At 41.4% G+C, this 288,358-nt stretch overlaps 1 protein-coding gene across 2 annotated transcripts; it reads right to left on the bottom strand.

Annotated features, from left to right (window-relative positions):
- Positions 1–29,420: 29,420 nt before the first annotated feature.
- On the bottom strand, positions 29,421–153,098 carry si:dkey-234i14.6 (uncharacterized). 2 transcript variants are annotated; one of them, XM_059993267.1, is made up of 5 exons: positions 151,329–152,842; positions 88,933–89,109; positions 63,891–64,118; positions 36,982–37,195; positions 29,421–32,920 (listed from the first exon to the last, which is right to left on the bottom strand). In XM_059993267.1, exons 1-5 carry the CDS (start codon positions 151,758–151,760, stop codon positions 32,742–32,744), a joined length of 1,230 nt encoding a protein of 409 aa, XP_059849250.1. In that variant the 5' UTR covers positions 151,761–152,842; the 3' UTR covers positions 29,421–32,741. The 2 variants fall into 2 exon arrangements, with proteins under 2 accessions (XP_059849250.1, XP_059849251.1); XM_059993268.1 differs by lacking the exon at positions 63,891–64,118 and having other exon boundaries at positions 151,329–153,098.
- Positions 153,099–288,358: the final 135,260 nt, after the last annotated feature.

Here is a 288,358-nt window from a genome sequence, read left to right on the forward strand (position 1 = left end):
TGGAGTTTCAGTCTTGCAATAGCAAAGTTATTTTCCTGAAGGATTTTAAAAAATGAATGTTTTTTTTAAATAGGTATAAGTTTATTCAGCTACTGCAAGCTAAAGATTAAAAATGCTGTATATTAGATTGTTTAATTAAGTATCTTTGCACAACTATTGTAGAAGCGATAGTCAATTTTCAGGAATCCATTAACTTCCTGGTGAAACCAGCAGAGTGTATTCTTAAGAAACAATGGTGGCCCATTACTGAAGGGAGGTATACTGATTATTTCATACCCTGCAGACTGTTTTACTTTGTCTTGTCATTTTTAAAGTAACTCTTAAGTGGTTCCCTAATTCCCCATCAAACTCACATTATGTGCAATCTGGATGCAACGAAACAAATAGTTTTTTTTTTAATTCCTCAGAACATTATATCCAACATACATTATTGAAAAATGTAAGCAGGGCTGTACAGAGCTTCCTGTGAAGGACACTCACTGAGAGCCATACGCATCAAACATTGGTCAATGAACCCTCGTGCACAACTTCACTAACTTTGCTCTCTTTTTGCACTGCCGATTTATCTTTTTAATATTTGTTTCTTATTATAATTTATAGTATGTTTTGTTCATTGCACTGTACTGTTACTGCAAAGCAACAGGTTTCACAAAACATATTAATTGTAATGAGCCTGATACTCTTACACTTTCAGTGGCCAGTTTATTGGGTCCGCTCTTCACCTAATAAAGTGGCCACTGAGTGTATGTTGGCGGTCTTCTGCTGCTGCAGCCCATGCTGTTGTGTATTCAGAGATGCTCCTCTCCACATCACTGTTGTAGCATATGGTTATTTCAGTTACTGTCAGCTTGAACCAGTCTGGCCATTCTCCTCTGACCTCTCTCATAAGCAAGGTGTTTTCACACACAGAACTGCCACTCTCTGGATTTTTTTTTTGTTTCTCGCACCATCCTCTGTAAACTCGGGGGCAGAAGTTACCACCCAAGGTCCACAGGCCGCTCAGTTATCGGTAGGGGTCCATGGCATAAAAAAGGTTGGGAACCTCTGTTCTAGAAACTGTTGTGTGTGAAAATCCCAGGAGATTATCAGTTTCTGATGCCAACAATCATTCCATGATCAAATTCACATAGATCCAATATCTTTCCCATTCTGATGTTTGGTCTGAACAACAACTGAACCTCTTGACCATGAATGCATGCTTTTATGCTTTGAGTTGCTGTCATATGAGTGGCTGACTAGATATTTGCATTAACGAGCACATGTACTGTTGTACATAATAAAGTGGCCACATAGTGATTATAAACCTGATTCTGATTCTGAGATCTGCCACAAGGTGGCAGCATCGAACAGTGTTTTGAGTTAAGCTTCAGGCAAGTTCAGACAAAGTAATTCGTCCTGCCTATTTTTAATTAAGAACTTGTTCCTCACGGGATTAGAAAACAACTTTTGAATGGAGGACACATGGAGACAAGTCCACCTGGGTTTACTACAAGGCAGTGATTTGCCAAGGAGTGGTTACTCGTGTAACCTCAGGGTTAAATAGGGAGCAGGCCCACATGTTTTTCCGGATGCTTAAAAGAAATTAGATTACAACTTTCAACTAATTTACTAGGATCTATTTTTAAACAAACACTGACAAATATTATTTATGACATTGGTGAACAATAATTCTTCTAACACTGGATAACAGATGCTCTACATCAGAAGGCTCAGTGGATGGAGAACTGAGATTGATGTTTTCAATCATATCTTTTTGGAAAAATGCAATCTCCAAATCCCCCTGCGTTGCTCACATGATGCAATTAATTTGGCAAGTCTAGATATATTGCTCTTGTCTAATTATCCCGATATTCAGAGCAATAAATACATAGAATGATACTGCAGGTTTGAGAGAGACACAGACATGGGGGGGGGGGGGGGGGAGGAGAGAGAGAGAGAGAGAGGGAGAGGCATAGACACAAGGGAAAGAGAGACAGAGAGAGAGGCAGAGATTCAGACACACACAGAGGCAGAGACAGACAGACATAGAGAGACAGACAGATAGACAAGCAGATACAGAGAAAGGCAGGGGCATAGACATAGAGGGAAAGAGAGAGACAGAGGCAGAGCCACCGACAGAGAGAGAGAGAGAGAGACAGAAAGGCAGAGACACGGAGACACTGAGTAACTTTATTATTAAAGTACATAAATGTTACCATATATTAGCTTCAGTTTAATTTACGCATGTATTTGCAGGAAAATAAAGAAATGCAGTAAAATTTATGAAAAACTATACACAAAAAGACTACAGTAACATGCTACCAATGTACAAAAGAAAACAAATGATGAAAAATAAATAAATAAATCATACCATGAACATGGGGGGGGGAGAGAAGAGAGAGAGAGAAGAGAGAGAGAAGAGAGAGGAGAGAGAGAGAGAAGAGAGAGAGAAGAGAGAGAGAAGAGAGAGAGAAGAGAGAGAGGAGAGAGAAGAGAGAGAAGAGAGAGAGGAGAGAGAGGAGAGAGAGGAGAGAGAGGAGAGAGAGAAGAGAGAGGAGAGAGAGGAGAGAGAGGAGAGAGAGGAGAGAGAGGAGAGAGAGGAGAGAGAGAGAGAGAGAGAGAGAGAGAGAGAGAGAGAGAGAGAGAGAGAGAGAGAGAGAGAGAGAGAGAGAGAGAGAAGTATCCTGCCCTTCCTTCAGTACATCAGTTTGGTTTCAGAAAACTAAAAAGAAAATGAATAATTCCATCCAAGCCCGAGCTGTGAGTCACCAGAGATAGAAGCCTCACAATTTTTCTCTGACAGAATGTGAAATATTAGGGTGAAGCATTTTGAACCTGACACGCTGTCTGAATCAACCACCCACACTCTCCTTCATCAGTTACCGTGGCTGGATGAGCTCAATAACCGGAGATATGTAAGTAGATAAAATGATCTTAAAACTTAAGGATTTGAAAGGAAATAAAGTTAATTACATGTATCTGAAAACAGTCAAGGTAAAGGTCAAGTTTACTGCCATATGTACAAGTATATGTATGCACAGGTGAAATTAAAAACTTCCTTGTAGCAGGCATGTTTTAGATTGGAATTGATTTATTATTGTCATATTTACTGAGATACTGAGAAAGGAGGTTCACACAAATAATTCTGGATTGAAAGGCTTATCATATGAGGAGTGTCTGAAAACTCTGAGCCTATACTCGCTGGAATTTAGAAGAATCAGGAATGATCGTGTTGAAACCTATCAGAAGTTGAAAGGCCTAGATAGAAGGGATGTGGAGAGGCTGCTTCATAGAGTGGAGAGTCCAGCCCAGAGGGCATAATCTCAGAATAGAGGGACATCCATTTAGAATAGAGATGAGGAAGGATTTCTTGAGCTAGAGGGTGGTAAAGTGATGGAATTCATTGCCATATGTGGCTGTGGAGGCCAGGTCATTGGATGTGTTTAAGGGGAAGGTTGATTCTTGATAAGTCACGGTATTAATGGTTACGGGGAGAAGGCAGGAGAATGAGGTTGAGAGGGAAATGGATCAGCCGTGATCAAACGGCGGAGCAGACTCGATGGGCTGAATGGCCTAATTCTGCTCCAATGTCTTACAGTCTAATGGAAAAGTTTGTCTTGAATGCTATTCATACAGATCAAATCATTGCACAGCGCACTGAGGAAGAACAATGTAAAGCAATAACTGAATGCAGGATAAAGTGTAACAGCTACAGAGAAAGTGTGTTGCAGGTCAACGAGAAGGTGCAGGATCCTAAGCAGGAAGTGTCACCATAAGCAGCATTCTAAAGAAAAACATAGAGGAAATATCGGCCAGGTAGTTACGATGAACCGCACTGTAACCACCAAGGCACTATGGGTGATATTGACAAAGATGGACTTACACGGTCCAAATCCTGATAAGGATCCAGGGACCGTGCCCCGATTAGAACTGTCCCACAGACAAGCCAAGCCTGACGTCGTTGTGCTCCAAGAATTATACTTCCCAGCCAACATTCCGGATTCTTCCAGTGTTTCCACTGGAAACCCAGGGCTGCCTGAGGTCAGGCCACAATGAAAGAGAGTGAGGGGGGGAGGGGGGTGACCTGAGCATTCCTCACTTTGCCCCCCAGCCTTGTGGTTTTTCGCGGCAGGAAACGCACTGATCTTCCCTTCCCATTCGGAAACTCCCATTTAGAGAAAGGGAAAAAGAAAATGTAGCCCACACAAAATGCTGAAGGAAGTCAGCAGTTCAGGCAACACCTATCTGATCCTGATGAAGGGTCTCGACCCAAAACATTTCCTTCCTGTAGATGCTGCCTTACCTACTATGTCCTTCTTGTATTTTGTATGGGTTACTTGGATAGCTAGCATCTACAAAATCTCTTGTGTTTAAGAAAATGTAATATTTTGTTCTCTTTTTCCAGGGCTTGGAGATAAGGTTATTGGCTGACAGGTTAGAACCATAAAGACACATAGTGGCTGAAGTAATTGCTTCTCTCTTACTATCAAAAGGGACATACTCCTGGATCAATCTCTGGTCCACAGGTTGCTCCAACTGCTGGTGTTTTAACTTGCTTTAATAGTTCCTGTTTGGCAGGCCAAGTCTTCTACATTTCCTTTAAATCCACCAATTGGCCAAGAAAATAAAAGATGGCTGAGATGGCTGGCTTCTTCTCTTTGACAAATAAACAAATGTAATTGATTTATGGCACTGAACATAGACATCATTTGCCAAAGGGTCTGCTCTTGTGCTATACTGCTCTGTGTTCAATAGGAGATCAAAGTTCAAAGTACATTTATTATCATAGTATGTATACTTCATACAACTTTGAGATGCATCTTCTTACAGCAGCCACAAAACAAAGAAACACAAAGGAACCCATTAAAATGAAGAACGTCAAACACCCAAAGTGCAGAAAGAAACAAATCGGGTAAATCATAAAAGTAAGCAAATAACATTTAGAACTGAAGTTTATGAAAGAGAGTTCACAGGCACAAAACCAGTCACAGCAGGTCCAGGAGCCCGTTAATTGCAGGCCACAGCCTTAATTCAGCACAGAGACGAGTAATCCTTGCCAAGCAGCAAGCTGAACACAGGCCCATTCCTTTCCTTTGACCTCGACACTCTGACCTTTTTAGTCTGACCTGGTGCTTAAATAGGGGCCATGACCAATATCTTTGTGTCCTCTCTAGCCACAGATGAGGTCTCGGAGGTTTGGTGAGTAGCCAGTGTTGTTTCATTATCCAAGAAGGGAACTTGGGATAATGCTGGAAACTATAGACCAGTGAATCTCACGTCAGTAGTGGGGAAGTCACTGGAGAGAATTCTTAAGGATAGGATTTATAAGCAAATGAAAGCCATGTCTAATAAGGAGAGCCAGCATTGTCTTGTTGAGATTTTTTGACGGGGTGATGAGAGGGATTGATGAAGATAGAGCTATGGATGTTGTCTACATGGATTTCAGAGGGGCATTTGACAAGGTCCTTCGTGGGAGGCTCATCCAGAAGATTAAGATTCCTGGGATCAGTGGTGAATCAGATGTTTGGATTTGAACTGGCTTGCAAATGGAAGACAGAGGGTAGTGGTTGAAAGGGCATATTCTAGCTGGAGGTCTATGAGTAGTGTTGTTTGTGAGGATTTTTACTGGATTTCCACAGTTTGTGTATAAATGACCTGGATGAAAATGTAGATAGGTGGGTTTGTAAGTTTGCAGATGATATGGAGATCAGTAGTGTTCTGGATAGCATAAATGACTGACAAAGAAAACATTGGAATATAAATCAGTTGCAGAAATGGCCGGAGAAATGGCAGATGGAGTTTAATCCGGCCAAATGTGATGGGTTGCACCTTACTCAGTCAACCAAAAAGAGGCTACATGCTTTTAAGGGCCAGAACTTTGACCATAGTCATGAGGAGAGGGATCTTGGGGTCCAAATTCGTAACTCCCTGGAAGTGGCTACACGGGTTGATAGGTGGTTAAGAAGGTACATGGCATGCTTTCCTTTATTAGTCAAGGCAATGAGGTCAAAACACAGGATCTTATGTTGCAGCTTTATAAAACTCTAGTTAGGCAGCATCTGGCCTGTTACGTACAGCTCTAGTTGTTGAGTCTTTGGAGAGGGTGCAGAAGAGGTTGGCAAAAATGCTGTGTAGATTAGAGGGCAAGTGACTTTCTAGAGGCTGAACAAACTTGGGTTGTTTTCTTTGGAGTGCGGAAGTCTGAGGGAAGATCTGATAGAGGTTTAGAAATTATGAGAGGCGTAGATAGAGTTGCCAGACGGTATCTTTTACATAGGGTTGAAATGTCTAACACCAGAGAGCATGCATTGAAGGTGAAAGGGGATAATTTCAAAAGAGATGTGAGGGGCACCTACTACAAACAATAGTAGATGCCTGGAATGTGCTGCCTGTAGTGGTGGTAGAGGCAGAAACATTCCAGGAAACATTTAGATAGGGGGAAATGGAAGGAAATGGCCATTGCTCAGACAAAGGAGATTAGTTTGTGGACCAACCATTATCTAAATTATTGACATATAACATAAAAAGAATTGGTCTCAACACAGATCCTTGTGGAACACACTAGTCACCCGTAGCCAACCAGAAAGGCTCCTTTTATTCCCGCTCTTTAGAACATAGAACATAGAATAGTACAGCACGTTACAGGCCCTTCAGCCCACAATGTTGTGCTGACCCTCAATCCCTGCCTCCCGTATAACCCCCCACCTTAAATTCCTCCATATACCTGTCTAGTAGTCTCTTAAACTTCACTAGTGTATCTGCCTCCACGACTGACTCAGGCAGTGAATTCCACGCACCAACCACTCTCTGAGTGAAAATTCTTCCTCTAGCATCCCCTTTGAACTTCCCTCCCCTTACCTTAAAGCCATGTCCTCTTGTATTGAGCAGTGGTGCCCTGGGGAAGAGGCACTGGTTGTCTACTCTGTCTATTCCTCTTAATATCTTGTACACCTCTATCATGCCTCCTTCTCATCCTCCTTCTCTCCAAAGAGAAAAGCCCTAGCTCCCTTAATCTCTGATCATAATCCATACTCTCTAAACCAGGCAGCATACTGGTAAATCTCCTCTGTACCCTTTCCAATGCTTCCACATCCTTCCTGTAGTGAGGCGACCAGCACTGGACACGGTACTCCAAGTGTGGCCTAACCAGAGTTTTATAGAGCTGCATCATTACATCGCGTCTCTTAAACTCTATCCCTTGACTTATGAAAGCTAACACCCCATAAGCTTTCTTATCTACCCTATCTACCTGTGAGGCAACTTTCAGGGATCTGTGGACATGTACCCCCAGATCCCTCTGCTCCTCCACACTACCAAGTATCCTGCCATTTACTTTGTTCTCTGCCTTGGAGTTTGTTCTTCCAATGTGTACCACCACACACTTCTCCGGGTTGAACTCCATCTGCCACTTCTCAGCCCACTTCTGCATCCTATCAATGTCTCTCTGCAATCTTCTACAATCCTCTACACTATCTACAGCACCACCAACCTTTGTGTCATCTGCAAACTTGCCAACCTACCCTTCTACCCACACATTCAGGTCGTTAATAAAAATCACGAAAAGTAGAGGTCCCAGAACAGATCTTTGTGGGACACCACTAATTACAACCCTCCAATCCGAATGTACTCCCTCCACCACGACCCTCTGCTCTCTGCAGGCAAGCCAATTCTGAATCCACCTGGCCAAACTTCCCTGGATCCCATGCCTTCTGACTTTCTGAATAAGCCTACAGTGTGGAACCTTGTCAAATGCCTTACTAAAATCCATGTAGATCACATCCACTGCACTACCCTCATCTATATGCCTGGTCACCTCCTCAAAGAACTCTATCAGGCTTGTTAGGCACGATCTGCCCTTCACAAAGCCATGCTGACTGTTTCTGATCAGACCATGATTCTTTAAATGCCCATAGATCCTATCTCTAAGAATCTTTTCCAACAGCTTTCCCACCACAGATGTAAGGCTCACTGGTCTATAATTACCCAGACTATCCCTACTACATTTTTTGAACAAGGGGACATTTGCCTCCCTCCAATCCTCCAATACTGTTCCCGTAGACAACGAGGACATAAAGATCCTAGCCAGAGGCTCAGCAATCTCTTCCCTTGCCTTGTGGAGCAGCCTGAGGAATATTCCTTCAGGCCCCAGGGACTTACCCGTCCTAATGTATTTTAACAACTCCAGCACCTCCTCTCCCTTAATATCAACATGCTCCAGAACATCAACCTCACTCATATTGTCCTCACTGTCATCAAGTTCCCTCTCAGTGGTAAATACTGAAGAGAAGTATTCATTGAGGACCTCGCTCATTTCCACAGCCTCCAGGCACATCTTCCCACCTTTATCTCTAATTGGTCCTACCTTCAATCCTGTCATCCTTTTGTTCTTCACATAATTGAAGAATGCCTTGGGGTTTTCCTTTACCCTACTCACCAAGGCCTTCTCATGCCCCCTTCTTGCTCTTCTCAGCCCCTTCTTAAGCTCCTTTCTTGCTACCCTATATTCCTCAATAGACTCATCTGATCTTTGCTTCCTAAACCTCACGTGTGCTGCCTTCTTCCATCTGACCAGATTCTCCAGCTCACTTGTCACCCATGGATCCTTCACCCTACCATTCTTTATCTTCTTCACCGGGACAAATTTATCCCTAACATCCTGCAAGAGATCCCTAAGCATCGACCACATGTCCATAGTACATTTCCCTGCAAAAACATCATCCCAGTTCACATCCACAAGTTCTAGCCTTATAGCCTCATAATTTGCCCTTCCCCAATTAAAAAATTTCCTGTCCTCTCTGATTCTATCCTTTTCCGTGATAATACTAAAGGCCAGGGAGTGGTGATCACTGTCCCCCAGATGCTCACCCACTGACAAATCTGTGACCTGACGCAGTTCATTACCTAATATTAGATCGAGTATGGCATTCCCCCTAGTCGGCCTGTCAACATCCTGTGACAGGAATCCATCCTGGACACACTTAAACTCTGCCCCATCTAAACCCTTGGAACTAATCAAGTGCCAATCAATATTAGGGAAGTTAAAGACACCCATGATAACAACCCTGTTATTTTTGTACCTTTCCAAAATCTGCCTCCCAATCTGCTCCACAGTATCTCTGCTGCTACCAGGGGGCCTATAGAATACCCCCAGTAGAGTAACTGCTCCCTTCCTGTTCCTGACTTCCACCCATACTGACTCAAAAGAGGATCCTGCTACATTACCCACCCTTTCTGCAGCTGTAATAGTATCCCTGACCAGTAATGACACCCCCTCCCCTTTTTGCCCACTCTCTATCCCTTTTAAAGCACTGAAATCCAGGAATATTGAGAATCCATTCCTGCCCTGGTGCCAGCCAAGTCTCCGTAATGGCCACTACATCATATTTCCATGTATGTATCCAAGCTCGCAGTTCATCACCTTTGTTCCTGATGCTTCTTACATTGAAGTACACACACTTTAGCCCTTCTACTTTACTACCTTTACACCCTTTATTCTGCTTCTCTTTCCTCAAAGCCTCTCTATATGTTAGATCTGGCTTTACTCCATGCACTTCTTTCACTGCTCTATCACTCCGGGTCCCATCCCCCTTGCAAATTAGTATAAACCTTCCTGAACCATGCTAGCAAACCTACCAGCAAGGATATTGCTCCCCCTTGAGTTCAGGTGCAACCCATCCAATCTGTACAGGTCCCTCCTTCCCCAGAAGAGATCCCAATGGTCCAAAAATCTAAAACCCTGCCCTCTGCACCAACTCCTCAGCCACGCATTCAACTGCCATCTCCTCCAGTTCTTACCATCACTATCACGTAGCATTGGCAGCAATCCTGAGAACGCCACCCTTGAGGTCCTGTTCTTCAGCCTTCTGCCTAGTTCCGGAAACTCACACTTCAGGACCTCATCCCTCTTCCTGCCTATGTTGTTGGTACCAACATGTATCACAACTTCTGGTTGCTTTCCCTCTCGTACCAGGATGTCATTCACCCAGTCAGAGACATCCCGGACCCTGGCACCCGGGAGGCAACAAACCATGTGGGTTTCCTTCTCACGTCCATAAATCTTTGCCTCCTATCAATCAGCCACTGCTTTATTCATGCTAGAATTTTTCCTGTAATACCATGGGCTTGTAGCTTGTTCAGCAGCACATGTGTGACACCTTGACAAAGACCTTCTGAAAATCCAAGTATGCAACATCAACCGATTCCCCTTTGACTATCTTGTTTGTCATTTCTTCAAAGAGTTCCAACAGATTTGTCAGGCAAGATTTTCCCCTGTGAAAACATGCTAACTACTGCCTAATTTATCATGTTCCTTCAAGTACCCTGAGACCTCATCCTTAATAATTGACTTCAGCATCTTCCCAACCACTGAGGTCAGACTAACTGGCCTATTGTTTACTTTTTTCTGCTTCTTTCCCTTCTTGAAGAGTGCAATGACATTTGCAATTTTCTGGTCTTCCGGAACCATTCCAGAATTTAGTGATTATTGAAAGATCATTATTAAGGCCTCCACAATATCTTCAGAGAGCTCTTCCAGAACTCTGGGGTGTAGACCATTGGTCCAGGTGATTTATCTACCTTCAGACCTTTCCATTTCCCATTAATCTTCTCTATGGTTATGGTAACTTCATATAGTTCAAGCCTCCCGACACTTGAAATTTCCACCATGTGTCTTCCACAGTGAAGACTGATACAAAATACTTAATCAGTTCATCTGCTATTTCGTTGCCCCTATTACTAACTCTCCAGCATCATTTTCCAGTGGTCCCATATCCACCCTCACTTCTCTTTTGCACTTTATATATCTGAACAAATCTTTTGGTATCCTCCTGCTCCATTGTTAATCAAGACTGCGGCATTCACAGGCAGCGAAATTTTACACTGCAGCTGAAAATTTTAAAATAGAAAATAAATGAGAGATTTGGACTTTCAACAAAAACAGCTGCGGTGAAAGGTTGACAAGGTTCACAGAGCAATGCTGTGGGATGTCCTTATGTAACGTCACACTGTAGTTGACTCTGTAGCCTTAACACTGTTCAGTATGTCCTTTTGAATTGTTGCATGTTTTAACAGTTGTTGACTTAACACCGAATATAAAATTAACATAATTCATTTCTTTCTCTATACTTACCATGTATTGTACTGCTGCTGCTAAGTTAACAAATTTCACAACACATGCTGGTGATATTAAACCTGATTCTGATTCTTCTGACTTCTCCACATAACCGTTGACACTCTTACTAATCAAGAACTTATCTGTCTTACATATACCTAATGTCTTGGACTCCACAGCCATCTGTGGCAATGAATTCTTCATATTCATCAGCCTCTAGCTGAAAAGAAATTCCTCCTAATCTTTGTTTTAACGAGATATCCTTGTATTCTGAGGCTGTGCCCTCTGGTCCTAAACACCCCCATTATGGGAAACATCCACTCCATATCCACTCTATCTAGGCTTTTCAAAATTAATAGGTTTCAATGAGATCCCACACTTCTAAACTCCAGCGAGTACAAGCCCAGAGCCATAAAATGCTCCTTTAATTCCTGAGATGGCTCTCATAAACTTTCTCTGGACCCTCTCCAATGCCAGTATTGTAGCGCCTCTTTTCCTAGCGTATCCGAACCGACTCACAATTAGATAGCCTACGGGGGTTTGCGAGCACAGAGCTTTGGAACCTCTTCGCCATGGGGGGCCGGTTGACAGAGGCTTAAAAGTGAGGCTGAAGTTTTCGAATAAAGTTTTTCCTTCGACTGCAGTTACCGACTCCGTGTCGTAATTCTAGCGCTGCTTGTAGCACACCGCTACAATTGGTGACCCCGACGGTCCAAACGATTTTTGGACCAGAAATGACCGACGCCGCCTCTGTTCATGCGGTTTCGTTGAAACTGCCGGGTTTCTGGACACAGCGCCCGGACCTATGGTTCCAGCAAGCCGAAGCCCAATTCCACGTTCGCCGGATCACCTCAGAAGACACCCGCTACTACTACGTGGTGGGCTCCCTCGACCAGGACACAGCTGCCCAGGTCGCGGAGTTCGTACAGTCGCCCCCGGCAGACGGCAAGTACACGGAATTCAAAGCCCTGCTCCTCAGGACTTTCGGACTCTCACGGCGCGAGCGGGCTGCCCGTTTACTGCACCTGGACGGCTTGGGCGACAGACCTCCATCGGCTTTAATGAATGAGATGCTGTCTCTGGCCGAGGGACACACAGGCCTCATGTTTGAGCAGGCATTCCTGGAGCAGCTGCCCGAGGACATACGCCTGCTGCTGTCCGACGCGGATTTCAGTGACCCCCGGAAGGTGGCAGCCCGGGCGGACTTGCTGTGGAACGCCAAAAAGGTGAGCGGGGCGTCCATCGCACAGATCTCCCAGCCACGCTCCCGGCAGCAAACCAGTCCAGGCCCGGCCGCAGAGCCCACTAACCCCCGGCCCAATGACCACTGGTGCTTCTACCACCAGCGGTGGGGCGCAGAAGCCCGCCGTTGCCGCCCGCCCTGCAAGTTCCCGGGAAACGCCAGGGCCAGCCGCCGCTGATGGCTACGGCGGCTGGCCATCGGGATAGCCTCCTGTATGTGTGGGATAGAAGGTGGGGACGCCGGTTTTTGGTCGATACTGGGGCTGAGGTCAGCGTTTTACCTCCGATGAGTTACGACACCCGCAGCAGGGCACCGGGTCCCCCCCTGAGGGCCGTGAATGGCAGCACAGTAAGGACCTATGGCACCCGTCAGGTGCAGCTACAGTTCGGCCCCAGCCAGTTCACGTGGGACTTCACACTGGCCGCCGTAGCCCAACCGCTTCTGGGTGCGGATTTTTTGCGAGCTCACAGCCTGCTGGTTGACCTGCCCAGGAAGAGACTGGTACACGCCGAGACCTTTCAGACGTTCTCCCTGGGCGCGGCCCAGTTGCCAGCCCCTCACCTCGGCTCCATCACGCTGTCCGACAACGATTTCACCAGGGTCCTGGCGGAGTTCCCATCGGTTCTGGCACCGCAGTTCACAGCAGCCATGCCCAGGCACGGCGTACAGCACCACATCCCGACACAGGGACCACCCCTCCATGCCCGTGCTCGGCGGCTTCCCCCGGACAAGCTCCGACTGGCGAAGGAGGAGTTCCAGAGAATGGAGGAATTGGGGATCATCCGGCGGTCCGACAGCCCCTGGGCTTCCCCCCTGCACATGGTGCCCAAAGCGACGGGGGGCTGGAGACCGTGCGGCGACTACCGCAGGCTGAACGAGGCTACCACACCGGACCGCTACCCTGTGCCGCACATTCAGGACTTTGCGGCAAACCTGCACGGCGCCCGGATCTTCTCCAAGGTCGACCTTGTCCGAGGGTACCATCAAATCCCGATGCATCCTGACGACGTCCCCAAAACGGCTCTCATCACCCCGTTTGGCCTCTTCGAGTTCCTCCGCATGCCGTTCGGCCTGAAGAATGCCGCACAGACGTTCCAGCGGTTAATGGACGCGGTGGGACGGGACCTGGACTTCGCGTTCATCTATTTGGATGACATCCTCATAGCCAGCGGCAGTCGTCAGGAGCATCTGTCCCACCTCCGTCAACTCTGCGCCCGACTGAGTGAGTACGGTCTTACAATCAACCCTGCCAAATGCCAGTTCGGACTTGATACCATTGACTTCCTGGGCCACAGGATTACTAAAGACGGGGCAACCCCTCTGCCCGCTAAGGTAGATGCGGTCCGCCACTTCCCCCGACCCACCACGATCAAAGGCCTTCAGGAATTCGTAGGTATGGTCAATTTCTACCGCCGCTTCCTCCCTTCAGCTGCCCGGATCATGCGCCCCCTGTTCGCCCTGATGTCGGGTCCGAGCAAGAACATTACCTGGGACGAGGAGTCCGCCGCCGCTTTCGTTCAAACGAAGGAAGCTTTGGCTGACGCCGCAATGCTAGTACATCCCAGAATGGACACCCCTACCGCCCTCACAGTGGACGCATCAAACACGGCAGTCGGTGGGGTGCTGGAGCAGCTCATCGCAGGTCGCTGGCAACCCCTGGCGTTTTTCAGCAAACACCTGCGGCCACCCGAGCTCAAGTACAGTGCTTTTGACCGGGAACTGTTGGCGCTCTACCTGGCAATCCGGCATTTCAGGTACTTCCTAGAAGGCCGGCCCTTCACCGCGTTCACGGACCACAAACCGCTTACCTTTGCGTTTACGAAAGCATCCGACCCCTGGTCATCCCGCCAGCAACGCCACCTGTCCTACATCTCTGAATACACAACGGATGTCCGGCACGTCTCGGGTAAGGACAATGTCGTGGCGGATGCGCTCTCTCGCCCTACCGTTCATGCCCTTTCCCAAGGGGTAGACTTTGAGGCACTGGCAGAGGCACAGCAGGTAGATGAGGAGATTCCGAGTTACAGGACTGCAGTCTCTGGTTTGCAGCTCCAGGACTTCCCCGTGGGCCCAGGTGAGAGGACCCTACTCTGTGACGTCGCCACCGACCGGCCCCGTCCGGTCGTCCCCGCAGCCTGGCGGCGACGTGTTTTCGACTCCATTCATAACTTGGCGCATCCCTCCATCCGGACAACTGTCCGGCTGGTTTCCAGCAGGTTCGTTTGGCACGGTCTCCGCAAACAGGTCAGTGAATGGGCCAGAACGTGCATGCACTGCCAGACGGCCAAGGTTCAGCGGCACACCAAAGCCCCACCGCAGCAGTTCCATCCCGCCCACCGGCGTTTCGACCACATTCATGTGGATATCGTGGGCCCCCTGCCAGTGTCGCGCGGAGCGCGTTACCTCCTGACTATCGTGGACCGGTTCACAAGATGGCCAGAGGCGGTCCCGCTCGCCGACACCACCTCCGAATCTTGCGCCCGAGCCCTGCTCGCCACCTGGATATCCCGCTTTGGTGTACCAGCCCACATTACCTCCGACAGAGGCGCCCAGTTCACCTCCAGCCTGTGGTCAGCTATGGCCAGCCTTTTGGGGACTCAGCTGCACCACACCACTGCCTACCACCCACAGTTGAACGGGCTAGTGGAGCGTTTCCACCGTCACCTGAAGTCGGCCCTCATGGCCCGCCTGCGAGGGGCCAACTGGGCGGACGAGCTTCCCTGGGTCCTTCTCGGCATCCGCACAGCGCCCAAGGACGACCTGCACGCCTCGTCGGCCGAGTTGGTATACGGCGCGCCCCTGGCCGTCCCCGGGGAGTTCCTACCAGCCCCGAGGGGGCAAGAGGAAGAACCCGCTGCAGTCCTGGGCAGACTTCGCGAGAAGCTCGGTAACCTGGCCCCCATACCCACGTCACAGCATGGGCGGCACCCGACCTGCGTACCCAAAGACCTACGGAACTGTAAGTTTGTGTTTGTACGAAGGGGCGGGCATCGGCCGCCGCTGCAGCGGCCATACGAGGGGCCGTTTACGGTGCTCCGGAACAACAGGTCCACGTTCGTGCTGGACGTTGGGGGGAAGGAGGAGGTTTTCACGGTGGACCGCCTCAAGCCGGCCCATGTGGACCTGGCGCAACCGGCCGAGTTTCCGGCGCCTCGGCGCAGAGGCCGACCTCCCAAGCAGGTTCTGGCCCAGGCTGTGGACATTGGGGGGTGTATCGCCGGTTCTGGGGGGGGGTTATGTAGCGCCTCTTTTCCTAGCGTATCCGAACCGACTCACAATTAGATAGCCTACGGGGGTTTGCGAGCACAGAGCTTTGGAACCTCTTCGCCATGGGGGGCCGGTTGACAGAGGCTTAAAAGTGAGGCTGAAGTTTTCGAATAAAGTTTTTCCTTCGACTGCAGTTACCGACTCCGTGTCGTAATTCTAGCGCTGCTTGTAGCACACCGCTACAGTATATCCTTTCTTAGCTCTTAAATCTCCAAGAGCAGTCTGACCAATGCCTTATAAAGCCTCAGCATTCCATCCTTGGTTCTATATTCTGTTGTTGTTGTTCAGTTGTTAAATTGAGTCCGACTCTTTGTGACCTCATGGACCATGGGGTCCTTAGGGTTTTCATGGCAAGATACAGAAGTAATTGCCAGGCCTTTCTTCAGCACAGATACTGCTGCTGCCCAGGTCGGGACCTGACTGGATTTGAACTCAGGACCATCTGCCTTGAAGTCCAGTGCTGATGCCTCTACACCACCAACCGACCAAGGGGACTATTCTCGTCCCCTTGAAATAAATACTAGTATTGTATTTGCCTTCCCTACCACCAACTCAACTTTAAAGCTAACCTTTAGGGAATTCTGCATGAAGGCTCCCAAGTTCCTTTTCACCTCTCAAGGTCGGGCAGCATCCGTTGAAAGGAGCAGTCAACGTTTCGGACCGAGATCCTTCGTCAGGACTAAACGTTGACTGCTCCTTTCAATGGATGCTGCCCGACATGCTGAGTTCTTCCAGCTTGTTTGTACGTGTTGATTTGACCACAGCATCTGCAGTGTACTTTGTGTTTTCCTTTGCACCTCTGATTTCTGAATTTTCTCCCTATTTAGAAAATAGACTAGGTCTTTATTCCTTGAAGAGGTGATACCACTTCTTCAAGTCTGTTTGTGTGGCCTTACCAACATAACAGTGAGCAGAGAGCTGTGGGGTGTGGCAGAAATCAGGAGTGACAGTTTGTAATGACCCTGAAGCTGGAGATGTTGAGAGTGTGACCCTGATGTCTACAAACAATCAAGACACACACAGGAAACTGTATCTGAATTTATAGGAGGCAACAGATCTCAGCAAGGACACAGTTTGAAGGTCATACACTAACTAGTATTGTTTCAGGGGAAATTAGATAAGTAAGATAATTGACAGGGCAGGAAATAGGAACTGTCACTTTTTACATGAAGGAAGTTAACTAGCTCACTGCAGAGTGGAATGCCAGAGAAAAGAGCACAGCACAAATGAAAACCCCACCGAAAGGTCAGGGGCTGGATTACCAGGTGCAATTTCATCCAGAATTGTCCCACTGTTGAGCCCATTTCCAACTGCACAACTTTACTTTTGTTTGGGAAGAGGACACTTTTGAGCCAGCTTTTTTCTTGCATACCGCCAGCTTAATTTGGCTCAGCGATTCCAGTAGGAGAGAAAAATAGGAAAGCTATTTCAAAATTCTTTTCATAACACAATCGCCATTATTACTAAAAGCACTATACAGCTCAGACTTCAGATGCAGATGACTGATAAGACATATAGGAGCATAATCAGACCATTCAGCCCATTGAAGACTGGCAAATAGCAGATGTTGTTCCATTATTCAACTAGGGTAGCAGGGATAATTCTGGCAGCACACAGAAAATGCTGGAGGAACTCAGCATGGCAGACAGCATCCATGGGAAAGAGTACTGTCAATGTTTCTGGCTGCGACCCTTCAGAAGGACTGGAGAAAAAAAGATGAGTAGATTGAAAAGGTGGGTGGAGGGGAGAGGGAAACACAAGGTGACAGGTGAAACATGACAGGGGAGGGATGAAGTAAAGAATTGGAAAGTTGATTGGTGAAAGAGATGCTAGAGAAGGGGGAATCTAATAAGAGAGGATAGCAGGCCATGGAAGAAAGAAAAGGGGGGAGGAGCACCAGAAAGAGGCGATGGGTGGGCAAGGAGATAAAGTGAAAGAGGGGAAAGGGGATGGGGAATGGTGAAGTGGGGGAGCATTACCAGAAGTTTGAGAAATTTATGTTCAAGCCATCAGGTTGGAGGCTACCCAGGCAGAATATAAGATGTTCCTCCAACTTGAGTGGGGCCTCATCACGACAGTGGAGGAGGCCATGCATAGGCATATCGGAATGGGAATGGGAAGTGGAATTAAAATGGGTGGCCACTGGGAGATCTGGCATTTTCTGGTGGACGGTGAAGCAGTCTCCCAATCTACACTGGGTCTCACCAATATACAGGAGGCCAATCGGGGAGCACCAAACACGGTATATGACCCACAACAGACTCACAGGTAAAGTGTCACCTTACCTGGAAGGACTGTTTGGGGCTTTGAACGGTAGTGAGGGAGGCAGTGAAGGGGCAGGTGTAGCACTTGTTTTACTTGCAAGGATAAGTGCCAGGGGGATCAGTGGGGAGGGATGAATGGGCAAGGGAGTTGCATAGGGAGTGATCTCTGCAGAAAGCAGAAAGTAGTGGGGGAGGGAAAGATGTGCTTGGTGGTGAGATCTCATTGGAGATGGCGGAAATTTTGGAGAATTATGTGCAGACGCAGAGGTTGGTGGATTATAGGTGAGGACAAGAGGAGCCCTAACCCTGGTGAAGTGGCAGGAGGATGGGGTGAGAGGAGGTGTGTGCAAAATGAAAGAGATGTGGTTGAGGGCAGTGTTGATGGTGGAGGAAGGGGAGCCCCTTTCTTTGAAGAAGGAGGAATTCTGGGACGCTTTGATGTGTGAGACTCATTAAAGTCAGAAGGAAGTTATCGGAGAGGATGCTTAGGGGTAAATATATGAGCACTTGGAAAATCATGGCCTAATTAGGGACATTGGCATGACTTTGTGTGGTGTTCAGGCCCTCTCTGATGATAGTAATGAGAAGCATGCCCTGGATAGAGAAGGTCCTTCATGTACTTATTGTTGGTTTAATCTGGAGTTAAATGTTATCTTGCTGCAAGTTTGAAAAACATTCCCAGCATTCTTAATATCCTAACCTACAAATTGTACTTAACTTTACCTTGTGATCTGTAGCACTTTCATCTTTAATTGATATTTTGTTAATAGGAGAGCTATATTTTCAGAAAAAATCTATGCCCATTTGTGTGGCAAATTAATTTCTAACTGGTATTTTCATGGAATATATGTATCAGTCATTAAGGAATGTTAGATCTGCCAACTCCAGGAAAACTAGAGTGATTGCCTAAAATGTCAAGTGTGGCCATTAAATAGGCTGGTACGGAGCTCACGAAAATGGGCAAAGGACAAAGCATTCTTAGACATACTTTCCCATAAGAACACAGTGGAATATTAAATTGGATCACTTGAATGAAAGCGCCAACTAACGGCATCCACAAAGCAAAAAGTTCCCACTGCTCACAAAGCAGGGAAAATCTGCAGATACTGTAAACCCAAGCAACACACACAAAAACCTGGAGGAAGTCAGTAGGCCAGGCGGCAGGTCCTGCCGAGCAGTATTAGCCTGAAACATTGCCTGTACTCTATTCCATAGAAATTCCCATTGCTTACAATTTTTTTTATCCTATGATAAAACCGTTTAAACATTGAAGGAAATGAAGACAACTTAGATAAAGCAGAAACTGGTGTAACCCAAACCCCTTGCTCCTCTCCAAATGTTTCGATTTCAAATGGTTCTATTTAATATCAGAGAATGCATGGAGTATACAACCTGAAATTCTTACTTTTCACAGACATCCACATGAGAAATCCCGAAAAGTGAATGATAGAGACGTCAGAATGCTGAAGCTCCCCCTCCCCCTCCCCCTCCCATCACACAAGCAAATGGTCACTGCCCCCTTTAAGGCCCTCCTTAAAATTTGTTCCAACAAAGCCAGCTGTGAGCACACAAACAAAAGGTCATTTCCCAAACAGTCTTGTCACTGTCCATAAGACAGACACTGAATTCACCAGTTACAGGTAACCCTTCTTTCCAGTTTTAAATCAAAGCAACTGGTTCTGCTCGAGTTGATGTAAAATGTTCGCATTTGTGGGCATGTGCCCATCTAAAAGCCTGGGTGGTGGGGTGGAGGTGCCAAGTGTTCCTTCCCTTCATTAGCCTGCAGGACAGCATTGGGCAAGGTGTAGCCCCTGATCAGGGTCATGTGAAGCCATGGAAGCAGGTGATGAATGGTCATATGAACAGTTGGTGCGTATTACAAGCCCTGGTCATGCTGTAGGGTTTTGCAAGTAAGATAAAGTGAGCAACTTTCTGTTCAATGAAACCCATAACGCATTTTATTGAACTCTAAAACCCAAGCACAAAAGCACGCTAAAAGTCCTTAGTCAGTACAGCCTCTTTAAGCGAAACCCCAAATCAATGTCGGTGGTTGCGACTGATGTAGATTTCTCCCAATTATGTTACTCTACGTAGACCCCCTGCTCCCAGAATTCACTAAAACCAGCATTATGAGCCTAAGCTGGGGCTCAGACAAGCTGTCCAGCTCGGGTAAGGGGTTCCATGGGTGGAGGAGCCGCAGGTGCCTCTGGCTCATTCAGTGTTGACACGCTTATAGTCACGGCAGTGGAATACTCCAAATCTTGTTGGACCAGTTTAAGGTGATCTACCAAAATACATTCAGGTTTACCCCTCTTGTCTATGATAGAAATCATTTCTCCCCATTCCAAAAGGCAGAATGGGCCATCGTAAGGGGGCTAAGGGGATGTTGGTGCATGTCATGGCAGATGAAAACAAAGGAGGCGGAATGTAGGTCAAGAGTGCTGTTTGCCATGATGGGAGGTAGGAGTAGGTGAAAAGGAACTGAGTTTACCCAGGAGGATGGAACGCTGTTGAAAGGCTGACCAGGTGGTCATGGCTTCGATAACTAAGTCACCTGGCACTCATAATGGCTGCCCGTATACCAACTCAGCTGCGGAAGATGGCAGGTCCTCTCTTGGAGCAGGATCTCAGCAGGACCCATGGGAGACAATCATGCTAACACTCATCGGTCAGGGAAGCCCTCAGAGGAGCCTTTAATGAGCGGAGAAGCTACTTGCATAGGCCATTAGTCAATGCCGTGTTGTGATGTTGTGCCTAACGCCGAGGTTCTGGGGCATTGCAGCCCAGAGGTCCGAAATGAACTGGGGACCGCAGTCGGAAGGGGTGCCAAGTGAGCAACCCAGGTGCTGATGAGCGCCCGAGCCATTTCTGTGGCCGTCATCGATACCAGAGAGATGGTTCTACGGTCCACCATGGTAAGGTCCATGAAACCGTGGAGGCAGAGGACCAACACAGTCAGCATTGAGGTGGTCAAACTGTCACTCAAGGACATCAAAAGGTGCCAATGGCACTTGAACATGATGGTTAATATTTGCCTCTGGCACTCCACACAGACTGCATTCCAATCACGCACGTCCTTTCTGAGGCCATGTCAAACAGACTTTAGTGCAACCAGTTTCTGTGAGGTTTTCTGGCCTGGATGCAAGAGGTCAGACTGTCTCCAGTTTATGGATATGATGGGTCGAGGCCAACTGGTTGAGACATTGCACAGGAGGGAAATCCCAGCTTCCCCAAACTTAATATCAGCCAATCGCATTCCCATAATGGCTGCTTCGTAAGCCTGGACCTCTGGGTCAGTAGCTTGGTTGGTTGCCATGCCGACATAGTTAACCCCTAAGTGTACAATCTCAGTAACTGGCCGCGTGAGGCAATCCGCCTCAGCATTATTTTCCCCCTTGATATGTTGTATATCTGTTGTGAACTCTGATATGTAGGCCAGGTGGCTTTGCTGCCATGCAGACCCAGGGTCTGATATTTTGGCCATTGCGTGCACAAGGGGTTTGTGGTCAATGAACGCTGTGAAATGGTGACCTTGCAGAAGAAAATGAAAATGGTTGGCAGCCAGATAGAGACCGAGAAGCTCGCAGTCAAACATGCTGTACTTCCTTTAAGGGGGTTGAAGTTGCTGACTCAAGAAGGTGAGTGACTGCCACACGCCTCCAACCGTTCGTGCATAGCACCCACAGCGTAGTCTGAGGCGTTAGTAGTAATGGCTGTGGGTGCATTGGGGAGCAGATGTGCCAATAGGGTCACATTGGAAAGAGCTCGTTTGGTACCATCAAATGCCCTGGTCATGTCCACTGACATGTCAAGTACTTGACTAGGGGTATTATCTTTAAGCATACTATACAGGGGTAGTATAAGTTCAGCAGCCCGTGGAATGAAGCGGTGATAGAAATTTACCATACCTAAAAACTCTTGTGGATTTCTAGTAATGTGGGGCGGTAGGAAATCTATAAAAGCGGCTACTTTCAATAGGAGGGGTTTTGCATCTTCTACGGAGATGCGATGGCCAAGAAAGTCGATGGTTAGCAATTGAAACTGGCATTTAGCAGGGTTAATAACCAACCCGTGTTGGCTTCAGCAATCGAAAAGTGTGCAGAGTTGAGATACACGATCAGAATTGAATGCACCGGCAACAAGTATGTCAGCCAGGTAAACAAAAAGAAAATCTAAATCTTTTAATACAGAGTCCATTAGCTGATAAAGGTCTGTGCTGCATTTTTCAGTCCGATTTTCTCGTGCAGATACTCAAAAAGGCCAAACAGAGTTATCCCAGCTTCTTTGGGGATATCCTCAGAGCACACAGGCACCTGATGGTAGCCCATAACTAAATCGACTTTGGAAAAAAGTTTATTTTCTGGCAATGTCTTGGATGTGTGAAGCAGGGTAATGATCGAGGCCTCCTTAAGGCATCGGTAATCACCAAATGGGTGGCAACCACCACTGTATTTAGGGCATTTACTATATTTACTATCCTAGGGCATTTACTATCTACTGTATTTAGGGATTGAAGCCCAGGGGCTATTTGACCGGTGCACAATGCCAAGACTTTTCATGCTGCCATACTCAGACCTCGCCGTTGCCAGCTTGTCTGGGTCCAGCCTATATGCACAGACATGGACTGGTGAGCCAGTTGTGGGAATGTGGCACTTGACCCGATGTTTTGTGACTAGTGGCTTGGTGAGGTTTGGGAATTCACCCAGCAGTCAAGTAAACTCACATGCAGTGGTGCATGCACTTGACAGAGTCATTGTGGGGAACTTACTGGGGGAGCAGGATAATGATCTAAAGACCTTGCTATCCACAAGCTGGCAGTTATTAAGATAAACTAACAGTCCTTGGGCACAGAGGAGATCTGCACAGAGCAGAGGTTTAGTGACTTTAGCCAGGACAAAGTCCCCTGTGTAACGTCACCCACCGAAGCAGAGGGTCACCCACTGGGTGCTGTATGTCTGGATCATTGGCAGCCTCCAGTGAGGTTTTGGCACTCTTTGCCTTCTCAACAATAGGCGATGCTGGCAGCACACTCACTTGAGCATCCGTGTCACACAGGAAGCATCACTCTGAAAAGATGTCTGTAGTGAATGGTCAACATCTTTGACAGCCAGAACCCATGCTGCTCACACCCCTTGGTTGCCCCAATGCGCTGGCACTGTCGAAGCTGCAAGGTGGTTAACACTTCCACCAAAGCAAGCGTGGTAAAAACACAGGCCCGGCATTGTCTGTTTTGCAGCTGCGTGCATCCTTATGTTGAAGGCCTTGCTAACCGGACATTGAGGTAGAGAAAGGAGAAGGGATGACGCATCACTGCCTGGTTGAGTATAGACTGTCAGCCATCCTCACAAGCTCCCTATAGTCCCTCATAGGTGCATTGGCAAGGACTATACAAGAACATCAGGCATTTGCAGCATGAAGAGTTCTTCAAAAATAAAACAAGGATGGTGATATCCTAGGTGAGACAGCATGTGGTCCACTAGCTCCAATAGCTTAGCATCGCTGAGATCAAGCAAGAACAGCAACTGTTTGGCATGCTCAGACTCCAAAAGGGCCGAAGTCTGTTAAAGGTGAGCTTTCAGCGATCAGTATTTATTGTGTTCAGGTGGTTGTTCAAGCAGACTTACCATTCTCGCAGCCATGGAACTGCTGAGTAATGCTACCACGTAGTCGAATTTCCTGAGGCAGTAGAGCAAACTGGGCCTCAACTTGTTCAAACCAAGTGATGGCATTTTGCTCCCAAAACTCTGGCAGTTTCAAAGTTAGCTAAAATGCCAGCTCTGGAATTGTCCAAGAGCATCGTGGTCACTAATGTAGGTTTTAACAAATAAGAAAAGGTGAGGTATTTTATCTTTAACGAAACCCAGAACACATTTTATTGAACTCCCAAACCTATACACAAAGGCTTGCTAAAACTCTTTACACAACGTCATCACGTCAGACCAGCCTCTTAAAACAAAACCACAACTCAATGTCAGTGGTAGTGAATTATGTGCATTTCTCCCACTTACGTTACCGTACAATGCAACTACTGACGCCAGGCAAACTCTGAGGAGTATTGATAATGACTGGGCTCACCCGTCTTGTAAGGACACAGCCCAGAATAAGGCAATTGCAAACCACTTCTGGAGAAAAAAATTGCCAAAAGAAAAAACATGGTCGTGGAAAGACCATGATCTCTAACATCATATGGATTTGAGACAGACAAAATTTCTCAATCAATTGAATGCTAGCCCCATTAATAAAATAAGAATCTACACAATCCATGTAACTCTGCTTTCTTTGATCTGAATGAGTTGAAGAAGCAAGCTGATGATAAACTGCAGAACTTCTGGATTGATTTCAACCTGGGAAGTCGCAGTGCAGCATGGCTTTCTTTAATTAGAAGTGATGCTCAGGATGGTGAGACAGACTTCTGGGAGACAGGCGGGTTTATCATATGAAGAAGTCATAAGTTTTACTCTGCAAGAAGTTAAGAGTGCTGCAATTCTCATTATAAATTTTAAAGAGACACTGTTGGTCAATAAAACAGAAGGAAAGAAGGTGAAAATGTGTTTTGACTCTACATTTGACATCTTAAACAAAGCAAAGCTAGTGTATGGTGAAAAGATGCTGATGAATCATGGTGAAAATTCTATGCCAGTAATGAAGAACTTGACAGAAAGATTAGCCTTGGGTAACATGAAGAACAGCGATGCCACAGTGATACAGAGAGGGAGCACAAATTAAAGAATACAAACAAGTTGAAGAGATTGTCTCCTTTGGTAGCCAGCAAAAGTGGACATCAAAATGTTTCAGATCCTGAGGGAAGCAGAAGATCAAAATACAGCGAACAATGATGATTTACGGAGTCCAGATCATGAAGAAGAGCAGACTTTTGAACAAGTTTTCACTTCTCCTCGACAATCAGCACAAAGGATATCGCTCCCTTTATGAAAATGGAACCAGAGCTGAAGCAGAAATCTCACAGTGGATGGAGATGGAGACTTCAAGCAAGCAAGCATAACATGGTGTCAGAAGTTGGCGTGAGGTGTAAATACAGAGTGTAAATGAATACCATGAGCACTGAGAAAGACACACTGGTTCCCACGGAGAAACACTGCGACCCAGAAAGCACATTGCATCTTGAAGCAACCTCATTTCTCATCCATAATAGGAAATACTTGAAGAAAATGATGGGCTGCCACTCACGGATACTTTCCCTCTTATTGCCAGGAACTCCAATGCCCGGTAGGAGTTAGAAACATGATCCTGTCCATCATCAGCATATCTATAACCATGTGTCTCTCAGGGTGGCTAACTAATTCACAGCTCCAGAAGATATTAAACACAAGGTATTCTGCAGATGCTGGTAATTCAAAGCAACATATTCAAAATGCTGGGGGATCTGCTGACAGTTTATTCCTCTCCATTGAAGTTGTCTGACCTGTTGCATTCCTTGGGCATTTACTTGGTTGCGTTCCTTGGGCAGTTTCTTTTTATTTTTTTTTCAAGTCAGGTTTAAGGTGAGAGAAGACATTTAATAGGAAACCAAGGGGCAATAAGAAAACATCAGAGGTTGATAAGTATATGAAATGAATTGCCAGAGGAAGTGGTTGAAGCAGGTACAGTATTTGTCAACATGGGACAGAGAGCAAGTATATAAATCTGGTGGGAACAAAGTACGTTGGGTATGGCAAGGATGGAGTGCCATCGGAGTGGTGTTGTACAGGTGGCAAAGACCGTGCCAGCGGTAGGGGGGTTGATGAGGGTGTGCGGGTGCAGACAAACCCAACCATGAGACACCAGGCATGGCCATTTGATTCCAAGCAAATGGTTTATTGATCATTTCAGAATGTCTCTTTGGCGCTTCCCACTCCCTCCCCTCTCCCTTACCCTTTTTCCCAACCATGATTCCCCACAATAGAGACCCATATCAGAATCAGGTTTATCATTACTCACATGTCGTGGTTTGGTTTGTTTTTGGCAACAGTACAGTTCAATACATAAAACTACGATAGTGCTGTGCAAAAGTCTTGGGAACTCTAGCTATACACATGACTGCAGAGCCAACCACCTGAGTAATCACATTGTCAAGTTCACCGCTGACATGACAGTGGTCGGATTTATCACCAACAGTGAGACAACCTACAGGGAGAAGGTGGAAGAGCTTGAGGCCTGCTGGCAAATAAATAACCTCTTGCTCAATGATTACAAGACAGAAGCGATGGTTATCGACTTCAGGAGAACTTGCTCCACTCACACCCCTTTACATTGGCAGCACAGCAGTGGAAAATGGAAACAGTTTCAAACTCCTGGTAGTGTTCATCTCACGGTCCCAGAGTACAGTCAGGAAAGCTCATCAACCCCTTTACTTTCTGAGGAGGCTGAAGAGACCTGGGCGATGCTCATCCATACCCACGTCTTCCTTCAGATGTGCAGTAGAGAGCATCCTGACGCGCTGTGTGGTACGGAAACTGCTCTGCGGCAGACAAGAAGGCTCTGCAATCGGGGGTGGGGGGGGGGGGTGGCGTCAAAATTGCCTGCCATTACCTGTCGTCTATGGCACATATACAGCAAAGTGCTTGAAAAGGGCCAGTAACATCATGAAGGATCCCACCCCCCCTGCTCATGGACTGTTTATCCCACTCCTGTTAAGAAGGAGACTACATATCATCTACACCAGGACCACCAGACTCAAAAACAGTTACTTTCCCCAAGCGGTAAGGCTGATCAACACCTCCACAACCCAAACACAACTACTTTATCGTTTCCTGTCAGCTACCTTATGTACAGACACTCCTATGTCTAAAATCACTTTATAGACATACAATCAATTATGTATATAAGCTGTCTTATGTACTTATATTCATTATGTATATATATTTATTGTAATATTTACTTTTATTATTGTATTCTGTTTTTATTCTTCTTCAGATCCCAAGTAATAATTATTTTATTCTCCTTTACACTTGTATACAAGAAATGGCATTAAACAATCTTGAACCAAACATGACTGTACTTTACAGTATCAATGGTTTTTATGCTCTGGCATTTCAGTTCATAACCCTGGAATCCTTTGCTTTAAGCTCTGGAAAGCAAACTGTGCTTTACATTATGTCATGTAAACTGACTGAGTAGTTAGCTTGGTATATGTGTGTACAGTACATGTAACCATTTTAAGCCAAGTTTCTGAAGCAGTAAACAGATCAATTTGACCGATAATCGTGTTTTGCTTCTACTGATGGCAAAGATGCAGAACATTTTACCAGATCTCAGCCATGTCCAGTGAATTGACCTTCAGGCAAGGAAGTTAAGCTGATTGTCCAATTCTGAATTGTACAAAACAAAATGCACTGGTTGCTGGAAATAAAGACAAAGTAAAACCGGGAATCTAATAAATGCTTGTGTCTAATATTCAGCTCTTGTGACAGAAAGTGGTGGACACTATTACAGGCAAAGTCCTCCCCACCATTGGATACATGTACATGGAGCCCTGCCATAAGAGAGTCGCATTTACAAACATATCATTGGAATCCCTCCAGCATCCAGGCCAGAATGCACACAAGCCTTAGGTCCCACACCAGCAAGCTGAGAACCAGTTAAAACCCGACAACCATCAGGCTCCTGAACCAACAGGCTCACTTTCAAGGGCTCTTTACATCTACTATTCTTAGTATGAATGTTTTATTTGTAGTTTCTCGTCTTTTGCACATTGATTGTTTGTTAGTCTTTGTTTATATATAGATTTTCATAAATTCCGTTGTATTTCTTCGCTTCCCTGTCAAAGCCTGTAAGTGAATGAATCTCAGGGTAGTATATGATAATATACTACTTTGACAATAAAGCGACTTTGAACTTTGAATAAACTTACTTTGAAGTTTGAACAGTAGCAAGATCTTAGGTCACACACTTGTCTAAGCCCAGGAACTCAAAAATAATCTGTAATTCTCATCGTTGAAATGACTTTGACACTCTTGTTTTTTGTTTTCGTTTTCTTTTGTGGCTCTTTGTTTCGTAGCTGCCTGAAAGAAGATGAATCTCAAGGTCGTATAAACTATACATACCTTAATAATAAATGTATTTTGACTTTGAATTTATAAATGTATTAATTTGCTTTCAAATCAGTGGACCCAATTATAAAACTAAGGGATTATAAACTTACCCAAGTACCAAACATGGATTCAGTTGATCACTATGAACCAAAGGACCCAAATGTAAATTTTTATGTTTTGTGAGGCACTTTTTCCAATACTAGTCTTTCCATCAGTGCTTTGAAAAAAAAAAAATCCCATATCTATTTACACTTACTACTGTTATGAACCAAGATGCAATGTTGAATTCAAGGCTGCATACCAAATCATTTGCTATGGAGCTAATTACCTTATCGAACTTATCTTATGGAAAAGACCTTGTAGTGAAAGGTGAAGTGTTTAAGAAGAATACGAGGGAAAACTTCTTCACTCAGATGGTTGTATTTCAACTTGGATTTCAACATTCAGAAGGTTGTAAGATTATAAGACATAGGAGCAGAATTAGCCCATCAGGCCCATCAAGTCTGCTCCATTTAATCATGGCTGACCCTTTTACCTATCTCCTCAACCTCAGTTCCTTCCCGGACTTCTCCCCGTAACCTTTGATGCCATGTCCAGTCAAGAACTTACCAATCTTTGCCTTATATACACCCAACGACCTGGCCTCCACAGCTGCATGTAGCAACAAATTCCTCTTTCACCACCCTTTGGCTAAAGAAATTTCTCCATATCTCTGTTTTGAAAGGGCGTCCTTCTATCCTGAGTCTGTACCCTCTTGTCCTAGACTCTCCCATCATGTGAAACATCCTTACCACATCTACCCTGCCTAGGCCTTTCAACATTTGAAAGATTCAATGAGATCCTCCCGCATCTTTCTTAATTCCAGCAAGTACAGACCCAGAGCCATCAAACGTTCCTCGTATGATAACCCTTTCACTCCTGGAATCATCCTTGTGAACCTCCTCAAGAGAAGTTTGTATAGGTACATGAATGGGAGAAGTATGGAGGGCTATGGACTGGGTGCAGGTTGATTTGCCTAGGTATTTTAATTGGTTCAGCATGAAATAGATGGGCTGAAAGGCCTGTTGCTGTACTTTGGTTTTCTATGACTCTATGGCTCCTTGACAAATTTATGATCACTGCATCGTTTAGAGACTATTGCTATTTGCACAGATTTGTGCAATAACATTTAATACTTTGTACTTGACCACCAGCACTTGATGCACATGAATTTTTAGTCCATCATGCCTGTCATCAATTGGCATCTTGTCCTTGACTCCAAATTTATTTGCATTCCCTTGGCAGCACACAAGGTCTGGAATAAACTTTCTCTGAAATGGATCATGTTGAAAGATGTAAAACAACAAGTTAATGTTGAAGTCAATTTACTGCAGACACAAGAGATTCTGCAGATGCTGGGAATCCAGAATAACACACAAAATGCTGGAGGAACTCAAGTAGCATCCACGGAAAGGAATAAATAGTCGATATATCCGGGCAATATCCTTTATCAGGACTGGAAAGGAGGGGGGAAGAAAGTATTTGAAGGTTGGGAGGGGGTGGGATAGGAGTACAAGCTGGAAGGTGATAGGTACAGGCAGGTGAAGGGATTGGGCAAATTCCTGATTACGTTCTGATGAAGGGTCTCAGCCCGAATCTCAACTGTTTACTCCCCTGCCAAACTTTTGGAGTTCTTCCAGCATTTTGTAGGTACACATCAACCTCCTACTCCTCTTAGGTCTAAATACACCACTGTACAACTGGGTGTTGGACTTCCTAACCAGCAGGCCTTATATAATCAGGATGAACGACTGCACCTCCCTCCCCATCATCCTCAGCATGAGTGTCCCCCAGGGCTGTGCGCTGAGCTCGATGCTGCATACTTTGCTCACGCATGATAGTATGGTCAAATACACCAAGTTCGCCAAAGACATGACACTGGTGGGGCTCATCACCAACAACAATGAGACAGCCTACAGAGAGGAGGTGAAAGAGTTCAAGGCCTGTTACCAGGCAATTTCTTCCTTATTGTCAACAAAACAAAATAGATGGTTATTGATTTCAGGAGAAGTCGCACCACTCACCTCCTCTTTACATCAGCAGCATAGAAGTTTCAAACTCCTGGGAGTGCACATCCCACAGTTCCTATCCTGGTCCCAGAATTCATCCTTCACAATCAAGAAAGCTTACCGACACCTCTACTTTCTGAGGGAGCTGAAGAGAACTGCACTTCTCACATCCATATTTACATCATTTTATAGATGTGCAGTAGAGAGCATCCTAACAAGCTGCGTTACTACATGGTACGGAAACTGCTCTGCGTCGGACAGGAAGGCTCTGCAACAGATAGCCAAAACTGCCCAATGCATCAGTGGCACCAGTCTACCCAGCATCAAGGACATATATACAGAAGGTGCCAGAAAAGGGCCAGTAACATCATGAAGGATCTCACACACTGAGCTCATGGACTGCTTGTTCCACTTCCATCAGGGTGAAGGCTATGCAGCATCGATGCCAGGACCACTAGACTCAAAAACAGGTCCTTTCCCCAAGTAGCAAGGCTGATCAACACCTCCACCCACTAACTCCACCACTACATTATTATTTCCCATTAGTCACTTAGTGTACTAACATCATTCTATGGACATACAGTCAATCTATGTCTAAAAGATATCTTAAGTATTTATATTTGTTAAGTTTATCATTATTGTGTTCTCTACTTTTTGCGTCACCAGACTCAAAAGCAGTTATTTGCCCCAACCACTAAGGCTGATCACCATCTCTTCCCACAAACATACCTATCCATGTACCCAACAACCGCTATTTTATCATTCCCTGCCAGTCACCTTATGTACACTCCTGTGCTTTATCATCACTTACTGGACATAACAGTCTATCCTTGTTTGTAAGCTAATTTATGTATTTATTTTTTTTATTATTGTGTTCTTTTACTTATTCTGGGGTTTTTTTGTGCTGCATTGGATCTGCAGTAACAATTATTTCATTCTCCTTTACACTTGCATATTAAAAATGACATTAAGCAACCTTGAATCTTGAATCGACCCCCCACCACCACCCCATTCTCCACCAGGGTTGTACACTCACGCTGTCACTCCTTTAACCCTCTTCAGATACTCAGTAAAGCACTTAACACCAGGGTCAGGTTATCCTGGGGTGATATTCATTCTTCATGATCAACAGGCTAGGTAAATGACTATCAAGGCCTTCTGAATGGTATCAAATACAAGTCTTACACTGCTGTGATTACTTGAGCTCTAAAATGTCCTCTCATGCATCAAATATTAAATGTGTATCCAGTTTAAACTCCAGTATGACTTTGCTCTTTCCTTTAAACAAGACCCCTCTACGTATCATCTGCCCTTTTAATTCTGATTTCTTTCAAACTCACCTTTTCCGCACAAATGCATGGGCCACCATCTATCCAAGCACTATATTACCCTCTCAGAGCCTGTGCTTATCTCTAGGGGAATAGAACGTGGAACTGCTGCCCCACGGTTCCAACCACCCTGATCAACTGAGACCTCTGCTACTGTACTTGTGGAGTTTACACATTCTTCCTATTACTACTGGGTTTCTCTGGATGCTGTTTGCACATGCCAAAGATCTGCTCATAGATTTTTTCATTGGATACCATAAACTGTCTCTAGAATAGATGGCTGGCAGGAGTTGATAACCACATAAAATTAGACAACTGGGCAATACGTGAGGGAATGGGATTGATAGATTTGCTGACAGCCAACATAGGTTTGGTGGGACGATTGCCCTTCAATGTCCTAAGGAAGTGTCAAGTCTCTGCAGCGTTAAGAACTGGGATGTGTCATGTGATATGATATTAGTGTTCATGAGGTGACCCTTCAAATAAAAGATTTTCTTCTTGAGTTCTACCTGCGATCCAGGAGCCGATGGAAAGTATGCTCATGAACACAAGTGATTCTGCAGCTGCTGGAGATCTTGAGCAACGCACACAAAATGCTGGAGAAATGCTAAAAAGTAGCATGCTTGCCAAAATCATGGTCATTCAAGAATGGATCAAATTTCACATTTGCTCAGCTCAGTTTTCCCCAAGAAACTTTTGATATATTATAGATGTTCATGGTACCACACAGAATTGTTGTATTACACAGCATCTCTATGCTAGAAAAACATTACCTTATAAGTGCAAGCAATTCCATTATTCATGTGGTGATCATGGGCTTTGCCCAGAGTCTACTGAGCTTTTAATGTACCCCAGTAGCAAAACCCTGCAATCAAGTGTTTGCATCGTAAAACCATATGTTCATTTATCAAGTCTTCTAGTTATTCAATAAATTTGTTTTTTAGATACACAACAGAACTTCGAAATAAGTAACTGATACTTCAAGAACTCTTCTGACCAACCTACAAGATGGACACAAGGACTTGTGGTGGCTAATGTAACATTGTTGATTGATCTAGTTAATGAGCATCATGAGAGACTTTCAATTGTTGATCTGCAGAGTTATGTTTGCATTGGACCAAGCACTGATCCTCATGTGTTGAGATATTTATTTTATTGGCAAGTGGAATTATAATGTAAACAGTGAGAAATTTCATATTCAGCATATTTAAACTACTGTGACCGATAGCCTAATGTAACAGTGAGGGCATGAATAGTTCTTCAGGCTTCCCACAGCTATTTTCTTGGCTTTGTCATGTTTCCCTAAGGTTAAGCCTCTGAATTTCACCCATACACCCCTGTCAAACCACCACTTAACTCCAAGGACCAGAGGAAAGATATTTATCTGACACTCATGGGCCCCGTGCGACGGAGTTCACAAACTGAATGACCAACGCATCTCCAAACCTCAGAAACACCGTCCCTAACAGTCTCAATGAAACATGGTCACAGTCAAGCCATTCCGGCGGAAGTCATCCGCTAGCTGCTTAGAGTGTCGGATTTTCCCAGAGAGTGCTTCAAAAACGTCATTTTGGTCAGCTGCCGTTGCTACCTTGTAAATAAATTCCTCCAAGGACTCCAAGCCATTCAGCCCAAGGTTAACTCCACAACCTGGAAGCAAGAACAAAATGACTCTAGTTAACAGAGCTCTTAACAGCATAGAGGATATCAAGGACACAAAAGATTCTATAGACACTAGAAATCTTCAGCAACATGCCCAAAATGCTGATTATTTATTTCCCTCCATAGATGCTGCCCAACCTGTTGAGCTTAAAGTCAAAGTTCAAAGTAAATTTGTTATCAAAGTACTGTATGTATATGTCATCATATACTACCAGAGATTGATTTTCTTGCAGGCATTCAAAGTAGAACAAAGAAATACAATAGAATCCACAAAACAACATATTCTGCATTCTCTTACTGCTTTTTTCTTGTATTACTTTAATATGCTGCTGCTGTGAAAACTGCGAAGATTTTCAAAGTTACAAAGTTTTCACTGTACTTCAGTATGTACGACAACAAGAAACCAATTACCAATCTTTGATGTTAACATGTGGTTGATGCCCTTGATATTCTGGGTGATAGAAGATATGAGTGTGAGTGATTATCAAGACAGATATTCCCGTTCAAATGTCCTACTTTCTGCAGTCATGTGTTGTAAAGCATTGCACAATCCTTTGCATGAATTATTTAGATAACTTTGTCACTACCATGGTGTAGTTAGCACAAGTTTGATCATGCTTTCAGTCATGTTTCTAATTACAATCAATGGGGATGACACTTCCACCTCAGAGATGAAGTGATTGGAACAGATTGAGGAGATTAGAGGTGTTGCATTCAGAAGTGGCAATGGTGAACAGTTTTAAGCTCCCGGGTGACAACACCTCAGAAAATCTATGTTTCAGTCCAACACCACCCTGGAATGTCAACTGTTTACTCTTTTCTGTAGATGCTGCCTGGCCTGCTGAGTTCCTCCAGCATTTTGTGTGTGTATTGCTTTGGATTTACAGCATCTGCAGATTTTCTCCTTTTTCAGGTAATCTGCCCACGGCCCAGCATATTGATTCAATTACAAAGAGGGCATGCCAGAGGCTATACTCCTTTAGGGGTTTAGGAGATTTTGCATATCACTAAAGATGCTAGTAAATTACTACAGACATAACATAGGGACCATTCTAACTGGTTGCATCACTATCTGCTATGGAGGGGCCACTGAAAATGATCCAAAAAAAGCAGCAGAAGATTATAAACTCAGAAATGGAGACTAGCCTCCCCAACATCGAGGGCATCTTCAAAAAGTGATGAATCAAAAAGGAGGCATCCATCATTAAGGAACCCACCACCCAGGACATGCCCTTTTCTCATTGCTAACATCAGAGAGTAGGGACAAGAGCCTGAAGACACACGCTCTAGGAACAGCTATAGAAATATAAAGTATACATTATATATAATATATATATAGTATAACTAGTACATTTATATATTGCAGTGTACTACTGCTGCAAATCAACACATTTCACCACTTGTCAGTGATATTAAACCTGATCATGATTTAATTTTGATTCTGATTCTGAGCTCAAAATGAATGATAGACAAATTCCTATCATGTACTTTAATTCAACTAAGCTCAGTACTCCATGACTAGTTAATTTCATGATCTATTCAGTGATCAGGACAATTCTAGGTTTGATATCTGTTCTAGTAGGTATCCAGGGAGTAGAGGACAATTATTATTCGTGTTCCAGAGTTAAGAAGATGGGATAGACCGAGCAGAAGTAAATCTGATCTTTCAATTCTAATTATTACCCATGTTTCATCCAAACTGAAACAGATATTATTGAGCTATTAGCCATGACAGTAAATTTGTAAATAATTAATGAAAAGACAAGCCTACAAAATCAAATTGTGATTTCTACTAACCACAATGATTCATAAACAAATTTTTTCCAAAGATTGTGGAACACTAGAAATTTCAACATCTGTCAAAATATCTTAAAGTTTAAGAGCCAGTCACCTACTTTAATAGTTTACATGAACTTCAGAATCAGAATTGGAATCAGCTTTAATATCACCGTCATATATTCTGAAATTTGTTGTTTTTGCAGTAGATTACAATACATAATAAAAACTGTGAATTACAGTAAGTATAATTATATTAAAGTTAAATTAAGTAAGTAGTGTAAAAAGTAGTGTAGTAGTGTTCGTGGTTTAATATCTATTCAGAAATCTGATGGCCGAGAGGAAAAGCTGTTCCTGGTTTGTTGAGTGTGTACCTTCAGGCTTTTGTATCTCCTTCCTGATGGTAGCAATGAGAAGAGGGCATGTGTGGGACAAGGGGATCCTTAATGGTGGGCATCACTTCTTGAAGATGTCCTGGATGTTGTAGACGCGAGTGCCCACGATGGAGCTCACTTGAGTTCACAACTTTCTGCAGCATCTTTCAATCCTGTGCAGTAACCACCCCATCCTGCCCCCCCAAACTTTCAAGAGAAATAAATGATGAAGCACCATTTCTTGGGAAATGGTGCAGTTTGTTTTATTCCAGAATGTCTTTACAATGTTACAAGACATTATTTGCATTATTCAAGGAGAAAAAGCTAATTGTAATAACTTTGTTGATTGCCTAATCTTGAATGCTCCGCACAAGTGTTTGGTGAAAGCCAAAAGCAACTTTCCATAAAAGGAAAACTCTTATATATTGACTTTACTTAGAGACGCAGCACGGAACAGGCTCTTATGACGAACGAGTCACATCACCCAGCAGTCTACCGTTTAACCCTAGCCTAGTCACAGGACAATTTACAATGACCAATTAGCCTACTAATCAGTACGTCTTTGGACTGTGGGAGGAAACTGGAGAACCTGGAGTAAACCGATGTGCTGATGGAAAGAACGTCCGAACTTCTTACAGATGCTGGATTTGAACTCCAAACTCTGATGCCCAGAGCTGTAATAGCATCACGCTAGCCACTACCCTACCATGGTGTCCCAAATCTTTATGCTTAAGGACGGGAAGAGCGGATTAATTAATTAGCTCTTTCAAGCAGATGGCACAGGGACAATGGGTTGAGTGGCCTTACACAGACAGAACTGGATGTTGATGAAACTGCTCTTCGTCACATTTTGATTAATTGAACCCTTATGGCTAACAGAAGGAAGATGTTATTTTCTCTTATACAGTGAAAAGCTTGTCTTGCATATGGTTCACACAAATCAAATAATTTAAATTAACACACACAAAATGCTGGAGGAACTCAGAAGGTCAGGTCAGGCAGCATCCATAGAAATTAAAGAAAGGGGGTAGATACCAGAATTAAAAGTGTGCGGGGGGTGAGGAAGGAGGATAGCTAGAAGGTGATAGGTGAAGCCAGGAGGGTAGGAAAGGTAAACGGCTGGAGAGGAAAGAATCTGATAGGAGCTGAAAGGGGACCAAAGGAGAAAGGAAGGAGGAGGCGACCCAGGGAAAGTGATATGCAGGTGAGAATAGGTCAGAGGCCAGAGGGGAATAGAGGGGCCAGAGGGGAATAGAAGAAGAGGGGAGGAGGAGGGAATTTTTTTTTTACTGTACAGAGAAACCAAGATTCATGTCATCTGGTTGGAGGCTATCTAGATGGAATATAAGGTGTTGCTCCTCCTCCCTGAGGGTGGCTTCATCTTGGCACAAGAGGAGACCATGGACTAGCATGTCAGAACAGGAAGGGGAATCAGAATTAAAATGTATTTACAAACGAGAGAAAATCTGCCAATGTGGGAAATCTGAGCCACACACACAAAATGTTGAAGGAACTTAGCAGGCCAGGCATCATATATAGAAAAAAGTACAGTCCATGCTTCAGACCAGAATCCTCCTTCCAAAACAGTCCTGCCGAAAGGTTTCAGCCCGAAATGTCAACTGTACTTTCCTCCATAGAAGCTACCTGGCCTGCTGAGTTCCTCCAGCATTTTGTGTGTGTTACTTAAGATGTTTTAATATGGTTTTTTTTAAAATCAGAATTTAAATAATTTATAAATAACTCTTTTAAATGTGAGATTCTTCACTCCTGAAGCCAAGATCCATAAACTCATATTGACCACTGCTACTGAATGGCTGTGCATTTATCAGAAGAATGACTAACAAGCCAAACTAGAACATTTATGAGAGACATTTCCCCTTCATTGTACCAGTACGTTACCTGTATCAAAGTTTAAGACTCTAGCTGCTTCACCTTCTATGGTGACAACAACATTATCTCCTTCAATGTAAGCTGCCGTGACCCTCCTATGTGACAGCATGATTTCAAATAATCTTCGGCTGCACTGTAGAAGATGAATTGTCAGGTCATTCACCCTGGGCTCAATGTCTGTTTTGTACGCATTGAAGGATTGATGAAATATATTCTTCATTATCTGCAAGGAGAAAAGGAATTGGCAGTGAAATGCATCTCAGTACTACATCCATACATCTAGCGAGGACTGGAGCAGCTGGTAGAGTTGCTGTCTCACAGCTCCTGCGACCTAATTTCGAATTTGATCTCTGCTGCTGTCAGTGACCATATCTTTCAGATGACAAATAAGGGAAAATCTGCAGATGCTGGAAATCCAAGCAACACACACAAAATATTGGAGGAACTCAGCAGGCCAGGCAGCATCTAAGGAGAAGAGTACACACAACGCTTCGGGCCAAATCCCTTCAGGCGCTCCAGTTTCCTCCCACATCCACAGGACATGTGGGTTTGTAGCTTAATTGGTCACTGTAAATTGCCTCTGGTACGTAAAGGAGCTGATGGATATATGAGAACAAAATGGTATTAGTGCAGTTGATGGTTATTATGGACTTTGAGCTGTAGGACCTACTTCTGTATGACTCTAGGAGATGCAATTTATAAGCAAGTCACAAAGTGAAGAGAATAGCAGAAGACATCCAAAAGTTCCTACGTTAGGGCTCATTACATGTCAAGAATGAGTGAGGGCAATGTCAGTTGTTAAGTTGATTGGCTAGGAATCCATGGCATAATGATTAGTAGATAAGTTCTGTTAATTAAATAAAGCTGGGAAAGTTAAAAGTGATGAGTCAGTGACCATAGAAAAACCATAAGAGGTGATCATTCAACTTACAAGCCTATTCCACCTCTCAAAACCATCGCAGTTGATCCTTTATCTCTCTCCTTGTGTCTGTGTCAAGCAATATTTCAACCTCATTAAATTTATCCAGAAACTTGGTCTCCACCACCTTGTGTGTTGGAGACACCAAAGTTTTACCATCCTCTGAAGACATCTTTCTCTTAAAGACTAAATGTCTTACCCAAGACTGAAACCCTTCATTCTAGACCTCTTAACCAGGGTAAGCATCATTCCCTGCATTTGGTCTATCTAGCCCAGTCAGAATTTTCTAACCAATGAATGTGGATTATCAAAATAATTCTGCTAGTTTCATTTAGAGAAGGAAATCTGCCTCCTTATTCTCTCTGGCTTGGATGCGAACCTTGACTTTGCATTAAGGTTGATTGTTGCTGCCACCAGGAAGAAGGTACAGGAACCTCAGGACTCAGATCCCCAGGTTCAGGAACACTTAACACACCTCTACTATCAGGCTCTTGAACCAGGAAGGATAAATTCCATCAACTTCAATTGTCCTAATACTGAACTGTTCCCACAACCTTTACACTCACTTCCAAAGACTCTTCATCTCATGTTCTCAATATTTATTGGTTATTTATTATTATTAAGTCTTCTTTTCCTTTTATATTTGTGCAGTTTTTTGTCTTTTGTACACTGGTCATCCACCCTGCTGAGTGCAGACTTTCATTGATTCTGTTATAGTTATTGGATTTACCATGTATGCACACAAGGAAATGAATTTCAAGCTTGTATATGCTGACAAATATGTACTTTGATAATTAATTTACTTTGAACTTTGGACTTTAATTTCTAACTGTTCTCAAAATATTTTCATAAGCTAATGGCTCATTACCATTCAAGGTCATCGAGGGATAAGCAATGGAAATTAGGATTTACCAGAAAAATCCTACAGTACATTTATGAGTCTCCACTGGGCTGTAAGATATGTTAAGGTTCAGTGATCTTCTTGTCATTTTAATTCTCTACCTCACTGTGTCCATGACCTCACATACTGAAGATAAAGAGGGGATTGAGGAACACTTTACCTTCCCAACAATCACAATAAAGAATGTTTGAACTCAATATATGTTGTTAGTTTGGGGGTCATTCCTAAAGTAGCAGACTCCAATCCCGATTACCCAGGCTGCTCCAACAGTCAAACTCTATTTCACTCCAATTCTTTCTAGTAACCAACTAAACTCCAGTCCTCTTCTTCCCTGACCACATCGTCCAACCCAAACTGTTTACTGGATATTTACTAATAAATTTAACAACATCAATCCCAGCAAATTGGGATCTCAGATTCAACAAATTTATTTTTAGATTTACCAAAGTCCATACATTTCTAAATTATAGCCAGGTGAATCTAAGTTGCCAATCTGGGTACTGACAATTATATATTTTAACCAGTTTTTCCAATGTTTGGAGACAAGAGTTGACAGTAACAATTCAACTTGTTTGTCATTCTAGATCAGAGTTTCTCAAACTTTTTTATACCATGATCAATAGCGTTAAGCAAGGGGTCCGTTGACCCTAGTTTGAAAATTTCTGTTCTAGACCCAACCTTTGGCCTTTATTTGGCCTCACCCTTTATTGTTTCATCTCTCCTTCTTCCAGCCAGTCATAAACTTCCTCTCATTATTTCATCCTCTCTCATCTCTGCACTTACATCTTAATTTTTTCCAGGGTGGATTATCTATTAAGATTAGAGTCTCAGAGTGTCATAGAGACATAGAACACAACAGCACAGAAATAGGCCCTTCAACCCATCTACTTCATGATGAATTGTTACTAATCCTAGTCGCATGAACCCACACCTGGACCATTGCCCTCTATACCCCTCCCATCCATGTATTCATCCAAAGTTCTCTTACATTTTGCAATCAAATCCATATCTACCATTTCCACTAGCAGCTCGTTTCACATTCACACTACCTGTTGAATGAAGAAGTTTGTCCTGAGATTACTCTTAAGTGCACTCAGTGACACCTGTACATCTGCTTAGTAATGCAAATATCTAATCAACCAATCATGTAGCAGCAACTCAATGCAAAATAACATGCACACATTGCCCAAGAGGTTCAGTCATTGTTCAGACCAAAGAGCAGAATGGGGAAGAAATGTGATCAAGTGATTGCTGGTGCCAGATGGGATGGTTTACGTACAGTGCTATGCAAATGTGTTAGACACATGTGTATCGCGCTAGGGTGTCAAAGACTTTTGCACAGTACTGTAAGCTGTCATTTCCTGCATCAGTTAATTTTGATTAGATTTGAAGCACATGATATTTGTTCTTGAAACAGCAATATCTGTGAGTCTTAACTTTTTGTTAATATTGGGAAACATTTAATAAATACTGTACTTAATAAAATATCCACTGAGTGTATTTGACTTTTCACTCTTACCCTGTGACCTCCAGTTCAAGTCTTATCCAATCTCAGTGGAAAAAAGCTTGCTTGCATATTTCCTTATAAATTTATAATTAATAATACCCATTAATAATTTTAAATTTATAATACCCATTATAAATTTGTATACCTTCGTCAAATCCCCATCCCCACTCTCCTACGCACCAGAGAATGAAGTTTTAATCTATTCACCTTTCACCATACACAAACAAGAGAAAATCTGCCAATGCTGAAATTCCAAGCAACACACACAAAATGCTGGAGGAACTCAGCAGGTCAGGCAACATCTACGGAAAAGAGTTAACGATCGACGTTTTGGGCTGAGATGTCAGTCCTGATGAAGGGTCTCGGCCTGAAATGTCGACGGCTTACGCTTTTCCATAGACGCTGCCTGGGCTCCTAAGTTCCTCCACTACTTTGTGTGTGTTGCACATTTCCTTATAATTCAGATCCTCTAGTCCCCACAACATCCTTGTAAATTTTCAAGTCTCTTTGAACAACTTTTGGTATCCTAGCCTGGTTTTCAATTCATAACTAAACAGGTTTCACACCTTTAACCATTTGCTAAATCAGTTTTTAAACAATGTAATATGCTTCAACCATCACTGACATTGACTTCGAGTTCCTGAAAACTGCGAGAAATTCTTTTCCCTCCATTTCCTGTGCCATTGATTTCAAAGGTCTGCTCAAAAGATTGGCCCAAATGGAAAAAAAACTGTTTGCGGTTATTCATCTTGAAAACGTGTTACGTATTCTTTATTTCCAATTTTATCCTCTCAAACTGAACAGAGAAAATCAGCTTTGCTCCCATTGAGTTTGGTACATCATTTCTCAACAGCGTAACCAGAATCATTCACAAAAGCTGGGTATAGGTTGGACAGATCTTTGTTTCTCTGCAGGCTAAAAATAGGCTTAAAGATCCTCTTTATCAAGCAGTCCTGCTACCATTTGGTATGTGCCCGTCAACTTGCACCTCATCTGTATTTTCAAAGACAGTGCTAATGTATGGCCTCACATGTAAGAAAACAGATGTGAGTTCTGTAGTTACTAAGAAGAGGTAAATTCTTCCCAAACCATCCCATCTTAAAAATATTTGACATTGACACATTGTTGTGCATACTGGTTATCACATTAAACCACAAGCATGTTATTCATTCACCAACTCTGAAATCAAAGTTCAAAGTAAATTTATTATCAAAGTACTTGTATATCTCCATATAGAACCCTGAGATTCATTTTCTTGCGGGCAAGAAGCTAATAACTATAATAGAATCAATGAAAGGCAACAAAGCAGACATCCAGTGTGCAAATACAAAAATAAATATTAAGAATAATAATAAATAAGCAATAAACATTGAGAACATGAGATGAAGAGTCCTTGAGAGTGTGTCCATAGCATGTGGAACAATTCAATGATGGGGTGAGTGAAGTTATCCACTCTGATTCAGGAGCCTGATGGTTAACTGTTCCTGAACTAGGTGATGTAATTCCTGAGGCTCCTGTACCTTCTTCCTGATAATTGCAGTGGGAAGAGAGCATGACCTGCATGTTGGGAGTCCCCAGTGGTGAATGCTGCTTTCCTGTGACAATGCTGCAGAGATGTGCGGAATGGCGGGGAGGCCTTTACCTGTGATGGGCTGGGCCTACTCTCTACATTTTGTAGGATTTTCCATTCAAGAGCATTCGTAATGGCTGCAGTGAGAAGCCATAGCTTGGGTGGTGGAGATCCTTCAAAAATTGAGTGTTTCACATTGTTTTCTACGAATTTACGCCTTCGTACTTTAAATCAAGTTTGTCTATTTCAAGTTTTAATTTTGGGGTTCTTTGTGATCAATGTCAGATAGAAAGTCTTGTAACTATAAATGCATTAGGATATGAAGGGTCTTGGCTCACATCGACTGTTTATTCCTCTCCAGAGATGCTGCCTGCCTGCCGAGTTCCTCCTGTATTTTGTGTGTGTTGCTCTGGATGTCCAGCATCTGCACAATTTCTTGTGTTAATATTATCAGGAGACTCACTGCTAAGGGAGTGTGTCCACTCCTCACATTAACACTGGGCAAGGAGCAGCTTCTGTGCAATTACTTCCAGCCCTTGGGGTTTCATGGATCATTGCTCTCAAACAGAAAATGAAAACCGAAAATTGAAAAGCAAACAATTACTTGCAATATAAACCAAATGGCTGGTTCTTTCCTCCTTTTCTGTAATAATATACTGTATATGCAGAATCAGCTGATATTATTTTATCGATTTTGGACGCCCTTAATCCCATGTAAAGAAACACAAAGGTCAGTACCATGAAAAACTGTCATCTTATCAATCCATTTTTTTCTCTCTCTTTCTCTGTCATGATTGGCAGTCAGTCCTCGAAACAGAGGGCTTGGAGGAGTGATGTGGAAGATTGCAACATCAGAACAGTGAGTTGCTGGTCTCCACTCATGTTGTTGCAGAAGCAACTTCTCTCTCCCTTGCTGGAGAGAGAGAGAGAGCCTAGCTGAGATAGCAAAGTGCTGGTTATGGGCTGTAGTTTTGATGGAATTAGAGTGACTTTTGGGTCTAGGACAATACATTTAGCAAATTACTTTGGCTACCAATCTTCACCTCTGAAAATGTATTGTGTATTTAATTTCTAGTGCCGCTCTGAACAGTGGGTTCCTAAAAGCTGTGAATCCCAGTCTAGACAATGCTGAGTAAAATTCATTTGGATGTCTGTGGTGTGGATGTGAATCAGGAGCTATGAAGGTTGCATGTAGTTTCAAAGAAAGCATTGTCCATACTTGGTAGATACGGAGTTGTCCTTTGATGTTTGGCACATTAAGTACCAAGCCCCACGTTGGGCCAGGAGACCGTTCCACCAAACAGATCTCCATGATGCCTGCTGTACTTTGTTTTGTTGAATAAAGAAGCTGCTTTGTACCTACAAGTAATTTTCTCCGGTGACTTTATTCACACAACAACAGATGGACTCTGCACCAAGGTCTCTTTGGGGGGCTTTTGCTGTTGCTTGCACTGAGGGGGGTTGGAAGGGTCAGTGCTTTTGCTGGCACAAATCTCAGGGCGAGGGGGCATTGATGCTTTTGCTGCTGCTTGTGTGAAGGCTTTGAAGCTTCTATCATTCATTCTATGGGTTTCTTCTTTCATAGCTGTCTGTGATGAGTATGAATTTCAGGTTGTATCCTGTATACATTCCCTGATATTAAATGAACCCACATTGCAGAATAAAGTGAAGTAAGGCTGCAGTGTAGCCTAGAAAAGTGGCACGATAAATGATTTAATTGTGTACTCTTAACATCCATGTAATTCCATTCAATCGGTCATGTTTGACTTGTTAAGTAACTTGTTATTTAAAAAAATAGTTTAGTTTCCTGCTGAAATGTCAAGATTAATCACCCTCAGTACAAAATTTCACAAACTTTTGGATTAGTTTCAAGCTGCAAATTATTGTAGGGATCAGAATTTGCTGAGAGATTTTTCAGAACCCTTTACCCCCTGAAAAATGTCTTTTTTGTAGCAGGAAAACAAAAATGTCCACATCCAGCGACTGGCTGGAGACTGGAGTTTCCTAGCACTGGCTCTAAACTATTAACATAAAATTTGGAATTTTTCTAAAAACAATTTATTCCCAGACATCTGTCTACAGGGACCTAGGTCAAGATGCCCCAAACTGAGTTGGACGACCATTAAAGAATGCTTTCAGTGCTGTCTTTTTGGTTGATCTCAAATGAATAGTGTTTAGCGCATACTTCTTTTAATGTCCCATTAAGTAGAATGGTCAATTTAGCACAGGGAGGGTGTTATGGATTGTTATGTGTTTTAGTGGTCACTAATTATTTAAAGCTATTCATTGTCTTCAGTGTGCTCCATCTGTTTTGGTAGTGTTTGGGTTGAAAACATATGTGGCACATAGATACATTACGCATTCTCAACCCACTTGTGGACATGGGCTTACAGAAGGAATTTGACTAATTCCAAGGCACAGAAACACACCATAAGCACTGCGAAAGGTCTACAAAAAAGTCCAGAATAGAAACTATGCAACTCAAGTGGAGCTCCAGCCATAATATTATAAGAGAGACATTCAATGAAGGGTGGGCTATCTTACGCTACATCTTAAATACCATTAACTGCACTTAGTTGGTGAAAACTTGAGACGGAAGTTTCCTGGCTCTGATTCTTTCCCTGAGACTTCAGCCCAACTTTCTCAGCCTGACGGAGGGACTCGGCGGGTCGAACAGCATCTGTGGAGGAAAGGGATTAGTCGACGTTGAAACCCTGCGTCGGGACATCTAGACTGGACATTGTAGAGTGGCACTGAGGGAATACTGCACTGTTGGCGGTAACGTGCCAAGACAAAGAAAATTTAGATAGATATAAAAGATCTAACATAATCTTGATATGAGATATACAAGATGATAAGATGCCTAGATCGAGTGGACAGCCAAAGACTTTTTCTCAGGGCAGATATTGTAAATACGAGGTGGCATAACTTTAAGGTGATTGGTAAAAAGTATAGGGGGCATGTCAAGTGTAGTTTTTGGTTAAACAGAGAGTGGTGGTTGTGTAGAACATCATGCCAGGTGTAGTTGTAGAAGCAAATACATCAGTGACACCTCAGAAACACTTAGGCACATGAATGATAGAAAAATAGTGGCCTAAGTAGGAGAGAAGGTTAGATTGATCTTGGAGTAAGTTAAGTTGAGTAAGGGCAACACAACATCATATACTGAAGGACCAGTACTATGCTGTACAGTTCTACATCCTGAGGTCAATATTCTGGGAGTTATTACAGCAAACTCAGTTAATAGGCAACATGAGTGAATCTGCAGATGTTGGAAATAAATAAAAACCTGATGAAGGGTTTCGGCCCAAGACGTCATCACTACCTCCTCCCATAAATGCCATCTGGCATGCTGAGTTCTGCCAGCATTTTGTGTTTTTATTAAACTCAGTTAATATTCAGCTTTTGACCAACATGCTAACCATTTTCATGTTGTTGTTTGTGGAACCTTGCTAGGGACATCTTTCGACTGCTGAGCATCTTAAGCTATATCATCGGCCCCATTTAAAAGAACATAGAACAGTACAGCACAGGATCTGGCTGTTCTGCCCATGATACCTGTACCGACCATGTTGCCAAATTAAACTGATCCCACCTGCCTGTATATGTTCCCTGTTGCTCTATTCCCATCGGTTCAAGTTTAGGAGTTTGTGAAGATTCAAAATAATCAAAATAATCTAAAACTTTGACAAACTTCTATAGATGTGTGGTGGAGAGTATACTGACTGGCCACATCACAGCCTGGTATGGAAACACTATTGCCCTTGAAGTGAAAATCCCTACACAAAGTAATGGATATTGCCCAGTCCATCACAACCTCTACACCTCTGAGCACGTCTACATGAAATGTTGTCACATGAAAGCAGCATCCATCATCAGGGACCCCTACCACCCAGCACATGTTCTCTTCTCACTGCTGCCATCATGGAAGAAGTTACGGGGTCTCAGAACTCACCACCAGGTTCAGGAACAGTTATTACCCCTCAGCCATCAGACTCTTGAATTAAAAGGGATAATTTTGAGATACCGTAGGGCGCACGGTAGCATAGTGGCTAGCACATTTAACAGTACAGGTGACCGAGTTCTACTCCCACCACTTCATATAAGGAGTTGGTACATACTCCCCGCGACTGTAAGAGATTGCTCTGGTTATTCTGATTTCCTCCCACAACTCAAAGGCATGCTGGTTGGTAGGTTAAGTTGGTCATTGTAAGTTGTCCCGTGACTAGGCTAGGATCAAATTAGGGGTTGCTAGGCAGCATAGCTCAAAGGCCAGAAGAGCTGACTCCATGCCCTATCTCAAAAAAAATCAAACTTCACTCAACTTCATTTGCCCTGTCACTGAAATGTTCCTGTAACCTATGGACTCACTTTCAAGGACTTTTCATCTCATGTTCTTGACATTTATTGTTTGTTTATTTATGAATATTATTTATTTCTTTTTGGTATTTGCACAGCTTGTTGTCTTTTGCACACTGGCTGAACGCCTTTCATTGATTCTATTATGGTTATTATTCTATTACGGATTTAGTGAGTATGCTGCAAGTAGATCTATCTCAGGGTTGTACATATGGTGACATATTAGTACTTTGATAATAAATTTACTTTGAACTTTCTTAAAAATCACTACCAGTTCTATCACCTACCCCCAAACCCCACCTCCAGTAGGGCATTCTAGTCATGAACAACTGCAAAAAAACGTGCCTTGCAAGTTTGGAAATTCCCCTCTCTTCCTGTATTTGACATTTTTACCCGTGAGAAAAAAAGCTAACCATCTACTTTATCCGAGCCTCCATTAGCTTTACGTGCTTCCATCAGATCTCCTTTTGGCCCCTGATGTGATGAGTATTTCATCAACTGTTAAGTATTTTGTAACATTTTGTTGGGAAGTGGAAGGTACTGTGTCAATCAAGCCCCCCCTATCTAAATCAAGCAATGAGACAAAACACTTGGAAACAAAGCACTCATTAAATCTCCATTTCATGTTTACTTTAGACTCATTAACATGGGGACATTTTAGTACGTTCAGTACAAGCACTTGTGTTAGGTTACTGTACAAAATTTTCTATTTTGGGAGATGAAACAAGAACATTGACTCTGTATCAATTCCAGTTTCCAAGTTAGTGCAATTACTTTTGTTAAACCAGTTCTGTCCGGAGGACTTTTTAAGGCAAAGTTTTCAATTTGTCATGCTGGGATGTTCCTTCAGTAAGTTGGATCTGCTGGAAAAATAATTAGAATCCTCTCAAGTGCAACAATAAGACAACCATTCAAACTACATGGGTCCTGGTACATCGTTTATTCATATTTGTCTATTCTATGTGGGTGGAGTGTCACAGAAATTACCAAACAAGGGTAATATAGAGCCCCGCACACAAGAGTTGTGGGTGCGAAGGTGGCAGACGCGAACACAATAGGATGTTGTCTGAGAATCTTAGATAAGTACATGAAGCTTGGAAAAATAAAGAGTTATGCAGTAGGGAAATTCTAGGCAGCTTCTAGAGTAGGTTACATGGTCAGCACAGCATTGTGGGCTGAAGAGCCTGTAATGTGCTGTAAATTCTCTATGTTTTAAGCAGATCAGGCAGTACCTATAAGTGAGACTACGTGTGGGGGGAAGATGGATGATTGCGGTGGGGGGAGGGGGGAATGAAGTAAGAGGCTGGGAGGTGATAGGTGGAAGAAATAAAGGGTTGAAAAAGGACTATTATAGGAGAGGACAGTGGACCAGGGAAGGAGGAGGAGGAGGTAAAGAGAAGAGAATGGAAAACAGGAAGGATGGGAATGGGGAGAAATTACTGGAAGTTGGAGAAATTGATGCTCATGCCAGTAGTTTGGAGGCTACCCAAATAGAACATGAGGTACTGCTCTTCCAACCTGAGTCTTACTTTAGAGTATATTTTATGTATTGCTCTATACAGCTGATGTAAAACATATTTCACAATGCATGTCAATGATAATAAACCTAGTTCTGTTTCTTTGAGGGGAAGAGAAAATCCCACTGACATCATTGTGTGGGCCAGTGCATTCCCAGCTTTCTCACCTTGCAGATTATCCTGGGTTTCTGTGCACTCCTGGATAGAATACTATCAAATCTTTTTTTTATTATTATTTTTTATTGAGTTTTCAAATGATTACAGAAAGAAAAAAAAATCTACCCTTCCCCTTTCCCCCCTAACATCCCTATAGAAGGAAAGAAAAAGAAAAAGAAGAAAATGGAAAGAAAGAAAGAATGTCTGGATATCGGGAGATCCCCACCTGCACCAAGGAGTTCATAATAGCTTCAGTATATATATTTATTTCTTTCCCCAAATAACCAATTATTTTATCTTTGGAGCACCTATATATTTAATCCTGTCTTTTGTAAATAAGAGTGCCAAATTTACAAAAATGTTTCATATTTATCTCTTAAATTATAAGTAATTTTTTCAAGTGGGATACAGCTGAAAATTTCATTCTTCCAACTATCTATACTTAAGTATGAATCTGATTTCCAAGTAACTGCAATAGCATTTTTGGCTACTGCCAGTGCAATTTTTGTTAATTCTTTCTGATATTTATTCAATTTGGGTTTCGGTTTTATCCCTTCAATATCACCTAATAAAAATAATATTGGGTTATGCGGAAGTTGTGTTCCAATAATTTGTTCCAGTAAAACTCTTAAATTTATCCAAAAAGGTTGAATTTTAGAACAAGACCAAGGAGAATGTAAAAAAGTACCAATTTCTTGGTTGCATTGGAAACACTGATCAGATAAATTTGGGTTTAATTTATTTATTTTTGTGGTGTAATATATAATTGATGTAAAAAATTATATTGCACTAATCTTTATCTTTTTTTGATAAAGATAAACCGGCATGGATTAGAATAGAACTAGATAAAATAGGAGAAAATACACCAGAAGATTTTATATATAAATGGGAATCTAAATGGATACGGGAAGAGAAACAAACTCCTATATTAAAACATCTGATTGCTTTATGGAATAAGATAAATGTTGATGATGAAATAAGGAATTCTTTATTAGCAAAGAGATCTTTAATTCAAAATAGACTTATTCCATTTACAATGGATAATCAACTTTTATATAATTGGTTTCAAAAAGGGATTAGATATATAGTAGATTGTTTTGAAGATATATTAATGTCATTTGATCAATTAAAGAATAAATATAAAATATCAAACAACACTCTTTTTTGTTACTTCCAATTAAGGGCTTATTTAAGAGAAAAACTGGGTCAAACAATGTTATTGCCGAAATCTAATGAAATAGAAACTTTAATTCAAAAAGGAAAAACTAAAAAAATTATTTCTTGTATGTATAGTTTGATTCAAAAACAGGCAATTAAACAAGGAATCTGTAAGTCAAGACAAAAATGGGAAACTGACTTGAATATTAAAATTGAAGAAACAAATTGGTCAAGACTATGTCTCGATAGTATGACAAACACAATAAATACTACCAAATCTTGAAACATTTTTTATCCAGCCCCTCAGTTTTCTAAGCTGGTCCATCAAGCATCGCCACATTCATTTGAATATCTTTGCTAAACTTAATGGCAAAATTGTTTATCTTTCAGTTATGTCAGTGTTAACAAGGGAACCCCCCCCCCCCCCCCAGCAACAATAACCTGTTGGTCAATGAGAGAATCTCTACTAACAAGTGCCTTTATAATCTCAACACTCTTTGGGAAGGGAGAGAGAAGAAAGGAAACTCTCGACCAGTTAGTTTGACCTGAGTGGTTGGGAAGATGTTGCAGTCGATTATTAAGGATGTAGCTTTGGGATACTTGGAGGCACATGATAAGATGGGCCGTGGTTTCCTCAAAGAAAAGTCTTGCTTGACAAATCAATTAGAATTCTTTGAAGAAATAACAAGCAGGATAAACAAAGGAGTATCTATTGATGTTGTGTACTTGGATTGTCAGAAGGCCTTTGACAAGGTGCCACGCATGACGCTGCTTAACAAGCTATGAGCCCGTGGTATTACAGGGAATATCCTAGTATGGATAAAGCAGTGGCTGACTGGCAGGAGACAGAGTGGGAAAAAATGGAGCCTTTTCTGGAGGAGGCAAGACATTGGGGCTGAAAGGAAAACTGGATCAGCCATGATAAGATGGTGGAGCAGACTTGATGAGACAAATTACCTAATTCTGCTCCTATATCTCATGGTCTCGTGGTCAACGAACAAGCATGTGAATTCACGAACTAAATAACTGTGTACACAGCTACTAGATTTCCCCGATTCTATTGAATAGTCTAAGAATAGAAAAGGTAATACCTGGGGAAAGGTAATTCTTTCTAGCCAACAACAAAAAAATGGCTGAGTTTAGATTTTAATTCCAACTTTTTAAAAGCTCTGGTTAGGGATGGAAGTTGTTAACAATGGTATTTTTGTCAAAGGTCCAATAGCAAACACACAGCCAAAGGATAAGTCACCAGATATTTCATTATCAGGTGGAGATATAAGAGCCCACAGATGCTGGAATCTGGAACAACAGTCAATTTGCTGGAGAAACTCAACGGGTCAAACAGCATCTGTGAATAACCAAGTCCTGATGTAGGGTACCGACATGAAACGTCAACAAAATTCCTTTCCCACCACAGATACTGTACAATGCACTTAGTCCCACAAGCAGATTGTTTGTTGTTACATTTAGCTGTCATACTCTGAGCTCTGCTCCCTGGAATTGCCACAACCTAGAGAAAAGCAGAACTTCTGTACTTCCCTCTGCAACTGGATCCTCAGCTTTCTCATCCGGACACCGCAGTGAGTGTGAATTGGTAATAACATCTCCACCACAATGAAAATTAACACAGGCACAACTCAAGGATAAGTGCTAGCCTACTGCTCTACTCTCTCTAGACTCGAGACTGTATAGCTAAGCACAACTCAAATGGCACCTACAAATTTGCTGATGACACCACTGTTGTTGGCAGAATCCCAGACGGCATCGAGGAGCGTACAATAGTGAGATAGGGCAGCTGGTTCAGTAGTGTCACAACAACAACCTTGCACTCAGTGTCAGTAAGACCAAAGAACTGATTGTGGACTTCAGGAAGGGGAAGTTAGGAGAATAGACACCAGTTCTCATTAGGATTCAGCAGTAGAAATGGACAGCAGCTTTAAAAATGAAATACAATGATGGAAATTGCATGGTCATGCACTATGGTAGTAGAAATAAATGTGCGGACTATTTTCTAAACAGAGAGGTAATCCAAAAATCTGAGATGCAACAGGACTTGGGAGTCCTTGTGCAGAACACCCTAAATGTTAACTTGAAGGTTGAGTCAGTAGTGAGCAAGGCAAATGCCATGTTTGCATTCATTTCAAGAGGTCTGGAATACAAGAGCAAGGATGGGATGCTGTGGCTTTGAGGCACTGGTGAGGCCTCACCATGAGTATAGTGAACAGTTTTGGGCCCCTCATCTTAGAAAAGATGTGCTGGCATTGCAGAGGGGCCAGAGGAGGTTCACAAGGATGATTCCAGGAATTAAAGGGTTATCATACGAGTAATGTTTAATGACTCTGGGTCGGTACTTGCTGGCATTCAGAAGGATGAGGGGGGATTTCATTGAAACCTTTTGAATGTTGAAAGGCCTAGACAGAGTAGATGTGGAAGGGATATTTCCCATGGTGGAGAGTCTAAGAGGGCACAGCCTCAGGGTAGAAGGTACACTTTCAAAACAGAGATGCAGAGAAATTTCTTTAGCCAAAGGGTGGTGAGTTTGTGACATTTGTTGCCACTTGCAGCTATGGAGGCCAGGTCACGGGCTGTACTTGAGGCAGAGATTGATAGGTTTTTGATTGGACGTAGCATCAAAGGTGATGGGGAAAAGCCCAGAGACTGGGGTTGAGGAGGAGATTAAAAAAAAGGATCAGCCATGATTGAATGGCGGAGCAGACTTGATGAGCCAAATGGCCTAATTCTGCTCCTATATCTTGTGGTCTTTAAATTCCTGGATGTCAACATCTCTATGGGTCTGTCCAGGACACAATATATTGATGCAATCCTGGAGAAGACACACAAACAACTTTACTTCATTCGGAGTTTAAGGAGGTTGGGTGTATCAACAAAGGCACCTGCACATTTCTATAGATGTGTGATGAACAGCATTCCGATTGGTTGCACCACAGTATGGTACTGAGTCTCCAATGTACAGCATCGCAAGAGGCCATAGAGGGTTGTAGAATCATCATGTGCATAAGCCTTTCTGCCATTGAGGACATCTTCAAGAGGCAATGCCTTTAGGAGGCAGCATCCATCACTAAGGACCCTCCCCAGCCAGAACATTCCCTCTTTTCATTACCACTATCAGGGAGGAGGTAGAGGAGCCTGAACACCTACACTAAATGATTCAGGAATCTGAAGAGTCCACAAATCCATGAATGCTAACACATTATGTTTGCTTGCTCTATTTCTTTGGTAATTTATCGTAATCTAATGACTTTGCATTCTACTGTTGCCACAGAACAAATTTCATGCCACACAAGTTGGTGGTAATCAACCTGATTCTGATTGTGAATCCAGTAAAGAGTTAAAGGGACTGTGGAGTCATCGTGGCTGAGTGTAAGAAGCAATGATTGTTGCTACTACTGCATAAAGGAACTTAAACTGTGCTCAAAAGGTTGTCACTTGGTTCTGGATAATTTGGATCATACACAATCATGTTACCTCTTCCAGTTAGTTTCTGATGCAGACAATGTTATTTAACTGTATTATAAGATCGATATTAGTACATGCTATCATATAGTATATGAGAAATAGGACTCATTGATGCATATTGTTTTATTTCTTTTACAGAATAAACAACAAACTGGACGGCAGTTTATCATCGTTAGAATAGATTCAGGCTTATGTCTGCTTAAAAACTGAGTGCACGCATGCTGTTGTCAGTGGGGAAAAGATTGCACAGCACAAGATTTTTGCACATACTGTTCATTACAAATTGGAGGGAGCATTGGTGAGGAGTGGTCCAGATGGATTACAACCCAACTCTAATTATGGCAACTGCAGTTTGATCTCATTTATCATTCCACAATGGCAACATTAAGCTTCACTAATATCAGTTGACTTTTGCTTACTTTTCGGTTGACCTGCAGTCTGCCACATGAGGCAGGGCTGCTGACAGAGATAATCAAGAAAACTGTATCTTTTTTTTGGTGGGGGGGGGAATTGTCAATTAGGGGCTAATTTATGCAGTCTGTTTCACATGGCAGACCATGGGCTGATAGAAAAGTAATCAGAAGTCAACAAGCCTCATTAGCAAAACTGAATGTTACCATTATACCTTGAAGAATGAGGCTAAGCTTTCGCTACATAACCTTATGGGGATTTCATTGAGTTAATTGAAGCATGCTGTTTTCAGTAAAATGTATCCAACAAATATTTGCAAAGGATAAAGTTTCTGCTCTATTTATTTCATATAATAACCAAGTCATTTTCACTCACTGGCCACTTTATTAAGTACCTCCTCGTGTATTTGATTATTTAAAGAGTGAAGAACAAGCGCATTCAGCCTAAAGAGCCCCATTGCCCGACAACTCACCTAGTTAACAAATCACAGGACAATTTATAATGACAAATAAACCTACTAACTGGTACGTCTTCGGACAGTGGGGGGAAATCGGAGCACCCGGAAGAAACCCATGTTGTCATGGGGAGAACATATAAACTCCTTACAGAGGATGCTGGAATTGAACTTTGAACTACAGCACACCAAGCTGTAGCAGTGCTGTAGTTACACCATCCTGATACCCCACATCCTGTAGCCCATCCACTTCAAGATTTGAAGTGTTGTGTGTTCAGGGATGCTCTTCTGCACACCGCTGTTGTAATATGTGATTATGCGATTTACTGTTGCCTTCGTGTCACCCTGAACCAGTCTGGTCATTCTCCTCTGACCTCTCCATGAACAAAGTGCTTTTGCCCACAGAAGTAACTTTGAGTAGATTTTTTTTGTTTTTTTTTTGCATGGTTATCTCTAAATGCTAGAGACGGTTGTGCATGAAAAGCCCAGGAGATCAGCAGTTTCTGAGATATGGGAACTTCACTCTGAAACTGTGAAATTCAATACCTAAATTTATAAGGGATGCAGATTTAGTTGACACTTTTAAACACCAGCTCAGAACCTACTTATTTAAGTTTGCTTTTAATTAACGTCTTTTTGTCTTTTATGTTCATGTTTATTTATATTTTTGTTTTATTTTCATATTTATACCTTTATCCCATTGTAAAGTACTTTGTGGTCTGTGCCGGTGCTGTAGTGGCATCCACACCAGGCTTCAGGGTGAGGGGTCCCAGGTTCGAATCCAGCCGGTTCCTTGCATGAGTTCCACCTGAGCTAAGTTGAACATCTCACTAGCAACTTGGCCTCATAAACCAGACAAACGCTGAAGAAGTGGCAAAGTTGCAGCCTGATGCTTCAAATGAGGTGTGGTTGGAAGTAAAGCACTTTGGATCCTCCCGTGCCTCAATTGGCTGCGACCTCAGGGCTGCAAACCTGCCGTTTCTTTAGTGTTTGTCTGGTGCTCTATAAATAAAGTTATAAACAATATTATTATAATTACTCTTTCCAAAACCCTGGAAACCCCCTGTTGCTTATTCACATGAATACTATTTTTCTATCATATTAGGGAAGGATTCGGTGATTTAATTGCAGGTATAGCCTTCACCAGGATGGTTATTGCAAGGGATGGATGTCACGTTGAGGCACGAGAGTGGAAAACGACCCCATGTCCAGCTCCATTATTCCAAAGCCCGAGAGTGGAAAAAGAACCGGTATCAGTGGAGACTGCCTGCATTTGATCCATCTCCCTCCGTTCTCATTACTACCATCAAGGTGGTGGGGGGGGGGGGGGGGCTTCTTTTGTTCCAGGAAATATAAACTCAGCCTATCAAATCTCTCCCCACAGTTACAGTCCTCCAATCCAGCCAATATCCAGGTGAAACTTTACACCTCTGCATTGCACTTCTGCCGTGCAAATCAAATCAACAGATTTCATGTCATGTCAGTGATAATAAATCTGACTCTGACTCTTCCCAGCACAAGAAAATCCTTCCATTAGTGTGTCAAGTAGAACTGCAGCCTTTTCAGCTTTTTGTAAAATTGCAACAGAACATCTCAGATCTTCTATTGTGTCCTGGCCCATGAAGGAAAGCATGCCATAACCTTTCTTCCCTGAAAGTGTACTCAGTGTGCGGTTTATTAGGTATCTCCTGCATGTACAGTATATTGGTGGACTTCTGCTGCGGTAGCCCATCCACTTTCATGTTAAATGTGTTGTGCATTCAGAGGCGCTCTTCTCACACACTGTTGTAACACATGTTTATTTGAGTTACTGTCACCTTCCTGCCAGATTGAACCAGTCTGGCCATTCTCCTCTGACCTCTCTCATTAACAAGGTGTTTTTGTCCAAGGAACTATCGCCCACAGGATTTTTTTGTTTGTTTTTCATACACTGTAAATTCTAGAGATTGTGTAAAACTCCCGGGAGAACAGCGGTTTCTAAGATACTCAACCACCCAGTCTGGCACCAACAATTATTCGATGGTCAAAGTTACATCAATTACATTTCTTCCCTATTCTGATGTTTGGTCTGAATACCAATTGAAACTCTTGACAGTATCTGCATTGAGTTGCTGCCACTTGATTGGCTGATTGGATACTTACAGTTCATTGTACTCACAGGTGTACCCTATAAAGTGACCACTGAATGTAGGTTGCCATTTTCAGGAAACTATGGGCCTGGACCTCCCATCTCTTTGTTTATCGATATTCCTTAGTGTCCTACATTTATTATGTATCGTCTATCCCCCTTTGACTTATGGCAAGTTAATCACCCCTACAATATTAGGACTGATAAGGTCAGGGGGAGTTGAATGTGGGACAGCATTACGATGAGTGTAGGATTACTGGCTGATGGTTCCTATGGACTTAGTGGGCTGAAGTTACGGCTTTGCTGCTGTACAGCTCCAAGCATCAATCAACATTGAGATAGACATCTTCTGAGGTAAATCAGATGCTGACAGCACCGTATCACATTGCTTAGCCACCAAAAACTCCACAGGAACGTTTCGAGAGCCTCAACTCAGATTGAGCTTGGGAATCAATTGATCAATTAAACAGCCTGACAATTCTTTTCCTCTCCACATTCACCAATAATTTGCTGGCAATTTCTTAACAGCCGTGTCCTTTTCAAACTCTGCTATCTTAGAGACTGGTTGCTTTGTGGTTACTAGGTAACCAAATGCGTACGTGTCCACAGCTAATATTTTAATGACCCAATCAGTGAACAGTCTGCAGGCATGACATCATCAGTGTTTCTACACAAACAATAATTATATCAACATGGATGGATGACCGGAGGCAAGCTATGCCACAGCTTCTCTATGTACGTCAGAAAATATGAAGAAAAAAAATCCGTAATTAATCGGCCCTTGTGTCACAATAGCTAAACAGAATGAGGTGAAGTTTTAATTAGGCAGAATGCGCAGGGTGGCTAAGGCATAGCTCTAATGCTTATTGATCTGCACTTTCTGTTACCTCCTGCAAGTTGCTTTTTATTCAGCAGATTTCCTTGCAAAAGCTAAATATTACCCAGAAGACATGGGTTTCCTGGGATTGGAGATGTCCTACATTTAAAGAGTACAGAAAACCAACTTTCTCCAATTATACATTGGAGACATCGCCCCTAGGATAATGACAGCCGTTACTTTTGCAAGTCTGCTGGAGGAGGCCTCTTTGGAGAGAGCTCGGTCCAGGTAGATAAAAGCAGAAAAGCAGGAGTGCAGCAAAACACAGGATCTCCCACTGGCCACCTACTTCAACGTGACTTTCCACTCCCATTCCGACATGTTTGCCCATGGCCTCTTCTAGTGCCACAATGAAGCAAAACTCAGGTTGTGGGGCACAATGAGAGCATAATCGTTAGCACAACACTTTTCAGTACCAGTGACACGGGTTCAATTGCCGCCGCTGCCTGTAAGGAGTTTGTACGTTCTCCCCATGACCATATAGGTTCCCTCCAGGTGCTCTGGATTCCTCCCACAATTCAAAGTCATACCAGTTGCTAGGTTAATTGGTCATTGTAAATTGTTCCATGATTAGGCCATGGTTAAGTCAGGGGGTGCTGGGCAGCACAGGGTCTACTCTGAGCTGTACCTCAACAAACAATAAAAAAGAATCATATTCTCTCTGGGTAGCCTCCAACATGATAGCATAAACATTGAATTTTCTAACTTCTGGTAACTACTACCCCTCCCCTTCTCTTTTTCCATTCCCCATTCTTTTTACCTTCTCATCCCTTTTCCTCCCTCCCATTCTTCCCCTACTAGACTGGTTTACTGTCTTCCACTACTACAATCCTTCTCTTCAGCCCTTTACCTCTTTCACCAATCACCTTTCGGCTTCACACTTCACCTCCCCCTCTCCCAGCTTCCCGTTCACCTGGTCTCACCTACCAACTTGTATTATTTCCCCTCACTCCCCACCTCCGGCTTCTGGCCCCTTCCATTCAGTTTTGATAAACAGTGTTGACACAAAACGTAACTGTTTATCTCCTCTCATAGATGCAGCTTGACTTGCTGAGTTCCTCTAGCATTTTGTATGCATTGTTTCCACCATCAAAATAATCTCTTGTGTTTATGAACTGCTGAAGAAACCCATCAGTTTAGGCAGAATCTGTGGAGTTAAACAGCTGACATATTGGATTCAGAAGCTTCATGTTAGTCAACATATTTGGCAAAACTTAGAAATGAAAGGTACTGACTCAATATATTTACAACACACCCAAAATGCTGGTGGAACGCAGCAGGCCACACAGCATCTATAGGAAGAAGCACTGTTGACGTTTCGGGCCAAGACCCTAGTCCTGACTAAGGGTCTCGGCCCCAAACATCGACTGTACTTCTCCCTATGGATGCTGCCTGGCCTGCTGTGTTCCACCAGCATTTTGTGTGTGTTGCTTGAATTTCCAGCATCTGCAGATTTCCTCGTGTTTGCAATATATTAACAGTTCATTTCCCTTCATAGACGCTGCCAGATCCATTGAGTTCCCCCAGCTCTTCGTTAATAATCACTTAAAATCCATTACGTTCTGCCGGTTTTAAAGTTCCATCACTGACTGAAGAAATTCCTACAGATATGTTTGAAACAGCAAACCCTATATTCTGAAGCAGTGGGCATAGTTTTTGAATTCTTCAGTGTCTGGGAACATCTTTCTTTCTTTATTTTATTTTATTTAGAGATGCAGCCCATCCTGCCCAACAAGTGGCATTGCCCATCAACCCACCCCCTTTACACAAGCCTAATCACAGGACAATTTACAATGACCAATTAACCTACTATCCTGTATACCATTGGACTGTGGGAGGAAACTGAGCACGAGGAGAAAATCCACTCAGTCGCTTAGATAACATACAAACTTCTTTCAGATGGCGGCGGAATTGAACTCCAAACTCTGACGCCCAGAGTTGTGATAGTGTTGTGCTAACTGCTACACCATTGTGCTTTTGTTGTGTTCTGTTCGTGTTGTTCTGTTGAATATTGTGGGTGATGGATTGTGCAGCAACACACAAGGGCTGCCCCTAGCGCATCCTTGGTTGCTCACGCAAATGACACATGTCCCATATGTTGCTATGTACATGTGAAAAATGATAAATGCAGAAAGAGAACCTCAGTGTTGTACGTGCTGACATGTATGTACGCTGATAATAAATTTTACTCTGATCTTTGAAATAAATGAACCCGAATTTTCTATCCAATCTACCTTTATAAATTTCAATGAGATCCACCATTATTCCTAAGCTTTTAAAAAGGCCTAATTGACCCACTCCATCAGTCCTCCCATCCCAGGAAGCAGATTGGTGAATTTCTTTGCGTTCATTCAATGGTAAGAACATCATTCCTTCAATATGGAGACTAACAGCACATCAAACCCTACATGGGCACTCACTGAAACCTTATGCTGCAGCAAGAAATCCTCTCTCCTGAGCTCTAAGCCTCTTGCAATGAAGCCTAATCTTCCTAAGTGCTCACTGCAGCTCAGTGTTAGCTTTCAGTGATTAATGTACAGGGATACAACTCTCATTACACTTCTCTTTTTCCCAATCTATCACCATTCAGGAGACCAGATAGCTCAATGGAAGGTTAGGTGGAAAATTTTAAAGGTACAAGTTATGCTTTGCTCTGAGATATTTGGTAATAATACTTGTTTTCGTCCAATTCAATGCTCTCCCTCACTTTTTTCCCCACACATTCTCGATTTTATTAATACTGCTTCCCATGCTGCTGTAGAATTCAATAATACTGCTGTTGCCAGTTTCTGACCTGCTCTTTCATTCCATATCTGACTCTCCCCTTTCTTGACAGCTCCATTTCACCAGATGACTATCAACCAGCATCCATCATAAGATGGCTGACTCCCATAGCTATCTGGACTATGGTTTCACACAACTTGCTCCCTGCAAGTACTTCATTCCTTCCATTCTTTCAGTTGCTCCGGCTCTACCATGGTAGCTACCATGGCACCACTGCTTCCAAAGGCATCTTTTCCTTAACCACAATTACCCATCTACCACAGCTTAAAGTTTGAAGTCAATTTGTTACCGAAGTACATACATGTTACCATATATTACCCTGAAATTCATTTTCTTGCAGACATTCACAATAGAACAAAGAAATACAATAGAATCAATGAAAAACAACACACAAACAACCAATGTGCAAAAAAAAAGACAAACTATGCAAATACAAAAAATAGATACAGTACTCCACAAGAATCCTGGGTACATATATAACTACGGTGTCTAAGACTTTTTCACAGTACTGTATTTGTCACCTTGGAGCAAAGAGTGAGTTTATAAATCTGGTGGGAACAAAGGATGTTGGGAATAGTGAGGGCCAAGTATGTGGGAGGGGTGTGGGATAGGCGGCAGAGAAGGAGTGCCGGGCAGGAAGGTTAGGGCGGGTGTAGACGCACTAAGCCCTGAAACACCAGACCAGGTCATTTGATTCCAAACAATTTGTTTACTGTGTTACGTATTCAGGCAACAATAAATATATGAGTTCGGCAAGGGTTTCTTATAACAAACAACACGTTTATTAAACACAGAAAACAAACCCCCCAAAAGTAAACAAACACTACCGTAACCGGAAACAGCTGCTGAGCGGCAGCCCAAACAGTTCTTAAAGTGATATTGCAAGAACAGTTTTTAAAAGTGGCATTGCCAAAAATAATTCTTTAAAGTGGTATTGCCAAAAGTTCGATATGCTCACAGTCCATTTAAAAGGAGAGACTTTATAGGACGATTTAGGTTCTCTTTCACGTCGCTTGCTTTGATCACCGACGTCGAACTTCCCACGAAGAATTTATGAAACAGAACGGCTTAAAGGCACTGACCTTTCCTTCTCCACTACCTTCAATCCTTTCTAGGTAAACCCAGGATTAACACGAAGATAGTCAACGAAATCCTTCCAAATAAGGATCAAACAAAGGTCGCCCCCCGTTTCACTGTAGAAAGCGATTCTCCTCGATCTTTAACTTCCGAACTTCCAATCTTCACTCCACTAATTTCTCGAACTAACAGAATCATAAAGAACCTGCTGGCAATGACCTTTTAAACTTTAGGCATTAAATAAAAACTTCATCCTTCAACTAAACTGCGTCATCACTTAAAACACGCAGTGGCATGAAGTCAACCTGGCAAATCCAGCCACGAACTGCCCCTCCTCACAGGGTGGGGTCTACCTTTTTTAACCTGTAAGAAAAACCCGTCACATGATCTCTACTGGCGGGAAAATGACGTCATTCCACCATCACAAGACCATCACCTCAAGACCAGTACAGCTTCAACCCCAGTCACATGACAAGGGCACCACTGTCATGTGTCACGAGTAAGTAACAACTGATCATTACAGAATGTCTCTCTGGTGCTTCCCACTTCCCTCCCCTCATCCTTCTCCCTTTTCTCAACCATGATTCCCCTCTCCCTGCCCCCTTCACACTTTCAATCCACAGTAGAGACCCTAATCAGAACCAGGTTTATCAATACTCACATTTGTCATTTGTGGCAGCAGTACAGTGCAATACATAAAATCACTGCAGTACTGTGCAAAAGTCTTAGGCATCTAGGCTGTATCTATGTGCCTAAGTCTTTTGTACTATATGATAAATAGATAATATCGAGAACATGATTTGTAGAATCCTTGAAAGTGAGTTGATATGCTGTGGAATCAGTTCAGTGTTGAGGTGACTGCAATTATCCACAATGACTGATGGCTGTAGGATAGTAACTGTTTTTGAGCCTGATAGTGTGGGAGCTAAGTATCCTGTAACTCCTTCCCATTAGCCGTGGTAAGAAGAGAGCATGGCTTGGATGCTGGTGTCCTTGATGAAGAATACTGCTTTCTTGTAGCAGCATTCCTTGTCACGGGCAGGGGTCTCAAACTCACTTTTGCCATTTCTCCCTCACTCTTGTTGTCCCCTCACCTTCCATTCCAAAAAAGAATTCCTTATCTTCCACCTCAGCAATCACATCCTTCATAACTTTTACCACCAGACACTTCCCTTTCAGAATTCCCATGGTATCATCCTGATTCTCTTCCATCTCCACCCGCAACCATTCCCAATCCAACATTTCTCAGAGGTACAAATGAGATCTGTCCTTTTCTTGCTTCCCTTCCCAGCTCCATAGTCCAGTCATTCCAAGTGAAGCAGATCTTTACACATTTTCCAGTGTAGTCTTCTTTTTGCATTTTTATAACGTTACAGGATTTTTAAAATTAGCTTTATTGGTCACATGTACACTGAAACAGTGAAATGTGTTTTATTTGTCAAAGATCAACAAGGACAGACATATACATGGTGCAGCCCACAAGTGTTGCTGGTGTATATTTAGTATTTCAATAATATTTATGTAATCTTGTATATATTGTTTGATAAAGCATACTTGTTTATTTAAATAATTAATTATGGGTTTTATGTAAAAATATTCAAATTCAAATTACATTTATTATCAAAGTATGTTTGCAGTATACAACCCTGAAATTCATCTTCTCCACAAATAGTCACAAAACAAAGAACCATGGAACCAACCCTTCCAAAGATAAAGCATCAAACATTGCATACATCGTCATGCTCTTATGTGATAAGTGCACACCTCATTTGAAGTAAACTCGAAGTTACACGCATATTTTGGACTCCCATATCTTCCCATAACAGCTGCCCTGCTTCTGGTGCCAACATAACATGCCCTTAGTTACCAACTTTAATCCAAACATCTTTGGCATGTGGGAGGAAACCAAAGCACCCAGAGGAAACCCACACCATCATGAGGGGAACTTACAAACTCCTCGCAGGAAGAGTGGGAATTGGACCCCAGTCTTACTGCCGGCACAGAAACGTTACACCAATGAGTACTCTGCCATGCTGCCTTATGATGCTGACAATGTTGCCTTCTTTGCATTGAACAAACCAAATGATGATCGTGCGGCTGCTCTTCAGATGACAAAGCTTTGACTTTCATTTTCAACGCCACTCCAAACATCTTACATCAGGTTTTGTTGGAGCAGAACAAATCTCATGGAACTACATGACTCCCAACTGATCCCTTCACACTCAGTATTGATTCAAGATGATCCACCTGCAACATGAACTCCTTTCCCTAAACTGACTTGACCCGATAGTCGGGTATTTGCAGCAGTCTCTTGACACAGAACTCCATTCTAGCTGCTTTATTCCAGTCCACTGCCCCCATCACCCCTTCCACACCCCCTCCACCCTAGACAGACCAGCCATGACATGAAGCAAAAGTTTTGAAAAACATATCCATCTAAAAAGCTATTTAAGAGAGCCATGTTCCAAAACAACTTGTAAACTTCAGACATAGGAGGTTCTAATACTTTTAATGTCACTTAATCAGTAATTCAAATGACCAGTGAGGAACTATTTTGCCGACCACTCCAGCATTTCCCATGTATATACTGAATATATCAATGGCCGGCTACAAATGCACAGATCAAGAAGTTCTTCCAAAGAAGAACTTGCAGGGTTGTAGACTCAGCCTGCTCTATCATGGACACAAGCCTCCCCAACACCAAGGACATCTTCCAAAGGCTGTGCATATAGAGTAAATGCAAGCAGGCTTTTCTCTCTCAGGTTAGGTGAGGCTAGAACTAGGTTGAGGGTAAAAAGTGAAATATTTAAGTGAAGTCTGAGGGAGCACTTCTTCACTCACAGGGTGACGTGAGAGCAGAACGAGCTGCCAGTGGAAGTGGTAGATGCATGTTGAATTGTAAAATTTAAGAGAAGTTTGGGTAGACACATGGATGAAAGGGGGATGAAGGGATGTCTAGGTGTTAGTAAATGGTTCGAGGCAGAAAACCAAACGGGCACAGATTAGATAGGATGAATAGCCTGTTATAAACACAAGAAACTCTGCAGATGCTGGGGATCCAAAGCAACACATACAAAATGTTGGAGGAATTCAGCAGGTCAGGCAGCATCTATGGAAAGCAGTAAACAGTTGATGTTTTGGACTGAGATCCTTCTTCAGAATTGAGAAGGAAGGGGGAATGATGCCAGAATGAAAAGGTGGTGGGGGGGGGGGGGGAATAGCTGGAAGGTGATAGTTGAAGCCAGGTGGGTGGAAAACGCCAAGGGCTGGGGAAGATGGAATCTGATAGGGGAGAAGAGTGGACAATGGGAAAAAGGGAAGGAGGAGAGGACACAGGGAGAAGTAATAGGCAGATGAGAAGAGGTAAAAGGGAACAGAGGAAGGGAGGGAGTTAACATTTGTTTACAAGAAGGAGAAATTGATATTCATGCCATGAGGTTGGAGGTTGAACGGTCTGTGTCTGTGGAGTGGTGATCTATGACTCTATGCACAGATTTGCAGAAGTACTTGAGGGACTGGCTCAGGAGAGGAAATAATAAGCCAAAACCACTGCTGAAACCAACCAGGTTGCTACACAGAAAGCAATGCAAGATTACAACCCAAGTTTTTGGCTTTCTACTCACTGATGAGTTGGGAGTGTGACGCAGGAATTTGACGACCTTGGAGTCAGACATCGGGCAGGCGAGCGCCATGTAACGGTTCCGAAAGGTGCCATATATCTTCAGGTGGGAGCCCGATTTCAAAGCAGAAGGCTGCGAGCCCTGTCCTTCCTTGCTGGAAGAGGCAAACTCCAATCCATAGGCTGAAAGGTCGAAGTATAAACTGTGAGCTCGGATCTCCGGGGTGGGAACCTGCACAACGGAAAGGAGGAGTTAAATCAGGGGGGACTCTCAGGTTGCGGCTGTGTACCAAATGATTTCAAGATGGCGCCGGTGATACACTCTGAGCTCATGAAACAAGACCTGAAGAGAGAGAGAGGGAAGGTTTCTTTTTGTTGCACTGTCCTCTAAACCTCTGCAATGTATACTGTATCTGCAAAGTCAACAGATCAGTCTTTCATTATCAGTGCGGATCAGTTGTCAGAACCTGTACACAATCTGGTATCTGGCCAAATGCATAAGCTCTAATGTAAGATGTATTGGACTTACAGCATCTGGACTTAAGTATAAATGGAAGCAGCATCTGGACTACATCAACTGCTTTGGATGAGGAAGGGAGGAATAAGATTATTAATCGCTCTGCTTTATCTTTGTCAGGTGGACATGCAGCCAGGAACATCACGTCCTTCAACAGCTATTGGTCAATTGCGATAGGACAATCAAGCAGCATATTTTTCCTGTGTTTTCTAAGCATTGAATCCAAATCTGAAGATTTTCAGCCCAATTTCAATAAAGTTTTTAAGGATCCTGAAGTCAAAGTCAAAGAAAATGCATTATCTAAGTATATATATGTCACATGGAGAATCGTTTTCTTGCAGGCATTTGAAGGAAAATAATAAAATAGAACTTATGAAGAACTATATATAAACAAAGACTGACAAACAACCAATGTGCAAAAGACACAGTGCAAATAATAAAAAAATACTTAAATAAATAATACTGAGCATGTGTTATAGAGTCCTTGAAAGTGAGTCTATAGGTTCTAGAATCAGTTCAGAGTTGAAGTAAGTGAAGTTAACAACATCAGTTCACGAGCCTGATGGTTGAAGGGTAATAATTGTTTTTGAACCTGCTGCTGTGGAACCTAAGGCTCCTGTCCCTCCTACCGGATGGTTATAGCAAGAAGAGAACATGGCCCAGATGTCTGGTGTCCTTGAGGATGGATGCTGCTTTCCTGTGGCAGCATATTGAGGTAGTTTGGGTGTGTCGAAACACACACATTCCATCTCAAGATCCGCCTGTGCACTTGAGAAAGTAATACAAAATAACTTTTAAGTAGCTGTGAGAAGCAACTGAGTGGATTATTAGATTTAAGAGCTTTAGTTTATCAGGCTCTCAATGGACTTGGCAGTCACAGTTTCAGTCATACTCCAGAAATTTCAGGGAGCAGCTTAAACTGATTATTCATTGTAACATCCAGGAAGCACTGGAGATTCTCAAAGTTCTTGCTTTGAAATGCAGTCATCTCATATTTATGCTGAAGATTCTACAGCACAGTTCTGAAGAATGGGGAGATCTTTCTACTGCCCACCCTCAACTTAATTCATCAATCAACTTTAAATACCAATGCCCTTGAATGGACAAGTCTATAAAAAGGATTGGTTATGGCCCAGTCCTTCACAGATAAAGCCCTTCTTAACACTGAACAAACCCACAAGGAGCACTGTCACAGGAAGGCAATATCCATCATCGACGACCATTCAGAAATTTGATGGCCCAGGGGAAGAAACTGTTACTAAAATGTTGAGTTTGGGTCTTCAGGCTCCTGTCCTCGTCTCTGATAGTAGTAGTAATAAGAGGGCATGTCACGGTTGGCAAGAGTTCTTAATGATGATGCCGCTATCTTGAGAAATTGCCTTTTAGAAGATCTCCTCGATGGAGGACGTTTGTACTTATGGAAAATTGCTGCCACAAAAAAACAAATTTCATGACATATGTGAGTGATGATAAATCTGATATAGACATGGGTCTCTATTGTGGACTGAGATTGGGAAAGGGGTAGGGAGAGAGGAATTATGGTTGGGAACAGGAGTAGGAAGAAGTGAGGGAGGGAAATGCACAGGAGGATGTTCTGTAATGATCAATAAACCAATTGCTTGGTGCCTCAGAGCTAGGCATGTCTGTAGCCACACCCCTCCACCCTCATCATTCCCAACAGCTTTGCTCCCGCCAGATTTACAAACTCACACTCTGCTCCACATTGACAAATACAGTGCTGTGCAAATGTCTTAGGCACCTTAGCTATATATATTTGCCCAAGACTTTAGCATGGTACTGCAGTTTCCTCAACAGCACAGAACTTCCCAAAGTGCTTCACAAAAGGAGAGGCTCAAAGGTTATTGATAAGCTCCACATAGATCTTCACTGCTACAAGAGTTGAAGATATTTCAATGAAATCAATCACTGGGAGATTTATAGCAATCACAGACAATGCTGGAGGAAGTCAGCAGGTCAGTCAGCATCTAGACGAAAAAACTGGGAGATTTGTTACGTTTTCCTTTCAGGTTTTTATATACAAGCTACATTGCATTTGCCTTGATTGCTCCAGCACCGAGATGAGGAGGAATTTCTTTAGCCAGGGGATGGTGAATCTGTGGAATTCATTGCCACAGACAGCTCAGAAAACAAGTCATTGGGTATACTTAAAGTAGAGGTTGATAGATCCTTCATTAGTAAGGGCATTAAAGGTTACAGGGAGAAGGCAGGAAAATGGGGATGCGAGGAAAATAAATCAGCTATGGTTGAATGCCAGAGTAGTCTCGATAAGCTGAATGGCCCAATTGCCCTCCGATGTCATATAGTTTTATGGTCTTAAAAGTGATTGATATACTGCTTTAAATGGGTGGTTGGGTGGAGATATGTCTCTACCCAAGGAGGCATAAGGCACCTCTTCCCTCCACTAGCTTGCAGGTCACCTTTGGGCAAAGTGTAGTACTTGCTTAACCCCTCCAATCAGGGTCACCTGACGCCATGGTGGGAGGTGGTGGATGGTCATATGAGCAGGTGGTACATATCATTAGTCCTGGTTACTTAGCCACAGATGCCAGGCAGACAAACTCTAAAAAGTATTGATAATGGCTGGGGTCACCCATCTTGTAATGACACTGCCCAGATGAAGGCAATAGCAAACTACTTTGGTAGAAAAATTTGCCAAGAACAGTCATGGTCATGGAAAGACTGTGATAACCTACATCATATGACACGGTACATAATGAACAAATTGCTTTAAATCCACTTAAAAATATGGGAAAATTGATTCTATATTCAACCACTAACAATTTCGAAATTATCCAAGAAAAATATTTTCCAAAATAGCTCTGAGAAGATAAATCTTAATCTGATTAATTTGCATATTATGTATAAATGTGGGAGTTTGTAACAACAGTTGTCTCAGAGAGCTTGGCAATGCACAAATGAAAAATGTCACAACACTATAAACTGATTGAAATCTACACTTAATCCCAATCTGGACCAAAATCAAATGCTGCTAATGCGACACTTCCACCAAAGTTTATTTCTGAGTTTGACGTGGCTGACATCCCACACTTTTTCCACTCACTGTTGGGAATCATACAGACCTATCTCATAGTTGAGGAACTCAAAGCTTAGTGTTCATCCCGAAGGTCAGCCAGCTGAACGGGCAGATCCAGACGTCAAGTTGGATCTTGCAGATTGTCAGTTGGAAGCTCTATGCACATTGTTTAACTAAACCCAAGAGCCTCGACTGCAAGGCAGGATATACGTAAATGAACTGGCTCTGAAAGGGCAGAAGCATGAGTCACTTATCTAGCTTCCTGATCGGAGTACCATTCACAACACAGCCCATTCAGAAATGCAAGGTATCACATGGGCCAAAACTGGAAAGGATGCTATTTCATTTTTAACCCCACTACAGATCCACTACGACTGATTCTCTGGTTAACACTGAGAATTGATTTGCAATTTGACCACTTCATTGTCACTGAATTTGTTTTCATCAGTTCCACAGTCTTGACTTATCCCAACTTTCCAGAATTGGGGCATTTCTTGGTGTTCACCTAGCAGCCATTAGAGATCATTAACAGCACCAAATTTCTTGGTGTTCTCCTTATGGGGAATCTCACCTGGTCCCTCAACACCAGCTCCATAGCAAAGAAAGCCCAGTTTTTATTATTATTATCCTGAAATGTCTCTCAAATTTTGCTTCTCTATCTGCTAGGATTCATTCCTGACATCTCCATCTGAGATCATTCCATCTCCATTCATTCCTGACATCTCCTGTAGAAACATCTACACCTTCTGCCTGCACAGATGTTGCTTGATGCACTGAGATCTTCCAGCAATGTTGGAAGTAGGATTTCCAGACAGAAAGAAAGGAAACTGTAGGCCAGTTAGTCTGACCTCAGTGAAAGCCCTGTGAAGGCTAAGGAAAGTCCATCTCCCACTCCCATCCTCATCACATTCTACAGGGTTTGTATTGAGAGTATCCTGAGCAGCTGCATTACTGCCTGGTTCAGAAATTGCACCATCTCGGATCACAAGACCCTGCAGCGGATAGTGAGGTCAGCTGAGAAGATAATCGGGGTCTCTCTTTCCGCCATCACAGACGTTTACACTACGCACTGCATCCGCAAAGCAAACAGCATTATGAAGGACCCCATGCACCCCTCGTACAATCACTTCTCCCTCCTGCCGTCTGGAAAAAGGCATCGAAGCTCTCACGACCAGACTATGTAACAGTTTCTTCCCCAAAGCTATCAGACTCCTCAAGACCCAGCACCTGGTCTGACATCTTGCCCTACTGTCCTGTTTATTATTTATTGTAACGCCTGCACTGTTTTGTGCACTTTATGCAGTCCTGGGTAGGTCTGTAGTCTAGTGTTGTTGTGAGTGCTTTTTTTTCTCTGTGCTGTTTTTTTTTGTAGTTGCATCTAGTTTTTGTACTGTGTCGTGTAACACCATGGTCCTGAAAAACGTTGTCTCATTTTTACTATGTACTGTACCAGCAGTTATGGTTGAAATGACAATAAAAGTGACTTGACTTGACAGTAACATAGCAGTGTGCACAACACTACTACAGGTTGTGGTATTGAAGTTCATTGTGGTGCTCCCTGTCATGAGTTTGTACGTTCACCCAGTTTCCTCCGGGTGCTCCAGTTTCCTCCCACAGTCCAAAGGTGTACCTGTTACTAGGTCAATTGGTCAATGTAAATTGTCCCGTGATTAGGCTAGGGTTAAATAGATGTGTTGCTGAGCAGCACAGCCCATTGGGCCAGAAGGGCTTTTTCCAGCTATATACCTTAATAAAATCAAAAATTAAAATTAAAAAAACATTTTATCAAGGAAATCACATAATTGTGCTACCTTTGCCTTCAAGATATTCCTAAACCTTTCAGGAGAACATCTACCACCATGCCTCCCTCCTCAACAGCAACCTTTCCCTTCATCTTTTTCATCTTGCCTTCTCACTTAGATATTTTTTCTGAACTCTGTACATATCAATTTTTGCTTTTGCATTTTGAATACATCTGTTTGCAGAATTATAAGTGCACCATTAAAGAAGAGTTTTTATTATTATTATCCTGAAATGTCTCTCAAATTTTGCTTCTCTATCTGCTAGGATTCATTCCTGACATCTCCATCTGAGATCATTCCATCTCCATTCATTCCTGACATCTCCTGTAGAAACATCTACACCTTCTGCCTGCACAGATGCTGCTTGATGCACTGAGATCTTCCAGCAATGTTGGAAGTAGGATTTCCAGACAGAAAGAAAGGAAACTGTAGGCCAGTTAGTCTGACCTCAGTGATTGGGAAGATGATAGAGTCAATTGATAAGAATGAGGTCTCAAGGTACTTGGAAGTACAAGACAAAATAGGCCAAAGTCAAAATGTTTTCTTTAAGGGAAAATCTTGCTTGACAAATCTGTTGGAATTCTTTGAGGAAATAACAAGCAGGATAGACAAAAGAGAATCGGCAGATGTTGTGTACTGGGATTTTCAGAAAGGCCTTTGACAAGTTGCCGCACATGAGGCTGCTTAAAAAGATAGGAGCCCGTGGTATTACAGGAGAGATTCTAGCATGGATCGGGCAACACACACAAAATGCTTGAGGAACTCATGGATAGAGGTTTGGCTGATTGGAAGAAGACAAAGAGTGGGAATAAAGGGAGCCTTTTCGGGTTGGCTGCCATTGACTAGTGGTGCTTTTCAGGGGTTGGTTTTGGGACAGCCTCTCTTTACACTGTACGTCAATGATTAGAATGATGAAATTGATGGCTTTGTGGCCAGGTTTGTGGATGGTACTAAGTTAGGTGGAGAGACAGGTAGTTTCCCTACAGCCCTGCCTGAAAATGGACACACATTTGCTGTCCTCCTGTCAGCAAGAACTTCACTTGTGTTCAGTAAGGATTTATAAATCTCAGTTAAAGCCCTAACAATCTCTTGGCATGCCTTTTAAAATAGCCTGGGATGTATCCCACACAGGCCTGGCCTTTTATCCACCTTTAAGCCTGTTAAGGCATCAAGTACGTAGACCATTTATTGAGATTTACAATAAACCTTCACCTCCTCTTTGCTAAATTCTCCTCTATAATATCTCTTTCCCTAGTGAATACCGATGAAAAACACCCACTCAAGACCATTCTCATACCTTTGTGCTGAATATAGATTGCTACGGTTGTCCCTAAGGCTTTTTCCTTATTATTCTTTTGTCCTTTATATACTTATAGATTGCCTTCAGATTGACCTTGATCCTGTCCTCCAGTGATACTCTGTGATGGTTCTTTGCCTCCTTTATATGTGGTCTGATAGCAAGATACCATAATATTTAGTATCATGTTTTACCACACCAATCTGAGGTTCAATTTCCACCGCAGTCCATAAGGACTTTGTATGTTCTCCCACTGTCCACCTAGGTTTCCTTTGGGTGCTCCAGTTTCCTCCCATGCTCCCTGTACTTGCCATATGTTTTCAATTCTTTCATTTACCGTTCAATAACCTTCAATGTTCAGAGTTCCCATAACTCGTTTCCCTGGTTTTGACTCTTACAGAATCATGGCTATCCTGAACTCCGGCTATTTCTTCTTTGAATGCTTCTCATTAGGATATAGACTTACCTGAAAGTACACAACCCCAGTCAAACTTAGCTAGGCCCCAGCTTATTTTAAAGAAAGAGATCTTTCCCCAGTTTAGGACATTTATTTCCAGTCCTTCCCAACTCTTTCTGTAACCACTATGAAATATATGGAGCTATAGTGCCAAGGGACTTTAACTGACATGAGTATTAAAGGCTCAGAGGGGACTGGTGTTTCTGACGTGTTTGATAGATTTTTGACACAATGTGTAGATGGACCAGTGAGGGAAGGTGCCCTGGGCAAGAGCTCAGGGTGGCACAGTAGCTTATAGGTTAGCACAATCTTACAGTACTGTCAATTCCAAATCAATTCTTGCACTGCCTTTAAGGAGTTTGTACCTTCTCCCCATGACTGTGTAGGTTTCCTCCCACAGTGCAAAAACGTTACGGTTGGTAGGTTAATTGGGTATTGTAAATTGTCTCATGATAAGCCTAGGATTAAATCACAGGTTGTTGTGCAGCAGGGCTCGAAGAGCTGGAAGAAGCTTTTCAGCACTGTATTCCAGTAAAATAAAATAACATGGTCGAGTAAAGGGAGCATTAGAGATGACCATTTGGGGGATTGTGACCATCTGCTCCTTTGCTTCTTGGTGACCGTTGGGAGGTCTGTAATACATTCCTAGCAAATTGACAACACTCTCTTTGTTGCTGATCTCTACCCATATGACCAGATTTGAGGAGGCTTCCAGACTCTCAAGTTGCCTGACAGAAATCTTACAACATCCTTAGCCATGGGAGAGATGCTGGAGGACTGGAAGATAGCTAATGCTGTTCTGTTGTTTTTGAAAAACACTAAGAGTAAGCCAGGAATTTATAGACTGAAGAACCTGAAGTCAGTCATATGTAAATCATTGGAAGGCGTTCTAAGGAACAACATATACAAGTATTTGGATAGACCAGGACTGATTAAGGATAGTCAATATGATTTTGTGCATGGCACACCATGTCTAACCAATTCTACAGAGTTTTTCTAAGGATGTTACCAAGAGGTTTGTTAAAAGGAAGGTGGCAGAGATTGTCTACATGGAATTTAGCAAGGCATCTGACAAAGGATTCGATCATTCTACAGGACATGCCACTCAAGGACTTGGGCTAATTTTTTTGTTACTGTTTTCCTGCTATCGTAACCATACGTGCTACTCGTGCTACTTGCTGTGTGGAGTTAGTAATGTGCTTTTCATCTTGGCTCTGGAGGAACACAATTCCGTTTGGCTATATTCATGCATGGTTGAATAGTAATTGAACTTGAAATCCATGTGGTGTGCTGCAAGTATTATTGCTGAACCTGCTGCTGTTCATCACCTATATGAATGATTTAGATAATAATGTGGTAAACTGGATCAGGAATCTGCAGATGACACCAAGATTGGGCAGTAAGGAAGGCTATCAGGGCTTGCAATGTAATTTGGACCAGCTAGGAAAAAGGGCTGGAAAATGACAAATGGAATTTAATTCAAACAAATGGAGGTAAAACTTACACGGTGAAGAGAGAGACACTAAAATAGCCTGGGAATATAGATCATAATTCCTTGTTATGTTGAAGATGTACAAGATGTTTGTGAGGGTAAATTTAGAGTATTATGTGCAGATCTGGTCACCTACCTACAGGGAAAATGTCAATAAGCTTGAACGAGTGCAGAGAAAATTTACAAGGATGTTGCCAAGACTTCAATTATAGGGAAAGGTTGACTAGATTAGGACTTTATTCCCTGAAGTATAGGGGAATGAGGGGTCATTTGATAAAGATGTACAAAATATAGAGGAGTATGGATAGGGTGAATGCAAGCAGGCTAAGGTTGGGTGACACTAGAACTGGAGGTCATAGTTTTCTGGTGAAAGGTAAAATATTTAAGGGGAACCCAAGGATGAAATTCTTCACTCAGAGGTTGGCATAAATGCCAGAAGTGGTGGATGGGAATACAAATGTAACATGTAACAGAAGTTTGGATAGGTGCATAGATAGCAGAGTGTCGGAGGGCTATGATCTGGTGCAGGTAGATGGGATTGGTAGTGGTTAGGACAACACTATTAGAGCTCAGGGCATTGGAGGTCAGAGTTCAATTCCTGAGTCCCCTGTAAGGAAGTTTGTATATTCTTCCTGGGAACTCATGGTTTTCCTCTGGGAGCTCTGGCTTCCTCCCACAGTCCAAAGACGTACCAATTATTCAGTTAATTGATCAAAGGAGTAAACATGGAATAGCTACAAAGGAGAAAACATGGAATAATCTTCTGAAATCTTTTTTAGGATGATATTTTTGTTCTAAGAAGCAACGCAAGTCATAATCACAGACTCCACCCAACCCAGATATTCTCTCTTCTCTCCTTTTCCATTGGGCAGAATATATAACTATCTAAATGCATGTCCCACCAGGCTCGAGGACAGCTTCTACCCCACTATTGTAAGAGTATTAAATGATTCCAGAGTACAATAACCATTTTGACCTCAGCCTACCCCGTTGTGATCTTGCACTTTATTGCTTACCCGCACTTCACCTTCTCTGCAGCTGTTACATTGCATTTGTTTCTGTTTTACCTTGTTCTACCTCAGTGTACTGCATAATGAAGGTAACCTGTAAGGACACAGTAGTGTAGTGGTTAGCTTTACAATGGCAGTGATCTGAGATCAATTCCACTGTCTACAACGAGTTGTACATTCGCTGACCATGTAGGTTTCCTTTGGATACACTGGTTGCCTCCCAAATTACAAAGATGTATGGGTTTGTAAGCAGTGGGCATTCCATGGGGTGTACTCAGAGAATGAGGACGTATGGGGAGGATGTAAAAACATTCTCACAGCATGATATGCTGGCACCAGAAGCATGGTGACACTTGCAGACTGCCCCAGTATATACTCAGACTGTGTTCATCAGTGATGCAAAGAACACATTTCACTGTGCGTACATATAGAGAGGGTGTTGGCGCGTGGCCTAGTGGGTAAGGCATCGGTCTAGTGATCTGAAGGTCACCGGTTCGAGCCTCAGCTGAGGCAGTGTGTTGTGTCCTTGAGCAAGGCACTTAATAACACATTGCTCTGCGACGACACCGGTGTCAAGCTTGGGTCCTAGTGCCCTTCCCTTGGACAATATTGATGCCATGGAGAGGGGAAGGCCTGCAGCTTGGGCATCTGCCAGTCTCCCATACAACCCTGCCCAGGCCTGCGCCCTGGAAACCTTCTAAGGCACAAATCCATGCTCTGACGAGACTATTTTAGGGATACATCATGGATCTTTGAGCCACACTGACCCCAATTCAATTCTAGCCTAATCTCCAGACAAGTTCCAATGAGCAATTAACCTACCAATCGGTATGCCTTTGGACTGTGGGAGGAAACTGGTGCACCCGGAAAAAATCTGCACATTCCATGGGGTGTACTCAGAGAATGAGGACGTATGGGGAGGACGTACAAACATTCTCCAGAAGACATCAGAATTGAACTCCAAAGTGTAATAGCATCGTGCTAACCACTATGCTACTGCTCCATCATGGGACATATGTACATATGGCGTGGTACATATGTCAAATATTACTGTATGAACTATAGGCAAGACAAGAATTTCTGTTTAAAATGTATTTGGGGATGAATAGCAAAGAAAAGGGTACGCAATGCCAAGATATAACCCAAGGGTCATGAGGGTGTAGCTTGGTATTACAGACAATTCTTGACACCTTATCAATGAAAAATATCACTGCAAAGGACAAATTTTACTGGGTGGATCATATCTTTATCCCACTTTGAAAACACTTTCAACTAGATCATCTGAATGAAAAATGCTTGATAAATAAATTTATTATTAAAATGGCACATAGACACAAGGTAAATTGAAGTATGAAATGAGACAGAGAGTAAATGAGAAGGATTCCTCAAGTCAGAAAACAGAGTCAGATATTTTAAATAATTTATTAAAGAATTAGAAAGGAGTTGAGGAAAAGTGTTCTCGTGCAATGTGTGGTTTCACTGCCTGAAAAGCATGGAGGTATCTGTGCAAACCATGAGGTATCTGTGTACAGCTGCAAAGAGATGTAACCTGCAGGATGGCAGGACAAGTGTTCAAGGAAATGAACATTTTTCTTCATTTATAGGTCCCCTTTTCCAATATTTTATTTTTCATCGTAATTAATAGCAATTTATTATATACTGTATTTACAAAGCAACACATTTTACAAAGATTATCTGTGATAATAAACCTGATTCTGATTTGTAACTCTTTGGTTTAGGATGGATGCAACAGGCCATCTGGGCTTCAGTGTCAAAAAATTTTCAATGAGCCCTCAACTTCTGACTCGACTGAGTGCTCCAAACAGAAGGAAAGTTGAGTACAGCATTTTCCGTTTCTCAATCCAGGTATCAAAAGGCCTCAAAATGAAAAAGCGAATGAAAAGCAGGATAAAGTGCACTTCTTCGCTGTAAACACACATGGGAATGGGCCAAGATTGTCCAAAGTTCATAGCAACCTTTCATATAAGATACTCATGGCCAGGGTGAAACAGAGACTATTCCATCAAAATTGAAACTAAGTCTTTGAGAGAAAAAGAAGTGTTCATGTAAAGTTATAAAACTTTCAAATCATTGTGTCCTCTATCCCATTAATTATTGGCATGAAGTACAAATATTAGCTTGAACTTTGAAGAGATTGGATAGACACAAATGTCAGTGCTTTCACTGGAGAATGGAATCTGCAGCAGAGAGCTGGGCTTTAGAACCGAGCACCGACCACAGAACAGCTGTCCTTTTTGGTTCCCAGAAACACAGTAAATTAAGCTTGGACAAACTTATAGAAAACTTGGATCATTTTAGTTGGAAATTTCAAGGGTGAAGGCAAACTAATAGAAATACAGTATACAAAATTATGATATGCTAGATAAAATACAGAACAATACAGCACAGTGCAGCCCTTTGGACCATGATGTTGTGCCAACCCAAATAAGCCCATGATCAATCTAACCATTCCCTCCTACATAGTCCATAACCCATAACATGTCCCTTCCCTCCGCTAGCCTGCAGGTCACTCTTGGGCAAGATGTGGCACCTGTTTAGCCCCCAGTCAGGGTCACGTGAAGTCATCAGGAGCAGGTGGTGTTTGGTCATATGAGCAGTTGGTGCATATCACATCCTGGTTATATGACCACTGACAGCAGGTGGACGTTTTCTGAGGAGTATTGATAATGGCTGGGGTCACTCATCTTGAGAAGACACTGCCCAGAAAAACCCAACGGCAAACCACATCTGTAAAAAATTTGCCAGGACCAATCACGGTCAGACAAATGGAAGACCATGATTACCCACGTCACGAGACAAGGCACATAATGATGATGATGATGGCCACACTCTATGTAAAACTCCACCTCTAATAGGGCAGTCTTTTTTCAAACAGAATGGAAACATCAACACCAGAGACATTGGTTTAAGGTGAGAGGGGAAAGAAATTTAAGGGGAGTCACAAGTCTTTTGTTTTTAAAAGACACACACACACACTGATAAGTGTCTCGGCCCAAAACTTCGACTATCTATTAACTTCTTTAGATGCTGCCTGGCCTGCTGAGTTCCTCCCGCATTTGTGTGTATTGCTTCAGAGTGCTAGGGGGACTGGAATGAACTTGCCAGGGTTTACGTTGGAAGCAGGTACAGTTGCAATGTTTAAAAGTATTTAGACAGACAAATGAACAGGCAAGGGATGGAGATATATAGACGATATACAGAAAAGCGTGCATCTTAGTACTAAGGTTGACACAGATATTACGGGCCAAAGGACCTCTTCTACGCTCATAAAACAAATCAATAGCATAAGACCTCTAAATGTGCTGTGTTGCTCCTTTAATGCAATGAAGCGTCAAGAATGTTTGAAATCACAATATAGAAATGACTACTCTCGGATGATTATTAACAAATCACTGCCTTTGACCTTTGGCCAATGGGGCATTGGAGGTGGAAGATCAAAGGCATAGAACCACTTTGCCAAGGGTTGGGACCTGATTCATGCATTCATTCATTAAAATTGCAGGTAGGTGCCATTCTGTCTGGCCAGAGATTACCTGCAATTAGGAGTCACATTATTCGCCAGGAAATCCTGGCTGGTAGGAGAGTCTATAACCGATAAGAATGCGAGTTTAGAAAGCCTCAGGATTTTCGGTTATTCACAGTGGAGTCATTCAACCCTTTCAGCAGGGCACAATTTAAGGATTGATGCAGGCTTTTGAACTGAAACATCAACAATTCCTTCCCCTCCCTGCACCCACAGATGCTGCTTAACCTGCTCAGTTCCTCCAGCAGATTATATTGCTGCAGAACTAGATGGAATACATTACAGGGAACTTGCACACTCTCAGAACAATGTTCAAAATAAAAGCATCATATCGAAAATATGATTCAGAGCACCCAGCACAACATAACTGTAGCACAAAATAATTTAAAAATGGTTATCACACTTAATTGTGGAAAATAAACACACAATTTTCAATCATACAGTACCTTGCAAAAGTTTTAGGCACCCTAACTATATATATGCACCTAAGACTTTTGCACAGTGCTATATAATTAAGAGTCAGGGAACTGATGCCTTAGTTAATAAGATACCTAAATGATCTTTAATTTGTTTGTTTATGTACATTCATTTGTCGATTTCATTCTTAGAAACAGAAAACCTACAACACAATACAGGCCCTTCAGCCCACAAAGTTATGCCGAACATGTCCCTACCTTAGAAACTACTAGGCTTACCTATAGCCCTCTATTTTACTAAGCTCCATGTACCTATCTAAAAGCCTCTTAAAAGACCCTATCAATTACTTTCCTAAGTTATTGTGTGTTATATGTCTCTTACGTGCACGACTGTGCTTTACATCCTGATGCAGAGAAACATCTCTCGTTTGATGGCAATAAACCTGACTTGACAAATGCTAATGTTTTAAAGGATGAACTTGAAATTCATGTCTTTCTTCAAATAATAGGGCACCAAACAGTAACTGTTTTTTCAGTAATATCATCTGGGACAACAAATGGCGAGGTACTCTTCAGCAACACCTAGAGCAAGGCGGAAGAGTGATCCTGAGTCAGTCTGAGGAGCGGAGAGCTAAATGGAGAGCACAACGTCAACAATTCCACGATGCCCTACACATGCAGCAACTGTGGCAGAGCCTGCCATTCCAGGATTGGCCTCAGTAGCCACAGTCGACACTGCTTGACAAAGCAGTGACTACCAGAAGCGCAGTACCCATGGTCGACCACGACCGAAAGACGCCACAACAACAACAGCAACATCTGGGAGACTTCTGAAGACCATTCCTAAAGACCCACTCTAAGCATTTTAGAAACCACTTCTTCCCCTTGCCAACTGGTTTCTGAACATTTCATGAATTGATCATAATGACGTCATTTTCCTCTGTACTAGTTACTTGGTTCTCATATTGTAATGAAGTAACTTTTTAACATCTTGCACAGTACTGCTACCATAAAAAAGAACAATTTAAGACATATGTCAGTGATATGAAACCCGATTCTGATTCCGGACATTGTCCTGGTCCCCAATTGCTCACTATAAGATGCAAGAGGACAGTAATTGTTTCTCTATTGTCATCAATCTTTTAAAGATTATTTTTTAAAATAAATACCGCAAGAGTTTGGCACCAGAATGCACTCAGTAGCCACTTCATTAAATACCTCCTGAATCTAATAAAGTGGTCAGAGTGTATTTTCAGGACACTTTTTTGGTTGGTTTTCTCTCCTGGCACCCAGTTGTTCATTACCTGCCGATCAACACATAAAAATTCTGGAGGAATTCAGGCAGCATCAATAGAAAGGACTGACGAAAGGCCTCAGGATGGAATGTCAACTCCCAACATTACTCCAGATTTTCAGCATCTGCAGCATTTTTTGAGTTTATCATTGCTCCCAATTTCCTGGATCATCACCAGATCCTAGCTCCTTTCTCTTCTTCTGCAGCAGTTTCCATTTATTCCCAAGTAACAGGATGTGTTTCATTCATTCATAACTTGGGAACAATTGCTCCTTTAATGCTCAGCTCCCCTCTCAAGGAAGTATAGTCTGACAAGTCAATATCGTGCCGTGTCCCTTTCATAGTGTGTAACATCACAACATGGCAAAAGGGCAGGAAGGAACACTGCTTTACATTGCTTCTACATGTTTCAATGTACATAGCTCAAAAGGTAAGATGGATGAACGGAGGGAGTGAATTGTCTCAAGAGACAGAGACATTGTGGCCATAAGAGAAACTTGGCTGAGAGAAGAGCAGGGCTGACAGCTCAATGTTCTGGTGTGACAGAAAAAAATGTAAGAGTCACCTTTTTGATAATGGAGGACATTATAGAAGTACAATGTGAAGGTTGGTCTACTTGTCAGTCGAAAGATGCTTCTGCCATGCTGGTTGTTGACTGACCTGTTTGAGGGATGCTGCAGATCTTTCCCATTGGTTACATTGTGTGTCACAGCACCAGTGTCTGGTTTCAAGTGCCATGAGGGTATAAGAATAGCACATGTGAGGGAATGGCTGTCCTTTGTCTCCAGGGGCTCCCCTTCACACTGAAGTCATGACCAGTGCTGATGAACCATTGGGAAACTTTGCTGCTGATATAAGAGGGCCCACACAGTGGTTTTATAGTTGTATAACTTGGGGAGATTTAATGGGGTACCTGATGAGTTTGAAGCGTTACTGAATGTTTAGTGTTGTAGATTTTGTAACTTATGATGGCTTAGGGGTTTGGTTGAATGATTTTTCCTGTTTGTCTGTAAATAAATGGTTAATATGTATATTCGTAATCAGTGACTTCCATCTCACTTACCAAACCCATGAACCTGCTTCCTTGTAACACGCAGTGCTTAATATTCTTTTACATTTGGGTAGAAATAGAAGTAAGAAGAGGTGGGTTATCAAGGTAGGGCTGTATAACAGACCCTCCAATAGTCAGTGGGGACTTGAGAAACATGTGTCGAGAGATTGCACATAGGCTGTAAATGATAGGGCAGTGCTAGTAAGAGGTTTCAATGTTCCTGGTATTGGGTCAGCTGCCCAAAGTGCAAAAGGCCTGGATGGGGTGGGATTTGTAAAGTGAGTCCAAGACAATTTTCTCATGCAATATATAAAAGAATCTACTTGGGAGGTAAGAAAACTGGACTTCCTCTTATAGACAATAGACAATAGGTGCAGAAGTAGACCATTCGGCCCCTCGAGTCTGCACCGCCATTCTGAGATCATGGCTGATCATTCACTATCAATACCCAGTCCCTGCCTTGTCCCCATATCCCTTGATTCCCCTATCCATCAGATATCTATCCAGCTCCTTCTTGAAAGCATCCAGAGAATTGGCCTCCACCGTCTTCCGAGGCAGTGCATTCCACACCTCCACAACTCTCTGGGAGAAGAAGCTCCTCCTCAACTCTGTTTTAAATAACTGACCTCTTATTCTCAATCCATGCCCTCTGGTACTGGACTCTCCCAACATCTGGAACATATTTCCTGCCTCAATCCTATCAAATCCCTTAATTATCTTAAACGTTTCAATCAGATCCCCTCTCAATCTCCTCAATTCCAGCGTGTACAAGCCCAATCTCTCCAATCTCTCTGCGTAAGACAGCCCTGACATCCCAGGAATCAACCTAGTGAATCTACGCTGCACTTCCTCAACTGCCAGAATGTCCTTCCTTAAACCTGGAGACCAAAACTGTACACAATATTCCAGGTGTGGTCTCACCAGGGCCCTGTACAAATGCAAAAGGACATCCTTGCTCTTGTATTCAATTCCCCTTGTAACAAAGGCCAACATTCCATTTGCCCTCTTCACTGCCTGTTGCACTTGCTCATTCACTTCATTGACTGGTGAACTAGGTCTCTTTGCATTTCTCCCTTACCTAACTCTACACCGTTCAGACAATACTCTGCCCTCTTGTTCCTGCTTCCAAAGTGGATAACTTCACATTTAGGGAATAAAATGGGCCAAGTAACTGAGTTAGGGATTACTTTGGGTCCAGCAACCTTTGTGCTATTAGTTTTTAAATAGTTATGGAGAAAGATAGGACAGGTCCACAGTTTAAAGTTCTGAAATAGAGCAGGGCCAACTTTGAGGGCAATGGGCAGGAACATAGATGGGATTGACTGTGTGACTGCATTAAAATACTGAGAGATATTGCACTGAGATATACATTTATCACTACAATGGCAGATGAGCTGCCACCCTCCTCATGGAAGCTAACAGCAATTCCTCCTCATGACCATGGGAAAAATAAATTTGAACAGGGAAGTGGGGCACAAATCCAAGATGTAGAGACCCAAACAATTCCAGTCCTACACACAAGCCAAATTGTTATATCAAAAAATTGTCTGGTCAGAAAAATCCTAAACACTTTGTTGCTTTGATAAACAAAATCACAAGTAAACCAATTAAATATGTTTATTTATACTCGAAAGAAGTCCAAGATGTTAATGTTAATAGCACTTCACATCTTTATTTGCTGATTATTTTGCAAGGCTTCATGAGATCTGGCAATGGAGGAAAGACAGTATCATTTTCTCATGAGAATGATGAGCTTCAGGAGACACCAAACAATTTCCAAGCAACATAGTCACTAACAAACACCTTTAGCCTCCAGAAAAGGGTAATCACGGGGATGTGTTCAATTTGAAATCAGAGGCTCAGGATTTTATTTCTGAAATGGAACCTGAGTGGATGAAGTAGATGCTAAACTTTACATTTTGATTCCAAACCTCCTGAAAAGTTTACTGGAGTAATGGTTATTTTTTTAAACTGTCTGCTTTGTAATGGAATGTCAATAGTTTTCCTATTGAACTAGCCTTTGCTTCTTGTATTTCATGATCATTGGCCTTCCTGATTGCACATTGGCTTGGTATGGTATCACCAATACCCAAGAATGGAAAAATAAAAATAAGTGGTGGTTACAGCTCAATCCACCACAGTCAAAGGCCTCGCCCACCACTGACCACATTTACATGGAGCGCTGCCACAAAAAAGCAGAATCAATCATCGGGGTCCCCCACTATCCAAGTCATGGACCAGCCATGAAGCTCCTGACCGGATGTGGATAACTTCAGTCAGAATAACCCACCTTCAAGTACTCTTTACAAGTCATGTTCTCAGAACTTTTTTTTAATTTTCACAATTTGTCTTCCTTTGCACTTAGGTTGTTAGTCAGTCTTTCATAAATTCTATTGACTTTCTTTATTTTCCTGTAAATGCTTGCAAAAAAAATGAACCTAAAGGTTACATATGGTAACAAACAAAATACTTTGACAATAAATTTCACTTTGACTTTGAACAGGCTTGTATCCCCAAAGAAGCATACACAAGAGTTAACAAGTGAACCCTGCACAGTTGGAGATATCGGATTTCATAATGGATGTTAAACCAAGGGTTAAACATCTCATTTTGGCTCAAAAAATCAACTGTTTATTTATTTCCGTAGATGCTGAGTGACCTGCTGAGTTCCTCCAGCATTTTGTGTGTGTTACTCTGGATTTCCAACATATGCGGAACCTTTTGTGTTAAAGTTTCCCTTCAGAAGATTGTTACATCACTGACTGGTATGGAGACTCCAAAGTGTAGGATTGAATGAGGCTGCAGTGGGTTGTAGATCCAGCCTGTCCTATCATGGGTAAAATCTTCTCCACCACTGAATACAGTACCCAGTGAGGACACTCTCCATCTGGGACATGCCCTCTTCTCATTACTACCATCAGGGAGGAGGTACAGAAGCATGAAAAGCCACATTCAACGATTCAGGAACAGTTTCTTCCCAATGGCCATTAAGATTCTAAACAATCCATAAATATTCCTCTTTTGCACTATTCATTTTAACATAGTAATCTTTATATCTCACGCTATACTGCTACAACAAGACACCAAATTTCAGGATATAATAAACATGATTCCATTTTTGATGCAATGAGCGTCTGAACAAAAGGAGTTCTTCCCAGTGTATAGACCAATACTGATCTCCCGGTTAACGTCACTGCAAATTATCTGGTAACTTATGTTGTTATTGTGTGAAATCTAGCTGAATGCAAAACTGAAATATTGAACATTGGTTTCTCTAATTTCCTGTAATTTCTGCCCACTTCCCCTTCTCTCTTATACCATTCCCAATTCTGATTCCCTTTTTACCCCTTTTCTTCTCCTCACCTGTCTGTGGTTCCCTTTCTCCCATGGTTCATTGTCCTCTCATATCAGACTCCTTTTTCTTCAGCCCTTTAGCTCTCCCACCTATAACCTCCTAGCTTCTTACTTTATCCCCTTCCCCCACACTTTCCCTTCCCCTCCACCTTCTTATTCTGGCTTCTTCCCCCTTCCTTTCCAGTCCTGATGAAGCGTCTCAGCCCAAAATTCTCCTTCATAGATGCTGCTCAACCTGCTGAGTTCCTCCAGCATTTTGTTTCAGTTGCCTTTCAACAGATATTTCTCTTTTCTACATAATAATGATGGTATTTCTAAATGCAAAACATAGCCAAAGTGACATTGAAACTCTTTGCAATACAAAAGGTCAAGAGATGTTTAAATAAACCATTTTGGTAACTTGGGATTTGGATGCAAAAATCAGCAGCATGACGAGGAAGAAGTATGAGAAAGAATGCTATCTGACCACCCCTGCAGTAATTTGGTAGTCTCATTTCATTCCTTGGCTGTGATTCACATTTACCATTCAAGGAAGGAGGCCATTTAGCCCATCAATTCTCTGCTGGCTAAGAGAGCACATTCCCATTCTGGCTCAGTAGTGTAGTGGTTTGCACAACACTTCACAGTACCAGCGAATTGAGATCTACTCCCGCCACAGTCTGTTTGGAGTTTGTGTGTTCTTCCTCCGATCACATGGGTTTCTTCCCGGTGCTCCAGTGCCCCCCCCCCCGCCACAGTCTGAAGACGTACGAATTGATAGGTTAATTGGTTATTATAAATTGTTCTGTCATTAGGCTAGGTTTAAATCGTGGTGTATGGTGGTGGGGCTCATCGAGCTGGAAGTGCCTATTCCTCACTGTATCTTAATAAATAAACAAACAAATAAATAAAATTCCCCGACAAGTTTCTTCTGCAACCTCATTCTCCCCATATATGGGCAGCCCAATAATGTAGTGGTTAGCGTAACACTTTGCAGCACCATCAATCAGAAGATTGGGGTTGAATTCCTACCGCTGATCAAAAGGACTATCTACATTTTCCCCGTTATCACACTGGTTTCCTCTGGGTGCTCCAGTTTCCTCCCACATTCATAAGACATTGAGTTAGGGTCAGTAAGCTATGAGCATGCTATGTTGGTGCAGAAATGTGTGGCGACACTTGTGTGCTGTCCCCAGCACATCCTCAGACTATATTGGTCATTGATGCAAATGATACGTTTCACTGCATGTTCCATTGTAGGTGTGACAAATAAAGTTAATATTTAATTTTCTTAAACCTTCCCTCCCTCCAACATTGGTCACCCATCAAATTGCATTGCATCACCAGGTGCAATTTTTTAGAGGCCAATATTGATTCCAATTGATCCACAAGCATTTAGGTTATGAGAGGAAACCCATGTGGTTGCAAAGAGAATGAGCAAACTCCACAGTTCAAAAGTCAAAGTAAATTGATTATCAAGGAACATATATGTCACTATCCTTAACATTATTACGCTAAATTTGTTTATTTGTTTTGTTTGTGTGGCGGCAAGAAAAATGACCATGCAAGTTCATTGTCTCGCAGGCATTCACAGAACAAAGTACAATAGAATCAAAGAAAATCTGCACACAAAGACTGACGAACAACCAATGTGCAAAAGGCAATCTATAATACCAAACAAACAATAAAATAAGTAAATAAATAATCCTCCCATATAGGCAGTGGTCAGGATTGAACCTGAGTCACTGGTGTTGGGAGGCAGCTGCTCCTTTGGCTGCACCACTCCGCTCCTGTCATTCCTCATTGCCAACCAGTATTTTATTCACACAGCTTTGACCCTTCTTGTTCCTGCTTGCAAGCCTATTCACTTGCAAGTTAACACTCAATTAATAAAAACAAGTATAAATCTGACAGCTTTCCAAATGTATCAGAAGATGACCATAATGATGAAAATGTGAAGGTGGTAATGATGTATTAAAAGTACAGTGAAGCTCTGTTTGGCACTTTAAGCTAGAAGACATGCCACACGATTGGATATTTATTAACAGAATCAGAGATAAAGTATAGGAACAGGCCTTTCAGCCCATCAAGTCTGTACCAACCATTGACTATTCTATTCTCCCCACATTCTCTCCAGCATCAGGTTAGGGGCAATTTACAGTCATGGATAATCATGGATAATTCACACATCTTTGGGACGTGGGAGGGAACCAAAGCCCACAGACAAACTTGCACAGACACGAAATGAAGTTGCAAATTCCACACAGACAGCAGCCAATGACTAGATTCAACTGGGATCTTTGGGCTCTGAGGGAATGACTCATCTAGCTGTGCAATTGTGCTAACCTCCAAGAAAATTCAAATAGGAGCTGTTTTATTATTGCCACATGTAGCGAGATAGTGAAAACCTTGTTGTGCATACTGTTCAAACAGATCAAATTATTATATGATAGACTGAAGTAGAACAAGGTGAAACAACAACAATGCAAAATAAAGTATAATAGCTGCTGAAAAAGTGCAGTGTTTTGACCCTTACCTGTATACTAGATTAACTTCTAAAATTTTGAGCTGTTACCCCTGTAATCGGAAGGTACTTTAAGGGACTGGATATGTATAGGTAATTGGATAGACACGGACTGATCAACTATAGTCAGCATGACTTGGTGCGTGGTAGGTCTTGTCTAACCAATCTTATTGAGTTTTTGAGTAAGTTACCAGGAAAGTGGTTGAGGGCAAGGCAGTGGATGTTGTCTACGTGGACTTTAACAAGGCACTTGACAAGGTCCTGCATGGGAAGCTGGTCAAGAAGGTTCAGTGGCTTGTCATTCAGGATGAGGTAGTCAATTGGACTAGACATTGGTTTTGTGGGAGAAGCCAGAGAGTGATAGTAGAGGGTTCCCTTTCTGACTGGAGACCCATAACTAGTGGTGTGCTGCAGGGATCAATGCTACGTGAATCAGATGGATAAGATTCTATTTATATTAAAACACTTGAATAATCATTGAGAACAACTTAGTATTATAGCACTGGAAACTCTGCAGGAACCCCAAGGATATACATCCCATAGAAGGAGCACAGCAGAAAATTCACTAGATATTTAGGTTTAGCCTCTAGTAGCCGAGTATTGTATACGCTCAAATTTACTTTGAGAAGATATTGCCAAAAGATACAGGTTCATGAGGGCTTGACAGGCTAGACAGAACCATTGAACTTTATAGAACGTGTAAAGAGGGTTTCTTCTTTTTTGTTAACTAGCAGGAATGCTAATTTACTGATAACGAGAATGGTATTCCTTTGTAAACCAAATGGGGATTAATGTTCTTTCTTCTGAGTCTGTAAGCTTTTATTGACGGGCTTTTGGGCAGATCGGCACGAGGGGGTCGAGAGAGAGGATGCAATGCTCTAAGCTGGGAAAGGATCGGACCCCAAAGGGGGGGTCCGAGGCCGGGAGATTCTCCGAGGAGGGGGGGGGGATGAAGCTAGATGTGCTTGGTTGACCACTCGGAGGGTCCTGAGCGGTTTGGAGAGTCCGAGGAGTTCGGAGGCTCCTGAGCTGCGAGTCGAGGAGTTCGGAGGGGAGCGAATGGTGGCCAGAAGACTTCAGTAATTGAGCTCCAACGGCTGTGCACGAAGTGGTTTGGACTTTGATAAGTTTGGCGCCTTTTCTTTAATTTTCTCTTCATATATACTGTATCGTTATTAATCACTTAGTTATAGTAACCTTTATAAATTGTACTCATTTAATCGCATATGGTGTACTGTCTGTTTTTGGGTGAGGCGGGGACATCACACAGCATCCACACCAGCTGATTACCCAGTTTGGCGGGGCCGAAGGCTGCTCCCCCTAGACGAAATGAGCTGAGCGAGCCTGAGGCGACCCAGGGGGTTACAAACAGAAACAGGCTTTTTGGCCCTTCTTGGCTGTGTTGAACCATTTTTCTGCCTAGTCCCACTGACCTGCACCTAGACCATATCCTTCCATACCCCTCTCATCCATGTACCTATCCAAGTTTTTCTAAAATGTTAAAAGTGAGCCTGCATTCCCCACTTCAACTGGCAGCTCATTCCACACCCCCAATACTCTGTGAAGAAGCTCCCCCTAATGTTCCCTTTAAAATCCTCCCTTTTCACCCTTAACCCATGTCCTCTGTTTTTTTAATCCCCTAGCCTCAGTAAAAAAAAGCCTGCTTGTATTCTCTCTATCTATACCCATCATAATTTTATACACCTCTATCAAATCTCCCCTCATTCTTCTACACTCCAGGGAATAAAGTCCTAACCTATTCAACCTTTCTCTGTGACTCAGTTTCCCGGCAATATCCTTGTAAGTCTTCTCCCACTCTCTCAACCTTATTAATATCCTTCTGGTAAATAGGTAACTAATACTGCACACAATATTCCAAATTCAGCTTCACCAATGTCTTATACAACCTCACCATAACATTCCAACTCAGTACTTTGATTTATAAAGGCCAATGTACCAAAAGCTCTCTTATGACCCTATCTACCTGCGACGCCACTTCGTCACAGATGGGACAAGAATAAACACAAGCAACTAAGCAGATGCTGGAAATCCAGAGCAATACACACAAAATACTGGAGGGTCACACACAAAATGCTGGAGGAACTCAACAGGTCAGGCAGCATCTATGGAAGAGAGTAAACAGTCAACGTTTTGAACCAAGACACTTTATCAGGACTGAAAAAAAAGATGAGAAGTCAGGGTAAGAAGGGTTGGGGAGAGGGGAGAAATAAATACAAGGTAGGAGGAGATAGGTGAAGTGGTGAAGTAAAGAGTTGTGTAGTTGATTAGTGAAAGAAATAAAGGGCTGGAGAAGGGGGAATCTGATAGGAGAGCACAGAAGGCCATGGAAGAAATGAAAGGGGGACGAGCATAAGAGGAAGGTGATAGACTACGTTGATAAGGTGAGAGAGGGAAATTGGAATGGAGAATGATGAAGGAAGGGCGGGGTGGGCGATTATCAAAAGTTCAAAAAAGCGATGCTTATGCCATCAGCTTGGAGACTACCCAGACAGAATATAAGGTGTTGCCCTTCAAAATGAGTGTCACCTTATAGCAGCAGTTGAGGAAGCCATGAATGGACTGGTGTCGAAATGGGAATGGGAAGTAGAATTAAAATGGGTGACCACTGGGAGATCCTGCTTTACCTGGTGGACAGAGCGTAGGTGCTCGGCAAAGGAGTCTCCCAACCTATGTTGGGTCTCACCGATATATAGGAAGCCACACCAGGAGTACTGGATACAGTTGATGACCCCAACAGACTTGCAGGTGAAGTTTCACCTCACCTGGAAGGTCTGCTTGGGAGGAGGTGTAGCAGCAGATGTGGCACTTGCTCTGCTTGCAAGGATGAACACAGTAGATCAGATAGCATCTAGGGAGAGGAATAAACAGCTAAGGTCTCAGGTCGAGACACTTCATCAGGATTAGAAAAGAAGAGAGACGAAGCTAATCATTTTAAAATTATGCCTTCTCATATTATTCATTGTCACCCTGGAAAAAGGGCGGTGGCCGGTCACTATCTAAGGCTTATCATCTTATGCACCCATATCAAGTCATTTCTCATCCTCCTTCACTCCAAAGACAAACTTATACATTTAATAATAAACTCAGCTTTGACTTAGAATTAGACAACTACGGATCTGTACTACAGATTCAAAATGTGCCAGTCCGTGGGCGTCACCAGACCAGACTTTCAACCTGTGGTATCTTTACATTTCCTTCAGGACAAAGAGGAAGATTATAAAGCTTCAAGGTACCTGACGCTGGTCCGCTCTTTCCAAGGCTGCGTTAGCACCATAGGCATTGCACGATTCCACAATATAGTCCGAACTGATTCCGAGTACAGAACTTGACTCGCCACAGGAGCCATCGCAAACTACAATCACGCGAGGAAATTCGCTCACTGGAATCTTCTTCAAGTATTCTTCTGTGAACTAGAGAGAACATAGGGTGTAGGAAGGTGGAAAGGAAAAGAGATGGCCGTTAATCGCACAGTTGTATCTAGTCCAAAATAAATCAGTGGGATTAAAGTATGCTGACTCAATACATTTTTAACCAAGATGGAAATAACATGATTGGGCTTGCTGTAAAAATAAAATCAGATTTCACTACTGAAACAGGAGGTCAGACATTGAGCCAAATCTCCTTGGCAACCATACCAGAAGCATATAATATTAACATTAATCAGCATCTGCTCTGGCTTATAAGAGACAGAATCAGACAAGTTGTGCACAGTTTTGTGAAATACAGTACAAATAAGTTGTGCACAGTTATGTGCTCCATGCCACAAGTAAGCAAAGACAATATGGACTGCATCTAAATTTGAGAACTGTTGTAAAGTGTAGCTAGCATTTTAATTAACAAACTGAACATTTTCAAAAAGTCTGTTAACTGCAGTTTAAGGTACAAAACTTTTGGAAATGTTAAAATGAGCTCATCTCAGAAAAAAACCCCACAGTGTTATGCGAAGAATAGCACCGATTCCTTCCCACTCCCCTTCATAGAGCACCTCAAAGTTCAAAGTAAAATTATTATCAATGTTATATCTCTTGAAATGCCTTGAAATTCAGTTTCTTGCAGGCATTCACAGCAGAACGAATAAAGACAATAAAATCAATGAGAAACTACATACAAAGGCTCACAAACAGCCAATGTGCAAAAAAGATAAAGTATGCAAGGAAAAATAGAGAAATAATACTGAGAACATGAGTTCTAGAGTCCTTGAAAGTGAGCCCATAGGTTGTGTTCAGTGATCAGTTCAGTGTGGAGATAAGTGAAGTTGCTGACTGATTCAGAAGCTTACCTCGTGGTTGAAGGGTAAGAACTGCTCCTAACTGTGGTGGCGTGGAGAGTAAGGCTCCTGTCCCTCCTCCCCAATTGCAACAATAAGTAGAGAGCACAGCCCAGATGGTGGGGGTCCTTGAAGACGGATGCTACTTTCTTGTGGCTGTGCTCCTTGTAGATGTGCTCAGTGGTAGGGAGGGCTTTTCCTGTGGTGGGGTGGACTGTACCCACCACTTTGTGGAATGGTTTTCCATTCTTGGGCACTGGCGTTTCCATCCCAGGCCATGATGCAACCTGCCTTCAAAACACGGTTTGACAGAACCACAGGGACATACAGTTCCAAATTTGGTCCAGGAACAAATTGAAAAGCATTTATATATATTTAAAAAATGCATATGGGAAAATTAAGATGGTGGTTTAAGAAAGGAATTCCAGAGATTGTAACACTTCGGCAGCTGAAGGCAAGCTCAGAGACTAGAAGCAAGATGGTTACCAGGCTGAAGATTACAAAGTGCTTCAAAATTACGAAGCTTCAAAAGTGCTCTGGGTATCTTAAAATAACTCAAGCTGCTGGTTCATGTTCTCCTTTCGTTCTCTGAAATGGCCCCAACCATTGAGCACATCTACGTGAAACAATGTCATAGAAAAGCAGCATCCACTATCAAAGATCCTCACCGCCCAGGCCGTGCTCTTTTCTTGCTGCTGCCTTCAGGCAGAAGGTAAAGGTTCCTCAGGTTCCTCGCACCACCAGGTTCAAGGACAGTTACGACCCCTCAACCATCAGGGTCTTGAACGACACTCATTCTATTTCTCGTGTTCCCACAATTGATAGTCCCACTTTAAGGACTCTTTAATTCATTATTTCATACTCTTTATTTATTGCTACTTATTTATATTTGCAGTTCATTGCTCCTGTTTACAGTTACTGTTCTACAGATTTGCTGAGTATGCCCACAGGGTTGTACATGGTGATATGTACGTACTCTGAATTTGAACTATGATAATACTGTATGCATGTCCTGACCTTTTCCGAAGGAAAAATAAGTTAGGTTAGGTTTGAAGTACACCAAAAGACCCAATGAAAACCCTATTTAAAGGAACATTTACAATTTGGTTGGTGAAATTTACTTGGTGAAATTCTTCCTCAAGGCAAATGCACACAACCTATAAAATCAACCACACAAATAAAGTGACATTTTAGAAACTTTTTGAAATGAGTGAAAGTCATATCATACTGATAAAGAGCATTACCTTCCTCAAGCAACTAGATTTGATTAAAAATATTCTTGGTGCCCTTTTGATACAAGAGCAAGTACTTATCCAATGCTAAACCAGACAAGGAATAAGGAAATGGACAAAATAACACCAATAACTCCAAGCAAATAAGATGCTTAGTTCAATGCCATCAAAATAATCTCAAGAAGCAGTGCCTCAAAATTAACAGCAAAAAGAGTGAGACATTGTGGTTCCATAAAGGATAGAGAGTTGGCTAAACAAGTTACATTTTGATTGGAAAATAAGTTGTTGGATATCAGACTGTATTAGTCCCAACTTCCATTTTAGTTTAAATAATTCATTAACAACAGTTAAAGGTCTCTCTACTGCACCCTTTTTCCTTTGCAAGGTTGGTCAAAGTTTGGATGTTTCAAGACACTGAAGTACTTCACAGGTCCTTCTGCCCATCATCCCACACCTCTCCTCAATTGGCTTATCACCTACTAGCCCCTGTTGAGCGTATCAGTTAGTACAATCATTTTATAATGCCAGTGGGATCACCGATTGAGGTTCAATTACCCCACCGCTGTCTGTAAAGAGTTTGTGTATTCTCCGTGAGGGTTTCTACCAGGCCATTTGGTTTACTCCCTGTGGTGAACTACACATACTGTAGGACACGCCACCCTCCACCCCCGCTGACTGCTTCTGTGGCTCCTCACCCTGACCGTGGCTCCTCCCACAGACCCCAGTATAAAGGCGATTGGGGACTCCGCCCCGCTCTCAGTCTCCAGGATGTAGCATGGTGGTCAATTACTGCTTGTTCTATTTCTTCCAGTCAATAAAAGCCAATATTTTGCCTCGCGTCTCAGAGAGTTATTGATGGTGCATCACTCCCACATTACAAAGACTGAGTTTGAGTTATTGGGTTGTGTGCTTTCTACTTTGGCTCCAGAAGGGAGATGGCACTTGAGAGCTGTTCCCAGCACATCACAAACTATGATGCAAACTATGCATTTCACTATATACATGATGTTTCAACATACAGTCAGTGTTTCGGGCAGTCCGGCCGAAGGTTTTCAACCTAAAAGGTTGACTATATTTTTCTCTGTAGATGCTGCTTGCACTGCTGCGATCCTCCAGCATTTTGTGTGTTAAATTTTTATATTTCTTCTCTTAACCAACTATCTGTCACCTCCACTCAGTCCAGATGCAAGATCCTGACTTACAAGACTGAAAATCCATTCACGGCCCCAAACACTCAGAGGCTGCTTGCCTTATCAAATTCCTCCAGCAGTTCATTTTCAACCACACTTACAAGTTGTAAAGGTGGCTACTTCAGTTTAAATACAACCCAACCCTAATTCGTGAACTCCAGCTTTCCTTGTACCTGGCCATTAGGAATGCACTTGGTCAAATGTGGATTACAGACTAAATAACCAAAGGAGTTTTGGTCAAGATGGCACTGGGCTATGGTCTCCATTGAGTTTGTGACTCAGAGTTAAAAGCTTTTTAAGTTTATAAGGATGGTTTTGGGGACACAGAGGTAGTTGGGGTTTTAGGGATGGGAATTTGGAGGAGGTAAAGGTTACACTGGAGTTTAGGACCCCGCTCAATGCTCTGTGTTTGAAAGTTAGCAACGTGGACAGAAGGCAAAGAACATCCAGAGTCCAGGCCTCTGATCCATGCTCGAACGCCAGCGATGAGAACATAGGACGAGGGACATCCCGAGCCCAGAGCTGGGAGTGAGGGAGGAAAGGGGTCGGTGTTGCTGTTGCTTGTTGTGTTCTGTGTTGCTGTGCCGAATACTGTGAGCATGATATGTTGTTGCCAGAATGTGTGGTGACACTTGTGGGCTGCCCCTTACCACATGCTTAAGTTAAGTTACTTGCTAATGCAAACCACACATTTCACTGTCTGTTTTGATATACGTGTGATAGATAAATAAATAAATCTAAGTCCATGGCACCTCAAAACTGGATTAAACTGCTGTCTGTAAGGAGTCTGTACATTCTCCCTGTGACTGTGAGAGTTTCCTCCAGGTGCTCCGGTTTTGTCTGCTAAAAGATTTGGATGGGCCCACATTATGTTAGCCTAGCTCTGAGCCTCTCTAACTCAGGGTGATTTCTTAGGCATTACTACATGTATTCTCTGGCTTTCATCAATATTTCATGTTTCATCTTTAGACCATCAATTTATTCATTTCCACGGATGCTGCCTGACCTGCTGAGTTCCCCTCGCGTGTTTGTACGTGTTGATCAATTTTGTTCCTGCTGCACTCGGGGAAAAATAACTGGGCTCAAGTTTTAATGTTTAACTGAAGCAGATTCAAGTCAGAGCATTATCGAGCCTTACATGGAGATACCTCCTCAAATGGGTGTGCACTGATACCTAGGCCCCATGATTACCATCTGACTGCACTGCTTTCCATCTCTCTGGCATCAATTTCTGCTTTCAATTGTCAACACTCTCCACCTCAAATATTCTGGCACTATTATCTGCCAAAAATTTTCTCAAGAATGTATTATTGGATTTCAGTAACATGTATTTACTTTAAAATTAGGAGGAGTTAGCCACCCAGCCCCTTGAATATACTCTGATTTAATGAGATCATAGATGATCCAACTGTAATCTTGTTTCCGTATTCCAGCCTCTGAGTACCTTGTACCCACTTGCTTATTAACAGTCACCTGTGTGAAAAACATTCAAATATTCTACTTCCACTGCCCTCCAAGGAAGGAAAAAGTTCCAAAAATTCAACACTCAGAACTTACACCATCAAACATGGTGCATCTTTGGCTCCTTCAAGTTTTTTTTTATAAAAGTTAAAAATCACTTATCCAAAAATAAATTAATCCGAACTACTGCCAAGCACACACACAAGAGATTCTGCACATGCTGAAAATCCAGAGCAACACACACAAAATGCTGGAGGAACTCAGCAAGTCAGGTGGTATCTATTGAGAGGAATAAATAGTCAATGTTGTGAACCAAAGCGGTGAGGAATGAAAGGGAAATGGAAAAGGAGAGAAGGGGGAGAGGGAAGAAATTACTGGAAATTAAGAGAAATCGACATTCACACCCATCAGGTTGAAAGCTACCCAGATGGAATCCTCTCTTTTTTTATTTATTGAGATACAATGCAGCCCTTCAAACCATGGCACTCAGTAATCTCCCAATTTAATCTTAGCCTAATGAAGGGACAATTTACAATGACCAATTAACCTGCAAACCGATACATCTTTGAACTGTGGAAGGAAACTGGAGCACCCCAAGGAAACCCACACACTGACACAGAGAACATACTAACTCTTTACAAGCAGCAGCAGAAATTAAACCCAGGTTACCGGTACTATAAAGCATTGTGCTAACTACTATGCTACTATGCCACCCTCTTACCCCTTCTCTTCCCATCATCTCCCTCTGGTGCCACTCCTCATTCCCCTTCTCCAATGGACTACTCTCCTCTCCATTCAGATTCCTCCTTCTTCAGCCCAACTTCTTATTCAGGATTCTTCCCCCTTTCTTTTTAATCCTGATGAAGGGTCCGGTCCTGAGACGTCAAATGTTAAATCCTCTCCATAGATGCTACCTGATCTCTTGGGTTCCTCTATCATTTTGTTTCTGTTACTTCCAAGTACATCTTTCCAAAGAGAAAGAGATATTACAGAAAAAATCTCCAGATGTGGAATCAATGCCACAACTGAAGGATGATATCCCTACTTATGTATCCAATTTAATAAAATAATCTCATTACTTATTGCATCTTCATTGACCATTTCAAGTCATGTGTTAGGACGCCCAGATCACTCTGGAATCATTCTCACTACTTTATGTTTTCAACTTTCCCACCAAAGTAACGAAAGATATATTTTCCCAAAAAAATATTCCACTTATCGGAACTTCATTCGCTCTGTTCATAGCCCCACACTTTTCACAACTTTATCACCCAACTTTTCACCAGTCTTAGCAACTGTATCTTTGATCCCATCACCCAAATCATTTACGCTGGTTGCACTACAGCTAAAGTCCCATTACTGACCCAAGTTGAGCAACTGCTCTGTCCCATTGTTGTAAGATTTGAATGGTAAATCAGGTGACGCCACAGTCTACCTCACCATGCCGCTTACACCTTATTGTCCGTCTGCACTGCAGCTTCTCCATAGCACTTTATTCTCCATCGCTTTCCCTGGTACTACCTCAATGCAATTTATGACAAAATGACTGGTAAGGAGGATACAAAACAAGGATTTTCATGGTGACAATAATAAACTAATTTACCTCTCACTGCATTTTGACAATCAGACCCCATCATGCCCATTGTTTCCTGTAATCAGCCAGTCCAAGACTGTACTCTTAGCTTCAATACAACACACATACAGATGTGTTGAAAAGAATCAGGATTTCCAGAGTAAGTTAATGAAAATTTCAGACACCCTAGAGCCATAAAGTACCACAGCACAGAAACAGGCCCTTCTGCCCATCTAGTCTGGGCCAATGGGTCTTCTGCCTAGTCCCGCCCACCTGCACTTGGACCAAAGCCCTCCATTCCTCTCTCATCTATGTACCTATCCAAACTTTGGGGAGAATTGGCAGCAGAGCTGTTAGCGGAACGCTATTAGAGCTCAGAGCTTCGGAGTTTGGAGTTCAATTCCAACGCCATCCGTAAGGAGTTTCTACGTCTTCCCTTTGAATGCATGGGTTTATTCCGGGTGCTCCCATGTCTTCCGTTCCAAAGGTTAGTAGGTTAACTGGTTATTGTTGATTATGTTGTGCTTAGGCTAGGATAAATAAGTGGGTTGCTGCACAGTATGGCTCATTGGGCCAGAAGATTCTGTTCCACACTTTATCTCTAAATAGAAATAAAATAAACTTCTCTTAAATATCACAATTGAACCCACATCCACCACTTCAGTACTAGTCTCTGAATGAAGGAGTTCCCGGTCAGAATTTCCTCAAGTATTTTATCTTTTATCCTTAACCTATGACCTTCAGTTCTAATCTCACCCAACCTTGGTGCGTAAACTAGGTTGCATTTTCCTTATCTATACCCCTCCTAACTCACAAGTTCAAGTTTATTGTCATTCAATCATACATATGTATACGGGTAAACAAAAAAACATTCCTCCAGGGCCAAGGTGCCAAACACAGAAAATGTAGTCACACACGACACACACAGTCACAAGAAAGATTTGGGACAAGTCCCTGAGTGGTCTGGCATGAAGATTGACAGGTTGATATAAAGTGCAAGGTGCACGTTCATGTAGAATAGTATGACGTTCCTATAGTAAAACAAGAAGTCATACAAATATGAAACAACAGCATAAAAAATTAAAAGTGACCACTGCAAGATGAGAGTGTATCTGTAAGGTGGGGAAATGTAGGGGGATGGCATGTGCAGCAGGACATTCAGATATGTACATATGTTCTGAGTGGCAGGAGGGTGTTAAAAAGTCTATCAGCTAAGGGGAAGTAGGTCGGGGTCTTCTGCTCTATTAGATCTCCCTTCTTTCTCCCATGTTCCAGGGAAAAAGTCCAAACCTATTTAAACTTTCCCTGCAATTTTTCTCTGCATGCTTTCAAGCTGATTGTTATCTTAATCAACAGTAGAATCAATAGAAGACAAAGCAGATAATGTTCCACGTCAGTAATCCTTCATCAGTTCTGGCCCCAAATACACTTTCTTTCTACAGATACTGCTTGACCAGCAGTAAGTTTCAGAACGATTTAATTTCAGGCATCCCATGGGGAACACATTCATTCCCCCTCCATGGCAAACTATTTTATATATTTAACTGATGTTGATCAGTTATCTCAGTCTGACTTAGTCACACGAACATAGAAACACAGAATTCTGCAGCATAATACAGGCCCTTCAGTCCACAAAGTTGTGCCGACCTTGTAACTTACTCTAGAAGCTGCCAAGAATTACCCTGCCGCAAAGCCCTCTATTTTTCCAAGCTCCATATACCTAAGAGTCTCTTAAAAGACCTTAATGTATCTGCCTCTACCACTTTTGCTTGCAGTGCATTCCACGCACCCACCACTAACTCGGTGAAAAACTTACCTCTGACATCCCGCTTGTACCTACTTCCAAGCATCTTAAAACTATGCCCCCTCATGTTAGGCATGTCAGGCCTGGGAAAAAGCCTCCGGCTATCCACACGATCAATGCCTCTCATAATTTTATAAACCTCTATCAGGTCACCTCTCATCCTTTGTCACTCCAAGGAAAAATTGCCAAGTACACTCAACCTATTCTCATAAGGCACACTCTTCAATCCAGGCAACATCCTTGTAAATCTCCTATGCACTCTCTCTCTCTATAGTATCCACATCCTTCCTGTAATGAGGTGACCAGAACTGAACACGGTACTTCAAGTGGGGTCTATCTGAGGTTTTATTACCTCATGGCTCTTGAACTCAATCCCACAGTTGATGAAGGCCAACATACCATATGTCTTCTTAACAACACTATCAACCTGCACAGCAGTTTTGATTGTTAAATGGACATAGAACCCAATATCTTGCTGATCCCTCCACACTGCCAAGAGTCTTACCTTTAATATTATAATCGTCTTTAAATTTGACCTACCAAAATGAACCACTTCACATTTATCTGGGTTGAACTCCATCTGCCACTTCTCAGCCCAGTTCTGCATCCTACTGATGTCCCGCAGCAACCTCTGACAACTCTCCAGATTATCCACAACATCCTGAACTTTTGTGTCATCAGCAAACTTACTAAATCACCCTTCTGCTTCCTCATCCAGGTCATGATAAAAATCATAAAGAGGTCGAGCTTCAGACAGATCACTGCGGTCACCATCCTCCATGCAGAATACGAACCACCGTTTGTCTTTTCTTGATCCACAAAGCAAGTCAAGCCCATTTGATCTTTCTGATAATACCTTTTCTGTCCTTCCCACTCCATTACTAATCTTATAAACCTCAGCAAAATTTAAAGCTAGTGGTCAATATTCACAGTAAATTTATTTTCAAAGTACATAAATATCACCATATATAACCCTGAGATTAATTTTCTTGAAGGCATACTCAATAACCACAATAATCATAATACAATCAATGAAAGACTGCACCAACAGGGCAGATGTCCAGTGTACAAAAGACAACTAACTGTGCAAACACAAAAAAGATAAAATAAGGAAATAATAACAACAATAAATAAATATCAAGAACATGAGAAGTTCTTGAAAGTGATTCTATAGGCTGTGGGAACATTTCAGTAATGGGGCAAGTGAAATTGAGTGAAGTTACCCAATTCGGTTCATGAGCGTGATAGTAGAGGGGTAATGATTTTTCCTGAACCTATTGGTTTGAGTTCTGAGACTCCTGTATCTTCTTTTTGATGGCAGGAGTGAAAAGAGAGCATGACCCTGGCAGTGGGGGCCCCTGATGATGGATGCTGCTGTGCTCTGTGCAGATGTGTGCAATGCTGGCAAGGGCTTTCCCAGTGATGGACTGGACATTATCCAGTACTTTTTATGGGATTTTCGGTTCAAGGATTATGTTTCCATACCAGACTATGACACAGACAGTCATTATACTCTCCACGTGTTGGTGCATGGCCAAGTGGTTAAGGCATTCGTCTAGTGATCTGAAGGTCGCTAGTTCGAGCCTTGGCTGAGGCTGCACATGTGTCCTTGAGCAAGGCACCTAACCACACATTGCTCTGCAACGACACCAGTGCCAAACTGTATGGGTCCTAATGCCCTTCCCTTGGACAACATCGGTGGCGTGGAGAGGGGAGACTTGCAGTTTGGGCAACTGCTGGTCTTCCATTAAAAAAACCTTGCCCAGGCTTGTGCCCTGGAAACTTTCCAAGGTGCAAATCCATGGTCTATTGTGACTAACGGAGGCCTACATACACACACCTTTAGAAGTTTGTCAAAGTTTCAGATGTCAAGTCGAATCATCGCAAACTCCTAAAGTAGAGGTGCTAACATAGTTTCTTCATAATTGCACTTACATGCTGTGCTGAGGACAGGTCCTCTGAAATGATAACATGGAGGAGTTTAAAGCTGAACTTTAAACTCCCAAACCTCTCCACCTCAGATCCCCCGATGAGGACTGGCTCATGAATCTCTGATTTCCTCCACCTTAAGTTAACAATCAGCTCCTTGGACTTGCTGAAATTGAGTAAGAGGCCACTGCTGTGGCACCACTCAGCCAGTACGTTTATGTAGACAATCCCTACACAAGTCAGCCCAGAATCAATCTTCAAAAAAATTTACAAGTTCTTTCTCAGCCTCGCACGTTAGTGTAGCAGTTAGCACAACACTATTACAGTGTCAGTGACCCAGATCCATTCCCGCCAGTCTTTGTAAAGAGTTTGTACTCCCTGTGACCGCGTGGGTTTCCTCTGGAAGGTCTGTGGTTTTCTCCCACAGTCCAAAGATATACAGGTTAGTACCTTAATGAGTCTCAAGGGTACAACTGAGTGGTGCAAGCTGGAAGGCCTGTTACCATGCTGCAAGTCTAAGTAAATAATTATATATATATTAACTGTATCTTTTGAATAATTGAAAAAAAATCACTTGGACATGAAAAAGGTTAGTTGCATTATTTCAGCTGCTTTCTTCCAGAGGTATGTTTATATCATGGTCTGTTATGCTCATAAGGTATGAAGATATGAACAATATACCACACCTTTTCAATTCAATGATTCATTGGTCTCATACACCAAAACAATGAAGAAATAACTCAATGTACGACAACAATCATTTCATTCATTTTACACTAGCTAACGTGAAGAGAAGTGACTGGTAAAAATAAACTTCAACCACTTATCACAATACAAGATGTCAAACTAATCAAGGTGGCAAGTGAATACTGAAAGTAAACACACCCTGCTTCTCTTCATGTGGCACTAGTGGCCAAAAATACTGAAGGGAGTGCTAAAAATCTTCTGCTTTTCCTTCTCTATCAGCAGCACATTAGCAACCGAGCCAGGCTGTTTGTATGGAATATCAACCTATAACATGCTTTATTGATTAAAGTTCAGATTAGCTTTATTTGTCACATATACAGTACTGTGCAAAAGTCAAAAGTCTTACATATACACACCACGTGTATTTTTTATATATGTAGCTAAAGTGTCTAGGACCTTTGCAAAGTACTGCAGTAATTTTATGTATTGCACTGTACAGCTGCCGCAAAAAAAATCATGACATATGTGAGTGATGATTATCCTGATTTTGATATGGGTCTCTATTGTGGACTGAGAGTGGGAAGGGGGCAGAGAGAGGGGAATCATGGTTGGAAAAGGGAGAGGGGAGGGAGTGGGAAGCACCAGAAGGACGTTCTGTAATGATCAATAAACCAATTGTTTGCGTTCAAATGACTTTGTCTGGTGCCTCAGGGCTGGGTGTGTCTGCACCCATGCCATCCCCTATCCTCCTTCTCTGCCACCTGTCCCACGGCACTCCATCCTTGCTATTCCAACATCCTTTGCTCCTGCCAGATTTACAAATTCACTGTCCACTCCACATTGACAAATACAGTACAGTGCAAAAGTCTTAGACAACCTAGTTATGTATATGCGCCTAAGACTTTTGCACAGTCCTGTAGATCAAAACACACCGCTAAACTTGTCATTTTGAGTCAACGACCAACACAGTCTAAGGATTGTGATGGAGGAATTTTTCAGATGTTGCCATGCTTCCAGCACCAACAGTTGTCCACAACTCATTAACCCTTGGAAAGTGGGAGAAAACTGGAGCACCAGGACAAAAACCACACAGTCTCGGTGAAAACTCCTTACAGAAAGCAGCGGGAATAAAATCCTGCTTGTTAATCTCTCGTGCTTTATCATGATTGCACTAAGCACTGTGCTACTGTGAACTAGTGTAAAACCTTTTAAGAGGGAAATAAAATCTCTTTACCATAAAAATATAGTGGCTAGCAAAATGCTTTACAGTAACATTGACCCGGCTTCAATCCCCGTCGCTGTCTGGAAGGAGTTTGTACATTCTCCCCGTGACCACGTGGGTTTCTTCTGGGTGCTCCAGTTCAAAGACATACCAGTTGGTAAGTTAATTGTCCAGTGATTAGGCCAGGGTTAAGTTGGGGCAAGATTTGGAGATAATATACAAGACATAGAAACATAGAAAACCTACAGCACAAAACAGTCCATTCAGCCCACAAAGCCGTAGCGAACAGGACATGGTAAGTTTCCATATGACACTAAAATGGTACCATAGTGGTTAGTGTGACTCTATTAAGACTCGAAGGGTTGCAGTTCAAATCCCACCACTGCTCGTAATAGGTTTATATGTTCTTCCTGTGAGCTAATGGGTTTCCTCTGGGTAATCTGGTTTCCACCCAGAGTCCAAAGATGTATTGGTTGGTAAGTTATTTGGACATTGCAAATTGTCCTGTGATTAGGCTAGGGTTAAATCAGGGTTTGCTAGGCAGCACAGCTCAAAGGACCAGAAGGGCATATTCTGCACTGTATCTCAATAAATAAATAAATTACTTTACACACACATTAAAGATACCAAGTCTTATTTTTTTAAATAAAATATCCAACTTTCTTCAGAGAGCATCTATATAAGGCATGGGCTGACTACTTCTGCCACAGTCAAGGCACAGGTGGGGTTAGGGGGAAGTATATGATCTGAATGACAGGAGGGAAAACATTGTGCAATAGGAAATTATCTACAGGCAAGAAGATGAGGGTACAATGAAGAAAAACATATTAAGTTGGCAATAAGACTACTGACGATCATCTCATCTATAATAAAAAGAAAATGTTATAAACACTCAGGGTTCAATCAATACCAATGGAAACTATTAACGCTTCAGGTCCTGTAGCCTTCAAAGGAAAATGTACCTGTATCAAGTATTTTCATTTTCATCTACAACTACATTTGTGATCCACATCCCAAATTCCTTTTACTTACAGACCATAGAAAACTACAAGACTTAAAATTATGAGTCCAACTCGACAACGTTCTCAGCCCCATCTCTGGGCCCCTTTGGTATTCACAACAGCATGTCTGCAAGAGTTACCCAGAACACAGATCAGTCAGGAGGATAGCCCAGTGTTATCCTTGTCATTAGTGATATTAATCACAGGATGAGTTTCCACATTTCCTTATATTGTAAAAAGCCATTTGTTCCATTGAGTCTGTTGGTTTACAGAGCATTTTTCCTTGTAACCCAATCCCCATCAGCCTTCCCTGATTCTATCTCTCACTGGACGAGAAGGAGATGGGAGATTTGGAGAGGGTACAGAAGAGGTTCACTATGATGATGCTTAAATGAGCACCACAAGGTTGGATAAGCTCAGACTGCTTTCTCTGGTGCGTCAAATGCCGAGAGTAACCTGGCAAAAGTTCACAGAAGTATAGGTAGAGTAGGTAGTCAGATTGTCCATGGGTTTGTTTGCTCACGCTGTATGATCTGGGCAATTGTGGGCTTTCCATCACCATGATTGTTACTGGGAATTTTTTCTGCAGTAGTGGTTTGCCATTACCTTCCCCTGGGCAGTGCCTTTACAAGATGGGTGACCCCAGCCATTATCAATAGTCTTCAGAGATTGTCTACCTTGTGTTAATGGTCACATAATCAAGAGTTGTGATATGCACCAGCTACTCAAACAATCATCCACCACCAGCTTCCATGATGTGACATGACCATGATGGGGTGGGGGTGGGGGGGGGCTAAGCAGGTGCTACACCTTGCCCAAGGGTGACCTGCAGGCTAGCAGAGAAAAGGAGCACCTTACACCTCCTTTGGGAGAGACGCATCTCCACCCCACCACCCTTGTCCAGGGCTGGAAATCGCAAATACTAGAGGGTGAGTGGGAAAATGATTAAAAGGAGGTTTTCAAACATCTTTTTAAATATCTACTCTTACCAGGATGCAACGGGATTAGAAAGTATGTCTTTGAACTTTGCATAGGAGAACATGTATTCTCAGGATAGATTGTACGTTCTGGGGCTTTTCTCTTTGGAGACCAGAATGAAGGGTATCTTGATAGAGGTATACAAGATAAGAGGCACAGATAGAGTAGACAACCAGAGACATTTTTTCTCAGGATAGAAATGGCAAATAATAGCTTTATTTAAATAATAGGCAAATAACTTTAAGGTGTTTGGAAGAAAGTAAGTGGGGGGATGTCAGAGTTTTTTTTAAATTTACACAGAGTGTGGTAGGTGTTTGGACATACCATCAAGAGTGGTGGTAGAGGCAGATGTATTGGGGGCATTTAAGAAACTTTTGGATAGGCACATGAATGAAAGGAGTGCAATGTGGGAGGGGAGAATTAGCTTAAACTTGGAGTTGGTTAAAGGGTCAACACGGCTCATGGGCTGAAGGGCCTGCGTTGTGTTGTACTGTCCTATGGTCTCAGAGTAAGCAGCATTTGGAACACAGTGCCGCAGGAGATACAATAGCAGCCTTTAGGAGAGATTTAGATTGGCACATGAACAGGCAGGAGACGGAAGGATACAGATCACATGCAGATAGATGAGATTAAATTAAATTGGCACCCTGGTCGGCAATGACATTGTGGGCTGAAGAGCCTGCTGCTGTACTACACTGTTCCATAAGACCACAAGTTATAGGAGTCGAATTAAGCCATTTGGCCCACGAAGTGTGCTCCACCATTTCATCATGGCTGATCCATTTCCTTCTCAGCCCCAATCTCCTGCCTTTACCTATAAATTTTCATGCCCTGACTATCAAGAGTATTTCAACTTCTGCTTTAAATATATCCAATGACTTGGCCCCCGCAGCACCTGTGGTAATGAATACCACATATTTGCCTCTCTCTGGCTAAAGAAACTCCTCCTCATTTCCATTCTAAATGCATGACCTCTATTCTGTGGCTCTGCCCTCTGGTTGTAGACTCCCCCACTGTAGAAAAATCACCTCCACATCCACTCTATCGAGGCTTTTCAGCATTCAGTAGATTTCAACGAGATCCCCCCACATTCTTCTGAATTCTAGTGAGCAGAGGCTCAGAACATCAATCAGTCCTCATACGGTAACCCTTCGAATTCCTGGAATCATTCTTGTGAACCTCCTCTGAACCTTCTCCAATGTCAGCACATCCTTTCTTAGGTAAGGGGCCTAAAACTGGTCCCAATACTCCAAACGAGGCCTCACCAATGCCTTATCATGCCTCAACCTTAGATTAACCATATTCTGTGACACACTAGAGGTAAAATACAATAGCTAATCAAACTACCAGCCCACACATTTTTGGAATGTGAGAGAAAACTTTAACGGTCCCAGGTAGAAAATGAAAACTGCTCACAGACAGCACAAGGGATCAGGACGGATCCCAACAGTATTACCAGGAGCTAGGATGAAGATAAAAGATTAGCTTTATTTTGTCACATGTCAAGTCAACTTTATTGTCACTTAACTATAAACATGCAAACCATCAAACGAGACAGCACCTCTCTAGACCAGGGTGGAAAACATAGTAGTACACATAACATACAAAAAACACACAGAAACTTAGGAAAGTAATGATAAAATCTACAGATGAATTATGCATAAATAATCAACATAGAGTGCATAAATTAAATATTGTAAGGTACGGAACAGATTAACCAGTGACACTTCAAATGCGATGCGGCAGGGAGTTCAGAAGCCTAATGGGCTAAGGAAAGAAACCGTTTCCCATCCTGGCCGCTCTTGTTACATGTGAGTTACATCAAATCAGTGAGGATTGCGCTGGGTAGCCCACAAGTTTTGCCACGTTTCCAGCGCCATCACAATGTGCCCAGAACTCATTAATCCTAACTGTACATCTTTGGATTGTGTGAGGAACTCGGAGTACCTGGAGAACTTGCGAACTCCTTATGGACAGCGGCAGGAAGTGAACTCCAGCTGATGATTGCTGGCTGGCGATGTACTAACCATTATGCTGGGTGCTGCCCCATTTTACTCTGCAGTTGCTATCTTCTCTGCATCTCTGGTTTAACGCTGCTGCTGTAGCAGTTTAACATTTCATTGGCATTATATTGAGCATTACCTGGTGTGCAGAACGCAGTTGAAACCCACATCTCCAACAAAAATGTGACTGACTGAGTCACGATGACATATTTGCCCACACTAATATGACCCAAAGAACTGAAGTTCATTTGAGTTAATTATTTTATATTTATATATGTGGACATTCCTGTGTTTTTAAAACTAAATTAAAAGCATACTTTTATAACCATGAATCCACCAACAAACTAAATGCCAATTCATGGTGAGACAGGCGTCTCTGGTTAAAGGCCACAATAGCTCACTTTATTGGAACAAGCAGTAATTGACCCATTACTACAGTCGAGTGCAATCAGGTTCCAACAGCAAATACACTGAGGTCATGCAGTCTGTCGCGTTGCATTTAGTGCGAGAATTTAAAAATACTTCATGCACCAAAGCAAAATATTTTCTTATGCTGTTCTGTGCTGTTTTTCAGGATAAGGAGCTTCGGCCCTTGATGCTAAACAAAAATAATCCTATCTGCCTGTACATGGTCTCTTTTCTTTTGTACTTACACGGTTTGTCTTCTTTTGCACATTGGTTATTTATCAGTCACTCTGTGGATTTTCATTGATTCTATTGGCAGTTTATTTCTTTGTTCTACTGTGAATGCCTACAAGCAAATGAATCCCAGGGTAGTATATGGTGAAATAAACCTACTTTGATATTAAATTCACTTTGAACTTGGAATATCTCTCCATCCCCTTCATGTGCATGTGTTTACCTCATGACCTTTTAGATGCCCCTATCATCTCTGTGCCCTGCTGAAATCAGTTTCCTGATTCTGCTTGCCTTTTGTACCAGTGGATCCCAAAAGATCTGGGACATCAATTGATTTTAATTCCATTCCATTTCTATTTCAAAGGTCATATTTAGAATCATATTTGGGAATGTTTCAGCTCCTCAAACTGAAACTGGCAAACCAAGACAAAAAAACAACTTGCACATTTAATAATGCTGCACCCAAATTAACCAAAATAAAAGATCTGGAATAACAAGTCAGCCAGTATCTTTGGAAAGAGAAAATGATCTGGTTGTCAGAACAATAAACAAACAAGTCTGCTGAAGGAAAGCAGCAGGTTGAGCAACATCTGTGGGCAGGAAAAAAAAATTGTCAATACTTCGGGCTGAAACCTTGTATCCGAGCATTAAGACTTTGACAACTCTTTCTGCGCCCACATGGATGATGCTCAAGTCAAATCGTCACTTTTTATTGTCATTTCGACCATAACTGCTGGCACAGAACACTGTAAAAATGAGACAACGTTTTTCAGGACCTTGGTGTTACATGACACAGTACAAAAACTAGACTGAAGTATGTAAAAAAAAAACATGGAAAAAAACTACACTAGACTACAGACTTACCCAGGACTGCATAAAGTGCACAAAACAGTGCAGGCATTACTATAAATAATAAACAGGACAATAAGGCAGTAATGTGTCAGTCCAGGCTCTGGGTATTAAGGAGTCTGATAGCTCGGGGGAAGAAACTGTTACATAGTCTTGTCGTGAGTGCCCGAATGCTTTGGTGCCTTTTCCCAGGTGTCAGTCGCGTTCTGCAACCTGTCGAGTTCCTCCAGCAGATTGGTTGTTGCTTCAGATTTTATCATCTGCAGTTTTGTGCCACCAGGCTGAGGCATTCAGATGAGATATTGATCAAGAACATTGAGACATTGGCTGCAAGAAAATGAATCTCAGCATAGTATATAATGACATATACACACTTCAATAGTAAATTTGCTTTGATAAATTGCGCTGACAGATGGCCAATGGACACAGGATGCTGGCACTCGCACAGGTGGACAGTGACCTGTTAACAATCTCATTAGAGGTCTTTCAGCTCAATATGGCAGTGTGCAGTAGGACAGTGTTTGTTTGGTTGAGTCCATTCTCAGGTTTTGATACGAGACGGGGAGGCCGTTGATAATTGGCGAGTGCTGTATTGGACAGAGGGGAGGATGAGCAGAGCGAAGAGCATTCCTGAGCATTCAATGGACTCTCCCATTCCTATGTTTTATTAACCCTTGTGTTTTACAGACACGTATGACGGTCCAGTGCTGTGATTTTTGAAATACAATCTGCTGAGTCAACTAGTGCAACAATGGACACAAAAAGGTCCGTATTTACAGTGAAAGATACTTATAAAGGTGTTTTACTGGTGATCCAAGTTGTCCTATTCCACTGTGCATAGTTTATAACAAATAACTTACAAATGCAGCAAAATTGAAGACAATTAACTACAAGTCAGAGCCGTATGGCACACAGAAGTGCTGATTATTTGTTACATCAACTGGAAAACAGAGTAAAGCTTTTGTTAATAAAGTCACAGTCAGTTAAGGGGTCCAGGAAGCAAGTTTTTGAATTGAATTGAATTGACTATATTACTTACATCCTACATATACAAACGTTTGTACACGAGTAAAAATCTTTGTGTTACATCTTCGTCTAAATGTGCAATGCACAATTTATGATAAATAGTATGTACAAGAGGACAGTCAATATAACATAGAAATACAAGTGTATCAGCATGAATTGATCAGACTGATGGCCTGGTAGGAAAAGCTGTCCTGGAGCCCATTGGTCCTGGCTTTTTTTACCCCCAGATGGTAGCAGCTAGAACAGTTTGAGGTTGGGGCGTCTTTGTAAATGTCCTGAATAGTGGGAAGCTCACATCTACAGATGCGCTGGGCAGGTCCGCACCACTCTCTGCAGAGTCCTGTGACTGAAGGAAGTACAGTTCCCATACCAGGCAATGATGCAGCCAGTCAGGATGCTCTCAGTTATGCTCCTGTGGTAAGTTCTTGGGATTTGGGGGCCCATACCAAACTTCTTCAACTGTCTGAGATAAAAAAGGCGATACTGTGGTTTTTTTTTAAAACCACACAGCCAGTATGTGCAGATCACATGAGATCCCTGGTGATGTGTATGCCAAGGAACTTACAAGCTGTTCACCCCCTCAAACCCAGACCCACTGATGTCAATAGCAGTTAGCCTGTCTCCATCCCTCCTGTAGTCCACAACTAGCTCCTTTGTTTTTGCAACATTGAGGGAGAGGTTGTTTTTCTTGACATCACTGTGTCAGGGTGATGACTTCTTCTCTGTAGGCTGCCTCTTTATTACTTGAGATAAGGCCAATCAGTGTAGAGTCATCGGCAAACTTAATCAGCAGATTGGAGCTGTGGGTGGCGACAGAGTCACAGGTATACAGACAGTAAAGAAGGAGGATTAGGATACAACCCCAAGGGACACCTGTGTCGAGGGTCGGAGGGGCAGAGGTCAGGGAGCCCACTCTTACCACCTGCTGGTGATCTGACAGGAAGTCCAGGATCCAGCTACAGAAGGCAGGGTGAAGGTCAAGGTCTCTGAGCTTCTTGTCGATCCTGGAGTGAATTATTGCGTTGAATGCTGAACTGTAGTCCAAGAACAGGATTCTCACATAAGCATCCTTCTTCTCCAGACGTGTAAGGACGGTGTGTAGAGTTGTGGCTATTGCATCATCTGTTGATCTGTTGTGTCGGTAGGTGAATTGTAGTGGTCCCAGTGTGGATGGCAGCACGCTGAAGATGTTGTCCTTGACCAGCCTCTCAAAGCATTTGCTTGTTACTGAGGTGAGTGCGACAGGACGCCAGTCATTCAGATATGTTACCTTGGTCTTTTTAGGTACAGGGACAATGGTAGATGTTTTTACACAGGAGAGCACTCTACACTGGAGTGGGAGAGACTAAAAATGTCTGTAAACACACCTGCCAGTTGTGCCGCACACACTCTGAGTAACAGAACTTATTACCCAGAAAGGGAAAAGTCACACCGTTGGTGAGAACCTAATAATGCCTGCATGCCAAATTATAGTGGGTAAAATGCTAAGACAAGATGCAGTACGAGAAATAGAAAAGGTTTCATGCTCAGTGATGATGATGGCTGGTTCTTCACTTGCGAAGATCAGGAGGGAAGAAGAGTCATCAGGAGTGACAGCATGATCATTGGTGACTGCAGAAGTCAATTCTGACTCTGGAGTAGAAGGGAACAGCTGGGATGTATGCACTTGGGTCCTTCCTACATCTCCTTTTTCTCTTCAGCAGTCGCTTCTCTGGATTCCTCAAAATTCTTGGTTCCTCCATGGATCAATGCTGTCACTCGTTGACCTCGATATTTGACTGAGAGAGCTGCTGCTTAAATTGGTCTTTGTACCTCTTATATGAGGCACCATGATCTCTCTTGCCCTGAGAGCTCTCTCCATAGAGTACTGCTTTCGACAACCTGGAGTTGTCCATGTGAGACACGTGGCCTGGCCAGCGGAGCTGCTTCAGCAGCCAAGTGGCTTCAGTGCTTGGAAGTGAGCTTTCTCCAGGACCTTGTTGTTGGAGACACGATCCTTCCAGCTGATGCCCATGATGGAGTGGAGGCAGCGCTGATGGAAGCTCTCGAGCAACCAGGTTTGCTTGCAGTGTAAGTCCTTGGTCTTGGAGCTGTGTAGCAGTGTTGTGGACAACTGCAGCCACGTATACCTGGATTTTACTGGACAGGCGCAGCTGGTGGTTCTCCAACATACGTTTCTGGAGGTGCCCAAAGGCAGCTCAGGCTCTAGCTAATCAATTATCAACATCCCTTACTACTGTAGTGTCGCTGGAGATGACACTGCCCAGGTAAGCGAATTGCTCAACTGTGGTAAGAGGGTGGTCACCAAAGGTGATCCATGGTGGGTTGTAAACACCACGAGTGGGGTTCTGATGGAGGATCGTTTCTTCAGACTGACCATTACCTGAAAGCCCTTGCAGCCTTGGTGAACTTTGACTGCAGCCTATAGTGCGACCTCTGTGTGCACGTGAAGAGCAGAGTCATCCTCATATAATGTCTCGAGAAAGGGCTCTTGCATGATTTTTGTTTAGGCGAGAAGGTGGCTACTCTCAAACAGTACGTTAAGTCGACGTATTGATGACATGTCACCTGATGCTGAAATGGTTCTGTGTGATAAACTGAAAAACAACAGCTTCTCTATCCAGGTTGATGAGTCAGCTGATTTTACCAATAAATGTCATGTTGTAGCATTTGTAAGATTAGTAAACAATGGTAAAGTTCAAGGAAACATTTTCAGTTGCAATGAACTGCCTGAAACAAGCAAAGGCCACTATATTTAATTTTTTGTCTTCATATCTGTAAACAGAAGGTCTGTCTTGGAGGAACTGTGTTGGCATCTTACTGATGGCGCCCCATCAATGGTTGGCACCATGAGAGGTTTCATTTCTCTTGTTAAAAAAAAAGAAAATCCTGACCTTGTCACAACACACTGCTTTCTTCACAGAGAGGTGCTGATGTCAAAAAATTCTAGGAGATGAAACGAAAAGTATTCTGGATGAAGCTACAAAAATGGTTAACTTTAGTAAACAAAGACCAGTTCACTTGAGGATGTTCAAAAAAAACTGTGAGAAAACCTGGACAAAGAGCACACCAATGTCCTGCTACTTACAGAAATCTGGTGGCTTAGCAGAGGTGTTCTCCACAGGGTGTCCGAGCTGAAAGGTGAACTGCAGGAGTACTTTCAAGAGAATAGTAGGCCACATTTTGCCGAATGCTTTGAAGATGAAGAGTAGCTGCAGAAACTAGCCCACTCAGCAGACATTTTTCATCACGTGAACCAGTTGAACAAGTCTCTGCAAGGCTCTCGAGAAAATATTTTGACTCCAAGTGACAAATTTCTTGGTTTTCAAAGGAAACTGAGTCTTTGGAAAAATCATGTTATTAAAGGAAATCTTGAAATGCTTCCACTGCTGCTTGGTCTTGATAATGAGGAAGGATTGGAAAGTCTCGAGTTTTATTGAAAACCACCTGGAAGAACTGAAGAACAAAATTGAACAGTGTTTCTCCTCCCTTTCAACGCAAGTGTATGACTGGGTGAGGGACCCTTTCTCTGAATCTTCTGCTCAGCATAAGAACTTTATTTCAAGAGAAAAAGAAAAACTTTGTGAGATGCACTCTGATTGTACACTCAAGATGAGATTTACTGACCTGCCCATGGACAAGTTCGGGATTTCTGTGAAAGAAGAGTTTCCAGCCATTCATAGGAAAGCAATGGCACTTTTGCTGCAGTTTTCAACTTCTTACATGTGTGAGCAAGCTTCTTCTTGTTTAACACACATCAAAAGCAAGGATTTAAACCATCTCATTTCAGATGAAGGTGAAATCCGTGTGTGCTTATCTTAAGTTCCACCCAGAATTGTGTGTTTGTGCAGCAAAAAACAAGCACAGATTTCTCATGCTAGGCCTATATTTGAGCCTGATCATGTCACTTAGTAAGAAAATGTTTACTCAAAGCCTTGTAATATAATAGTGTCTTTAGCTATATTTTCATTTATATTGCTTTGGCTTATGGTTTTTAGCAACTTTACTATTCAACATTGTCAATAAATGTTCATGTTGTATATAGCATTGATTAAAAGGAATTTACAATTTTTATTTAAATTAAATGTACCAAGCCTACCTTAGAAAAATTAAATCCCATTTTGGCTTAAGCCAGTTATTTAACAAAAAATTATTGTGTATGTTTTATGATTTTTTAAAAATAATGAAATGGAAGAAAGAGATTAATTTCAAGAAAGGCAAGCTAAGCTTAACCACCTGCTTTTTTAAGAAAAGGGTGGCTAAAAATTTATTCTCTATTCAAAAGAACATTGACAATAATTTTAAAGTATTATATCTACAACTTACTGATCACACTAATGTATCTTGAGCTGCAGATATAATAATTTTTAAGCAGGAGTTCCCTGGCACCTAAAATTTATTTCAATGGTTGCTTCAGGGCATAAAAGGTTGAGAAAGACAGCTAAATAGACCTTAGAGTACGTAAGGGTGGCACAACATCGCAAGCCGAAGGGCCTATACTATGCTGTAATGTTCAACATTTTTAACCCATCTGCCATTAACTTAGTAAATGTTGGAGTCTGCCATGATCTGAGTGCAGTACTCCTGCACTAATTCAGAAGCCCCTCAGCTGATACATTCTATATTTGAGTTATAACATCTGAAACACTTTATTTTTTTATTTATGCAAATTCAAACCAAAATAATAATTATGTTGATCTCCACACAAGATAGCAAGCATAGTTTTTGACCTTTTCCTTGCCAAGGAAATAGCCAAACCATGAACTACTCACTGAAAGCTAACAATGATATATAGATCAGTCTTAGTTTAAGATGCTTATGCTTAATGGTAGGAATTAAATTTAACACTGACATCTTAAATATAAAATTAGTTAAATTGAGAGCAGATGTTAAACACAGTTAAATCAGTGCAATAGTGTGTGTAGGAATGAACATGGAGTAATTACAGCAGGCACCAGACATACATAAAACCGACTGGCTGCTAGCAATACTCAAAGCTCAGTCAACACCCTACACAGGTTGAGTGTGGAGCGAACTCTGCTCATTTGTATGCAGGTTCCAGCCAGAGCTGCTGAATTGACAAATCCCAGGATTATCCTTTCAGCTTGAATCTTCAGTTCACGCAGAACCTACTTAACACCAAAGCAATGCCATCTAAGCTGCTTTCCCTCTCTCTTCCCTCTGTAATTGTGTCTTCAGGTTCTCACATCCCAAGGTTTTATTGCCTATTACATCTTTACAAGCTACCCAAGTACTGTTAAAATATTCTTGTAAATGCAGTTTTTTCTAGTTATACTGGATAAAGTTCCAAGGTAAAGGTAAGCCACTGGATGATCAGCAAAAGCACAAATTGCTGGAGGATGCAGCAGATGAGGCAGGAGAAGAATAAACAGTCAATATTTCAGGACTGATGAAGGATCTTAGCCCAAAATATTGAATATTTATTCCTCTTCATAGATCTGCCTGACCTGATGAGCTCCTCCAGAAGCTTGTGTGTCACGCTGGATTTCCATAATCTACAGAATCTCTTGTGTCTATGATGGGCAAAAGCCATTGTTGCTACGTGGTTAAACACCATACAAAATCAAAGGGCCTCTTCTTTGAAGACGCTCAGCATAAAGAATGTCTTCCTTCCAATCCAATTTCATGAAGTCAGAGGCCAGTACAGAACCACTCTCTGCCACATTTGGATAGCTTGTGAAGTGGCTCTCCCCATCTGCTTAATTGTGCTCCCAATGCAGGGCTGCAGTCTCAAATCCTATCCCAAATGCTCCTCCTCCATTTTGGCCATAAGCTTCCCAGGCATTAGTGGGGATGTACCATCAAATCTGAGCACATCCTTGAAAATTTTTCCTCCATTTTTCTAGTAATCCTTTTCCACAAAAAAATATCAAGGTGTCTGAAGATCAATCCTGGACCCAACATAATGATATAACTGCGAAGGAAGCATGACAGCAGCTATATTTTATTAGGAGTTTGCAGAGATTTGCTATGTCACCAAAGACTGAGAAAATTTCTACAAATGTACTGTGGTTGCATCCCCATCTGACAGAGATACCAATGCACAGGATTGGAAAAAGCTGGAAAGGGTTATAAAACTGGACCGTCTCCTTCAAGGACACTAGCTTCCTCACCATTCAGGACATCTTCAAAAGGTGATGGTGGCAGACGTTTATGCAGACTTGGGTGACTTCTATGAGTTCATCCCTGAAATAATTTAATTTCTTCTACTCATTTTTTTCCTTTACAAGGTGGCTGAGGTCCTGCCAGAGTCCATGATCTACAGCTGCATTCAAACTATGATCTTCATTGGCAGTGGATTCACACTCTGCAGAACTCGCCAGGCGGCCTGCATTTTGGTATCTCTAGGAGCAGCTTGGCAGCCTTGCTCCTTCAGGGTGTGACCCAGTGCAGCCCTGTGGACCACCTGATTCTTCGCTGATGTCGCTAACTAAAGCATCTAGGAAGATCGAAGCATAGAGACCGTAGGAGCGGCTGTAGAGATCTCTGCACTCAAACAACCGCTCTCTCTCTCGATGGTGAGAGAGAGTCTGTTGATTCTCGAGTTGAGGTTTCTCAAAATAAGTTACACTCCAGTCTGTAAATGAAACAGTGAGCTCTGTGTCTCCCCTCTCACTGTGGCAGGAATGATATCTCTCTCCCTTCTCCTTAGTGAAAGAGAGGGCCTTTTTAAAATGTCAAGGTCTCTGGGGGCTTGCTTAGTGGGTGGTGGGGAGGGCTAATGCTTTTTGCTGGAACAAGTGGGCTGAGGGAGAGGGGAAAAGAGTTAATGCTTTGCTGCTGCTTGCATGTGGGAAGGGGGAGAGGGGACTGTGGGGCTCTAATGTTTTTCTGTCATTTATTTTTTTTCTCTCTGTTTCCTAGATGTCTGTGAAGAGTAAGGATTTCAGGTTGTATATTGTATATATACATTCTCTGACATTAAATGGATTTATTGAAGCATTGATTCAAGAAAATAGCATCCATCGCTAAGGACCCTACCAACCAGGACATGCCTTTTTCTCATTACTATCACCAGGGGGGAGATACAGGAGCCTGAAGACACTCACTCAACATTTTAGAAACAGCTTCCTCCCCACTGCCATCATATTGCTGAAGGGTCCTTGAACACTACTTCAATATTTTTGGTTTTCTGAACTACTTATTTATATATATTTATATTTCTTATTTGAAAGTTACAATTTTTATGCATTGTGCTGCTGCTAGAAAACAATTTTCACGACATACTTCAGTGATAATAAACCTGATGTTGATCAGGAAAGAGTGACCCATTCGGAATTCAGAACGACGTGGCCAGCGCAACCCAGCCGGTTAGAACAACTCAGGCCTCACATGCCAAGCAACGTTGGTCCGGAAGAGGGTAATGTCAAGCATTTGCTAATTTTTCCTGTGCACTTTGATTGTGTGGAAACAGAATTGGAGGCACTTTCCCAGTGCCCAAGACGCCTACTTTAGATCATTCCCCCTCAGAAGTATTGTAGGACAGAGATCGCTGTTGCCCAGTCAGTCATGGAAATGTATGGAACATCCAAGCATTAGCTTGTCAATGTTCACCAAATTTACGGTTAATTCAAATCTGTGCAGTACTTATCGAAAAAAATGGACATCTAGATATTGAAATTTACAGGAAACCAACCCACACCGATCACTCTGACTCTCATCAGCCATTAGAACATAATTTGGGGGTTATCAGAACACTGCATCACTGCACCGAAAATGTGCCCACCAACATTACAGCTAAAGACAAGGACCGCAGGTGTTTGAGAGAAGCCTTGAAAGCTTGTGGCTATTCTGACTGAGCCTTCATCAAGACAGCAACAAAAACTAGCAGGGACATCAGCTCAACAGACGGAGGCTAGGAGCAAATCAAACAGAAAAACACAGTCATCCCACAGGTAGCTGGAGTTTCAGGGAACCTTGGAGGGATTTTCAACAAACAGCAAATCTTTGTGTTTTTTTTAAGCCCACACACGCAGACAGAAACTCATCCAGTCCGAGGATGTTACATCCGAACACAGACAGAGCAATATTGACACACGGAGTTTAATTTGAGCAAGTAAGAGGCATTACTCCTAGAGATCAAAAGCAAGGTAAATCTGTATAGTAAATTGCAGGTTCCGTTAGACCATTGATGGGGAGTTGGATGCTGGGGATCCATGTCCCAAGTGGTAACACAAGTGGATATGGTAGTAAAGACAATGCGTGCTTTGCCAGGCTTCATTGGTTGGGGAACTGGACACAAGAATCAGGAAAACATATTGAGACTGAATAAAACTCCGTTTAGACCAAATATCGAGTATTGCATTCTGTTCTGGTCATCCCATTAAGATGATGTGGAAACTTTAGAGGATTCAAATGAGGTTCAAAATGTGCTACCTGGATTAGAGAGGATGAGCTATATGAAGAGCTTGGACAGACTTCCTCTGGAGTAGTGTAGGCCGAGGGGAGTGCTGATCAATTTGAACGTGAAAGACCCAGACCGGGTATGCATTCAAAATCTTTTTATACCATATGGGGGTGTCAAGTATTAGAGAACATGGTGTTAAGGCAAGAGATGAATAATTTAAGAGCAATATGTCAAGCACGTGGTCTTTTTTTTATATAAAGTGGTAGGTGCATGGAACAGGCTGGCAATGCCAATAGGAAAGCAATATTTAAAAGGTAGTGGGACAGACACGTGAACATGAAGGGATATAGATCACGTCCAGGCAAATGGGATATGTTTGATTTGGCATCATGGTCAGCACAGACATTGTGGAGGAAAGGCTTGTTCCTGAACTGTATCATGTTACTTTATGGGAGCTTGCCACACACAGATTGGTCATCACCACTCCCACATCATGACATCCCCTAGTTTGTCCGTGGTCAAATAACAAAAAATGTCAGTCAGATTCAGAATGTTAGCTCATTACATAAAGTCAGAGGATTCCTGAGATTTACCTTCAATTTTCTTTCAGAAAGGGATGTGGAAGAAGCTGTGCCACTAATCTCAGACACCCTTGTCTTGCTTCAGGGCTTTTTTTTCTAATAATATCCTTACTCAAAAAAAAAGCTTAATTTACTGGGGCTTTGGATGTAATCACATTACAAATCAGATGACAACTATTTTTGGATACATGTTTACTGTACAGAGCATTTATTTTAGGCCTGAGGGAGATCAGTTAAATAAGCATTAATTGTCATTGTGCTCCAAGTTCATTTCAAACACAGATTAGCATGCCATACCAACAGCAAAATCTCTTCATTACTGCAAGCTAGTATTCCAACTCATGAAATGCATCCTCACCCTGGACACTGCTTCTTCTCGTTGCTACCATCAAAGAGGAGTTGCAGGACCCTGAAGGCACACACTCGACGTTTCAGGAACAGCTCCTTCTACTTCACCGTTATATTTTGAATGGACAAAACCTCACATTTATCCCCTTTTTCTGCACCAGTTATTTCCTTTAATTATATCTTATTGTAATTTATTGTTTTTATTATGTATTGCAATGTGCTGCCACCACAAAACAATATATTTCATGACATATATCAGTGATATTAAGCCTGACTCTGGTTTATATTGAGCTTGTACAGTGAATTCCATCTCAGAGTTCAGATTCTAAAATTCCACCAACTTGCTAAGGAATGTACTATGGACAGAGCACCAACAGTAGGAATTATGACATAATTGATCCCCAATATGTCAAAAAGCAAACAGCCCTGAGTTCTGCTGGGCTACAGCCTTCAATCATCCGGCTTCTGAACCTGCATGAGTAACTTCACTCACCTCAACACTGAACTGATCCCACAAACTTTCAAGGATTCTGCAACTCATGTTCTCAGTATTATTTATTTACTATTTATTATTACTAATTGTTTTACATATATTTGCACAGTTTGTTTCTTTTGGATGGCGAGGTGGAGGTATGTCTCAATCAAAGGAGGTGTAAGGCGCTCCTTCCCTCCACTAGCCTACAGGTCACCCTTGGGCGAGGTATAGCACTTACTTAGCCCCCACCCCTCTCGATCAGGGCCATGTGAACCCATGGTAGCAGCTGGTGCATATCACAAGTCCTGGTTGTGCAACCGTTGATGCCAGGCAAACAACCTCTGAAGAGAATTGACAACGATGGGGGTCACCTGTCTTGTAAAGACACTGCCCGGAAGAAAGCAATGGCAAATGACTTCTGTAGAAAAAGTTGACAAGAGCAGTCATGATCATATAAAGACCATGATCGCCCATATTATGTGACATGGCACATGTTGGTGATGATGTCAACTTTTGCACATTGATTGCTTGTCATTCTTTGTTTGTGTATAGGTGTTCATTGAGCTGATTGTATTTCTTCGTTCTACTGTGAATGTCTACAAAAAAATGAATTGCAGGGTAAAACATGGTGGCATACAACACTGTGGTAAATTACTTTGAACTTTGAAAAACTGGTCAACTATGTAAGAGACCAAATTTCAATTGATAAATTTTGATTTCTCCAGATGACGTCAACCTCAAACTTTTAAAAGTCCACTTTTAACCTTCGGAAGGGGCTGTAAGTTAACCTAACTATGTCTTAGCAAGTGCATCTATCTGCATTCAAACATTTGCTTTTGATCAAGAAGATCAGTGCGGAACTGGTTCTGCGGCTGTGGCCTGCAACCGTTGACATAGCATCAAACTGAATGACTTGGTGGCTGTTGCCTGCAGCCATCAGCTCCTTAACCAGCTTCACTCACCTCTGTGACTCACGGTTGAGGAGGCACTTTCCAACACTCTGAGGTTTGACGTTTAGTGTGTTATTTGTTCACTTTTCACTCTTGGTACGACTTCTTTCTTTTCACACATCTGAAGGTCTTATTGTGTGGGAGTTTTTCTTCATACGGGATTTATTGCATTTCTTTGTCTTGTAGCTGCCAGCAAGGTGACAAATCTCAAGGCTACATTCTGTATACATACTCTGATAATAAATGTACTTTGAATCTTTGAAGTATCTGATTCTCATTATTCTTGCTGCCTCTCGTCAGGTTTATCAGACAGCAGCAGAAGCCACTTCATGTTAAACTTAGCATCCCAGAGGAAAGATGACGTGCAGTACCTAGATGAAAATTAATTGTCCAGTGTTCATACTTGGCTGTGCTAAATCCATTCAGAGAGATATCCAGTTAAAGGAAGGATAGAGCTTGGTCATCATGTGTTCAGTGAGCAAGTGGCTTGTTAATACTCACTATCCACTTAATTAACTGAAATTTTTGTGTATTTAATATTTCAGTAATATTTGAGTAATCTTGTTTGTATACATATGAATGTTTAATTCTCATTCATTTAGCTGATTCTTTATTGGTTATATGTATAAGTACATGAATTGCATGTCATCACACTACCATGCAATATGTGCACACCTTCCTTAAATTAAAGACATTTAGACCCGTACTTTCAGATTCCCATGTCTTCCTTTGAATTAGCTTAATGTTTTGAAGTACAGAACATAACAGAGATATCTGCTTTTTCTAAAACATCCAGATCCCGTCTCCAAATGGGGCGAGAAATCAAATAAATCCAGTACAAGGAACGATCATTTCAACTTTGTAAAATGTCCGGTTCCAGCATTTGGTTTCAACAGGTGACGGAGTGGAAACTGAAAGGCAGTTCAGACACAAATCACCAATCGTAATGCAGATGAGATTCAGTGCCAAGTTACAATCTGCTTCTCCACACTCTCCAAATCACGGAGCTCAAATCTGCTGTCAGACTGTCACCCACACTGAGGTCCATGGCAATTATTACTCAACTCTGAATGCCACCCTTGTCGACCGTATTCAATTCAATTTAGAAAGACAGCACAGTAACATCCATTCCAATGACTCCATGTGACCAATTAACCCACTAATCTGCATGTCTTCAGAATGTGGGAGGAAACCCATACAGTTATGGGAAGCATTTACAGAGTGGTAGTAAACAGGTCACATTCTGCATGGAGGTGGTGACCAGTGGTGTGCCTCAGGGATCTGTCCTGGGACCCTTTCTCTTCATGATTTTTATAAATGACCTGGATGAGGAAGTGGAGAGAAGACACAAAGGTTGGGGATGTTGTGGATAATATGGAGGGCAGTCAGAGGTTACATCCGGACATCAAAACTGGGCTGAGAAGTGGCAGATGGAGTTCAATCCAGATAAGAGTGAGATGGTTCATATTGGTAGGTCAAATATGATGGCAGAATATAGTATTAATGTTAAGACTTTTGGCAGGGTGGAGGATCAGAGGGATCTTGGGTCTGAGTCCATAGGACACTCAAAGCTGCTGCGCAGTTTAACTCTGTGGTTAAGGCGGCATACGGTGCATTGGCCTTCATCAACTGTGGGATTGAGTTTAAGAGCCGAGAGGTAATGTTACAGCTATATATGCCCCTGGTCAGGCCCCGCTTGCAGTACGGTGTTCAGTTCTGGTCGCCTCACTACAGGAAGGATGTGGAACTATAGAAAGGGTGCAGAGGAGATTTACAAGGATGTTGCCTGGATTGGGGAGCATGCCTTCTGAGAATAGGTTGAATGAAATCGGCCTTTTCTCCTTGGAGTGACGGAGGATGAAAGATGACCTGACAGAGGTGTATAAGATGATGAGAGGCATTGATTGTGTGGATAGTCAGAGGCTTTTTCCCAGGGCTGAAATGGCTAGCACGAGAGGGCACAATTTTAAAGTGCTTGGAAGTAGGTACAGAGGAAATCTTAGGGGCAAGTTTTTTTTTAAAAAAGACGCAGAGTGGTGAGAGTGTGGAATGGGCTGCTGGCGACAGTGGTGGAGGCGGATACGATTTTAAGAGACTCCTGGATAGGTACAAGGAGCTTAGAAAAATAGAGGGCTATGGGTAACCTTGGGTAATTTCTAAGTAAGTACATGTTCAGCACAGCATTGTGGGCCAAAGAGCCTTTATTGTGTTGTAGGTTTTCTATGTTTCTATGCTTCTACCTCCCAGAGGTAGAGTCTTCAGCAGAGGTGCTGAAGAATATAAACCTGTACTCTGGCACCATACTCATCCAACATGAGGTGGAGTTCAGAGCAAGTTTAGGACTTGCAGTACATGTGGGAAGTCTGGACTCTGAATTACTAACATTCTGCCACCCAAGAACGTCGATATAGAAGTAAAGGGATTTCTCAGAAAACTGACCTCAACTTTTCCCTTCGGTATTCCCAGATGACCAGCAAGTTCTAATAAAACTAGAGCAGAAGAAATGCTGCAAAGATCAATTTCTTTCAATCCCAAAATGCAGGAGATCAGCTTTAGTAGAAGCGAAATGCTTCATTTGCATCAATGACTAACATGTTCCAACTGTGCTGCCATGCTTCCGGTACTAACATTGCATGCCCATAACTTACCAACCTTTCCACGTGGGTGGAAACCACCACACCGAGTCATGGGAGAGTTACAGACATACAGGTATGAATTGAACCCTAATCGCTGAGAAGCATTACGTTAACCATTACACTACCAAGCTGCCCCGCACAGGAGACACATCCTGGAAAAAAATTAAAGGTACGATTCCATTCTCTTTTGCACAATCCAATATTCTCAAACTATAGTTCGTACTCATACTTTTGGAACAAACACTAGGATGGAATATTTGAAGAGGTTCTACTAGTCGGGATGTGCTACCATTCTATAAATTTACCTATACTCAATAGTTTGGTAAAGATGTGGCTCCACCCCCTATTTACCCAAGGAGGTATTAGGCCCTCTTTCCCACTGTTAGCCTGCAGGTCACCCTTGGACAAGGTGTAGAACTTGTTTAGCCCCCCTCCCAACCCTGGAACAGGGTCACATGAAGTCATGGGGGCAGGTACTGGGTGGTTGTATGAGCAGCTGGTGCAGATCACAAGTCCTGGTTACATGACCACTGATGCCAGTCAATCTCTGAAGAGTATTGATAATGGCTCGGATTACCTGTCTCGTAAAGACACTGCCCAGACAAAGTCATTGGCAAACCACTCCTGTAGAAAAATTTGACAAAACCAATCATGCTTACGGATTGACCATGATCTCCCACGTCATACGACTCAGCTCATAATGAAGATATTCAATATGATCACAGAAATTGAAACCGTAGTTTATTTCTGTTTATCGTTTATTGCTGCCTTTGTGTTGAAGAAGTATAAAACAGCAAGTAGGAAAGTGGGTCTTGGACCCTCTCCTGTTTACTGTGTGAATAAAGACTTTTAGATTTCCCAGTTATGTCTTCTACGCGGCTCAGGTTTCATCAGCCACACCAGAGTTTGACAGTATCTTGCAGAGAAACCAAACCAAAGCACAGTAGATTTTGTAGACTGTGCACGGTGCAGCTAGCTTAGAGCATCCACTTTGACAAGCTACCAATAAAGCAGGTTGCTTTGCCATGGTGCAGTGATTCAGCCTTGAGCAGAGCTTTCAACATGCAGCATCTTTGCACCAGGAGGGTGCAAGGACTGAAACACTGCCAAGTTGTCTGTTTGCTGCCCAATCCTCAGCTCGAATATGCGCCTGCAGCCGGAGTGGGAATGAGATTGGCCTTGTTCAGGGTTTGGTCAGTGGTCATTCAAACAAAGGCTGCAGATGCTGAAAATCTAAAAGCAAAACAGATGCAGTGTCCATGGAGAGAGACAATTAACATTTGATAAGGGCAGCATGCTAGGGTAGTGGTTAGCATAATACTTTACAGTGCCAACAACCTGTCTGTAAAGAGTTTGTACGTTCTCCCAGTGGCCATGAGTTTCCTCCGCATACTGCAACTTTCCCCCCCCATCCTATTCCAAAGACCTATACGTGGGCAGTTAATTGGCTATATGGATATAATTGGGCTTATTGGGTCTGAAGGGACTGTTACTACTGTATATCACTAAATATGTAAATAAATTCAAACCAATGACCTTACAGAAATGGAAAGGGGAGGATGCTGGAAATAAAAGACGATGGTTTACTATACATGGAATATGAGTGGTTCAAGGAACTGGGCAAGTCCAGTGATACCCTACACTGGGAATCCGTGATGTGAATGGAGAATATGTGCCTCTTTACTGCACACTGTAGCTTCAATGAGGTCACCCTCAGGGTGGAGGAGCAGCAAAACCTTATGTTCTGTCCGGATAGCTTCTAACCTGTTGAGAATATCAATTTCTCTTGCTAGTTTAAAAAAAACATTTCTTCCCCCTCCTTTTATTCCCCACTGATTCCTTAACCACTTCTTCCCTGCCTATTACATCTCCTCATGTCCCTTCCTCCTTTCTTCTATGGGTCCATTCTACTGTCCTATCAGATTCTTTCCTCTCCAGCCCTTTACCTTTACAACCCACCTGGCTTCACCCATCACCTTGTAGCTAGCCTCCTTCCCCTCCCCCCCCCCACCTTTTTATTCCATCATTTCCCCCTTTCTTTCCAAGGCTGATGAAGGGCTTCAGGCCAAAACATTGACTGGGGTCATTCATTTCCATGGATGCTGCCTAACCTGTTGAGTTCTTTCAGCTTTTGTGTGTTGCTGTTGATAACAGCTTTGAATCTCTAGCCTGCCAGAACTCAACCAGTTGCAATTAACCCATTTTGTTTGTCCTCCTGATTTTCTGTACACAGGATATACCTGGTAAATTCTCATCATTGTCAGTTAGTTGCTATAATTCTACTCAAGCAATCTGGTGAGGAAATCCAGCTGGTTTGAAATCATTCCACGTCAGTACAACATCCTGACCATCTTCTCGTCCAATAGAATCACCAAGGTCCAGTTATTCTGAAGGGTATATACTCAAGTGGCCACTTTATTGTGTGCTTTCTCTACCTAATAAAGTAGCCAGTGTATATTTGAATTGGTGTGCTGTGCATAAGCGATGACCTTCTGCACACCACACGGTTATTCAAGTTTCTGTCGCCTTCCTGTCAGCTTGAACCAGTCTAGCCATTCTCCTCTGACCTCTCTCATGACAACGTGCTCTCATCCACAGAACTTCTGCTCACTGGGAGTTTTTGGTTTCTCACACCATTCTCTGTAAACTCTAAAGACTGTTATGCATGGACATTCCAGGAGATTAGTAGTTTCTGAGACACTCAAACCACCCTGGCGGGTACCAACAATCATTCCACGGTCAAAGTCACTTAGATCACATTTCTTCCCCATTCTGACATTTGGTCTGAACAACAAGTGAACTTCTTGACCATGTCTGCATGCTTTTATACATTGAATTCCTGACACATGATCAGCTGATTTGATATTTGTATTATTACAGGAATGACCAAGTGGCACCAAGAGATCCGCATTTACCAATAAGTAACTTCATTGTCTCAATGGAAGAAAATGTGGACTTACACAAGCAATGCCTGTGTGCACACCTACTAAGTTCTCCTGACCATCCATGAATAGTCAAGCAACAGATAAAGATATTACCAGTTAAAAGGAGTTTCTGCTGTCAGCAATATGTTCCTTGTAATTCCACTTTGAATCTCCACATCTGCGATAGTTGTTCTACAGAATTACTGCTGACAGCGCACTTGAAGCACCTACTTTTATATTGATTTCTTACTAATTCAAATATTACATTCCAGTGTCATTGGCTGAAGGTCATGTGTCCCATTGGCCTCTGCTCCAGTCCAGCATTCATTTATTCAACAAGTGGCAATCAGAAATGTATGTCTTTGTTCTCAATCAGCCTGCAGCTTGATTCGTGCAGAACAGATACTGACTCCAACAGTCAGAAACCTGCATGCCATACCCAACCAAAGACCATCTCACAAATAACTTCCTAGTTCCCTAGTTCAGCAGATTACCTGAGGCATCACTGTGTCTACTTTAAAATGGTGATCCAAGCCAAGCGACTGATTCACAATATGGAGAACCCAGTCATAAAACGGCAGCCACCATCTCCTCCCTCATGGCAAGAACAATGGCAATCAGTCCATCTGCTTTTACTGTCCTCAATTCATTCAAATCACTGATTTGCAGACTGTAGTTCCTTCTGGCCAGCAGTCTTAATGAGCAGGTGTACCTAATAAAGAGGCTGCTATGTATATTTCTGATGAGAAGGGACAGGTTTAATCAGAGCCTGAGGGACAACTTTCTCCACCTGGAGAGCTGTCAACGTGTGTAATGAGCTGCTGGAAGTTGTTGAGGCAGGTGCATTAACATTTCAAAAGAAATCATATAGGACATGCCCTCTTCTCATTGCTACCATCAGGAAGGAGGTAAAGGTGGCTGAAGGAACACACTCAACGATTCAGGAACAGTTTCTTCCCCTCTGCTAGATTTCTGAATGGACACTGAACCCATGAACACTACCTCACTACCTTCTTTCTCTTCTTGCACTATATAAAAAAAACATGCATACATTTATACATACATAATTATATATTGCAATGAACTGCAGCTACAAAACAAAAAAATTCACAACATATGCCAGTGACATTAAACCTGATTCTGATAAGGCTCCTGTACCTCCTGCATGATGTTACTGTTGAAAGAAACTTAAGAGCAGCTTGTGGAGAAGAGGGATAATAGGTTAAATGGAGGAAAACAGGACTAGTTCAAGTGGGAATCCTGGTTGTCACAGGCCAGTTGGGCTGAAGGGTCTAAACAATTCTATTCAAGGACTGAATCAGTTTACTTTACAAATGCAAAGTTGATGCATACTGCATTAGTGTAGTGGTTACGTTACTGGACTGAAATACAACAGCCAAGACAGGAGTGAGATCTCACACAGCAGCTAGATAATTTAAACTGGAGTGAAACTGGTCTCACTGGTGCCAATCATAAACTAGTAGACTTCAACAACCATGTATCTCGTGAGAGGGATTGTGCTGTCCTTGGCCAATTCTGTACAGGCCTCCAGACCAAGCCAGGCACTCAGCACCTAATTCTCCGATGAGGCCTGCGGGAAAAAATTCAGGATGAACATTAAATTCTGTTCCAGCCAGCCACTGATAACAACATCCTGTGAAATACTGATGTTATTTAGAGATACATCATGGTTACAGGCCCTTCTGTCCCACTGAGCACATACTGCCCAATTATACCCATATAACCAATTAACCAGAGGAAACCCACACCATCACAGGGAGAATGTACAAACTCCTTGCAGACCAGGGGTTCCCAACTTTTTTTGTGCCATGGACCAATACCATTAAGCAAGGGGTCCAGGAACTCAGTATGGGAATCGCTGTTATAGGCCGTGGCGGGAACTGAACCCAGGTCGCTGGTACTGTAAAACGTTACACAAACCACTACGCCACTGTGCTGGCCAGGTGAAATAAAATTAAGTAGGGTGGCTCTCGGGATGGCAAATGGCAAGAAGGGACTTGTGGAGTATTCCAGGAAGTGCTTCTACCTTGAACTCACCGTGGCTCAGCAAGCAGCATTCAGCTCTGAGAAAATCCCACCCCTGGATGAAAAATCTAAACAAGCTCTTACTGATGAGATGTTAAGGAAAAGAGGCCAGTTAGTTATGAGAACAAAATTATTTTAACACCAGGACGGAGAGCAACAGGACAACCTTGTCCAATCTCAGATATTCATGTTCTTGAAGCAATGAAGGAAAATAAACTTAAAGTACTACAGTTCGAGTGTGCTTCTGAAGAAGGTGCACACAGATGCACAGCCAGAGTGCAGTTTATCTTAATCCAAACATCTGAACTGTTATCCTTAATTCTGATCTACCTCACGGAAGAAAGAAAACAATGATCCCACATCAGATGTATGGAATTCTGTGGTTTTGTGTGCAGAGTTAGAAAACTGATTCTGGCAACTTTACAAGCTGTTATCTGCCACTTCCACAGACAGCAGCTACCACCCCCCTCATCCCCCCCAACACCTCCCAAAATGGCACCAATTAAGACTTGCATTATATTTTGGAACAATGCCCAGAAATTTGCCCTGATAAGAACGTTTGTTAAATCAGCAAGCACTGGTTCATGCCTCAACCAGACAGCAGAATCCATTGACTTGTGGTATGCATTCCATTTAGCATCTTAAATATAGCTACCCAATCCCATTTCACTGGAATAAAAGTCAAATCAGTCAACCCTCCCAAGCCTTCCCCCTTAAAAATACTGCATTTAGATATATATGAAGCAGCAATTTCACAACCTGTGACAAAACAAAAGCTCAAGAACTTCTGCAGATGGTAAAGTCCAGACCAACACACACACGCACAGAGTAGACCACAGGAGAAAGGGAAAGAGGAAGAGCACTTCCCTCTAGTTTCTCCCCCCCCCCCCACCTTTCCATTTCTCCCCTGGTCCTCTATCATCTCGAATCAGATTCCTTCTTCACCTCTTTACCTTTTCCACCTATTACCTTCCAGATTCTTGCTTCATCCCTAGTCTCCACCCACTGACCTTCCCCCTTACCTGGCTTCATCTATCACCAGCAAATAGCACTCTTTCCCCTCCCCCTACTTATTCTGGCTTCTTCCCCCCTTCTTCTCCTGTTTTGATAAACAGTGAAAGTCCAAAACATTGATTTTCTTTAATCCTGTCCATGATATTACCTGAACTGCCGAGTTCCTCCAGAATTGTTAGTTACTATTACAAAATACATTTGTGTAGTAATTGGAATACACTAATGCTAACTAAGAGTGTTCAATTAATACTTTAGCAAAACATCATTGATCAAAACTTCATCTATTTTGTTAGTTCAGGTATACACCAGCAATGTTCCCTCTAACTTTTAGTAGTCAGTGTGCGCAAAAATCTTAAGTTGTGCAAATTCTTTTTCCTGTGACAAAAGTATGTGCGCACTGAATGCACACATGGCACAGTTTATATAGGTTTACAAAACACTTGACATAAAACTGCACAGAACAAAATAACATACATATTTAAGTCACTCAGTTACTTTTTCCACTCTCCTGTCTTTGGCATTTACCCATTCTTTGTAAACTCTATCTAGACTAATAGAACTTCATCCAATTGATAGCTTTTGATTCTCATTAACATATCCAAGTGACATTCACCAGAATGGTTTCCCAGCTTGTTTTTGAGTTGATTCATTAAGCTAAAACCTCGCTCACAGTCCGCACTAGACGCAAGAAAGGTTCCCCCAATGTTCATCAACTGTGCAAGGTCGCAAAACCTTGTTCATTTTGAAGTACAAATGCCACTATTTCAGCAAAGTTTGAGATCAGTTTGGATTTAATTTTTTCTTGCACAGAAAATTTGAAATCATTAAACTGTCTATTACAGTATTTTCAGCTAGAAAATCATGATATTTTAGACATAAGGTATTAACTTGTTCATCGGCAAATGTGAAGTCACAATCCGCAATTGCAGAGAAATCAAAAGCTGACCATTCTTGTACCTCATCTTCAGGAAACCTTTCTTCTAATGAACACAAAGACTATTTATAAAAGTCAACAGTGAACCTGTATCTACTATGATGTTTTCTTCATGTTGTTGACTTAGCAAAACTTTAACTTTGTCACTCCATGAAACATTGTTTCCCAGATATTGCTTTTTTATCTTGTTAATATTGCCTCGCGCAAAATGAAGTGAATGAATCAGTGTCAGGCCACTCTTTTGCAGAATCTTGCACAGTGCAGCCAGTTCATCAAAGATATCACTTAAAACCTGTAAAGCTACTTTCCATGTGTTGTTTATCAATTTCTTGTGACAGTATTTAGCCACAGGGTCATTCAACTGACCTTTGTAAACTTTACGATATGAACACTGTCCGCCAAAGATGGCAGCCGTCGTGATACAGGAACAGGAAAGATGAGGTGACGTAGATTAGTGACATGCATTGTGGTATTTGAAAAACCGACTAACTAGTTAATAGAAACATTTAGCTAAAAGATTATTTTCAATAGGTATAATTATTAATTACTACATTATTTTAGGTAACTAACCTTCTGTGCACACATTAATTTCCTTTGTGCGCTGGTTGAAAAACGTGTGCGCGCGCACACAGCTTAGAAAGAACACGGGACACCAGTCTGTAAGTAACTTCAAGATCCATAATACTGTTTATAAACTGAGAATTTGGCTGTGGCATTAACATAGATACATCTCCTTGCTGGGTATACATGGGTACATACGCATACGCACTCAAGAGTCATGGTACTCCCAAATGCATCAGATGATTAATTCATGAAAATCTATTGTACTCGATTGATGCCCCTCTGAGCGTTCAAAATTTGTTTCCATTGTGTGCCCTTTCTTTAAAAAAAAGGTTCTGAAGAACAAATTTTACACTATTCACCCAGCAAACTGCCTTTTCCAGAAAAACTGTGTTCTGGAAAATGCTACAGGGCTATTAAAACAAAAACTTCACACCATCTTCAAAGTTAGTTCGTCCATGCAGTTAATTTGATCTACCATTCTAGTTAGCCTGCCTCTCCTCTATTACCTCAGTCACTGTGAACACTTCAAACTACTTTTTAAAATGCTGTTTACATTGTAAATGCATGGTAGTATTTATGCATTTTTTATTCCATATCTGTACTTTTAACTTTATTTTTATATAATTCTTTTTTCTGTACAACTGTTGAATGTTGTCCTTTTCTGTTGCACGTAGCACCAACACTCTACAGCAAACTCCTAATACATGTAAATGGTGAATAAAGTTGATTGGTAAACTTTACTGGATAGCATATAATGTGGTCTGGTTAAAAAGGAATCTGATTGCCCAATTAAAGCAAACAACCTCAGTGTCAAAACAATAGTCTGTATACCACAAGCAGAGTCATCATCAACATTATGTGTCGCATCGTATGACAGACAATCACAGTCCCATGAGCATGATTATTCTTGGCAATTGTTTTCTATAAGTGTGGTTTGCCATCGCCTTCTTAGAAACATAGAAAACCTACAGCGCAATACAGGCCCTTCAGCCCACAAAGTTGTGCCGAGCATGTCCCTACTTCAGAAATTACTAGGTTTACCTATAGTCCTCTATTTTACTAAGCTCCATGTACCCATCTAAAAGCCTCTTAAAAGACTCTACCATATCCACCTCCACCACCGTTCCACGCACTCACCACTCTGAGTAAAAAAACTTACCCCTGACATCTCCTCTGTACCTACTCCCCAGCACCTTAAACCTGTGTCCTCTTGTGGCAACCATTTCAGCCTGGGAAAAAGCCTCTGACGATCCACATGATCAATGCCTCTCATCATCTTGTACACCTCTATCAGGTCACCTCTCATCCTCCATCGCTCCAAGGAGAAAAGACTGAGTTCACTCAACCTATTCCCATAAGGCATGCTCCCCAATCCAGACTACATCCTTGTAAATCTCCTCTGCATCCTTTTTGTCTTCCACATCTTTCCTGTAGTGAGGCAATCAGAAAGGAGCACAGTACTCCAAGTAGGGTATGACCAGGATCCTATATAGCTGCAACATTACCTCTCAGTTCCTAAATTCAATTCCACGATTGATGAAGGACAATACACCATACACTTCCTTAACCACACAGCTGCTTTAAGTGTACTATGGACTCAGACCCCAAGATCCCTCTGATCCTTCACACTGCAAGAGTCTTACCATTAATACAATATTCTGCCATCATATTTGACCTACCAAAATAAATCACTTCAGTTATCTGGGTTGAACTCCATCTGCCACTTCTCAGCCCAGTTTTTCATCCTATCAATGTCCCGCTGTAACCTCTGACAGCCGTCCACACTATCCACAACAGCTCCAACCTTTGTGTCATCAACAAACTTACTTCATCCAGGTTACTCCACTGGTGACTGACCCCCATGCAGAATATGACCAGTCTACACCACTCTTTGCCTTCTGTGGGCAAGCCAGTTCTGGATCCACAAAGCAATGTCCCCTTGGATTCCATGCCGCCTCATTTTCTCAATAAGCCTTGCATGGGGTACCTTATCAACTGCCTTGCTGAAATCCATATACACTGCACCTACTGCTCTTTCTTCATCAATGTGTTTAGTCACATCCTCAAAAAATTCTATCAGGCTCGTAAGGCATGACCTGCCTTTCATAAAGCCATGCTGACTACCCCTAATCATATTATTCCTTTCCAAATATTCATAAATCCTTCCTCTCAGGATCTTCTCCATCAGCTTACCAGCCACTGAGGTAAGATTCACTGGTCTGTAATTTTCTGGGCTATCTCCACTCCCTTTCTTGAATAAGGGAACAACATCTGCAACCTTCCAATCCTCTGAAACCTCTCCCGTCCCCATTGTTGATGCAAAGATCCTCGCCAGAGGCTCAGCACTCTCCTCCCTCGCCTCCCACATTAGCCTAAGGTAACTTTTGTCCAGTCCTGGTGACTTATCCAACTTGATGCTTTCCAAAAGCTTCAGCACATTCTCTTTCTTAATATCTGCATGCTCAAGCTTATCAGTCTGCTGCACGTCATCACTACAATCACTAAGATGCTTTTACATTGTGGCATTAAGTACCTCTGCTATTTCCTCCAGTTCCATGCACACTTTCCCACTGTCACACTTGATAGGTCCTATTCTCTGAAGTCTTATCCTCTGGCTCTTCACATACTTGTAGAATGCCTTGGGGTTTTCTTTCATCCTGCCCACTAAGGCCTTCACAAGCCCCCTTCTGGCTCTCCTAATTTCCTTCTTAAGCTCCTTCCTAGTAGCCTTATAATCTTCTAGATCTCTTAACATAGAATTATGATCACTCTCTCCAAAATGCTCTCCCACTGGGCAGTGTTTTCATAAGACAGGGATCTCGGCCATTATCAGTACTCTTCAGAGGTTATCTGCCTGGTGTTAGGGGTCGGATAACCAGAATTTGTGATGTGCACCAGCTGCTCATATGACCATCCACCACCTGCTGCCATAGCTTCATGTGACTCTGATCAGGGGCTAAGCAGGTGCTACACCTTGCCCAAGGGTGAGCTGCAGGCTAATGGAGGGAAGGCATGCTTTACACCTCCCTTTGGTAAAGATACATCACCACCCTCCGCCCAAAAGCAGTGTTCTGACGGTAAATACTCCGATAGTGAGGGACAAAAAAAAAATCAAGAGCCAAGAAATCAGCATGTCTAAAACTACCACATTCTCCCTCAGATCTCAGTATGATGAAAGGTTATATCAGTCAAATTTGAGTTGGGACCAGAATATAGGCATAGGAGTCAGTAGCCTTGAGATCAGAAATGTTACTTGAAGGCCAATTTGATCAATGTCTTGTTCTTCACCAGTGACATACTGTACTTACAAGCCCATTACACCACTGGTGTTTAGGGCAACAATAATGGTTCTACATTTCTGGTGATGTTCAGAGCTTTCTTCATCATACCAGTAGCTTCATCTTGGTTCTCACTACTGTCAGCCATGCAAGTCTCGGATGGAGACTCAGGAATGCCATCACACACACAGATGTAGAAGGGTTCTTCATTGCAGTTGTATTTGACCTGTCGGGGTTTGGTAGCTCTGAGCAGAACCCCTGAACCTAGAGGATCTTAGTCTGGCCTCTACCCTTTGACTTGTTTGGCAAAGAATAAAGACCAGACTCCAGTCAACACAACTCTCTGGGTCACTGAGGTACAGAAGCCTCCAAACCATGACAAAGTTGTGGTTGTCCTTTACCAGTGAGTTTGGTATAAAAATTGTAAAAAAAAACCTGCAGATGCTACGAACCTGAAAACAAGATGTACCAGGTCATGGACCCAATGCAAAATTTTGTGTGCTGTTCCCCAAATACTCAGCATGCTCTAGAGCTTCTGTCTGGTGTAAAATAGTTAACATTTCAGGACAGCTTCCATTTCCCAAGAATGCTGCCAGACCTGTTGAGCATTAATCGCATTTTGTTTTCATATCAGTTGAAAATCATGATGGGCAATAATTGAGGGCTTGTCACCACAGTAGTGCAGGCAGCAAATAGCAACTAGGCCTCAGGCATTGGAACCCAAAGCACGCCTACTGCGTCCAAACACTTCTGATCAGCAAGACTTGAAAACAGTTGTGGAGGGAATGGGGGAGAAGGAAATGAACAGAGTTGCCCTTAGGCTTTTCTCCATTTTCCTCAATCCTTTCAGCATTAAGGAATTTGTTTACCTCTTAAGCAATACATTTAAAAAAAAACTGGAGAAATTCAGTAGGTCAGGCAGCATCTATGAAGGGAAATTAAAGACTCAATGTTTCAGTCCAAGACTGGAAAGGAAGGGGGTCCCTACCTTGAAAGTACTTAATGACCAGGCCTTGCTGACTACCAAGATTAGTAGATCTATTTCAATGAATGGCCCATCCGTGGTGAGTAATTCCAAGTCTTTGTAGGAAGCATGATCCGCTGCGCTGCTCAACAGATAATAGACCAAAAAGTGAATCAATGTGGAAACTGGCCACTAAATGCACACTGTTAAGCACCCAATTACATTAATGCTGTTTGATTCTTCCCCCCCATTCCCAGATCCTGTCCACACATGGAACAATTTACAGTGCTTAATCAACCTACCAGCCTGCAAGACATTAGGATGTGGGAGCAAAACAGAACACCCAGCACCAGTCCAAATAGGCAGCACCACTAATCAGCATCACATCCAGGTCACTGGCGCAGTGAGGCAGAGCATCTCAGTTAAACAAAATGGAATCTTACACTCTCCGGATTTATCTCAGAGGATATGGGAACCATGAACAAAACTATCAGCTGTCATCCATCCTCAACTTGCCATGAAGGTAGCAAATGCAGGACTGGGACTTTTAGCCCAAGGAACACAAGTAGATTATAATGTTTTGAATGTTGATACTAAAAAAAAATCTACTCAGCAAGTAGTGGAACAGGGGTGGATCAGACTGACAGCTCAGAGCCATTTTGACTGGGTAGGGCTGGTCACAGGAATGGTCTTGGAGACAGAGAGACAGTTAGAGGTCAGATTAGGATTTAAGCACATGGAGGAGAAGGAGATAGAGATCACACAAAGTGCACTGCAGATGCTGTGGTCAAATCAAGACGTACAAAAAAGCTGGATGAATTCAGCTGGTCGGGCAGCATCCGTTGAAAGAAGCAGTCAATGTTTCGGTTCGAAATTCTGTCAGGGTTTTGACCCAAAACATTGACTGCTTCTTTCAATGGAGATAGGGATCAGGCCTCTGCTCTACACTCAAACCCAACTATGTCGCCGGGTGAACAAGAACATCTAGAATCTAGGCCTCAGAGTCCAGTGACATGGACAGGTGACAAAGAACATCTGTGGATGTTACACTGTCTACTGTCGGAGAATTCTAGAAAATGGATGACTGTGTGAGAGTGAGGAGATCAGGATCAAGTCATTGGCTAAATTGGTGTTGATACAAAAGACAGAAACCAAAAGGTTGATAGGAAGCCTGATGGCCAAAGCCAGGAGACTGGAGGGGGCTGTCCTGGAGATGAAGGACTGTCCACATATGGGTGGGTAGGAAGGAGGAAGGAAAAGGGCATGTTTTGTTGTTTTTGTTGTGTTCTATTTTATGTTGTGTTGTTCTACTGTGCATCGTGGGCAATGCTACGTTGATATGGAATGTGTGGCGACAATCATCTTTGATTGTCACATCTTTGTGTGTTGGCTCTTAAGCCAAATGATGCATTTCACTATAAGTTTGCGTGTACAGTACATGTGAATGACAGATCAGTACAAGATTTCTAACTTGTTGAATATTATCAATTCCCCACGCATTTAATTCACTTAAAAATATAAAGAGTATGGAAATAAAATTCAATAATATCTCCTGGTGGGTTTGATGTCAGAATATTGACAATTCTAAATGATGACAGTGGTGGTGGAAGTTATTATAAGCTAGTTTATTAAAGCAACACCTCAGATTCATTGATCAAAACCCCTCCAAGCTCACATTCAAGTGTGGCAGAAAGCAATTAGACCATAAAACATGGGAGCTTCAGCCCAACAAAAACAGAATTAAAATCCAGCGGTTCATGACTAATGTTGCAAATGAGCGACAAAAAATTATTATAATGCGCATACCAATTAAATGAAATGTGCAACAATATTAACAATCCTACTGAAAACCTGTTTTTTTGGTATCTGTTGAGGAAATAAATATTTGTTATCACACAAAGATTACTTCCTTACTCCAAATTATAGCTTGGTGAACTTCACCTTCAATACTGCAAATTATGCATTCAAATCTCTGGAGGTAAATTTACTTAATTATCAAAATCAAAAGTCTTGATAGAACACTTTGCAGGTCACCTCTTCAGTCTGCAAGCACAAATGAGCTGAACTTCAATGCTCTATCTCACTCCATCTTCAACTTTAGTCTCATACACCAAGAAACACAGTTCCGGTTCAAACAGCAGGATTTCTGAACTGAGCAAATCATACCTTTCCAGATTGAACAAGTAGAACATATTCAGTTAACTAGCCTTCTATTTTATTTCTTTTCCTCCCCCTTTCAGAATTTCAAATTTCTTTTGCCTCAAAGAGGATCATAATCTTGTTTGGAGGATTGTGTACCTCAGTGAGCCAGAGAGCTATACAGGCTTTATGCTTTGGTTCATGGTAGAGTCACTCACGCCAAACAGGTCAAAAGGTAGAGACCAGAGTAAGGGTGATCCACCAGTTCTCCAGGTTTCGGGGTTCAGCTCAGGGCTAACAACCCTGACTGGTCAGACAAAAATACAAAAACAGAAATGAAGAATCCTTCTACACCGGAGTGCGATGGTATTTCTGAGTCTCCACCCAGGACTTGCCTGACTGACAGTAGTGAAAACCAAGAGGAAGCTACTGACATGATGAAGGATGGCCTGAAGGCTTTCATTTCTGCCCTACACGCCAGCGGTGTGACGGGCATATTATATCACTCCCCTCCTTCCCAATGCTAACTGATGTCTCCACCATGCAGATTTTTCCTTTACTTTTTCCACCCTCACTACAACAGTTTTCCTCTTCAAGGATTGTCTGCTTGTCACGGCAGAGAGACATGCGCATTCTTGAGGTCCTGAGAGTGATGTTTAGTTTCTGGTAGGGTCAGCCATGGTGGTACGGTCAGGGAGGAGGTTTCAGACAAAGAGCAATCCAAACCAAGACCTTAGCGATCAAACCAGAAGAAGATGACACAAAGGCAGTGAAAGCAGAGGAAGGACGCAGCAGTGAAGGGTTCTCAGTTGTCTTGCATTCCAAGCCACTGAACTCTGACCCCAATCTGTCAAGGACCGTGTAATGACTGCCCATGCATCAGCATCCCCACATTAAACAAAGTCTTGCACAGGCATTCTTCATTAAAGGAATAACCCCTTAGCAGATCATCATACTCAACTCAAGTGATTGCACGACCACTAATACACAATTTTAACCTTTTAGCTTAGATGAAACTGAATCATAGCTGACATGAGCACCACCCGACCCGAATCACTTTGGGTGTTGAGTCTTTTTTTTTAAACTGGGTTCTTTCAGGTTTCTTGTAAGTAGATGGATCTCAAGATTATATGACTTACACATACTTTGAAAATAGATGTTCTTTGAAATTTGAACAAATTTCACAAGGAGCATTGCATTTTTTAAATGCTTGGTTCTCAATTTTAAGACTGGTGAGAGTTTGATATTCTGCACACTATCTTAACAGGTGTGCTTCAAGTTGCTGAATGAGACACTCATTACCCAGATCCTCAGACTGAAAAATTGGTTTATTATTGTCACCTGCATCAAGGTACAGTGAAAAACTTGACTTGCATAATGATCAGAATCCATTTGTTATAACATGGTATCAAGATAGTACATGGGAAAAACAACAAAATGCAGAATAAAGTGTAAGATGCAGATTGGCAATGTGCAAGATCTTATAAAGATAGTGAGATCAAGTCCTTCTTTTCACACTACAGGACCATTCAATAGTCTTAACAGAAATGCATCAACCACTTCAATGACTCTTGACTCAAGACTGAAGAAACCTCTTGTATTGAAGTTACTTTTCTTCAAGGAACCCACTACCCAGGCCATGTCCTCTTCTTCTCATTGCTGACATTAGGAAAGTACAGGACCTACTGAAACAGTTATGATGCTTCAACCATCAGGCTCTGAACCAATGTGGATAACTTTACTCACCTCAACACCGAATCTATACACTCCTTTCAATGGCTCCACATCTCATATTCTCAATAGGATTTTATTTTGCATTTGCACAAATTGTCTTTTGTACATTGGTGTTTGTCAGTTTTTGCTTGCCAGAGTTCAAAGTAAATTTTATTAACAAAGTACAACTTCATCAACTTGTACAACCCCAAGATTCATTTTCCTGTAGTCATACACAGGAAATTTATTGAATAACAACAACAGGATCAATGAAAGATCAACCAGAGTGCAGAAGACAACAAACTGTGCAAATGGAAACATAAATAAACAGCAACAAATAACAAAAACACGAGATAAAGAGATGAAGACTCCTTAAAGTGAAATCATCAGTTGTTGTAACATCTCAATAGATGGGCAAGTTATCCCCTTTTGTTCAAGAGCCTGATAGTTGAGGGGTAGTAACTGTTCTTAAACCTGGTGGTGCGAGTCCTGAGGCTCCTGTACCTTCTGACTCATGGCATCAGCGAGAAAAAAGCAAGACCAGGATGGTGATGAATTCTGAAGATGGATACTGTTTTCCTATGACAGTATTTCAGGTAGATGTGCTCAATGATTGGGAGGGCTTTACCTATGATGGACTGGGCCATATCACTGCCCTTTGTAGGATTTTCCATTGAAGGACATTAAGGTTTTTTATAACCGGCCATGAGGCAGCCAGTCAATAAACTTCTCACTACACATCTATAGAAGTTTGTCAAAAGTTTTGGATGTCATGCCAAATCTCCACAGACTCCCAATGAAATAGAGGTACTGTTTGCTTTCTTTGCAACTGCACTTATGTGCAGTTGTATTTCTTTGTTCTACTGTGAATGTCTGTAGGAAAATGAATCTTAGGGTAGTACATGGTGAATAGTAAATTTAGTTGAACTTTGCTCTATGTTTCCCAGAACCCTTTGGGGGATGTGGCTTATTCTGCCTGTTGAAAGTCACTTTCATTGTGATTGGTTGGTTTAGAAACTGCAGCTGCTTTCCCAATTGGTTAGCCACTTGGTGTCTAATTTCAAATACCCCGGATATAAATCAAAGCACTTAAGAGGCTTGCTCTCTCTCTCCCTTTGTTTAAGGCAAGTGGTGCTCACAAACATTGGGAAGGAATACCCTGCATGCACTTTTAATTAAGTATGTTTGTTGAATATTCATCTTTGTAGTTTATGTAACTTGGGGAACTTGAATTTATACTTCGTAAATAAATGATAAATATACTTATTCACAGTCAGTGTTTTCTGTCTCACCTGCCAGGCCCACAAACCTGAATCAATGTTACACCCTTTCATCATTTTGAGATAAAGCTTCCAAACATTCCATCTCACCATTACTCAAATCCAAAAGCACCTTGACTGGTTTCCAATTTGCTTCAGGATACTTTGTCCAAGAGCCTGGAACACTCTGCTGAAACTAAAGTGCAGAAATACAAGTAGGTAGAAATGCATTGTTGATAACACCATAGGAAGCTGCACTAGAAAAAGTGAAAATGCTTGATCTGTTTATAAAGGCAAAAGAATTTTGACACTGGAAATCTGAGTTAACAATAAATGAAATGCTTGGGTTAGGTGTGTATTTAATATTTCAGTAATATTTGAGTAATATTGTGAATATATTGTTGATTAAGCATTCTTTGTTGTCTATACAATACATACGTATATAGACGTTATACGTATGAAGTACGTGAACAGCGGGCGTATGCCATTATGCCAGCATGTCATAAGTGACTGCCTCACTAAAGTAAAATGAAGTAGACTTATTTAACTCCATCTCTCATGTTTTTCTTTTGATTAGGTTTTGGAGTTAGTAAACATAGCAGTGACAAAGAGAAATTTTTAAAATGACCTACTGTATGTGTTGACGCGCAGCACTTTTTTTTCCTTCACAAGGGAAGAGAAAAAGGAAAGCATTTAGTTAAAAAAAAATTGCAGATAATGACCAGAGTTTGTGGGTTCATAAATAGTGAGCAGTAGGTGCTAATAATAATTTTTTTTAAAAAAAAGTGGCTGGGTTCATCAAAAAGCTATCTGTACAACAAATGCACAACAGATAATTGGCTAATATATACATAATAAATTGAGCAGTATTTTACAGCAAATGAAAAAGTCAATTGAAATGAGTGCTAGTTTTGCTGTGCAATAAATGGAAAAGCATACAGTTTGCTCAGAAGTTTGACTGTTCCAACTAAACCAGCCGAAATGAGCTTTGCTGATATTGTGAAAGTAATGCAGGAATACTTAGAACTGAAACAATTGTTGATTGCTGAACACTTTACCTTTCATAAATGGAATCTAAAGGAAGGGGAGTCCATTTCAGTTTATGCGGCTGAAATGAAGAAATTGTCTGAGAATTGTCAGTTCAGTAATTGGCTTAATGATGCACTGAGATATCATTTATTCTGGAGAATCTTACAAGAAAGCATTCAAAAATGGCTAACTAAAGCACAGCTCACATGTAAAAGAGCAGTTGCCAATGCTGTATCAATGGAAACAACAGGCAGAGACGCAATTCAGCTGCAGTCAGGAATGAAAGTGAGTGTGAACAAAATGTAAGGCCTAAACAGAAACGTGCCTAGGCAGACAAAATAATGTTACAATTGTAGCAGGGGCTCACATACTCCAAGACTGATACTGGTTTAAAGGTGAAACTTGCAGAAAATGCAACAAAATAGGTTACGTACAATGAGTATATCAGGCACACTAAAATAAATGAACTGTACAGGAAAGAGAAAAATATATTAAAACGTTAAGTTACAGTTTCAAAAACAGCACTATCTGCATGATGTGAATGAAAAATCTGATAATGAGAGTGGTACTTGTCTAAGTAACCTTGAGATTTACAACGTGAAAACTAACAAGAGTCGAGCAACATGACTTATAGCAGTGTTCAAGGATGGCATTGGAAAATTCAAACATGTCAAGGTAAAATGCCACATCCAAGTTTTAAAAGGCTCATCTGGTTCCTTTTACCATCTGTGATAAAGTAACCAGTGAACTGCATTACATGGAGGCTCTAGGAATTCTTTCCAAGTTTGTGTGGAGCCCATGGGCAATACCAGTGATCCTAGTAGCCAAGTATAGGTTCTGTGACATTTTAAGGTTACCATCAACCCAGCACTGAAACTAGCTCAATATCCTCTCTGCACAGGATAAAAGATATATTTGCAAATGTTTCTGGTGGAAAACACTTCAGCAAAGTGGGGACTTAGCTGAGGCCTACCTACAGATGGAGACTGAAGAGGAATCCAACGTACTTCTCATTAGAAATACTCAAGAAAGGGCTTTATCACTATAATAGGCTTATTTTTGGAGTAGCTTCTGCACCCACACTGCGAGAAAGCTCTGGACCAGGTGATGCAGAGCCGCCCAAACAGACAGTGTTACCTAGATGATATAACTGATATGGTGAGGACGACAAGAAAAGTGTCCAAAATCTCAAGACAGTGTTAAAATATTGGAAGAAAATAGGCTCAGAGCATAATGCAACAAGTGAGAAATTTTAAAAACTAACCAGTTACTGTGGTCACACTATGCACAAGAATTTACAAGTGTGCTGAGAAAATTCAAAGAGTGGTTAGGTGCCCCAAAGCCAAAGGACATGTCACATTTGCAGTCCTTTTAAGGATTTGTCAATTACTATGCCAGGTTTGGCAGGAATCTCTTTACTGTGCTCCACCCCTTGTGTTCATTACTATAGATGGGAAGAAATGGCAATGGACAAAGTGTGGTGTGGTTTTCAAAAAGGTAACAAAAAGTGACATCAGACAAGATACTCACACATTATGATCTATGTCATCCGGTAAAACTTATGTATAGGTGCAGACATGTCACGGGTTATTAGTGATGGAAGTGAATTCCCCATAGACTTTGCATCGTATTCTCTTGCTGCTGCAGAGAGAAATTACGCACAGATTGATAGAAGGAGCTTGAGTGTGTTTTGGGGTATAAAATGTTCAACCTGTACTTGTACGGGAGAGAGCTTACCCTCATTAATGATCATCAACCAATAATGTCCATTTTTCTGCACTGAAGGGTGTTCACTACCAGCAAACAGCACAAGTGCAGAGATGGGCTCTGTTTCCTGAAGGACACCATAACAAGAATGAATTCAAGAAGATAACTAATCATGGAAATGCTGACGGATTGTCCTGTTTATCCTTGGAAAAAGAAATATTTACAAGCTAAGATGCATTCTATATTGAATTGTCCATAGCCAAGCGGAGAGAATTGTTTTAATAATAGTTCAGTAATATTTGAGTAATATTGTAAATATTATTTGATTAAGCATTCTTTGGTGTTTACATATAACCTATAACAAATTATGTAAAAGTATGCAAATGAAGTACATCATTATGCCACCAAGTGATAAGTGCATGCCTCACTAAAGGAAAATGGAGTACATACATTTATCATATGCTCACATTTCTCTTTTGATTAATTTTTGGAGTTATAAAACATAATATTAGTTAGAATTCATTGAGTGATAAACAGTTGAGAAGTTAGTCCCAGACCTCTCAGATTTTATTTTTGTTTTAATTTGCCTGGGTTTAATTGCTATGCTACCTTCAATGACATTATCCATTTCCACACCTTGAGCCATGCACCAGTAAATATATACAGTTGATTCCAGAAAATTGGGCCTTCAGTGCAACTGCTTATTTTGGACAACTCTTAAATATCCAAAACTAATCGAGAAAATAGCTGGGATTCCATTTGCTTATTTGGACCACTGCACCGCTTAGTTGGGACAAGAGACTGCTGCTGATCAGTTTCCAGCCAGTATCAGTCAGGTGCACTTGCGTGGCTGTTGGACACGACACCTTGCTTAGAGCAAACATTTTTTTTAATAAATAGCAACAGTTACATGTGTTTGTGTTCAAAAAGCAATGATTTTTGTCACTAAAAGTTGGCAAAAAAAAAAATAAGCAGAAAGACAATTTGGAACTGTTTTGCTCACTGCAATTTCAAGCATTTGGGCTTGGAGATGCAAGAAATGGCCAGGAGTGAAAAAGAAACAACTTCACCACTTCATCAAGTTAGGAGCTATGAAGAACTTGAAGGTATCAACAATCATCTTGGATAATGCAATGAAAATAAAGATTTAGAGGATGCAATTATCAAAAGCATTGTGACAAGGCTGTCCATTATTTGCACTAGGTATCTACGATGGTTTTATTTAATTGCAGTCAAACAAAAGAATGTGGCAGCATATATTGTATCAATTCCTCCATCGATTAGGACTGATTGCACTGTAGCAGTACTGGTGGTGTTCTAATTCTTTCTGCATTTCATTTAAATACATTATTTGTTACTCAGATAAATGGTGGTTTTGTGCCAACCCACTTCCTAGCGCACTTGAACCGGCTCACAAATGGCCAGCGCGCCGGCACAAAGGCCAGTCCCAAAAGGGCGCCAGGTCTGCTTCACCAACAAAGAGAAAAGCCTGTGGGAGATTGCGAGTACATGCCCCTACAGCATCCGCGCCCGGGGAGGGCGGGATCAGGGAGGCTTTAAAGCAAGGCTGTGAAGTTCGAATAAAATCTTTAACTGCAGTTTACCGACTCTGTGTCGTTATTTTAGCGCTGCGTGTAGCACACCGCTACAGTTTATCATTTTTTTGTTTCTTTTTAAATATTTCAATGAAATATCGGCTAATCGGTCCAGGTGCTTAATTGGGGCAAAATGTTCTGGTCCTGAAGTTTCCTAATTAACTGGAATCAACTGCACTAATTTAACTAATCCTTGGAGGATTAACCAGTTACATTCCTGAAACAATACCAGAGCTCAACCCAGCATCAACATGCTGGGAAAGTGTTCCAAGTATTTTAAACACAGGCAACTTTGTTTAGGTTGAGAAAATAGGAAGCTTAAATATGCGGCAGCTCTTTAGAGGAAAAATGTTGTTAAATAATGCAAGACTGAATTTTCCACAGTTGTTAAACTGGGGAGTTGGTGGGGGTGGAGGCTGATAAATGGGTAGAAACTGCAAGGAGTTCCACACCAAAATCCTAAAAGGAAAATTAAACATCTGATGCGAGAAAACATTTGAGTCAATAGCTCTTCCTTAAACACTAGAAGCATCGACGGGAAGCACAGCAGACGGCTTATACTTGGGATAAACAGCTTGATTATCTACAAACAAAATACTGTGCAAATGTGCCAGTCTAGGCACTTCACAAAATCTAGAATGACAGCTTGGTTCACTATTGAATTAGAACTATATTTAAGATGAAACGCAAAGCCAAAATCTAATCAGAATTTGAAATAAACCAGAGCACCTTCTCTCCGTTGTTCACCTGTACTAATACAACAGATTAACCAGATAGCTCATCAGTAAAATACACTGCTCTGCTTTAAATAATGGTGCAGAATCTTTTCCAGCTGAGACACTGTAATTGCTCAGTGTCTTGTCTGAAGGACATTGTTTAGCATTCAAACAGCACGGATGTGGAGAGGCCGCTGTAGAATTGTGGATTTGGAGTTTAAATGCAGTGGCTGCTGTGTCATTCAGTGAGAGTAAAAGTCAGACTTGGCTCAGTGGCAGGACACTATCCCAGTTACATTATCCAAGCAGTGCACAATATTGAGAAACATGCCTTGCTGTGGTCGGGAGTTGAAGGAACTGCATTTAGGACAGGATTCGAAGTCCAAAACCCTGATCGGAATATGCAATAGACACGCACAGCTCCCTTCTCCACACACACAGCGCAGCAACGTATTAACTGGCCACAGGCAGTGCAGCACCTCGTTATGCACAAGCCAGAGATTCTCCACAGTTCACTCACAACTGCTCATTGAACACAACCCATAGACCGAGGGCTTCCCAAACTGTTTTTATGCCAAGGACCAATACCAGGAGTCCTGGGAAACTGACTTTCAAGGACTCAACAACTCATGCTCTGAATATTATTGTTACTTGCTCCTTTTTATATTTGCAATATTTGTCAGTCTTTCTTTGTGCGTAGTTTTTCTTTGACTCTTTTATACTTTGTTCTGATGTGAATGTCTGCAAGAAAATGAATCTCAGGGTAGTATTTGGTGATAATAAATTTACCTTGATAATAAATTTACCTGGAACTTTGAGTATTTATTTTCAAAGCTAATTCAGTCAGTAAGGATCCTAAGAAATTGCACATAATATATAAATGCTTGGTGCTGGTTGCCACACATTTAAACCGAATAAATTGCATCTCATAGAAGCCATTGTGAAAGACCATTGTTAGGCTGGTTAGAACAACCTGAATAAAACTGTCTCTATAAAAGTCCCACTAAATGATGGTACACTAAGTAGGACATTCTAAACTGTTCTAGTTTTACCAAAGCAGCAACACAAGTTTATAAAAACAAACATTACAGTGCAAAGTACAAGCTTTGAAGAAAACTAGCAAGTTTAAACAGGAATCTATATAGTTCATAAAATGTAGAGCAGAATTAGGCATTTTGATCCAGAGTCTGCCCTGCCATTTAGTCATGACTGATTTATTTTTCCTTCTCAACCCCATTCTCCTGCTTTTCTCCCCCATAACTTTCTCTTCACTTGTACACTTTACTCCATGCATTTTTAGCATTATATGTGCAATTAACTATGCCCCATGCTCCCTTCAGCTCAGAATTTCATGCAGAATGTTGAAAGTAGCAGCTGAGAACAGCATGTCCATAAGATGGATATCCAGTCCCTCTTCTGATTCTCAGACATCCCACCTCCCCCGGAAGTTCTGGGAGTCTCCTGCATATTGATAGCAGCTCCATGACACCTGCAAATTATATACAATATCCCAGAAACTGATTGTTTTGAGAGGGCAAGGAAGAGTGAGAGCAAGAGGGAGCATCCTGATTGGTCTCTCTTTGTGCTAAGCAGACCTATCAGTGTTCTCTGTGGGGGGGGGGGGCTTCACAGTCAACCTCAAAAATAATGACAGTGTTGCTCACTGCACTGTTTGCAACAGTGACTTTTCTATTGCCCATGGTGGGTTAAAATTTAAAAGACATGTTGTGGTGAGTTTAACAGGTGTCATTCATTCATTAGCATAGCTAATGTTATTTACACTAGCCAGCTGGCTGCTAAGGAGCTACTCTATTGATGTCCCAGGTGATGAGGCCAAACTCCCTGTAGACTTGTTTAAAGTTGTAATAGAATTAAAAAAAAATCAATTCCATGATAATATAATAAGTACATATTTAATGTCACATTTTCTGCATATACCCAACTTCGTTTACAATCACTGAACAAAATATTACATACATCCTTGGAGGTCAACTGGCAGGGGTGCGACCAACCTGAAACAAGATTTTGCAGGGTGGGATGTCTGCATTCCTAAATCACAGAGTACCCATTTGAAAACTGGTGAGACCAGAGTTTGTGGCCTAGTATTTGGGGTACCATCATCAAGTCCAGAATTCAAGGACTAGTTTTCGGTGATAGTGCAGGAGATCCCAAGGGTTGAATCAGAAGTCGAGGCCCGATCCAGAGCTCATCTGTCAATCACTGCGAGTCCACAAGGGAAGTCGAAGACCCAATGTCTGCAAATCATAGACAGAGTCCATTGGAGACTGGAGGCAGAAGATGTCCTGCCCTGGAGCTGGAGAACTGTGTGCGTGTGCGTGTGCATAACGAAGGAATGGGGCTTGTTTTGCTGCTGTTGTGTGATTGCTCATTGTGTTCTATGTTTTGCCAAGCATTGTAGACATCCTATGTTGGTGCTGGAATGTGCACCTTGGGTGTTTTGGTTGTTAATACAAATAATGCATAGCATTCTATGTTTTGTGTATTCATGGTAAATAAATTTGAATGTTGAGTCTGGAATCTTGACACAGGAATAATGGAAATGGTGACTCAGAAACAAGAAAATCTGTAGATGCTAGAAATGCAAAAGCAACACACACACGGAGCTAGGGGATCTCAGCAGGACAGGCCAGACAGCATCTATGGAAAAGAGTAAAACTGTCTGTGTTTTGGTCTGAGACCCTTCATCAGGATTGCATCCTCGTTGGGGATCAGAGGTGTAGAGAGTCAGTCACTTAATTCCTTGGCATTAGCATATCAGGGGACCTAACTGAAGCCCTATACACAAGTACCATCACAAAGAAGGTGCGGCAACACTTTTACTTTCTTAGAGGTTTGCATTGACTCAGCGTGTCTCCAAAATCTTAGACAAACTTTTATAAGCACAAGAGATTCTGCAGATGGAAACAAGAGCAACACACAGAATATACTGGAGGAACTCAGCAGGTCAGACAGCGTCTATGGAGAGGAATAGCAGCTGATATTCCAGGCAGATACTCTTCATTACAACCTTTACAGATGCACAGTGGAAGGCACCTTAACTGATTGCATCACGGCCTGCTATGGGCACACCATTGCCCAGGAACAGAGGAAACTAGAAAATAAAAGTGGTGGCTATATCCTTCCCCACCACTGAGCAGGGAGTGCTGTCACAAGAAATCTGTGTTTATCAAAGACCCCCACCATCTAGGCCATGCACTCTTCCCAATCCTACCATTGTGCAGGATCCACAGAACCCTTGGGTCCCACACCACCAGGTTCAGGAACAGTTATTACCCGACAACCATCAGGCTCCTGAACTGGTGTAGATAACTTCCCTTACTATAACTCTGAACTAATTCTAAGTCTTACAGATTCACTTTCAAGGACTCTTTACATCTTATGTTCTCAGTACTATTTTATTATTTGATCTATTTGTCTTCATTTGCACCTTATAGTCTTTTTGTACAAATTCTATTGCATTTCTTCATTTTTCTGTAAATGACAGAAAGCAAATGAATCTCAAGGTAGTACATTGTGACACGCTACAAATGTAGACTTTAATCATAAATTTTATCTATAACATCAATAGTGAAAGGAATCACATATAAACCTCAGAATTATTCACTAGCTGCAGGCATTCCTGAATTTCAATTACCCCAAAGGTAAGAAGCCAAGTCAAGCACAGCAAGCACCCAATCAAAAAAAAAAAATCCTGCATTATCCACAAATGGCAATTTCTGTAATTAGACTTAAAGTGGAACTGCTAGTGTTTGTTGACACCTGGTAGAACAAAATGATCTGAACTACAGGTACACAATTCATTGAAAGTAGCGTAACAGGTAGATAGGGTTGTAAATAAAGGTTTTGGCACATTGGCCTTCATAAATCAATGTGTTGAGTGCAGAAAATGGGATGTTATGTTATAAAGACACTGGTGAAGTCTAATTTGGACTATTGTGTGTAGTTTTGGTCACCTACCTACAGAAAATATGTAAATAAGATTGAAAGAGTATAGAGTAAATTTACAGGGATGTTGTCAGGTCTGGAGGACATGAGTTATAAGATTGAATAGGTTAAGACTGTATTCTTTAGAATGTAATTGACTGAGAGGAGATATGATAGTCATACAAAATTAAGAGGGGTATATAAAAAGTAAATGCAAGCAAGCTTTTTCCATTGAAGTTGGGTGGGACTACAACCAAAGGCCATGGCTTAAGGGTGAAAAGTGAAAAATTTAAGAGGAATATGAGGAGATACTTCTTCACTCAGTGGGTCATGAGAGTGCGGAGTGAGTCGCCAACACAAGTTGTCCATGCAAGCACAAATTCAATGTTTAAGAGAAGCTTGGATAGGTACATGGATAGCAGAGATATAGAGGGCTATAGTCAGTGCATGTGTTGGGAGTAGGCAGTTTAAATGGGTTCAGCATGGACTAGATGGGCCAAAGGGCCTGTTTCTATGCTCTACTTCTCTATGACTATGACTCACATAAAGTTTATTGAAACTCACATGAAGGTGGCAAAGATAGAGTGGATGTTGAGAGGATGTTTCATAGTGAGGGAGTCTACGACCATTTAGAACAGAGGCGAGAAGGAACTTCTTTAGCCAGAGGGTTGTGTATCTGTGAATTCATTGCCATAGACAGCTGTGGAAGCCAAGTAATTGGGTATATTGAAATCAGAGGTTGAGAGATTCTTCATTAGTTAGAGGATCAAGGATTATAGGGAGAAGACAGAAGAATGAGATTGAGAGGGAAAATGGATCAGTCATGCTGGAATGGCCTAATTCTGCTCCTATGTCTTATGGTCATATGGTCCAAGATAGATGGGAGTGGAGAACAGTTAACATGAGCCAATCGCAAACATGAAGCCTGTTCTGTGCCATAAATGCACATTAGTTCTTTAACATTTCCTCTACACCCCAAGCATATCTTCAACTCTGGTTCCACTTTCATTCCTGCTCACCACTCCATGAATTAATGAGCACAAGATAATAGAAAACAGTAGTGGAGGTAGTAATGAAAGCAATTGCAGTCTTCGTTGTAGACACTTGGATGACTAGAAGCAGTCAATGAAGCATGAACAATTGTCTGTTGTGATGCAGAAAATAGTTATTGTACATAGCCTTCACCGACAAAATGATAACCAAACAAATAGCTGGGGCTTTGTTTGATGCGAGTTAATATTCCTTGGTCTTAAAGATATTCCCAGGAATATGATTTACAGCCACCCCACAGTAAGGAATGCCATCATATAGCTATACAGCTAGGAAAAAGGCCCTTTAATGTTTAAATTATGGTTTTCTTGTGAATGCTGATGATATGATGCTGCTGCAAGGAAGCTTTTCATTGCACCTGTGTATACATGTATCTGTGCACATGACAATTAATCCAACTTTAAGTTTTCTTTGAACCAACTTGTCCATACTGACTAAGCAAGTTGAAATTGTCTGTACTGGAGTAGTATCCCGCTGAACGTTTCCTATCGAGGTATATATCCAAATGTTTTTCAAATGTCAATCATAGGTGCCGCTACAGCTTTCAGCCCCGAGTCTTTAATTTAACAATACACCTGAAAGACAGCATCTGTAATAGTGCAGCATTCCACTGGTGCTTGATTAGGTCTTAAGTGAAAAACAAATCCAGGATTTTGACTGAGAATTAGCAATCTTCCTACTGAGGCAAAGCCCACAATTGAGATTTAGTTATATGTACATTGAAACATACAATGAAATGCATCTTTTGACAAGCATCCATGCCAGAACCAGAAGACTCAAAAACAGATATTTTCCTCAAGCAGTAAAGCTGATCAACACCTCCACCCACTAACCCACCACCTGTCACTGTCATTCCCTGTCACTCACCTTATGAACAGACATTCCTGTGTCGTGTCACTTTATGGACATACAAACAATATATACAAGCCATCCTACATATTTATATTGTGTTCTTTATTTTATTGCTTTCTCTTTTTGTGTCCGATCCAAACTAACAATTATTTTGTTCTGTTACACTCGTGTACTGGAAATGACATTAAGCAAATCTTGAATATAAATCTTGACACTAATATAGCATGCTCTCAATGTTCAGCAAAGTTGCAATTTTTAGCTGCTTATTTTGGATGGGCTTTGACACTAAACCTTCAGATCAAGTGATGAAAATTGAGAAACATCAGCTACGGAAAAATATGCCAGCAAAATTATCCTAACCGTCAGAGGACATCAGGGATTTGTTCCAAGACTAGACTGCAGTAGAGAGGGTGAGGCCAACAAAAAAATGGGGGGAGGGGAGGGAAATAATTCAAGTTGAATTAATAAGGTCAAATGTAGGGTTAAACAGCCCTTACGCACTCCAACTAATTCGTCACTATATCAAATGAATCTGCAGATAAGGCCAACTTAAAATCCATTTCACCCACATTAACTTCTGCGACACAAACATCAAGTGTTACAATATATTATTGAAACTGGTATTTAGGTCAGGAGTTAATAAATAAAGCCAGGGCAATTTGCATCATAAACTAAAGACAAATGGACAGCTGGCATAATCTTTTAATGGTTAAAATCTAGTCCCTGAAAGAAAAGCTACTAGAATAGCAATGATTGATCATTGAGGCAATTGGTGTAAAAAGAGTTTACATTGTTAGAATAGATGAGGGTATATGTCCTGTTACTCAGTCTCACAACTGAGTGCAGTGATGTAGTGAACATATGCTCATGCTGCAACAGCGCACCAAAATTAATCTAATGTTAATGAGTAGAAAATAGTGCTTTAAGGTCTATTAATGCACAGAAAAAAAATCCACTTACTTTGCAATTATATCTGTGGCCAGCGTTACTACAAGCAGGTCATTGTTTTGCCACAGAATCACTTCAGAAGTAATTTGGGTTCTCAATACAAGGCAATTTTTAATACTCATGTAGAGTTTGCCAATACAGGGCTCTTTGGTAAGTATTAACTCTTTCTTACCCATCTATTCCAACAGAACCATACCACAGCAGGGAAAATTGCACAAACAAAACATATCTTGCATATTGAAAGTGAATGATGGTTGAATATCCCATTTTGAAGGCTTACATTGTTGCTGAGTCATAGTATCAGAGATGCTTAGTAATGTCACAAGGTTGTGGGTTGAAATCAATTACCAGGGGGTTTCAACACATTAAGGCCAAGGGCACTAACCAAGATGCAGCCCACAGTGTTCTGTCAATAGACTGAATGCCCCTTTACCCTTCCAAGTGTGTGCTTAAGTTCTGAAAGCATTATTCCAAGGAGGGAATACCTCAGCCAGGGGCACCCAAACTTTTTTATGTCATGGACCCCTGCCATTAACTGAGGGATCTGTGGCCCCAAGTTGGAAACCCCTGATTCAGGCCAACAGTCATCATTCATTGATTTTTCTACTGGTCCTTATTCCGTTGACAAGTGGGATCTCACTATGCACAACTAGGCCATAACATTCACTGCAATACAATGAAGTGTCCTATAGTGGCAGAAGAGCCACCTTATGGATTCATTGGCCCTTCAGCCCAACTAGTCAATGCCTACCAAGATGCACACTGAACATGGTTCAATTAATGAGACAGCCCCTAAATAAATTTTGCATGCCGTTGGTTCTCACCAATTTCTAATCAAAACGCCACAGAAAGCATTCTGTCTGGATGCACAAAGGCTTGCTCTGCACGTGACTGCAGGAAATTACGGAGTTGTGGACACAGCCACCCCTCCAGAAACTTTGTACTGCTTGCTGCCTCAGTAAAGCAGCCAGCATAGTCAAATATCCTACACTCTCCGGACATTCTCTCTTCCCCTTTCCCATTTGGTTGAAGATACAAAAGCCCCAGTACACCTACCACCAGGCTCAAGAGCAGCATCTATTCTGCTGTTAGAAAGCACTTGTGTGGACCTCTTGTATACTATGATTGACTCTTGGTCTCAGTCTATCTCATCATGGTTTGAATGCGCAGCTCATGAAGGTCGCTTTTACACTTTATTCTACATTATTATTGTTTTACCATATCCCAGCTCAAAGCACTGTGTAATATTTAATCCGTATATACGGCAAGCTCTTCACTGTATCTTGGTGACACATGACACTTAACAAGAAATATCATTAACCTGGAAACCTTCTAAACCCGGAGACCCAAGAGACAACGGATGCTGGAACCAGGAGTTACGTGTAAAACGCTGGAGGAACTCAGCGGGTCAGGCAGCAGCTGCTGATGGAAATGGACCGTCGACATTTCAGGATGGAGTCCAATTAAAGAGTCTCGGCCCGAAACGTCGACTGTCTGTTTGCCTCCACATTCGCTGCCTGACCTCCTGAGTTCCTCCAGAATTTTTTTCCTCTGCTTTGTTATCTATTTATTTGTCCAACTGCCTTTTAAAGGTTATATGGAAATGGAGGTGGTACGCTTATAAAGTATTGCCTCCAAATGACGGAGCGGGTAAATGGGATTGGAAATGGACCAAGAACTAGCCCGTCCGTGCGAGATTAATCAGGCGGCAGGGTCACCTGTCCCCACTTTACCTTAGTACCAAGGAGAATCTGAATGTCCATCTCCTGCTTCCTTTTCTCGAGTAGACTCAGCAGGTACTCCTGGAAGACTCCGACTTTGGTGAAGAAGTGCTCGTTGTGCCAGCACCCTTCCATGTTGTCAAAGTCCACACCGAGTCCCAGGAGGAAGCGGACGCTGCGGGAGTCTAGGGCGATCTGCTGCGGCCGGGAGAGGAGGGCGGTGCGACAGCGCTCCTCCAGCAGCACCAGGCGCTCCACCTTGCCGGAGCGGGCAGCGATCAGAGCCGCCGTCAGTCCCACCGGACCCGAGCCCACCACCAGCACCCTGGCCCGGGCTCTCCACTGCCGGTATCCGTCCACGCTCACCTTAAGCAGCACGTAAATCAACACCGCCACCAGGGTGCTTAGGGCTGTGTCGTACACCAAAGTCTCGTACCTTTCCATCACCGGCGTGGGTGCATCTAAACCGGGTCAGTAGCAACGCAGTTTCGGGAGTGCATGGAGAGTCCTCTCAGTGCCGATTCCACTGGGAAAAAAACACCATGACTTGACCTCACACTTTGGAAGCAAAGGTTACTCCACAAACCAGTGAGAACCCTTCAGCCTTATTCTCGCACTGGCTTATACACACACTCCCTCTTAAACACTCATTCAAACCAACGTCGTCTAAATTCTCTCTATCTCTCTGCACCTTGTACACTCTTTAACTCACTCTCCCTGTCTCATTACGCTCCCTCTTCACTGTCCGACTCCGGCTCTGCCTAAAACGCAAAGGTGCCATGACTCTGACGCGTGTTACGTTCCCAACAAACTTTCAATGGAAGACCGCCGGCTACTCCAGCTCGAGCCTCGGAGACGAAACTCGCACACAATTTACAGCAATCAGCTGGCAGGCTGGAAGTAACGCTGCAAAACTACGCCTTTCCACGTCAACTGGGTCTCCAGAAACCTCGGGAAACCGTATGAGGACCAGCGAGGAATGTTAATGACAGCGCAATTTCTTTCCGCACACCCCCTTGCTTTTAAGCATTCGGCTTACTGCGTGACGGTGTTGCTTTTTAATATTACGATAATTCTGAGTTCTTCAAATATCTTTCTGACTTAGTTTGAATTTTATGGGATATGTTCCCTAAGCGATGGATCCTAATAGAGACTCGGTCAACCGCGACTGCAAGGAATACATTTACACAAAACCTCCTCTGCCTGAGCAAAATATTTATACCACGCACCTTCCCCATTTTGACCAGAAATACGATGTTTGTATTAGAATTCCGATGGGGTTGTTTATAAAGAAAACAGAGTTCCACACAAATTATTGCTCAGCCAGTTTAATCCGAAATGCGGCAGCTTTCAGCACCCAGAGCCGAACTTGCTACCCTCCACTGCAGTGTGGCAGTGTGCAGTGCGATTTCGTCCGCGCTTGCTTTGGAGGGGACGGTGACTGAGTCGATTCGTCTCCAGAATTCGTGTGTGTGTGTGTTTGCTCTGGGATCGTGTTTGTGCCCGTCTTTACTCACACTCTCTCGCTCTCTCTTTTCACTGCCTTGTATCATTTATATGTTATGTATATTCTGTGTGTTGTCTGAACCCATGCTGCTACAAGTTTTCACCACGTATACCTCATGGTCCTTGTGCACATGACAATAAACTTGACTGAGAGTCACAGAGCAAGGCCATTCGGCCCAACAAATGCTGAACCAACCATGACACTCAAACAGGAGACCCTGTTTTCTGCGTTTGACCAACACCCTTCTATGCTTCTCCCCCATGTACCTATCATGGAGAACACTATAGCACAGTGGTTAGCACAACACTTTGCAGTACAGGTGACCAGGGTTCAATTCCTGCCGCTATCTGTAAGGAGTTTGTACTTTTCCCTGGGACCGTGATGATTTCCTCTGGGTGCTTTGGTTTCCTCCCAGAGTCCAAAGACCTACTAGTTAGTAGATTAGTTGGTCATTGTAACTTGTCGTATGATTAGGCTGGGATTACAAAAAAATCAAAGGATTACTGGGTGACACAGCTCGATGGGCCAGAGGGACACTGAATCACAATAAATAAATTAATTAATAAACGATACATACCTCAACCACTTTATCTGGCAGTTCATTCCTTATACTCACTAACCTCTGCCTGAAAAAGCTGCACTACATAAATCTTTCCTTTCTCACCTTAAATCTATGCCATCTAGTTTTAGAATTTCCTGTCCCAGAGAAAAGACTGTTACCATTCACCTTATCAATGACTCTCAGAATTTTCAACATTTCTAAAACTTCATCCCTCAGTCTCCTGCATTCCAAGGAATATAGACCTCACCTGGTCAAACTCTCCCTATACAGTGCCTATAAAAAATTTCCACCCCACCCCCAATGGAAGTTATCTTGTTGTATTATTTTACAATAAATAAAATCACAGTTGATTTAATTTTGCTTTTTTAAAAACCCTGATCAACAGAAAAAAAACTCTTCCATGTCAAAGTGAAAACAGATCTCTACAAAGTGATCTAAATTAATCACAGATATAAAGCAAAAAATAATTGATTGCATAAGCATTTACCCTATTTAATCATCACTGGAGCAGCCAATTGGTTTTAGAAGTCACATAATTAGTTAAGATGTCTCAGCTATATATAAACCTGTGTGCAGTCAAGGAGTTTCAATTGATTGTAGTAAAAATACACCTGTATCTGGAAGGTTCAACTGCTGGTGAGTCACTATCCTGGCAAAAACTGCACCATGAAGGTAAAAGAACACTAAGCAACTCTGCATAAAGATTATTGAAAAGCTTAAGTCAGATAGGAGATGGATACAAGAAAATTTCCATCACTGAATATCCCTTGGAATACAGTTGTCAATTATCAAGAAAAGGAAAGAATATGGCACAGCTGTAAATCTGCCTAGAGCAGGCTCACCTCAAAAACTGAGTGACTGTGCAAAAAGGGAACTAGTGTAGGGGGTCACCAAGAGACCGATGGCAACTCAGGAGGAGTTACAAGCTTCAGTGGCTTTATGTGAGAGTGGAAAAGGGAAAGCCACTGTTGTAATAAAAAAACTCTCATGAAATTTCTGCTAGAGTTTACCGTAAGGCAGGTGGAAGACATTGATGTCAGTTGGAAGAAGGGTCTATGGTCTGATTACACCAAAATTGAGCTCCTTGGCCATCAGACTAAATGCTATGTTTGGTATAAACCAAACACTGCACATCATCAAAAACACACCATCCCTATTGTAAAGCATGGTGGTGACTGCATCATGTTGTGGGGATGCTATAGTGCAGCAGGCCCTGGAAGGCTTGTGAAGGTAGAGGCTAAAATGAATGCAGCAGAATACAGGGAAATCCTGGAGGAAAACCTGATGCAGTCTGCAAGACAACTGTGACTTGGGAGAAGATTTGTTTTCCAGCAAGCAATGACTCCAAGCAGAAAGCCAAAGCCACACAGAAAAGGCTTAAAAACAACAAAATTAATAGCCTGAAGTGGGCAAGTCAGGGTCCAGACCTCAATCCAGTTGAGAATTTGTGGCTGGACTTGAAAGGAGATGTTCATTCATGATCCCCACGCAATCTGACAGAGCTTGAGCAGTTTTGTAAAGAAGTATGGGGGAAAATTGCAATGTCCAGATGTGCAAGGCTGATAGAGACCTATGCACACACTCAAGGCTGTAGTTGCTGCCAAAGGTGCATCTACTAAATACTGACTTGAAGGTGGGGGTGGGGGTGGGAGGTGAATACTTATGCAATCAAATTTTTTGTGTTTGATAATTGTAATATATTTAAACTAATTTTTAGAATTTGTTTCACTTTGTCATGAAAGAATCTTTTCTGCAAATCATTGTCAAAAAAGCCAAATTAAATCCATTGTGATTCAATGTTGTAAAGCAATAAAACATGAAAACTTACGAGGGGGGTGATTTTTTTTTACATAGGCTCTGTAACTCAGGTCCACTCGTCCTGGTAATGGTGTTGTAAATCTCTCTGCACTCTTTCCGGTTTAACCACATTATTCCTTTGTAGAGTGACGAAAACTGTACACAATACTTCCAGCCTAACCAATGACTTACCCAGATACAAGATAATGTAACCACTCCTATGTTCAGAGCTGTGACTGATGAAGTTTAGCATGCTGGACTTCAATGTCTTTTTCAACCTCGATCTAACTTTAATATCACTTTCAACAAACTAAGTCCATTTGTGTCATTACTTTCTCAACTGTCTTACCATTCTTAGTACACTTAGTGGCTTCTTTATTACATACATCATGTACCTAATAAAGTGGCTACTGAGTTTATATCTGTATGCTCATGGTCTTCTGCTGCTGCAGCTCATCTACTTCAAGGTTCAATGTATTCTGCATTCAGAGATGCTCTTCTGCATACCACTGTTATTTGAATTGCTGTTGCCTTCCTGTCAGCTTGAACCAGTCTGGCCATTCTTCTCTGATCGCTTTCATGGTTTTTGACCACTGAACTGCCACTCATTGGATGCTTTTTGTTTTTTGCACCATTGTCTGTAAACTCTGTTGTGTGTGAAAATCCCATGAGATCAGCAGTTTCTGAGGCACTGAAATCTGCCCCTCCGGCACCAATAATCACTCCACAGTCAAAGTCACTTAGATCACACTTCTTTCCCATTCTGATGTTTGGTCTGAACCACAACCGATGCTCTTGACCATGTCTGCATGCTTTTATGCATGAGTTGCTGCCACATAATTGGCTGATTAGATAGTTGCATTAGCAAGAAAGTGTACAGATAACTTAATAAAGTGACCACTCCTACACTGGTTTGACTCTCCAAAATGCATCACCTCACAATTAATGCTATTTATTGCTGCTCAGCTCACTTTCTTAACTGATTAGGATCCCCTTGTAACCTATGATAACCTTGTTCACCATCAACAACACCTCTGAGCTTCATGTCAACTGCAAACCTACCAATCAAGCCTCGTGTATTCGCATCCAAATCATTGCTGTAAATAATGAATGACTAGGGTCCCAACACTGACCACTGTGGCACACCTCTAGTCAACAGATTCCAGTCTGTGAAACAACCTTCAACCACCACGTTCTGCTTCTTACCTCAGAGGTAATTTTGAATCCATATAACTAGCTCTCCCTGGGTTCCATGGAAAGTAATCTTCCAGGTCAGCCGACCATGTGGGACTTCATCAAAGGCCTTGCTGAAGTCTAAACAGACAACATCTACTTCCTTACTCTTATCTACCTTTTTTAGCTACAAAGGATTTACCTAGCATGACTTCCCACACACAAAGATTCAATATCAAGATTCAGATTTATCATGTGTACATTGAAACACAGTGAAATGCATCATTTACATTAACATCTATCACACCAAAGCTATGCTGACTCTTATATTGATTGGCTGTAACACAGCCTGATATGGAAACATCATTGCCTTTGAACAGTAATTCCTACAAAAAGTGATTATTATAGCCCAATCCATCATGGGTAAAGCCCTTTGAGCACATCTACATGAAACATTGTCATAGAAAAGTAGCATCCATCATCAGTGACCCCCATCACCCAGGAAATGCTCTCTTCTCATTGCTGCCATCAGGGGGAAGGTACAGGAGTCTCAGGACTCACAGCACTAGATTCAGGAACAGTTACTACCCCTCAACCATCAGGCTCTTAAACCAAAGTGGATAACTTCACTCAACTTCACTTGCCCCATTATTGAAATGTTCCTACAAGTGATGGACTCAGCTTCAAGGACTCCTCATTTCATGTACTTAATATTCATTGCTTAGTTATGTACTACTATTATCTCTTATATTGTGTTTGCACAATATGTTGTCTTCTGCACTTTGGTTGAACACCCAAGTTAGTCTGTGTTTCAATGAATCTGTTGTGGTTATTATTCTGTATATTTATTGAAGATGCCCATAAGAAAATGAATCTCACGGTTGTATATGGTGACGTATATGTACTTCAATAATAACATTTACTTTGAACTTTAATTAAACTCTGTCTATCCAAATGCTGGTAGATTCTGTCCCTCAGAAGACCCTCCAGTAATTTCTCCACTACTAATTCAGCCTGTCATGGCCTTGCTATCATTCTTATAGAATGGAATAACATTAGCCATTTTCCAGTCCTCTAGAACTTCTCCAGCAGTAAATAGTGAAACAAATATCTCCACAACGGCCTTCTTCTCAAAACTGTCATAAAGTCCGAGTATTCCCATAGTTAGGCTTTGGGGATTTATCAACTTTACTGGGTTGTAAGGCTACAGATATCTCTTCTCTGGTAAATGAATATTCTAGAAACATAAAAAACCTAGAGCACAATAAGGCCCTTCGGCCCACAATGCTGTGCCGAACGTGTACTTACTTTAGAAATTACATAGGGTTACCCATAGCCCTCTGTGCTTCTAAGCTTCATGTACCTATCCAGAAGCCTCTTAAAATACCCTATTGTATCGCCTAAACCACCACCAATGGCAGCCAATTCCACGCACTCACCACACTCTGCATAAAAACTTACTCCTGACATTCCATTTATACATACTTCCAAGCACCTTAAAACTGTCCCCTCTCATGTTAGCCTTTTCAGTCCTGGGAAAAAACCTCTGACTATCCACACGATCAATACCTCTCATCATTTTATACACCTCTATCAGGTCACCTCTCATCCTCGGTTGTTCCAAGGAGAAAAGGCCAAGTTCACTCAACCTATTCTCATAAGACGTGCTCCCCAATCCAGGCAACAACCTTGTAAATCTCCTCTGCACCCTTTCTATAGATTCCACATCCTCCAAATGGAGTCTGACCAGGGTTCTAACATTACTTCACAACACTTAAACTCAATCCCACGGTTAATGAAGACCAATACACCGTATGCCTCCTTAACTATAGAGTCAAGCTGTGTAGCAGCTTTCAGTGTCCTATGGACATGGACTCAAAGATCCCTCTGATCCTCCACACTGCCAAGAGTCTTACCATTAATACTATATTCTGCCATCATATTTGACTTACCAAAATGAACCACCTCACACTTATCTGGGTTGAACTCCATCTGCAACTTTTCAACCTAGTTTTGCATCCTATTGATGTCCCACTGTAACCTCTGACAGCCCTCCACAGTATTCACAATACCCCCAATTGTCATCAGCAAATTGATTAACCCATCCATCCATTTCCTCATCCAGATCATTTATAAAAATAACGAAGAGAAGGGGTTCCAGAGCAGATCCCTGAGTCACACCACTGGTCACCAACTTCCATGCAGAATATGAAGCGTCTACAACCACTCTTTGCTTTCTGTAGGCAAGCCAATTCTGGATCCACAAAGTAAGGTCCTCTTGGATCCCATGCCTCCTTACTTTCTCAATAAGCCTTGCATGGGGTAACATCAAATACCTTGCTGAAATCCATATACACTACATCTACATCAATGTGTTTAGTCACATCCTCAAAAAATTCAATCAGGCTCGTAAGGCACAACCTACCTTTGATAAAGCCATGCAGACTATTCCTAATCATATTATGCCTCTCCAAATGTTCATAAATCCTGCCTCTCAGGATCTTCTCCATGAACTTTCCAACCACTAAAGTAAGACTCACTGGTCTATAACTTCCTGGACTATCTCTACTCTCTTTCTTGAAAATCTGCAACCTTCCATTCCTCAGGAACTTTCCCCATCCCAATTGATGATGCAAAGATCATTGCCAGAGGGTTAGCAATCTCCTTCCTTGCCTCCCACAGTAGCCTCGGGTATATCTCATCCAGTTCTGGTGACTTATCCAACTTGATGCTTTCCAAAAGCTCCAGCAGATCCTCTTTCTTAATGTCTGCTGTAAGACATCCTTACAATCACCAAGGTCTTTTTCCATAGTGCGTACTGAAGTAAAGTAGTACCTCCACTATCTTCTCAAGTTCCATACATGCTTTTCCACCGTCACACTTAATTGGTCCTATTCTCTCATGCCTTATCCTCTTGCTCTTCACATACTTGTGGAATGCCTTGGGGTTTTCCTTAATCCTGCTCACCAAGGTCTTCTCATGGCTCTTTCTGGCTCTCCTAATTTCCTTCTTAAGCTCCTTCCTGCTAGCTTTATAATTTTCTAGATCTCTATAATTACCTAGTTTTTTGAACCTTTCGTAAGCTTTTCTTTTCTTCTTGACTAGATTTTCAACAGCCTAAGTACACCATGGTTCCTGTACCCTACCATCACTCCCGTCTCATTGGAATGTACCCTTGCAGAACTCCACACAAATATCCCCTGAACATTTGCCACATTTCTGTCATTTTTGCCACATATATCTCCAAAATATCTCCACTTGTTTCCCTTATCTTTTGAGCAACCATGATTTTCTCCTCAACAATAACTGAGGAGAAATATTTGTAAAACTATCACTCCTATCCTGCGGCTTAAGGCATTGGCAGCCCCGCTGATCTAAAATAATCTACCATCTCTCTAGTTACCCTTTTACTCTTAATATAGCTATGGAACCTCTTGGGATTTTCCTTAACCTTGCTTGCCAGGTTCATCCCATACTTTTTGTCCTCCTGATTTCCTTCTAAAGAGTATTCTTTTTTTTATATAATCATCAAGAAATTTACTGTACTCAACCTATGAAACCCAATGTATGCTTCCATATTTTTCAAGCCCAGCACCTCAAACAATAGAAAATCTGCAGATGCTGGAAATCAAAGCAATGAACACAAAATGCAGGACTGATGAAGGGTTGTGGCCTGAAACCCAACTGTTTACTCTTTTCCTTAGATGCTGCCTAGCCTGCTGAGTTCCAGCATTTTATGTGTATTAGCTCAATATCTTCTGTCAGACAAGCTTCGCTAAATATGCCAGGTTTACCATTGGCCCCAACAGGAACATGCCACTCAACGACCCGTAATACCACTCTCTTAAAAGCCTTCTGGTGCCACAACATCTCACTCCTCAGAATGAATCCATGCTCTGAATTCATCCACCTGACTTGTCAAATCTTTTGCATTGAAATAGATTAGATTAAGATTAGCTTTTTTGTCATATGTACTTTGAAACGTATGGGGAAATGTGTCATTTGCATCAATGGCCAACGCAATCCAAGGATGTGTTTGGGAGAGTCTGCAAGTGTCACTATGCTTCGAGCACCAACATAGCAGGCTAACAACTTGCTGACCCTAACACTATTCTGTAAGTCTTTGGAATCTGGGAGGAAATTGCGGCACCTGGAGGAAATAGATGTGGTCACAGGGTGAATGTACAAACTCTATACAGACAATGGTGGGAGTTGAACCCTAATCTTATGATTGCTGGTGCTGTAAAATGTGATGCTAACTGCTAAGTTTAACCTGACTACTGTGCCCCTGGCTATCCTGATGACTAAACTGTCATCAGCTTCTGTTGCTGGCTATTGCTTTCCCCTTGATTTGTTTTGATAGGGGAGAAAACCTAAGATTTACAGACAAGGTGACCAACAGTAAATGTCTGGACACTCATACAGGTGAGCAGCTGAAGGAAGATGGCAATCACACATGTGAGAATATATGCGTTCCAGCCATTTAGGGTTTCTTTGTAATAGTACTTAACTTCCTTTTGCTTCAGTGTTGTTGAGCATGGATTGAAGCACAGCCACGACAACACTCCCGGCTTCTCTTAGTCCACATTTTGAGAAGGAAGGTTAGTGATTTAGATATTCACTGTTAAAGGAGCGGTATTAATTTAGTTTTCGCTAACTGCTTTCAAGCCACAGTGATGGCATTAGCTTTTAGTTAGTCTGTGATGTTTTAGATAGCGGCCCTGTTGGCCATGTGTTTATTATTTTCGTATGTTCAGTGAGTTCTTATTAAAGCCCAGAGACCTGCTCATTCCGTATCTGTGTCTCTCCCTCGGTACTTGGGCCATCACTGAACTCTAGTCACTCCCTTGCAATGCACCTCTGTCTCTTCTACTAATGGACTGGTGAATCAATGTCATGGCAAAAATATTAAAGAAAAAATGACATCAAAATGGACAATGCCGGAAATGCCCAACAAGTCAGATATGGACAGCACCCACAGAATGCTGCAGGAGCTCAGCAGGTCAGGCAGCATCAATGAAGAGGAATAAACAGTCAACACTTTGGGCCAAGGTGCTTTATCGGGACTGGAAAGGGGGGGGGGTAGAATTTATGAAAGCAGGGAAGAGGAAAGCATTGCAAGCTACAGAGTGATAGGTGAAACAGAGAGAGGTGGAAGGAGGGTGGGATGAAGTAAGATGCTGGGAGGTGATAGGTGGAAGAGGCAAAGGACTGAAGAAGAAAGAATCTGATAGGGGATGAGAGTGAACCATGGAAGAAAAGGAAGGAGGAGGTGAACCAAGTGGGCAGGTGAGGGGAAGAGAAGGGGTGAGAGGAGGATAAGAATGGGAACTAGATAAAAGAGGAAAAGGGGAAGGGAGAGAAAGTAGCGGAAGTTAGAGAAATCTATCTATGGAAAGAGGAACAATAAATGTTTTCAGGTCCCGGTCCGTTCAGTGGATACTTGGGAGTAACGTGGAAGCAAGCTAGTTTTCAATAGCAGTAATGGTGGAGGAGGGGTAAGGAGAACAAAGGGATTATCTTTGACAGGGTGAGACCCAGTGGATGGCAGTCTCTTGGACAAGTCACACAGTTAAACCAGGAAATAAAAGGCAACTTTTTTTGTGTGTGGGTGAAGATTGATACAAGGCAAACAGTTAGTCCCTCGCCCAGGTCCCTGTTTCTATTTCAGACTTACAGCTTCTTAATTTTAACTTACGTCTCCTGCCTCCCTGGCCGCTTTCTTCATCATCTGGTGAGCAAGTCAGAGCCTGACCTTTGGCAATGTAATGTGAAAGCTACAATTATAACACAGTGAAATTGTAACAGATTGGAATGTTGAGATAACCACTACTGAATGGCTCTACTGTAGTGCAGGGTCCTGTAAACGCCAAAAATAGAATCAGAATCAGGTTTATTATCACCAGCATGTGCCGTGAAATATGTAAACCTAGCAGCAGCAGTTCAATGCAATGCATGACCACGTAGAAAGAAGAAAAAAAAATCAATTACAGAAAATAATTACAGAAAAAAGTGCAAAAACAGAAATAATATATATATTTTTAAAAGTGAGGTAGTGTTCAAGGGTTCAATGTCCATTTAGGAATCGTACAGCAGAGCGCAAGAAGCTGTTCCTGAATCAGAACACAAAACATGGAACAGTATGGCACAGGAATGGCCCTTCATACCATGATACCTGTGCCAACCATTATCCCAAATTAAGCTATTGCTGTCTGCTGGCACGTAATTCATACCCCTAATTCAGAACTAATGTTACAAACCAATGCCTGTTCTGCTGATGATTTTACTCCCAAAATCTGCCTTTTTGACAAGCAGTTGATTATTTAACTTGATAAAGGTTCAGCATCAGATTGCTTCCCAGCACTGTAAAATGCCTAAGAATGTTTTGCTATGTTAAGATTAAAATACATGGAAATCATATTTGATTATAACAACTTTAGTGTGTGCTTGTAATCTCCTCAATGCAACAATCCTGCGTATACAGGATGGAACATTGCCGCCATTGCCTGTAAGGAGTTTGTACGTTCTCCCCGTGACTGTGTGGGTTTCCTCCAGATGCTCCGGTTCCTCCCACAGTCCAAAGACATACTGGTTAGTAAGTTATTTGGGCATTGTAAATTGCCCCATGATTGGGGTAGGGTTAAATTAGGGGTTGCTGGGCACTGCAGCTCGAAGGGCCAGAAGGACCTGTTCCACGCTGTCTCTCAATAAATAGAAAAATCAATAAACAGAACAACAGAGGAACTCAGCCATTAGTGGTATTATATATCTGTGCCAACCATAATGACAAATTAAACCAAAATCCCTTCTGCCTGCACATGGTCCACATCTCCCCATTCCCTCCATATCCATCTGCCTGTCTGAAATCCTCTCAAGTGTACTTCCACCACCTCATATTTGCTTCAACTTCCCATTTCAAGCACCCAGGACTCAGTGTGTGAAAAACAAGCATACCCTGCACATACCCCCCTCTCACCTTAAGCCAGCGCTCGCTAGTATTTGACATTTCTGCCCTTGGCAAAAAAAAAGTTCTGGCTATCTACACTTTGTATATCTTTCATAGTTCTATAAGCTTAAAAGAGTAGCTTTATTTGTCACATAAACACCTAAATATACAGTGAAATGCATTGACTGTGCTAACGACCAATACAGCCCAAAGATGTGCAAGTGCTGCCATGCTTCTGGCGCAAACATAGCATGCACACAGCTTACTAACTCTAACCAGTACATCTTTTCTGGAACGTAGAAGGAAACAGGAGCACCTGGAGGAAACCCATTACAGTTACAGGGAGAACATACAAACCCCTTACAGCCAATGATAGGAATTGAACCCTGATCTTCCAATCACTGGTATTGGAAAGCATTATGCTTACCGATAAGCTTGCATGCTACCCCAACTTTACTTGCTTACTTATTTATTTAGAGGATCTTCAGGGATCTTCTGGCACAATGAGCCACACTTCCCAGCAACTCACATATTTAACGCAAATCACAGGACAATTTACACTAACAAATTACCCTACCAGCTGGTACGTCTTTGGAAAGTGTGAAGAAACTGGAACACCCAGAGCAAACCCATGCACTCACAGGAAAGATATACAAACGTCTTACAGACAGTGTTGGAATTGAACTCCAAACTCCAATATCCTGAGCTGTAATAGTATCACACTAACCGTTACCATGGCACCCATTCTGTCTTGTGCAGAGACTGAGCCCTTGGAGGTGATGGATAGGAAGCTGCTCAAGTGTAAATTTAAACCTGATTTTGATCGTGGTTAACATGAATATAAACATTCCCAAACCTTTTTTGTTTTTTTCCATATCTGACCATCACTATAAATATAATAGCAAATGTGCTGTTAAAATGTTTAAGCATCTGGGTCAGAGGACATAGGACAATGCCAATTGTGTAATTCTGGTCTTTTACCTACAGAAAGGATTTCATTAAACTAGAAAGGGCCTGAGAGTGTGGAACAAGCCAATGTTTGACTGTTTTAAGCCTGGGCACCGAGTCCCAGACAAGAATCGAGGCGGCGGGCCCAAGGCAAGAGAGCATATCGAAGCGGCAGGGCCTGGATCCAAAAACGGGGAGCAATCCACTGTTTGGACGATTTTAGCGCTGGGCCAGATTGAAAAAATAAGGCTATCGGGGCCAGAGGCGAGGGGCGGGCCAGGGGTGTTCAGTTCACTGCTCTCAAGGTTTACTCATCTCTGTCCTGAACTGAAGCTGTGGTCTGCAAATAATAGGCTCCTGGACTGGCTGCAGGGATGACTGGCTTTGTGGCTTTGAGCTCACTTTGGTGAACTTCAGTTCTGAATGTTATTTGCTTAGGTTTATTGCTTGCACAGTGTCTTTTTTCTGCACATTGGGTGTTTGATGATCTTCTTTAAAGGGTTCTACTGGGTTTCTTTATTTTGTGGCTGCCTGTAAGGGGATGAATCTGAAGGATGCATATAGTACACATACTTTGATAATAAATGCACTATGAACTTTGAATAGATTCAGAAGGATGTTATTGGGTCTGGACAGCTTAAGTTATAAGAAGAGACTAGATAGAACATAGAGCAGTACAACACAGTACAGGCTCTTCAACCCATGTTATTGTGCCAACCCTTTAATCTACTCCAAGATCAATCAGTCACTTCCCTCCCGTAGAGCCACTCATTTTACTTTTTTCCATTTGCCTATCTGAGAGGTTGGGGCTTTTCCCTCTGGAGTATAAGAGGCTGAGCGATGATCTTACAGAACTATATAAAATCACAGCAGTCATAGTTAGGGTAAATGCTTATGGTCTTTTCCCCAATGTAGGGGAGTCTTAAACTAGAGTACAGAGATTTAAATTGAACAGGGTGGAAGTTTAAAAGGGACCTGAGGGGGGAGTATTTTCACACAGAGTGGAAATAGTTGCCAGAAGGAGTGGTAGTCTTTGTAGAATTACAACATATTTCAGTATTTGGACAGGTAAGTGGGCTGGCTGGTGGTGTAGTGGCATCAGCACTGGACTTCAAAGCAGATGATCCTGAGTTCAAACCCAGCCGGGTCCCAACCTGGGCAGCAGCAGTATCTGCGCAGAAGAAAGGCCTGGCAATCTACTTCTGTATCTTGCCATGAAGAGTCAGACTCGACTTAATGAATGGTTTAGTCGGATATAGGTAAATGCAGGTAAATAAGACTGGGTCAAGTAGTCAACAGTCAGCATGAATGAGTTGGGCTGAAGAGCCTGTTTCAATAATTCTATAACACTGTACGAAGCACCTTCAACCAGGTAAAGTACTGAGCCAGACGAACCTTTCAGCTAGTTCATTGGATCAGTAATGATTTTATTAAATGGAAGAGAGGGGCTGAGGGACTGAGTGGCCAGACAGCCTGTTGCTGCATTGTATCCCAAAGTTCAGACTACATATTTACTACCATATGCTACTCTGAGGATCATTTTCATGTGGGCATTCACAGTAGGTACAAAGAAACACAATGGAATTTACAAACAACTACACATGAAGACGGGCAAACAATCGGTGTGCAAAAGGAGCCAACTTGTGTGACTACAAAAATAACAATAAATAATGAGAAAAAGAAATAGATAGGTAAATAAATAATCACATTTGTAACATGAGCTGTAAAGTCCTTGAAACTGAGCCCACAGGTTGCAGAATAGTTCAGTGTAGTGCAAATGTGCGAACTTTCTTTCCAGGAATTGACCTGATGACTATCCTCCGAACTGCCACCAATATAAGTATAACCATCCTTAAATCAGGAGGGCCACACATTACTGATTACTTCCAGTGTGGTCGAGCCAATGCCCTGTATAATTGTGGCCAGACTTGAAGTCTGATACACCCCATCCCACTTGCAATAGAAGCGGACAGCCCATCTTCTTTTCCAATTGTAGTATGGGTGTGCCTTCCAGTCCCACACTGCATTGTCTCACTATTAAAAAGGAGAAAATGCATTATGCAATTTGTGTTCAGCAAACTCCCACAAACAGCAACGAACAAAACAATTGTTCCCGTGATGTTGACTGAGGGATAGATATTCGCCAAGATGCTTTTTTTTCCTGAATGAAGAACCAGTAGTACTGAGATTTAATTGATTTAGAACATAAAACATTATAGTATAGTATGGTACAGGTCTACAGCCCAGGATTTTGTTGACAATTTTTTAACCTACTCTAACTTTTCCCACCTATATAGCCCTGCATTTTTTTTATCATCCATTTTGCTAAATGTATCTACGTACATCACAAACAGCAGAGGTTCCAGCACAGAGCCCTGGGAACTCCACTAATTACAAACCTTCAGCTCAGGTAAGTCCCTTAAACCACAACCTCCTGTCTTATATGCACAAGCCAGTTCTGAATCCAAACAGCCAATTTGGAGCAGACCGCATGCGTCTTATTCCTTTGGATTAGCCTCCATGAGGGACTTGGTCAAGCACCTTACTAAATTCCATGTAGGCATCATCCACTGCACTACCCTCATCAGTCTCTCTTGTCACCTTGTTAAAAAAAACTTAGTCAAGTTGGTAAGGCACAGCCTGCCATGCACAAAGCCATGCTGGCTCTCCCTCATTAGGTTATGGGTTTTCAAAGGCTCATATATCCTATCCCTAAGAATTTTCTCCAGCAATTTCCCTACAACTGACATGAGACTCATCGGTCTAAAGATCCCAGGATTTTTCCTTGTTTCTTTCTTCAACAGTCCTTTCTCTCACCAGTCCTCCAGAACCTCAGCTGTGGATAGAGGGGACATGAAAATACTGGCCAAGGGCCCAATAATCTCATCTCTTCCCTCCTCCAATAACCTGGGATAAATCCCATCAGGCCCTGGAGACTTCTCCATATTAATACTCATTAGGATGCCCAACACTTCCTCCTCCATGACCTCTAAGCACCCTGACATATTTATACACTCAGCAAGGATCTCCAGGTCCTCCATATTCTTCTCCTTGGTAAATACTGAAGCAAAGTACTCATTAATACCTCACTCACATTCTCTGCATCCAAGCAAATGTTACCCCCTTTATCCTTGAGTGGTCCCACCCTCTCCCTAGTTATCATCTTCTCTTGATGTATGTACAGAATGCCTTGGGATTCACCTTAATCCTACATGTCAAGGGCTTTTCATGGCCCCTTTTGTTTTTCCTTCTTTCATTCTTTTCTGGCTTCTTTATACCCTTCATATACTTTGGTTGATCCTGACTTCCGAAGCTTTACATACTTTTCCTTTCCATCCCCGTTCTTCCTTCTAACAGGAACATACCTTTCCTGTGCTCTGTGCAATTAAAAGACACCCTCCACACTTCTGATGCGGACTTGCCAGAAAACAGGTGTTCCCAATTAACGCTTCTTTGTTCCTGCCTAACGCCCCCGAAATTTACCCTACTTCAATTTAAAACTCCCCTGCAGGGACCATATCTATCCTTATCTATAGCTGTCACTAAAATTGTGGTCACAGTTCCCTATCTGTTCACCCACTGAAAGGTCAGTCACCTGGCCAGGCTCATTATGTAACACCGGGTTCATTACAACCCCACCTCTTGTTTGATTGTCCACATATTGATTTAAGAAACCTTCCTGGATACACTTAATAAATTCTGCCCTATCTGAACCTCTTACACTATGAAGGTCCCAGTTTATATTAGGGAAGTTAGAATCCCCATGACCAACAACCAAATTATTTTTTTATATCTCCTTAATCTGATCACATATCTGTTCCTCAGTTGCCCGGTGGCTATTGGGTGGGGCAGAACACGGCCTGTCGAACAATCCCATCAGTGTGATTGCACCTTTCATATTCCTGAGTTCCACCAAAATGGACAATCAATTTGATCTTGACAGCGATTAGAGTCTATAAGTGGTGGAGTTCAGAGTATGGACTGGTGTAACTATACTCTGATTAACTGAAGATTTTAAAAAATGAAGTGTCAAATGATTTAAAAAAAAGACCACAGTCGAATTATTTGAAAATGAACAACTTCAAATGGTTTAGACCTTAAAACCATAAGGCACAGGAGCCATTCAGCCCATTGAATACGCTCCGCCATTCCAACATGGCCGATTGACTATCCCTTTCAATCCCATTCTCCTGCCTTCTCCCCATTGACACCCTGACTAGAAACAATCAAGAAACTATCAACCTCTGCTTTAAATATACCAAATGACTTGGCCTCTACAACTGTCTGTTGGCAATGAATTCCACAAATTCACCACAATCTAACTAAAGAAATTCCTCCTCATCTCCATTCTAAAGGGGCATCTTTCAATTCTGAGACTATGTGCTCTGGTCCGAGACTCCTCACTATAGGAAAGATCCTCTTCATGTTTACTAATCTAAGCATTCAATGTTTGATAAGTTTCAATAGATTTCTCCTCATTCTTTTTAACTCCAGTGAGTAAAGGCCCAGAGCCATCAGCACTCCTCATATATTAACCTTTTCATTCTCAGGATCATTTTTGTGAATTTCCTTTGGATTCTCTCCAATGCTAGCACATCCTTTCTTAGATAAAGGCCCATGACTGCTCTCAGTACTCCAATTGCTGTCTGACCAATGCCTTATAAAGTCTCAGCATTATATCCTTGCTTTTATATTCTAAAAGTTTAAAAGGGGATCTGTTACAAGGGGATTTATTTTAGAGCAAGATGACCTTTAAATAAGGATTAAAAAGTTGGAATACCAGCAATGAAGATCTAAGCCAACTATTTTAACTTTTGAAGATTCAGGCGATATTGCTCTCAGTGAAAAAGACATTATATGCCTTCCTTTGAATTGATGTGTCTGCTTTCTTCTGAGGTGCCATATCATAATTCACATCACTGACCATTATTGGGTCCAAGGACATGTGAAAAGCTCAGTGGGACTGCTTTTCATAATTTTTTTTATTAATCCCTTGATCCAGTGTAATTACAGTGGATGAAATGACTTTCTTTAAACTGTAATCTTCCATTGATCCATGGATGAAACCAGACAAACAAGAAACCCTGCTTCGCGGAAGTCTAAGAATTCATTATTATTGCAGAAGATATCAGTTTACCTGGGTCCATAGTGCATTATTGTACGTACTGTCTCTTGCATGAAATATTCCATTTAAAACCATAATGTAATCCTTCGAACAATGAGCAAAGTAATTTCATTTGCCCGTTACACACCATTCTGGGAAAGGGAATGTTTTCGACCCTACATATCCTTTGTAGATATGCCAGCTTAATGGAGGCTTCAGCTCCAGTGCTGATTGATTCAGGGAATTCATCAATGATTCGTGTCCACTCCAACCACAGAGTCTTATCTATTTCGAGACTAGCCCTTCGAGCTGCGCTGCCTAGCAACCCCCCGATTTAATCCTAGCCTAATCACAAGACAATTTACTATATTTCACATTGTTTGTCAATGATTTAGATAATGGAATTGAAGGCTTTGTGGCAGAGTTTGTGGATGATACCAAGATAGGTGGAGCGGTAGGTAGTGCTGAGGAAGCAATGCAATTGCAGAAAGACTTAGACAAATTGGGGGAAGAATGGGCAAAAATGTGGCAGATGGAATACAGTGTTGGGAAATGTGTGATAATTCATTTTGGTAAAAGGGCCAAAAGTGCAGACTATTATCTAAATGGGGAGAAATTTCAAACATTGGAGGTGCAAAGGGACTTGGGAGTCCTTGTTCAAGATTCCCAGAAGTTTAATTTACAGGTTGAGTCTGTGGTAATGAAGGCAAATGCAATGTTGGCATTTATTTCAAGGGGAATAGAATATAAAACCAAGGAAATAATGCTGAGGCTTTATATGACATCGTCAGGCCGCACTTGGAGAATTGTCAACAGTTTTGGGCCCCATGCCTCAGAAAGGATGTGTTGTCATTGGAGAGAGTCCAGAAGAGATTCACAAGTATGATTTGGGAATGAAGGGGTTAACATATGAGGAGCATTTGGCAACTTTGTGCCTGTACTCACTGGAATTTAGAAGAATGGTTGGGGGGGGGGGGAACCCCATTGAAACCTACCAGATGTTGAAACTAGAATAAGATGGACGTGGAGAGGACATTTCCTATGGTGGGAGTATCCAGAATTAAAAAGCACAGTCTCAAAGTTGAGGTGCAACCTTTTGGAACAGAGGTAAGGAAGAATTGTTTTTAGCCAGAGAGTATTAAGTCTGTTGAATGCTCTGCCATAGACAGCTGCCAAGTCTAAGTCTGTGGGTCTATTTAAAGTGATCATTTCCTGATTGGTTATGGAATCAAAGGTTATGACCAGAAAGCAGGTGTATAGCGTTAAGTGGGTTCTGGCCATGATGAAATGGCAAAGAAGACTCGATGGGTTGAATGGCCTAATTCTTCTCCTATGTCTTAGGGTGTTATGGTCTAATTTCCAGTTAACCTACCAACAGGTACATCAATGGAGTGTGGGAAAGAGCAGGAGCACCCAGAGTAAACCCACGTGGTCATGGGGAAAACATACAAACTCCTTAAATGTAGTGGCAAGAATTGTATTATAAAAAATGTACTTGCCCTAAATTTCTTACGTCTTGTACATATTTCATTTTGGGGTGAGAAGTGATTCAGTTTGATGATATTCATGTATTTCACACTTAGTGAATAGGAAGACCCACGGAGTCATAGAGCAGCACAACACAGAAACAGGCCATTTGGCCCTCCAGTTCATGCTAAACTATTATTCTGGACCATCGCCCTCCATACCCCACCCATTCATGTACTTATCCAAACTGAATAGAAAAATTCTCTTCCGAGTTGAAAGAGCAGAATCAAGCAGGAGGCGTATGACAGCCATTGTGAATAAAGCCAGCTCGGGGAACACCCTGTGCTGGAAATACTGAACCACTCCTAATATGCCCCAAAGCAAAGAGGAGAAAAGCAACACGGCTGACCATTTGGACACCTCAAGTCAAGTCAAGCTTTTATTGTCATTTCAACCATAACTACTGATACAGTACACAATAAAAACGAAACAACGTTCCTCCAGGACTATGGTGCTACATGAAACAACACAAAACTACACTAGACTATGTGAAACGACATAAAACTACATTAGACTTCGGACCTACACGGGGCTACATAAAATGTACAAAACAGTGCAAGACAATACAATAATTAATAAACAAGACAATAGGCACAGTAAAGGGCAAATTACAATATAATAATAAATGATGAAAATGTAAACAACATAATGTTTTAGCAGGAATGGAGAAGGAAAGGAGCAAAAATTGCAAAGGGATTTACAAATACCTCAAAGCTATTTACAAATACAAATAAAGTAGGAAGAGTATTCCTACTTTAATATGTGGAAAGCAGGCAGCAAACGGCAGTTACAAATCTCTACTAGGAAAATAGCAGCTTTATCGGAGACTGGAGCAATACATTTGACAGCCAGATGTGACAATGAGTCAAGTCTTCATTCTCTGTTCTGTGAATTTTCAGTGGATTTGACGTAATTACTAATTTAAGCTTTGTCATGGATGAATAGGACTGTACGTCAAGCTGCACATCAGAGCCTCACTCGAACAAGAATTAACCCCGTAAACCACACAGACAATTGAGCCATTTTAAAGAAAGCTGAGCTTGGAACATCTTGTCAATATCAACAATCAGCATTTACACAGTACTTCTGCAAGAAGCTGAGAGTAGGAATAAACAGATCTATTTTGCTGGGTGTCAGGCATTGCTCGGGCCACTGCTATGCACAATCCATAACAACAAAAAATTGCCCAGTTTGCAGACAACACACAGAGGATGTTATTCCGCAAGGGATCTCGGAAGACAGTGGTGTTCAAGTAAGGACTAAGTTTTCATTATTTTTTTAAGTTCATCTGAAATTAATAGTCAACACTAATACATTTTGCAGCTAAATCCTGACAGGCTGGTTTTTAAATTGTTTGCAGATTCAGGAATGGACATAGACACTGTGCTTCAAGTAGGGATTGCTTTGTAAGTACACTAAGTGCTCACCTCGTTACATACAGGAGATATCTAATAAAATGGCCACTGATGGTATTGCTATATGTTCATGGTCTTCTGTTGCTGTAGCCCACTTACTTCCCATTTTGACATCTGCATTCAGAGATGCTATTGTAACATGTGGTTATTTGAGTTTCTGTTGCCTTCTTGCCAGTTTGAATCAGTCTGGCCATCCTCCTCTGACCTCTCTCATTACAATGCATTATTGCCCACAGAAATATCACTCACTGGATTCTTCTATTTGTTTTTTTTAAGCACTATTCTCTATAAAATCTAGAGACCGTTGTACATGAAAATCCCAGATCAACTGTTTCTGAGATACTTGAACTGCCCCATCTGACACCAGCAATCATTCCACAGTCAGTCACCTAAATCACCTTTCTTCATATGTTTGGTCTGAACAATGACTGAACACCTTGAACATGTCTGCATGCTTTTATGCAATGAGTTGCTGCTACATGATTGACTAATTAGAGATCTGCATTAATGAGCAGGTGTACAGTTGTACCTAATAAAGTGGCCACTGAGTGTGTTATAACTGCCCTTCCAATTTAAGTAAATTAATTTCAGCTGACTGGACTAAAGCCATCTGGAGAGGCAGAGAAACAATGGTTTGGGCTTCTTAGTGTATTCGGTGAGGTGCAGTGATATCAAAGTAAAGGCTTTGATGTGTGAAGGAGCTTCGGTAGGAAAGGTCTGTGGGATCCTCACATCACTGGCCTTTGATTGGACAATGTGACACTAGTACCAGTTAAGTAGGAGGTTGGTGAATATTTCTACTTTCTTATCATTCACATGAAGTTATGGAAACAGATTATACCAAATATTTAGGGAATGCGTTCCAAATTAAAAACCCTGTAGGTGAGCTCAGCATTTTTGGAACAACCCCTTCCCCTCCACTGCCAGGTTTATGACTAGTCCGTGAACTCATGATTACTACTTCACTATTTGCTCTCTTTTTACACTACTTATTAATCTTTAAATATTTATTATTCTAAGATAAGGATCAACTTTATTCATCATATAAATTTACATGTAATAGGAATTTGCTCTGTTGTGTTGGTATGGTATGCCACAAAAACAGCATTCAGCAATTATACAGAATAAATAATTATATTAAATATAAATTTAGGGATTATTGGGACTTACTGTCATTTTCAAATGCATTGCATGATACTACTGCAAAATAACAAATTTCACAATGTATGTTAGTGATAATAAACTTGATTCTGATTCTCAGCCCTGTGTATTGTATCTTGCCTATAGAGGAGTCCTAAGGTACTCCCTGTAATTTGGATGCCTCCAGCTTCATCAAACTAAGAGCCAAGTTTTGGAACTTGAGCACTGACTAAAGGCACTATGGTGCATCTGTGAGGATGAACATTATATGGATAGCATGGCTTTAGAGGTGGCCAACCCACAGATTCTTCCAAGAGAACCACAACCTTGCTGGGGTTTGGAGACTCTTGAGCCTCAATGACCCACAGAGCTACGTTGGTTGGAGTCAAAGCTTTAAGGTTTGACTCTTGGTAGGGTCACCCATGCCAAACAGGTCAAAGGGTAGAGGCCAAACTAAGACTGGCCCACCGGTCCTTTTGGTTAGGGGGTTCAGCCCAGGGTTAACAACCATGACTGGTAAAACAAAATTGTTACAGAAACTGCAATGAAGAGTCCTTCCACATCTGAGTGGCCAATGACAGACAGAGATGGATGGATGGCTGCCCTAAATTCCAGCAGTGTAAAGGGCACCAAGTACCCCACAAATTAAGGAAAGGTGGAGAGAGGGGGTAAGGGACAGACAGAAGAAGAGATTTAGGCATATAATCAGAGAACCTTAGCTATATACTGTACTACAACAAACCTACTGGAAAATGATGGGGGGAAATGTATCTCTGAAAGTCCAGGTAAAGTCAAGATTTCCAAGTTGTGGGGGGCTCAGTGGCACTAGGATAGGGAGGGTGATAAGAGTCCAGCAGGAAAAGAGGTAGGAAACTTGAGGGTGAGGAGAAGACATGAATCCAGGATGATGTGGTGGCTCCCTTGTCCTAGGGTAAGAGCTGTCATCGACTAGTGGCAGGGATGGATTGTTGGAATAATGAAATATGTAGTTGTATTCCACTTGAAAAAATTACATATAATCTAAGAAATGAATATGATATATTTTTGAAAATTTGGCTCCCATACCTACAAAAGATAGGATTAAATATATAAGTCCTTTGAAGATAAAATTATAAAGTAATTGGGGAAAGTAAAAATTAAATATTGAAATTAATTTGAACTCCATGGAGCATGTGGGAATCCTCCGATATCCAGGCAATCTTTTTCTTCTTTCTTTCTTTTTTTTTCTTTCTTTAGATAAGGGTTAAGGGGAGGGGGGAGTATTAATATTATTTTTCTTTTTCTTACTAATTTTTCATTACATTTATTCTTCGTAATTTTCAAATAAAGAAAGAAAGAATAGTGGCAGGGTATTCCAAAGAGGGATGGTCAACAAGCACAGGTTGTGGGCCAAGATAGGTAAATAATGGTAAAATAGTTCATTTTTTAAATATAGAGAGACAGCGTGGAACAGACCCTCCCAGCCCCCTGAGTCACGCAGCCCAGCAACCCATTGATTTAACCCTAGCCTAATCACCAGACAATTTATAATGAGTAATTAATCTACTAACCATTGTGTCTTTGGGCTGTGAGAGGAATCTAGAGTACTCAGAGGAATCCCATGTTCTGAACTGAAGTCCACCAAGAAAGTCCAAGATCCATAGTTCAGTGCAGAGAGGTGTAAGTGTCACGAAGCAGCAAGCCGAACCAGCCCATACCTCGTATCGGGCCCCGACACCCTGAACTTTTCGATCTGGCCTGGCACCTAAATCAACGTCCAAAGGTTGTCTTCAATTGCCTCAATTCCCTCTGGAGCCTGGACCCTGCTGTCTTGATTCAGCCTTGTAATCTTGAGTGCTTACATGAAATTATTATCACTGACATTTGATGTGAAATGCGTTGTTTTGCGACTGCAATACGAAAGACATTGAAATCTACAAATTACAGAAGTGCAAAAAAGAAGTAACAAGGTAGTGTTGAGGGTACATGGACCACTCAAATATCTGAACCCCTCCCTAAATCATTGAGCATAGATCCCCTGGCTCCGGTATCTCCTCATTGATGTTTGTAGTGGGAAGATAATAAGGATTCTTGTGATGGATGTCACCTCCTTGAGCACTCCCTCTTATGATGGGGATATGATGATGATGATGATTATGATGATGATCATCCTTGATGATGGGGAGAGTTGTGTCCAGGATGGAAACTGAGTCAACAATCCTCCTCAGTCTCCTGTGATTCTGTGCATTAGAGCCTCCGCAGGAAGATGTTTAAGAAGCATGTAAATCTGGGGTTCCCATCCTTTTTTATGCAATAGACCAATACCTTTAAGCAAGGGGTCCATGGACCCACAGGCTGGGAATCCTTGGTTTAGATGTACACCTGATGAACACTTCATTTGCCAGTGCATAGAAAAATATGGTCCAAGTACTAGTAAAGGGTTTTTTGTCCTGAAAGGTATGAAAAGATCAATGAGGCCATTGGGGACCTTGGTACCTGATTTTGTACTGTATATCTCTAAAATTCTATACCTTTTTGTGATACAAAGCGATTTAGGAATGTGGGGGAAGTGAGCTGTAAGAAGGCTGTAAAAAAGCTCCAATGTGATGTAGAAGGTTGGGTAAGTGAGCAGTTACATAAAAAGTATATCATGAATAAAGGTGAGGTAACCCAGCTGGGTTCCAAAACCAGAAAGATCTGATGACTATCTGTATGGTTATCAGAAAGGGAAGTTGAACGAAAGTCTAGGTACCTTATACCTCCTGACCTGAAAGCAAGAGTTCAGATGTAATGAGCAGCTGGTGGGTTAGCTTTTATTGCAAGAGAATTGAGTGGAGGAACCAGGATGAAAGCAAGAATTCAGATGTAATGAGCATTTGGGAAAACTAATGGTATGTTGGCCTTCATTGTAAGAGGACTGAGTAGAAGAACTGGGATGAAGTAGCACAATTGTGTGGGGATTTGTTGAGACCCATCTACAGTTCTATGTAGAGTTTTAATTCCTTCACGTGATGAAGGATATTGTGTCATGGGGGGAGGTCAGTAGAACTTCACTGGACTGATTAATGGAATGGCTTGACTGATAAGACCATAAGACTTAGGAGCATATTTAGGCCATTTGGATTATCAAGTCTGTTCTGCCATTCAATTGTGGTGAATTTATTTTTCCACTCAACCCCATTCTCCTGCCTTTCCCCTGTAATGTTTGATACCTTGACTAATCAAGAATCTATCAACCTCCGCTTTAAATATACCCAATGACTAGGTTTTCATGGCTCTCTTTGGCAATGAATTCCACAGATTCACCACCCTCTAGCTAAAGAAATTCCTCCTATACTGTGATGTACAATATGAGGAGAGATTGGGTTAGTTGTACATATATTCACTGGAGTAAAGAGATGGGAGACTATCTCATGGAAATCTATACAATTTTAACTTCACTAGAGAGACTAGATACAAGAATGTGGAACTGATGACAGGGGAGTCAAGAACCAGGGTCACAGGATATGAAGTGAAACACTTGGACTAAGATCAGGAGAAATTTTGCCACCCAGAAGATGATAAACTTGATGAATTCACATTCAATGAGGTGGTCGATATCTTAAATGTAAAGGGACCAAAGGATAGGAGGTGCAAGTGGGAACAGAGAACAGAAGTAGATGATTAGGCATGATCTAGTTCAGGGGTCCAACCTTCTTCATGCCATTGATCTCCACCATTAACCAAGGGATCCATGGATCCCAAGTTAGGAAGCCCTGATCTAGTTTAATGGTGGAGCAGAAGAATAGTCTGCTTCTAAGTTTCTATGTTAATGAGGAAAGCATTTGAAGGCGAGCTTTAACAAATAACATAATGCTGGGCCAAGGAAGGAGTTATCAGGACAAGCAAGAATGACCCATACTCATGGCCTGGTTATCTTGACCTCCCAACTATAGAAATCGTCATTGGATGACTTTTCACTGCAAAGAAGATGGATTCATTGGCTTGCATTGAAAAGAGTGGATGTCATTCATGCTGTGTTAGAGAAACTTTGGTTCCCTCAAAGACTGATTCAATGGTTCCTTTTTATTAATGGATTCAAGGCATCGCAAGTTTCTCATACAGAGACCGAGCATGCTTTGCTTGTCTTTGACAAGTGCACGGGAGGACATACCAACATACCAATATATTTATGAATTGATTCAATTTTTTGAAACTAACATTGGAACAAACAGTGGTTATTGGTTTTGGGGCATTTCAGGGTTTTTTTTGTGTGTATCCCTTTGAAAGAGTTCAAAAGTAACATGCAAAAACAATTTAAATTTATTGTGTCCAAGCCCTTGGATCCATATAACTAGAAGCTGAAATGCACAGATAGTGAGGGAGTTCAGGATAGCATGGAATCAAATGGACTGAATGTCTTCATCCAAGTCTTATTTTGTAAAGTGAACCAGATAACAGCCTTTGTGTTTCTGCAGTGTAGCCATCTGCATAAACTGGTACATGAACTTTTCAATGTGTAATACCACACTATACATAACAATATGTTTAATTTTTAGTATATCATAAAGGCTTTACAAGCACGTTTTGTCCATTGCATTGTAAATTTCTTGCCAAAGACCAGAGAACAGTAAAGCATAAGAAAGGGCTCTTTAGTAAACCATCTCTGCACTGACCATGATGACAATCCAAACTAATCCCATGTGCCTACACATGGCCTGAATCTCTCTATTCCTGCCAGTTCGTTGCTGTTGTATCTGCTTCTGCAATCTCCCCTGACAATATGCTTCAGGTCTATCCATTCCACCCTGGGAAAAATACTCTGCCTTATCTGTGCCTGTCATAATTTTATATACTTGTAACATGTGGATCCTCAGCTTCTGTTGCTCTAGAGAAGACAATCCAAGGTTGTCCAATCTCTTATAGCTGGAAATTTCCAGTCTGGTCAGCATCCTGCACCTCCACATTCTTACTATTCTGTGATGACTCAAAATCCACTCAACAGTCAAAAAGTGGTTAAACCAAACTTATATACAGCTGCGTTGCAACATGAAATCACAATTTTTTTTCATATTAGGGAGACGGAAACCAGATTAATCACAATGAAACCTAACCATTAATGAATCCAGTTACATATATAAACAATGCAATTGATAAACACTTCAGAATCAGAATCAGGTTTGTAGTCACTGACATTAGTCATGAGATTTGTAGCTTCCTGGCAGCAGGGCAACGCAGGAATAACAAATTACAGTAAGTTACAATATAAAAAAATGAATAATATTAAAAACATCAGAAAGTCTGTAGATACTGGAGATCCTAATCAACACACTCACACAGAGTGCTGGAGGAACTCAGCAGATCAGGTAGCATCTACGGAAATGAAAGGATAGTTGAAGGTTCCAGCCTGAGAAAGAAGGAAGATACTAAAATAAAAAAGTAGGGGTAGGGGAAGGAGGCAAGCTGGAAGGTGATAGGTGAAGCAGGGTGGGTGGATAGGTCAAGGGCTGGAGAAGAAGGTATCTGATAGGAGAGGAGAGTGGACTATAGGAGAAAGGGAAGGAGGAGGGGACCTGGGGGAAGTGATAGATAGAAAAGAAGTGTAAAAGGTCAGAGTGGGGAATAAAGAAAGTAGGATGGGGAATTTGTTTACGGGAAGGAGTAATTAATATTCATGCCATCAGGTTGTATAAGTAATATTGCAAAAGAGGAATAGTAAAATAGTCTTCATGGATTGTTCTAAATTCTGATGGCCAAAGGGTAGAAGCTGTTATTGAATTACTGAGTGTGTACCTTTTGGCTCCTGCACCTCTTTCCTGATGGTAGTAATGAGAATGGAACATGTCCTGGAGGGTGGGGGTCCTTAATGATGGACACCTGCCTTCTTGAGGCCACACCGTCTGAATATGCCCTCCATGGTGGAGAGGCTAGCGCCCGTGATGGAATTGGCTGAGTTTTCAATGTTCTGAAGTCTCTTACAATGTGTATTTGTACCTCCGCAGCAGATGGAGGTGCAACCAGTCAGAATGCTCTCCAGAGTGCATCTGTCAAAAATTGTGAGAGTCGTTGGCAATGGACCAAATTTCCCAAATTCCTAATTAAGTATATCCACTGCCATCCCTTCATTATGATTAAATCAATATGGTAGGCTCTGAAGTGTTTTACAATCAATGAAATGCTTTTAACTGATACAATTATTAAAATATACGGAGCCTGATAATTCAAACTTTTGCAATGGTAGTTTTTGTATACCTTCACACGACATCAGCAATATTGATTTATAAATATTGGCCAGGGTTAGCAGAGAAAACTCCCTTACTCTTTTTTCAAAATAGTGTTAGCATCATACCAGTTAGTGTGATATTATTCTAGCTCAGGGAGTTCTGGTATTTGGTGTTCAATGCCAGGTGTCAACTGTAAGGAGTTTGCATATTCTCCCCATGAACCGCGGGGATTTCCTTTGGGTGCTCCAGTTTCCTCCCACAGTCCAAAGATGTATTGGTTAGTAGGTTAATTGGTCATTTTAAGTTGTCATGTGATTAGGTCAGGGTTAAATCGGTATGTTGTTGAGCTGTACATCTGGTAGGATCGCTAAATAAATAAACACTTAACATACAAATATATTCAGTACCCACCTTATTAGATACTTCCTGTACCTAATAAAGTAGTGACTGTGCATATGTTCATTGTCTTCCTCTGCTCAAGCCTATCCTCTTCAAGGTTCAACTTTATTATGTATCCAGAGATGCTCTTCTGCACACCACTGTTGTAACAAATGTGTTGATTTGGTTATTTGTGATACAGTCGCCATCCTATCAGCTTGAACCAGTCAGGCCATTCGCCTGTGACGTCTCTCACAAGGTGCTTTTGCCCACAGAACTGCCATTCACTGCATATTTATTTTGTATTTTGCAAGCAATCTCTGTAAACTCTGGAGTCTGTTGTGTGTGATCCAGGAGATCAGCAGCTTCTGAGATACTCAAACCACCACATCAGGCACCAACAAATATCCCATTCTTCCCCATTCTGATAGTTGGAATGAACAACAACTGAACCATTTGACCTTGTATGCATGCTTTTCTGAAATGATTTGCTACCGCATGATTGGTTGATTAGATATTTGCATTAATGAGCAGGTGCACAGGTGTACATTATATAGCAGCCACAGAGTGTCTGAAATCTTTTCCGAAAGGCAGAGCCTCCAAGAATGTGGAATTGTCTTTGTACCATATATAAGACCATATGGCGAAAAGACACAGGAGCAGAATTAGGCCATTAAGCCCATCAAGTCTGCTCTGCCATTCTATCAAGCCTGAGTTATTATCCCTCTCACACCCATTCTCCTGCCTTCTCCCTGTAATCTCTGATGCCTTGACTAATCAAGAACCTATGACTTGTACACTGAGTGGCCACTTTATTAGGAACACCCAGTCACCTGCTCATCAATGCAAATATCAAATCAGCCAATCATGTGGCAGCAAATCAATGCAGAAAAGCATGCAGACATGGTCAAATGGTCAAGAAGTTGTTCTGTTCGAACAACAGAATGGGAAAGAAATGTGTTTTAAGTGACTTCCTCTGTGGAATAACAGACGGGGTGGTTTGAGTGTCTCAGAAACTGCTGATCTGCTGGGATTTTCACACACAATAGTGCCTAGAATTTACAGAGAATTGTGTGAAGAACAAAAATAGAATGCATCCAGTGAGTGGCAGCTCCGTGGGCAAAAGTGCCTTGTTAATGAGAGAGGCCAGAGGAGAATGATATGACTGGTTCAAGCTAACTAGAAGGTGACTTAAATAACCACGCCTTACAACAGTGGTGTGCAGAAAAGCATCCCTGAATGCACAACACATCAAACTTTGAAGCAGCAGAAGACCATGCAGGAATGGCCAATGAGTGTATAAAACAAGTATCAACCCCAACAGAGATTTGGAAGATATCTTGGCAATTTTAGCTTGGATTTGGTTCACACTGTTTAAAGAGAAAGTACAATTTCATCCCCATAACCTTCATACAGTTACAAAGTGAATGTAAGCAGTTAGTGGCATTGTGATTTATTTAATGCCAGATTTTATTTTAGTTCATTTTCTAGAATGTTTCTGTTACTATATCTGATCTTTACTGTCCTGTTGGATTTAGTGTCTACAGAGCAGCCAGTTAGAATGCCCAGGATTCCAATGAACTGTGTATTAATACTAAATTAGTTATTATTAGATTGCTATAATTGTTCCAATGTTATATAAATAGACTGTTATATGTGTCAGATTAATTATTCACCTTGAAGGGCTAAGTCATATTGGGTGAGCTGTCTTGATAGTTCAGTGGTATTTCTCCTTCTCTTCAGTCACAGGCCTTGATTTCTCTACCAAAATATATTCTACATTTATTAGATCTTTTAAAGAAAATGACCTTTTTTATAACATCTCTTCTCCAGCTCTTAATCAAATGTAGTGGTAGTTGTACAAAGTCTGAAAGAAAACCACTATCACACAGTGGGACAAAAAAGGATAAAATCTTGAACTCTGAGAGTCTGAATCACCCAGAGAGAAATGAACATACTATCCAGATTCACAGGCTATCCTCTCATTTAAGACTTCTTCATAGCTTATGTTCTGAAAAGGCAATGGTAAATGTTTGTATTTTACTGGGACTTTTGGAACTGGTCCTAAATAAAGGTTAAATTAGTTTGTTCATGTGTGTGTTCCAAAAATAAGCTCAAAGTAATGTTATATCTAACGACAAAGTATGCTATCAGATTGGCCAAGACCATTCCCTTGCCACTATTTTTTCTCCCCCATTGCTTCTCCTAATAACCATAGTCCCAGCCCAACTTTTTATAAGGAGGCAGGATTTAATGGAATTCTGCCCTATGTGGGTCTGTACAAGCAAATCAACAGAGGGGAGGTTGGGAAAGAAATTGTAATAACAAATTAGATCTTTTCTAATGGAGAGATTGAAGCTGCTAAATAAACACATCTGGGTTAAAATTAAAGAGATAACCACGCTTTTGAGAATCAAAGTTCAAATTGCATTAATTATCAAAATATGTATACTATATACAACCTTGAGATTTGTCTCCTTATGAGCAGCCACAAAACAAAGAAACCCAATACAACCCATTAAAAAAGACCCTCAAACACCCAATGTGCAAAAAAAAAGAACAAATCATGCAAAACAATAAAAAGTAAGTGAATAACATTCAGAACTAACGTTCACAAAAGTGAGTTCACAGCCACAAAGCAAATCATCACTGCAGCCAGACCAGGAGCCCATTAGTTGCAGGCCACACCCTCAGTTCAGTGCAGAGATGAGTAAACCTTGTGGAGAAGTGAGCTGAAAACCAGCTCATCCGTCGTCTCCAGCCCTGGCACCTTGAACTTCTCAATCTGGCCCGGAGCTTAAATCAGCCAAACATCAGCTCATTCCTCACAATTGGACCCGGGCTCTGTTATTTTGACATGCTCTTGGGCCCAGAGTTCTGTACGTGGCTGTGAAGATTTAGAAACAAGTAAGATTGATGATGATGGCCGACAGCCAAAACCTTTGTTTTAGTGATGGTGTTTGGTGGATACAAATTGACCAGGAGAATTCTCCTATTGTTCCCCACTATTGTAATAGTAATTTCCAGCTAATAAAACAGATGCATGCTAAATTTAATTCATCAGCTTTAACTACATCCACTCAGCACTCAGTATCAAACTGAAATCTCCACCTATTTCTCTGAACTGATGAAGTATCCAACAAATATCATTAGCAAAAGTTTCATTAAAATGCTGTGAGATTTGAAAGGAGTAAAGGGTAAACTAAATTTTTAGATCATCTGAGAAAGGATATGCTGGCATTGGAAAGGGTCCAGAAAATGTTCATGAGAATGATCCTGGGAATTAAAGGGTTAATGCATGAGGAGCGTTTGATGGCGTTGGGCCTAAACTCATTGGAGTTTAGTGGAATGAGAAGGGGTCTCATTGAAATCTACTGAATATTGAAAGACCGAGATAGGGTGGATGTGTATAGGACATTTCCAATTTTGGGAAAGCCTAGGACAAGGAAACACAGCCTCAGAATAGAAAGACTATCCTTTAGAACTGAGACGCGGAGGAATTTCTTCAGCCAGAAGATGGTGAATCTATGGAATTCATTGCCACAGATGGTTGTGGAGCCATTGGGTATATTTAAAGTAGAGGCTGATATGTTCTTGATTAGTGAGAGTGTCAACAGTTATGGAGAGAAGGCAGGAGAATGGGGTTGAGAGGGATAATAAATTGGCTATGATAAAATGGTAGAGCATACTTAATGGGCCAAATGGCCTAATTCTGTTCCTATGTCTTATGGTCTTCTGGTACGAGCAAAGAATTTTTTGGGAATACATATTAAGTATCTGATTGCACTTACCACCATTACATGGAACTAGTTAATTATTTAATGATAGATGGAATAATATGTTGGCAGAAATGCAATAGAGTTAATGGATTAGTTAAATAGGACAAAGTGTGAAGATGTGATGTCAAACTTTCAAGGATCATAATGATGTGGTTAAATACTTTTGACAGTGGTAATTATCAATAAGAAATAATTTCCCAATCAATCATGATAAATAAGATATACACCATTACAGACAATATCAAATTTACTTTGCTGGACCTCTGTTTTAACCATTGTGTGACATAACAGACATGCAAGGTTATAATGATGAAGAATGGCACAGTTGGAGTTTGTTCAATATGATTTTATGCAAAAGGATGAGTAGCTGTTCCACTACCTTCCACTAGTAAGGAGCAAGATCTACCTCAAGGCTTGTTAAGCAGATTGGAAGGTTTTAAAGCAGATATATCAAATGGAATGTAACCAACCCACATAAAACTCAGCCCCTGAATTTATTTCTATTTACATACGTTACTAGTTAATACTGTGCTGAGCCCTGCGGCTTTCCACAGAGCATTGAGTTTCTAGGGTTTTTCAACACCCAGAATATCATTTCATAACTAGAGTTGATATGCCCTTGTGTTTTTTTTCTGTTTTAACCTTCTAGCATTTTAGAGCACCTGTATTTACTAATCAATATTGTAGCTACTGTTGATAAACCCATGAATTTTCAGTTTAATTTTGTCAAGTTAATTGTGGCTGGCACAGGTTTCCTGCATTCTATGAATATTTAAAGAGGACTCTCATTCAATGCCTTGGGGTGGGGTTAATGTGTTGGAGAGAATGGATTGTCACGTGGTTTCGCTCTGTCACTCTTCTGAGGCTCTGTTGGTATTCTGATGCCTCACCTCTTGTTTCTGTCTCTTTCTGCTGATCCTGCCGTTCCTCTGCACCTGGGTCCAGTCCTTCATGAGCAAACCGTGATAAGTACTCTGTAAGTGAAACTTATGCTGCAATAAGTGTCACATTGTTGCAATATTGTTTTTCCATAGTGGACTTAAATTCATTTTTTAAGGACTCTCTCTTGATCAAAGGGGATAAGTTGACTCAACTTCATATGCCCCGTCATTGAAATGTTCCCGCAAACTATGGACTCACTTTCAAGGACTCTTCATCTCATGTTCTCAATACTTATTGTTTATTTATTTATTTATTAATATTATTTCTTTCTTTTTGTATTTGAACAGCTTGTTCTCTTTTGCATATTGGTTGAACACCCAAGTTGGTGTGGTCTTTCACTGATGTTATTATGGTTCAGGAGTTATTGAGTATGCCCACAAGAAAATAGATCTCAGGGTTGTATATGGTGACATAGATGTACTTGGATAAGAAATTCTCTTTGAACTTGATATGCACAGTGACTATGAATTATTTCTGCCTGTACTCATACACATCCAACTGTGCATGACTATACAATAAACAGCACACACAAAATGCTGGTGGAACTCAGCAGGCCAGACAGCATCTATAGGAAGAAGCAATGTCAACGTTTCGGGCCGAGACCCTTCGTCCAAAATGCGTTCCACCAGCACTTTGTGTGTGTTGCCTGAATTTCCAGCATCTGCAGATTTCCTCGTGTTTGATGACAATACATCATTTCATGAATCCAACCAATTGTGTGTAAAAATCCTGAGAGTTCACTCACTTTGACTGCGCCTGTTTATGCACAATCTTACTCTTATATCCACCATCACTACAACCATTATCAACATTGTCCCATCATTTTTCTTTCCCAATTTCTTCAGCTCTTTTTCAACTGAGCTCCTCAAGAAAACAAAGACTGGCCTTGCTTAGCAGTAGAGCAGTTTGACACTAGTTTGAAACAATTTACAGCATATGCTTATATCCAATGGTTCCTGTGCAGGCATCTTTGAAAGTAGAACATGATGTGTGTTGATGTTAACACTAAATATGTATTCAACTTTCAAATTTGCAAGCCAATAGCTGCCATGATAGTATATCCTACAATGCATATGTCTTAAAACTTTCAAAGCTGCTTGCTGAGTCTTCAACACGTGAAATTCTGCAGGTGTTGGAAATCTGTAAGACCATAAGACTATAAGACATCAGATCAAAACTAGGCCATTTGGCCTATCGAGACTGCTTTGCCATTTCATCATGGCGGATCCATTTTTCCTCTCAGCCCAAATGGTTTGCCTTCTCCCTGTAACCCTTCATGCCCTGACCAATCCAGGATCGATCAACCTCTGCCTTAAATATACATACAGACTTGGCCTCCGCAGTTGCTGTTTGCAACAAATTCCACAGATTCATCACTCTCTGGCTAAAAAAACTCCTCCTCATCTCCATTCTAAAAGGACGCCCCGATACTCTGTGGCTATGTCCTCTGCTCTTAGACTCTCTCACCGTAGGAAATATCCTCTCCACATCCACTCTGTTGATGCTTTTCACCATCCAATTGCTTTCAATGAATTCACCCATCATTCTTCTGAATTCCAGTGAAAACAAGCCGACAGCCATCAAATGCTGTTCATAGGACAAGCTGTTCAAATCCAAAACAACATACAAAATGCTAGAGGAACTCAGCGGGTCTGGCAGCATCCATGGAAATGAACAAACAGATGACATTTTGAGCCACAATCCTTCTTTTGGACTAAATCTTGAGGCAGAGCTTTCACTTATTACAATGGGATTGTCATAAACATCTTGTCAACTGAGGTTGGAACATTATCTAGATCTGTTCATTTCTGTCACTTGCCCCCAGTCAGGATTGTAACCTTTAAGTCCTGTTTTGCCACAAAATGTTTGTGGCATTGATGTCAAATTTGTCATCAGTTATAGTAATAACAGATTTCCTTCCTTGTGATTTCTAATCAAGAAACTATTCTCTCTGTACCCTTATCTGCTGACTTGATTTTTAAGTTGCTGTTTGTGTCCTTTCCTCTGCAACTTATAGTGCTTTATCTGTAAAAAATATTGCACAAAAAAATTGCCCAAATACTTAAAGCACTGGCTTGTGCCAATTATGACAGCATGTTTCAGGATCCAAACTTTGGAATTTGTCCTTTGACTATAGACTGTTGAGATCTGGACCAGTGGAATAGTGGTTAACATAGTACTATTACAAGGCCAGCTATAAGATGGGGATTTGAATCCTTCAGCTGTCTGTAAGGAATATACATGTTCTTGTAGTGAACTTGTGCGTTTCCTCTGGGTGCTCTGGCTTCCCCCCATTTTCCAAAGACGTAGAGAGCTGTGGGCATAATATGTTGTCACTGGAACTCTGGCGACACTTGCAGGCTGCCCAGGGCAACCCTCACTGATTTGACTTGACACAAATGATGCATTTTGCTGTATGTTTGAATGTACAAGCAAATCTTTAATCATTAATCTTGATCAGTGTATAAACTGGAAACATTCTAAAGCTTCAATGCTGACCCCTTGATGAGGGCTGGTGTGTGAGTTTGTGTGTGTCCAAATGTTGCGAGGTCACATTGACGTTTTCTAAGTTGAAATTGTTCTTTCCGGTTAGATTGAGTTGTTGTCCGATCTTGGGAATTTACTTGCAAATTTTTCATCACCATGCGAGGAGACATTGTCAGTGCACCGTTGAGAGTGATGTGTCCTCCGAATGCTTGGCCTTTACCTACTTTTCACTCAGCTGATTCAACATCTTTCAGAAACTCAGTAGTGATGTGAGGAAGAAATCTTGTTGCTTTATGAGCTGGTACTGGCAAAATTCCGGACCACGACGCAAAATGTCACCACACAGTCAATCAGCATTGAGGTTTCCTCCTCACATCACAAATGAGCTTTCAAATTACATTGAGTCAGCTGACTGAGAAGTATATAAAGTATATATTACTTTAAAGAGCTTGAATGGGTGCAAGTATTTTCACTACGCTCAAAACAGGGCCTTACAATTCAAGCAAGATTTCTTAGTGTTGATGGATAATAATCCAGAAATCTCCCCTGAGTAAACAGTTGAACAGAAGGTAAACAGAAGATTTCAAACATGAGGCACAGAGATGAGGCCTGGGTTATCAGTATCATAGTAAGGTAAGTTCAGACAACAATGTAGTCTGTAGATACCAGAGCAACACACACAAAACATTGGAGGAACGGAGCAGCATCAATAGAAACAAATCAAGTGTTGCTGTTCTGGGCCAAGACCGTTCATCAGGACTCAAAATGAAGGATCTCAGCCTGAGGGTCAGTATTGGAACTTTAGAAAGTTTTCAGTTTATACCCCGATTAAGGTAAATGATTAAAGATTTGCTTGTACGTCTGAACATAAAGCAAAATGTATCACTTGTGTCAAATCAAATCATCGAGGGTTGTGCTGGGCAGCCAGCAAGTATTGCCAGACTTCCGGTGACAATATATTATGCGCTCAACTCACTAACAGTAACTCGTACATCTTTGGAACACGAGGAAAAGCCATTTGTTTCCATAGATACTGCCTAACTTGCTGAGTTCCTCCAAGATAAATTAAGATTTACAATAACAAAAATTCAATTTGTATAGAAATTACTTGAAGGGTTGAAAGGCCTTCTCCATCTCTTATGTTCAACACTAATTAACTTAACTAGCATCCAGGCAATTCCAGCGGTGAATGTTATTTTCAATCCATATTTAAAATGTGGGGCTCTATCTTATACCAGAATGTCAGAAGGATAAATGAGGTTGCATTTAATATACAACTGTTCCATTAAGATCAATGCGTACGCATATTTGTTGGAAAAAATGGGTCTTTCACAATACTATGTACGAAACTGTCCAGTTCAAAATGTGTCATTTCCTGGCCCAGTGGCTTTTAGGACTTCATCAGAAGCAGATGCTTGGCAAATGTCCGTCACAGTAATGGGACAGATGTTATACATTTGTAGAATATTGGTTTACTATGTGTAAATATAAACAAGCATATTAAACTGCTGAGGTGGTTGAAATGTAAATACTAGTCCCACACAAAGAAGTGTTATGCGATAATGATTTAACAGAAGCAGAGAAATAAATGAGTTCCACTTAAGACTTGCATTACCACATGGTCGTGGCCTAACTCTGAACTCATTAGTTATGGTCTGTAAGTGAGCTAATCTCGTTAGCTTTTATATATTAAGGGAATCATGGAATATCGTGTGAGGCTTCTGTCAGTCAGGGATGATCAGGGATGTTGTATCCTAGCTGTCTAGATATACAAGCCTGGGCAGTATGATATGGAGAGCAAACTGTTACCCATGCAGCAAGCTCTCCCCCTCCATGCATCTGACGAACCCAAAGGAACAGCAGAGTCTGATACATTTTGGTACCAGCAGCATCGCAAGAGTTGCCAGTCAGTGTTGAATGCAACTGCCCTAGGTGCTCCAGCTCCAAATTTTTTCCTCAGGGTTTTCTGCTGAAGCCGTCACCATGAGTGGGTATAGCTGCAAGACAGCGGAGGTTTCAGATCAGAGTTTCCCTTCTTCCAGATGAGCTGCCAACCTCAGCTGATGAGCCCCACCTGCCTGAAGAAACTGGTTTTAAGGCTATTTAAGGCCATGCCATTGGGAGGATTTAATAGGTAGTGGGAGCTTGTCCCCATTAACATCCCCAGCTATAACAACCTTAAGGAGCCGTGGAATATAGTGTTAACCCAATAAATTGGCACTGAGATATAAGGTCAGCCATCTGGCCCATCGAGTCTGCTCCACCATTCAATTAGATCCTTGCTGATCGGACCATCCACCAAGAGGACCAAGCTTGTCATGGTTTTGAGGCTTACATGCTTCAATGACCCAGAGAGCTATGTTAGCTAGAGTCAGGGCTTTATGCTTTAGCTCTTGGTAGGGTCACCCATGCCAAGCAGGTCAAAGGGTAGAGGCCAGACTAAGGTTTCTCCACCAGTCCTCAGGTTCAGGGGTTCAGCTCAGGGCTAACAAATCTGACTGGTGAAACAGTGATAAAGAATTCTTCTGCATTTGAGGGCAACAGTATTCCCGAATCTTTACCCAGGACTTGAATGATTGACAGTAGTGAAAACCGAGAGGAAGCTATCAGCATGATGAAGGAAGCCCTGAACACCGCCAAAGATGGAGGACCTTCATTGCTGCCCTAAATGCCAGCAGTGTAATGAGCAATAAGTCACCTGGCTATGGACTCAGGCCCACCTATCTACCTTTTCCCAATAACCCTTAAATCCTCAGCTGTGTAATTGTGCCTTAACTATATTTAAGAGGTAGCTATTGCTTCCTTGGGAAGTGACTTCCACAGATTCAGTACTCTCTGGGAAAAGCAGTTTCTCCTCATTTCTGTCCTCAGTCTATTCCCCTGATTCCTGTAGCTATGTTGCCTAGTTTTGGTCTCAGGTAATAGTAATAATAATATTAGCTATTAATAAAGTACAGAATAGCTGGCTGGTGGTGTAGTGGCATCAACGCTGGACTCCAGGGTGAATGGTCCCGAGTTTGAATCCAGCCGGCTCCCTTGCACGCTTTCCATCCGTACTGGGTTAAGCATTGAGCTAGCAACTCGACTTCATAAAAAAAAACGGAGAATGCTACAGAAACGCTATACAACGAGCAATCACCAAAATGATCGGTACAAAAAAATTGTCATGACAGCACCCTGATGACTCCACCAGGAGGTAAGGGCATGCTTCTTCTTCTTCAGAATCATAACATACACAATAATAATTTACCAGATCTTATTGAATGACAAATTTGGCAGAAGGACTGAATGGCCTTTTCCTGTCTCTGCTGTTTCTGCTTTCTCTGTAGAGTTGTGAGTTTTCGTTCTCCCTGCTTACGTAGCAAAATACTTCAGCAGCCATGGTGATGGATCCCAGTTCATCAGTGACCAATCTAGATGAATATACCACACATCTTGCCAAAATGTTCTTGTTCTTGGATTAATGTGAAATTTTGTATCAGATTTTTTTTCCAACTGCAGATAAGGACAAGTTAATTGCTTCAGAGAGCAATTAATTGACCATTCAGCAAATTATTAAATTCAAAAAGTGGAATGTGGTGGGTGCTTACAAGATTTGTCATCTCCACCATCCCCTCCCTCCCAACTTGAATGTCTTCCCCCTCAGTGGACTTGTGAATCTCTACAAGTCCACTGAGTAAGCCCAACAATGTTTGCAAGTCCAAGTCCATTAGAGGCTGGAGCTTGGATGTCTATCCTCAGCATAAAGGACTCTTTATGTTTATGAGTGGGAGGGAGGGACAGGGCTTGTTTTGCTGTTGTTTTGTTGCTTGTTGTGTTCTGTATTGTTGTGCTGAGCATCGTGCACGTGTTATGTTGGCGCTGTATTATGCGGTGACACTTGTGGGCTGCCCTCAGCACACATTCGGATGTTCCGGTTGTTAATGCAAATGATGCATTCTTCAATGTACGCAAGACAAATAAATCTTCACTTTGATTGAGTTAGACTTTATAAGAACTTCCATGGGGTATTAGAAATCTGCTTCGAAAGGAACACATTGCTGGAAGAGCAGAGGAGATTGACAAAGGTCCCCATGGTGGGCTCATTCAGAAAGTCAGGCGGCATGGGATCCAGGAAAACCTGGCTGTGTGGATTCAGAATTGGCTCGCCCACAAAAGGCAGAGGTTGGCAGTACACGGTGCATATTCTGTCTGGAGGTTCGTGACCAGTGCTGCTCCACGGAGGATCTGTTCTGTGACCTCTGCTTCTTGTGATGATTATAAATGACATGGATGAGGAAGAGGAAGAGTGGGCTCATAAGATTGCAGATGACACAAAGCTTGGTGGTGTTGTGGATGGTGAAGGAGATTGTCATAGGTTACATGGGATGCAATGCTGGGCTAAGAAGCACAGATAGATTTCAATCTGGAAAGGTGTGAAGTGAGTCACTTCAGAAGGTCAAACTTGAAGCCAGAAGGGATAATGGCAGGATTCTTAACCGTGTGAAGGAGCTGAGGGATCCTGGGGTCCATGTCCATAGATACCTCAAAGTTGCTGTGCAATTTGTTAGGGCAGTTAAGAAGACGTATGATTTGTTGGCCTTCATTAGTTGCGGGATTGAGTTCAAGAGCCATGAGGTAATGTGTGACTCTAGTTAGTCACACTTGGAGTATTGTGTTCAGTTCTGGTCACCTCATCATAGGAAAAATGTAGAATTTTTAGAGAAGGTGAGGAGGAGATTTACCAGGATACTGTCTGGATTAGAGAGCAAATCTTATGAGAATAGTTTAAGTGAGCTATAGCTTTTCTCTTTGGAGCAAAGGATGATGACAGGTAACTTGACAGACGTGTACAATATCTACCACCATGTAAGCAGATTTTTCTTCCAAAGGCAGGGAAACAGAAGGTTTGCATTTATCTACACTGATGCTTCCATGGGTGGGTGTATCAGCCAGGGCTGATATGCTTAAACATCAATTTCAACACAATGATTTAAGAATAGTGAGGGTGTAGAAGAAAATATTTGGGTGAAAACTGTCAGGCAGTTTGTACTAGAAATATTAGCTATGCTTAGAGTGTATAACCGACTGTTTCAGTTGGCTTATACCATGACTGTGTGCCACAGAATTCCAATCTTCCGAGTATTTACTGTCAGTTTAGCACTGGAAGTGGATGAGGTTTTGGAAAATCTGATCAGCAAAGGAATTTGCGACACAGATATACAGCAAGTAGAGCAGATGCTTCACAGCTCCCTTGGCCTAAGTTCACTCCGGACCTCTGGGTGCTGTGCCTATGCTGAGTTTGCACATTCTCCCTGTGACTCCATGCCTTTCCTCTGGGAGTTCTGCTTTCCTCTCCCGCCCAAAAAATGTGCAGGCCAGTAGGTTCGTTGTTAATGTATTGTTACTTCTTCCTTCTGTGAGTTACAGCTTACCAACAAACACTAAACAAAAGGCCATTCTTTCTGTACACTCAGTGGCCAATTATTAGGTACACCTGCACAGCTGCTCCTTAATGCAAATATCTAATCAGCCAATCATGTGGCAGCAACTCAATGTATAAAAGCATGTAGACATGTTCAAGAGATTCAGTTGATGGTCAAAAGAAACATCAGAATGGAGAAGAAATGTGATCCGAGTGATTTTGACCATGGAACGATTTTTGGTGCCAGATGGAGTAGTTTGAGTATCTCAGTTCAAAGTATATTTATTATCAAAGTATGCACACATTGTACAGCCTTGGGACACATCTCCTTACAGGCAGCCACAAAACAAAAAAAAACAAAAGAACCCATCTAAAAAGGCATCAAAACACAAGTGAGAGAGAGTGAGATTGATTGATTCAGTATAGCATTCAGAACAAAACTGAGTCCTTGTACACAGAACCCAGAGCAGCCGGAGCAGGCCACAGTCTCAGCCTCAGTTCCTCAGTTCAGCGTAGAGCTAAATAAACATCACGGAGCAGTGAGCAGAACCAAACCAACCCTTGCCTTTTATCCCAAAACTCTGCATTTTTAATCCATCTGGTCCAGCTTTTAAATTGTCCAAACATTGGGTCATTCCTTGCACTAGAACTCAGGCCCTCTCATATAGACATGCCCTGGGCCTGGACACCGCTGCCACGTTTCAACCCATAACCGAAGTTTCTAAATCAGCCTTGCACTTACCTCGCTGATCTCCTGAGATTTTCATGCACATCCGTCTCTAGGGTTTACAGAGGATGGCGCGAGAAACAAAAAACATCTACGGAGCAGCAATTCTGTGGCAAAAAAACACCTTGTTAGTGGGAGAGGTCAGAGGACAATGTTCAAGCTGACAGGAAGGTGACAGTAACTCAAGTAACCACATTTTACAACAGTGGTGCGCAGAAGAGCATCTCTGAATGCAAGCAATGTGTCGAACCTTGAAGTGAATGGGCTACAACAGCAGAAATTCACACCGAGTTTCACTCCTGTTCCGAATAAAGTGGCCACATGAATGTTTGACCCATAATATTTGACGAGGAGGGTTGTCATTGTTATACCTGATGCATAAGACACTGACGACTGTTCCAGGGCATGGTCTTTTGCAAGGAAAGTTCAATTAACTAAGTATTAACAAGAAAGAATCTGGACTCCTCTGCACATTCAGATACACCCTTGCAAAGAGCCTTGTGATATTCCACATTAAAGGCTCAGTATAAACATTTGCTTCACTTGTTTTAATAAGACATGACAGTACCAGGGAACTTATTGGGATGAGATGTGAGTGTACTTCCAAAAGGCATTCTGCCACTTGGCAATGATTTAAAGAACTGCGGCTGCCTGCAATCTTTCCTGACCAGAACTTTGGCCCCGTCCAGGATTGTCAAGGAAATGCAATTTATATTTAAATTGTAATTTCCTGGGATTAAGGGAATGTACCTCATAGAAATCAACTAATCCCCTTCCACTGCCAGAGTTAGAAAACTTTTGTGAAGATATTCAGCAAAAATGCTAGACATCAGGAGGAGGAATGTGTATTAATTACTACAGCTGTTTTCTTTGTGTTTTCGGAGCATTGACCATAAGACAAAAGAGCAGAAATAGGTCATTTGGCCCATTGGGTCTGCTCCACCATCCAATCAAGGCTATTTATTATCATTCTCAAACCTACTTTCCTGGCCCCCCCATAACTTTTGACAATCTTCCCAATCAAAAACCTATCAACCTCCACTTTAAATATATCCAATGACTTTGTCTTTGCAGATGTCCGTGGCAATGAATTCCTCTTCGCCTCTGTTCTAAAGGGACATCTTTCTATTCTGAGGATGTTCCCTCTGGTCCTAGATTCCTCAACTATTGGAAACATCCTCTTCACGTCCACTCTATCTAGCCCTGTCGATATTCGATGTTTCAACGAGAACCCCTTTATTCTTCTAAATTCCAGCACATACAGGTCCAGAGCCAACAGGCGCTTGTCATATGTTAACTTTCACAATCCCAGGATCAGTCTTGTGACCCTCTCCAATCCCAGCATATCTTTTCCTAGATAAAGAGCCCAAAATTGACCACAATACTCCAAGAGCTGTCTGCCAATGACTTATAAACAAACATATGAGTTTGGAACACAGGGAAAAACTGCAGATGCTGGAAATCAGAATCCACATTGCCCAAGTTGGAGAACATGACTTATGAGAACAGGTTGAGCAATCTAGGGCCTTTCTTTTTGGAATAAATGAGGATGAGAGGTGTCTGGACAGAGGTGAACTAAACGATGTGGTCCCTTTATTTCCATGCCAGCCATAGCTAATATGAAATAGGATGATTTTGAGGTGATTGGAGAAAGGCTGAACATTGTGGAAGTGCTTTATTGTCAATGGAATATGGAATATTTACTGGCTGCCCCTAGCAAAACCTTAGGTAGTGTTGGTTGTTAACAGCAGTGACGCCTTTCACTGTATGTGATAAATAAGTAAATCTGAAAGTACAGGAGGGATGTTAGAGGTGTGTGTTTTTACACAGAGTGGGTGCATGGAGCACACTGTCAGGAGTGGTGGTAGAGGCACTTATAGAAGGGGCATTTAACAGAATCTCAAATAAGCTCATGAATAAAAGAAAAAAATAGAAGGCTATGTGGGAGGAAAGGGTTTAATTGATCTTGTAGTAGGTTAAAAGGCCCTGTACTGTGCTGTACTGTTCTATGTCGTATGTTTTATGAAGGAAGCTCAATACATGTTATTAAGACAAAAAGTAGTGTCACAGAGGGGAAACTGCAGAAGCTGATGTTCTATGTCATTCTAAAATTGAAAAGAATTAGCCATGGTCTTTTAGAATAGTGAAACAGGGCTCACTGGCTCCTTTTTTGTTTGTATGCTTTTATCCAAGTCTGTATCTAAGCCTGGTAGCACTAAACAAACAACAGTTGTAGTCACTGAAATCACTGAATGAGGTTGTTAACTGGGAAATGGCCACAAACTGGAGAGTAAAACAAAATGACAATGTGACAGATAGAATCTTGTCCAATTGTCATGTGATTGACCATTTAGCAGTGTTGTTTTCTGGGAGGGATGATGTAGGCTCCACTGATACATGAAGCCGCTCTTAGCAACCACCAGGTAAGGAGGCAAAGTCCAAATCTCCAAGGTGAATTGTGTTTACCTTGTGATGGAAAAAGAGCCATTCTAGAATTGATTCAGTTTATGCTGCATCAGGTAACTGTCCATTTCTAAGAACCATTCTTTGCTGATTGCAAAAGCGCTCTGCATGCAGCAGTTATTTTCCCCGAATCTGCCTCTTAGGATAAAGAAATCTCAATAGCTAATAAAACTGCATGTACACAAAGGAAAATGCTTTCCTGATTTTCTTGAACAAAGTGTTCCCATTAGTTGAGGGATCAAGGATGATAGGAGGTCGCAGTTATAAACTGAAAGGGAAGAGAATTAAGAGTGACATTTGAATAAACCTTACACTCAGCATGTGTTTAGAAGCTGGCATGCATGACCTGCAGGTCTGACGGAGGCAGATTATATTGTGGTCTTCAAGAAGAAATTGGATAATGTAATGAAGTGGAAAAAAAATGCACGGTGTTGGAGAAGGGGCCGGGGTATAATGTGTGCGTGTTCTGAAAGAAATTTGATTAAAGTTCAAAGTACATTTATTATCAAAATATGAACACATTATCCAACCTTAAGATTTGTCTCCTGACAGCCACAAAGCAAAGAAACTCCCCCAAAAAATTTAAAAGTCTGTCAAGCACCCAATGTGCCAAGAGTGGCAAACAATAGACCCAAGAAGATAGCATTCTGAACTGAAGTTCACAAAAAATTTGTCCACAGTTCCTTAGTTCAGCACAGAGATGAGTAAGCGTTACAGAGCAGTCACCCAAACTGGCCCACCCCTCTCCTTGGGTCCCAACACCCTAACCTTTTCAATCTGGCGCGGACCCTATATTGTCATCTAAACATTGGGTTCAATCGCTTCAATATACTCTGGGGACTGGACACCGCTGTCTCGATTCGGCTTGTACCATGGTGCAGTCTTAATGAGACGAGTGGCCTCATTTTGTGCTGTAACCATTAAAGTAGAATTGGTTTATTATTGTCACATGTACCAAAATACATTGAGCATAGAACTTAGAACAGTACAGCCCAATACAGTCTATAATATATTCAGCCTATAATGTTGCACTGACCTTTTAACCTATTTCAAGATCAATCTAACTCTTCACCACCGCCCACAGCTCTCCATTTTTCTTTCAACCATGTGCCTATCTAAGGGTATCTTAATTGTCCCCAATGTATCTGCCTCTACCACTGCCCTGACAGTGTGTTCCATACACATACTACTCCACGTACACATCTCTGACTTCCCCTCTATGCTTTCTTCCAATCACCTTCAAATTAAGGCCTCTTTTATTAGTTACTGCCACCATAAGAAAAAGGTGTTAGCTATCCACTCGATCTATGAATCTTGTCATCTTATACACTTCTATCAAGTTACCTCTCATCCTCCTTTGCTCCAAAGGGAAAAGCCCTAGCTTGCTCAACCTATCATCATAGAACATGCTCTCTAATCCAGGCAGCATCCTGTTAAATCCAAAGCTTCCACATACTTTCTATAATGAGATTACCAGAACTAAACACAATGCTTCCAAAGTTGTCTAACCAGTGTTTTATAAAACTGTGACATTACCTCACAGCTCTTGAATTTAATTCCTCCATTAATAAAGGCCATATGGATTCTCGACTACTCTATCAATTTGTGAGGCAACTTAAAGGGATCTGTGGATATGGACACATATGGACTCCAGTCTCTGATCCTCCAGACTGCTAGTGCAGCCACAGGAGCCTTAGGTCCCTCATCTAGCAGGTTCAGGAACAGTTATTACCTTATAGCCATCGGGCTCTTGAACCTCACTCACCTCAAACTGATTATACAACCTGCAGGCTCAATTTCAAGGGCTCTACAATTCACGTTCTTGAATTTTTTTAAATATTTTCACACTTTGTCTTCTTTAGTACGTTGGTTGTTTATATATAGTTTTCATGAATTCTATCGTATTTCTTTATTTTTCTGTAAATGCCTGCAAGAAATGAATCTCAAGGTTGTACATGGTAACATCTTTGAATTTTGATAATAAATTTATGTTGCCTTTGATGTTCATTTCTCAGAAGACTTTAACACATCCTATGGCGCTTGTTCAAGAAAGAACATGAGACTTATCTACAACATGTCAACCAGCATCGTTAAGTTATTTGGCATCATTTCATTGCAGGACCTTCTTGCAAATAACAGTATCATGGTGGTCACATTACTATGTCAAAGTTCAAAGTTCAAGGTAAATTTATAACTTAAGTATGTATATGTCACCATGTAAGACCATAATGGCTGATCCATTTTCCCTTCCAGCCCCAATCTACTGCCATCTCCCTGTATCCTTTCATGCCCAGACTAGTAAGAATCTATAGCCTCTGCCTTAAATATGCTCAGTGACCTGGCCTCCCCAGCCACCTGTAGCAACAAATTCCACAGATTCACCACTATTGAGCTTAAGAAATTCCTCCTCATCTCCATTTTCTAAGGACGCTGCTCTATTCTGAGGCTGTGTCCTCTGGTCTTAGACTCCCGCACCATAGGAAACATCCTTTTCACATCCGCTCTTTCAAGGCCCTTCAACATTCAATGGGTTTCAATGAGGTCACCCTTCATTCTTCTGAGTTCCAGTGAGTACAGGACCAGGGCCATCAAACCCTCGTCATATGCCAAGCTTTCAATCCTGAAATCATTTTCATAAACATCCTTTGAACCATCTCCAATGGCAACACATCCTTTCTTAGATAAGGGGCATAAACTACTCTCAATATTCCGTGAGGCCTCAACAGTGCTTTATTAAGCCTCAATATTACATCCTATTATATTCTAGTCCTCTTGAAATGAATGCTAATATTGCATTTGCCTTCCTTACCACCAACTCGGTCTGCAACTTAACCTTTAGGGAATCCTACACAAGGACTCCCAAGTCATGTTGCACCTCAGATTTTTAAATTTTCTATCCTGATTTTTGAATATTCTACCCTGAGATTCATTTTCTTGCAGGCATTCACAGTAGAATAAAAAAAATACAATTGAGTCAATGAAAAATACTATACACAAACAAGGACTGACAAACAACAAATGTGAAAAAGAATGGAACCTGTAAAAATATAATAAATAAACATATAAATAATACTGAGAACCTGAGTTGTAGAGTCCTTGAAAGTGAGTTCATGCATTGTGGATCAGGCCAATGTTGATGTGAATGATGTTACCCATGCTGCTTCAGGAGCTTGATGGTTGAAGCATAATAACTGTTCCTGAGCATGGTGATGTGAGTCTAAGGCTCCTTCTTGAGAGAGCATGTACTGAATGGTGGGGGTGGGCACGGTCCCTGATAATAGATGCTGCTTTACTGTGGCAATGTACTTTGAAGATGTTCTCAGTGTTGGGATGGGCTTTTCCTGTGATAGACAGACCTGCACCCACCACCCTTTTTCCAATCTTGGGCATTGGTGCTTCCATACCAGGCCATGGCTCAACCAGTCAGGATTCTCTCCTCTGTGCATCTATGGAAGTCTGTTTATTAAAGTTTGAGATCAGGTACATGGTGAGCAGAACCACTGAAATAGAGATACAAGTTCAAATCTCAGCCTAGCAGTTGATAACAAATGGGGCACAAGAAACTACAGATTCTGGAATCTTGAACCAAAAAACAAATGGCTGGAGGAACTCAGCAGGTCAGGTTGTATGTGTAGGGGAGAAAATGGATAATGAATGTTTCAGTCTAAGACACATCGCCGGGACTGGCAAAGATTTGCTTCATTCGTCACGTGTACGTACATTGAAATATAAAATGGGATGCGCCACTTGTATCAAACCAAAATAGCAAGACTGTGCTAGGGGGCAGTCTGCCAGTGACATCACATTTCGGGCACCAGTGTAGCATGTCCACAACTCACTAGCCTTAACCCAGACATCTCTGGAATGCGGGAGGAAGCCAGATCACTTGGGGGAAACTCATTGGGTAACGTGGAGAACATACCAACTCTTTACAGACAGTGGAGGAAATTGAACACCGATCTTTGTAAAGTGTTGTGCTAACCGTTACGCTACTGTCACCCATAGAAATCTAGATGAAGGGTCTCAACCCAAAATGTCAGCTGTGCTTTTCCCTCTAGTTCCTCCAGCAGTTTGGCAGTTAGTGATATAAGCTACATAAATAAGTAAAATTAGTGTAAATCAATTTGGTGGTGATCAAGCTGTTAGTCTATATAAAACCTTATTTATTCTTCCCTAACAATCTTCAGAAAAAGAAATTTGGTAAAAGTTGCTTACCACTGTTTAGCGTGAAAGGCGCTTGAGATCCTTTCAATTATTTGAGATGCGGAACTGAAGGCAGACAGCTCAGTTTGTGCAGTATTATTGATTGTAATCCTTGCCAGCAATTAAAAGGAGCGATGTCAGAAGGTAACAGACTAAGCTTGTGGAAACCAAGGCCACTCAGTTAATTAAAGCATGATAAACAACCAAAGGATAATTAATGTTTGTATCATCAAGCAGATAAAGATAGAAATATACTGTAAAAGCCAGGATGTTATGTTGTAACTGTAGTAGTATTAGTATCAATTTGTGGTTCTTTAAGGTTGTTATAGCCAGGAATGGTTGTGGGGATAAGCTACCACAGCCTATTAAATGCTCCCAATGACATGCCTTTGATAACTAAGCCCAGCTCCCAGCCTTCATGTGTGGCTTAGCTAATAGGCCTGGCTGAAACTTTTCTAATACTTGGAGAAGGGAAAAAGACGGGTTACTGGTCGCTTTAGACAGATGGGACTCATCAGCTGGGGTTAGCAGCTCATTCCGGAGAAGGAAAACTCTGATCACGAAGCTCTGCTACCTTGCAGCTATACCCACTCATGGAGAAGGCTCTGGGAGTAATCCTCAAGGGAAAATCCGCAGCTGAGTCCCCAAGGCAGTCCTACATTGAGTTCAACGCTGACTGGCAACTCCTGTGACGTCGCTGGTACCAAACTGTATCAGCCTCTGCCGTTCCTTTGGATTCATCAGCTGCATGGAGATGGGGAGCCTGCTGCGTGGGCAACATGTCATACTGCCCTGCCTTGTGTAGTAGTTTGCATATTGTTAGACAGCTGGTACGCAATATCCATGTTTGACCTCAACCAATGGAGGGCCTCAAAGAGTAGTGTGATCACTCGAGTCAAGTATAATGTTCTCCAAAGGGGCTATCTATTGGTGGGTCTCTGTGATTGTGGTGTGTCACCATCTTCACCATTGAGCTCCGCCATTGAGGTCTTGGCTCAACTGTATAAAATACTAGTTAGACTGCATCTAGAGTGTGATAAGCACTTCTGGTCACCACGCTATAGGAAGGATGTGTATGTACTGGAGAGAGTGCAGAGAAGATTCATCTGCACGCTGCCTGAATAGAAGGCTTTAGTTATTGAGAGCCATTGAACAGGCTGAGATTGTTGGTTGCTTGAACTGAAGGAGGATAATAGATGTATGTAAATTTAGAAGAGGAATAAATAGGGTAGATAGTCAGAATCTTTTCTCTATGGTAGAGATACAGACGTCAATAGAACATTGGTTTAAAGTGATCTTAAAGGTGATTTGAGGTGATGTTTTTATTAATACTGAGACGTTGGTATGTAGAACTCACAGTCAAAGAAGGTGAGTCAGATACAATCATCATGTTTAAGAGACATTTAGTCAGGAACTTAGACAGACAAGGCCTAAATGAGTATGGAGATCATGCAGGTAAGTGGGATTAGTGCAGACAGAGGAAAATGTCAGTATGGACATAATGGGTCAAATGGCCTGACAACTCAATGACTTCAATATGTTAGTAAAGTGCTATCATAACCATTATGATCAAAGTCAGTGGACCAAACAGATTCTAGTCAATCAGTTTCCAACAGATCACCACGACCTTCTCAGGGCAGTTAAAGATTAATGATAAATATTGCCAGCGATATCTGTGAGATATTACTCTTTGCAAACTGACTGCTGCAATCCCTGCATTATAATAGTGATAATACTCAAAAGGTTGTGAAATCGTTTGGGTTGCCCTGAGATTTAAAAAAAAACATTCTTTATTTAATTCATTATCTAAATTGCCAGTATTTACGGTTGTTCATGTAAAGTGAGAAGTTGGCTGGTGGTGCAGAGGCCTCAGCACCAGACTTCGAGGCAAATGGGCTTGAATCCATCCAGCTCCTTGAACACTTTCCACCTGTGCTGGGTTGAGCTAGCAACTCAGCCTAACAGTCAAGTGCTATGGAAATGGCAAAATGCTATCTGATGCGCCACAAGGCACAAAAGGGAACAACAACAATGTAAAATGAATCCTCAAGGTAAGGAGACAATCAGTGTTGGTGGTAAAATGAGGAATACATTTCCGTCTAACATTATGTCATAGTTTCATTAGTCAGCCATTCTACGGAGAACAACATACTGTACGTTGTGGCTAGTGGATACATTGTACTTGAACGGTTAGCCAAGTCTCAGCTTCCTTGCCATTTCTCCTTCGTCTCAGTGACACTGCACCATTTTGCTGTTGTGTTAAACATATAATCAATAAGTTTTGGCATAAATTTTCATGATTTAATCCCACAGAAGCAAAATTCAGAATGCTAATGGTAATGAGCCTATGGTAAAAACAAAATAAGGGAAAATGATAAACGCAAGTGACTCTGTAGATGCTGGAAGAACTCTGAAAGTCAGGCAACATCTAGGGGCCAAGACCATTCACCAGGACAACACTCACTGCTCAACCAATATCCTGATGAAAGGTCTCAGCCAGAAATGTTGACTGCTCATTTTCTGCTCCATGAATGTTGGGTGTGTGTGTGTGTGTGTGTGTGTGTGTTTGTGTGTGTGTGTGTTTGTGTGGGGGGGGGGGGCTCAGGAAGATTCTAATTTTAGATCTTGGGATTTAAGTCACCTATTTTAACACCATCATTAGAACAAAACAACTTTGACTTCAATAATCTTAGAAAATAAACTGACAATTATGAAGTATTTTCATGTCAAATCTCAAACAGATAACAAGAATCTGCTTTAACTACCACCTACAATGCTAAGAACAATTCATGGTGACGTTAACAAAATGAAGCTAAGCATGACACCTTTAGTTGGAACCAAGTAACTAGACACAGCATCATGGAAGATGGCTGTCTGGAACACAGCAAAACTAAAGCATCGGTTCCTTATTGTGCTGGTCACTTTGTCAGACAAGCAATGACTAGAGCATGGAAAGAAATCATTTTGTCTCACAAAGTTCACACAGACTCTGCAAGAGGATTCTACCTTGTTTTTCTCCTGTCCTTTCCCATTGAAATGCTCTACAAATTGGTTTCATTTAGATGTAGTACTTATCCAGCTCCCTTTTGAATACTAAAACTGAATCCAATCCCATCACCAGCTCAGAGTCCAGCCATTCAGTTCTACTCCGTGTCATTTCTGACTATTTTGCTAAGCACTTTTAAACGATGTTGCCCAGTTTTTGAACCTTCCACTAAAAGCCTACCTGGCCAATGAAAGAATGAATGGGTCAAGAGCTTACAGTCATAAATTTATCATGGTTGCTTCAAATACTTTGAGGTACTGACATTTTGAAAACATCAAAGTGATGGGAAAATTAATTGGTTCCAGCACTGAAAAATTCATGAATTCATACCAGTTTAAAGAAAATTACCAAGGAGCATGATCACTTACCAAAAAATAAAGCCTTTAGCAATCATGCTCAAAGACTATAAATATCCAAAGAGAAAAGGTCTGGGCCAGAATTTACATGCTCCAAGGTAATTAGTAATTGGTAATTAGATTGTTGTCACATGTACCTAGATAGAATAAAAAGCTTTTGTTTGCATACCAGCTGGATGGATCATTACAGACATGCAGTAAACATACTGAGGTGGTGCAAAAGGATAAAAGAAACAGAATAAAGAATATGACTTAAAATGGCTTAATTTCACAGGATATTTTGAGGTTATGACCTCTATAATGTACCTTTCAGTTTCATCATTGAATCTCCAAGTTCAAAGGAACACCTGCCTGTTATTTGGCAATGAGACAAGGATACCAAGATAATTAGAGCAATTCTTCAAAACAAATTTTATTCATGCAGATTCTGCTTGAAAGGAATATTGAATCTTAGATTCAAGATATTCGTACCTTATGGTGTGTCCGGGACAGTCGATCAACTTTGATGACATCAGAAAATGTTAACATGGCTTCTTTGTCACCAACACCGTGTAGCTTATGGACTATGGGCAATTGCCATGTTAAGAGTTGATTGGTATTTTGTATCTTCTCTCTGAACTTCAGGGAGACCTATGGTGAGAATAAGCTAACAATCAATAAATTCAGGCGAGGGTGGAATTTGCAAAGGTATTGAAAATATTGCAATTCATGAGTGCTATGTGTGAATGACTTGTTACAAGAAGATTGAACTTAAGGTGTCAATGATTTGAAATACTTGATGAAGTCAGTTTGAAATCATCAACTTAGCCAGTAAAGGTGCCTTTGAATTTGAGAAGGCTGATGAGGTGATGTGTCTGCAGAATTGTTGATTGAGGATTAATGCAGCTAGAACTACTTCAAAGCAATAGAGTAGAACAAACTGTTGAAATTCCAGCTACTCAGATATCAACAACAGAACAGCTTCTGGTGAAAATCTGCTCTCTCAATGTCCTTCAGAGAAGGAAGTCCTAAATGTAGCTTCAGCATGCCCAGTGTTAATTCAGCTGTCCACTCAGTTTAAGATCATAGAACATAGGAGCAGAATTAGGCCATTCAACACTTCAAACTCAAATGGCCAAATGGTCTAATTCTGCTTCTATGTCTTATGGTATTATGGCCTCTTAAGTTTAGGATAAGTGGGGAGGATTTAAAGGAGATCTGGGGACAAGTCTTTTTAAACAGACAATGGCTGAATTCTGTATGACACAGCTTGCTGGGGAATGGAAGGAGGTATTTCAGAACATTCAAGAATTACCTAGATGAGAAATGGAATGGCCAAGGCATAGAATACTATGATTCAAATGTTTGTAATTGGAATTGGTGCAAGTAGGGTACATTGTGGTCAACATGAACTTGATAGCCGAAAGGGCCTATGCCTGTTCTAGAACATAGAACAGTACAGCACAGCACACTATGGCCTACTATGTTATGCTGGCCATTCAATTTACTCCAAAATCTAACACTTCCCTCCCATATTAGCCTCCGTTTGTTTTTCATCCACGTGTCTAAGTGTCTCTTAAATGTACATAATGTATCTGCCTCTACCATGATCCCAGGCAGTGCGCCCTCTGCATAAAAAATGGACCACTAAATCTCCTTATACTTTTCTCCAATCAACTTAAAATTATACTCCCCATGGGACTCCACAACTGGACATTTTCAAAAGGGAACTGGCCAAAGCTCTGGCAAGGAAATTAGCAAAGGTAGAGAGCAGAGAACTGGTCAAACTGATTAGTTCTTTCAACAAAGTATTTATTGACATAAGTCTATTAGCCAATGAGTTGGAGTTCAGGCAGAGAGTCAACCCTATTGCAATCAGTTGAATTATGCAACAAAGTCAATTTGCTCAGAATGGAGTCTGCCTCAAGAGCAAACATTACAGAAACTACAAAAGCTTCTCTCTATAAAGGCATGGAAATCTGATAAGTGAATGACAATTACATATCAGTTATGCACATAAAATCAACCACAGTTAGATATGGAAATGTAGCCACCATACATTACTGATGGCTGGACTTACACAATCATCTTCACTTGCTTTACCACTCTACATAGCCTTCTTTCAAAGAGCTGTTGCAACAAATTCAGCAGAAAAACCTCAGAAGGTCAGAGACATACAACATCGAGACAGATTTTTTTGGTTCAAATCCATGCTGATTGGGGTGCTATCTGAGTTAGTCCCACTTGCCTACATTTGGCCCGTAACTGTCTAAACCAAGGGTTCCCATCCTGGGGTCCACGGACCTCTTGGTTAAAGCTAAGGTCCATGGCAAAAAAAGGTTGGGAACCCCTGCTCTAAATCTTTCCTATCCATGTACCCATTTAAATGTCTTTTGAATATCATATTTATTTCTGCCACTTCCTCCAGAGATTCTCACAAGCCGCTGTGTAAAAATTTTGTTCCCTTTAAACCTTTCACCTATTGTTCTGAAGTTTTATGATGGATTCTATGGATTTTTGAATTGTCAAAGGCATAAAGGCTCCAAAATCATCTTCCATCTGGAAGAAGATGTCCTAGAATGTTTTATAAAACATAGAACACTATTGCAAAGGACCAGGCTTTTGGATGATGATGATGATGATAATAATAATAATAATAATAATAACTGAAACCATTCACACAGTTAAGAGAAGAAAAACACACATGAAATGGTCATTAGAAGCAAACGTATTTATAATGTGTGTATACTACCAAGTAATAGAACTTGAGACTGATATGACAGGATACAGGTAGAAACTCCATCAACAGTTTATAGCATTATATTCCTCCATGCAAGTAAATGCACAATGAATAGCAGATCAACGTAAAGTGACAGTAAAAAAAAACTTAATCTCTATAGACATATTAAACCAACTAAAGCATGAAGTTGCACAAGAGCTAGAAATAATCCAACCTAAAGACCATGACAAGTCTACACAAGAAAATAATGAAGATGCAACCCACCAAAGCACTGATGAAGCCAAAATACATCATCATGAAAATACAATTATTTCAACTGTTTGACAGTTGGGTATTAGCAGAAACAACACAGGTCCAGAGCTTCTGCAGGGTGCTGATGATGAAGCTGCGCTTAAAGACAAAATTACCCTAATATTTAAAACCACACTAACAGAATATATGGGCATTGACCCAACAAAAAGACCCTACATATCAAAACAAAATACATCATTAAAATTTGCAAAAATTATTAATGCTCTTCACAATATGAAATTACCACAATGTTTAGGAAAATGTAAAACATTTGAAGAACTACACACAATAACATACTTTTCAGTATTAATGGAAGTGTAGTGCATTGACTTCAAAATAAAATTGCTCATAAATAGAAACTCAAAACTGAGTAATGAAATGAGAACATTGAAATGGCAAAAGAGATGAAAAAACAAAACTGAAACATTAAGAGCAGAAATAGCCTAACTAATGGAGCATAAAAAGAATAACTCAAACAAGGAAGTTAAGAGAAAAGCTAAAGAAATATTAAGCTCTATATAAGATATGATCAAACTAACAACAGCACAATCAAGTTTATAGATAAACTAAAGCAAAAGCTTGGTCCAGACTAAATATGCACATGAAATGCACCAGGCAAAGAAAACAGAATTATCAGTTCAGAAACAATCAACAAGGTTTATATAAGACATTGAAGCTCAATTTGATGCACTCAAGTGCCATCAGCCCCAGCATAGAATTACCAACCAACATAGAGATTATGGACTTCTGGTCTAATATCAGGTCAAATAGAGTGATGCACAATCAAGAAGCAAAGCTGGTTTAGGGGAGAAAAAGAATGCACATGCATTGAAGAAATGTAGATACCTGAAGTTACAGTGGAAATGTTGAATGAAGTTATAAAAATATCCACAACTGGAAAAATACTGGAAGTGATATAATTCATAATTATTGATGTAAAATAATTACTTGCCTTCATCCATACCTATTAATACATATCAACAATTTTCTTAAAAATTCTGGAAAAGTGCCTGAATTTTAAACGGAAGGCAAATCATATTTTTTACCTAAAGGGGAATCACAAAAGATTCACCAAACTATTGCCCTATTACCTGTTTACAAACCATATATAAAATTGTAACATCATGTATCTCACAACTACTCAACATTCACCACCACAATATACTTACGGAAGAGCAGAAAAGATGATGTAAGGGAATCAAAGGATATAGATAAAACCCCACTGTTTCCCTCGGCTGCGTAAGTCTAGGGAATACACTTTCCTGTCTCACTGAACCTGTGAGATTCAGATGGCTCTCCCACCTCAAACCCCGGCTTGTGTGGATGCTGCGTAATTTGCTACCCTGTTACAACTCAGTGCTAAGAAATAACAGACAGCCAAGTGCACACTCTAGAAATCTCTAGAGTATCAAAAATCTCTATAGGGTCTAGAAATCGTGGACGCATTGGTAATCATTTTCCAATGTTCTGTAGATTCAGGAACAGTTCCTGCTGATTGGAGGGTGGCTAATGTCCCACTTTTCAAGAAAGGAGGGAGAGAGAAAACGGGAATTATAGACCGGTTAGCCTGATGTCAGTGGTGGGAAAGATGCTGGAGTCAATTATAAAAGAGGAAATTACGACACATTTGGATAGCAGTAGAAGGATCAGTCTGAGTCAGCATGGATTTATGAAGGGAAAATCATGCTTGACTAATCTTCTGGAGTTTTTTGAGAATGTAACTATGAAAATGGACAAGGGAGAGCCAGTGGAGGTAGTGTGCCTGGACTTCCAGAAAGCTTTTGATAAAGTCCCACATAGGGGATTAGCGGACAAAATTAGGGCACATGGTATTGGGGACAGAGTACTGACATGGACTGAAAATTGGCTGGCTGACAGGAAACAAAGAGTAGCGATTAACGGGTCCCTTTCGGAATGGTAGGCTGTAACCAGTGGGGTACCACAAGGTTCAGTGCTGGGACTGCAGCTGTTTACAATATACATTAATGATTTAGATGAAGGGATTAAAAGTAACATTAGCAAATTTGCCAATGACACAAAGCTGGGTGGCAGTGTGAAATGTCAGGAGGATGTTATGAGAATGCAGGGCGACTTGGACAGGTTGGGTGTTTGGGCAAATGTATGGCAGATGCAGTTTAATGTGGATAAATGTGAGGTTATCCACTTTGGTGGCAAGAACACAAAGGCTGATTACTATCTAACTGGAGTCAAGTTAAGAAAAGGGGAAGTACAACGAGATCTAGGTGTTCTTGTATATCAGTCAATGAAAGCAAGCATGCAGGTACAGCAGGCAGTGAAGAAAGCTAATGGCATGCTGGCCTTTATAACAAGAGGAATTGAGTATAAGAGTAAAGAGGTCCTTCTGCAGCTGTACAGGGCCCCGGTGAGTCCCCACCTGGAGTATTGTGTGCAGTTTTGGTCTCCAAATTTGAGGAAGGACATTCTTGCTATTGAGGGAATGCAGCGTAGGTTGACAAGGTTAATTCCCAGAATGGCGGGACTGTCGTATGTTGAAAGGTTGGAGCGACTGGGCTTGTATACACTGGAATTTAGAAGGATGAGAGGGGATCTGATTGAAACATATAAGATTATTAAGGGATTGGACAAGCTGGAGGTAGGAAGCATGTTCCCGCTGATGGGTGAGTCCAGAGCTAGAGGCCACAGTTTAAGAATAAGGGGTAGGCCTAACTTTTCAACTTTCGTAGTACCTTGGGGAATCTTTTTAAAATTCTCCATGTTGCTATGTGTCTCCCTCCCCCCAACCCCGATTGACCAGGTAAAGAAAGAAAGATTAAAGAAAAATAGATTATAAAGAAGAAAAATAACAAAATACCCCCCACTAATGTTGTGAATAAAAAAACCACAACATTACCCCCCTCCGTTGTACGGGTCATGGCAATCGCCTTGATTGCACACGTGAATCCCGTAGCAATCGATCCGAAGTTCCCCCAGCTCCCCCGTAACATAAAAAAGTATATATAAAAGAAGAAAAAATATTATCACTACACTCGATTAATATTTCTCAAAATTTTACCTTTCTCCCCCTGTATCATATAATTAAGAATATATTTAAATAGTCTTCTCTCCTTAAACATCCATCAACTCCATTCACTGTTCCTGTCTTCATCTTTCATCCGTTTCACTTTTAAATCTTTGGCTGTGGTTAGTGAATATTTGGGAGTTCTTGTGCAAATTCTTCCGCATCCCGATAATCAGTGAAAAATCTTTTTTTTCCGTTATCCAAAAAAATTATCAATATAAATTTATAACCCTTTTCCCATAAAAGTTTTTTTCACTGGGTTAAATTCCTTCTTTCTCTTCAAAAGGTCATAACTTATATCAGGATAGAAAAGAACTGTTTTCCCTTGTATCATCAATGGCCCATTTCTCTTTCTGGCACGTTTGGCAGCCGTTTTCAGGATCTTTTCTTAATCTTGATATCTTAAGCATTTTCTCAAGATTGATCATGGGTTTTGTTCAACTTGAGGTCTTGATCTTAAGGCTCTGTGAGCCTTTCAATTTCAGTTAACTGGGTTCCTTCTTCCATTTCCAAAATTTCTGGAATACATTTTTGAAAAAAAATTATTGAATCCTCTCCCTCTATACCTTCTTTAAATCCAACAATCTTAATATTATTTAGTCTGCTAAAATTTTCAAGTACATCCACTTTTTCCAACAACCGTTTTCTTTCTGATGTCCAGGCAGAAATATTACCTTCCATTTTATTCACTCTGTCAATGGTGTCTCCCATTGTTTCTTCCAAGTTTTTAATTTTCTTGTCCATTTTGTCCTGTCTTTTCATCATTTTATCAAACATAATCTTGATATTTTAATATCTTTTTATATTACTTTTAATGCTTTTAATTCATGCATTATTTGCACCGAAGTTTTTTTTTACGTCTCCAATATCACCTCCAACCTCTTCCTGTTGCTCTTCTTTGTTTATCTCTTCATCTTCATCTGATTTATCCAGAGAATCTGATTCCACCTTATATTCACTTTCACTTTCAGTTCTGATCATAGCTGGGAATTGTAGTTTGGGTTGCTCGTGTTTGTGCGTGCCCCTTCCTTCACGTATGCGCCATTCCTGTTGCTCTTTTGTTTTGGAAACGGTTGATGTTGCCCCAGTCTCCTGTTCTGTATCGCTGAAGGTAAATTGCACTTGAGCCCCAAGCTCTTTCATGGCGGCCGGCCTTGATTCTTTTCCAACTTGTGTTGTCTTCAAAGTAGTAGTTTTCTTCTGCTTCAGTTTAGGAGACATATCTTAAGACAATCCTGAGTAGTTTATAAGTAATTTTTTAAAAGTATTTACTAACTTTTCTTCACTTAAACATTATTTTACTGGTTTTTTACGGGAGAGCTGGATTTCCATGTCTCGATCCTACATCATCATGTGATGTACTACGAAAGTGGAAAAGTTAGGTATTACAATAGACTGGAGTAACCCTGTTAAAAATAATGACTAATTTACTGAATTTTTTAAGTTTTAATGTTAATGGGCTTAATGGACCAGTGAAAAGAAAAGGAATTTTAACATACATCAAGAAAATGAAAATAGATAAAGCTTTTTTTTACAAGAAACACACTTAACAGAGATAGAACATCAGAAATTAAAGAGAGATTGGGTCGGAAATGTTATTGCAGCTCCATTTAATTCAAAGGAGAGGGGAGTTGCAATTTTGGTTAATAAAACGTTAACGTTAAACAAAATGCATTAATTGATTCTGCGGAGAGATATGTAATATACATTGTCAAATTCTTTCAGAACTATGGAGTCTTATGAATATTTATGCACCAAATGAAAATGATGTAAAATTTATACAAGAGGCCTTTTTGAATTTGGCTGACGCACATGACAAAATATTAATAGGTGGAGATTTTAATTTTTGTCTAGACCCAGTTTTAGATAGATCAACAAAATCAAAAGTAGCAAAATTAACTTTATCATTGATGAAAGATTTAAATTTGATTGATATATGGAGAGGAATTAACCCAAAGAAAGAGATTACTCATTTTATTCAAATAGACATAAAATTTATTCAAGGATAGATTTTTTCCTATTATCAACGAATATTCAAGACAGAGTGAAAAATATGGAATATAAAGCAAGAATATTGTCAGATCATTCCCCCTTGACAATGACAATGATAATGATGGATAAAGAGGAATCGATTTAGAGATGGAGATTTAATTCAATACCATTAAAACGTCAAGATTTTTGTGATTTCATGAAAAAGCAGATTCAGTTTTTTTTAGATACAAATTTCCATTCAGTTGATGATAGATTTATAGTATGGGAAGCAAAGAAGGCATATTTGTGAGGTCAGATAATAATTTATACTTCTAAAATTAAGAAGGAATATATGGTAGAAATAGATCAATTGGAAAAAGAGATTACAAAATTAGAAAAAGAATCTTAAAGATATATGACAAAAGAAAAACGAAGGCAACTTGTTAACAAGAAGTTACAATATAATACACTTCAGACATACCGAACAGAAAAAGCAATTATGAGAATTAAACAGAGATATTACGAACTAGGTGAAAGATCACACAAGATTCTTGCTTGGCAGTTAAAAACAGACCAGATTTCCAAAACGATAAATGCAATTAGAACAAGTGTAAGTAAAATTACTTATAAGCCTTTAGAAATTAATGAAACTTTTAAATATTTTTATTCTGAACTGTATCAATCAGAATCACAAAATGATAATGTTGTGATAGAAAGATTTTTATCACAAATAACTCTTCCAAAATTGAACTCAGAAGAACAGAAGGGATTAGATATGCCTTTTACATTAAAAGCGGTTGAAGAAGCTCTAGGATCACTTCAGAGTAATAAATCCCCAGGAGAAGATGGTTTTCTGCCCGAATTTTATAAAAAGTTTAAAGATTTACTAATTCCTCCTTTTATGGAGCTAATATACCAAGCAGAAAGAACACATAAACATCCAGAACCTTATTCAACAGCTATTTTAAAAGTATTGCCAAAAAAAATAGAGATCTTTTAAAGCCAACATCATATAGACCTATTTCTTTGTTGAATACCGACTATAAAATAATAGCAAAAATTTTATCTAATAGATTATCTAAATACTTACCAAAATTAATACATATGGATCAAACAGGATTTATCAAAAATAGACAAGCGGCAGGTAATGTAACTTGGTTGCTTAGCATAATTCATTTGGCACAAAAGAGGGAGGAAATTAGTGTGGCAGTTGCCTTAGATGCAGAAAAAGCATTTGATAGATTGGAATGGGATTTCTTATTTAAGGTATTGGAAAAATATAGATTAGGAGTATCTTTTATAAAATGGATTAAAACCTTAAATACTAATCCCAAAGCTAAAGTAGTGACAAATGGTCAAATTTCAATATCATTTCAGTTATCAAAGTCAACTAGACAAGGTTGTCCATTATCACCTGCTTTATTTGTGTTGGTGACAGAACCATTAGCTGAATTAATTAGAACAGACCCAGATATTATGGTTTTCAGAGTTAACCAGGAGGAATATAAGATTAATTAATTTGCTGACGATGTTTTGCTTTATTTAACAAACCCATTGTATTCGCTACGTAAATTATCTTCTAGATTGGAAGAATATGGGAAAATATCAGGCTACAAAATAAATTGGGATAAAGGTGAAATTCTACCCCTTACTAAAGGAGGTTATAGTCAATGTCGACTAATAACTCAATTTAGATGGCCGATAAATGGTATAAAATATTTCATATAAGAGTTGATAATGATATAAAGAATTTATATAAATTAAATTATTTATCATTATTGAAAAAATTTGAGAAGATCTTGATAAATGGATTTCATTACCAATAACATTAGTAGGCAGAGTAAATGCTGTAAAAATGAATATATTCCTTAGATTACAATATTTATTCCAAACACTACCAATACAATTACCGCAGAAGTTTTTTCAAGAGTTAAATAAATGTGTGAGGAAGTTCCTTTGGAAAGGCAAGATGTCAAGAATATCATTGGAAAAATTGACATGGAAATTTGACTTAGAAGGGTTACAACTTCCAAACTTTAAGAATCAACTTAGAAAGCAAATCAACTTAGATTTATTGCATCTTTTTTTGATGAAGATAAACCGGCATAGATTAGAACAGAATTAGATAAAATAGGAGAAAATATACCAGAAGATTTTATATATAAGTGGGAATCTAAATGGATATGGGAAAAGAAAGAATCTCCTATATTAAAATATTTGATTGATTTATAGGATAAGATAAATGTTGATGATGAGATCAAGAAATCTTTATTAGCAAAGAGACCTTTAATTCAAAATAAACTTATTCCTTTTACAATGGATAACCAACTTTTATACAATTGGTTTCAAAAAGGGATTAGATATATAGGAGATTGTTTTGAAGGAGGTATATTAATGTCATTTGATCAATTAAAGAATAAATACAAAATATCAAACAACACTCTTTTTGTTTTTTCCAATTAAGGGTTTATTTAAGAGATAAATTGGGTCAAACAATGTTATTGCCAAAACCTAATGAAATAGAAACTTTAATTCAAAAAGGAAAAATTAAAAAATTTATTTCTTGTATGTATAGTTTGATTCAAAAACAGGCAATTAAACAAGGAATTCATAAGTCAAGACAAAAATGGGAAACTGATTTGAATATTAAAATTGAAGAAACAAGTTGGTCAAGACTATGCCTTGACAGTATGACAATTACAACAAATGTCCAGTTAAGATTAGTGCAATATAATTTTTTACATCAATTATATATTACACCACAAAAAATAAATTAATTAAACCCAAATTTATCTGATCAATGTTTCCGATGTAATCAAGAAATTGGTACTTTTTTACACTCTACTTGGTCTTGTTTTAAAATTCAACCTTTTTGGACAAATTTAAGAGTTTTATTGGAACAAATTATTGGAATACAACTTCCACATAATCCAACATTATTTTTACTAGGCGACATTGAAGGGATAAGACCGAAATCCAAACTGAATAAATATCAAAAAGAATTCATAAAAATTGCATTGGCAGTAGCCAAAAAGGCTATAGCAGTTACTTGGAAATCGGATTCATACTTAAATATAGATCGTTGGAAGAATGAAATTTTCAGCTGCATTCCACTTGAAAAAATTACTTATAATTTAAGAGATAAATATGAAACATTTCTGAAAATTTGGCGCCCTTATTTACAAAAGATAGGATTAAATATATAGGCGCTCCAAAGATAAAATTATTGGTTATTTGGGGAAAGAAATAAATATATATACTGAAGCTATTATGAACTCCACGGAGCATGTGGGGATCTTCTGATATCCAGACATTCTTTCTTTCTTTCTTTTTTCTTCTCCCTTTTTTTTCTCTTTCTACAGGGATATGTTAGGGGGAGGGAGGAAGGGTTGATAATTTTTTTCCCTTCTGTAACCATTTGAAAATTCAATTAAAAAAAATTATTTAAAAAAAAGGATAGGGGGTAGGCCATTTAGAACAGAGAAGCGGAAAAACTTTTTCACCCAGAGTGGTGGATATGTGGAATGCTCTGCCCCAGAAGACAGTGGAGGCCAAGTCTCTGGATGCATTCAAGACAGAGTTAGATAGAGCTCTTATAGATAGCGGGGTCAAGGGATATGGGGAGAGGGCAGCAACAGGGTACTGATTGTGTATGATCAAGATGATCACAGTGAATGGCAGTGCTGGCTAGAAGGGCTGAATAGCCTACTCCTGCACCTACTGTCTATTGTCCATTGTCTATAATTAAAGGAATTATATTTATACTAAAGGGTTAGTAAAGAAAAGAAAGAAAAAAAACAAAATGGGCCCATTTTAATTAAACAGTCAAATGTGCACAAGTTGGAGCTCAACTCATCCTAAAGTTCATATTCACAAATCCTCAGTCAATCTCGGAATCATGGTCAACCACCAGGTTGAATCCTACCACCGGTTCTCTACAGTGTCTTCCGCCGAACAAAGGACCCAACTCACATTCCAAAGCAGCCATTATCTATAACCATACCCCAATCACTGCTTCTCCAGAAAGACCATTATGTTAGCAGTGAAACCTTTCCGAGGGTGTTAAATAAAGATCAGTTGATAATAGATTCTGTAATTCTAACTGAAGCCCGACGGAAAAGCAGAAATCTTTCATATTGTTATTTTGACTACCAAAAGGCTTTTGACTGTCCCACACTCATGGTCAGTAGAAGTTCTTAATATATATAAACTATACCCAATACTTGTGAAATTTCTTCAACATCTTATGAAGCATCAGCATACTATTGGCACCTTATCTATTAACAACCAAAGATAAACAACCGCCTTTACAAAAATAAACGAGGAATTTTCCAAGGCGACTCTCTAAGTCCACCATTGTTCTGTCTAGCTCTAAACCTGCTCTCTAATTTACTGAATCAGATGAAAATTGGACATCAAATCAGAAACAACAAAATGAGCCGTACCTTAACACACCTTTTATACACGGATGATTTGAAATTATATGCTCCTTCGTCAGTATACCTAAAGCAATTAGTTCAAATAGTAGAACTATTTTCATAAGATATGAACATGAACTTTGGACCTGATAAATGCAGAACATTAACCATAAAGAAAGAGCTAATAGAATACAAAACAGAACAACAGGATACAATACAACAGATGGATGAATATAAAACATATAACTATCTGTGATATCAACAAGGAAAGAAAATAGATCATAGTGGAATAAAGGAAAACATTTTGACAGAACTTACTTCACGGCTTAAGAAAATCTTAAAAGCTCAACAGTAAAATATAATAAAGGCAATAAACACTTTGCTATACCTGTATAAACACATTCTTTTGGCATGCTACTGTATCTTAGTTTGAAACCAATCTGGAAAATTTACAAAGAAAAATAAGAACTGAAATGACATATTTCAGAAAACACTACCTAGGACAGCAGGGGAAAGAGGAATGACAGACAATAAAAGTCTACACAACAGTCAGATGAAACTTCTAAGGATTTTTTTTCAACAAAAACGGAAATCAGCACTCCACTCGAGCACTGGTAAGAAGTACATACCACTGAACTTAAATGTGAGCACAATGCAGAAAAATGAAGAAATTATCACTATTGAAAGAAAATGTTAAACAATGGAAGACATTCCCACAATTTTAGCAGATCAGATGTCGACAGGGAAGCGTCAGATGCCTATCTCAGTGCTGGAGACCTCTCCAGAAATAGAAGGATTCCTTGTGGCAATTCAGGGCCAGGTGGTTAACACAAAAAATGATCAAAATACATAATCAAAGACCAACAGATTCAAGATGGTAAATGTAGAAAATGCCAAGAAAAAACAGAAACAATCCAACGCATGATAGGACCCTATAGCAGTTTAACTCAATCTGATTACTTACACAGACACAACCAAGTAGCAAGAATCAATCACCAAAATCTTACTTTAAAATATAAGCTTATAAAGTAAATCATATCTTACTATAAAGACAAGCTTGATACAATTTTGAGCCAGAATACCACAAATTATATTATAACCAATCCATCATTATAGGACAATGCATAACAACCATCTAGATCTAATAATACAGGAAAAACAAGCAAGAACAACTTATTTAATAGATATAGCCTTTCCAAACACACATCAGAAATAACAAACATACAGAAATCAATAAGTGAAAAACACCAGCAATATGCTGAATTAAAAGAGTAAATTGAAAGACTTTGGTACAAGAACCATTGTTCCAATAGTAATATCTACAACTGGTGTCATCCCAAAGACACTACACAACTGCATTAAACAATTAGGGCTACAGAGCAATATCTATGTAAATCCAGAAAGTTTCTAGCAATTGAGAAATTTGTGTGCTTGACTATGCCAGCACCTCAGCTTTGTGATGAAAAAAAATGTTTTATAATTTTTACAATGCTTATAACTTTATTTATAGAGCACTTTTCATGCAGATGATGTACAGACGTTTGTAGTTCAAAATGCTTTCCAATGGGATAAAAGAACAAATATGAAAATAAATTTAAAAATAAAAATAAATATGGAAATAAAAGACAAAAAAGGTGTTAGTTAAAAGCAAGGTTAAATAAACAGGGTTTGAGCTGGCTCTTAATGCATCACCTGAGTCTGCATTCCTTACAGTTTTAGGTATTGAATTCCAGTTTAAGGGTGTAGTTCAAAAAAGCTGACCTGCCAATGATGTTTTGAGGAAGATTGTTTAAATTTAAAAGACCGGTGAAGATGAATTGAGAGCTCGAGCAGAATTTTAAAACAAAAATAATTCTGTGATGAACTCTGGTCCCAGACCATTAAGAGCTTTAAAAACAAACAAGAGAACATTAAAATCAATTCCTAAAGACACAGGAAAGCAATGCATGGGAGTGATATGGCCCCTCATCCTGGTTTATTTGTTAAAAGTCCAGCAGCAGCATTTTAAATGAGCTGACGTCAGTCAACAGATTGCTTTGGAAGGCCAGTAAAAGTGTATTGCAGTAATCTAGTCTATTTGATACAAAAGCGTGAATTAAATATTCAGCATCATTATGTTACAGAAACAGATATACCTTTGCTGCTCTGCTCACTTTCTTTATGTAGGTTTTAAAAATCAAATCTGAATCAAGGATAACACACAGTCTAGTTAATTCTGATTTTATGAGGAGAGCCAAGTTCCCAGGTTTATAAAGAAGTTTATCTCTTTTGGCTTTGTGACCAACCAAAAGTATTTCAGTTTTGTCTTCATTTACTTTTAGGAAATAATTTCTCATCCATTTGTTTATTGCAGCCATACCAGAACTCAGAGAAGATAGAGTGTTATCATCATCAGGCTCAATTGAGATATACAATTGTGTGTCATCTACATAAACATGGAAATCAAGTTTATGCTCTCTAATGAAGTCTCCTAAGGGGAGCATATATAAGGAGAAGAGTAGGGGACTAAAGAAGCTTCCCTGAGCAACAGCAAAATGGACATTGTATCTCTTAGGAAATTGGTCTCCAAGACAGACAATTCTTTTTCTCTCTAAGTTATATGATCAAAACCAATTAAGGGTGCTATCAAAAAGGCCAGCTGAGTACTCAAGGTGATCTAGGAGAATGTTGTGATCAATTATGTCAAAGTCAGCACTTAAATCTAGAAGAATTAGAACTGGGACTCTGCTGGCATCAGTGTAGAGGCCAAGGTTGCTGACAATTTTGTTAAGATCCATCTCCGTCCTGTGGTTTGTCTAAAATTTGACTGAGACTTTTCTAGGATATTGTTCTCATTCAGAACATTGTTGAGATCGATGAAACTGACTTTCTCAGAAACCTGTCCAGGAAGGAAGGTTTGATAGAGGCCTGTAGTTAGCTGGTACCTCACTATCAAAGTTTGACTTTTTACATAATGGTTTGACAGCCGCAGTTTTGAAGGCATCTGGAAGAACTCCAGTTTTAATGTAAGTGTTAATAATTTTCCAAACAGAATCTAAAACACTATTAAAAGAGTCCTTAAGAGTGTGGTAGCGGCAGGGCCAATGTAACAAGTAGACAGTTAACTCTTTGTTAGAATCTTACAGAGTTCTTAATCGGAAATACTTGTAAATTTTGACATAGTACCTCATTTTCCAAGAGTTTACCAGTATCTATATTTTCCAGAATAGTAGTAATTTTGTTTATAAAAAATACCGTGAATTCCTCACATTTTGTGGCAGATGCTTGACAGAGGACATTATAGATCAGAGCAGGGTTCAATAGTCAGTTTACAGTTGAAAACAATTTCTTGAGTCGATACTATTCTCTGTAACAATCTTGGAAAAATCGGCTCTTCTTGCAGAGTGTATAGCAGTGTTAAAAGAGCCAAGTTTTTCCTTAAAACTACTACAGTGTGCAGATAATCATGTCAATGCAGAGTTTTAACTCAAATCTCGATAATTTCTTCAGCACCCACAGATGCTGCTCAACCTGCTGAGATTCACTTGCAGATTGTTTGTTGCTTCAGATTCCAGTACCTGCAATCTCTTCAGAATCAGGTTCACTGTCTCCGTCATATGTCAAGAAGTTAGTTGTTTTATGGCACAAGCTCAATGTAGCACACAAAATACATTATAAGTTGCAATGAAAATACACAAAAATAAATTAGTACAAAAAGAGAACAAATAATAGGATTAGTGTTCAAGGGTTCATGGACCATTCATAAATCTGATGGTAAAGGGCAATAAACTGCTCTTCAAAAGTTGAGTGTGCATTTTCAGATGCTGGAAATCTAAAGTAACATACAGAAAATACTGGAAGAACTCAGCAGGTCAGGCAGCATCTGTGAAGAGAAAGAGTCAACATTTTGAAATGACTTGGCCCAATTGTTGACTCTTTATTCCTTTCCATAGATGTTGCCTGACCTGCTGAGTTTCTCCAGCATTTTCTGTGTGTTCCTCCTCACTGATTTTGGAAAAGGGCATACATTTTGGATGGTGAGAGTGCTTCATGATGGATGCTGCCTTTTTTGAGTCACCACCATTTGAAGATGTCCTTGAAGGTAGGGAGACCAGTATAAGTGATACCTCTATTCAGAAGTGAGTTGCATGAGAACTTTTTCAAGCAGAGGGTGGTGGATTCTCTGCCCTGGAAAGAAGTGGAGACTGGATCATTAATACTACCTAAATAAGATAGGACAGCTCAGACTCTTAAAGGCAGAGGAGGTGGAGTATGCTTTATGATTAACTCATCATGAAGCACAAATGTGGCAGTTCTGTCTCAGTCCTGATCATGACATCAAGCGGTTAAATTTATTTGCTGCGGGAGTTTTCCACCATTATCCTGATAGAACACATTCCACCTCAAGCCGATGTCAGACAAGCTCTAGAGGAACTTAACAATGTAGTCACAGGCATGAATCTGCCCATCTGGATGCCCTCCCTTTCATTGTAGAAAATTTCAACCAGGCAAGCTTGAAGAAGTCTCTAAGCACCAATGTACTGAATTACCACCAACATATCACTTGGGGAACCAGAGGAGTCAAAACACTTGACCACCATGTACCGCCATCAAGAACACTTACCGTGCCATCCCATGCTTAAACTTTGCAAAGTCCCATCACCTGGCTGTATTTCTATTCCCAGCATATAGGCACCAGTAGTGAGGAGCAAGAAGGTATGGTCAAAGGAGGTGGAGGAGCGCTTACCAGAACAGTTTTCAGTCAGGGGACTGGACAATAGTCAGGGATTCATTTCCAAGTCTGAATGAATAGGCCATAGTTACCACCGACTTCATCCAAACCTGTATGGATGAGTGTGTGCCTTTCAGAGCAAATCGGACATACCAAAATCAAAAGCCATGGATGAAATAGAAGATTTGTAGTCTGCTGAGGGATAGACCGGTTGGTGATGTAGAACTATAGAAGAAATCCAGGTACAACCTAGGAAAGGCTCTCTTAAGAGTGAAGTAAACAATTTCAATTGATGTTAGAGATGGAATTGGATGCTCATCAGCTCTGGCAGGGTTTGCAGGTCATTACTTCCTTCAAAGCAAAACTTAACATCATGAATGGCTGTGAATCTTCACTCCCAGAGGAGCTCAGTGCCGCTTATACTCACCTTGAAATGCGACTTCCGGTTTAAGTTGGTGCTAGTGACCCTCAGCGACTTCTGGTTGGTGGCGAACCAAAAAGGAAAGCAACTAAAGCCACACTTTTTCTGGTAAATGATCATCGCAAGTAATAGTCCATAACATCCCTTTGGACATCAAGGCAATTCGACGTGGCAGAACTGAGGCAATGTGAAGCCATGAGCCTGTTGCCAAGAGTGTGAAAGGTTGGGCACAGGCTGAATCGAAGCTGCAGGGTCCAGGCCCCATAGGCTGTCGATGCTGCTGAATTCAATGTTCAAGTGGAGGTTTACATGCTGAGTCAAGGTGGGGAAGTCTGATGTTTCCAAATGGTAGAACCTATTGTTCGGTTGGAGATTTACACACCAGGCCAGATTGAAGAGGTCAACAAGGTCAGGGTGTTGGGGCCTGAGGCAAGTTGAGGCTGGTTCGTTTTGTTGCTCCACAGCATTTACTCTGCTCTGCACTGAACTATGGGACTCTCTTGCGCACTTCAGTTCAGAAAAACTATTTGTTTGTGGTTACTGTTTGCAAGATGTTTTATTCTTCATTGCACATTGGGTGTTTGATGGTCTTTTTTATGGGTTACAATCTTTTATTTTTAATGGGTTCTTTGTTTGTGGGCATGATATAGATTTTATTCTCTGCACATTGAGTGATAGGCAACCTGCATTTATATATATACATACACATATACATCGGTTCTTTTTTTGGGGGTCTTTGTTTTGTGGCTGCCTGTTAGGAGACAAATCTTAAGGTTGTATAATGTATGCATACTTGGATCATAAATGTTTGTACTTTGAACTTTGAGAACAAAACTACATCTATGTGAATCTCAATAGCAACCAGTGACCCTATGATCTCTGTTTCGGAGGCTGACGTCAGAACATCTTTCAAGAGGGTGAATCCTCACAATGTATCAGGCCCTGACGGTGTACCTGATTGAGCTCTGAACACTTGTGCCAACCAACTGGCAGGAATGTTGAAGGACAATGTCAATCTCTCACTGCTACAGTGGGAGATTTCCACCTGCTTTTAAAAGTGAGACAATCATACAAGTGCCCAGGAAGAGCAGTGTGAGCAGCCTCAATGACTATCGCCCAGTGGCTCTCACATCTACTGTGGCATTGGCCAATGCTAGAATCAACTCATGCCCAAGCAACACCTGTTGCAATTTGACCATCACCGCAATAGGTTTACAGTAGGTACGATCACACCGGCTCTCCATTCGGCCTTGGATCACCTGGACAATAGTAATACCTACGTTAGGCTCCTGTTAATAGACTACAGCTCAGCATTCAACACAATTATCCCTACAGTTCTTCCAATAAGCTCCAAAACCTGGCTCTCTGTACCTCCCTCTGCAACTGGATCCTTGTCTTTCTCACCAGGAGACCACAGTCTGTGTGAATAGGAAATAATATCTTCTCGCTGACAATCAACACTGGTGCACCTCAGCAACGTGTACTTAGCCCACTGCTCTACCCTCTCTATACCCATGACTGTGTAGCTAGGCATAGTTCAAATGCCATCTATGAATTTGCCGATGACACAACTATTGTTGGCTGAATTCCATATGGTGATGAGGAAGGGTACAGAAGTGAAATACGTAGATCAACTGTTTGAGTGGTGTTGCAACAACAACTATACATTGAAAGTCAGTAGGTCCAAGGAATTCACTGTGGATTTAGGAAGGGGGAGTTGAGGGAACACACATCAGTCTTCAATGAGGGATCAGAAGTGGAAACGGTGAGCAGTTTCAAGTTCCTGGGTGTCAACATATCTGAGGTTCTCTCCTGAGGCCAATATATTGATGTAATTACAAAGAAGACATGATAGTGGCTATATTTCATGAGGAGTTTGAAGAGATATACCAAAGTGTCAAGAAAGACACTCACAAATATCAATAGATGTAGCGTAGATAGCAGTCTAACTGGTTGGTCTCATCACCATCTGGTATGGAGTTGGCACCGCACAGGATCAGAAAAAGCTGCAAGAGGTTGTAAAATAACCCGGCTCCATCAAGGGCACTATCCTGCTCAGCATCCTGGACAACTTCGAAAGGTGGTACCTCGAAAAGGCAGCATCCATCATTAAAAACCACCATCAGCAAGGACATGCCCTCTTCTCATTGCTACCATCCAAGAGGAGGTACTGGAGCCTGAAGACACACACTGAATGTTTCAGAAGCTGATTCTTCCCCTCCACAATCAGATTTCTGAATGGTCAATGAACCCATAAACACGTCCTCAATATTTTCCCCGTTCTCTTTGTACTACCTATATGATTTGTTTTTAAAATATTTACAGTACTGTGCAAAAGTCTTAGGCACACATATATGTAGCGAGGGTGCCCAAGATTTTTGCACAGTACTATAAACGGCAATGAGGTTTGCTTCTCGATGAACTCGATGCCTTTTATGCTTGCTGTTAGGCAGTAAACAAACATTATGTGAATATAGCACATATTAATTCCTGCAAGAAACTTTACAGTTCTTAATGTAAATTGTAAACAGCAAGCAGTAAATTGAAATCTTGGGTACCCTAGCTAAATATAGAAAACACTCTGCAGATGCTGGGATCAAAGTGACATGCACAACACACTGGAGGGACTCAGCAGGTCGGGCAGCATCTGTAGAAACGGACAGTCTGTTGTGGCAGACGGAGCGGAGGTGATCGACGAAGCGGTCACCCAATCTGCGTCGGGTCTCGCCGATGTAGAAGAGGCAGCACTGGGAGCACCGGATGCAATAGATGACCTCAACAGACTCACAAGTGAAGTGTTGCCTCACCTGGAAGGACTGTTTGGGGCCCTGAATGCTGGTAAGAGAGGAGGTGTAGAGACAGGTGTAGCTATATACAGCATCTGTGCCTAAGATTTTTGCACAGTGCTATCCTTCTTACTGTAATTTATAGCTTTTATTTTTATGTATTGCAATGTACTGCTGCTACATAACATTTCATAACATCTGCCAGTGATGTTGAACCTAATTCTGATTCTGACATCGATGTATTTCTAAAATATCATTCAACTGAGTACCATGGAGAACAGGCACGGAAGAGGTTTGAAGTGGACCAGCCATGGCCAGACTGAACAGCCAGGTAGGCTTTAGTGACTGAGTAGTCCATTCCTTCTCCTATTTTCTTATGTTCTTGTGTTCTCTGCACTTCACACTGCTTCAGTAAAGCAGCCGGCATAATCAAAGACCCCACCCTCCACAGATATTCCCTCTTCTTCCCTCTCCCATCAAAAGCTTGAAAGCACGTACCATCAGGCTCAATGATAGCTTCCACCCCAGAGGTATCAAGCTCTTGAATGGGCTCCGTCGATGATAAGATGAACTCTTGGCCTCACAATCTACCTCGTTATGATCTTGCACTTTCCCTTTGCCCGCATTGCACTTTTTCAATAGCTTTTACACTTTATTCTGTGCTGTTATTGTTTTACTTTATTCTAGCTCAGTGCACTGTGTAATGATCTGATCTGCATCAACAGCAAGCAAGACAAGATACAGAATTATGAGTGGAATGGATAGAGTAAGTGCAAGCAGGCTATTTTCACTTAGGTTGGGTGAGACTATACCTAGAGGTGATGGGTTTAGAGTGAAAGGTGAAATGTTTAAGAGGAACATGAGGGGGAACATCTTAGCTCAGAGGGTGGTGAGAGTGTGGAACAAATTGCCAGTGGACACAATGGATGAAGGTTTGATTTCAACATTTAAGAGTAATTTGGATAGGTACATGGATGGGAGGCGTTTTAAAGACTATAGTTCTCGATGGGACAAGGCATTTTAATAGTACAGCATGGACTAGCTTTGTTGAAGGGTCTGTTTCTGTACTGTAGTGTTCTATGATTTTATGATAAGCTTTTCACTGTATCTTGTGCATGTGACAATAATAAACCAAAACCAATGCCAAATGTTAATCTAATATCAAACATTCTTTAGCAACATTTGTGTGTTTTCAACAGTTAACTGATGCAAAGGCCTGATTTTCACGTTGGCAGAGAGATTACAGAAAATGGAAGAAGCTATTTTAAAAAGTCCCTTAATCACTGAATGAGTCATTTTTCTGTGCACATTTAAATTTAATTGAACTTCTCCTCGAAGGTTTACTATTTAAAAGAGCAATTACAGTGCACCAGCGATTTAAAACACATTTAATGTAATTGTTCCCTAATGACTCACAGACCCGTGCAATAATCGCATATTTCACTCCACCCCTACAGACCTGTTGACCATTCGATAACAAGGCCTTGTCACTGCTCTGCTTTGCTGACAATGCTAATAGTGTTATAAATTACTGCTCCTTATAGAGAAAAGAGAAAGAAAAAAAATGAAAAAAGAGACTTAATTACATGCAACACACACAAAAAGCTGAAGGAACACAGCAGGTCAGGTAGCATGGAGGAGAATACACAGTCGATATGAAATCTACCATGAGGACATAAACACAACAAAATGCCTGATTTGGGAGACAACGTCAACAATGTACAATCACTCACAAAAGCTAAACCAATGGTTCCCAACCTGGGGTCCACAGATCCCTTGATTAATGGTATTGGTCCATGGCATAAAAAAGGCTGTGAATTCTTACTCTAAACCATTTCTATCTTTGTACCTACCCAAGAGCTTCAATAGTTCAAAGTTCAAAGTACATATATTGCTAAACTACATACAGTGTGCTAGAAAGTTTGTGAATTCTATAGAACTTTATCTATTTCTGCATAAATATGACCTAAAATGTGATCACATCTTTACACATGTCCTAAAACTAGATAAAGAGAACCCAATTAAATAAATAACACAAAAACATTACACATGTTCATTTATTTATTGAGAAAAATGATCCAATATTGCACCTATTTGTTGGAAGAAATATGACACCCTCTGAGGTAATGCCTTTTACAAAAACTATTTGGAGTCAGGTATTCCAATCAATGAGATGAAATTGGAGGTGAGTGTTGTAGAGGTGCCCTGCCCTATAAGAAAGAAACACAAAGTCAGAGCCTGCTCTTCTCAAGAAAGATCTGTTTATGTGCACCATGCCTCGAACAAAACAACTTTCAAATGACCTTAGAAGAAGAATTGTAGAGTTGCATGAAGCTGGAAAAAGCCTACAAAAGCACTTCTAAAGACAGTAAGAGGAATTGTCTACAAATGGAGGAAATCCAGTACTGTTGCTACTCTCCCTAGGAGTGAGTGTCTTGAAAAGATCATACCAAAAGGACAACATGCAATGCTGCAGGAGGTGTAAAAGAACCCAAGGGTAACAGCACAAGACCTGCAGAAACCTCCAGAAATTGCTACAATCTCTGTTCATGTGTCCACTATAACAAAAACATTGAACAAGAATCATGTTCATGGAAGGATGCCACAGAGCAAACCATGCTCTCCAAAAAAAAACATTACCACATGCCTCATGTAGAAGACCACCTGGATGTTCTACAATGCTAATAATTCTGGGACAATGTTCTGTGAGCAGATAAGACAAACGTTGAACATTTTGGTAGAAATGCACATTGCTCTTCTTGGAGGAAAAGGGCACTGCACGTCAACAACAAAACCTCATCCCAACTGTGAAGCATGGTGGAAAGAGCATCATGGTTTGGGGCTGCTTTGGAATCATTGAGGGAACAATGAATTCAAAGTTGCATCAAGACATTTTACGAAAGAATGTCAGGGTAGCAGTCCGAAGCTGAATATAAGTTGGATAATGCAACAAGACAATAATCTGAAAGAAAGAGTGAATCAACAACAGAATGGTTTAAAAAGAACAAAGTTTGTGTTTTGGAATGGCCGAGTTAAAGTCCTGACCTTAATCCTATAGAAATGTTGTAGAAGGACCCTAAGCAAGTGGTTCATGTAAGGAAGCCCACCAACACCCCAGAGTTGAAGTAGTTTTGTAAGGAGGAATGTCCTAAAAGTTCTCCAAGCTGTTGTGCAGAACTGATCAACACTTACCAGAAACGCTTGGTTGAAGTCATTGCCGTACAACGGAGTCACACCAATTACTGAAAGCAAAGGTTCATATCCAGTTTCCAACAAATACTTGTAATATTGGAATATTTTTCTCTATAAATAAATGAACAAGTATAATGTTTCTTTGCATTACTGGTTTAATTGGCTTCTCTTTATCTTGTTCTAGAACTTAAGTGAAGATCTTATCTCATTTTAGGTCATATTTATGCAGAAATAGAGAAAATTCTACAGGTTTCACAAACTTTCTAGCACCTCTGTATAGATTCCCATATACAACCCTAAGATTCATTTTCCTGTGAGCATAATCAGTAAATTCACAACAGAATAATAACCATAATAGAGTTGATGAAAGACGATACCAACTTTAGTGTTTAACCGATGTACAAAAGACAACTCTGCAAATACAAAATGGAAGAAATAATAGTAATAAATAAGTAAGCAATACATATTTGGAACATGAACTGAAGAGTCCTTAAAACTGCGTCCATTGGTTGTGGGAACATTTCAATAATGGGCAAGTGGAGTTGACTGACATTATCCCCTTTGATTTAAGAGCCTGAGGGTTGAGGAGTAGCAACTGTTCCTGAACCTGTTGGTGTGAGTCCTGAGGCTCCTGTACTCTCTTTCCCATGGCAGAAGTGGGAAGAGAGCATGCCCTGGATGGTGGGCGTCCCTGATGATAGATGTTAATGTACCTGCCTCAGGCACTTCCTCTGGCAGGTCATTCCATAGACTCAATGCTTTGTGATTGTGTATTTAATATTTCAGTAATATTTGAGTAATTTTGTATATATATTGGTTAATTAAGCATTTTTGTTCATTTAAGTAATTTATTATGGGTTACATGCATAAATATGTGGACTGCATATGCTATCACACTACCATGTGTTACGTCCGCACCTCGCTTAAACTAAACACAAAGTTAGAACCGCATTTCCAGACTGCTGTATCTTCCTTTGAAGTTACAAAACCTAACACCTGTCAACTTGAACAAAACATCACAATTTATAAACTCAGAGCCCAGTCAATTTTTATGATTTGCAGTAGACTTGGATTACCCTCACATGATTGGTGAGGATCTATAAATATACTTTGCCTTTGCTAATCACCTCTGTCAATCACCTAACCATAGTCTCTATCAATCAAGATCCCTCTCTAAAATTCATATCATCCATCCAATCCATTATTTTGATGCACACGGTTTATGCACTGCCAGTTATTGAACCAGTGACATTGACGACATGCCTTGCATAGCTTCATTTACACACTACTCTCTCTCTTGGAGGACAAGAAGATACAAAATTGTTGCTATGACAACAGATTAGTGGCAATCAATTGAGAGCTAGGAGGAGAAATAATTGGCAATTATTAATAGATATGCCCCAGATTTATGATCAGAGGTCATTCAAGGATTGGCAGCATCTGTGGAGGAAATGGACAGTAATAGCCAGTTGTTGACTTTCCTCCAAAGAAGCCTCCTGACCCACTCAGTTCCTCCAGCATCTTGCTTGTTGATTCATCTTGCAGGATCTGCAGTCCCCTTTTCTATACTTCTCACTGCTTCAGAAAAATAGCCAATATAGTCAAAGACTGCTGCAACACTGGATATTCCCTCTTCTCACTCCACCCATCAGCCAATAACCTGAAAGCACACCCCACCAAGCTGAAGGACAGCTTTTATCTTGCTGTTCTAAAGTAATTGAACTGAACACCTGTACAATAGGATGGACATTCAACCTAAAAGTCTCCTTAATCAGGGCCTTGCCCCTTATAGTCTGCCTGCACTACACTTTCTCTGTAACTGTAATACTTTATTCTGCATTGTATTATTGTTTTCCCTTGTACTATCTCAATGCCACTGATATGGTGAAATGATCTTTTATGCAAAACATGTACCGTTCCTCAGTACATGTGACAAGACTAAACTAATTATCAATTACTCCTTGTGTCGCTGCAGTTCAGATATCGTTGAATACGACCAACTGCTCACATCTCATTCTCCTCCTTATATCTAGCTTCTCCCAGACATGGTGAACTGACTGACGATAAAGGAATTTAGAGAACACAAAATCCTACAAGAAGTAGTGGAGACAATTGAGCAAATCTACATGGAGTGTTGTCGCAGGTAAGTAGCATACATCATCAGGGACCCCTACCACCTAGGACATGCTCTCTTCTCCTTGCTGTCACCAGGAATAAAGTACAGGAGCTTCAAGACTCACACCACCCAGTCAAGAACAGTTATTACCCTTCAACCATCGGGCTCTTGAACCAGATGGGGTAACTTCACTCAACTACACTTGTCCCATCACCTAATTGTTCCCACCAAAATTGGACTCATTTTCAAGAACTCTTCATCTCATGTTCTCATTATTTATTGATTATTTTTTGTTTATTATTTTTCATTACTTTTGTATTTGCACAGGTTGTTGTCTTTTGCGCACTGTTTTTCCGCCCTGTTGGGTGCAGACTTTTATTTATGGTTCTTGGACTTACTGATTAAGCCTGCAAGAAAATAAATCTTAGGACTGTATATGGTGACATACTGCATATGTACTTTAATAATAAATTTACTTTTAATTTGAATTTTGAACTTTGAAAAATTGCTGGAGGAACTCAGCAGGTCAGGCAGCATCTATGGAGAAGAATAAACAAGCAATATCTCAGGCCGAGACATTTCATCAAGACCTGTAGAATTTTTCTTGTGTTTTGTGTGCATTGCTCAAGATTTCTAGCATCTGCAGAAACTTGTGTTAAAGTAATATGGGGTTTGATATTCACTGCCTTGATTACCACAGCCAGGTAGTATAGTGGTTAGCACAACGCTTTACAGTACAGTTGACCTGGGCTCCATTCCTGCCGCTGCTGTAAGGAGTTTGTACATTCTCCCTATGACCATGTGGGTTTCCTCCCTGATGCACCATCAAGAACTCTGAGACGTGGGTTAAGGTAGGTTTTTATTGGCTGGAAGAAAGCACAAGCAGCAAGTGACCACCACACAACATCCTGGAGACTGAGGAAGGGTCTGTGCCTCCAATCGCCTTCATACCAGGGTCTGTGGGAGGAGCCACAGGAGCAGTCAGCGGGGGGAGGGGGGGGGTGCGTGTCCAGACAGGTATATGTAGTTCACCACAGTCCCACAATCCAAAGACATGCCAGTTAGTAGATTAATTGGTCATTGTAAATTGCCCTGTGCTTAGGCTAGAGTTAAATCGGGGGATTGTTGAGCGGTATGGCTCAAAGGGCTGGACAGGCCTATTCTGTGCTGTATCTCAATAAAATAAAAATTTTCTACTTCTTGACATACACTAGCAATGATCAAACTCTTAAATCTTCTTAAGCACACCTGGGTTACCCTGTAGAGCTCTTCACCGATTGTGTGTGCAGACTGTCCTCTGAATGTTTGGGAGATACATGAGCAGATCTATGTTCCAGGAAGAAAACTGTTAATTTTCAAGCAGTCAAGTCAATTTTATTGTCATAAGCTCAAATATAGTGAGGAGTAATGCAGCTCCACTCTCCTTCGTTTCTTCCTCATGCATTAATGGCCAGAAAATTGGGACATCTGCAATGTCTCCCTGCCGTCAGGTAGAGACGAAGAAACTGAGGGCCACACTGATCTGCATTACCACTGCACCTGTGTCCAGCATGCCACTGCTGATAGAATCCAGGGACAAATTCTTCAGATAATCCTAGCTTCCGGACCTGTTGCTCCTTTGTGAAGTGAATTTCCTCCAATAAAACTGAGAGGATTAATTTGCAGGTATATTGGTTCATTATTGTCACAACAGGATGTGGAAGCCATAGAAAGGGTGCAGAGGAGATTTACAAGGATGTTGCCTGGATTGGGGAGCATAACTTATGAGAATAGGTTGAGTGAACTCGGCCTTTTCTCCTTGGAGCGACGGGGGATGAGAGGTGACCTGATAGAGGTGTATAAGATGACGAGAGGCATTGATCATGTGGATAGTCAGAGGCATTTTCCCAGTGCTGAAATGGATGCCACAAGAGGACACAGATTTAAGGTACTGGGGAGTAGGTACAGAGGAGATATCAGGGTTAAGTTTTTTACTGAGAGAGTGGTGAGTGCGTGGAATGGGTTGCCAGCAACGGTGGTGGAGAGGGATACGATAAGATCTTTTAAGAGACTTTTGGGTAGGTACATGGAGCTTAGAAAAATAGAGGGCTATGGGTAAGCCTAATAATTTCGAAGGTAGGGACATGTTCAGCACAACTTTGTGGGCCAAAGGGCCTGAATAGTGCTGTAGGTTTTCTATGTACCAAAATATAGTGAACATATTTGTGTGATGTTCTGACAGATCATTCCACACATAAGTCCATAAAAAGAGTTAAAATGAAGACAGAATGCAGAATATATTGTTACAGTTAGCTACAAAAAGGCGAGGCATGCAAAGTTTATGGAAAACATAGGGAGGAATATTTTCAAAGTGTAATTGGAATTTGGAACACATTGCTTGAGAAAGGGGTGGACGAGAGGCTTTATTATCTTTCCTCTTCTTTGGGCTCTTCTGGTGAGTTGGTCTTTAGCACCTCTCTTCCTCCTGAAAAAAGACTTAAAGCTTCCTTTGTGAGCCAGAAAGGGCACTTTGCAGCTTTTCATTTCACCTTTTGTGGAAGATTGTTGTCAAGCACAACTCTCTTCAGATTGATGCCTGGCTAAACCTCAAGAAGTTATGGATCCCTTTAATCCAAGTGAATTGGGCCTAATTCACAGCTACATTGGTAGAACAATTGTCGTCTCAACAGGGCAAGCACCAAATGATTCATACTTGAGGACTGATTCCACAGCTACACATTCTAGTACATTTATAAAACATGCAAGGAATTATAAAATTCAATTTATCTACTGAGCACTGGTGTTCTGTGACTGTAGGTGAAGGTCGATAGGACTAGGCAAAATAATAGTTTGGCATAGACTAGATGGACTGGAGGGCCTATTTTTCCACTGTGCTATGACTTTATGACTCTAATTAGAGCTAATTGTGCTACCAAGGTGCATTCATGATTCATAAGACCATAAGACATAGGAGCAGAATTATAGGAGCTGATTTATTTTATCTCTCAACCTCATTTTCCTGCCTTTCAAAGAAAGACTTCAAAGATATGTCCACAGATCAGGGAATGCATAGATCTGTTTTCCAGTTTATCTGTTCCTCAGTGACAAACTTTACTAGTAGACATCCTGTGGTAAACTATGTATACCTGTCACAGGTGCCTCTGCTGACTGCTCCTGTGGCTCCTCCCATAGACCCCTGCATAAAGGCGGTTGGAGGCACTGCTTCCCCCCTCAGTCTCCAGGGTGTTGTGTGGTTGTTTCTTGCAGATAATAAAAGCCTATCTTTTGCCTCCCATCTCCGAGAGTTATTGATGGTGCATCACATCTACGGTAAACATTGTATACCAGACGCTCTTCCTGTGCTCTGCGATCAATGTAATTTAACTTTTCTTTGACCAAGTTCTCAGGGTCATTCCTACAACTTTGGCAGTGTTTAGGGATCAAACAAATCCAACATTGCAAAGAAATCATCACACAATTTCTAGATCATGATAATTTAGTCTAAACACATTGGTTTAACACATAGAACAGTACAGGCCCTTCAGCCTATGACATTGTACTGACACTTTAACCTACCCCAAAAAGCAATCGAACTCATCCCTCCCACATAGTCCTCCACGTTTCTTTCATCAATGTGTTTATTAAGAGTTTTCTTTAATGTCTCTAATATATCCGTCTTTACCACCACTCCTGGCAGCACAATATATTTACTTACTTTTCTGTGTGAAAAAACTTACCTCTGACATCTTGCTAAAAGTTATGCCTCTTGTGTTAACCACTTCTGCCCTGGGAAAAAAGTCTCTGGCTGTCCACTCTTATCATCTTGTACACTTCTGTCAAGCCACATCTCATCCTCCTTTCCAAACAGAAAAGCCCAAATTCACTCAACTTGTCCTCATAAAACATGCTCTCCAATCTAGGCATCATCCTGGTAAATCTCCTGTGCACACTTCCCAAAGATCATAAGAACATAAGAAATAGGAGCAGGAGTAGGCCATCTGGCCCATCAAGCCTCCCCCACCATTCGATAAGATCATGGTTGATCTGTCCATAAACTCAGCTCCATCTACCTGCTTTTTCCCCATAACCCTTAATTCCTCTACTATGTAAAAATCTATCTAACTGTATCCTAAATATATTTAGTGAGGAAGCCTCAACTGTTTCCCTGGGTAGAGAATCCCACAGATTCACCACTCTCTGGGAAAAAAGTTTCTCCTCATCTCCATCCTAAATCTTCTCCCCTGAATCTTGAGGCAATGTCCCGCCATTCTAGTCTCACCTACCAATGGAAACAACTTTCCTACTTCTATTTTATCTATCCCTTCCCAAATTTTGTATGTTTCTGTAAGATCTCCTCTCTTTCTTCTGAATTCCAGAGAGTATAGTCCCAGGCGACTCAATCTCTCCTTATAGGTTAACTCCTTCATCTCTGGAATCAACCTGATAACCCTCCTCTGCACTGCATCCAAAGTCAGTATACCCTTCCTCAAGTATGGAGACCAGAACTGCACACTGTACTCCAGGTGCAGCCTCACCAGTACCCTGTATAATTGTAGCATGGCCTCCCTGTCTTGAATTCAATCCCTCTAGCAATGAAGATAAACATTCCATTTGCCTTCTTAATAACATCTGTTATTAAGATCCATGACCTTCCTATAAGGAGATGACCAGAACTGAACACAATACTCCAATTATAGCCTATTTGATGATTTATAGAGATATAACCTTACCTCATGGCTATTGAACTCAATCCCCAACTAATGAAGGGCAACACATCATATGCCTTCATAACGACCATAGTAACTTTGAAGGATTTATGGATGTTTGTCTCAAATTCTGAGACGTCAATTATGTACAAGTTCAGCCAGTTACAATATCATCTGTATCCTTTTACAATCTGTATCCTTTTACAATCTGGACAATCCTCTCTCCAGACTGAGGTTCATACAAAAATGGATCTGAGAGAACTAATTGTTGATATGGAACAACAGGACCAATTTGTTCAAGACAGCTTAGAGAATTGGTTAAGGATGGATCACACTGATTCTGCAGGCATGGTTTTTGGACCACAGCCCTGGTGCTTCACTCACTGGAGATTGCAAAAGAAACATCTCTGTTCTTAACCAGTGCTGCCTGACCTGCTGAGTACTTGCAGTGATTCATCATGTCATCTAATGCAATACCAGACTTCTATAGATACACAGCTGAGAATATTCTGACTGGTTGCATCATGGCCTGGTATGGAAACATCAATGCTCAGGAATGAAAAAAAGCCTCCAAAACATGGTGAACAAAGTCTGGTCCAACACATGCAAAGCCCTTCGCATCACTGAGCATATCTACAAAGAGTACTGTCACAAGTAAGCAGCATACATCATTAAGGGCCCCCACCATCCAGGCCTTGCTCTCTCCTCACTAGTACCATCAGGAAGGAGGTGCAAGAGGCTCCGGTCACCACCAGCTTCAGGAACAGTTATTACACTCAAACCATAAAGCTCCTGAACCACTGTGGATACTTCACACACTTCAATCCTGAACTAATTCCACAGCCTCACTTTCAAGGACTCTACAACTCATGCTATCAGTATTACCTATCTATCTATCTATTTGTTTGTTTATGTACAGATTATCTTCTTTTGTACATTGGCTGCTTGTCAGTCTTTGTAGTTTTTCATTGATTCTATGGTATTTCTCTGATCTACCATGAATGCCCACAAGAAAATGAACCTCAGGGTAGTATATAGTGACATATATGCACATAATAAATTTACTTTTAATTTTGAGTTTTGCTAAGATAACATGCATCTTTAGTTTTTGCTTTGGAGCAATGTGCAATTTCTCAGTTAATCACTGAAAAGGTCTTTGTGATATTTTATCATGTTTGTCCTCTGTGACTCATCCTTTCCATTAGTTTCATGAAAAAAATGATAATTGCCTTACAGATGGCACTTCAGTAATGCTAATAACGTCCTTTTCTTGGATTTTATACACAAAATTTCTCTACCAGATGCTAAGTATGCTCTTATGAGAACTTATCATCCATCTCTCACTTTGACTGAGTCCAATTTAGCACCTTTATCAAAAATTTCCATTAGCAAGGTGAATAATTGAAAACTCATGCTTGGGTGCTTATTGAAACCTATCGAATATTGAAAGGCCAAGTCAGGGTGGATATGGAGAGGATATTTCAAATACACAGAGAGTTTAGGACTAGAGGGCACAGCCTCAGAATACAAGAGTGATTCTTTAGAATAGAGATGAGGAGGAATTTCTTTTGCTAGATGGCTGAGGAGGCCAAGTTATTGGATATATTTAAAAAGGAGGTGGATAGGTTATTGATTAGTAAGAGAGGCAAAGTTTACGGGGAGAAGGCAGGAAGATGAGGTTGAGTGCGATAATAAATCAGCCATGGAACAGACTCAATGGCTGTATAAGGTAATTCTTCTTCTATGTCTTGTTATCTTATGGGTCTATCACGTTGCTCGATCATTTTCCACTTTAGAAACATAGAAAACCTACAGCACAATACAGGTCCTTCGGTCCACAAAGCTGTGCTGAACATGTCCTTACCTTTCTATAAGCTCAACATTCAAAACAATCAAAATTCAACAGATTCTGTAAATCTCAAACATTTGGTGGTTTGTTTTTAACTCTCAGATTGGAGAGATAGGAGACTTACCAGGACACAGCTGGATTAGAGAGCATGTCGGAAAGGTGGTGTACATGGGTTGAGAAATCTGAGATTGCAAGATGACAAGAGGCAGAGATCAAGCGGAAAGTCAGATACTTTTTCCCAGGGTGGGAATGGTTAATATGAGAGATCATAATTTTAATGTGATTGGAAGAAAATATAAGGGGAATGGCAGAGGAGATGGTGACGCAGATAAGTGAGGGATGTTTAAGAAACTCTTTGATAGGCACATGTTTGATAGAAAAATGGTGCGCTACATAGGAGGGAAGGGTTAAATGGATCTTAGAGTGGGTTAAAATGCTGGTACAACATTGTGGGCTGAAGGGTGTATACTGTGCTGATTTGTTCTATGTTGTGTGTTCTATCAGAACAGGGAAAGAAATTTGCCAGTTTCAGAAATTACCGACATGCCAGTTCTCAAACCCTTGAGTGCCTTTCCCTCAGTGACAAATCAGAGGGTGGGATGGTTGATGCCTGTACAGGGGTGTAAAATGATCAGCCCTCAGAATCAGAATCTGAAGCAAAGAATCAGGTTTATTATCACTGACTTATATGACATGAAATTTGTTGTTTTGTGGCAGCATACAATGCAAAGACATAAAGATCCTATAAATTACAAAGTAAGTAAATAGTACAGATAAGAAATCATGAGATTATGTTGATGGATTTAAGTATCATTCAAAAATCTGATGGTGGAGGAGAGGCAACTTTTCCTAAATCTAAAAAGCAAACACAAGGAAATCTGCAGATGTTGGAAATTCAAGCAACACACACAAAATGCTGGTGGAACGCAGCAGGCCGGGCAGCATCTATAGGAAGAAGCACTGTCGATGTTTCAGGCCGAGACCCTTCATCAGGACTAACTGAAAGGAGAGATAGTAAGAGATTTGAAAGTCTTACTATCTTTCCTTTCAGTTAGTCCTGACGAAGGGTCTCAGCCCGAAACCTCGACGATGCTTATTCCTATAGATGCTGCCTGGCCTGCTGCATTCCACCAGCAATTGTGTGTCTTTTCCTGAATCTTCAGACTTGAGTGTGGGTCTTCATACCTCTTTCCTGACGGCAGTAATGAGAAGAGGGCATGTCCCAGATAGTGACAGTGCTTCATAATGGATGCTGCCTTCCTAAGGCATCACCTCTTGAAGAGGTCCTCGATGGTGGAGAGGATTGTGCCCGTGACAGAACAGGCTGTGTCTAAAACTCCCCACTGCCTATTGCAACCCTGTGCATAGAAATATAGAAAGATAGAAAATAGGTGCAGGAGTAGGCCATTCGGCCCTTCGAGCTTGCACCGCCATTCAGTATGATCATGGCTGATCATCCAACTCAGAACCCTGTACCTGCCTTCTCTCCATACCCCCTGATCCCTTTAGTCACAAGGGGCATATCTAACTCTCTCTTAAATATAGCATTGGAGGGTCCTCCCCAGGCCGTGATGCAACCAGTCCAAATAGTCTTATGATACATTGAAAGAAATTTGTAAGAGATGCTGGTGACATTCAGAATCTCCTCAAGCTCCCCATGAAGTCAAGCTCCTGCCAGGCCACTTTCTGATTGCACCAATGCGCTGAGCTGATGCATGTACTCCTGACTTCAAAGGGAGGACCATCCTTGGGTGCCTCCCTCTCGCTGCCCTCTCTTGCTTTACTCATCACTCCTCTTTAGATCCTACACTCTTGATTTCCATCTTGATCAGCAGTCTCTCTTGCCCACCCCAGTCCCCCTCACTACTCTGCCAATCACTCAGCCTAAGATGTACGGCAGACCAAGAAAACCTGAGAAGAATTCAAGGCAGAAGGCCGTAATGTTATTGCTATTATTGATAAATATTTATATTTATGTTTGCAGTTTGGTGTTCATTGACCCTATTTACAGTTACTACTCTATAGATCTGCTAAGTATGCCTGCATGAAAAAGAATCACAGGGTTGTATATGGTGACATGTACTGTTATGTACTCTGATAATACATTTTACTTTGAACTTTGTAATGCTGAGACTGGCAGGTGCTGGCAGATCCCAACCTTCCAGTCTTCTGAATGCAGACTATTAGTTCCCAGCCATTGGAAGCATGTTATTCCTGTAGTATTATTTAAAATTTATTGAGATACAACATGGAATAGGTCCTTCTGACATTTTGAGCCATGCTACCCAGCAATCTTCTGATTTAGTCGTAGCCTAATCATGGGACAACTTGCATGGACCAATTAACTTTCCTACAGTACTTCTTTGGACTGTGAGAGGAAGCGGGAGCACCAGGAGGAACCCATGTAGTCACGGGGAGAACGTACAAACTACCTACAGCCAGCGGCAGGAATTTTTGACTTCATAAAATCCTTTGGCCTCCTCTTGTTCTTCAAGTTGGCCTACATTCAGTGTACACAACACATATCCTTTCCAGATTACGCAGGAGATCAGATAGCAGCAATGGAGGGAAATGGATAATCGGTCTGAGCCAAGAATCTTTCTTGGGATGGGTGAAGAGTCTCACCCTGAAATATTGCCTATTCATTTTCCTCTATAGATGCTGCCCAACTCTCTGAGTCTCTAAAGCTCCAGATTCAAGATTTCCAGTCCAGGTTCTGACAGGGAACTCCTCATAATCCAAGCATTTCTCAAGTCAGAAATGCAACCACCAGCAATATAGTTCAATAATTTTTTAAAAAGCACCAGCAAAGGCAACATGCAGTTATACCAGAGTATTTAACTCAGTCAGACATTCCCATGAACCAAGTTCCCACCTGGCAGAGGATCAGACTCAGAAACAGTTTCAGGTCTATTATCACTGACTTACATCATGAATTTTTTGGTTTGTTGGCACTAGTACAACACAAAACATAAAAATTACTGTAAACTATAATAAACAAAAGAGGATAGAAAGGTAGAGCTGATGGCGGAGTGGAAGACGCTGCTCTTTAAACTGTTGGGAGTGTGTTTTCAGGCTCCTGTACCTCCTCCCTGATGGTGGCAATGAGGAGGAGGCACATCTCTGCATTCCACAGCGGTGGACAAATCCATCCCACCAGTTTATCAAACACTTGAATGTATGTATGGGCTGTGAATAAGTTGGCCATTCATAACCTTGGTCAAGCTACATGGTCTCATCCACACTGGCAAAAACAAATGAGTACTGGGTGATGATGTTGCAAGGCACCTGTACTCAATGTGTAGGAGTCACCCTGAGGGGCTTGTTGCCTGCCATTTTAAATTTCCATTGCGTGGCCTCTCAATCTGAATCGTGCAACATTACAACAAGACCCAGTGGAAGAGAGAGAAAGAGTGCCTCATCATCCACCTCAAAACAATGCAGCCGTCTTCACTCAAGTTGAATTCTCCACCTTTAGGTAGTCATTCTTGTCTGTATCGGAATGGGACACTTCTGCTGTCGGTCCCCACCGGTGATGTTGGTTCAGTTTTCCTTTCTCTCCTTTGGTACAGTCAGACCTGCTAGGTACAATACATCCCACCACGTTACACTTTTTTGCCTGTGCTATCACCCTCTAATTGCCCCCACTGAGTGATTAACTCATTCCCACAGCAACACAGTCCTCACCTTATCACAGGTATTCTCTCTTCAAATTGAAACTATTCTTTCAAACCTGTAGGTCAGCATAGACCAGTTGGGCTGAAGGGCCTCTTTCTGCGTCCTATGACTCTGTGAGTTCTGTTGACCAGTGCAAGCGACAGAACAAAGTGCAGCTAGACCTAAATACCTAATGGGAAGTAAAGGAAAGCCTCCTGAGCAAATCTGGAATGTTATTAATTAACACCCACCATTGGTCATGAATGACCAATGTTGACCATGGATTTTAATGCCCTAGCTATCTTTGTAATCGATGCTTAAGTAATTGCACAAGACAGGACAGTATGATATGGAGACCAAGCTTTTGCCCATGCAGCAGGCTCCCCCTCTCCATGCAGCTAATGAATCTACAGGAAAGGAAGGGTCCGGTATAGTTTGGCATCTGTGGCATCGCAGGAGTTGCCAGTCAGCGTTGAACTCAACGTAGGACTGCCTTAGGGACTCCAGCTTCAGATTTACCCTCAGAGGTTTACTCTCGAAGAATTCTCTGACAGTGGGTATAGCCACAACAAAGCGGAGGTTGGAAACCTGAATTTTCGTTGCCCTAGAAGAGCTGTCAACCACGGCTGACGAGTCCCATCTGGCCAGATGTTATCAATAATTGACATCAATATCTCTTTTTTTCAATTCTGATGAATGATCTTGGAATTGAAACATAAAATCAGTTTCTCTCTGTTCAGTAGATGTCTGGTTAACTGAGTGTTTCCAGCATGTTCTCTTTCGATGCCACTTACTTTCCATCGGATCCGATCAATTATATTAATGGATTGATGGGTGCTGCTGATGTCATTGGAAGCACTGACTTAAAAGTACTGCGCAGGTCAGCAGTCAGGGGCCTGCGTATATCTCAGCAGAAGCAGAATCGCAGACGTCGGGATGATTCAGCCTGATTTTCCTTGTCAGCCCGTGATCATCACACAGACTGGCTCAGCACTCTCAAGATGTCATCACACTTCAACAGCTTCGCCCTTCAAAAGCTACTGACTGTCAGAGAAGAGGCAGGAGAAAGATAGAAACATAGAACACCTACAGCACAATACCCTTCAGCCCACAAAACTGTGCTGAACATGTCCTTACCTGAGAAATTACCTGGGGTTACCCATAGCCCTCTATTTTTCTGAGCTCCAGATACCATAGATGAGAGTAAAACCTTAGCCAATTCTGTCCTTTTAAATGAATCCTCAGGATGTGGGTGTTGGTGATAGGTCAGCATTTTCTGAGCACGCCATGCTGCAAAGTTTTAGAAATGAAACAGGCAGACAAGATTTCTAACTGATAAACTTTGCTGGTGCTGAACACTCAAAATAAGCAAACGTACTTCTGGGTTTGGGAATAACTTGGTACCCAATTTGGTACTGGTTCCCACCGCTATTCACCCCTTTCTTATTCTCACTACATTTATTTCTCAGAATCCAGCACTGGTAGCTCTTTAGAAACACAATAGATGCTGCAGATGTTGGAAATCCAGAGTAATACTTACAAAATGCTGGAGGAGCTCAGCAGGTCAGGCAGCATCCATGCAGAGGAATAAACTGTTGATGCTTTGGCCTTCATCGGGACTGAAAAGGAAGAAGGGGAAGGGAAGGAGTACAAGTTGGTAAATAAACCAGGTGTGGGGAAGGTGAGTGGGTGGGGAGGGGTCTGAGGTGAGAAGCTGAGAGGTCATTGGTGGAAGAGGTAAAGGGCTGAAGAAGAAGCAATCTGATAGGAGAGGAGAGTGGACAATGGGAGAAAGGGAAGGATGGGGGGCAGCAGAGGAAGCTGAAAGAAGGTGTAAGACTTAGAATGAAGAATGGAAAAGGAAGAGAGCGTGGGGAGAAATTGCCAGAAGTGGAGATACCAATGTTCATGCTATCTGGTTAGAGGCAACATCTGGAATATGAAGTGTTGCTCCTTCAGCCTGAGAGTGAATGGGCCTTTCCATGCCAGTAGAGGAGGCTATAAACTGACGTCAGAATGGGAGTGGGAGGTGGAAATAAAACGGTTGGCCACTGGGAAAGCCCACCAGTTTTTTTGCAGACATAGCGAAGATGCTCATAGCCTTTTGTGTTCCTGTTATCTCCCTCCAGCAGCTGTCTCCAAGCATCACCCTCTCCTATCCCCACCTCATTACTTTATCCTTCTCTCCCCTTGTCTTCCTCTATCAGCCATCAAGTACCACTGTCACCCATCTTCATCCCTGGTCCTCTCCTTTATCTGGCACAACCACCCGACAGTCCACCATTCACCTGGGGATCCTGTCACACTACTCCCCTTCCCTTCTTTCTAATAGTCACATCCCCTCTCCACTCTCAATCCTGAAGCCATGAGAAGTTGAGAGTTCTTTTTCTCCCCGCTGCTCAAACCTATCGAGTTCCCTCAGCAGATTGTTTGTTGCTGCTGTAAATCCACACTCTCTAACCTTAAAGCCTCTTGTTCATAACTCTCCCATGCTGTGTAAAAAACTGTGTGCATTTAACTTCTCTATGCTCCTTATGATTCCATATACCATGTCACGTTCAGACAGCATTTGTGAGAAAAATAAACACCTCAAATCCCATCTGCTTAGCTTTGAGCCTGATGAGATGAGCATTCATTTTTTTAACTGTTGGCACTTTCTCTCCTTCCCCCTTCTCTCTCTCTCTCTCCATTTTGCATGTGATTCCTCTCTCAATGTCACTCTTCTCTTCATCTACCCATCACCTTCTCTGGTGCCCCTCCTCCTTCTCTTTCTCCCATGGTCCAATCTACTCTCCTATCAGATTCCTTTCTCTTCAACTCTTAAACTCTTCCACCTATCACCTGCCTGCTTGTACTACTTCTCCTCCCCTCCCACTTACTTATTCCAGCTTCTGCCCCCTTCCTTTGCAGTCCTGATGAAGGGTCTCAGTCTGAAACCTCGACTGTTTATTCCTCTCCATAGCTGCTGACTGACTTGCTGAGTTCTTCCAGCATTTTGTGTGTGTCTGTGTTACAGAACATTATCTGTTCATTTCCCTTCTTCTCCTACTCTGCAACTTGAAACTTGTTTATTCATTATCACCAATTTCAATGTGAATGGTTAATTGCATTTGTCTCGCCACAGATGCTGCCTGATGGACAGTGTTTTTACTATGTCCCTATTACACACAGTTTTATTCCATTTTGCTTGTGTTCAAACCTACCTGGAAGGACTCAATGCCACAACTTTCTGTAATCTCACCAGTCCAAGTTAAAGTAATATTTTTTTATCAGCAACATAGACATCAGTGGATTCAGTCAACTTCAGGGAGAAAGCTGGCACTCAGAAACAAATCCCTTCTAATCAGTCTGATATTAAGCAACGCACAATAACATTGATCTGTAACTTTGAAAAATGATGATTAGATCCCCTATGATGTCAATTGCTTCAGCATGATGCAGTCTAATCAAAGTTTAATTTGCAAATATTAATTTACAATTCAAGTGTTTGGCATAGAAATTGAATGCATAAACAAATAGAAACTTTCACAAAGTAGGATTTGAAGAAATCAAGCAAGTTCAATTCATTTACAAAGATTGAGTTCTATTAATTCAATTATCACTGCCAATCACGGGGTGAATATAAGTTTCATAACCATACGGACATAGCTGATGTGCGCTTTCATACCGTAACAGAGTCATACAGCACAGAGTGGGGCACTTCAACAGAACTGGTCCATGCTGACCAAGATTTCCAATGAAGCTAGTCATATTTTCCTCACCTGTCTGAGCCATTTCCACTGGCAGCTCATTCAATATTCAGAACATCCTCTCGATGAAAATGTTGATCATTAGTTTCCTATTAAATCTCTCCCTTCTCAGCCTAAACCTATGCTAGTTCTTGATTCCCCAGCCCTGGGGGAGGTACTGACTGGGTTCACCCTATCTATGCTCCTCTTTATTTTTGCCCCTCTATAAGATCATCTCTCAATTTCCTACAAGAATGGAAGAACGTGCTAGCCTGTCCATCCTCTCCCAGTAACTCTGTCCCTTAGGTCCTAGCAAAATGCTTGTAATTTTTTTTCAGTGTTTATTCCAGTATAATAACATTTGCCCTGTAACAGGGTGACTAGAATGAACACAATATTCCAAGAGCAGTCTTACCAATCTCCTGTAAACTGCAACATAACTTCAAAGCTTCTATACAAAGTGGCCTGACTGATGAAGTCCAGCAAGCCAGAAGCTTTCTTCATCACTCTGTTTACTCAAATTTCGGGGAACCATGTTCTACAACATTCCTCAGGGCCCTTTCATTGCCCTGTGTTTTACCACACTACCTAGTACCCTACCATTCACTGTGAAAGTCTTCCACTGATTTGACTTCCCTAGATGCACCACTTCACACTTAACTGAACTATCTGAGCTAGATCCATCTGTAGCTCTTGATAGTATTCATTACCATCTACAACATCACATATTTTTATATTTTATTTATTTAGAAATACAGCGCGGAACAGGCTCTTCCAGCCCAATAAGCCACACTACCCGGCAACATACCTATTAGTGCAATCACAGGACAATTTACAATTGCCAATTAACCTTTTGGCTGGTACGTCTTTGAACTGTGAGAGGAAACCTGGAGCACCTGGAAGAAACCCATTAGCACATGAGGACATACAAATTTATTATCCTCCTTGATCTTCTTAGTCACATCACCAAAAAAAAACTTGATTTATAGGACATAATCTTCCATAGTCAAAAAAGTGCTGTCTACCCCTATCTTTCCTGGTTCATGAACCTAATCCCTCAGAATTCTCTCCAGTAAATTATCTACCACATGCCATAGCATCTGTCATGCACCTGTCCCTGATACACATGAAAACAAAGACACTTATGTCAGAATGCTGTTTCTGGATTTCACTTTGACTTTCAGCACTATTGTCCCACAGACCATGGTGAATGGACTCGTGCCCCTCAGTCTAAATGCACCACTGGGTGTTGGACTTCCTAACCAACGGACCTCAGAAAGACAGGGTGCAGAAACGCTCCTCCCTCCTAATCAGCCTCAGATCAGTTTCCTTCACAGGGCTGTGTACAGAGCCCACTGCTGTACCCTATGCTCACACATGACTGTACGGCCAAACACCTTAGAAAGCACATTATGAAGCTTGCCAGTAAAAGGGCTCATCACCAACAAGGAGGTGGCTTACAGAGATGAAGTGGAATAGCTCGAGGCTTGGTGCCAGGCAAATAACATCTTTCTCCATGTCAACAAGACAAGTGAGATGCTTATTGACCTCAGGAGCTGGCACCAGTCACCCCACTCTTTACATCAGCTGCACAGCAGTGGAAACTGCAGTTTCCTATTACTCATACAAACGTCTCATACAAACTCTCGTGGTCCCGGAACACAGCCAGCACAATCAGAAAATCTCACCAATGCCTCTACTTTCTAAGGAGGCTGAAGGGAGCTGGACTACACACATCTAATTCTACAGATGTGCAATAGAGAGCATCCTAACAAGCTGCATCACTGCATGGTACAGAAACTGCACTGTGGTAGACAGGAAGGCTCTACAATGAATATCAAAAGTGCCCAAGGCATCACTGGTACCAGCCTAGCTGCCAGAAAAGGGCTAGTAACATCATGAAGGATCACTACCCACCCTACTTATGGACGGTTTGTCCCTCTCCCATCAGAGAGGAGACTACGTAACATCCAGGGTCAGACCATCAGATTCAAAAGTAGCTATTATACCGGTAAGATTGTTCAACATCTCTAACTATGAACCCACCCCTCCACATCCCCCACCAACACTACTTCATCATTTCCTGGCAGAGTCCACCTAGTCCTGTGCCTTTCATCACTTTATGGACATACAGTCAATGCAGATAAGCTATCCTAACTACTGTTATTATATTTACTGTGTTCTTTGTTTACTTTATTTTTTCATACTGCATTGGATCTAGAGTAACAATTATTTTGCTTTCCTTTACACTTATGAACTGGAAATGACATTTGTTCTTGAATCTTGAGGGTTTAGGATAGTGGTGAATATTGGTAGCCAGAGCTGAGGCGCTTGATTTTGTAATATTCACCGAGCTTGGCAATTAGCTTGCAGATGTTTCATCATCAATTGAGATGCCATCCTCAGTGCGCAGTGGTTTGTGTTTCTCTCATGTTTATATAGCCCCTGTACACTTGCCTTGGTCCCGATCGGCTACCACTTCAGTAGGTGTTTGAGTTCCATTGGCTTGCATTTCTTTGGGTCTTTGGGGTTCATAGATGGCATTTATTTCCATATGTTTGCATGTTTGCTACCCCCAGTATTCAGGGACCTCACCTATGGCTCATGATAATGTCGGTATTTCAGAGTGGGCTCCCTGGACTTCCTCAATTTCTTGTCTAACTTCCCACAGCTCAAAGTTCAAAAGTTCAATGTAAATTTATTGGCAAAGTACATATACGTCGCCATATACAAACCTGAGATTCATTTTCTTGTGAGCATACTCAATAAATCTATAAAAGAATTATAACCATTATAGAGTCAATGAAAGACCAAACCAACTTGGACATTCATCCAGTGTGCAAAAGACAAAAAACTGCAAATACAAAAAGACAGAAATAATGATAATAAATAAATAAGCATTAAATATCAAGAACATGAAGTGAAGGCTGTGAAAACATTTTAATGATGGGGCAAGTGAAGTTCAGTAGTTATCCCTTTTGGATCAAGAGCTTGATGGTGGGGGTGTAATAACTGTCCCTGAACCTGGTGGTGAGTCCTGAGGCTCCTGTAACTTCCTCCTAATGGCAGCAATGAGAAAAGAGCATGACCTGGGTGGTGGAGATCCCGGAATATGGATGCTGCTTTACTGTGATAATGTTTTGTACAGAGGTGCTTAATGGTATGGAGAGCTTTACCATGATAGACTGGGCCATATCAACTACTTTTTGTGGGATTGTCCATTCAAAGGCATTGTTGTTTCCACACCAGACTGTCAAGCTACTGTCCACCACACATCCATAGAAGTTTGTCAAAGTTTTAGATGTCAAGCTGAATGTTCGCAATCTTCTAAGGAAGTAGAATCACTGCTATGTTTTTTTTGTAATTACACTTATGTGCTGGGTCCAGGACAGGTGCTCCAAAATAATAACTGAGGAATTCAAAGTTGCTGACCCTCTTCATCTCCATTCTTCTGATGTTGACTGGCTCAAGGACTTCTGTTTTCCTCCTCCTGAAGTTAATAATCATCCTCTTGATATTGTTATTGAGTAAGATGTTGTTATTATGGCACTACTCAGACAGATTTTCAATCTTCCTTCTATATGCTGATTCATCACCACCTTCGATACAGCCTACAACAGTGGTGTCATCAGCAAACTTGAATATGTCATTGGAGCTGTGTTTATCCATCCAGTGATGTGTAAAGTGAGTAGAGCAGGGGGCTAAACACACCACCTTGTGGAGCGCCGGTGCTGATGGAGATCATGGAGGAGATGTTGTTGCCAATCCAAACTGACTGGGGTCTGCAAGTAAAGAAATTGAGGATCCAAGTGCACAGATATTGAGATATTGAGACCAAGGTGTTAAAGCTTATTGATTAGTTTTCAGGGGGTGATGGTATTGAATGTCGAGTTGTAGTTGATAAAGAACATCCTGAGATATGCATCCTTGCAGTTCAGATGTTCCAGCATTGAGTGAAGAGCCAATGAGATGGCATCTGCTGTGGACCGGTTGATCCAATCAGCAAATTAGAGTGGATCAAAGTCACTTCTCAGAATGGAGTTGATATGTTTCATCACCAACCTCTAAAAACTCTTCATCACTGTTGATGTAAGTGCTACTGGACGATTGTCAATAAGGCAGGTTGGGGAGGACTCAGAGTGAGGACACACTTGTCTACTATTTTTTTAATAAACTCCATGAAAACCATGGTGTATTCATTCAAATCTACAGATGAGTAGGTCCTTGAACACAGCCCGGTCCATTGACTTGAAGCAAACCCAAAGCCACTCCTCTGTCTCCTGTGACCATCACTTTGTTGTTCTAATTTCAGCTTTCTCAATACACCCTGGTCAAGCCCTGGAGAGGTGTCTTTCTTCACTCATTTTAAGATGAATAACTATTCCTCTGTAATGTGAACTATCCCTAAAACAGGTCAGTTTACTTTCCCTAGTTCCAAAATCTTCATACCTTCTTCCACAGTTTTTTTTGAAAAAAAGGTAAATTGTTCCTTGAGGGCTTTTCCCATCCCTTGTATCTGCACACAAAGGTGTCCACTTTGGTCTATGAACGGCCCCATTATCTCTTTGGATTCTACTTGATTTTCTCTGCCAATGCTATCTCATACTGCCTCTTTGCCCTTGTGATTTTCTTCTTGAATACACCCCTGCATCCACTGTACTCCTCCACCTATTTATTACATGTCAGCTGCCTCTTCCTGACTTTCTTTCTTTCTTTATTCCTAGCTCAATATCTCTGTCAGCCAGTCTTCCCTACTCCTGCCTGTCCTGCCCTTCACTCTAACAGGAACATGCAGACCTTGAGTTCTACCTATCTGACCTTTAAATCCTCCCACTTGCCAGAGGACATTTTGCCCACAAGCAACCTGTTCCATCAACCTTTGCAAGCTGCTGTCTAAGACCATCGAAACTTGCCTTGCAAGTTTAGAACTTAAAGCTGTGGACCTGTTCGGTCCCTTTTGATAACCAACTTTAAACTAATTGATTAGCTATTGATCCAAAATACTCCCTCTCTGTCACCTTAATCACTTGCCCCACCCTGTTACCCAAAAGTAGATTGAGCTTTGCCCACTCCCTAATAGATCCTTCAATGAGGAAACTTTCCTGAATGCACCCAACAAATTCCACCCCACCCAAGCCCTTCTCTCTGTGGCTGTCCAAGTCTCTTCTTCTTGCTACCAGCACGGAGGAGGTACAGGAGCCTGAAGGCTCACACTTGATGTTTTAGAAATATAGTAGTTTCTTCCCCATCATCATCAGTTTCTTGAATGGACAATGAAACCATGAATACTACTTTACTTTTATTCCTATTTTTGCTCTCATTTTTGCACTACCTATTTAATTATATACATGAAATTATATATATATTCTTGTAATTTATAGTTTTTTAAAAAATTATGTATTTCAATGTACTACTGCTGCAGAACAACATATTTCATGACATATGTTATTAAACTTGAATCTGATTCTGATTCTGATTCTGCTTATAATAGAAAAATTAAAAGCCCCTACTATAGTATCCCTATTCTTGCAGCTTTCCACAATCTCCTTGCATATTTATCCCTTAATTCCTATTGCCTATTTCCTCTAATCCTTTTCTGGATTGTTAAGACCAAAACACCATTAGACCATAAGACATAGGAGCTGAATTAGGCCATTCGGCCTATTGAGTCTGTTTCACCATTCTCTCATGGCTCACTTATTATCCCTCTCAACCCCATTCTTCTGACTTTGCTCAGCAACATTAGATGACCTTACTTATCAAGAATCTATCAATCTTTCCTTTAAATAAATCCAGTGGCTTGTCTGCCACAGCTGTCTGTGGCACTAAATTCGACCTTCTGGCTAAAGAAGTATCTCCTCATCTCTTTTCTAAAGGTTTGTCCTTCTATTTGGAGGCAGTGCCCTCTGGTATTAGACTCCCCAATTATACAAAACATCCTCTCTATGTCCACTCTGTATAGGACTTCCAATCAATTTAAAGGTGTTGGCCAGAAAGAACTACAGACTACAAATGAGTGAGTTCAAATGAATCAAGGACAGTGGAAGCAGACAGATCAATTGCCTTTGTTCTTGCCATGAGAGAGGAGATGGAGGCTGCCATTTTATGAAGGGAATGTTCTCCATTTTGTGAACTAGTCACCTGGCTTGACCAGTGTTTTGAAGTCGACATGGTGATGCGTCAGGTGATCTGCTGAACTAGGGATCATTTCCAAGTTGTGAGGTGTTCTATGGTTAGATGTAACATGCAGGCTTTTGACTGTTGGAGTTAATATCTGTTCTGCGTGGATCGAGCTGGTGGCTGCTTGATAACAAAGAGCCATAAATTACTGATTGTCACTTGCTAGGAAGAAGGCAATAAATAGATGCTGGCTTGGAGCAGAGCCAATAAAAAGGTGTTAAAGGTCAGACACATGACAGCTGATGACACTGGTATCCAATATTTGAATTGGTAAGGAATAACTATAAAAGCAGATGCTTCAAATGTGGCACTAAATGTGGTAACTCTGTAGGAGAACCGCTATTGCAGATGTATACGCCCCATGGACATGAGGGGATTCAAAATAGGACAACGAGGAACTTGTGGCCAGCAGCAGAAACTCATTTTTAACTGGTATTATACTTTCTGTTCTTTGACTTTTCATGGAAGATCAGGAAAACTTACGTTGTGCATAAAGGTAAAGGTTGTGCAAGTTCATTTGTTCTTCCATTGAGACAAAAAAAGGTACTTATCAGTATTTACAGATTCTCTCTGTGCCTCCCTGATCATTATAACAAGGGGTGATTCTTGTAGCAAAGGAAAAGTAACAATGAGTTTCATGTGTTAATTTAGATATTTTTAAGATCATAAGAAAAAGGAGCAGAATTTGGCCATTTGGCCCATCGAGTCTACTCCACCATTTCATCATGGCTGACCCATATTTTCTCTCTGCCTCAGTCTCCTCCCTTCTTCCCGTATCCCTTTATCATGCCCTGACTAAAGAAGAATCTATCAAACTCTGCCTTAAATACACATACAGATGTGGCCTCAGCAGCTGCCCATGGCAAAGAATTCCACAGGTTCACCACTCTCTAGCTAAAGAAATTCCTCCTCTTCTCTGTTCTAAACGGATGCCCCTCTATTCTGAGACTGTGCCCTATAGTCTTAGACTCTCCAGCCATAGGAAACATCCTCTCCATGTCCACTCTATCAAGGCTTTTCATCATTCAATAGCTTTCAATGATGTCACCCCTTATTTTTCTGAATTCCAGTGCATTACGGGCCCAGAGCCATCAAATGCTCTTCATGTGACATGCTGTTCAAACTGGGAATCATTTTCGTGAACCTTCTTTGAACCCTCTCCAGTTTCAGCACATCCTTTCTAAGATAAGAGGCCAAACTACTCCAAGTGAGGCCTCCCAGTGCTTTATAAAGTCTTAACATTACATCCTTTATTTTATAGTCAAATCCTCTTGAAGTGAATGCCACTTCATGTTTGCTTTCCTCACCACAGACTCAAACTGCAAATGAACCTTTAGGGAATCCTGCACAAGGACTCCCAAGTCCCTTTATACATCTTAATTTTGTATTTTCTCTCCATTTAGAAAATAGTCAACACTTTCATTTCTTCTATCAAAGTGCATGACCATACACTTCCCAACACTGTATTCCATCTGCCAATTCTTTGCCTCTTCTCCTCTCTGGCTAAGTCTTTCTGTAGCCTCTCTACTTCCTCAAAGCTACCTGCTGCTCCCCCTGTATTATCTGCAAACTTTGCAACAAAGCTATCAATTCTATCATCCAAATCAATAACATACAATATAAAAAGAATCTGACCCAACAGAAACACCTGTGGAACACAACTAGTCACTGGCAGCCTACCAGACAAGGCTCCCTTTATTCTCACTCTTTGCCTCCTGCCAATCAACCACTGCTTTATCCATGCTAGAATCTTTCCTGTGATACCTTGGGCTTGTAGCTTGTTAAAAAACAGCCTCATGAGTGGCACCTTGTCAAAGAACTTCTGAAAATCCAAGTATACAAAATCAACTTATTCTCTTTTGTCTATCCTGATTTTTATTTCTTCAAGGAATTTCACCAGATTTGTCAAGCAAGATTTTCCCTTGAGGAAACAATGTTGACTACAGCCTATTTCATCATGTGCCTCCAAGTACCCCGAGACCTCATTCTTAATAATCGACCCCAACATCTTCCCAACCACTGAGGTCAGAGTAACTGGCCTATAATTTCCTTTCTTCTTCCTCACTCCTTCCTTGAAGAATGGAGTGACATTTGCTATTTTCCAATCCTCTGGAACCATTCCAGAATCTAATCATTCTTGAAAAATCATTACTAATGTCTCCACAATCTCTTCAGCCATCTCTTTCAGAACCCTGGGGTGAACACTATCTGGTCCAGGTGATGCATCTACTTTCATACCTTGCAGTTTCCTAAGAACTTTCTCTCTAGTTATGGTAACTTCACAAACTTCATGACCCCTTACGCCTGACATTTACACCATACTGCTAGTGTCTTCCACAGTGAAGGCTGGTGCAACATATTTATTCAGCTTACCCGGCATTTCCTCATCCCCCATTACTATCTCGCCCGCAGTGTTTTCCAGAGATCTGATATCCACTCTCACCTCTCTTTCACACTTTATGTATCTGAGGAAACCTTTGGTATCCTCTTTGCTATTATTGACTAGCTTTGTTTCGTATTTCATTTTCACCTTCCTAATGAATTTTTATTTGCTTTCTGTTGGTATTTGAAAGCTTCCCAATCCTCTAACTTTCCACTAATTTTTGCTCTATTATATGCCCTCTCCTTGCCCTATATATTGGTCCTGACCTCTCTTGTTAGCCACTGTTATGTAATCTTGCTTTTAAAATACTTCCTCTTTGGTATGTATATATACTGCACCTTCTGAACTTCTTCCAGAAATTTCAGCCATTGCTGCTCTGCCATCATTTCTGTCAGTATTCTTCTCTAATCAATGCTGGCTAACTCCTCTATCATGCTTCTGTAGTTCCCTTGACTCCACTATAATACTGAATTTAACTCCTCCTTCTTAAAATTCAGGGAGAATTCAATCATTTTATGATCACTTGTCCCTAAGGGATCTTTTTACCTTAAACACTCGAATCAATTCCAGATTATTGCTCAACACCCAATCCAGAATATTGGGCTCAACCATGAGCAGCTCTAAAAAGTCTTCTCACAGGCATTCTAGAAACTCCCCCTCTTCGAATCCAGCAACAACCTGGTTACCCAATCTACTGTACCTGCATATTGAAATCCACCATGACGATTGTAATATTACCCTTTTGGCAAGCATTTTCTATCTCCCGTTGAAGTTTGTAAACCATATCCTTACTCCAGTTTGGGAGGTATAATTCCATCAGGGTCATTTTACACTTGTAGTTCCTTAGCTCTATCCACAATGACGCACCACCTTCCAACCCTATGTCACCTATTTCTAACAATTTGATTTCATTTTTTACCAACAGAGTAACGCTGCCCCCTCTGCCTTCCTGCCTGTTCTTTAAATACATTGTGTATCCTTGGACATTATGCTCCCAGCTATAATATTCTTTCAGCCATGATTCAGGGATGCCAATTACATTATACCTACTGTGGTACAAGTTCATTTACCTTATTCCATAGGCTGCACACATTATACTTACTGTGGTACAAGTTCATTTACCTTATTCCATAGGCTGCACACATTCAAATATAACACCTTCAGTCCTGTATTCACCCTTTTTGATTTTGTTCACCTTTTACATTGCAACTCTTCCTGTTGACTGCAATTTTGCCCTATCATCAGCCTCTGCTTGCTAGGAGCCTCAATACACATTGCCTCTGCTTGTAATCGAACTACCTCTTCTTCAACACTACCATTTAATTCCCATCCCCCTGCCAAATTAGTTTAAACCCTACTTTAGCCAACCTGCCCGCAAGAATATTAGACCCCGTCGGGTTCAGGTGTAATCCATCCCTTTTGTAGAAGTCATACCTTCCCCAGAAGAGAGCCCAATGATCCATATATCTGAATGACTATCCTTGCACCAGTTCCTCAGCCATGCATTCACCTGCCAAATAATTCAATTCTTACCCACGCTGGCAGGTGGCACTCCAGAAATTACTACCCTGGAGGTGCTGTTTCTCAGCTTTCTACCTAGCTCACTCAAATCTCTCTTCAGGACCTCCTCAACATATCTACCTATGTCTTTGGTGCCAATATACACCAGTCCTTTGAGAATGCCATGGGCAGGATCTGAAACTTCCTTGATCCTGGCACCAGGGAGTCATCTTATTATCCAGATATAAGAACATATGAAATAGGAGCAGGAGTAGGCCATCTGGCTCGTCGTGCCTGCTCCGCCAGTCAATAAGATCATGGCTGATCTGGCCATGGACACACCTTCATCTACCTGCCTTTTCCCCACAACCCTTAATTCCCCAAAAATCTATCCAACCTTGTCTTAAATATATTTACTGAGGTAGCTTTCCCTGCTTCATTGGGCAGAGAATTCCACAGATTCACCACTCTCTGGAAATAGCAGTTTCTCCGCATCTCCATCCTAAATCTACTCACCCGAATCTTGAGGCTATGGTTCTAATCTCACCTACCAGTGGATACAACTTTCCTACCTCTATCTTATCTATCCCTTACACAATTTTATATGTTTCTATAAGATCTCCTCTCATCCTTTGAATTCCAGCGAGTGAAGTCCCAGGTGACTCAATCTCTCCTCAAGGTCTAACCCCCTCATCTCTTGAACCAATCTGGTGAACCTCCTCTGCACTGCCTCAAAAGCCAGTCTATCCTTCCTCAAGTAAGGAGAGCAGAACTGCATGCAGTACCCCACGTGCGGCCTCACCCATACCTTGTGCAGTTACAGCGTAACCTCCTTGCTCTTGAATTCAATCCCTCTAACAAAGAAGACCAACATTCCATTTGTCTTCTTGATAGTCTACTGTAACTGCAAACCACCTTTTTGTGATTCATGCACAAGCACTCCCAAGTCCCTCTGCACAGCAGCATGTTGACATTTTTACCATTTAAATAATAATCTGATCTTCCATTTTTCCTTCTGAAGTTAATGACTTCACATTTAGCAACATTATACTCCATCTGCCAGACCCTTGCCCACTCACTTAACCCATCTATATCTTTCTGCAGACTCTCTGTATCTTCTGCACAATTTGCTTTTCCACTCAATTTAGTACCATCAGCGAACCTAGACATATTACACTCGGTCCCCTCTTCCAGATTGTTAATGTATATCGTGAACTGTTGCAGACACAGCACCGACCCCTATAGCATAACGCTCACCACTGATTGTCAACCAGGGTAACACCCACATAATGCAAAACCCATGTCTCTATCGTGCTCACACTACCTCATCTCTGTTCCTCTGACTAAGGAATCTCCTATCAACACTGAAGTCCTCTTCACCTCTCAGCCAGACTCAGTACCAGACTCAGACTCAGTGCCAGAGACCCGGTCATTGTCGTTCCACCCAATAGGTCATCCCTCTCAATAATATCTAAAGTCGTATTCTTATTATTGAGGGGAACGGCCACAGGTGTACTCTGCACTGACTGTGCATTTCCCCTCTTTCACCCAGAAGTATCACCCAGATACCTGTCTCCTTCAATCTAGGGATGAATACCTCCCTGTAGCCCCTGCCTATCACCTCCTCATTCTCCCAAATGAGTCGAAGGTCATTGAGCTGCAGCTTGAGTTCCTTAATATGTTCTCTCTCGACCTGTAGCTCAGTACACCTGGTGCAGATGTGTTTATCTGGAAGAATGAAGGTCGTTCCAGACTTCCCACATCCCACATGCAGTCCAAAATACTACCCCTGGAGCCATTCTCACTAAACTATGCAGTAATATATGAGGAGTGAACAAATAAGAACACAGAGATAGTAACTTACAAAATAATGTAAGTTCTCATCCGAGCCCTAATCTCACCTAAGCCTGATGAGCCAAGGCCACACTCCAAAAGAATGGCCACTCTGCTTGCATCTGCATTACTTATATTCCCCAAACTTATAGCATGAACATCAGTTCCTCAAGATTCTGGTTATGGCAACCCCCCCCCCCCCAACTCTCCTTCACATTCCCAATCCCCTTTTCCCTCCTTTACCTTATCTCCTTGCCTGCCCATCTCCTCTCTCTGGTGCTCCTCTCCCCTTTTCTTTCTTCCATGGCCTTCTGTCCTCTCCTATCAGATTCCCTTTTCTCCAGCACTGTATCTCTTTCACCAATCAATTTCCCAGCTCTTTACTTCATCTGTCCCCTTCCCCACCTTTTAAATCTACTCCTCATCTTTGTTTCTCCTGTCCTGCTCAAAGGTCTTGGCCCAAAACGTCGACCGAACATTTTTTCCATAGATGCTGCCTGGCCTGCTGAGGTCCTCCAGTATTTTGTGTGTGCTGAATAGACTTTCATTCTTGTTATGATCTGTACTTCAAAACATTGAACAAATTCAAAGAAGATACAGAGAGTCTGAAATATGCATGTAACTTCATCTTTAAGCGAGGCACACACATATCACGTAGCAGTGTGATGGCATATGCAATTAACTTATCTTTACATATCACCCACAATTAATTATTTAAATGAACAAGAATACCTAATCAACCTATATTACTAAAATATTGCTGAAATATTAAATTAGGAAATTCTCATCTTCTTATGAAAACCCTTTGGTAGAATGTTTATCATACACCTTTCTGTCATTAATATCTGACTCAAAAATACACTTGCTAAATCATACTTAATGTGCAGAAACCCTCTTTCACTTTCATCCAGCCTTTTGTATTCTTATACCCTGTTCATTGACTGGTTATAGATTCGCTTGGTGTACTTGAGTGCACTTGGAACACATCATTCTGTTAAAGACATTATGAAAAGCAGATGTTGCTTGCGTCACTTGAATGTCGTCACTAGGTACACTGTTTCCTTGCCACAATTAATCAAAAGAGATCAGTTTCAGCCGCTCTGTACAGAGAGCTTTTTCCTGAGTGTAAATCAGAAATTTACTTTAACCAGAAATATACTAAAAATATCATGTCTGATGATTTGTTAAATTAGCCTTAATGCACACCATAACAGACAAAAATCCACTTAAACTCAAAGGGATTAATTAATTTGAATAATATGATATTGGTTCAGCAAGCATGGATTACACAGTAGGACTAGAAATTACTCACGTAAGCTCTCTGCCCTAGTTTATTCCGGTGTTAGCTTACACACAGAGGCCACTTTGTTAGCTACCTCCTGAACCTAATAAAGTGGCTACGGACTGTATATGCTTGTGGTCTTCTGCTGCTGTAGCCTGTCCACAACCTGTTGTACAGTCAGAGATGCTCTTCTGCATAAAACTGTTGTAATGTGTGGATGTCTGAGTTCCTGTCAACTTGAAACAATCTGGTAATTCTCCTCTGACCTTTGCTGTTCACTGAATGTTTTTTTTTCTGTTTTTTGCACCATTCTCTGTAAACTCTAGAGCAGAGGTTCTCAACCTTTTTTATGACACTGACCTGTGCTATTAACTGAGGTTAATAATCTCTGGTTGGTAATCTCTGCTCCAGAGACTGTTGTGCATGAAAATCCCAGGAGATAAGCAGTTTCTGAGATACTGAAAATACCCTGCCTACACCAACATTCATTCCACGGTCAAAATCACTTAGATCACATTTCTTTCCCATTCTGATGTTTGGTCTGAACAACAGCTGAACCTTGTGGTCATGTCTGCATGCTTTTATGCATTGAGTTGCCGCCACATGATTGGCTGATTAGATATTGGCATTAACGAGCAGGAGTAAAGGCATACCTAATAAAGTGGCCACTGAGTGTATACTGTCTAATTAACATCATAAATTAGACATTCAGTGAGAAAGACATTTGGCCCTACATGTCTGAATGTGCTCTTTGAATGAGACTAATTAATTCCATTTCTCTCATAGTTTTGATCAATTCAATTTCCTCATCTTCATCTTTCAGATCTCATCACAGATTAATGATGGCTGATTTCCCTTCCATGGCCAAACAAAGGAGAATCTTGCATTAAAGCAATTCCTTCTGCAAGTCAGGATGTCTCAAATACTTAACAGCTAATAAATTACTTCTGAAGTGTAATAGCTGTTGTAAGTCACAAACTTGGCAGCCACGAAGAGGAATGTAACAATGACCAGAAGAATGGGTTTGAGGTGCTGTTGTGTAAAAAGATCCACAGTTTAGACCCAGCAATGACAAACGATCGGCAATATATTTCCAAATTCAGGTTGGTGTGCTACTTGGAAGGGAACCAGTGCCTGGTGATATTCCTTAGTTGGAATGCTGCCAGAGTGAATTTTGTATTTGGTACACACTGCATGGTGTGTATACATACAGCATGTACTGCATGTTGGTTAGGCACATGGATAATAAAAAAAAAATGGAGGGCTATGTGGGAAGGATAGGTTAGATTGATCTTAGAGTTGGTTAAAAGGTTGGCACAACTTTATGGGCCAAAAGGTCTGTTCTGTGATGTAATATTTTAGGTTCCAGTGTACTGAGCAAACACACACACACACACACACACACACACACACACACACACACACACACACACACACACACACACACACTTCATACACTTCATTGTCTACCTGGACATATTCTATTAACGGGTACTAAAAGGTTATTCTTTATGGTGCTTTTCCAGCCACACACGGGTGGAATATTTCATTTCTTTAGTGATGGATATCTGGAAGTGTGTATATGCTGTTTGTATTCTATATTTAAGGTAGATACTTCTGTTTATTTTGTGATATGATTATAACTACATGTTCTAATTCATGTGTAGTCTTAAATTAACTTTGTGGGTAATTTAAGATGGTATGTCCTGGTAAATGGGGCGGTTCTCTGTAAGCAAGAGGAAGACAATGGGGCTGTCATGTGTTCATGCTGGACAAAGTATGGAACTATTAATGTGTTTTCTGGTAGATATCTTGTCATAAATATTGGCAGTTTGCCTTTCACTATCTTTGCTCACTTTTGTAAGTTTGACTTTTGACGCACCTAATTAACACCTTTGCATTGAAGTGCTAAGTGACTCCAGCCATTTTTTTCACTGGTTGTAACCCACGCGTTTAACAATTGTGCACTGGTGATGGAGTGTGTAGATTCTTCAGGTGGTTAATTCAAGGTGTGCACTTGAGCAACAGTTTTGTCTTCAGTTGTGTTGGGCTTCTTGAGAGTTGCTGGAATTCTACTCGAGTCAATTGATGAGAGACATTACACTCTTGATTTGAGGAATGCCAGCAGAGGAAGGTCCTTGAGGAGTCAGCAGGTGAATCACTCACTGCAGGATACTTGGCTTCTCTCCTGTTTTTGCAGCCATGATATTAATGCAGCAGGTCCAGGAGTTTGAGTTCAATGGTGACCCTCCGCCCCTCCACAAAATATTGGTGGTGGAGGATACGGTGATCAAAATGAATGCCCAGGGTGAATGGTTCAGTTCTCCCTTGTTGGGGCTTGGCAATTACTGGAAGTTCTATGACACAAATGTTACTTGCCAATTGCCTGCCCGTGACTGAATGTTGCTTCCATTTCATTTGTGGATGAACTGCAGGTGGAATTAAACTTTGCGCAATCATCGACAAATGTCCCCCTTTCAGACTTTATGAAGGTCCTTGACAGAGGAATGTGTTGGGTTTAGGATACTGCCCTGAGGAATTCAGTAATAATGTTCAGGCATGGGAATGATTGCCCTCCAATGGCAGTCATCTTATTTATTGATTGATTGATTGAGATACAGTGCAGAATTGGCCCTTCTGGTCTTTTAAGCCGTGCTGCCAAGCAATCCCCCAATTTAACCCCAACCTAATCATGGGACAATAGACAATGACCAACTGGTCTGTCTTTGGACTGTGGGAAGAAACCAGAGCACTCAGAGGAAATCCACACAGTCGCGGGGAGAATATACAAACTCCTTACAGGCAGCTGCAGGAATTAAACTCAAGTCACTGGTACTGCAAAGTGTTGTGCTAGCCAATACCCTACTCTGCCTTCATGCAGTAAAATATTCCAGTCCTTGGGGAGCTTTCTCTTACATGCACACTGTCCTCAGTTTAGCCATAGCCATTCAATTCCAGGCCAAATGCTGATTAATGCCAAGGGCAGGAAGTCACATCTCAGCTCAGCTTTAGAATTTAGCTCTTTGCTCCCCATTAAGATCAAGGCTCTAATGAGTTCTGGAGCCAAGGGGTTCCGCCCAAACCCAAAAATGGGTATCAGTAAGCAGGTCATTGGTAAGTACCACTTAAATCAAAACAGTGTCAATAGAGACACGTTGCTGATGCTGCCTTTTGTCATGTTTTTTTCACTGAAATCTACACCATACCTTCCAATGAGTTGGAGGTACAGTAGTTCTTATTGCAAGCAGTCTATAGAGAAGAACACCTCTAATTAAAGAATCAGAATCAGGTTTAAAATCACTGACATGTGTTGTGAAATTTGTTGATTCCTGGCAGCAGTACATTGTAATTCATAAAAATATACTATAAATTACAATAAGAAATATATATACAAAACTGTGCAAAAGTCTTAGGCATATATATATATATAGTTAAGGTGCCTAAGTCTTTTGCACAATACTCCAGTAATTTTATGTGTTGCACTGTACCGCTGCTGCTGCAAAAAAACAAATTTCATGACATATGTGAGTGATAATCAACATGATCCTGATATGGTCTCTGTGTGGAGCAGCACAACGTAGTGGTTACCACAATGTTTTATAGTACCGGCAACCCGGGTTGAATTCCCCCTGCTGCTTGTAAGGATTTTGACGTTCTCCCTGTGACTGTCTGGGTTTCCTCCGAATGCTTTGGTTTCCTCCCACAGTCCAAAAACATACCAGTTGGTAGGTTAATTGGTCATTGTAAATTGTCCTGTGATTAGGCCAGGTTAAATCGGGGGATTGCACGGCTTGAAAGGCTAGAAGGACCTATTCTGCGCTACATTTCAATAAATAAATAAATAGATAAAATTTTGTGGACTGGGATTGGGAAGTGGGCATGGAGTGGGGAATCATGGTCGGGGGGCTGTGGGGGACAGTGGAAAGCACAAGAGTTACATTCTGTAATGATCACTAACTCAATTGTTTGGAATCAGACCTTGCCTGGTGTCTCAAGGCTGGGTCCATCTACACCCATATCACTGTTTGCCCCTGGCAGTCCTTCTCTGCCACCTGTCCCACATCCTTCCTATGGTGCTCCACCCTCACCATTCCAAACATCCCAACATTAAATTAAATATGGTCGTGCAAAAAGAAAACAACAATGGTAACATGTTGTTCATTGTCCGATCAGAAATCTAATGGCCAAGGGGAAGGAACAGTTTCTAACTTGTTGAGTGTGTGTCTTTAGGCTCCTCTGCTTTCTCTCTGATGGTAGCAGTGATGCTACCATTCACTCTGATGGTAGGAATAAGAAGAGAGCTTAATGATGGAACAGGGGTCCTTAATTATGGAAGACCAGAGATTAGCAACTGCGGCAAATCCAGATAAAAGCTAAGTAAATTCACCAGAAAATTTCAGTGAATGGAAGAGAGTTACCTCAATGATTTATTTCTCGGCTGTAATTTAGGAAGATAAAGGGTGTCTTGGTCTTTATGACTCTGTGGTCACTAGGGCTTATAGGGGAGTACATCAGCCAATCCTCTCCACAAAGTCAGGCCAAAAGACCAATTATTAACATTCCCCTCCTCTCCCGGTAACTCAACAAGTACTTTCCTTGTTAACACCAAAGAGATTTTTCATTTATTGCAACAATAACACTTTACCCTGATAACAGCCAGTGGTGTGGGTTAGGCCTGTGCTAATGCAAGTTAGTGTAATAATGCTCTGTTGAATTTTAACAGCAGCTGTCTAAACTAAGGATGTGAATTGCTTTATGATGGTATTATTATTACGCAACAGTCAAGCAAGCTGGAAGTTAGTCAAGGCTGCTGACTCTCTACCAACCAACCAGTGACATCAATTGAGGCTTGTTGACTGTGAGACTGAAAATAGCAGGTCACCATGGAGATGCGCAGCAAAAGAATAAAATTATGTCTGGATAAGTGTTTGCGTAACTTAAATAATAGACTGTCCATTATGCTACTACAGTGCATCCCCCATTAACATCGATTTTAATGAGTATATATTCTTTCAGCCGAATGTGTAGTCTCCTGAAACTATACAAAAAGTTAGTTCCTTTCTGAATATCTGTTATTTTCTGTAGATTAGACAGGCAATGGGAGACATATTCTCAGTGGCCACTTTATTAGGTATATCTATATGCCTGCTCATTAATGCAAATATCTAATCAGCCAATCATGTGGAAGCAACTCAATGCATAAGAGCATGCAGACATGGTCAATCAGTTTAGTTTTTGTTCAGACCAAACAACAGTATAGGGAAAAAATGTGATCTAAATGACTTAAACCGTGGTATGCTTGTTGGTGCCAGACAGGATGGTTTAAATATCTCAGAAACTGCTGATCTCCTGGGATTTTCACACGCAACCGTCTCCAGAGTTTACAGAGGATGGTGCAAGAAGCAAAAAACATTTGGTGAGCAGCTGTTCTGTTGGGGATAAAGTGCCTTGTGATGAGAGAGGTCAGAGGAGAATGGCCAGACTGGCTCAAGCTGACAGGAAGGCAACAATAACTCAAGTAACCACATGTTACAACAGTGGTGTGCAGAAGAGCATCTCCGAATGCACAATATATTGAACCTTGAAATGGATGGGCTACAGCAGCCGAAGACCACAAACATGCACTCAGTGACCAGTTTATTAGGTACAGGAGGTATCTAATAACACAGCCACTGAGTTCAATTCAAATACTCCACAAATTAGGAGAGTGATCTCTTCTTGTCTTTAATTCCCAACAGTTGAGCTCATAATCCAGTATCCAATGACCCCAGCAAGGGAATGATGTAATATTTGAAAATAAATTAAACAAAGGCGTAACCTGCCCTATCAGGTTAGTAATCTTTTCTTCAGAACAGCAGAGCAATACACCCATGTATCCTAGTTAAAGGCAATTCTTTACTGCAATGAGTAGATGTCCAGATAGATTCTTGTATTGGAATGCACTTTCATTATTACAATAACTGCAATATTTGATTGGCCCTGAAGGTTTTTGAGAAGTGCTTAGACTTTGAAAGGTTGTACAGTTCTGTGCAGAAGTCTCACACATGCATATATTGTGGAGTCCGAAATTGTAATCTGGTGGGAACAAAGAATGTTGGGAATGGTAAGGGCAGGTTGCCATGGGAGGGTGTGGGACAGCTGGCAGAGAAGGAGTGCCAGGCAAGGTGTGGTGCAGGGGCAGACCCTCAGAACCAGGCAAGGTCATTTGATTTCAAACACTTGGTTTATTGATCACTACAGAACGTCTCTCTGGTATTTCCCACTCCCTCCCCTTTCCCTTCCCCTTTTCCCAACCATGATTCCACTCCTCCTGCACCTTTCCCACTCTGAGTCCACAATAGAGATTCATATCAGAATCAGGTTGATCATCACTCACATGTATCATGAAATTTGTTTTATTTTTGCAGTGGCAGCACCACAGTGCCGAATATAAAATTACTACAGTATCGTGCAAAAATCTTAGGCACACTAGCTATACATATGTATATATTTATAAATTAAAATTCTTTATTTTCCTATTAGCTGTACAGTACAGAACAAGCATGTTTTTCTCAGCAGGATAGATTTTCCCATTGATTCAGATTTAATGGCCTGTAACTTTGGTGAACTATAATGCTGTAAATGTCTCAGACTGATTTGAAGTCATAAATTTATATGTAAATATTTTAACTGTACCGTTTGGGTAAAAAAAAAGTACCCCGGATTCATTGAATGAAATTGTAGTTTTGGTTACAAGTTCAGTTTCCACCCTTCTTTAGGTCAGTGTGAGTAAAATTCACTTGCATGACATCTGTTCAACATTATACGACTGAAACTTGATTTAAAACAGAATGAAACTCAAAAAATGACCATATTCAGGACATTCATGATTCAAGATTTAAGGTTGTTTAATGTCATTTCCCGTACACAAGTGTAAAGGAGAACAAAATAATTGTTACTACGGATCTGAAGCAGCACAAAGAAAGCACAACAAACATTAATACATAAGAGTTTACATACGTAGATTGATTGTATATACTTAAAGAGATGCTAGGCACAGGAGTGTCTGTACATAAGGTGACTGACAGGAAATGAGAAACTAATGGTGGCTGGGGGTGTGGAAGGGTGGGTTAGTGAGTGGGAGTGTTGATTAGCTCTGCTTGGGGAAAGTAATTGTTTTTGAGTCTGGTGTTCCTGGGACAAACAGTCCATGAGTGGGGGGGGGGGGGGGGGTGAGATCCTTGATGATGTTATTAGCCCACTTCCGGCACCTTTCCTTATATATGTCTTTGATGTTGGGTAAGCTGGTGCCGGAGATGTGCTGGCAACTTTTGAGTCCTCCTGTTTGCTTCAATGCAATCTCCATATCATGCAGTGATGCTCTCTACTGCCCATCTGTAGAATAACATGAGTACAGATGTACCTAGTCCCAGCACTCTTCAGCATCCTCAGAAAGCAGAGGTTTTGGTGAGCTCTCCTGATCTTGTTGAAGGTATCCTGGGACCATGAGAGTTCGTCCAAGATGTGCACTCCCAGAAGTTTGAAACTGCTTGCAGCTTCTACTGCTATGCCACCAATGTAAAGTGATGTAAGTGGTACAAGTGCTCCTGAACTTAATAACTGTACCCTTTGTCTTGTTGACATTCTGGAAGAGATTATTTGCCTTGTATCAGGCCTCGAGTTCTTCCACCTCCTGCCTGTAGATTGTGTCATCGGTGTTGGTAATGAACCCCCACCACTGTCATGTCATTGGAGAACATCATGGACTGTGTTTCGACTACAGAGGAGGAGGTGTTTGCTACCCTGAGGCAAATCAGGGTGTATAAATCCCCAGGGCCTTACAAAGTGTTCCTTTGGACCCTAAGGGAGGCAAGTGCAGAAATTACCTGGGCCCTAGCAGAGATATTTAAAACATCCTTAGTGACAGGAGAGATACCAGAGGATTGAAGGTTAGCCAATGTTGTTCCACTGCTTAAAAAAGGTTCTAAACATACACCAGAAAATTATAGGCCAGATAGTTGGACATCAGTTGTGGGAAAGTTATTGGAAGGTATTCTAAGGGACCAAATATATAAGTACTTGGAAAAACATAGACTGATTAACAATAGTCAGCATGGCTTTGTACGTGGTAGATCAAGACTAACCAATCTTATGGAGTTTTCAAGGAAGTTACCAGGGAAGAAAATGAAGGCAAGGCGGTGGATCTTATCTACATGGACTTTAGTAAGGGATTTGGCAAGGTCCAGCATGAGATGCTGGTCAAGAAGGTTCAGTCACTTGGCATTCTGGATGAGGTAGTAAACTGGTTTAGACATTGCGTTTGAGGGAGAAGCCAGAGAGTATTAGTAGAGGGTTGCCACACTGACTGGAGGTCTCTGACTAGTGGTGTTCCACAGGGGTCAGTGCTGGGTCCTTTGTTGTTTGTCACTGATATCAATGATCCAGATGAAAATTGATAGAGCCGAGAGGTAATATTACAGCTATATTGGACCCTGGTCAGACCCCATTTGGAGAACTGTGCTCAGTTCTGGTCACCTCACTACAGGAAGGATGTGGAAACTATAGAAAGGGTGCAAAGGAGATTTACAAGGACGTTGCCTGGATTGGGGAGCATGCCTTATGAGAATAGGTTGAGTGAACTTGGCCTTTTCTCCTTGGAGCGGTGAAGGATGACAGGTGACCTGATAGAGGTGTATAAGATGATGAGAGGCATTGATCGTGTGGATAGTCCGAGGCTTTTTCCCAGGGCTAAAATAGCTAACACATGAGGGCACAGTTTTAAGGTGCTTGGAAGTAGGTACAGAGGAGATGTCAGGGGTAAGTACTTTATACAGAGAGAGGTGAATGCGTGGAATGGGCTGCCGGCAACGGTGGTGGAGGCAGATACGAAAGGGTCTTTTAAGAGTCTCCTGGATAGGTACATGGAGCTTAGAAAAGTAGAGGGCTATGAGTAACCCTCGGTAATTTCTAAAGTAAGTACATGTTTGGCTTAGTATTGTGGGCTGAATGGCCTGTATTGTGCTGTTGGTTTTCTGTGTTTCTATGTTTCTATATTATTAACTAGATCAGCAAATTTGTGGATGACACAAAGCTGGTAGTGTCGTGGACAGTGAGGAAGGCTATAATGGCTTGCAGAGGGACCTGCATCAGCTGGAAAATGGGCTGAGAAATGGCAGATGGAAGTTAATGCAGACAAGTGCAATGATATGTACTTTGGTAGGACCAACCAGGGTAGGTCTTACACACTGAACAGTTGGGCACTGGGGAGAGTGATAGAACAAAGGGATCTGGAAATACAGGTCAATAAAATTCTTAAAAGTGGCATCACAGGGTCATAAAGAAAGCTTTTGGCACATTGGCCTTCATTAATCAATGTATTGTGTACAGGGATGTTATGTTGAACTTGTATAAGACATTAGAGAGGCCTAATTTAGAGTATTGTGTGCAGTTTTGGTCACCTTCAGAAAACATGTAAATAAGGCTGAAAGAGTACTGAGAAAATTTAGAAGGATGTTGCCAGTTCTGGAAGACCTGAGTTATAAGGGAAGATTATAGGTTAGGACTTTATTCTTTAGAATGTAGAAGATTGAGAGGAGATTTGATAGATGTTTTCAATATTATGAGTGGCATAGATAGGGTAAATTCAAGCAGGCTTTTTCCACTGAGGTTGGGTGGAGATAAAACTAGTGGTCATGGGTTAAGGGTGAACGGTGAGGTTTAAAGGGAACATGAGGGGAAATGTCTTCACTCAGAGGGTCAGGAGAATGTGGAATGAGCTGCCAGCACAGGTGGTGCATGCAAGCTCTGTTTCAATGTTTTAAAGAAGTTTGGATAGGTACATGCATAGCAGGGGTTAGTCGGGATAGTTGGTGTCCCAGTGCTTGTCAATGGGCATAGGCAGTTTAACTGGACTAGATGGGCCGAGTGCCTTATGTGTGACTTTCTTCTCTATGTCTCTATGACAATGTGAATACTCAGGTGTCTGGCTGAGCAGAGTGTACAGCAATGGCTTCAGTGCACAGCCTGGGGTGGGGGGGTGGGTACACGTGTTGAGAATGATTGAGAGAGAGGAGCAATTGTTCACCTTGACTGTCTGAGGTCTGTTGATTAGGCTGTCCAACACCTAGTGTTCTATTTAGATTGAGGAATAGGAGTTTGTTCACCAATTGCAAAGGGATCACAAACTTTTTATTTCAGCTGTACCTTATATATAATTAATCCCTTAACAGTCATTCATGGTATACACACGTGCACACATACACGCACACACACACTTACACTGACCTCTAGCTGTGTTCATGATTAATTCGAAGTTTAAAGTAAAATTAATTATCAGTGTACATACATGTCACCACATACAACCCTCAGACTCTTTTTCTGAGGGCAAACTTAGCAAATCTACAGAACAGTAATTTTAAATAGGATCAATAGACAACAAACTGTGCAAATGCAGATATAAGTATATGACAATAAATAACAAACCTGAAATAACAAGATAAGAGTCCTTAAAGTGAGACCATCTGTTGTGGGAACACCAGAAGAAGAGTGAATGTAGTTCTTAACCCATTTTTTTTCAAGAGCCTGGTGGTTGAGAGGTAGTAACTGTTCTTGAAGCCGGTGGTGGGAGTCCTGAGGCTCTTGCACCTTCTACCTGATAGCAGCAGTGAGAAAAGTGATGGTCTGGGTGATGAGGATCTTTGATAACGGGTGCTACTTTTCTATGTCAGTATTTCATGTAGATGTGCTCAATGGTTTGGGGGGGGGGGGTTACCAGTGATGGTACTGGGCTGAATCCATTATCTTTTGTGGAATTTCCCACTCAAAGTCATTAGTGTTTCCATAGCAGACCATAATGCAGCCAGTCAGTCACTTTCCACCACACAGCTATAGAAGTTTGCCAAGGTTTTTGATGACATATTGAATCCCCTCAGACTCCTGAGGAAGTGAAGGTGCTGTTGTGCTTTCTTTGCAATTACATTTATATGATGGGTCCAGGGCAGGTCCTCTGAGATAGTGACACCCAGGAATTTAAAGTTCCTGACCCTCTCTACCTCTAATGCATTGATGATTACTGGCTCATGAACATCTGGTTTCCCTCTCCTGAAGTCTACCATCTGCTCCTTGGTCTTATTGACATTGAGTGAAAGGTTGCTGTTATTACACCACTCAGCCAAATTTTCAGTCTCTCTCCTGTATATTGATTCATCACGCCCTCTGATTCAGCCCATAATAGTGGTGTCATCAGCAAGTGTGTATATGGTGTTGGAGCTGTACTTAGCCGCACAGTCATAGGTGTAACGTGCGTAGAGCAGGGGGCTCATCACACATCCCTGTGGTGCACCTGTGCTGATGGAGATTGTGGAGGAAATGTTTTTTGCCATTCAGAACTGACTGGGGGCTAAAAATAAAGAAATCCAGGATCCAATTGCACAAAGGGTTATTAAGGCCCAGGTCTGTGAGTTTACTGATTAGTTTTGAGAGGGAGGTGGTGTTTACTGTGACAACTACCTCAGTTAATATATTGAAGACAAAGTTGAATAGATTTTTGCATAGTAGTGGAATTGAGGGTTTTGGGGAAAAGGCAGGTAGGTGGAGATGAGTCCATGGCCAGATCAGTCATGAACTTATTGGATTGAATGGCGGAGCAGGCTCGACGGGCTAGATGGCCTACTCCTGCTCCTATTTCTTATGTTCTTATGTAAGATCAGTGGGACAATAGTGTTTGTTTGATGATGAACTTCAATAAAAAAAAATTACAGAAAAAGAAATTGAGAAACAACATTCTAATATAAGTGTCCTTGTTTCTGAGATGCATCAGGGCCAGGTATTGCATCAGTCGTAAGGCGGTCCTGTAGTAATCATGTTGGTGAATGTCAAGTGTGACAGGAATGGAGTTTTTAAGATGCGTCATTAACAGCTGTTCAAAGCACTTCACAATGATTGGCGTCAGTGCCACCGGGCAGTAATTGTTTAGCTCTGAAGGTGTAGAGTTCTTTGATACAGGGATGATGGCTGAATTGAAGCATGTGGAGACAGCTGCCTGGATGAGTGATGTTTTGAAGTTGTCTGTGAAGACATCAGAGAGCTGATGTGCCCACTCCCTGAGTACTTTGCCTGGAATTTCAGGGTTTTATTCAAAATCTTCTTGGCGTTTGTCAATCTTGTGCATTTGACAGCAACAGATAGGATGATGTCATTTCCTGTCAATTGCTCATTTAAAAACTATAGGAGAAATTATACTGAGGAAAATCAAATTATTGCAAATGGTGGAAATATAAAATAAAAACAGAAAATGATGCAAACACTCAGAGGAGTAAATGACCTGAAACATTACGCAGTAGTGTATTGGTTAGCATGATGTTGTACAGTACAGACGACCCAGGCTCAATTCCCACCACTTGCTGTAAGGAGTTTGTACGTTCTAACCATGACCTCATCTGTTTCCTCCCACAATTCCAAGCTGTACCAGTTGATAGGTTAATTGCTGATTGTAAATTGTCCTGTGATTAGGCCCAGACTAAATCAGGGATTTCTGGGCAGTGTGGCTCAAAGGGCCAGAAGGGCCTATTCTGCGCTGTATCTCAATACATAATATATAAAATAAATAAATAAATTACTTATGTTTCTCTTTCTGCAGATGCTGCCTGACTTGCTCAGTATTCCCAGAATTTTCTGAAATTTTGTGAAGTACCAAGTACCCATACCTAGATCAGGAGCTCTGTAATGCAATTTCAATTTACCATTTGAACATTCTCCTATTCATCGCCCCTATCCTAATCATCGTTGTTGATCTTAGTCCAAATCTGACAACCCGTTAATTTCCCAATGGTCATGATTGTTTTCAACCATTCCAACCAATTCTCAATGTCAATCCTTGGCTCTGTCTAACAACTGCCCAAGGGCATAATGGAGCTCTACCTCCCACCACAGCTGATCAATATCCTTGACTCTAGCACCTCGGAATCCCAGTGGCATAGGGAGAATAGCATGGAACCAATCCCATTGGCCATTGAGTCCGTACTGACCAACAAACACCCATTGACACTAATCCTACAATCATCCACATTTTCTTCAGTTCCCTTCAGACTCATCCACTTCCCTCTGCACCAAGGACACTCTAAAGTGGCAAATCAACTGTCATCTCTGCGGAGTGAGGGAAACCCACACAAAAACACGACTCCATTGCAACTCAGGGAGTCGGAGTTCAGAGTTCTATTCTGCTGCTGTCTGTAAGAAGGTTGTACATCCTTCCCGTGAGTGCAATGGCTTCCTCCCGCATTCCAAAGGCGTACTGGTTAATTGGTTAATTGATCATTGTAAATTGCCCCGTGATTAGGCAAGGGTCAAATAGATAGTTTGCTGGGGTTGTAGCTCATTGGGCCAGAAGGGCCTGTTCTGCGTGTATCTCTAAATAAACAAATAAACAGGCAAACAATCCCAGAAAGGACATGCAAACTCTACACAGATAGCACCCGAAGTCATGGCTGAACCTGGGTCTATGACACTGTGAGGCAGAAGCTGAACCACTATGCTGTCCCAGTGCAATCAAAAACAAACATTTCACATGTAGCTACAGAGAGCTGCAGAACTGGAGAACTCAGCTGGTCGGGCAGCATCTGTGGAATAGCTGCAGGTAATGCCACCACTGGGTAAGAAGCTTTTCGGCCTGCACTTACGAACAGGATCTATAAATAGGTGAGAGTAGGGGGTTAAAAAGGCTATAGGGTTCCTTAAGGTAACAAAGTGAGGAGTAAGGTTTGGGAAGGTTAAGCTCCCACTACCTATTAAAAGGTACCAATGATGTGCATCTCAATTAGCCTCTGACAATGAAGTCCAGCTACTTGCCTTCATGTGTGGCTTAGCGATAAACCCCAGTGGAACCATTTATACGGACAGGAGATGGGGCAAATGTGGGTTACTGGAGCCTGAAAACTAGCTGCTCTGTGCAGATGGGGCTTGTCAGATGTGGTTGGCAGCTCGACTAGGAGAAGGAAAACTCTGATCTCAATCCTCTGCTGCCTTGCGGCTCTACCCTCTCATGCAGAAGGCTCCAAGAGTAAACCCCAAAGAAAGATCAGGTTGGAGTACCAAAGACAGTCCTACATTGAGTTCAACGCTGACCGGCAACTCCTCTGATGCCACTATTCCAAATGGTATTGGTCTTGGCCATTCCTCGGCTGTGTGAAGAGGAGGAGACTGCATGGGCAACAGCTCACTCTCCATATCATATTGACTTGGCTTGTGTACTGGCTTGCAACACCGACAGCTAGGACGCAACATTGCAACAACTGTTGAATTGTTATGTCCTTATATTTTTCCTGGAGTAATTTAGCTTTCCTAAGTTTGTTTGTATTTTTATATAATCACCTTTGGCCAAGGTATAGCACCTGCTTGGCACCCGTTCCCCCCCCCCCCACCCCCATCAGACTCATGTGAAGCCATGAGAGCAGGTGGTGGATGGTCGTATGAGAAGCTGATGTCTATCACAAGTTCTGGTTATGCAACTGCTGATGCCAGGCAGACAGTCTCTGGAAGAGTATTAATAATGGCTGGTGTCACCCGTCTTGTAAAACCTCTGCCCAGAAGATAATAGCAAAACACTTCTGTAGAAAAATTTGCCAAGAACGATCATGGTCATGGAAAGACCACGATCACCCTTGTCATGCAACACATAACATAATGATGATCATGATGATATACATGTAATTATTCAGTGAATTTTCCAGTGGAGTTGATTGTGCATTTCTCTAGAAATTTATTATTTTTCAGCAGCAGGCAACATGCAACTTGAATCTGGCTTTTTTATACATTAATTACAACTGGAATTCTATTATCTCTCATCTGAGCATCAGATATCCACAACTGTTAAACATTAAGGCCAAGATCCATATTTCAGATGATTCAAAGATATCAAAGTGCAGTATGATGTTTCACTTTAGATCCAAGTGAAGTGGAAGATTGGTGCATAAGACAGACAGCAGATCATATTGTATTTCATTTGTCTGTTCACTTTTCTAGAATCATAACAGTAATGGATAAGATGTCTGATGTTAGACCTCTACAATATGTGCAATGAGAGTAAGAAGCAAATTACTGGCTTGTAATATGATCAAGAGAACTCAGCACTATCTATAGGATCCAGTGTCTAGGTCTACTCAATTCATTGGTCCTGATCAATAGATGGAAATCTGCCATTTAATCTCTTAGAACGTGGAACAGAGGATCTCATTGAAACCTATGGAATATTGATTGGCCAAAATGGAGTGGTGAGTGACAGGTTGGAGATACATCTCTACCAAAGGAGGTATAAGGCGCACCTCCTCTTCACTAGACTGCAGGTCACCCTTTGCAAGATGTAGCACCTGCTTAGACTCTCTTCCCACCCCTCAAGTCAGGTCACCATGGGAGCAGGTGATCGATGGTCATGTGACAGCTGGTGCATATCATAAGCCCTGTTTATGCAACCACTGACACCAGGCAAACAATTTCTGAAAAGTATTGATAATGGCTGGGATCACCCATCTTGTAAAGACACTGTCCAGAAAAAGACAATGGTAAGCAACTTCTGTAGTAAAATTTACCAAGAACAATTGTGGTCTTGGAGACCTTGATCGCCCACGTTATATGACACAGCACCTAATGCTCATGATGAGATAGGGTCGATATGGAGAAGATGTTTTCTATAGTGGAGGGTCTGAGACAAGAGGGCACAGCCTTAGAATAGAGGGATGTCTATTTAGAACAGAAATGAGGAAGTTCTTTCACTAGAGGGTAGTAAATCTGTGGAACTCACTGCCACAGATGGCAGTGACCAAACCATTTGAAATATTTAAAATGGAGGTTGATAACTTCTTGAATAGTCATGGTGTCAAAGGTTACAGAGTGAAGGCAGAAGAATGGGGTTGTGGGGGATAATAAATCAGCCATGATTGAATAGTGGAGCAGACCCAATAGGCTGAATGGCCTAATTTTGCTTCAATATCTTATGGTCTTTTGGTCTTTCAGTACAGCAGAGGGCCAGGTCTTTCAACCCATGATATCTGTGCTGAACACAGAGGCAAATTAAACTAATCATTTCTGTCTGCTCATGATCCATATCTCTCTGTTCCCTGCACGTCCATGTACTTGTCTAAACGCCTCCTGAACACCATCAGCTTCTACTACCATTCTGAGCAATGTGTTCCAGGCTCCCACCTCTGTAAAGCACTTGTCCTGCACAGCTCCTTCATCTTTTTAAGCTTACTTCCCTCTCACCTTGAAGTTATCCCTAGCTTATTCGAAATATTTCCCCTAGGAAAAAGATTCTGACTATCTACATCCCTCATAATTTTATAAACTTCAGTCAGCTCCTCCCACATCATTCAGTACTTCAGAGTAAACAATCCAAATTTATCCATCCTCTCCCAATCAATAATACTCTCAAATTCATGCAGTCTCCTGATAAACCACTTCTATATCCTTCCAAAGTCTACACATTCTTCCTCAAATAGTGGAGCAACCAGAACTATATGCAAAACTCAAAGTGCAGCCTACCCTACCTTTACATAACTCTGTCATGGCTTTATGACCCTTATACTCTATTTCCCTAGTGATAACTGCAAGCTGAATTTCTTGACACTGTTGCATCATCTTCCAATTTTTCAACACATTTGTTTTCATGGATAAACACACACAAAATTCTGGAGGAGCTCAGCAGGCCAGGCAGCACCTATGGAAAAAGTGCAATCCATGTTTTGGACCAAAACCCTTCGGCAGAACCTGTCAAATTTCCAGCATCTGCAGATTTTTTTTCTTGTTTATGTTTTGATGGATATGATAGTTGATGAGATAAAGGAGGGGAAAAGGCCATTCAGTCCAGTGATCCTGTGGTAACCCTCAACAATTCAATTACACTAATCCTACTTTGTATTGTCCCCACATTCTCATTGAGGCTGTTGGGATTTGACTGAAGGGAAAGGTGGCTGGAGTTTCTATGCATTTTCATGCAAGGATGTTTATAAAGCATGAATAAAAATTAGCAAAAAGAAAACTGCCAATAATTACAAAAAGATATCTACCAGGAAACACAATAAATAGTTCCATACTATGCTTGCCCAGTGTGAACTCCTAACAGCTCAATCTCTCTCTCCCTCCTACCAAAAGCATTCCACCCTGCTTTTTATAGGTAACAGGACATACCATCTTTAATTACCCACAAAGTTAACTTAAAACGACACATGAATCAGAATATGATGCAACCCACAATGTAGTTATAATCATTTTACAAAATAAACAGAAGTACTTTCCTTACATACAGTATACTAACAATATGTACAGATTTACACATTCCAATTAGTTGTGAAAGGAACAACAACATATCCCCATTACTCAGAAAATGGAACATTGCACCATGTATGTTGGGAAATCACCATAATAGCAATATGCCAATATAATGGGGGACTGATTCTGAAGAGTGCACCACACACAAAATTCTGGAGTATAGTCAACATCTCAGCCTGAAACTTCGACTGTTTATTCATTTCCCTAGATGCTGCCTGGCCTGCTGAGTTCCTCCAGCATTTTGTTTGTGTTGCTTGGAGTTCCATCAGCAGATTTTCTTTTGTTTGTGACTGAAGTGTGCAGGCTCAGTGCAAAAATAGCAGAATGACAAGGGTGCGTGTGCGTGTGCGTGTGTGTTTACTGAGCGCTCTCCATCACAATGTCCTCTCAGATTTTCCCACTCCCCTGCACATTAGGGGAAATTTATAACAGCCAATTAACCTACCCTCACACATATCTTTGGAATGTGGGAGGAAACCGGAGCATCAGGGAGAATCACAGGGAAAATGTGTGAACTCCACACAGACAGCATCAGAGGTTAGGTTTGAACTCAGGACACTGCAAGCCCCAAGTAGGAAGAGATCTATTTTCACCCCAGCTTGTCGCTCCTGCCAACATAATTGGGTAGTAAGCTTTTCCTGTGGAAACTTGACAACTAGCCACCTGAACGCTGGAAAATTCCAGGTTCTTGCACAAGCACCCTTAAACAGGTAAATCTATGAATCACCACTCCAATTCCATTGTCAGACTTAGTGTTGGAGCAAGACCCAATTGATTTCAACAAAGAACCCTGTCTTATGGATTAGCAGCTAAAGTAGATTGTAAATTGTTCCATTATTTAATTTGTCATGTGTTTTCTATTTGCTTTTTCAGAGTATTTCAAAATTTTAATGCTTTCAGATTATTGAATGACACTAATCAGAATCAGAAACACTTTATTGCCTGTATGAGAAACATACCAGCATTTCTGTGCCAAGCTTAAAACACAGAACAATACTATAATAAACAACACAATAGCAACCAACAATTTACAAGACAATAGTGCAAACAGCCATGAGCACTCAACAAGTGGGTTTAGATAGATAGATACTTCATTGATCCCAAAGGAAATTACGGTGCCACAGTAGAATTACAAGTGCACAGATATACAATTATACAAATATTAGAAGAGAAGTAAGAAAGAACAAAAAATAAGTTACCTCTAACTGGAGGGAGTCATCACTTCCCCCACTACAGGTTGACTCATACAGCTTAAAGGCCGAGGGTAAGAATGATCTCATATGCAAAATGGTCACATGAGCTAACGCCAATAGTTTGAGCATATGAACAGACTTAATAATTATCAATAGAACAAGGAGAGTGGGAAACGGATTTAACGGATGTTGTTTCTTTTTTTTTATTTAAAATGAAGGATAATTAATCCACCTCATGGCTTTGCCAGCTGAGAGATTCCCAGAGGTGCTCCTGAGGGCAGTAACTCTGCACAATCAATCCCATCTACATCAGGGTATTGTTAGGACTTCATCACTGTACTCGGGGGGGGGGGGGGGCAAATGAGATCAGATACGGGCAGAAGTGAGAGGCCCTGAGTGGATCTTGCCAAGTTCAAAAGGTCTTGGAATCTATTCATATTGACAGTGCATGAACAAGCCCTTCAATGCATAATGTTAACCCTAATTAATGAACCTAGTGCTTCAAAGCATGCTAAAAAAGTTCCTTCTACCTGCATACCGATATCTTTCAATTTTCTGCACATTGATGCACCTATCAAAGAGCCTCTTAAACACCTCTATTGTATTTTCCTCCCTTACCTCCTACCACCGATCACCCTTGGGCAAGGTGTAGTACCTGTTTATTCCCCCCCCCCCCCCCACAGATCAGGGTAATGTGAAGCCATGGGAGCAGGTGATGAATGGTCGTATGAGAAGCTGGTGCATATCACAAGTCCTGGTTATGTGACCACTGATGCCAGGTAGACCATCTCTGAAAAATATTGATATAATAGCCAAGGTCACCCGTCTTAGACAATAGACAGTAGGTGCAGGAGTAGGCCATTTGGCCCTTCTAGCCAGAACTGCCATTCACTGTGATCATGGCTGTTCATACACAATCAGTACCCCGTTCCTGCCTTCTCCCCATATCCCTTGACCCTACTATCTATAAGAGCTCTATCTAACTCTCTCTTGAATGCATCCAGAGACTTGGCCTCCTCTGCCTTCTGGGGCAAAGCATTCCACATATCCACCACTCTCTGGGTGAAAAAGTTTTCCGCATCTCTGTTCTAAATGGCCTACCCCTTATTCTTAAACTGTGGCCTCTAGTTCTGGACTCACCCATCAGCGGGAACATGCTTCCTGCCTCCAGCGTGTCCAATCCCTTAATAATCTTAAATGTTTCAATCAGATCCCTCTCATCCTTCTAAGTTCCAGTGTATACAAGCCCAGTCACTCCAATCTTTCATCATATGACAGTCCCGCCATTCTGAGAATTAACCTTGTGAATCTACGCTGCACTCCCTCAATAGCAAGAATGACCTTCCTCAAATTTGGAGACCAAAACTGCACACAATACTCCAGGTGGAGTCTCACCCGGGCCCTGTACAGCTGCAGAAGGACCTCTTTACTCCTGTACTCAATTCCTCTTGTTATAAAGGCCAGCATGCCATTAGCTGTCTTCACTGCCTGCTGTACCTGCATGCTTGCTTTCATTGACTGATATACAAGAACACCTAGATCTCGTTGTACTTCCCCTTTTCCTAACTTGATTCCATTTAGATAGTAATCTGCCTTCCTGTTCTTGCCACCAAAATGGATAACCTCACATTTATCCACATTAAACTGCATCTGCCATACATTTGCCCACTCACCCAACCTGTCCAAGTCACCCTGAATTCTTATAACATCCTCCTGACATTTCACACTGCCACCCAGCTTTGTGTCATCGGCAAATTTGCTAATGTTACTTTTAATCCCTTCATCTAAATCATTAATGTATATTGTAAATAGCTGAGGTCCCAGCACCGAACCTTGCAGTACCCCACTGGTCACAGCCTGCCATTCCGAAAGGGACCCGTCAATCGTTACTCTTTGTTTCCTGTCAGCCAGCCAATTTTCAATCCATGTCAGTACTCTGCCCCCAATACCATGTGCCCTAATTTTGCCCACTAATCTCCTATGTGGAACTTTATCAAAAGCTTTCTGGAAGTCCAGGTACACTACCTCCACTGGCTCTCCCTTGTCCATTTTCATAGTAACATCCTCAAAAAACTCCAGAAGATTAGTCAAGGATGATTTTCCCTTCATAAATCCATGCTGACTCAGACTGATCCTTCTACTGCTATCCAAATGTGTCATAATTTCCTCTTTTATAATTGACTCCAGCATCTTCCCCACCACTGACGTCAGGCTAACCGGTCTATAATTCTCTGTTTTCTCTCTCCCTCCTTTCTTGAAAAGTGAGACAGCATTAGCCACCCTCCAATCAGCAAGAACTGTTCCTCAATCTATAGAACATTGGAAAATGATTACCAATGCATCCACGATTTCTAGAGCCACCTCTTTAAGTACCCTGGGATGCAAACCATCAGGTCCCAGGGAATTATCAGCCTTCAGACTCAACAGTCTATCCAACACCGTTTCTTGCCTAATATAAATTTCCTTCAGTTCATCCTTTACCCTAGTTCCTTTGGCCACTATTACATCTGGGAGATTGTTTGTGTCTTCCCTAGTGAAGACAGACTCAAAGTACCTGTTCAACTCGTCTGCCATTTCCTTGTTCCCCATAATAAATTCACCCGTTTCTGTCTTCAATGGCCCAATTTTGGTCTTAACTATTTTTTTGCTATTCACATACCTAAAGAAGCTTTTAATATCCTCCTTTATATTCTTGGCTAGTTTACCTTCGTAGCTCATTTTTTCTTGGCATATTGCCTTTTTTGTTATCTTCTGTTGCTCTTTAAAAGCTTCCCAGTTCTCTGGTTTCCCGCTCATCTTTGCTATGTTATACTACTTCTCTTTTATTTTTATACTGCCCTTTACTTCCCTCGTCAGCCACGGCCACTCCTTACTCCCCTTAGGATATTTCTTCCTCTTTGGAATGAACTGATCCTGCACCTTCTGCATTATTCCCAGAAATACTTGCCATTGTTGTTCCACTGTCTTCCCTGCTAGGGTATTGTTCCATTGAACTTTGGCCAGCTTCTCTCTCATAGCGCTATAGTTCCCTTTGTTCAACTGTAATACTGACACATCCGATATTCCCTTCTCCTTCTTAAATTGTAGATTAAAACATATCATATTATGGTCACTATCTCCTAACGGTTCTTTTACTTCGAGGTCCCTGATCAAATCTGGTTCTTTGCACAACACTAAATCTAGAATTGCCTTCTCCCTGGTAGGCTCCAGTACAAGCTGTTCTAAGAATCCATCTCGGAGGCACTCCACAAACTCCCTTTCTTGGGGTCCAGTACCATTCTGATTCTTGTTAAGACACTGCCCAAAAAAAGGCATTGGCAAACCACTTCTATAGAAAACCTTGCCAAGAACCATCATGGTCACGGAAAGACCATGATCGCCTACATGGCACATAACGAACAAACCTCCCAGCACATCGGAGGCATTCACTGTGTGAAAAACTTACCCTGCACATCTCCTTTGAAATTATCCTCTCTCACCTTGGACACATCTCCTCTTGTACTAGACTCTCGTCATTGGAAATTCCACAGACTTTATCTGGAATCTCTGGTAAATAATTCAATGCACCTCTGGTAGATGGGATAACACTTTATCATTGACATTGATATTGCATCTTATTTTCTTGATGCAGTACCCAACTCAGATTCTGCATCTGTGGGCAAACAATTTTCTTGGAAGACTGTATGAACCATGTTCCCAGAGTGCTGCAGATCTCTTGGTATATAAGCAGAATGGAAAGAAAGTGAAGAAGACTCTTATTCAGAAAGACCTCAGTATTTGATAGTTCACCTCTCCTTGTATAGAAATGAGGCTCATGCCCAAGACAACTAAAGCAGTTCTACAAATTCTAGCAGTGAAATAGCAGAGTGCAAATTCAAGTGTAACAGGTACAGAGAAAGTTCAGTGTAGCTAGACAAGGTCGTAATGAGGAGCAATGCCTCAAAAAGGTGGTATTCATCATTAAAGACCCCCAAGACTCAGGGCATGTCCTCTTACCATTGTTACCATCAGGAAGGAGGTACGGAAGCCTGAAGGCACACACTCAGTGATTCAGGAACAGTTTCTTTGCCTCACAATAATTATCATGTATTGCAATGTACTGCTTCCACATAACAATAAATTTCTCAATTCATGCCAGTGATATTAAACCTGATTCTGATTCTGATTGTGAGGTCAATAGCAGATCTTATTGTACTAGTGAACAATTCAGTTGTCTTAAAAACAGTGGAGTAGAAGGTGTCTTTAAGCCTGGAGCTATGTCCTTTCCCATAATTTCATTTATCCAACAACCACATCTGTCTTGACTCTCAATAGATGCCAAAGAATTCACCCTGAGTTAGTGTGGACATACTGAGTCTACCCCGTGCTACTTTGGGTTAGAAACCACATCTCAGATTATTTAACTTCCTCCTGGAGAGCCCAGGCTTTTTATTTTGGTCTAATGATCAGAAGGGAGACTGAAGTTGAAGTCACAGTTTAATCATGATCAAGTTCAAAGGCAGAGCAGGGTCCAAAAAGCTTATATTGGCTCAAATTTCCTATTTGTCACTGCCTCCAGTTTCTGCTTATGAAATGGAAAACACAGACCTTTTAATTCTAATGCCATTCCCATTCCAACATGTTGGCCTATGGCCTGTTCCTGCGTCAAGATGAGGCCACCCTCAGGATGGAGGAGCAAGACCTTCTACTCCATCTGGGTAGCCTACAGCTTGATGCTTGAATACTGAATTTTCCTTCTGCCTAAAAAATAAATTACATCCCTCTCCTTTCTTCTTCTATTCCCTACTCTGGCCTCTTCCATATTCTCACCTGCCTACCACTTCCCCCTGGATCCCCTTCTCCCTCCCTTTCTCCTATGATCCACTCTCCTCTCCTATCAGATTCCTTCCTCTCCAGCCATTTTCCTTTCCCACCCACCTGACTTCACCTGTCACCTTTTAGCTATCCTCAATCCCATCCCCACACCTTTTTATTCTGGGATCTTTTCCCTCCCTTCTCAGTCCTGAAGAAGGGTCCTGGCCCTAAATGTCGACTGTTTATTCATAGATACAGTCTGACTAGCTAAGTTCCTCCAGCATTTTGTGTGTATTGCATATATTATTAGTTGTGTAAGGTGTGGAATTGCTTCGACAGAAATTTGTTTCTAACAGTGTGGATGTGAGTTTACCTTACAGCCACATTAAGTGAGCTTGGCTGCAGTCTACCATTGCTGCAACACATATACTGAATGTGTCCAGAACATAGAGGCAAGTTGCAAATATCATTGCGGTCTCAGCTGACCTAGCAAACTGTGTTTTCCAAATGCTTATTTCTGGAAAGCTCTAAAGGACGTTTAAAACAAAAAAAAACTTCACGCCATCTTAAAAGCTTCTTCTCCCAAGCAATCAGATCAATGATTCTAGTTTGCTCCCCCCATCCACTGCCTCTATTACCTCAGTCACTGCTCTGCCCAGTAAGAACTTTAAACAACTTATAATGCTGTTTACGTTGTAAATACATGCTGGTATTTACATATTTATGCACATTTTAATCCACATCTGTATGTTAATCTCTAACTTTATATGTAATATTTTTGTTGTTTTTTATTGCATATCGCACCAGCACACCACAGCAATTTCCTAATAAATGAAAATAATTTTCATTATTTTCATTGGAGTCCCAACCTGGGGGTTACAGACTCCTTGGTTAACAGTAGGGCCCGTGCCATAAAAAAGGTTGGGCACCCCTAGTCTAGATAGAGTGGATGTGGGGAGGAGACAGCCTAGAACACAAGGACATCCCATTAAAGTGGTGATGAGGAGGAATTTCTTTAAGCAAAGCATGGTAAATCTTTGGAATTCATTGCACAGGCCAAATCATTGGGTTTAATTAAAACCGAGGTTCTTGATTAGAAAAGGAACCAAAGTTTACGGGGAGATGGAAGAAGAATGGGGTTGAGAGGGAAAATTAATCAGCCACAATTGAATGGCACAGCAGACTCAATGGGCCTAATGGTCTAGTTGCCCCTATGCCTTATATTTTTATGCTCTTATGGTCTCAATTAAGTTCCACTCAGGTGAGGCACTTAATTCACAAGATGTGGATGTCACTGGCAAAGCCTATATTTACTACCCAAGTGTAACTACACTTGAGAAGCTACTGTGATTACTCTCTTGAACTGCGGTAGAGCCTTAGTTGAAGGTGCTCCTACTATCTGTTGAATTGACAAGTCCAGGAAAAAGACCCAGTAACGATGAAGGAATAGCAATGGATTTCCAAGTCAGAATCATGTATAACTCAGAGTATATCCTGTTGCCAATGATATACCTTTGTCCTTCCTAATGGTAGAGACTGGGAAGGCTTGGATACCTCATTGGTATAGTGGAAACCTTAATTTTGCAAGCCATCCATACAGATCATTTTGGAACGTTAGTACATTGAAGTAGCAAAAGGGAAAGACAAAGCAATAACAGAATGCAGAAAACAGTGGTATAATTCCAGAGAAAGTGCAGTGTGGGTAGACATTCATTTACAAAGGCCTTGACAAGGTGGATTGTTAACAAGAGTTAAAGTCAAAGTACATTTATTATTGAAGTACATATATGCCACTATACTACCTTGGGATTCATTTTCTTGCAGATATCTAGAAAGAAATAAAAGTAATACAATACAATTTATGAAAATGGTACATAAACAATGAATGACAAACAACCAATGTGCAAAAGAAGGCAAATAGTGTAAATAATTAATACATACTGTTGTTAGTTGGCAACTTTCTGTCATAAAAGGCGGGGGATAGCACATGAGAAAGTCAGGTCGTGGGAGCACACTTCTTTGAGTGGCTGAGAAGTGCCACTTCCAATGCTGGCTGTAGGTGAAGGACAACAGGCATCTGGTTTGGTTAGAATGTCCCTCTTCTTCAATCCAGCTCCCTCGTCAGTCAGCTTGTTGATGTGTGCTCTTCCTGTTCTTTGCACGCCTTTTTGACTGCTGGACTCCAGGCAGTGAAAGTTACCCCCAAAGATTGAGAAGCCTGATGGTTGTAGGGTAATAACTGTTCCTGATCCTGGAATGTGGGTCCCAAGGCTCCTGTACCCCCTGTCCAATTGTAGTGACAAGAAGAGTGCATGGAGAGGCTGATACTTAATGATGGATGCTGCTTTCTTGTGGCAGTGCTCAATGTCGTATATTCTCAATGTCGGGAGGGCTTTATCTTTGATGGACTGGCTGTATGCACCACTATCTGAGGACTTTTCCATTCCTGGGCATTGGGATTTCCATATCCATGCCATGGTACAACCAGTCAGGATACTGTCCATTGTGCAGCTATCGAGGTTTGACTATAAGGAGTTCATCTTCAATGCTCATTCATTGCTTATATGATCCCTGCAGGAGACTGTGTTGTTGGAAATGTTCGTGGCCCAATAATTGTGTGGTCCAGATGTTACTTGCATTATGTCTGCAGGTTGTCCAGATCTTATGGAATTCATGCCTTTTACAACTTTTAATGATACAATTACAGAAACTTCAATGGACTGGCCTTTTTTGACTAAATAAATGACATCCTTTCTAAATAAGATAATGAGGCCTTCATTATCTGTTGTTTGGAGTATTTGCCATCTACCCAGCCAATAGCAAGACCCAGTTCATTAAAGCAGCAACAATGGACGCAATTGTGAAAGACGTGAATATAAGCACAGCATTGCATGAAGTGAAAAGAATACAATTTTTGTCAAGTACAGGAAAACATTTTGCTCCTTGTTTCACACAAATTATTACCCTAAACTGCTGTCTCCACTCTTAACTAGGAGTAATATATCCTATGGCAAAAAAGTGAGAAACGAATGTCTGGTGACCAGCCAGTCCTTGGAATGTGTTGGTTGCTTCTACTTCTTCCTGGAACAAAGATTAACCAGTTATTTCTCCACTACCACTCTTATCCGCCTGACAGAAATTGTTCTTACCCTCAACAATATGTCTTTTGAAATCGAACCTGCATCCACCACTTCCACTGACAGCTCTCAGCACGCTCCAAGTAAAGAAGTTCCCCTTTAACATTTCACATTTTGCCGTCAACTTATGACCTCTAGTTCTCGTTTCACCCGACCTCAGTGGAAAATGTCTGCTTGCATTTACCCTATCCATATCCCTCATACTTTTATTTGTACACCTCTATCAAGTCTCCCTTCATTCTCCTGTGCTCTAGGGAATACAGGCCCAACCCATTCAAATTAATTTGATGACTTATGTTGTCAAACATAATTTCAGAATCAGAATCAGACTTAGGTTTAATATCACTGATAAATGTTGTGAAATCATTGTTTTGCAACAGCAGTACATTGCAATATCTAAATTATTAATATAAATAATAAGAGTATATCAGAAATAAATAGTGCAAAAAGCGAGCAAAATAATAAGGTGCCGGCTGTAGGTTCATAGGTTCAGAAATCTGGCGGCAGAGGGGAAGAAACTTTTCTTAAAACATTGAGTGTGCACCTTCAGTCTCTTGTATCTCCTCTCCAGCAGTAGTAATGTGAAGGGGGCATGCACCAGATGGTGAGAATTAGAATCAGGTTTAATATCACCGGCATAGGTCATAAAATTTGTTGTTTTTGCGGTGGTAGTACATAATAATTTGAAACAAAAACTGTGAATTACAGTAAGTCCCTTCTGTAACTCTTTCCTGATGCTAGTAATGAGAAGAGAGCATGACCTGGGTGATGAGTGTCCTTAATGATGGATGCTGCCTTTTTGAGGCACTGCTTGTTAAAGATGTCCTGAGTACTACAAAGACTAGTGCCCATGATGATGCTGAGTTTACAACTTTATGCAGCTTGGTTCGATCCTGTGCGATAACAACCCTCTCCGTATACCAGATGGTGATGCATCCGGTTGGAATACTCTTTACAGTATATCAGTTGAAATTTGCAAGTGTCTTCAGAGACAGACCAAATCTCCTCAAATTCCTAATGAAATACAGCCACTGTTGTGCCTTCTTTGTAGCTGCATCGATAAGTTAGATCCTCTGAGATATTGACACCAAGGAATTTTTCTTGTGGGCATTTACAGTAGATACAAAGAAACACAATAGAATCAATGAAAAAAATGACACACAAAGATGGACAAACAACAAATGTGCAATAGATGACAAATTATGCAAATAACCTTTTGAATAAAATCATCCTGCCCTCCGTTGGTCAGGGTCGACCAAAGATGTCGTGTGCCTGCTTTCTATATGATTTGCAGGACAGGTCATTATGATATAGAGAGCAAGATGTTGCCCATATACCAGGATCCTTCACTCCATGATTTCAAAGGCACAGTAGAGACCAATACCATTTGGCGCCAGCGGCATCACTGGAGCTGCCAGTGTTGAACTCAATGTAGGACTGTCTTTGGGACTCTAGCTCCAGAATTTTCCACAAAGTTTACTCCTGAACCCTTCCTATGAGTGGGTATAGCTGCAGGGCAGCAGAGGTTTGAGATCAGAGTTTTCCATCTCCAAGATCAGCTGTTGAACCCCATCTGCCTGAAGCGACTGGTTTTAAGTCTCCAGTAACTCGCCTTAGTAATGAAACCACAAGCAAAGGCTAGGAGCTGGACTTGGTTGTCAGAGGCCTCTTGAAACACAGGGTACTTAGAGCATTTAATAGGTGGTGGGAGCTTATCCACACTATCACCCCTGGCTATAACAACCCACTAAAGCAGCATTAAACCATAATGTGACTGTACTTGAGACGTCCATGTTTCTATTCCCCCACACAATATGCTCTGTGGCTGTGGATTTAATTTCTTTTTATATAAACCAGGAAGCAACCGAACCTTTGCTGTTGACTTAACCGCAGTACTCATTCACAATTAGATCTTAATATAATGAAGAATCGAAACTATCTGCATCTGTTTCACGGCACCAAGAACCAAAGACAGACAAAACACACGGACCCTGAAATAATTCTGGTCAATTTAAAAACAGGACAGCTTCACGATTCTTAAACAAATTAAAGAAAGAGCAATAAAATCAAATGAAAAACAGAACAGACATAAAACGAAGATTTCCAAAATAGTGGTGTTGTTTTGGGTCAGTCATAATTTCATTGGCAACTGATGATATTAGATTCAAGATTTCACAGACCATAATACATTTAAAACTTGTCAAATTAAAGTTATTTGTCTAAGAGCTGCTTTAGAAATATTACTCATTCCATTTTTTTCTCTATTTGGCTAGTAATTGTTTTATAAGAGAAACTAATATCCTGAATTGGAAGTTACTATCAGTTTTCCTCCTTTCACAGGTGTACGCTCAGCAGTCACTTTATCAGTTACCTCCGGCATCTAAAAAAGGGAGTGTGTTCATGGTCTTCTGCTGCTGTGGCCCATCCACTTCAAGGTTCAGAGATGCTGTTCTGTACACCACTATTGTGTGATTACTTCAGTTACTTTCGCCTTCTTGTTAGCTTGAACCAGTATGACCATTCTCCTCTGAACTCTCTCGTTAATAGCACATAAACTGCTAGAGGAACTCAGCAGGCCAGGCAGCATTTATGAAAAAGAGTAAATAGTCGATGTTTTGGGCCGAAACCCTTCATCAGGACATTAACAAGGAACCATCTCTCATTAACAAAGCACTTTTACCCACAGAACTGCCATTCATTGGACTTCTTTGTTGTTTTTCGCACCATTCTCTGTAAACTCCAGAGACTGTTGTGTGCGAAAATCCCAGAAGATTAGCTGTTTCTGAGATACTCAAACCATCCAGTCTGGCAACAACATTTACTTGGTCACTTAGATGACAATTCTTTCCCATTCTGATGTTTGGTTTGAACAACAACTGTACCACTTGACCATCTCTGTATGTTTTTATATATTGAATTGCTGCCACAAGACTTACTGATTAGATATTTGCATTAATCAGCAGTCGTAAAGCTGTACCTAATAAAGTGGCAACTGATTGTATGTCCTCAAACACGAGGAAATCTGCAGATGCTGGAAATTGAAACAACACACACAAAATGCTGGTGCAGCACAGCAAGCCAGGCAGCATCTATAGGAAAAAGTACACTCTACGTTTTGGGATGGGACCTTCATCAGGACTAACTGAAAGAAGAGATAGTAAGAGATTTGATAGTGGGAGGGGAAGATTGTTTGTCCTCTAGCATCCTGCATAAGCTAGAAATCTTGAGCAACACACACACATACACATACACATACACATACACAAAGCATTGTGAATTCAACATATCAAGCAGCATCTGTGGAGGGAAATCACCCTACTCCCTATTGCACATCTCAGCTTCCAGTGATAAAAATTCATGACAAGCCTCTGGACAGTGTGTCTCAGGAGCTAAGGTAGATTTAACTACCCCTCAACTGTCAGCCTCTTGAATCAGAAGGTTTTAACTTCACTCAGCTTCACTCACCCCAACACTGAACTGTTCTAACAACCTATAGACTCACTTCCAAGGACGCTTCATCTCAGGTTCTCAATATTTGTCACTTATTTATTTATTATTTTAACTTATTGTACTTGCACACTCGTGTTTGTCCATCTTGTTGCGTGCAGATTTTCATTGATTCTTTGTACCTACTGGGAATGTCTTGCAAGAAAATGAATCTCAGGGTTGTATTGGGTGGCATATATGTACTTTGATAATAAATTTACTTTGAACTTTGAGTTTTGATGAAACCATAAAGACATAGAAGTAGAATTCGGCCATTTGGCCCTTTGAGTTCAGCTGTGCAATTTGATCATTGGTGATTTATCATCCCTCTCAACCCCATTCTGATGCTTCCTTCCCATATCCTTTGATGTCTTGACTAATTAAGAACCTATCAAACCCTGCTTTAAATATCCTACTGACTTAGCCTTCAAAGCTGTCTGTAACAATCAATTTCACAGATTCACCACCCCCTGGTAAAAGGAATTCCTTATAATCTCTGCTCTAAAGGAAAATCCTTCCATTCTGAGGCCATGTCCTTTTGGTCCTACACTTACCCAGTGTAGGAAACTTCCTCTCCATGTTTTTCAATATTCAATGGGTTTCAATGAGATCACTTCTGTATTCTTCTAATGTCCGGTGATTACAGGCCCAGAGCAATCAGACACTCCTCATACATTAACCCTTTAATTCCTGGGATCATTCTCGTGAACCTCCTCTAGAACCTCTCAAATCTAGCATGTCCTTGTATATGTCAGCATATACAATCCTGATATTCGTTTTCTAGTAGGACTAAATCCATAAGAGAATAATAACCATAATAGAATCAATAAAAGACTGCACAAACTTGGGCAATCATCCAGTGTTCAAAAGGTAACAAACTGTGCGAGTACAAAAAGGAAGAAACAATAATAGTAAATTAATAAGCAATAAATATTGAGAACATGAGTTGAAGAGGCCTTGAAAGTGAGTTCATAGATTGTGGGAACATTTCATTGATTGTGCAAGTGAAGCTGAGTGAAGTTATCTCCTTTGGTTGAAGATACTGATTGTTGCAGGAATTACTATTCCTGAAAATGGTGGTGTGAGTCCTAAGGCTCCTGTACCTTCTTCCCAAAGGCAGCAGTGAGAAGAGAACATGCCTGGGTGGTGGCAGTCTCTGATGATGGATGTTGCTTTCCTGTGACAATGCTTCATGTAGATGTGCTCAACAGTGGGAAGCACTTTGCCCATGATGGACTGGGCCGTATCCACTACATTTTATAGGATTTTCTGTTCAGGGGCATTGGTTTTTCCCAGCCAGTCTTATAATAAGTAATTAATTTCTTAAGTTAAGCTTGTAATTCCTCAGCTGCCCCTCAATCTTTTTGCCCATTAGAAATTCCCACTCCCCTCAGAAGGTGGCAGTATCACCCAATTTGGGAAACACGTCTAACTTCTTGCCAATAAGTCAAAAGAAATATGCATAAAAGGTAAAGATGGTGCCTGATGAAAGACTTCCACTAGAGTATTTATTTGTTCTCAGTTGAATCTCATTTAATACAACATACCTAAAACCCCAATGGTTCACTTCTGTCCTATCACAGGATAAAAATTGTTATCTTCATCTCTCTGGGCTAGATGGGGCTCCAGACCACAACAGCGTGGTTGTCTTAACAGGTGAATGAATTTGCTTAGCAACACTTTCATCTTGCGGGCAGATTGGAATACTTGTAAATGTTGAGCATTCTAGGAACCAATAAATGGATAAGTGATCCTCTCCTTTCAAGTCCCCTTCACTGGTTTTATTCTCCCCTGTCTATATTTGTGCATTTTGGTTCTTGATATGAGTATGTTCTGGGTGGTAAAATTCCTTTGTGATGCTACGTTCTTGAGGCATCACCTCTGGAACAGGTTGGTGACGGTGAGAGTTACATCCATACTGGAGCTGGCTGAGTCTATAGCTGGCTTCTTGCAATCCTGTGTATTGGAGTGTCTATACCAGACGATGGAGCAACCATTCAGGATTCTCTCACTGCTGCTCTACTGTACCGTCTCAATGCTCCAGTGATCCGATCTCACTGCTGGTCTTGGGCACTCCCTGTGTGGCGTTTTCCCTTTCTGCCAGATTCCTCGCACATCCGAAAGATGTGCAGGTTAAAAGTCAAGTGAAGGTATATGGTTAAGTCTGGCCGGAGCTGATGGGTCTGTGGAGAGAATAATAGCATTACAACTAGCCCGCTACACATGGTAGCATAGTGGTTAGTGTAACACTATTACAGCACCAGCAGCACAAGCTCATTTACTGCT

This window comes from Hypanus sabinus, chromosome 17 (assembly GCF_030144855.1).
Source record: "Hypanus sabinus isolate sHypSab1 chromosome 17, sHypSab1.hap1, whole genome shotgun sequence".
In the NCBI taxonomy this organism is placed as follows: Eukaryota; Metazoa; Chordata; class Chondrichthyes; order Myliobatiformes; family Dasyatidae; genus Hypanus; species Hypanus sabinus.

What these genes read in the sequence shown, in the direction of transcription:
- si:dkey-234i14.6 (XM_059993267.1), bottom strand. Translation starts at nt 151,760, where the DNA reads ATGGAAAGGTACGAGACTTTGGTGTACGACACAGCCCTAAGCACCCTG. An exon ending in AGATTCTCCTTGGTACTAAG is followed by an intron (nt 89,110 to 151,328) that starts GTAAAGTGGGGA and finishes TGTTCTCTCTAG; the next exon opens with TTCACAGAAGAATACTTGAA. An exon ending in AAAGAGCGGACCAGCGTCAG is followed by an intron (nt 64,119 to 88,932) that starts GTACCTTGAAGC and finishes TCCGTTGTGCAG; the next exon opens with GTTCCCACCCCGGAGATCCG.